Raw genomic sequence first — 258,497 nt, 5'->3', positions numbered from 1 at the left:
AGTTCATATGGAAGTTTAAGAGGGATGGGTGCACAAATAATTAGCCTTGCAGGGGAATGATTTACAACTAAATACTACAGTGGGGTCAAAAAAGTATTTGTTGCATTCTGGTATTATGTTGTGTTATTCAGGTATAAAAACTCTATAAGGTAAGGGTTGCCTTTTTATTTAAGTTTCACATAAATGTGAGATTACCTTCTTGGAATTTGAAAAATATGTCTCGTTATTCCAAGTAAACTAACTACATAGGTAAGAAGGCAATTATAAGTTTATTCCCACACACAGTCAGTACTGTGTATTTCTGTATATGAATGAAAAGTATTTTAAAGTGTTGAATAATGTTATCATTTCATATTTCCTTTGTGTGTCACATTGCAAGTGACTCTTCCTTGTAATTAAGGTAGAATATATTGCTCCACAGTGCAAATGAATTCCTGAAATCAGGAAATGCAACAGGTAATCAACACAAGGTGTACTTGAAATTCGCACTTGGGCATGTATCTGTAATTGACACTTTAGGAGACTGAAGTACTTCTGCATTTTAGTAGGTAAAATATCTCCTAGGGTATTTCGTGTCACTTTGTGTGAATTAAGTAGAAGAAAGAGATAACAATGAAACAGTATTTATTACCTTTTTCATTTATCTAATCTGATAACTTTCTATACAGTATATGGAATGTATGTTCAGTAAATTCTTTGAAAGATAAGGAAGACTACAGTCATGTTTGTTTTCTTCAGGTGCGCAGCGTAGATAAAAGAAACAGTAATGCAACAAAAAGAACCTATAGCTTTTGGTTTTTAAACTTCAGTCACATTTAAAATAATATTGTGGAAATAATGGAATACCCAGAAGTTTAATACAGTATAATTTGGAAAAATTAATTCCCTGACCCACTTTACTGGTAGATTTGAAGTAAAAATATATTGCATCTATCATAATTGTTTCAGTATTTTATAAATAAAGGTACAGTCTTTAAGCTGGAGTCAAGAAAGTAGATACTTACGTTACCATACAGTGTGATGGTCTTACGGAAAGCAGTGAGAATTCTTTTCTGTATATTCCATTATTGCTGATTGTCGTGTTTTTACCCCATCTGGTGACTAAGTACCATGCAGCTGCCAGCTGACATCTCCCCCATCCCTGGTGGGATGAGGAGGAGAATGGGGGCCAGGTGGGTGGGAGGGGTGTAGATAAAACCCATGGGTTGAAATAAGAACAGTTTAATAATTGAAATAAAATAATAATAATAACAATATAATTGTAATGAAAAGGGAGACCAAAAAAGAGAGGAATAAAACCCAAGAGAAACCAGTGTTGGACAAAACAGTTGCCCACCTCCTGCTGACTGATGCCCAGCCGGTGCCTGAACAGCAACTGGCAGCCCCCGGCCAACTCCCCCGGTTCATACACCGAGCATGACACTCTGTGGTACGGAACGCCCCTTGGGCCGGTTCGGGTCAGCTGTCCTGGCCCTGCTCCCTCCGGCTTCTCGTGCCCCTGCTCGCTGGCAGAGCATGGGAGACTGGAAAGCCCTTGACTTAGGGTAAGCACTAAAGAGCAACAATTGAAACATCGGTGTGTTACCGACATTATTCTCATGCTAAATCCAAAACACAGCACTGTACCAGCCACTAGGAATAAAATTAACTGTCCCAACTGAAATCAGGACACTACTATTCAAACTGGCTCAGCACATGCAAAAATGGAGACTTTTTGCAGAACTAATTCTGATCTTAGAATATATGTATGCAAATGTATGCTTTTTTTTTTTTTTTTTGTGATTGCTACATGAAAAATATAACTGCCCTTGTATCTAAAAAAACCCCAAACAACTGCTGCAGTTTTAAGCAGTTCCTGAATCTGTTCCTGTCAGCATTCATGGGGTGATCCAGAGTGACGCTCGATCCTAGCAGTTAAGCAGAAGTAGTCAGGGTATTCAAGTTCACTTCCTACAATCTTTTACCTTAAAGTATGGGTAAAATTTACTGAACTTCTCATAATTAGAGAATTTTGATGATGTTTAAATGGAACTGCTTTTGACATAGATTATACTGCAGCAAGAGTATATATACATGACTGATTAAAAAGTCCATGTTGAAGAAAACCAGTTTTATTAGATGTGTGGATGTCTGCTATTGCATTCAGAGCTGATTTACCACTTAGAGAATCAGTTTTGGTTTTAAATTGGTTCTCATCTGCACTTAAGTGTATACAAGACACATTTTTAGTTAGAGTAGTTGTTTTTGAAAACTTTGAAGGGCTGTGTTGCTAGCTCTGCATAGAACTAACACAATAGTAGATAGTTTATTGGTTGTTTTGGTTTTTTAATACATTGAAATGAGCACTATGCATCTGTGAGCAGGTCCTGGCCTTCAGAGTTGGTTTTATAACTTGGCGTCATTGCTATGGAAACAGCATGGTCTCTCAAGACTGGTTTCTCAGACTGCAGCATGATTCAACAAATAAGGACAAACAAAACTCCATTAGTTTTTAGAATACTAGTGAAAAGTTGGGCTGCCGGTTTGCTGTAATTTTAACAGAGGTTTCTTGGAAAATTTGCATTTACTATGGTAGAAAATAGTTTTATCAGAAAGCAGAGATTGACTACTCATTAAGATCAGATAGCCAGTTAAAAGTTTGGTAAGTATGAATTTATATATTACAATATGTACACATATATACACACATAATGCCATTACCATTAATCATAACAATTAATAGCAATGAATACTTATTTTGAAAAGAGAAATACATTGGCTCAATAGAAGCCAGTAACCTTAGAAAGCAATGTTAATCTATTAGTAATAATACTAAGATTTTTCAGGGGAGAAAGAAGTAGCCAGCTATTTACTTTATGAGAAGCTCAGAAGTCCTTATATTGCCTTCATATATGATTCTTGGTGAGTACACACATTTTATTCTAGGTGAGTGAAGGTTCTACTTTAGAAAAATACATTCTGAAAGCACAAATGGAAGTCAGCATTAGTTGTACTGTTAGCGTACTAAAAGTACATCTACTTTGCTATTTTGGTCCAGCCTTTGGCAAGCTTCGTGATCCACTGCTAGCACTTGGAATTTGTTGCATATATTTCTACATTTGGGTTTTAAATGAAAACATTAGAGAACAAGCACAAAGCAAAAATTTTAAGATTCCATTGCAATAACATGACGTAGAAAAGGATAAGCTGTATAGAAGTGAGCAAAATAGTTCAGAGATGTCAAAGTGTTAAGATGTCTGGAGGCTATACACGGGCAGTATAACCATTGTAATCACATGTATTACATCAATCAGAAAAGATTTTTAAGAGGACTGGAAGAAGTCCATGTAGTTAAACAACAGAATAAATTGAAGTGTTGGAAAGGAAAGGCATCTTTCAAATTAAGACTGTCCAAATAATAAAACTACTAAAGAGCCTAAGTTTTGGCATTAATGAAGGCAGGCTAAAAAAGTCCCCCACCATACTTGGAGGAAAAACTTCCTAAATCTAATGATTTATTTTTTTCTCCCAGAAAGAGCACAGCAAACCATGATAGGCAAGACATAATACAATATTAACACACACAAAAAAACCCCAAACTTAAAAGACTTATATACTAGGGGCATCATTAATGCATGTTTGTAAAAGATGTCACAAGCAGACAGAAAGCTGGTAGTGTGCTGGTAGAGCTAACAGGTAAGAGCAATAAAAAGAGCTTTCAAAGAAGATAAAGCTGTAGCAGAGAAGTTTGAAGTGGTTTGTAACTGTCGCAGAAGAGGTTATAGAGAGTGTTTGATGCTGGATCTAGTATCTGCTGATGATCTGAAGAAATACCCTAAGGTGAAATGTCATAGAAGGGATTTTTGAATGGGTCGATACAATGAACAGCAATAAATCACCTAGTCTCAATAGTACTCAGGAGTTTTCAAGGAACTCAAATATGAAATAGTTCATCTGTTACAAATATTGTAGATGCTGTTGTTTCAGTTAAGGGTAGTCACATGAAGGAAGTGGGACAAATGTATCAATTTTAAATAGACTACTAGGAGGGATGCTGGGAACTGTTGACAAGTCTGAAATCCATGCTGGATGGAGAAATAGCAATAATACGTATTTAAGATAGATGTGTTAGGCAATGTCAATATGGCTTTTCCAAAGCAAAGTTGCACACCGCAAATCCATTACATTTTTTAAAGTGCAATTGAAAATGTGGTCCTCACAAGAAAGCTTTCAGCAGGGTACTTGGCTTTCAAAAGATACTAAAATGTTAAGTAAGCAGAGAGAAGAATCTTCAATAGATTAGTTGCCAGTGAAAGTTAAGAAAAAGATAGTAAGAATGTTTAATAGAAGCAGCCAGGTACCCATATTGGAATTTGTGCTGTTCAGAAAGCCATTTAAAAAAAAAAAAAAAAATTTCTAGTGATAAGAAATTTTTGAAGATAATCAAAATTTAAAAGCCAATTATGTAATACTAACAAATTGGGTGATAAAATGGCAGCTGGAAAAACAATGCTGACAGCAAATACTATACATGCATAAAGCTGTTCTACATGATAGTGGTCTCTTACTGCATAGAACAGAGATTTGGCTGTCCTTCAGTTCTGCAAAAAATTAAACTCAGTAAACAACAAACATTTTCAGGAAAGAAGCATCACTATACCATTGTACAGATTTGCATTGTATTTCTGTCTGAAATACTGGTTATCCCTGTTTTTTGAAAAAAAATGGAAAAGATACGTGGAAGGATTACAATGTTCACAGATTAAAAGAGTTTTGAACTGAGGAAAAAGTAAATTAAAAATACTTCAATAAAAATAATTCTTTAGAATGTGGTGATAGACTAGAATCATTGAATGGCATGAAGGAAATTAATAGAGAACATTTTTCTGTTCCTTATATCAAAAGAGGGACATCTAATTAAATTTTCAGATAGACTGTTCAAATAAAGAAAAAAAGTATTTTTTCATTTAATGCAGTTAAATTATCAAACTCATTGCTACAAGATATTGTAGAAATTGAAGGGATAGTAGGCTCAAAGTCACATAGCTTTGATCAGGCTTTTACTTCATCAACAGGGTGGGCCCAGGTGCAACTTTTGCCTCAAAAAGTCCCTGAACAGCTGATTGTCAGAAGGCAAGAGAAGGTATGGAAGTAAATATGAGTTCTGTGTCATATACTGCTGTCCTGGTTTCAGCTGGGATAGAGTTTTCTTCTTAGTAGTTAGTACAGTGCTGTGTTTGGATTTGGTGTGAGACCAGTGTTGACAGCACACGGATGGTTGTGGTTGGTGCTGGGTGATGTTCATACCAAGTCAAGGACTCTTCAGTTCCTTGGGCTGCCAGCGAGAGGGCTGGAGGGACATGGGCAACTGGGAGGGGAACAGCCAGGACAGGTGACCCAAACCAGCCACAGGGATATTCCGTACCATGGGACGTCACACTGAGTATATAACCTGGGGGAAGAAGAAGGAACGTGGGGACATCCGGCATTATGGCATTTGCCTTCCCAAGTAACCGTTAGGTGTGACAGAGCCCGGCTGTCCTGGGGATGGCTGAACTCCTGCCTGCCCAGGGGAAGTGGTGAATGAATTCCTTGCTTTGCTTTGCTTGTGTGTGCGGCTTTTGCTGTACCTATTAAATTGTTCTTATCTCAACCCTCAAGTTTTACATTCCTTTCCGATCCTCCTCCCCATCCCTCTGGTGAGGGGGGAGTGAGTGGCTGCGTGGCGCTTGGTTGCCGGCCGGGATTAAACCACAACTGCTTTAGGTTAGACATTGTCTGTATTGATTTCTGTATGGAAAGAAAAAATGTCTTGAGCTGTTTCTGTAATTAAGAAGGATATTCAAATTCGAAGTAAAAAAGGAAGAGACAAGAAACTATGATTTGGTGGCACGTAATTAATTATTTGGGGTTTGTTTTGTTTGTGTGAGGTTGAATGTGTTAGCTTGAAACTATGGAACATCATAGGAATACCACACGTGCTTTGCCAAACCAGAGCCATTTAATCTTGAAGATATTAAAAGATTGTGGTGTTGCAGCTTGTCTACCATGAAAAGCCCCAGTTGGGATCAAAATAGACCCCACATGTTGCAGGAAAATTCAGTCTACCCCTGTCTAGTTTCTTCAGCCTGGTGCTTCAGATAATCGGTTTGATTGCAGCAACTTTTAGAGCTTAGCAAAGAGACTCTCTGACATTGGGAGCCTTTGAATATGGATTATGGTGGTAAAGAAGGGGACAACCAGAGCATTAATCATAAGACTTCCAGAGGATCCACCATAGAGACTGTAATTTGATAAAGTCAGAGTATAATTTGTTTTATAAACCCCCAAATTTTTCTTCTGATTAGCAGTGGGGAACTTCATAGAAGCTAATGATTGGTTTTGCTTTATGTACTCATTTATCGTTACACATTGAATTTCATCTGCAATTTTATTTCCTTATAAAGTTAAGACTCATAAAGTCTTTTTGCAGAATTCGTGCAGTTCTGCAAACTGGCCTGTGGCTAATCCTAGTCCATGAAAAGAATAAATAAATTATTTTGTTATGATGGTCTTTGGACTTCTGACTGCTGGTTACCACTGTGACAAAGCTTGGAAAAGTTACTGTGGAATCACTTTAGGAAATTCTGAGGTGTCATACAGGAAAAGTTGAGATTGTTTATAACAGTTTCCTTCAATAATCTCTGATAATGCCACTCAGTATCCTAACAATTTCTGAAGCTTGGGTAGGGATGTTTGCATAGTTATCTGTAACAGAATCACGTACTTAAGGAATCAGCAAATGGCACTGTTAATTTTTACTACAGCTTATCTGTAAAATGTTTTTCTGTGTTGAAGTAATTCCTTCTTTGGTTTTGTTCTTTTTCTCCTTTTTCATTTGAGACTGATTCATGCCCATGCTCTTAGTTTTATGTACAGAGTTGATTCTTCCCAGGCCCAGATGGTCTCCTGAGCCTAAGTACCTGTTTGTTCATTATAGGGGTCTATGTTGGTTTTTTATTTGTATCAGAAAGGAGAGAGGAATTGCATATCCCATAGATGCGGCTTGAATACCTGTAATGCATGGGAGTGATGGGGGAACGAAGGTGTTCATCATTTCACATAGATCAATTCATGCTTTTATCTCTCTGCAAATGTAATGCTTAGGCAAATTTTCACTGCAGTAATATGCTACTAAATATGGTACAACCAAATCTGTTTAGTAAACACATAAACTGAAGAAATGTGTTTTCCACCGATACTCATATTGTCCTTTGTATTCTTTGCCAAATGATATAATACATGTTCACAGATATTTGGATCTCCTTTTGTAATTTGGAGACTAAAGTACTTTTCTGTACCAAGTCTGTATCGATCAAAAAATAGATAAGAGTTTTAAATTGTAAGACTAATTTAAATACATTAAAAAAAAAAAAAAAACACTTTCAAAACCTAGCTTGCAAAATGCTTGTACTCAATAGGATTATGAAAGCTTTTTCCTCTGACAGTGTTTATCCTTTAGTTAAGAAACCTCTAAGAAGAAAATTAACAGAGAATGCAGAATATATGGATTTTTGTTCTTTTTTTTTCTGCCAGTGCTTGAAACCTACAAAATAAAGACTGTTATATGATGTAGAACTTTTGTGTTTAACCCTATGCACTCAATCATTCCTTTAATTGAGATACCATAAAACGCTAGCCTGTAGCATGTACAGTGCATTAGAATACTACGGCCTAATTGTGATTTTGAGCTTTGGTTTCGTCCCTAAACAGATTTCCAAAATCTTCTAGAAGAACAGAGAAACCAGCATATATAATTGGTTGATAAGAATACTTAACTTGCAATGCACATATGGCAGCAATAGCTAAAAAGCACTTTAAATCAGAAGAAGCAAAGACAAATTGAATAAATGTTTATTTTGCTTCCTTAAACCGTATTTTTAATGCCAGTGCTTTCTAGCGAGCAAAAAGCTAGAAGTGACTAACTGCAATGTTCACGTGTTTAAATTACAATGAAATCTGAAATCCTAAAATCACAGTTTTTAAGCTCTTCTTCCCTCTAATGACAGCATGCTCAGTTTTTACATATTTACTGCTTGCTGATGTCACTGGTATTAGGCAAAGCCCTGAGAAGGTGTAAATGAAGACAGACCACACAGCAAAAATAAGAGGTTCAAAGGCATCAGCCTACAGATCCCATGACAGAGCAGCAGGATGGTACCTGCCTTACCTGAGCCAGCACCATTGTAAGAGCAGCCTTGATAGGAAAGTGGCATCCAGATTAGAGACAGCATACAGTAAATTCAATATTTTTAAATCAGAGTTACAAAACTGCAGAATGCCATCATCCATCTGCAAGCTCCAAGGCTCTGCTAAGGAGAACATGGCACTTTTTCCCCCTGTATCTAACTTCTTGTGCAAGCTACAGGGTATTGAATGGAAAGACGTTGCCTGTACTGAACAGCCCTGCTAAGTCATCAACTTGTAGCTCACTTCCACCAGAAACAGGAGGAAGAATCAAATGCATTTGGGGCACACATTCCGGAAGCCAATGCACACCCACATGAAGTTTGTCACATGGAAAACAGCTGAGGTGGGGAGAAGACACTCTTCCCGAGGGAACTGGGAAAACTCTGGGAACGAGGGCAGAGCAGCCAGTTCTATAGAGCAGGTGGGAACAGAAGCAATTGATGGAAGGAAATGGGAGATGGAGCTCTGCCCTCTCTGCCAGAACTGACAAGGATATGTGTCGGTATGTCATGTGAATGTAATGCTACCAGAGATGTGTTAGCATAAGGTATGTGTAAAATTGTGAGCTTAGTTCTGAAATGTTTTTTCCAGTATTAACCTAATTTCATGAAATTTTAGAGATGTTATGCTATTCATAAATGTTTTCCGTAAGTCATTCCCTCCCTCTCTCTCTGTCTTCACAGTTGCATATTTTACTGTACCACAGATGTAGAAAAATAACTACGTAATGTCTCTTGGTGAGATTCTTAGAGGAAGGGTGAAATTATTTTTTTTTTCCTTTGGATGGGATTCAAGATACAAGATTCAGTTCCCAGCTGTATTACAGAAACTTGCTGGCCTCAGGCAATTGCCTTAGTCCCCTGTGTGTAAAACAGAAGTAATATTCCTTGTCTATTATGATCCAGCTGTCTGATTTATTCAGTTGTCAGAAGTAATTTTTTTCAGGCCAAGACTGTTGCTTATGATGATTTCTGTGCAGAGCACAATGGGTACCCTGTCACTGTCACATCCTTATCTAGATGCTGCTAAAACATAAGCTGTCTTCATAAGCTAAAAATCTCAGACAGAACTTTTGTCTAGAGGTGTTTGATGTTTCTGCTTTGTACTTAGAGCAGTTAAAACTCAGCTTTAATGCAGCTGCACAAGAATAAAGGTCGTCTAACCAATACAATTCATATTTCCCCACACACCCCACCCCCACCCCTCAAAGTAGAAAAACAGATACTAGCAGAAGAATTATTTTATGAGCAGATACTATAATTATACCAGCTGGGCTGCTGGGAGGCATGACAAGTAGATAGTGCTGTTCCCCTCTGGCCACAGGGAAATGAGGGGCCGAGGGGGCCTCAGGGAATACCACAAATTGCACATGCTGATCATGGAGGAAAAGGTTCTCAGAATTGCTTCTTCCAGAGCTGCAGCCAGTATTTGAGGTCATTGAAGAACTTGCCTTTTTTCCACTTCTGATTCATGTCCTGGGCCTATAGTCCACAGGGGAGAGTGCTTACAACATCTGACCTTCCTGCAGTTCCCGTTCCTCCCTCACTGCCCCATGCCAGCTCCCACTCTTGCTGCCTCCTGCTTAACTCACAGTTATCCCGTGCCTAAGATTTCCTGATGGCTTAGATTGCTTCAGTGGGAAGCGAAAGGGAGGGGCTGCTGGAGTGGAAGAGTAGGTCTTTGAGAAAAACTCAAAATAGCAGCTTCCCCTTTCTTCGATGGAAAAGGAGCATTCAGCTGTGTATAAACTGAGGAGTGGCGCACAGGCATGGAAGGTAAACTCAGCACTGGACTGCAACATGTTACTTGGGTGAATACCTAGAAAACTAAATCTTATGGGTGCACTATAAAAAGTAAGAGGTTGTACTCTAGCACTTTGCTGGCAGACAAATGTAGTTTCAAGTGCAGGATGAAAAATGACTGAACTGCTTAAAACCAAAGTCTAGTTTGTTTTTTTGAAATTTCTGGTTAGATATTAACCTACCAGCAAGAGCAAAATTCTGAGTGTGGGTCCTTTCCACATCCTCAGAAAGCATTTAATGCATGAGTAAGAATAGCCCATAAGATAGCAAATCAGATAAATACATTATGGACAAGACCTTGTGCAGTGAAATTCAGAAACTGTCAGAGTATGGGTGGGGAGGATCTGAGAAAGCAGATTAAAGGGAGTAGGAGAAGGCTGAGACATGAACTGTCAGAAAAATGAAAGAGCAGCAGGTATAGTGAGAAGCACTGCTACACTCCAGCCGGTGCTCCCTTTGTGACAATGGCGAGGGTTGGGCAATTCATTGAGTGCACACACTCATGAATACAGCGTTAGCTGGGTCCAGCCAAGGCTTGTGTCCTGGAGAGAGAACAAGCAACCCCAAACCGAGACAGTATTAGAAAGTAAGAGAGACATGAATTTTTTAGTTGGACTAAGCATGAGAAAAAGTGGGAAAATATCCTTAGAAGTTTGCAGTTGACAGTTTGGAAAGACCACGGTTTCATATACTGCTTCCATTTCCTGTTGTGCCTTCTTTGCTCAGATAGCTAAATACGTGATTCACTGTGGGTTGCTTGTTACTGTCAGCACTTTTTTCCATGTCCAAGTACATTTTCTCCTTCCTAGCACAGCTGATGATGAACTGAATGACTCGGTCATTGGGTACTGTTTGTTGAAATGTCCTTGGGATGTTACTCTCTTACGTACCATAGGAAGACAATCATTGGTTGTATGTGGTAACCATAATCGATTTTGCTCATTGAGCTTTTAAATAAATGGTTTTAAAAGATGTAAATTTAGAGTAGCATTATGTACACGTAGACACTTATTCACACAGACTTTTTATATAGATACAGAGATTCCTTTAATTCTTTCTATCTCTTAAAGCCTTTTATGTAGCTCCTAATTGTAACCAAGTACTTCAGTTTACTTTCTCTTGGTTAAAATGTGTTTAAATAGTTTCGATGATTTTACAACCTCTGTTGGTTTTGTTACTGAGTCCAGATGAAGCTTAGTCTGTAGTTGTAGCTCCTTTTGTTACTGAGGTGCTGAAGTTGTTACTGCCAACTCATTGCTGTTTATCATGACCTAGTAATCATGGTAATTTATGACTGTAGCCCCTCAGGATAAAGAATGAAATCTCTGCAATTTTCTGTTCCAGAAACATTAATAGGTTTATCGCCGCCTATTCTCAGAGAGGAGAGAACTGCATACCGCAGCTCATCCTGTCCTATACGGTAAGTCTACTGCACATGCGCAGAGCAGCTGTGGCTTCATAGAAATAATCAATGTTAATGGCACACACACAAAACAGTGAACTGGCATTTTACCAATAGATTGGCTACCTGTTGGACACATTGAGCTTGTAGGACATTCAGGGAGGCCTTTCAATGGAGGAGCAAGAAAACAAGTGTGTACACTGGAAGCATCAAATGCAATGTGTGTGTGTGGGGGGTGAACTATTGCCCATGACCAGGGTGGCTGGCAGTTCAGAGGAACAGCCAGGCTTGGGCTGCACCAAGCAACCCACACATATTTGGCAGCTCCTGAGCTCCCAGGATGTGCCAGTTCTGCACTTGTCCAAGGTTGTAAGAGGAGAAAGGCCTGCAACCTCTCAGCGAGGGCAGCTGGAAGACAGGTGGTCTTACACCGCTTTCAGAACAGTTCCTGCAGTTGCCCTCAGACAAAATGGGGCCAGCACCAGGACATAGGCCAGGAAGATACGGAAAGTGGAACGGAAACCAATGCAAACTCTAAGGCAACTGTCATCAGGAACAAATGCTTGTAAGCACCGTTCCTAGGTTGATTGCAATAACATTTTTATTTGTTAATATGTTTCTGCTGACAATCAATTGATGTCTCAAACTATAGCCTGTACAAATCTCAGCAATCTGTTCAGCAGTTAACACATATATTGTATTAAATTGCTCTGGTTAAGTGGAATGCCAGCAGCATTTATTACAAAACTATGCAGTACCTAGAACGTTTTACATAATGTTTTGCTAAGCTTCCATTAAAATATTGTATATTTTTGTCTCGTAAGTTAGAACATATTTGAATTATTTAAGTTCCTTTGTTCCCATTAATTTAAATAATAATAATAAAACCCATAGTTTATAACTTTTCATCTAAATAAGCAAGAGCATCCATGGTATAAATTACAGGAACTATTTAGTAGTTCAGACACCACTTGGGCCATTAAAACTGTTTGGGCAGCTAATTTAATATAATTCCACTTGTAAAACACACTGATTTTTTTTTTTTTTCTTAAAAAAATGCCTCAAGAGATAAGTATTTTTTTTCTTCAATAGAATGCAGAAAGGGAATATGCTAAGCTTAGCAGAACCTTGCAAATGAGCATGTCATTGCACATGATTGCAACCTGAGAATTAGCAAAAAGGCAAATAAACATTCAAAACACAAGTGTAGCCCATTACAGAAATAATCTGTATTTATTTCTGTTTCAGTGCATCATCAACAATACTTAATTGAATTGTCCAGGACAATCCAACACAGACATGCTGTATGGATACTGTTGCACAACTATACCAGTTTTTCCTTAAGTAATGCAGTTCATCTGCTGGGGGCTGCTGGTGGTGATATTTCACTGTAGGGCCTTCTTTGCATAATGCCTGTACATGGTGTCTCATACTTACACTGTGAATTTTCTAATTACTCTGCCTTGTCCTCGGCATTCACGACTTTAAGGTATTTCCTGAGTATTCATCTCCTTTCAGCTAAAATACTCAAAATATTAGGCAAAGAAATATCTAATAATAAATAACATACACATATACATATATGTATATATGTTTGCAGCCACATGCTTCAATTTCCTTACATGCTTTTGAGAAAAAAAACAAAACAACAACCTCATATTGCCCTTTGTTGAGCCTTACTACCAAGCAAGGTAGCTATGGTGTTGCTTTCCTAGGAGAGGCTTTTGGGTATAGTACATGAAGAGTTAGCCTGATGACGTACCAGTAGATTGGCTACCTGAAGACCCTGGCACCGGTTTTCAGCATGGCTTTTGGAAAACCATCTTCCTACTTTGTGCTTTGGCCTGGCACTTGAGACCAATAATACTGATTCCCCTTTGCACAGCACTGAGATCCACAGACGACCAATGCTTTGGGAAAGTTTTCTTTTGTTGGCAGTATTTTGTCATATTTGGAAATCCTAGCCCTTATATCCCATCTCAGATGACAAATAATGGAAGAATAGTCGCATCATTTTAATTTTATATATCTAAAAATAGTGTTATGAAGAAACTAAAAATTTTTGTTGCCTGAATTCTTTGCATGGTTACTGGTGAAAGCAGACAGCTTCAGAACAGATTCAGGAGAAAGTCTAGAACAAAGTAGGTTCCATGTATATACTGTTCCAAGTATATTATGTTTACCTGGGTGAGAAAGGGCTCAGCTGCAGTTAAAGAGTAGAGAAATATCAATGGAATAAAGAGAAGGAAAGCAAGGGAAGATGAATACAGAAAATGTGAAGAAAATAGGATGAGAACAAAAGAAAAGAAGCCAAAAAATAGAATTAGGGTTTGAACTAAGTATTACTTTTTTTCCTTCCTCATCTGATGGCTCATTTTTTGCAAGTCTTTTTAATATAATTTGAAATTGAATAGTTAATTAAAATTTCATCCCAATAATAGCTTGAGGTTGCTTCTCGATAATTTAGCAGTAATAATCTTATCCTGCTTTAATAAACTGTGAGGCTTTTGGCCTCAGAGATTAACCTGAATATGATTATTATCTAATAAATAGGGAACTTCCTCAAGCTATCATTATATTACTAAAAATCTTCAGACTACACTAATAACTGGCCTCTTTTACTTGTAAAAGTAATAAAAACAGTAATATGAGACCTTGCTATGTAGACCACTCTCTGTCAAGTCAGAGGTAGAGAAGTTGCTGGGAGAATCTTTGGTGAGTTTTGATTTATAAGCAAAGCGCAAAACTTGAAAGTACTGTACATGAAATATCCTGCAGATACTGGCAAATGATCTCCGTGCGTTGCTGTGATAACAAACTGAGGCAAGAAAGAAGTGGAAGAAAAAAGATACCTGCCTGTTTAGTTTTTTCTTCTTTTACTGGAAATGTTCATATTACTGGTGTAGGTGAGATTTGCACAGATTCATTTCTGGCCAACTGAAATCTTGCAGAGGCTTAAATAAAAGCAGATCTGTAGGCCTGCACGTAATCCAATTCATGGACTTCAAGAACATCTAGTGGCCACAGCCAAACATTTCAAGGTTTTGAAAAATGTGTCAAGAACTACCCTCTGTATTTATAATTTTTTTTCCCCTTACTCTTTGCATTCGGTGCTTGAAGTATTAGTATATTACATTAGAAATTACTGTAATGTCAGTAGATCTGTGTTGCTGCTGAGGGACCAGAGTACCTCTTAGCTTCTAGATCTGAGTACACACTTCAGCTGCATCTCTCTGTGTTGCAAGAAGACCTTGCTGTTCATAGATTTTCACACAAGAAAAAAACCACACAGGAGCTGCAGCACTGGATAATTACAGAACTGGACTGAAGGCTAGATCACATAGCAGCAGATGGACAACCACAATCCTCATCTCAAGTCTTTTATATTTTCTTATTTGTGTCTTATTTACGCTAATTTACATCTGTTTCATCATGAGAGCCATGTTATGAAGGAAGTGTGACTTGGAATATAAGAGTTCTCTGTGTTTAGTTAACTATAAATATTAACCATAATAACTATAAATGTTAACCATACCAACCACAGCTTGAGCAGTGGCGTGTGGTCACCTGCACTGTTTAACTTTTGGTATATATTGCTTGTCACAGTTTTGATCCATGCCACCAAACATCCTGCCAGACAATACCCAAGCATGGTATATGGAGTAATGAGCCAAAACCAGTTTCCAATAGTCAGTAGGGATGAAACCACATATTTAGGGGTGGTGAGAAAGGAATTTACTTAGATGGGTGCAATCTGTGTTGTGCTACTGAAAACAGAATTGTAGAATGGTTCGTGTTGGTAGGGACCTTCAAGATCATCTAGTTCCAACCCCCTGCCACGGGCAGGGACACCTCCCACTAGAGCAGGTTGCTCAAAGCCCCATCCAGCCTGGCCTTGAACCCCCCTAAATTATTTTTTTTAAAATAAATAATTAAAGGAAGGCAGGCGTATTCTCCTACTCTGAGGTTGCTAGTACAGACAGAGCCTAGAGCCCCTCTTGCTGCGGTTAAATCTTGATCGTGTGCTCAGCCACACAGCTCAGCTACCTGTCTGTATGGGGGGAGCAGTGCCAAGCTATTAGCTTCTGTCTGCAGAAGCTATAGAAAGCTGGGCCATGGCTAAGCTCAGGTTAGCCTAGGTGATCCCCGATGCTAAGTAAACAATGGTCCAAGTTTTCAGGAGTGAATGAATATTTAAAGGCACAAGCCAGCACAACCCATGAGTGAGAGATAAGGACAGAAAGGGCAAAATGTTTTAATAATGTATTCTTTCTCGTAGTATTTGCTGAACTGCAACTGTGATTTTCTAAAATCAAAATAACATTCAGTTGACTATTTCTTTGGCTGCTTTAATTAAAACATTTATTGATTTAAAATGAAAAAATGAGTAATGCAAAATGCCTGGTTGTTTGGTTTTGTTTTTTTTTTTTAATTCTGAACTGGAGTGCTAGCTAGCTCAGAATATTACATGGTATTGTTATTACACTTCTTTCCCAGGTTTGATGATAATATTATTTAATTATTTAATTAAGATGTTTTAGTATTATTTGTTGTAGTAGTGGTATTTATTATTATTATGGCTTTGGAATTATGGTGTTTGTTTTTTTTCTTTCATGACACAAAGTTAAATTTCTCTGTTGATTGATGTAGAAAGTATTTTTCAAGTGTGAGTGTATCTAAAAACAACTTCAGTCACAGGTAGGTCTCATGATTGTTGTTGTCTGAAACTTTAGTTCTTCTAAGTTTGGGTTGGTTTTTTTTTTCTGGTAATCCTTATGTCACAGTCTTATGTACACTGTTAATAATATGTGTTCTTCTGTTTTCCCTGACTTCGGGTTTCAAGGTCATTCACTCTGTTATTAACAACATGCTCATAACTTACTTAATCAGCTACAGATTTGTTCTTCCCACAACTGGTCTTTCTGAAAGATATGAATGTCAAGGCAAGGTGTCTTAATTTCCTCTCATGTATTGTAATGGATTGCATTTGCTTCTGTAACACCTTTAAAAAGATATATCTACAGTAGAAGTTTCATGACGTCAGGGGCCTTGCTTTGTTTGCGTTCGGTTCACAGCACTATGATCCATTAGGACATAGTACCGCAAGGTGCTGAGCGAACCCGGAGAGATACTGAGCAATGTCAGTTCTCATAGAAACCAGTGAAGTTTAAGGGAAGCTTGCTACCCAAGGAGACCTTTAGTATTTCAATGTTAGTTAATCCATTTGTCTAGTAAAATAAATAGGTAAGACTGGTGAGGGAAGCGTCCTACCTGCCCCTCCCCCGAGGTGTCCCTGTGTGGCAGTCACAGGGCTGCAGGCTGACTGCTTTGGCACAAAGCTGTCCATGGGCTGCAAAACCTCCTGAGAGAGGGGACAGCACCTGCCAGCAGGGCTGACATGTTGGGCACGTGACAGAGTTTTCAGAAAACACCTGCCAAATCCAATCACCCACAGAAGGTAGTTTCTGAATCTGACAAAGCACAGTCATGAGCTGTGTGTGCTCTGCTTTGGCCTGTCGGGACTTAGGCCACTCTAAGTACACACAGTGGTAAAAAATCTTCAGCCTGGGTCAGCAAAATATCTTAGGTATTTAATCTTAATATCCCCCATATGCTCTGTAATGTTCCAGTCTACTGCCCTGTCCCAAAGTAGGCAGCCAAGCCTGGATTCATAATTCCTCGTCATAGGCAATTTGCTAAGCCTCGTTTCCCTGCACCCTCTCTACAGATGATGGAGAAAAATTGAAATCTCCCCTTTCCAAATTGCCCTCAGAGGCTGTGCTGTCTAAGTAAAACAAACTATATTAAGTATTTCTAGGTGCTGCAGCTTGATCACCTGTGATGTTAATGTCTTAGGATGGGCCTGGCGCAGTCAGCCAGCAGCAGCAACAGACACGGGCTGTGGGTCTGTTTTATTTACTGGTGGAGACAGCTTTCCGTTCTAACACAAAGCACAGGTGGAAGAAGTGACACCAGTTTTTAGTTAAAAGTGTTGTAATTCCAGCATTCATCTAGTTTCTTCTGAGCATTTGATTTCCAAATCTGTTCTTTTGTTTCCTTGGAGGCTTTTCTCATTGCCAGATTATTGACATAGGTTGGGTTGAAAGCAAAGTGATTTGTCACAACGTAAAACCAAGTCACGTGAATACAAGCAATGAGGATAGTGGCTAGTGATGTGTTGTGGTCCTGACTGTAGAGGTTACTTTTCGATGCTGTAGAGACCTTCTCTAGCCAAGGAATTCTTCATTTCTCAAGCCAGAGAATCAATTTTCACTGAGAAGTGAGAGGCTGAACTTGCACTAAGGCAAGCCAAATCCCCTACAGAAGTGCATTGACCACTGAACGTCATGGCCACATGTGGCCACAAATGGTTCCTCTTTCAGGTGCTGTCAAGGGACCCTGACCTTTTGAACCATGATTAGAAGGAGATAGCGAAACTGTGCAACTAAGTCAGACACCCCATGTTCAGTGTTTCCCAAGCTTACGTGCAATATTGTAGAATTTTTTCACTTAAACCTTTGTTCCTGGCAGTAATCCATGTCTTTGTAAAAAATCTAATTTACCTCCAGAGAGTACCGATAAATTTGTTAATGTTCATGTAGCACTTTGAATCCTGCTGTGCTCTTTAACATCACAGAAGGTTAACTCTTCTGTGAATGACCTCCTTAGTTTTGTCAGTATTAAGTATATGCCTAGCCTTGTTCTCACCTTTGGGAAAAGCTGAGCAACATTTGCAGAGTCGTGTTTAATGGAGTTTCGGCATTTAGGGGTACAACAAATGCAAATATCATAGCATGAAATTAATATTTGCATGTTATAGGAGGTAAATAATGAGATATATTTAAATATAGTAGTATCACACTGGGGCCTTTCCTTGAAATATACCAGTGGCTGCCAAATGTGTAAGAAAAGAAAAGAAAAAAGAAAGAAAAAGAAAAGGAAAGAAAAAAAAAAGATGAAGAAAAAAATTAAAAGAGGACAATTGTAATATGCAGGAATGTAATTTTGAACATTTGAATTAAAATGGTGTACTTTTGCACCTAAAGAATAAAACCTATTCTGTTTGTTTGGGTATTAATTTTCTACTATTGGTTCATTCTTTGTAAAAAATCTTGTTTTGTATATGGCAGAAATGCAGAACAAACGCAGGAAAAAGCAAACAAATTCATGTGAATAACATATCCAGCCTGTCCTAGATGCTAACCCTTGTTCTCAAGGGGGACTTCAATTTATCAAATGTCCACTGGAAATAGAACACAGCAGAGAGGAAACAGCCTAGGAGGTTCCTGGAGTGTGTGGAAGATAACTGCCTGGCACAGCTGGTCGGTGAGCCACCCAGGGGAGGTGCTCCGCTGGACCTGTTGTTTATAAACAGGGAAGGACTGGTGGGTGATGTGGTGGTCGGAGACTGTCTTGAACATAGTGATCATGAAACGATAGCGTTTTCCGTTCTCGGAGAAGTAAGGAGAGGGTCAGCAGAACCACTGCCTTGGACTTCTGGAGGGCAGACTTTGGCCTGTCTGGGCGCCTGGTTGGCAGCGTCCCTGGGGAGGCAGCCCTGAAGGGCAAAGGAGTCCAGGAGGGCTGGGCGTTCTTGTAGAAGGAACTCCTAAAGGCGCAGGAGCTGTCAGGGAAGAAGACGGGCCTGGCTGAACAGAGGGCTTTGGCTGGAACTCAGGGGAAAAACAGGAGAGTTTCTGACCTTTAGATGAAGGAGCTAGCAACTCAGCATGACTACAAGGATGTTGCGAATTTGTGCAGAGTGAACATTAGAGGCAAAAGCCCAGCTAGAACTCAGGCTGGCCACTGCCATAAAAAGTAACAAAAAATGTATTTACAAATACATTAGAAACAAAAGGAGGACCAAGCTGTATTTGTGTCCTTTATTGGACGTGGCAGGGAACATTGCCACAATGTATGAGGAAAAGCCTGAGGTCCTTAATGCTTTCTTTGCCTCAGTCTAATAGCAAGTCCGTTTACCTTCTGGGTACTCAGCCTGCTGAGCTGGAAGAAAGGATGAAGAGCAGAATGAAGTTCCCATAGTCTGGGAGAAATCAGTACCTTGCTGCACCACTTAGACATGCACAAGTCTATAGGGCTGGATGGGATCCACCCAAGGGTACTGAAGGAGCTGGCAGAGGAGCTAACCAATCCACTCTGCATCATTTCTCCACAGTCCTGGCTACCTGGGGAGCTCCCAGAAGACTGGAGGTTTGCCAATGTGCCACCCATCTACAGGAAGGGCTGGAAGGAGGATCTGGGGAACTACAGGCCTGTCAGCATCATCTCGGTGCTGGGGAAGGTTATGGAGCAGGTCGTTGTGAGCACCATCATGCGGCATGTTCAGGACAACCAGGGGATCAGTCCCAGCCAGCAGGGGTTTATGAAAGGCAGGTCCTGCTTGAGTAACCTGATCTCCTGTGACAAGGTGACCTGCTTGGTGGATGAGGGAAGGGCTGTGGATACTGGCTGCCTGGAGCTTAGTAGAGCCTTTGACACCATCTCCCACAGCATTCTGCTGGAGAAACTGGCTGCTCATGGCTTGGGTGGGTGTACTTTACACCAGGTAAAAAACTGTCTGGACAGCCAAGCCCAAAGAGTGGTGGATGGGCTCACATCCAGCTGGCAGCTGGTCACAAGTGGTGTTCCCCAGGGCTCAGTACTGGGGCCAGTTCTGTTTAATATCTTTATCAACAATTTGGATGAGGGAATTGAGTGCACCCCTCAGTAAGTCTGCAGATGACACAGTGTTCCAGGGAGCAGGGCAGTGCTGATCTGCTGGAGGGCAGGAAGGCTCTGCAGAGGGATCTGGACAGGCTGGATCGATGGGCTGAGGCCAGTTGTATGAGGTCCAACCGGGCTCAGTGCTGGGTCCTGCCCGTGGGTCACACCAGCCCCGGGCAGCGCCACAGGCCTGGGGAAGGGTGGCTGGGAACTGCCTGGGGGAAAGGCCCTGGGGGTGCTGGTCAACAGCCGGCTGGACATGAGCCAGCAGTGTGCCCGGGTGGCCAAGGGGGCCGACAGCATCCTGGCTTGTGCCAGACACAGTGTGGCCAGCAGGACCAGGGCAGTGACTGTCCCCCCGTACTGGGCACTGGTGAGGCCGCCCCTCGAACCCTGGGTGCAGGTTTGGGCTCCTCACTGCCAGACAGACACTGAGGTGCTGGAGCGTGTCCAGGGAAGGGCAACGGGGCTGGGGAAGGGTCTGGAGCACAGGTCTGATGAGCAGCAGCTGAGGGAACTGGGGGTGTTTAGCCTGGAGGGAAGGAGGCTGAGGGGAGACCTTACTGCCCTCCCAGCTACCTGAAAGGGAGGGAGCCGGTCTCTTCTCTCAGATACGTGGCAACAGGACAAGAGGAAACAGCTTTAAGTTACACCAGGGGAGTTTTAGATTGGGTATTATGAAAAATTTATTCACTGAAAGGCCGGTGAAGGGTAGGAACAGGCTGCCCAGGGAGGTGGTGGAATCATCATCCCTGAAGGTGTTTAAAAAACATGTAGCTGCAGTGCTTAGAGACATGCTTTAGTGATGGGCTTGGCAGTCCTGGGTTAACACCTGGATTTGATGATTTTAAAGGTCTTTTCCAACCTAAATGATACTATGATTTTATAGGTGCATGTACAGCTTCCTCATAATAATAACTATATATAATTGCAATATAATGAATATTTGTATGAGTATAATAACATAACATGGCAATGTTACAACATATATACCAGGGAGCTTCTTTTTAAACCCAGGCAAATAGTGATATATAAAGCATAAAGGAGTATAAATGTTTAAACGACATTTTAAGCTGGTTCTTGAGTTATATCTTTTTTTAATTATTCTTACAATAGCATTTCAAAACCCATTGTACTCTGCTTCAAAGTCGGATTAGTGCTGCTGTATATAAGCGCATTCCTTTCACCACTTTTGAATATGGGGTCAGTCAATTTTATTGGGGATGAGGCTCTAAGGAAGGATAAGCAGGAGTGCTCAGGTGACCTCTATACATTCATACACTCTCTAGAGCGTGTCACTTCTTATTTGTCTTAGTTACATTGCTCAGATGCAGTATCTTCTTTTTCCACTGTAGCATGAGAGAATACAGATGTCAGGACTGCTGGCCATGGTCGTTTTTCCAATCATGGAAATTCACAGTTTGCACCTGTGCTTGAACACCTGTGGGATTTAGGGTGCTCTGGAAGTTTTCAGCTCCCTGCTGTGATTTATTTTCATGTTCACTGTCAAGTGCTCATGTATGTGTACGCTTGTGCGTGTGTGCATGTGTCTGGGATGGTGAGACAGCTAATGGATTGCTGTTTAGGAATGACTGCTCAGGCTAAGCTTGCACAGCCATCCTAGCTAAAGATAATATTTAGTTTTTCTCATACACCCTGCATGTCCCAAATTCATTTTTAAAGTGTCAGGCTCGATTTCTGTCTTCCTCTCTGCCCTTCCTACTCTCTGGTGCATGTAGCTGACACCATGAAATGGATTTTTCTTCCATTTGAATTTCACTGATTTCATAAATCCTGTTTGCCTGGAGGCAGAATGACAGCATCAATTCCTGCCTTTTCCACTTGGCTTTCAGATGTAGTGCTCAGGACAGCACTGTATGTTAAGCACTTAAGCATGACCAGAAGTACTCCCCACAATGGCCAGCTTTTCCATACATCTCATTTTCCTGTAATATTTTTATAAAATCTTTACTACTGTTTCTTATGTCCATTCAATATTTGCAGGTTTTTGTCCTGAGCCGCTGCTCAGATCATCTTGCTTATCGGGAGCAAAGAGGGAGGCCATACTGCAGAGCTTTTGCCAACCCAGCTATATTGATTATCGGGTGTGAAAAGTTTATGCCACCAAACTGCCATCATGCTGTTCCTAAAGCTCTAGTTGCTTATTTCTTAGTTTATGTCAGAGGCATAAAAAAGGAGAAGAGCTTCTGCTGGCTTTGGATCAATGCTGGAGATGGATCCTGGTTTCTTCAGATGCAACTTTAGCTGCAGTCTTTGCCCCTGAAATTCTGTCATGTGGACAGAGCTTTTGATTAAAATCCAGAAACAGGAAGGATGCTTTTAGGCAGAGGTAAGCACCAGATTCAAAACAGCAACTTTAACTCCTTTCCCTTTCTTCCACTCAAATAGCAGCTGCTTAAATAAACATGGTGGGTTTTTTTCTCATTTTTTAGCTCCAAGTCTCTCTAGGGACTAGAGTTCCTCCTCTTTGTTTGACCAGACTGCACTAACTGTGACATAACTAAGTAGTTCAGTGCCTAGATTGGGTTCGTGTCCAACAAGGATCTATTAGGAGAGATCTTCTCAGAGCATCCTTAAGACACAGCAGAGGGATTTTCCTGCTTTAAAAACACAGTTATGGCAACTGCTTTCTTTTGAGGACAAGGCTGGAATGAAAACTGTTCTCTTTCAGAAACTAGCCTACTAAACATTTGCCAAGGAAGCGAGAGAGCCATCTCTGCTGGGGATGCCCTGTCTCTTACATCATTCTAGAACGATATTCTTAGTACTGTGCTACAAGTAAGTTAAATTAATGAAGGGCACTTTCTGCCTTCCCTCTTAATGCTATGTCATGGTTCAAAAAGGCATCAAGGTTCACTGGCTAAAGAGAGAGAGAGGAAGAATGTTCACAAGGGAACATGGTAGCCAGGCCATTTACTGGTCCTTGCTTCAACAACTGGTTATTTTGTCAAAAGCATCAGGGACATCATGGAGGGAGAATGTTACAGAATACCTGATCAAGCAAGGGAAGTGTGTGATGCCTTTGAGCAGTGGATTGAACTTTTAAGTTAAATTAATAAAAAGTCAGAAGCCTCTTGAATTATGCGAGGTGCAAAGCACAGTTATAAGGAAGGTAGTTTTGGCCTTTGGTACCAATCTTCCACCCAAATCCCACTAAATGGGCCAATCTTTTTTTTTTTTTTTTTTTTTTTTGACTCTGGTTCTTGGCCTGAGGTAGCTGAAGAAATTATATGGAGCAGCCAGGTATTTTTTTAGAAGTACTTTGTCACAAACATAAGGAGTATTTTGTCTGTGATTATTTTGGGGCTTTATGGATTGTTAGTGCTACCTTATGCTGTCCCAAAGTCCATCCTTAGGAGGCCTTCAAGCTGTTTAGTGCTTCAGGGCTTCTGTTGCAGGTATTAATTTTAAGTGAACCTTTCCTCTAAATAAAGTACTGCCATGCAGCAGTTCTCTGAGCTCTGTATTAAATGTTGTATAAAATGCTGGTTGTTTCTGTAATAACATGGCTACTAAGAAACTCGGGGGACAACCGCGTCAGACCTGTGAACATTTCAAAAACTGGAAAAGTGTGCTCTGACGAGCCTGCAGAAAATCTTGCCCTTCGATTCAGCTGATGTTACCATGTCACCATGAATCACATGAGGGAGGAGAGAATAGCAATGCTATTCTATTTCTAAACACTCTCCTTTACAGTAGTCTAGTTTAGGAAGCATAGTTTCATTTCAATCTATGCAGTGTTATACTGTTGGCATGTTACTTTCCCTATTCGCTCAAAAATAGAGAATATAAAACAGGGAATGTAAACTGCAGCAAGGGTGACAGATGGAATTTTTCCTTATGTAAAAAAATTTGAAGTAATGAATACATATGCAATAATTTTTTTACTGTGTGGCAAGGTCTTTGTGCCTCTGTCATAACCCCTGTAATTCTACAGCCTCATGGAGATTCTCATATAAATCAAATAGCAGAAGAATCCAATTTCCTGTCATTACCAAATGGGAAAGATACCCCTTTTACAAGGAGTGGCAAACACCCCCAAAAAAAACCACCACCAAAACACCCCTTAGCTGTTTAATTAAAAATATTTAAATTGTATTGTTGTAGACTAAAAAAGAAGGATCCATAATTAAGCCAAGCAGCCCAGGAGGGAAACAGCACACTTTGAACAAATGATTTCTTCTACTCTCTATCAGTTCTTCTGCAGCAGTGATCATCCAGATAGCTGAAGGACTTGTGTTAAGCCTGTGCCTGCATCTCTTTATAGCTGTTTACTGTATTAATTTACAAAACCTGTGAAAGAAAATGTAAAAATCATATGTCTAGCTAATCACATGAACTAACCATAAGATTCACATCCTGCAATATTTGCTCAGGAAATTAGAGTCTTATTTTGTAAACAGCTGACAAATGATATGCAACAAAGTGTTTGATGAAGTAGTTTAAACAGTCAAATACAGTGAAAAGTTCATTAAATAGTTATTTGTGAAAATATACGTTGTCAGTACAAAGCATTCCAGGCAGGGCATATCTTTGAATACCTCTGAAGCACGACTATATTTGCCACCTATTCAACTCAAAATAAGTAGTAAAATATGCAGAATTGAAAATTCACTTGAGTCTAGTGAGACAAGATATCTGTTTCTGTTGGGTGAATTGAATGTGAATGACTGTATTGTCCCCATAAAAATATCTTCAGAAGGCAGCAATTCCTAAAGCATCAATCCAAACTGAGTAACCGAGTAAACAGTAGTTCACACTCTATCCTCTGCATTATCTAGGAACGACTCAGGAGTGCTTGGAAAAGCTGAACTCCAAATTCTTTGTGGGCTGAATTCTCCCCCCTGTGCCAGCCTTGCACTGCCTGTGTACCACAAACCTAATGCCCAATAGGTTGCTTGAAAGCAAGTGTAGCAAATTCTTACCCAACATGTAAATCATGAGACTCTGACTAAATGTTTCCTTACAGTTTCCTGTCCATGGCCAATTTCTGTTTGTCATGTTACTCTATGTGTGCATTTATTTTCAAACCTACTGTTCAGTATTTGGTTAAGTCAAAATTGCTAAGCAAGTACATCCTTTCAGTCACCATAATACAGAGCTATTGTTTTGAAAATTTGTGCTTCTTAATTTACAAATGCAAGATGATTTAATCTGCTATCATCTCCAGCAACATAATGGACTTTGCCAATCATCAAACTAAATTTGTTTAGGAGATAAGAGCTAATATGAGCTTGTTCAGCTTTGCCATCTATCACATAGTAGCTGTGAGTGTCCTGTTTGGTATGCAACATAATTAAATGTTGTCCTTGAGGAGTTTACATATTGCCTATTTGCATTCTCTTATTACAACAGGAAAATTGCTGCACCTTGTAAGCTTGATCTCCACAGTCCTGTATCAAAGACGTGTTTATTGTGTTTTCAAATAGAAGAGAGACATTTCAGAAGGTAAAGACCTGAATGTGTTTGCTTTTAACCAAACAAAACAGGTGTTATCATACCATGTCCCTGAGGGGCCGAGCGCTGTGTGTGCTGTGTGGGTCAGAGGGCTCCGGCAAGCCAGCGCAGGGACCACTCCTCGCCCCCACCGCGGGGGTGCTGCTGCCAGTGGGCTGGAGCCCTCGCAAAACACCATCTGAAAGACGAAAGGTGAGCCGGGAACCGAGGCTGGCGTCAAGGCTGGCGGGGCAGCACCCTCGTTCCCAGGGGCACAGCAAGGAGCAAGGAGAGAGCAGGGCAGCAGGCAGGGCCAGCCCAGGGTCCAGCGGTCACCAGAGAGGTGGTGAGGCGCTCTGGGGTCAAGCCAAGAAATCAAGCATCAGCAAGGTCTGTGGCCGGGCACAGATGCCTCAACGATGCAGCTGAAGGCACAAGCCCCGGCTCCAGAGCAGCTCCCAGGTGAAGGGGGACTGTGGCTCCCTGCAGCTCTTGCTCACACAGCCCATCCACACCACCCAGAGCTGGCCGGGCCCCCAGGAGGGGCAGAGGGGCTGCAGAGCCTGTCGGTGCTCTCAGGGCCCTGACAAAGAAAAGAAACAAAGACTGCTGAGGCTGCCATAAAGTGCTGTAGTTGCCCTGTATTTTGGAGCATTCCGGAATGATTCCCACAACGTTTCCACAGGAAAATAGGTTAGATTCGAAAATAGAAAATAGGAAATGGGTGGTAAAGAAGTATCATGTTCTTCGGCCTCTCCTTAATGTCATGCCTGCGTAAAGCTGTAAAGCCAATGACAGTATGAATGAATAGCTGTATGTAGAGCTAAGCCCACGTTTGATTGCCATTTTAAAAGCTTATTGACTATTTGAGTCATGTCACTTTTAGAAAACCTGAAGTTAAATACACACTGTCCTTTGTTGTTTTTGCAAGCAAAACCCATATAGCACTAATACAGTATGCAAATACCATTTACCTAAAGCATGAATTTAAAGTATTCTTTATCCTGTGTCAGCACTGAGGTTTACACATATTATGTACACAGGCAGATTTGTAGATTTATATAATTTACCCTAGTTTCATACAACATTAGTTTGCTGATTAAAATCAGGGGGAAATTAGCAGAGAATTGCACAATCACTAGTTTATTGAATGCTTCAAGAAAAATGACTGTTATAAGGAATTACGTAGAAATACTGGGAAACGTTCAAATCCACAGGACAAAAAAAGAAAAAACAATAAACAACAAAAGACCTGAAAAGCAGCAAGGAAATTAACATGAAGACACGAATCCATGTTGTTTTAAAACTTCTGGTTCTCCAAGAGACCACACAAAGCTCAAAAAGGGCAGTTTGCATACATGAAAACTTTTCCATTACAATGCCCTATTCAAAATCTTGTTTGCAGTTTCATAAAAGAGAGAATTTGGCCTTTTTGCAAAGGTGCTGGCTGATCATCACCCACTATTATTGAAGAATACGTATAACGTACCATCAAATATCAGCAGGAAGATAAAATTTAAGAAAAACAGCCTTGCATTTTTTTTTATGTTTGCCATAGATTTTCTCCCTCCTTTGTAGTTCTTGGTGAACAAGTCTGGAGCACAGGTCTGATGAGGAGCGGCTGAGGGAACTGGGGGTGTTTAGCCAGGAGAAAGGGAGGCTGAGGAGAGACCTTACTGCCCTCCCAGCTACCTGAAAGGGAGGGAGCCGGTCTCTTCTCTCAGATACGTGGCAACAGGACAAGAGGAAACAGCTTTAAGTTACACCAGGGGAGTTTTAGATTGGGTATTATGAAAAATTTATTCACTGAAAGGCCGGTGAAGGGTAGGAACAGGCTGCCCAGGGAGGTGGTGGAATCATCATCCCTGAAGGTGTTTAAAAAACATGTAGCTGCAGTGCTTAGAGACATGCTTTAGTGATGGGCTTGGCAGTCCTGGGTTAACACCTGGATGATTTAAAGGTTTTTTTCCCAACCTAAATGATACTATGAGTCTATGATTCTATTTCACACCCTCGAAGTACTGCCTTGTTTTTAAAGTCATGTGCTTATAATAGAGACAGAAGAGAAAGTTCCTTTAAAATTTTAAGAAAATTCATCATAATGTTTTTGAGTTAAAAGCTGCAGTCTTACACTGATCTGAAATCTGAACATTTAACGGGTTTGGGGTTGGTTTTTTTTTTTTCCTTTTTTCTTTTTTTTTTTTCTTCCTTCTTGACTCAATGCCTTCTTGCTAACAACTTTGCACAAAAGTTAAACCTTCTGGGACCCTTAGATACTAGCTATATTTCAACACAAATTCCTCACTTTGATAATTTTTTTCTGGTGATTTTTTTTTTAGGTCCCAATTCTGTGAGAACTAAGTAAATAATGATAATTTCACTTATTTCAAAGAGCTTAATGGAGGACTACCACCAATTGTGCTGTAAGCAGTATCAGTCCTACTGCAATAGGATTGTTTTGCAGTTTTATTTCAATGGCAAATTGGAACTTCATGGTGTACATATATCTTCTTTGTGGCTGCTTAAAAAAAAAAAAGCCCACAAACTGAATCTTACTTTTCATCTCCCAAGAATAAAACTAGTGAGATCTTAAATTTTCTTTTTCAAGGACGATAGATATATGCTATGGACCAGCATCACAGTTGGCAACTGTACCCTTCCAGTTCTGTAGGTATCTATTTTTTCAGGTGTATAGGCAGCACTGAGAAACAGTCAGAAGCCTCTGGATGAGAGAGGAATTGTCAGCTCAAACTGGGGCTCTCATTGTTTCATGACAATTTCTGTGTGATTAAGATCATGAAAAACTGATTTTTCTCCTGCCACGTGAAATAAAGTCATTGTTAATGTATTTTTTTAAAGAAGAATATTGTTATTACAGGGCAGTGTCTTGTACACTATTTTAAAGAATAATGAGTTTTACTTTAAGATTGGACTAGTTATTTTTTTTCTAAATGTTGTATCATATTTTGTGCATAATTAATTCAAGGAAACCTATAAGTACATCTTATATCTGACCTCAGATTTGATCATCCTAATGATCATTTCTGCTTTCACCTCTATATACCTATCCATACTGCTAGACTCAGCAAATTCATAAAGGCTCCTCAGGTTGGAGGGCCTATGCTCTATCTAGTTTTTCAAGGCCTAAGGATAAACCTCAAATCTATAAACCAAACTGGTAACCATAATATCAAGGGGATTTATAAAACTGTCAAGGTGAATTGATTATTAATGGTATATTTTTCTAAAATACAAGTACTATCTGAATGCAATTCATAGACAATATGTCATATGAAAAGGTATATTAATGCAATTAAAATCTAATTAATTACAATTCCATTTCATTAAAATTTAATTACTTACCTAGATTTATGTAACTGGGACCTGAAATTAATGACGGAGGCTTGTTTCTGTCATGTATTTGCTACCTTTAGCTGGAGCTACTTCAGTCACAGCAGCAAGGCAGCCAGGATTTCAGGATTTTTTCAAAAGATTCAGCTGCCACCAAGTCCATGAGAATTATTGCTATACCTTCCTTCCATTTATAATAGATGATCAGTGTATTGGTGTTTTTCAGCATGGTTGATGTGATCCTGTTAGCAGTCAGAGCTCCTTCATGCATTAATTTTCCCGTTTTCAAAGCTAAAATTCAGGTTTTTCCTCCTTCCTTATGCCATGTGTCTTTCCACGAATCTTTCTGAAGTTAAGAATAGACTTTTGGAAGCGCTTAGGCAGTAGCAGTTGTTGGAGGAATGCTTTCAGAGCTGCTGGATACCAAACATTTCCAAGCTATTTCATCTAAATGCTTAAAAAGGAAGAGAGCCGCCTGAGAGATTCACCAGGGGCTGTGGCAGTTTTGCCCTTGGTCTGTTTCACAGCCTGGCCAGCAGCAATGATGCTCCATCGCCAGAAACACAGGAACAGTACATCTTCTGTTACTAGGTGTTTGTATTTAACATCTGTTACTCTTTTATGTAGAAGAATCTTCTCTAGTTTCCTTCATTTTAACAGAAATATAAAAAACAAAAAGAAAACTTCTTTGAACATGTCTGTCAATTTCACCAAATTCCATTCCTATGGAGAAATGCTCATGGAGAAGGCTATAGCTGTTTCCTAGTCAGACAAGTGCTAAGTCGTTTCTCATTAAACAACTGTCTAGGTTGGATTAGTCACTTCTTTAACCTCAGGTGTACTTTTTTTCCAGTGGCATAGATCTCCCCAGAAGAAACCTGAACAACATTAGCAAGCTTGCTTTGAGATGTCTTTGCATAAATGGATGAAGAAATTATGGTGGTGAGCTGAGATCCTTTTAGTTTTCATAGATTAGTCAGTAATCCCTATGTTATCACATGCAAGCACAGTTAAGTTTGTGAAGGTAGATAAAATCAGTGTGCCGAGGTTTTGTTGTTTCTCCCACCTCCACAGTCACGAACAACCACTCTTACCAGCACTGTAAGTGTGCCCTAACTATTGTCCTTCCTTTCTCACAGTGCAGAAGCTAGACTGGACAAAGCACTGACAAGAATAAAATAAATATTATTCCTTCTTTGACACGGAGGCAGATTACATATTCAAGCAGTCTTTTCCATCTCTAATATCCAGTTAAACAGATGAAACTTAAGTGCATCAGCTGATAAATTAGGAACCCAGTACCTTACCTTGCTAGTTCTATACACCTTATGTCTACATGGGGTAGCTAGTACAGGATAAGTCAGGATGTGAATTCAAAACAAGGGAAAGGATTATCTCTTCCAGCACAGATTTCAAAGTACAGTTCTGGCATGAAAAGAGAGTATAAAAAACAGATCTGAGCTAAGTATCATTAGCTAAAAGCAGGACAGCTTCATTCGACCAGGGTGCTAATGAAAAGCTTTGTTGTGTTGTGTACTTTGCTCTTGAGCTTAATATTAGTTTTCCTGGGCCTTTTATGTGCCATGAAAGTCTGCATTTTTCCCACGATTCCTCATGGCAGTTTTCCATAAGAGCAAAAGGGAATCAGCAGACTAGGTCCTTTTGCAATCTGTCATATAATGCAAATGCACTTTACATTTCCAGGAATTAATGTTCCCACTGCTAAAACCAAATAGCATTTGGTGTCATTCTCCTTGGAGATGTCCAGAGAAGGACAAACCATACAAATGCTAAGAGGAGCTGTTGGTCTCTGCAGGTGAAGCCAGTCTTTGAATCATACAGATTAGGTGGATATTGCATGCTTTAAGCACCTTGTCCTCTTGTATAGTGTTATGCGTTATGTTTCATTTTATCACTCTGCTTTTTCTATACAATGTCCTCATGCTAGATAGAAAGACTGAAGTCAAGGAGTAAAAAAGACTGTTCCGTTCAAGATTCAATAAAGAAAGAGAGAGGAATCTCAGGGCACTGACACTGTACCATCCCCAATAACCACTTTGTATAAGAAAAAAATTCTGCTTTCAGAGATCTTTTCTTTATCGTCCATCCCCAGTGCGGTGTTGGCTACATTTCCAGTCCCTTTGAGCTACCTAAATTTTTAATGCACCTACAGCACAACTCATTTTTTTACAGAAAGTTCATGTTTAAAATGTAACATTGAAGAGAGAGAATCTGCTGAAATAATTACCACTACACTGACAAGCTGAGAGAAGAACCTCTGATCAGTCCTTTAAGGGCATCCTCCATGGGAAAGGGCTTGGAGGGCAGAGGAATCTTGCTGGCTATTCATTGTTCTTGCTTTAAACAGTTCAAAAACCTCACCATGGAAAGATCCTGAACCAGCAGCTGAATAGAGCTAAGGTTTGAGTAGAAGCAACATGTTTTTAACAAATAATCTTTTAGTTGCAATTTCTTAGGGGTTTAATGTAATTAATATTTACTTCAATACATTTAATTCTTTTATTATTACTACTGAATTTTTAGTTATCTTGGTAGACAGAATTAACTTCTCTTTTTCTTAAGCCATTTTTTCCTAGCAGTCTTTATCACCAAGTGAGCTCACAAAGGAGGACAACTATCAACCTTTACCTGGGATGAACTGACAACTGTCAGTGAGTCTGCTGCTGAGGCAGGATTCCAGAGTTCTCGGGGAATGGAACCATGTGCTTTCCATCCCAGTGAAAGGGCTGGTTTGGGGAGCATTGACACTAAATGCCGTTTCACTAGAGAATAAGCTGTTCTGTTAAGCAATAATCAAAACCCTTACACACAGCAAGAACAAGGCACTCAAAAGCAAACACCCTACAAATCCTCTGTGAGTTTCAGGTAGAATCAGAGTTCTGTCAAGTCTGTGAAAATGCCATATAGCAGAATCAGGAGCATTTTAAGGTAAGAAAATGCAGGGGATTAGCCATAAGGAGTTAGTCAAGATAAGAGAGTTTGCATTATCTTTATCCTATGTCTTGACATAACATTCTTTGCATTTCACACTTCAGAGTGAGTTATGTAACAGTTACCATCATTTTGGAGATGCTCTGAAAGCCCTAATATATGAGAGATTTTATAGAAGGACCTCCTGTTCTTACACACATCCAGAAAGAAGCAAAATTTCAGCACGCTTTCTGCATGAAAATCCCCTTGATTAAATGTGTAATCATAACTGCATATAGATCAAAGTGCTAATCATCTTGGCTGACAGCACCAATGATGCAAAGCACTAATATTCTACCCACTATTCCCTTTGAAAAATGCCCTCTCTTACTGAGAAACACAGACATGCTTTGCATTTGCCGATTTAATGTGTTTGGAGGTTCATAAAGCTGGGCTTCTATCTTACAAGTTTTTCTTGGCAGATGTCTATCAATCATCAGCATCTTTTCATTAAGCTGGCAGCCACTGTAAGAACCATTTAATCTCTGAGTAGTTCTGTCCTAGGGAAGCTGTCCTTCAGTACAGGTCTTTGTAGAGGTTCGTGTACCGAAAGGTCCTTGTAAAAGAGCTCACAGCACAAAGCGCTAATTCTGTAATGATCTCTCTGTCCAGAGATTCCTGAACCAGTGAAGAATTTATTATGTTGGCCTCTCCCCCTACAGAGTTTTCAGGAAAATGGGAACCAATGATAAATTAAGCAATCTGGGATGCAGAGCAACAGTAAATGAAGGAAAAAAAAATAGGAACATATTTTTACATGTTTAAAGGGGAAAAAAAGGGGACTAACTGTTCTTAGACATATTCATGTAAGTGAGAGAGAGTCAATGATAAACTGGCAGGCATACCGGCAGAGTACTGTATTTTTCAATACTCTATTCCTCCAAAGATTTGTTTTCTAAACACGTTTAAAATGCACAGCATTAAATCAGGCATCAGCAAAGCTCAGAAGACACTGCCATGACCAGGCTTGTGGGCTTGAATTCTTGTTACAGGTATTTCTTGACAAAGAGTTGAAAGCTGTTTCCAGAGCAAGAAGTAAGCCAGAACAAAATAGAAGTGTGAAAAGATTAGAAAACTCTGAGGATGGGAAGACTGCATTCATTAATCATCTAATTATCAGTATAATAAATGGCTGTATTAGGTCACACTGCTATTTAGTGTATGTGAACTTTGTTATGATTTAATAACAGGCAATAAAGAAGCAAGTAGCACTGCTACAGCCACAATTGTCCAAAGATATGAATGAGACAAGTTTGTATTAAAGAAATAATCTTTTATTAGACCAGCTGACAGAGCTTGAAGAAACACCAAGTCTTTTCTCCAGATTGGAAGCAGGAGCTGAAAATCTTTGAATTGGATGTGGGGTAAGAACAAGTAGTTTCTACTAAACTTCTGCTAAGCTTCTCCTGTCCTAATTAATATGACCAAATTCTGATAAGCAGAAGCGGAGCAGAGCAGGCAGTTTGCAAGAGAATAGGTGCTAGGGTCCTTAAGTCCCAGTCTTGGAAAAGAACAAGAAATAGCGCCTAAATCATGTGAAACATCGAGGAATTACTTCAGGATCAGAAGGGAAGCAAGAAATGTCATTTACTGCATCAACAGAACAGTGTCTCTGTGGTCTGTGTTGGGTATGTGACTAAGTATTTGGTAGAGTTATGAGTTTTAGTTCACAGGTTTATCTTTTGAAAGTATTTTATAAGTCTCTGAATATCAGGACTGAATTGTCAAAGATGAAGTAGCTGCTTTGTGAAAAAGTTTTTCCCAGTGGTAACTGCATATTTATGTCCTGCATCGATTGTCTGTGTGAATTCATTTTAGTACACAGCAGGTGTGTTGTGTTATCCAAGTAATTTCAAGGATGCCATTTTGTGCACTAGATGAAATTCTGGAATGCACATGTTCAGATGTTTATTGTGAAAAGAACACTGTGATCTATGTTGTTATGCATTATTAAATAGGATAACCAAAGATGAACATACTTGCTTCTAGAAAACCAGTTCCCCAAAAAGCCATGATTTATGCATTATGGATATTCCAGCTCATTTGATCTGCAAAGAGCACTCACAAAACCCTCTTAATCAGTCTAAAGATGATGCTCACCAAAAAAGGGTATTCTTCGAAGGAAATAAATCACAGCTGAATATTGTGACCTACTACGGTGCAAACTAAACAAAAGACAACAACAGAACACACTGACCGTGCACTTCTGCATAACCATTTAGCTAAGAAATTTCAGTGTAAGTTGGGTTTTAAAATGGAAGTATACACTAGACTGGAGCTTGTCCAATACCACAATCTGTATAATCAAATCATTAAATATATACAACCTATTCTGAAAGACAACTCACCCACAACCCTGCCTGCCTCTTTCACCCTCACCACTCTCCTGAGCTTGAAGTACAGCTTATCAAAATTTGCATCAAAAGCAAGCCTTCCAGAAACCAGCATGCATCATACAAATGAAAAGTTGTCAGCACAGCTCCACAGGCACTGCAATAAATGTTTCACCAGACCCAAGCTAGGTCCCTTTACTTGAATAATCTTGACTCCAAGTTCTCCTCTTTTCCCATATTATTGTCCTTCCAAACAAACAGTCCACCCATGTTTACCCTTTCCCCGAAGGCTCCATTTCTGTTCACTCTTATTTGGTATACATGTGATCATTATAGAATTTCCTGCCTTTGTCAGCAGCGACATCAACTCATCCTCCCTGCATTCTTTATACTTCTCCTATTAGTGTCTTGTTCACTGCATCCCATGAGAAAACATAGGAGCAAAAGACTGTTCTGTAGCTCTGGCTGCAGGCGTAGCAGATCAGTGAGGTTAAGGCGAGATGAATTGGGCTTTACAGTATTTTGCTGTAATGCATAAACAGTCACTGGGAAAAGATGTCCTGTGATCTTTTACCATGTATGGTTTAACTTTACTCTTATGCCACACTTGATATCCTTTAGTATGAACCCTTCTCAGTATAAACATTTTAACTGGAATGCTGCTGAGCACATTTTGCCTCATAATGAAATAAGGTGAAGAGATTTTTTGAGTTTCTATTCAATGACAAGCATTAGGAGGATTGTGAAAAGCTGCCTTCTTAAAGCATCAGCATGAAGACAAAATTATAACAGGGCTTTACTTGAATTGCAGATAAACTGAACTCAGATACAACTTAGGAAATCAAAATCAGGGAAGATGACTGTTGAAAACACAGGAGCAGCAAGGAGGGACATTGCCTTAGTTAACGCAATGCACAAAAGACATCAAAACAGTATGTTACCTAGAGACAACTTTATTAACTGTCCCATGCAAGTCACCTTCCTCTTGCGCTATCACGTGTCTTGTATTACATGATGACCAGAGGAGAGCAACAAAGCTGGTGAAGGGTCTAGAGCACAAGTCTTATGAGGAGCAACCGAGGGAACTGTGGCTGTCTAGCCTCGAAAAAAGAGGGCTGAGGGGAGTCTGGCGCTCTCTACAGCTACTGAAAGGAGGCTGTAGGCAGGTGGGTGCTGGTCTCTTCTCCCAAGTAACAAGTGACAGGACCAGAGGAAATGGCCTCAGGTTGTGCCAGGGGAGGTTTAGATTGGATATTAGGAAAAATTTATTCACCAAAAGGTTAGTCAAGCATTGGAACAGTTTCCCAGGGAAGTGGTGGAGTCACCATCCCTGGAGGTATGTGTAGATGTGTCACTTCGGGACATCATGTAGTGGTGGATTTAGCAGTGCTAGGTTGACTGTTGGACTTGATGCTAAAGATCTTTTGCAGCCTACGTGATTCTATGTTCTACTTCCTATCAGTACCTCAGTGCTTAACATCCTTGCATCACACAAGATGGAGAAAAAAATAAATCTTTTTATTTCACTAGATGTGATAACCCACTTCCTGATTATTCATTTTTGCAAATACTCACATTTTAAGACTAGGACCTTACAGCCTGCTGCCCTGCCGAGGCAGAGTGGCTGTTCAGGAGAAGGTAGTGTACCTTGAAATTTAATAGTAAATGCAATAAAAGGAAGGTGAACAGGAGTCAAACCGTGGAAAAGAGAAAGATTTTCCTTCCCCTGTTAGTCCATGCTGCTGTTCCCCATTTCTGAGGTTCATGTTGGGGGAAATTTTCAGAAGCACAATGCAATGAAGTCCAATTTGGATGTTGCTAGAATTTATAGTTAAGAGGCCAGTAGAAATGTGAGATTTCTGGACAGCTAGTGACATTTTATTGTTCCAGCCACACAGTTTGTCTCCCCAGAGACATAAAATAATATAGTGAGTGTACTGCAGTTGTGGTACTCTTACATAAGCTCCTGTGGAAGGTGTGATTGAGATATCTCTATATTAAGGGTAGTAACCAGCCTTAGAGAGAGAGTTGGAAACTGTTTGCTCAAAGTGATGAACTCCTCACTACCTTCTCCCTGACATAAAAAGGCAAAATGATGTATTTTGGAAAAGTGTTGACTCAAAGTATTTCTTGTTTATAAGTGGATAAATATAATAACTGTCACAAAACTACCAAGCTGTAATATTTTCTGTGTTGCAATCTGTTTTCCTTTCAATACTCTGTTTTGCTAGATTGGAAATTCAAGAGTCACAGTTTCAGTTTGCACTCCAGTTACGAAGAGCAGAACATTTACAATATTTATTTTTCTCATTCCAGTGTTCTTAGGAGTTTAGATCAAGAGGGTTCTTTGACATTTGCTTGTCCATGTCTATCAGAAACCATAAATAAATTAAATGTGACTGAGACCTTCATCACTTCTGACAATTCTGGTTTTGCAATAAAAACAATCCAACACAACTTGCCTGAAATAACCAGGGAGCACATTTAGTTTTTCAACCAGTTCTGCATCGGCAAATCAAAATGCTGATTTCTGGGAACTGTATTACCAACTATCATTTTGTTGCAGCTTCATAGATGACAGACCAATACTGTAGAGGAGGTCAAGCAGTATCTACCTGTCTATTTAGCAAAATAAATGTAGGCCAATTAATCATATTATTTCTACTGGAAGGTAATTCCAGAACCTCACCATTCTAGTGGTTAGCAAAATATATATTTTATTTTCAGTCTTGTTCTTGCACCAATATTGTCACTTATCTTAGACAACCATTTCTCCTTCAGTCATGATACCCTCGTGGTATGTCTAGAGAAAACAACAAATTCTGTATGGATTTTTCCTATTCTCAGACTTTGCTTTGAAGATAAGGCTGAAAGAATGTGGCTTCTTTGTTTGTCTGAGAAGGTCTTCACATTTGTCCTCATATCCCTTACCTTTTCCAATTCCACCTTTCATGGAAATGAGACTTTGCCAGATCAGGCTTCCCACCACCTTGCATTAATTAAACTCTTCTGTCCTTTCTACTAAAAAAATCAGACTCCGGATAAATGTTAAGTTAAAGCCTGAAATTAATTTTCTGTGAACTTTTCCAAACATAATCTTTGCTCAGTCACATGTTCAGTAGTAGCAGAGCAAATAGTTCTGAAGTGCCAAATACAATCACAAGTTTTCCATAGGAAATGGGAACTGTTGCATTGTAACCAGCCAGGCTTCCCTAACTCGGGCCTGTCACCAGTTCTGGCCTCACCAAAACTCTTTCAACACAAATTTATCTCTGCATCCATTGGTATTTAATTCTGGGTATTGGCATGTAGTAAAGCATGAAGTAAATCCTGAAGACAGAAAACCTTGAGAGATTTGAAAATTCTGGGGGGTGTTTAAAACAATGACATTTTGCTGAAGAGTAGTATTTCTAGGGGATGAAGAAACCTGATCAAATTATTTTATATGGGATTACATTTTGATTTATTCTGCTGAAATAATTACTTCATATTCCACATGGAGAGGTCAAGGCTTGGTCTTTTTGGCCATCAAGATCACATGGTTCAAAGGATTTGGTTTGTATGTTTATTTCTTGATTGTAAGTTTGATTTGATTATGTCAGACTGATTTCTACAAAATTTTGGCCTTAAGTTGCAAAAACTCATCAGAACTGGACTAATATGAAATGGAGAGCAATAACTAGCTGTATGAACTCTGAGTCTGTGTTCCTAATATACCTGCAAGTGTTATCAGTTGGATTTTTAGATTAAAATATTTCTTAGTTAAGAATCAATGGAAAAAATATTTCTTCCCATTCTTGATTCAAAAGTGATGGCCCATAATGGTACATTATAATATTTTGTAAATAGGTTTTGAAATTTCAGCTGATAAATACATTCTTCCCTCCTTCAGAGTCTGTTCTCCCTTTTGACCTTTATCTGTTAAAAAGGTCAACTCAGTAATTTAGTATACAAGCTGAGGAAATAAATGGTACCATTAGAGGGAGCAAAATTTGTACGAGACCAGTTTATCTGTTTGTCTACTCTATGTTTTATGCAATGACCTTTCCACATAAGTAGTTTTAAAAAGTCATTCTCCAAAAGGAAAATTGGATCCCACAGTATCATTTTCATTTGTACATTTGCTACCACCACTATTATTCACATGATGCTAGTAGATTTTTTTCTTTTTGGTCTGCTTTGCAATACCTGTATCTTTTATTTCATGCTTGAAGTATAAATATCATGTTCATCATAAAAAACAATGAAGATACAGGTAGTCTGTATCTTGCCAGATGATCACAGAAGGTGTGCAATTCATAGAACTTCAGTAAATCCAAGTGTCAATGTAGGATCTGAGAGCTTTCCAGATCCACAGCCTTGTTCTAATTCTGGACATAGGCAATAAATAAATAAATTTGAATGAAGGTGAGGCACTATAGATCCAGTAAAACTGGATGTGTTATAGAATGTTTTAATAGAAGAAGCTGTTGGTTGCTTTTATGTCAAAGATGCAAAACAGACAAAAGAAACTTTTAGAAATTTGGTGAGACATTTGAAGTGGATCAATAACAAATGAGACAGAAGGTGTCGTCCGTCAAAAGAAAAACAAATACTTGGAAGAACAAGGGTCTTGTGAAGTGCTGATTAAATGTAATATGCTGTGTGATGATGCACAAATGTGAAGTGCTTCAAAGATGAACAGCAAGTGCTTCACCATGTCAAGGAAAACAGCTTATTCTTGCAGACATACATTATGATAAAAGTTATCAGGATTTGTATAACAAAAAATTAAGAAAAAAGTAGGTGAGGAATATTGTGAGAGTGATGATCCAGATTCTAAATATTCTAAAACATTAAAAGCTCTGAATTACTTGCATTCACCAAAACCAATTTCTTTGCTAATCCCACTTACTAACAAGTCACAGCAAAACTAGCTCTATCTGTGAAGTAACATGGAAGCTGCTAAATTAAAGGTTCAGCCATGAACCACATTCATCGCAAACTGAAGGTCAAATTTGAAGGAGTCCTTCATATTATCCTTACTGACTAAGGGAAATTTATTGTATATCCAGGATAAATTTGCTATAGATTATCTACTGCTAAGAAAGAAAGAGCTGGAAGCAGCCAAACCAAAAGCAATAAATATCCACACAGTTTTGAGAAGAGCTGATTTACAGATAAGAGGTGACCTTAAAATAAAAAGTACAGATAAGTTCTGGTGTCCTCTACCCTGAGTTCTGAATCAGTGCTCAATAAATTTTCTTGCCAAAGGAATAATTAAACTCATCAGCTAGGTCTGAAAAGGCGATAATATTTTGTCAAGTCTTAGTTTCTGTAGTCACTTATGGAAAAAGTCATCCACAAAAGCATCTGACATTTGTTCAGAAGCCAATAACCATCAGTATGAAGTTTGTTTGAATACTACAAGAGATGGGAGAAACTGCAGTTCACTCACTAACTGGAGAGACTGATAGAGCCCTGTGCTTAACTCACTCCTATGTGCATACAGCCCTGTTTTAGGACAGGGTCGACAGACCTGAGGAGACATCAAGCTCAAGGGGGAACATTTCACCATGTCAGTGAAACCCAGTGGTCAAATTGTATTCGTTGGACTGCAGCCTGAAACACCATTAGTTAATTTTATGAAGATTAAACATAGAGCAATAAGCATCATAGTGTTGTCTTTGCCAAACCATTGTCCAGTGTTGCAGAAAGGCTGTAATGCTTGCAACACAGATCTAGAAACATCATAGAATATCTCTAGTTGGAAGGGACCCATAAGCATCATCAAGTCCAACTCCCTGTTCCTCTCAGGACCACCTAAAACTAAACCATATGGTTAAGAGCATTGTCCAGACACTCCTTGAACTCTGACAGGCTTGGTGCCAAGATGACTGTCGGTAAGCCTGTTCCAGTGACCAACCACCTTCTCAGTGAAGAACCTTTTCCTAAAGTCTAATCTGAACTTCCTCTGATGCAGCTTCATTCCATTTCCTCTTGTCCTGTTTCTGGTCACCACAGAGAGATCAGCACCACCCCCATCCACTGCCCCCCTTGAGCAGCTTATAAACTGTCATGAAGTCACCTCTCAGTCTGGAGAAGGGAAGACTGAACGAGCCAAATGACCTTAGCTGCTCCTCATAAGTCTTGCCCTCAAGATCTTTCACCATCTTGGCCACCCTCCTCTAGACACACTCTAATGGTTTGATGCACCCAAAACTGCACCCAGTACCCAACGTAGGGCTGCACCAGTACAGTGTGGAGTGGGAATGAAGGGGAGGAAGGTGACAACATAACTATGGTTCATGAAACAAAGAAGAATCTGTTACAGAACCTTCCTTGTTTCCATAAAAAATAATCCAGACTGGATTACATTTTACATTCTGATCTATTGTGTTGCCTCAGTCAGATGAGGCAGAGTAGGCTACCTGTAGAGGAATGAAGGCAGTGGGTGATTAGCATTGTTAATAAAGGGTTTATTTCTCTGTCCACATTGATCATAGCTTCGCTAGAACAATCAGATCTCCATGCTGTTAATGAAGCTGTGGCAATTTTGTCTCCCCTCGAGGCAACCTCAAAAAAGTACCTTTCCAGCGCTTTGCTATATCTGAATGCTGAAAACCTTTTTCACTGTAACTGGCAAATCGTACTTTTTACACCACACTAACAGAATTCTTATTGCCATTTTGTCATATTTTACACCTCTTTTTTCAAATATATCCATAAGCATTTCAAATATAGAATTTGTCTCCCTATCCCCTTTTAATTGTTCTAGTAGGTCTAAGACTAATATCCATGTTGTTAGCGGTGTTGCAATTTTATCGCCCCTTGAGGCAGCCTCAAAAAGAAATTTTCCAGCATTTTGCCATGTCTGAACACTGGAAACATTTTTCAATGTAACTAGCACGTCAATTACTTTGCACCATCCTAGCAAAGTTCTTACTGCCTTCTCGTTATACTTTACACTTCTTATTTCAAATATATCTATAAGCATTGTTAAAGTGGAATTTTCTTCTTCTGTACCCATATCGATTAGTCCCCATCTATGCTACATACCAAAAGTTGCAATTTGAGTTAAGATGGACAACAAATATTGCAATATACCCATATCAATTAGTTGCAATGGCTCACCTCTCACAGCATCTGTTATGGGTTGCAGGTTCTACCACTTGCCTCAGCTACCTTGGGCACCAGTTGTTGTAGCCAGAGTCCAACTCAGTCAGCCTCACACGGGGCACCAATTGTTGCTGCACAACCAAACTGGTAGGCTGCAACAAGGCTTTGCCGTGTGTCAGATTCTACTGTCTGTGCTGTATCTCCTCCCCCCAGAGGTCAGACCACACTCCTCCTCCTCCATCCAACTGCCTTTGCCCCAATCCTCAGGGCTATTTAATGACTTAGCAGGAACGAGCTACAGCTGCGCATCGTCCATGTCAATCAACCCACTGCCGCTGAGGCCAGGCCACAGCTCATGTTATCAATGCTGATCACCCCACTGCCTTCACTCCTCTGCAGCTACCCACCCATTCTCAGTATCCCAGCACCAAGAATGCCTTTTGTCTATCTTCACTAAAAACCAAAGCTTTGCTGAAGCTACCCAACGCAATTTGCATGTTTGACACAGGCAACAATGAAAGGAATAGCATGAGAGCTCTAGAATATGTCTCCACACATAATCCTAAGGCCTAATATCTTGTGCAACATCTGCTATTTTATGTCTGAGTAGTCACTTTTTTAAAACTATGCTAAGAATCTAGTTTAAGTATCTTTTCAAAGATAGTGGGTAGAGGTATCGATGTTGTAGTTAGTCTTCATAAAGTCATACATGAGGCACATCGTTAGGTGAGTATGGAAAGAATTTCTTCCTTGGTTACAAGATTATTATGTTTTTGATGTGTTTCACTTGGAAGAGGCATTGAAATTCATCATCAGTGATGCCATCTGCCAAATACTTGTCAACGTTGTCATTTAAAATTGTTTATTTTCATGAAACATGTGCATTGCTGTGATTTTTTTATCATACTGAGACGAGAAAAAATTTTGATTTTCTTACATCAGTATCAGACTGGGATTAGAATAGCCTTCAGAGAACAAGACGGATTACCCCATTGCATCCCATGATCTCCTTGGCTTTTGTATATGATAAGCTAAACTAAGCATAATACTGCTCTGCTCATCCGGTGATACTCTAAAATTCCTTATACCTATTCTTCCATTTCCTAAACGTAGTTTTGTCTTAGTTTAACTGGGACATTCAAGCTCTTTTTAAGAATCTCAGTGGTTCTACTGGAAGACATCTAATTCAGGAGACAGTAAATATGGATGCTCAGATTCTTGGAGGCATAAGGATATTAATTTTCCAACTGTGGACAGCTATAGGGTACCATCTTACAACATGGTATCTGAGATAAGATTCTCCTATATAAATTAAGAGAGAAAAATGTTAGAATTTATATATATATAGATAGATAGATAGATAGATCTACAGATGCTTAGTGTTTAAAAAGCCTAGCAGATGTTGAAGCCTTGTTTGAAATGTCTCAGGTTAACTGGATGATGTTATGAAGTGTGTGGTTCATCACACAGCCATCAGGACTGTGTGTTTCTGTACGTGCTTTTTGCAAACCATTGACCTGAAATGTGGAAATGTTCCCAGCTGCAGACTTCTACCTCACAATGAATTTCCGATTTATAAATGATGGCCGTGAGTATTGAAGTTAAAAAATGAAGGGAAAACGGCTACTTGTATCTTCTGTGTAAAGAGAGCAAAACTTTAAAGGGCAGCCTCAAGACTTGCTGAACTTTTTGGACTCTGGTTTGTTTCCAACATTTATGTCCAGTACACAATCCCAATTATATGTCCATTGACTTTTGGCCTTCAGTAATGTGTCTCCAATGAAGCAAATTTTGCCAACCTTTTTGACATATGATTGACCACAGCAATAGGGCTGAGAAAATAAAATATCCATTTGGTTTTGTTTGCTCACAAGAGAGTTTTTAGCTTCTAATACAGCAATAAAAGGCAAAAAAACATCTGTTGGTGCTAAATGGTGGCTTATACGTATTGCTACCACTATGAAGCCTAAAGTGATACAGAAAAACAATGCATCACTTCTTGATTTTTATGTGGCAAATGAGCATTAGGGATTAAACTGCTTATATTAAACAAAACTGTACAGGCTGTGGGCAGATTCAGTCGGGAAAGAAGGATGATGCTGAGAGCAGCTGCAACAGAAGTAATGAAAGAAAAGCTAAGCAAGTAAAAGCTCCTGATTTGAAACACTGTCTTTTAATTAATAAGAGAATCAAATATCAATCCCTTTCCACTGGAGCACTATGGAATATCAACTTTAGAAGAGTTGTTTGAACTATCGGAGGAAAATGCTGTAAGTAATCAATACAAAATACTTTTTAATTGTTATTTTTTTTAATATTATGTGAAATGGAAATACCAGTCTCTTAATTCTAATATTGTACATGGATCTAGTGACACAAAGGCAGCCAGCAGAGTAATGTGTCTGTAGTTTCTAAAGTGTCAGATGTAGCTCATGTCATTGCCCATGATGAGTGGTCATGTCTGAGGTACCAAAGGTAGCTAATTCCAACCAGCATTATTGCCATAGCTACAGGTGAGGTGGGCAGAGATTCCAGAGAACTGGAACTAAAAAAGGGAATATTATTATCTGAGATGACTGCTACCATACAGAGCCAGACAAAAGTATATAGGTTAATAAGAAGAAATGCACTTACATATTTTCCCTGATTTTCTTTACAGAATCACAGAATCATGGTATGGTTGAGATTGGACAGGACCTCTGGAGATCAACAGGTCCAATCCCCTGTTCAAGCAGGAACACATACAGCCAGTTGCCCAGGACCATGTCTAGATGGCTTTTGAGTATCTCCAAGGATGGAGACTTCATAACCTCTCTGGGCAACCTGTGCCAGGGGCTCAACCTCCCTAACAGTAAAGGCGTTTCCTGATTTTCAGAAGGACCTCCCTGTGTTTCGGTTTGTGCCCATTGCCTCTGGTCCTGTCACTGGGCACCACTGAAAAGAGCCTGGATCTGTCCTCTATGCACCCTCCCTTCAGAAATTTCAATACATTGATAAGATCCCCCGGAGCCTTCCCTTCTCCAGGCTGAACAGCCCCAGCTCTCTCAGCCCGTCCTCACGGGAGAAGTGCTCCTGTCCCTTCATCATCTTACTGGCCCTTTGCTAGGTTCAATCCAGTAAGACTGTATCTCATACTGGGGAGCCCATAACTGTGTGCACATCATTCCAGGCGTGGCCTTACCAGTGCTGAGCAGAGGGAAAACATTATTTTATTAAAATAATAAAATAATTTCACAGTGACCTTTACAGCAAAAAAAATTTCAATTGATACCACAGAATGGGTATAACTACGTATATCCTTGAATATGCATTTTATCCCAATTTTTTTCTTCTTCTGCCATTTCAACAGTGTGCAGTCATAGGGGTCTGTCACCTTATATTTGGTTGTATCACTGGCATTCTCTTATTATACTTGAACCTAAAGCAATATATTTAAGTCATTGAGATGAAACCTTATAGCACCATCAACTTCCACCTGGAAGACAAAGTAACAGTGAAGACACCCATGGATTTCATGAAATCATTGTTTCTTTTCCCTGTGTAAGTACAAAACTGTGACTAAAAATGTTCATTTGTTAATAATGTAAAGGAAGGAGGTCACTGTTGTTATTATTGTTACGAGGAGAGGGATTAAATAGGGCCTTCAGCACAGTAGTCATTCTTGACTTATTTTTTCACATCTTCCAAAATCCTGTTGATGTTTATGATGTTAACAAAACTTTCTGCTCTTTTCTTATAATAATTTCAAAGTTTAAACTTTTAAGAGACTTCTATCAGTAACAGTGTATGTTTGTTGGGTATCAGAGCTCTGTCACTCTTTTTACTTTTAATATAATGCTTCCATCAATAGGTCTGCATGCCTTTTTAATCACAGAATTTTGTTTTAATTTTGATACAATTTTACTTTCTTGCTGAAGTGTATATTTCATATAAAATGCAAACTTCTGATCTAAGTATATTTGAAAAAATCAATAGCATGATTCAGCGTGACAAGGCATTCCTTCAAAGCATTTCCTTTGCTAAATCTGGATGAAAATACAATACAGATCAATGGTCTTCCCAGCCTTTGGGTTGCGCGGCTTTATTAATGCTATCCAACTAGCAAGAGACATTTTTGAAATTGTTCATGCATCAGGAGAAAGTACATAGTTTGATAAATAAACAGTTTGGGGTTGTTGTTTTCCTTGATGTACAAAGTTCACAGACATTGATTTCAAACAGAGAACTGGCATCATGATTAAAGCACAATGTATGCTGTATTACTTGGCTAGAGGTAGAAATGCAGGTGAATGATATCACACAAAGACATAAATATTGAACAAATATGTTATCTATTAATTCCTTAGAAGGCTGACATTATGTGTGTATTGGGGATTTTTGAAAGAAATATGAGTTGGAAAAACCTCGTTGATGCTCTAATCTGCTCTGATTCTTATCTCAATAAAAGTCTCCCTGGCTGACTCACAAGTGCAGTAAAGCAATGCTTTTTGAAGTCACACTTACAAGTAAGTACTGCTGCAAATACTTTGTGGACTGTGAACTTTAAGGAAAATAAAGAACTTTGTTTTATGAGAGCAAATTAAGGGAAGAATGTTTGTTTTGACTTCCAAAGCCTCCAGGCACCAGTGGTCCCAAAAGAGGGGACAATTATTGAGACATTGTCAAATGACAAGTTCTGCATGGGAGGCTGGAGTAGAGCACTGAGTGGATATTAAGGTCTTCTGAGATATTTTCATTTAAAGCAAGGATAATTTTAAAAGAATTTAATTGTTGGCCACAGTAGATACATATATTTTCCCGAAGCCAGAACACCTTCTAGAGATCAAAGCAAAGTATGCAAAGAACATACAAGAAGATTAGCTTTATTAGCTAACAAAGGTCTTTATATATCTCTTAGAAATTCACATTTGTGTAAAAATGCCAATGGCAGGGATTACTCCTCTCTACAAGGTAAAAAGAAAGCTGAGTTAAAGGTGCATAAATGTATTATGAGGTACCTATGTTTACCTGAACTTGATTCAGTGACGATCTATTCACCACCTGGATGGGGCTGTTGCAATAGGGTTGTGATACTTTACAGAACCAACATATCAACTTTGCTGGTAATATAATATCTGCATTGCTGACTACCTAACTGCTGTAGTCTTATCTTCAATCAGTAAGATATGGTATTATTGCTGCAAAGGAACATAAGCATCACCTGCTTTTGAAACCAGATCTGACACTACATAGCTCATCTAACCCGCAGCTAGGGCTCAGACACTCACAGACGTTCAGGCACACAGGGCAGGACTGAGTCTGCCCGAATCTTGAGTCCCACAGTGTTTGTGTTTCCTGTGAGATACCTGGAAGTGTATCCTTGCTCCTCTTGTGTGCCACCCGGATCGCCTCTCTGATGAACCAGTTCTCCCAGGGTACTGTCTAGAGAAGCCAGCAGGCCCGGGGCTTTGAAGATTTCTCTAATCAACTGACTCACATGGTATTTACTGAATCAACGTATTTAAACATTAAACCTTTCAGTAGCACTTCTGCTCCAGCTTCCTTCCAACTTTCTTTTTGAATCCTATCATATTTGTGGGGTTTTCGAATATCAAAATGAAATCTCAAGAGCCTGGTAATAATTTCATATTGGCTGGGGCTGGCTCTTATTCTGTTTGACAATTCAGGAGAAAGTATTCTGTGGTTCTGTGATTTGTCACAGAATCCATGAATAAAAGACTCCTTTTAGAAATCACTCATATTTATGGCTTTTTATCTCAGGCATTAGTTGCAAGATTTACCTTTGATATCAGAATGCCAGTGAATTAGTATGGAAATAAGACTGCTGTGGTGTTTCCATATACTGCATCTGGTCACTTCTTGTTTAAGAAGAAATAGTAACATCACACGTGATAATCTGACTGCTTTGGCAGGCACTCTCTGAAACTACTCAAACTTTGACAGGGCATGAAAACTGTCAAAGTATTGTTTGCATTTACTCTTAAACTAGAAATTACTCAAAATACAGTTTCATCTTCAGAACGAGTTGACTATCTGGCAGCTCAGAAAGTTCTTTGAAAATTGTTATATTTATTAAGTTCAAATTTTGAATCTCCTAATTTCTGCCATATCAGTCAAGATGTAGATGGCCCATATTTACTGCTCACTCTGAGAGACAGCATAGAGAGCTCTAACATCCTCCTGTTGTTTTTTCATTAAAACACAAAGCACTATAGCTCTTGGCCTTCTTTCTGATGTTATTTAGCTTGTAGGGTTGTCTTGTCTTCACCTAGCTTATCTTTTCAGAACCATCCTTCCATCAGAGTGAATGGAAGTAACCTTTTCTATAATGAGCTTTTCTTGGAAAAGAGGGACTCATTTCTTAGTGGATAATAAATGATGTTAATCTTCTGATTCCTCCCATAATACATAGCACCCTCTTTTAAGACAAGTGAAAAATAATAATTCAGGAAAACTAATTAGAAATTAAATTGCTTCTGACCATTTCTGTTTCCATGAAAACCTTTCTCACCTTTAGTCTTCTATTGGACATATCTAATCTAAGTATCTGTTGTCACTAAGTAATTGAATACCCCGGCGTTTGAATTGTTACAGAGCCAGTGATACATGTCTGTTCCTGTTATTTTTGGCTTCAGAAAGAGATGGCTTAAATGTAATTGCTCCCGGTGGTTTGGCATTCAAACTGTCTTTTCTTGCTGTTTATATATATGTATTGTGTACATATATATACATACAGAGAGAGAACATACTGCAGTATTTTCTATTCCATTTAGATGTATATTCCTGTCTTTGAATAACTTCCTGTAGTGGGTTGACCCTGGCTGGATGCCAGGTGCCTGCCAAAGCCGCTCGCTCTATCACTCACCTCCTCAGCTGGACAGGGGAGAGAACAAAAGGCTCACGGGTCAAGATAAGGACCAATTACCATCACGGCCAAACCAGACTCAACTTGGGGGAAAAAAGTTTTAGTTTATTGCCAATCAAATCAAAATAGGATAATGAGAAATAAAACCAAATCTTAAAGACACGTTCCCCTAATCTGTCCTTTCTTCCTGGGCTCAACTTTACTCTTGAATTCTCTGCTTCCTCCCTGCCAGCAGTGCAGGGGCAGAGGGAATGGGGTTTTTGGTCAGTTCATCACACACTGTCTCTGCTGCCCGTTCCTCCTCAGGGGGAGGGCCCCTCACACTCTTCCCCTGCTGCAGCGCGGGTCCCTCCCACGGGACACAATCCTCCATGAGCTTCTCCAATGTGAGTCCCTCCCACGGGCTACAGCTCTTCAGGAACTGCTCCAGTGTGGGTCCCTTCCACGGGGTGCAGCCCTTCAAGAGCAGACTGCTCCAGCGTGGGTCCCCACAGGGCCACAAGCCCTGCCAGCAAACCCGCTCCAGCATGGGGTCCTCCCTTCATGGGGCCACAGGTCCTGCCAGGACCCTGCTTCAGCATGGTCTTCCCATGGGGTCACAACCTCCTTCATGTGAATCACCCTGCTCCTCCACGGGCTGCAGGTGGGTGTCTGCTTCAGTGTTAACTTTCATGGTCCAAAGGGGCACAGCCTGCATCACCGTGGTCTTTCACCACGGGCTGCAGGGGATTCTCTGCTCTGGCACCTGGAGCGCCTCCTGCCCCTCCTTCTTCACTGACTTTGGTGTCAACAGGGTTGTTGCTCTCACATATTCTCACTCCTCTTTCCAGCTGCAGTTCTGCAGGTTTTTTTCCTCCTTCTTGAATACACTATCCCAGAGGTGCTACCACTGTTGCTGGTGGGCTCAGCCTTGGCCAGCAATGGATCCATCTTGGAGCTGGCTAGCATTGGCTCTATGAGACACAGGAGAAGCTTCTGGCAGCTTCTCACGCAAGCCACCCCTGTAGCCCCCTAGCTACCAAAACCTTGCCGCACGAACCCAATACACTCATTTGTATCATAAAGCCCAAAACTCTAAGGTCTGATGGTGCCTGAAAGGTGCTTTTTAATTATTTTTTTTTCCTCCTGATGCTTCATTGCTTATCATCATTCAAAGCTTTGATGTCAAAACCTTTTTTAAGCTTGCAACCTTGTTGAAGCCCTTAAAACATTTCACTACTGATTTCCAATTGTCTCCATAATCAGGTTCCTGTTCTTTCGTTAAGACATCCATAATTTACTTAATCTCTCCCTTTTCCTCTCCTCATACCTCTTTGAATGATCTTAAGATTTAGAAAAACAGAACTCAAAGGGACCTCCCTGTCCAGAAGTATGGTCTCTGATGTAAGATCAGATGACCACTGGCTGAGTTTCCCTCCCCCTTCTCCTTTTCAATAAGCTTCTTCATAGAAATCTGTCCTCCTTTACAGTATCTTCAGGTCCCTTGTCACAGTTCCCTTCAAAAGAACAAGCATGTAAAAAAATCCATAGATACATACACATGCGTGCACACAAGGTTGTGTAAGAAGAAAATATATAATATAACTCAAAGATGAGTAGCATGACACTGAAAAATAGCTTCAGATTTCTCCTGACTCTTCCATTTCCACTCAGGTTTGGACATAAAATCTAACAACATGCCTGAAGCTTGAAGAGACTAGAGATTTCTAGTTTTCTGGGAAAAAAAATAACCCCCTGAATTTCATGACTGGCAAGCAGGTCAGAAACAAGAGTGTCTGCTGGTTTGGGGACCAGCAGGAGGAGCTGGTTTTTCAGCTCCTAATTCCCTCACTGTTTTTGCTGCTCTCCCGCTCTGCTGCCAGTCACATTTTACCCTTTTACTAGTAGAATTTCAGGAGATATTTCTAATTGCTAAATACAAACAATGTTGAACAAAACCTCTGTAAACCTCTTAATCTGTATGGAAGAAAATCCCCGACCCAGAACTGCAGACGTTTGTGGGGTCAAGACTGTTTGCTCAGAATTTTTTTTTTTTTTTTTTTTTTTGAGTTCTTCTGTATCAGGATTTTCTGAACTCAGTCTCTGATATAGGAAAGCAGTTGGAAACGTCAAGGGTTTAAAACTGCATCATTAATTAAATTTCACTGAAATTACTTCTGCAGGATTAAGTAGTTAAGGGCCAGCAGTGAAACAGGATGCTTCTTCAGAACTATGGAAGCACATATGTTATGATTTCATTCTTGTATATGAATATCCTTATACATATTATACAGCGCATTAGGAAATCATTAAAATCAATTGTATTTTCATGACTTGAAGAGCAGAGCACCTGCTCAGAGAGGTCTTGATTTAAGTATACCATCAGCACTGGAATTATCTCCACAGGTTTCAATAGACTGTAGAGGTCTGCAAGGATTTATTGTTTTACAGTCATCCACATGGAAGAATGTAGCAGGTTACGATTAAAGAAATGGTGCACTGATTCCAAGCATCTCCTGCAGCAATTTAGAAGAGTCAGATTTAGGAAGAGTTTAACTAATTAAAACCATCCCCCACATTTTGCCATCTCAGATGCCATGTATCCTGGAGGTATGAAGAGACTCCTTCAATTTTTATGTTCCCTGGGTACCTATTGCTGTTCCTTGGCCCTTGTGCAGAACTGCACTTCATAACTGAATTCCTCTAAGGGGTGGTAGGTAGTCCTCTCCCTTCCCAGAAGACCTACGTGGATTTAACAGACATGCTCTGAAGAAACCTGCTGCATAAATGCAAGATCACATAACATAGCGGTAGTTACTCCTTTATTGTAAAGGTCAAACCCCCAGTCTTTTATTTTGTACCTTAATAACTACAGTGGTAGAAGAAAGGGCAGAGAAAAGGCAAAAGGAAGTGGGAGAAAAGTGTTCTGAGGTTAAACACCAACACAGAAAAGGAAACATTTGGGCTCTGGGCTTCACTCTCAGGACTGTTTACGACTTTTGAATTAAATACTTTCTGTCTCTTTGTCTTTCCCTTGTCTTCCTCTCTCCCAGATAAGCTTGAGATCCTTTCTGCAAAATGGAAAGACCCCAGCAGGAAAGTTTGAATGTCTGGGAATGCTTCTGTGCCATCCCAATTGCCAAATAAATTACAACTTAGTGGTTAAACCACTCCTTTGCATCTTTGTCATGAGTTATTGGCTAAAAAGTGGGAAGAGCACCTCACCTCCTATCTCCTGGCATTTTGGCAGCATGGTAATGATGCTTTGAAATAAACAAGTGATCTCAGTTTGTTCTTAGACATAAGATGATTAGTGTCTGTCTTCAGTATTGGGCTTGTATCTTCTATCCCATGAAGAGGGAAATGTCTTTCCGGAACATCAAGCAAGAGCTTAAATCCACAGAAATGTAAGGCTTAAGAAAACAGTATTTGTGAGGTTATTGCTACTAGTTAGCACTAGCCAGAGACATATTCAGCATTTTGGTAGTTGTGAGGAAATTGGCTCTCTCTAAGCATTTTATTTAATCCAGACACATAAATCAAGTGTACTGGATTTATCTCTGACACAATTAAAAGCTATAGGGATGACAGGACGTTCTTCCTGGCATCTATTTCTTAGTGCTAAAAAACATAATGGCATTTAATTGACCTAATGACCTTAGCCACAGAGCTAATATGCTTCCACATATAAACTTAATGTGCCAAAGTTTATGCTGTTACAGCTTCGACATTAAAAGGGCAAAAAATAACATGGTGACCAAGGGCAATCTAGATTTGCAAATTTAAGCATTTCAGTGATAACATGACAATATGTGTGCAGTATCTACCTGACAGTATACCAGAAAGAAGTGTCCCTCTGCATGTCACATATGGCTGGGCAGGATAACAGAGGCACAATGCAGAGAGGGAAGGAAGAAACTAGCTGGATGCAAGTGTAAAGTTGGCTGTGGAAGAAGACCCCTGTGATACAAGAATACTTTCGTTCACCTAGTCAGTCTAATCACTGTACTGTAATGACTAGCAGTCTGGATCTTCTATTTCCAAACACTAACGTTTAAATTCTCGAAGCTTCTACACAAGAAAGTGGACACAGAAAGTTGCAGATAAAGAAAAAAGCAGCTTGGTAGATTATTCAAAGACAAGCAAAGAATAAATTGCTTAATAGTGCCCTTTTGAATCCGTTCATTGGCAGGTACCAAATTTTTGGCAACTAGAGAACAAGCTGGACTAGTCATGGCCTCACTCACAAGTAATGTTATAATCTGCTGCTGCTCACATTTTATATAACATCTTTGAGACATTAAACACCAGTGAGTTAAACAGATCACTATCTTCCGCAGTCTGGAACCTAGGCACAAATGTTCTATCTATGCCTTGTGTTCATAAATCTGTCCTTTATCGGATATCTCCCCTGCAGAGGTAGGTGATTTTCTATCTTATCAGTATTTTTAATGCAATTTTACTTTAATACTAACACAGTAGGCTTCATTTTTCTTATTTACACTGCCTTTTTGCCTTGTAATTTTGTTTGTACTAGCTTGTGCTGACAGTCTTTAGATTGTTGGTGCTTTTCGTTACATCAGAAGATTTCCATGATGAAAGGCAAAATCCTGGGTCAGATTATCACCTGATATGCCTATTTTCCCTGGAAAATGATGTGGTTTATTAGCCAAAAACAAACACCTTTTCTATTTCCACTACTGCTGTTATTCTGTTGATGCCCTGGTCATTGAAGTAACTCTGGTATAAAAACCACATATAGACTGAACCAGGTGTTATTAACAGCAGTGCCATCTGCCAGATACTGTAATCCACTGAAATTATTGAGGCCATTTACATGCTGAAACTAATCTAGATGGACAACTGCAGGACCAAAGTTAAAATTTTACCCATGACTCAACAAATGGAAAATAGCAGAATGTTAAAAGGAGCTGACCATGGAGTTAATTATATTTACATTGTGAGGTCAAATGGGTCCTTCTATGCATTTATTTTGACTCATTTTCCTCTACGAATTTAGCTGTTTAATAAACATATGCACAATGTAACTGCTTGGTGTAAATCCTGAAATAAGAAATCTGATCATTAGATATATTTGCATACAATTAAACGCATTTCAAAATTTATGTATGCTGTATACAAGCACAGATATGAATTCCAGAAGAACTTTGGGCATTGTATATTGAAGTCAAGCAGGTTTACTCGTGCAAATGTGCAAAGTTTGGCTGATAAGTAAAGCTTAGCAGAGGAAGTCCCCTGAAAATTAGAGTCTGAAAATATCTTTTTGGTCAAGTTAAATTTAAAATGGATACTTTATAAGCTTTTGAAATATGTGATTCCACATGCTATTTTTGCTAAGCTGAGGGGTTATGTTTTTGTTTACAAGTATGTTTAAGCACACTGCAATATATGCATTCAGGATTTGGAACAAAATGCTGGATTATTATTACTTGATTCATTTAATTCTCTGTTTATAGTATAAGATACAATGAGTTGTTTGAATATGTTTCTTTCTTAGCTGTTGCAGCTAAGAAAGAAAAAGGAAATTTAGAGCAAGGAATTTGGCATAGTTTCAAAGAACTGAAGAGTAACTGTCTTACAGTACGTAGAATTTGGGAAGGAGATGCCTCAGCTCTGCTTTTAGTTATGACTGTGATCATCCTTTACACAGAAACACTCAGCAATGACAGAAATTTTCAGCTTATTTTTTTTAAGTTTGTAAAAAAAAAAATAATTCCTTTTCTATAATTTTTGAAGTGTGTGTTTTATTCCTACATGGGTATACCTTAGTGTTGAAAGTCAAAGGATGAAATTGTCCTTAGGGTTTTCCCTTCATCCACAGAGTCATAAGGAACACCAGACCTATCACTTTAATCCCCAAATCTGGGAATAACATATGAGAGTGACTAGTTGAAAACCATTCACAACTATACTAGCAAAGAAGAATTACAGCAGGACAAGCCTTGTTACCTGTCTTGAAGATTTAAGCTTATATTGCCTTTATCATTGAGCATCAGACTGAGTAGTTCTTTATGAATCTGCAAAATACTTCTTATAGGAAGGTTATGTATACTTGGTAGAATAGGTGCATTGTCTCAAAGCAATCAAATTTAATGTTAACTAAATATTCACTCTCCAGTGGTGCCAGCTTTAGTTTATGATAACGGTAAATGTCTTTCATCATACTATGGAAGCATCAGTTACAAATACATATTATGTTCCTTGATCTCACCTAGAACTGCAATCAACAGTACTAACTTCCGTACAAATAAAAAGACACAACTTTGTTTTCAAAAAGAATCAAACAACCCACACACACACCCAAAATAAAACACCCCACTGATCTGAGATTCAGTTGAAGCTTTGCAATAAGTTTTCATGTATTAATTCACAAGATCCTAATACATGTTTGTAATGGAAGTTTAAAATTATATCACTAACCATTGTGATGCTTCTGCTTAGGGCTGGACTACAGCAGAAGACAAATACAGCTGCTGAAGAATGGAGTGACTGACGTATAAGGGAAGTGATATGGGGTGGAATGCCTAAATACAACATCTGGGGCCGAGTCTGAACTTGACTTCAGTGGTTTTGACCATCCTCACCTGAATCAGCATTTCCTCAGCTATCTCCAGTTGTGTGATGCCTTTTGATTCTGTGTGAATCTTTCAAAAATCTCTTGCACATTGAGGAGTTAATTGAGAAAGCTTAAGCAGAGCAAAGATTTAATGCACTAATGAGGTAGGTTATCAGCTGATATCCTAATTGTCTGAACCTTTCATCTACCTGATCGCCATGTAAAGTTCTGTTCATTCCCACAATTGTTTAGGGTTTTTTTCCAAGTCATGCCATCTTAGCTGCAGTAATAATTCATTTGGAAGAACTGTTAGACAAACATTATTTAAATCACTTGACCCATTTACTAAGTTGTTGAAAAATCAAGAAGAGCATTGTTTAATATATCATTTTTTTGGTAACTTGAGTTGAGTTAGGGAATTTTTATAGAAACCTGACTACATAAGGGCATCGAGAAACAAATTCTACAGTAGAAGGAGCAAAAACAATAAGGTGTATGGTCTGTGTGTACAATTATTTTTCTGGTGAGGTTGAAATAAAAATCCAACCAGCTAAGCCAAATTTTTTTCCCCTCTTAACACAAAAACTAAAGGGGAAAAAACTAGGTAAAAATTAACTGGACTATAACTTTGAGTGTTTTAAAAACCAAACATTTCAATTTCATCTCAGGCAACTTTGGCAAAGCAAAGAAATGGAAATGAAGAGACAGACTTAGCAAACACCCATAAAACCAGACAGGAGAAGAAACGGCTCCTCACTTTTTGCTCGAGGACGCTCATCTACAGCGTGAATAGCTGAAGTTTAATTTTCTCCTCTGCCTCAGGGGATATAGCTTTCTGAGCAGTATGCCTCAGCTGCTAAAGAACTTTCTGAGCCGAGTAGGCTACTATCCATCTTTTGCTTTCAGGCTGGTCAATTTGGTCTGAAATATTTACAAGTTATTTTGATCAGTGACTGGAAGCCAAGTGTTCTCTCTTGCTATCTCTTTGCTTAAATCCTTCAAGTGGCATTCCACACAGCTCTTCTGGTTCTCTTTCTCTAACTGAACTAATCTTTAATTATTCCATGCAAAGTGGAACAGTTCAAGAATAAGGAATGAATCAGCCATGGCTTCATGGCTCAGTCACTAGTATCTGAGAATTTAATTTATATGACTCTCAGCTCTAAGCACAGAAAGGCTTAGGCTCGAGGGCAGTCAGTTTTTATGAGAGCCTTCTAGTGCTGGCTTAGAAGATATTCAAAGGAGGAGAGACTCCCTTAGTCTCTCCCACTGAACAACCCACAACATGAAAGAGGCACATTTATATTCCTTTTTGCAGAGGAAAAATACGAAGCAGGATTTCTCACAGGTGTTCAAATGATTCAACAGTTGGGAGTTGAGGGGTGTCCTACACACTCCGTGTTGGTCATAGAATTGCAATCTTGAAAAAAGGAAACTGCAAATAGTAAGCATGCAAATAGATTGAGGAGGTCAGAACAAACAATTCATATTTGTCAAGGAATAGTCTGTTTGTGATAGAGACTTGAAATAGTAGAGCTTATTTCAGTCTATATTTTCCTCAATATTTAGCATTCTGCTCTTGTACTGAACTTTTCTTCTCGAGGTCAGTATTTTATTCGTATCAACATCTGAGATATGACCATTTCACATAGAGAAGTCTCAAATGGGTATTTTGAATGTGAAATGGCTCGTCAAAGACACCTGATGAGATAGCAACTCCCAACCAAGTGATATGAAATAAAGGGAACCTTCCATAAATGTCAGGAGATTTTGAGTGAGTTCACTTTGGGGTAAGGATATCCATGAAAATGTCTAAATTTTAATGTAGTTTTGTGATCAGTATTTGTTAAGTGTCCTTTAGTATGAATGGCTTCAATACTTGTATGTGATAATAATATATAGAGATTCTTACGGACAGAGTTTATTGAAATCAAAATATGCTTGTAGAAGTAAAAGCTCATAAATCACGAAAAAAGGCATATATCATAAAGGTGATAAAGGGAGAAAAACTTTACGTAATTAAAGAGGCTTCACTGAGAAAAAGATGGATGTCTTGTGTGTTTGTATACACTACCCCTAGTGCTGGGTAACACTACACTTTATACAAAACTGTTCCATGAAAACTGATATTGGTGTCTATTAATCTGAACCTGTACAGCTACAACTTATTCCCTACAGACTCACCCCGAAATAAAAGCAATTGATTAATTTCCTGGAAAGTTGCAGTAGCAGCTTGATACCTATTCTAGCCCCTATTGTTTCTTTGCATCTGTTCTCCCAGTAAATCAATATTTAATTTTCAATTTACTAAATTCAGACCTTAAAAGCCTATATAATTTTCATCAGGAAGACTGCGGAAGACCCCAAACCCTCTTCCCACAAAATAAAAAGAAAGATTGGAGAACACTTTATCAGAAAATGTTATCCACATTAAAAGGAAAAAGAAAAAAAAAAAAAAAAAAAGGCCTCTGCTTTATACAACAGGACTCTGGCAAATTACAATGTTTCCAGGTTGTTAAAGGTAGACTACAGTTGCAAGAAAATTTCACACTGGATTCTTTGGTGTTTTTCCCCAAATGGTTCACAACTGTCGTGTTCTTTAGAACATATTAAAAAGACAGATTCTATAAAGCTGTCCATAAACAGAAGTATCAAGTGCAGATGGAAGACTGAATTTTCTCTCTGGCATGCAAACTTTAATGAAGCAGGGCAAAGGTCATTTACAACTTGGACATATATATCTATATTTACACAAATATGTATTTTTGTTTATATATTCCTTGAGTACCCACACCTGAAAACAAACATCAAATTCAGTGAAATGACAATCAGTCTAAAGCAGTTTTCCTATTAAAAGCAGAGCACCTCTTATCATTATTTACAATATGATTCTATGATATAGCATAGTGTAAATTTAAGGAAATTACACAAGCCAGGGCTTATCTCTCACTTTCGTTATGAGTAGGACAACTAGAACATCTATCATAGTGGTACATTCATTCATACGTGCCTCTGAATAATTAAGTGAATTTTCCTTTTACTCTTGATGACACTATATTAATTCCTTCAAATAGCATCTCCATGTCTAAGGCAACTCATCCTGGTTTTCTGAAAATTTAGGACAGGAAGATAGACTTTAAACAGCTGAGTCTGATTGGAAATGTCATTTTGTCACACACAGCACAGAAGACCCCACTTGAATAAAATACACTACAGGAAAGCAAGCTTTCTAGGCCAGCAATAAAATAGAAAACTGCTGGTTTTACACATACTTAATATATCACATCCTTCAAGGGATACTGTAAGCATAGGGATTTGGTTTTGTTTGTGGGCGAGTTAGTCAGAGTGTGCAGCTCAGCTTCTCAGATCTCTAACACCAATAAAATGGCTTGCCCTAAATCATGGATCTCAGCCTGAAATGACTCAGCTTCTTGGAAAAAAAAAGAAAGAAAAAAAAAAAAAGAAAATTAAAGGACAGTGTCTCTTTTCCCTAGGCTTTCAGCAAACACCCCTGAGAAATTCTATTATCAAAAATAAGGACTTGAGCACAATAAACTTTCCCTTTTCTTAATTTGTAACTTTAGGTTGCACTGCCAGGAAGAGTACCTTTCTCTTCCTTCCAAGGCAATCACAAGGACATATTAATTATTCTAGCTCCAGGCTTCAGATTTTTAACAATAGTGCAGCATAATTAATGCAGGTGGTATTTACACATCATTAGATCTTATAAAGGCTTTACCTCTCTCCTCAAGCTATCATGCAGCTTATTTGTATGAATGATGCCCCTTGCTCCCCTGCTTCAGTTCTGGGTACCCTTATCCTGTTCAGCCCTGTAAAACCACTCTCTGCAGAGAACTTGCCACCATTTATTAACACTCACTTTCAGTCTTTCCCCCCCCACCCAGAGTTTAACTTTGAGATCTCATACAGCGCTCAGTGATCTCTCACCTTCCTTCCTTATCTTTTGGTGCTTCACCTCCACACACATTTTCCAGAAAAACTTTGTATCACAGGATCTTCAGGGACCTCAAGAGATCCATGATGGATCAAAAGACCTCCATGTCCTTCCCTCCAGTTCAGCAACATCTAACATTGGACCCTCAGAATCAAAATGGGTAAGGCTGCAAGCATCCAGGACAGAAAAAAGGTTATTTTGATAAAGACAGTAAGTGCTGAAGAAAGCTTACATAATACTCTGCAACTGCATTTAGTGTATTTGACAGGGTCTATAGAAAGAAAGTGAATATCCTCATTTTTTTTGCTAGGATTTGTTCCAGGTACCTTGAATATTGCTAGGAACTAGTGGTAGCAAAATGGATCTAAACGTGCCCAAATTTCCTGTAGGGACCGGAAACACTGATGGAGAACATTGTCTTAAAAAGAACAATAAAATAGGCTGTGTCCCAGAAGATGCCTAGAAGGAACAGCTCATTTCCCATGAGGTGTGGCTTTCCAATGGACAAGTTTTTTTCCCAGTCCGCCACGCCAATTCTGTCACCCCTCTTGATACATCATTCTATGTCTGTTTGCAACCAAAAATAAGCTGAAGGCCTTCACTACCAAGGCCCTTTGCAGATATCTCCACCTTACCTATGAAGCCTTCACTCATTGCTGAATTGTTAGCTCTCACTTATATTCAGTGTGAGGAGACAGCTTGTCTCTACCATTTGTTAAACTGGGGGGGAAGAAAAGAACTTTGATCTTTTTATTCAAACTCATACTTCAGATTAACTTCTCATAATACCAGCAAGGCTGTTCAATACCCTCATTTGCCACACTGACTGTAGCCTGACAATATTTAGACTACAGGTATCTTGGCACAGATACTGGCCTTGGCTTTGAGAACAAAGCTTTTATCATGAGTTAATTTTTAACTTCTCTTTCTTACTGCCTGGTTTATCTGTTGCCCTGGCCTTATACATACCTAGGAAAATTCTGAAGGTAGGGGCTGTACCTTTTTGTTCTACAATGCAATAGAAGTCATGATCCATGAGTACTTCTCATTTATCGAGCTCTCATAAAGTCTAGAGAAGAATGTAGCTATAGATCCATCTATTTACATCTATCTAGTTATCTGTTTATATGCCTCTATTCACATATCTAACTAATTTATGTTAATATTAATACTTACAATAAATAGGAAAGACAAACAAGGTCATAGGGCTTTCATATTCCACAGGAAATCCGAGTCTGAGCTGAGAACATTTAATCAGTAAGATCATGATTAATAGTGAAGGAAAATTCCGATGGGTCATTTTCCTAGCATCTCAGACAGAACAATGAAAATACAGGTTAAATAAAAGAAAAAAGAAAGCCTCACACTGGTTTATTTGTTAACTCTAAGTCTGTATTCATACCACAAACATCAGAGGGTAGAAACTTCTGCAGTAGAAGCTTAACTCTCTGATTTCTTCTATTTAGCATATTAATGATTAACTGAAAACTTTTAAATCTACACTCAATGTTTCCAGTGCTTTTACAGTGCTGCTTGCAACAGTTCCAAAATGCCCAAAGGTATCTACTGAATTGGGCAGATTTTCCAGTCTGAGGGGTGGTCAAATGAAATAACTCCTGGGAAATATTGATAGGCTGGAGGGATATTCTTTGAGTGGAAAGGTAGCTACCAAAAGAAACCTAAGTAGTCCTGACACTGCTTAGTCAAACAGGGACATAAAGCCCTTAAAAAAAAAGACATAACGTCTTCTTGAGCTTTGAGAAATAGAAATTATTAATTTATCCAATATTTTCTTCTAACCTTAAGTAAGAGTTAAAAGAAGAAGGGGAACATTGTGGCTAACCTCTGTCTTTAAAAAAAGGAATTATATAAGCTGACAAATTGATGCACAACTCTTCCCTTAAGGCAGAAAAAGGAATCATGTCCTAGAAGATACGATGAAATCAGAGTTCCTCTCAGCCAATAACCTGAAGGGGTAAGTGGTGCTGGAAGCAGCCCAGCGCGGAGCAGGGGCTGGTTGTGACAGACACTGGCTCTGTGTGCATTGTTCCTTTTCAGATATCAGGCCGGGTATTGTAAACTACCTGTTTTGTTTAAAATATCATGAGAACAGGAAGCTGAGAGGAAGGCTGTGTGCTTTTATCTAGGTCCTAGTCTCTAAGACATGCTGTAAGGCCTTTTGGACTGAAATGACCCAGCTTGCAAAGATACGTTGTGAAGGGGCTGATATTCCACCCCCCAAGATTGTCTTTAATCTGTCTCGTGCAGTGGTTGCAAACGCTTTCCCTGCATGAAAGTTATTCTGTGCCAGCCTATTATTTTGTGCCTTAATAAAACATAGAATGGGAGACTGAAAGCTTTTGGGTTCTTTTGATAATCTCACTTACATGACAAAAATATGGAGGCATTTCCCCCTCATAGCTCTGGTTAATTTAAGGCCTCGTATACAGATACTTTCTAGAGTCTTGTCTTTTTTTCAAATGTAGCTCACATGCAAAATATTTATTATTTACATATGGCCCTGTTGTACAGTCAGTGTGAAAGGGAAATCCCTGCTGAAGTCACTGAAGAGTTCAGCTTAAAAAAAAAAAAAAAAAAAAAAAAAAGTCACTTGTGATTTCTTTAAAATATTAATATGTAACAACCAAAATTTTCTTTGAGCTAAAACTATCTTTGATTCTTAGATGAAGGAAAAGAAAAAAACACCAATGGAAATTATATATTGATGTAATAAAAACAGGTAGTTAATCCTTTACATACAATTTTTCATTCAGAGATCCACCATTATTTTACAGGCAAAGTAATTAACACAAAACATGATTTTACAAGCAAACGTCTCCTCCTGAACCTTGTAAGGAAGACTCAGGACTACACCAAACCCAGGTCTCCATCCAGAGCCTGGCCTCACAGCCAGACCTATACCCTTTTGGCAGGGGCAGCTGAGCAACTTACTCATCTGTCCCTGCTGGGTAGAGCTGGGCATTAGCACAAATCTTGGTAAGTTGGTTTCTTAGTTTATCCTACTAAGCCAGGCACTGGCAAAGCCAAAATATTAGCATACTTTGTGACAGACTTTGTTACAGGGTTGGAGACAGCCAGTTGAGGCTGGTGACTTCTTAAATCACCCCATCAAAATTCAGTAGAAGTCATTTGCCTGAGCCCTGAAACACTGAATTGAAATTATTTGGCCAGCATCCTATTACAGATCATTTGAGGAGCTGAGAAGAAAATTGTAGTCTTCTCACTCTCAGGCTTACATTCTGCAGTGTAAAATATCCTCTATAAACTGAATACTTCTTTCATTAGCCTCAGCTGAGAAAATCCACACACCCCAGCCTCCATCAATTAAACTAATTGAACCAGTAGGTTTAGCCTAGTTCCCCATTCATGACTGCTGAGCAATTGTTGGAAAAAATCAGCCCTCAAGTTCAAAAAACCTTACTTAATTAAAAAAAAAAAAAAAAAAAGAAAGAAAAAAAAAAAGAAAAGAAAAAGGGAGGGGAGGGTTTTAAAGAAAGCCTTTAGAGACATCTGAAGGTAAATCTCTGAACAGAATAAAATACGCTATAGTTGCAGAGTCACCGTGCTGTCAGGCACACTAAATGACGTGCTGGAAGAAGCTTACAGGAGGTCCAGGAGTCCTTTGTGATAAATTCTGTCACCTAATTGAAGAGGGATTTGGGGTGGTTTTCTTGTCGCTGAAAGAATTCAGGCAAAACTGTTTATGATTACATTTTCTCTGCATGAGAGGGTTTATCCTCAAGATGAAGAGTAGTACTACAAGAGGTATTGTTTAGAGTTATTTTCCCCTTGGAGCAAAGCATATCAAGTCAAGTGACGGAGGTGCGGGTTCCTAGGGGAAGTATACTTACAACCACTTAAATTATCTGCATTTCAACGGTGCTACCTTTATACTACATGCATTAAAAAATATACAGTTTATTTTTTAATGAAACTATGACTGTGTATGTCACAGCACTGTATGGTTCTTCACTGTGTTTGGATTAGTTTTGAGGGAAGTCTCTTTCTCAAGGATACTGATAATTAATATGTCTGTTTGCTTTTTCTGTTCTCAGATCTGGGTGTTCTGTCAGATGATACATGTGCTAATATGTGGAGCTTTCAGAAGCTCTTTGTAAAATAATCAGAAGAGCTTTCAGGCCAGAATCCCAAAGCAGAGAAACAGCTGTATTGCTTTGGCACAGGACTGTTTTTCTGATGGAGTAAACATACTACTTGATTTGTGTTTCAGAATTATTAAATGATTTTATAACCCATCCTACCAATTTAAAGAGTCTTTTTCATTTTAGTACAATTTTCAGTTTTATACTCTGTTCCTTGGTCATTTCAGCAGAGTACAAAATTGTATTTTCAGGCATAGCCTGTTGCGAGAAGCTGTGTGAAGATGCACTGCTTCACGGGGCTGAAAAAAGCGCTTCCTTCCCTACTGAATTATCTCTGAAAGCAGCCTGGTTACTCTAGGAGGATACTCATTTTTAGACGGCTGCAGTATATTCACATTTATACTAAGCCAATTCACTGCCAAGTGTGGGGTATAGACGGAGGTCGGTTCCTGACCCTTAACCGGCAGGTTTCTTACAGGACAGCCGTCAAAGGCACTTTCCCAAGAACAAGGGTCTCTGCTCTGCTTCGCCCTGGTATGAACTGTGTGACGTTGCCAGGTCTTTACCTGCAGAAGTATCACTCAGTCCTCACAGGAGACTAAAAGATAAACTCACATCCGTTTTCCATATTTTAAGCAGAGAGTTAATTTACCTTGGGCAGCGCTTGAACAACTCAGAGTAGCTGAGTTTGGGTTGAATTCAGAGATACAGTTTTCAAGTTTAACAAAACTCATGAATACTCTAATGATTGCTGAAAAAAAAAACTTCCTCCGTCAAAATCACATTATTTTTGGCTCAATTAATTAGTCAATATTAGTTCCTGCAGCTTGCTGTCATTAGAAAGGAGTATTAGACAACCTACTTTTGATCATAGTCAAGCTCAGCCAGCAACTGCCTTTGTTCAATGTTCCAGGTGTCTTCCTCTCCAGCATTTTACATCTAAAATTCCCTTCATCTCCATCATTACCTTCTTTCTTCCCACTTCCCTCTTCCTTCTCCCTCCACTGGACGTCTATGATCTCTGTATCAAATAAAGATTTTGTATATCAGAACCGCCCATCTCAGTGTAACAGCAACAATTCTTGCTAGCATCTGAAAACATTTATGGTTTTGGTGGTGAATAGATATGTTTAACAAGGTCATCCAGTTAATATTTCTTATGTTTGAATAATTCACTAAGAACAACTTATGGCAAAATCAAACCAGTGGTTTTTAGATGATCCAACACTGTTATTCACTGAGCTAAAATGTCTCCTATGGTCCTACGAAGGTCACCTTGAAATTTAGAGCAGCTGTTGCATGGCCAGCTGAAATAGGCAGTTAGAAAATTAATTCCACAGTCAAGATACAAGACTAAATTAGCATGTTATTGAAGATCCATTTAAGATTCCATTTGCCACTCTGAGAAATAATTTGTCATTCCCATTGCTAACCACCACACAGAGCTTATTCCTGATATAGCAGAACTCTTTCTGCTCCTCACCAACAATATCATCCATGACAACCCTGTTCCCACCAAGCCTTTACCTCAAAGGTAACCTCATTTTCAGAGCTTTCTTAAATAAGTTCTTGAATCAGGTAGCAAATCTTGCTCATTAATCTTGCTCAGTAATATAAATGTCGCTTTATGGATTTTGATGGAGCTATTCATATTTAAGGTACTAACTTCATTAAATGTTTCTGAAGTCTAGTCCAGTTGGACTGTACATATTTCCTTTAGGTACAACAGAAATAAATAGCTCATAAGGGTTGAAATGTTAAAATCATATCTGTTTCTGCTTTAATTACCCAACACAGTCCTAATATACAAGCTGGGAACGATAACGTTTCACTTAATTTGCAGATAGATAACCTGCCCAGCTGAAGGAATTACTTACATTATATTGAGTTTTTTAGGGAAAGACACATACTTTCTTTCTGAAATACGTGAGAACCTCTGAAGCTACAATAATTGAAAAGAGACTGGGAGCTTTGTCATCAGCTTCAGTGGGAGCGAGCAGGATATCACTGCAAAACTGTAGGTACTTTCTGGAGATTTTCTAGCGTAGTCTATTAGAAGCTGACATTTAATTTCTGGTCTAGTTTGGGGGATTTTTAAATATTATTATTAGTTTTCTCTTCTACCCTATATCATAGTTTTATGTTCCTAAACTCTGTCCAAAGGTGTCATTTATAACTGGTTTATGTGAAATACATATTTTCTGAGTATATACACATACTGACCAACAGTTACACATAACACATGGTGGGGCTGAAGCAAGACCGAGACTTCTGTTTACTTGGTTTGCTTCCTGGCTTGCACGTGTTGCATAAAGGATAACTTTTCAATAGCAGCTACTTGGCTCAGGAGTTTAAGTTCCATTTTCAAAACATACTTATGCACTTAAGAGTCCTTGGGCTCATTGACTTACAATGTGACTTGGGTTCTAAGGCCATTGAGAAAAATGCATCTGAGTGCTTTCCAAAATCACAGATAAAGACAATTATCTCAGTGAAACTGAGATTCAGAGAGGGAGGTATTCTACAAAAGGTGAATGACAGTATTACATCAGATAAAAGAAGACATATAAGCTGAAAATTAGGTATAAAAAGCATCTCAATCAATTAGATACAGTAACTGTGGGGTAACTGAAAGAGCAAAAAATGCTGTGTTGCTGCTGCTGGTTGGAACTGTCATTGGGTTTTTTTCAGACTCTTTTTTTCTTTTTTCCCAAATCCTAGTTTTCTTTTCACACTGACAAATTGAACATGGGTACACTGGGTCAGACGGTTGTTCCATAACTGCAAACAGGTAAGCAGCCCTCTTTAGAAACATATGTATGTTCATTTCCCTCACTTGCTAGGCTTGTGCATAGAGGCGTTCTTGAAGACCCGTTTCAAGGGAGAGATTGGACTAGATGACCTCCAAAAGCACCTTCAAATCAGAGTTTCTGTGATTGTTTTGCTGTTAATAGATTGTTAGCATGGGGTATTGAGGTGCTCTCAACATTCTGTCTCTCATAACCTACCTTGATTTCACCAAGATTTTTTGGGGAAAAGAATAACAGACTGTGTTGTGTGTATCTGCAGCTGCAATAAAGTTGTGTGCATTTGAAAAAGGTGTTGATTCTTTTTAATACAATTAAGAGAAGAACAACAGATTGCGCACACCCTGCTGGAGGTGTTTGATCCAGGGAAGTTACATCCTCTTTTCAGGAAAATGAAAGTCAAGGATCTTGAAGGACAACAGGAAATAACGTGACAGAATGATGAAAAATACTTCCCGCACATCACCTAAGGGGAAACAGAAGCAGCAGCTGTGTCATTCAGAGCTGGAAGAACAGGAAAAGGAAATGGCATCCTCTCCCCCCAGAAATGTGCAGTACTGCCTGTGAGCGTTGTGGCATTTTGGGTTGGTGTTGTGGCATGGTACTTGCTAGGAAAGTTCAGCAAAAGAAAAAGGCAATGCACGTGAACCGATAAAAGAGAAATGTCAACAATTTGCAGGTAAAAAAATACAGAAAATCAATTGGGCATGCATGTCTAGGCATGAAATTAAGACAACTGTGTGCAGAATCAGAGCCATCTCTATCATATTTTTATGAAAATGTTACCAGATATTACACTAGGTATTGGCATAGTTATAAGTTTCCTAAACTGATCCAGAAAAAAAACAGACTTACTTGAGCCATATCCATTTACTCAGTTCAGCTTGTACTTTGTACATCTGAAAGCTCTTAGGTCCTAAATTTAAAGTGAACTCTGTAAAAAACAGGGAAGCAGTCACTGGATTTTTTTCCCCATGATTAATGTGAAAAAAAACTTTATGTCTTGAAGCCTCACAACTCTACAGGTGTTATACAGCCTGTTTATTTGTCTTTCATTTAACCCACAATTCTGGTGACCCATAAGTTAGCCATAAAACATCGAGAGCAAGCAACAAAGATTTTGCTGTTTGAATGAGGATACTTGGTACCTCCTACTCCCTTCACAGAAGATCAGTTGAGTTCTATGTTACTGCTGTGGCATTCATAGAGTTAATTGGTGATGACTATTCACTGATGAGTTGTCTTTTTTTCTTTTTTCCTTCCTTTCTCAAACACTCTCCTCCTCCCCTTTTTTCTCAGAATACCATCCAGTAAAAATGATTTTATCCCTTTAATAGCTTCATTTTTCTTTCATTTCTGTAGAGGAAGGCAGCTATAAAAGCTGATTGGTTCCCAGTTAGCATAGCCTGTAAGTTAGCAGTGAGATAAGAATCCTTCCTATCTTTGTAGGTTTGGTAGAAACAGGAAATTTTCATTTGAAAAGAAAATGCACTTCAGATAAGAAGACTGAAATGTTTTAAGGGTTATTAACTGTGTTTACTTTCCTGTCAGTTGCATTACAAGTGATAAAAACTCTCTCTGTTCCAAAATACAGATGGACAATAATTCAACCACAAATCTGTATGTATGCTGGAGTTGGTATATATGTGTATATGTTTATAATGGGTTTTTTTTCCTGCGGCTTTGTGGGTGCCTGCATGCTTCCCTCTTGACAGCCGATAAGGAACGGGCTGCCCGAGGGGGCACCTGTGCCACCACCAGCTGCCACGCCACCTCCCCTGGTCCTGGCAGGGACTGGGACCGTGTGGGTGGAGCGGTGGTGCTTGTGAGCCATGGGCTGGGGGCAGAGGGGGCTACCTGGGAGCTGGGGGTGCCGGGTGTGTGTGCTCCTGAGGGTTAGTTACTGAGGCTGGGAAATGCATAGCTGTTCATTAGTGCTCTGTAAGTGTCTGGTATCACCATTTATCTGTTGCAGTGCCAGTATTGACCACGAATGTAAAGCACACTGATTGCCAGTTAATTATGTGTCATTAATAAGCCAATACACTGCTTTGATCATTATTTGAATTAAACCACGTGAACTTAGATGTTTTTCTCTGTGCAGCAACAGCCATTGCAACAAGTGCTTTACTGAGGCAGTAGCTGGAGAAGCAGCTCAGCTGGCAGAGTGGGGAGTCACAAGCAGAATGCTGTTGGCTCTGCTCTGGTACTGCACGAGCCAGAACAGGCACTGCCCCCAGGACAGGAGCAGCCCAGCCCCTGCAGCAATGTGCCTTCTCCAAAAAGGCCAAATTGCCCTTTCCTCCCACATTTGCTTCTCGCTCCTTCTGCATGACGAGCCAGGGCGTGTGCACATTTCCAGTTTCCCTTTGGTGAGCTGGTTTGCTTCACTCCAAGCCTGTCTATATTGGAGTTCCTAATCCCCATCCAGAAATCTTTTTGATATGTGATTTGTCTAGGGGAATATTTCAGTAGCCAATTGCAATCTTATTAGCCTTCCAAATCAGACTTTTGAGTGACAGTGGTGTGCAGGTCATAGGAAACAGCATAAACCATAACACCAGAGCAGCTGCTGCTCAGCCACGGTTTGGGTTTCAGGTCAGCGAGAGGCCTTTGAAGACTCTCTAGCCTATAAAGGTTTTTGAGGCTAGCAGAGGATTTTCAGCTTGTAAGGACATCACATATCCATTTTTAGTACAATGACAGGTCTAAAAAGAACTCTGTGATTGAATTTGTTGCTGGAAATTAAACCCATGGCCTTTCACCCAGCTTGGCTAGAAGCTGTAGGCTGTGACAAGCCAGCAGTCCTATAAATCATGAGTGCTTGGTTCTAAGTCCAGCTCTTATTTAACTAAACTATGAGCCCTTGCTTTGTGAGAAATGGTGTAAAATCATAACCATCCTGTCATAGCACAAGCAAAACTTAGCAGACTGCAAAAATGCTTTACCATTGGTCAGATTCTACTGTCCATGCTGGTTTTCCCCATCCTCCCAAGGCCAGACCACTCTCCTCTTCATCTCTACTACATCCAGCTGAATCCTCAGGGCTATTTAACCACTTAGCAGGAATGAGCTACAGCTGCACATCGTCCATGTCAATCAACCCACTGCCGCTGAGGCCAGGCCACAGCACATGTTATCAGTGCTGATCACCCCACTGCCTTCACTCCTTTACACTGTCTGATACTCTGATTCCAAGGAAGAAAAATCCATGTTGACTACTCTGTGCCCCGAGAAGTTACACAGGAGACCCCAGCATCCTGTGGTGTAACTCTTGCATTATACGTAAAGACATAATCAAAATCCAAGACAACAGACTTCTAAAGTCTCAAGTGAGAAGGAACAGCAGAAAGAGTAAGTCCTTCCTTATCTCTCACTGCTCTTAAACTGAACAATGGTTAAGCAAATCCCCTTTAAAAAAATAGTGGGTTTTACTTCTGCATTCTCCAGTGTGCTCTTATGTTCATTGGAGACAGCTCAGCACCTTTCAGCCTGTTCAGAACTGTCTCTACAGGAATGTGAGATGTACTTGCTATTATCTTCATTGATTCGGTCCCTAAAAAGGTGTAAATAAGTTGTATATTATTGTAAAGGGTACAGCAGTGTCTGCTGCAGCTTGAACTGTTGTATCACTTAACCTGCATGCACAGAAACCTGAATGAGATGGGCCTGAATTCTAGTGGCCTTAAAATGCATTGATAGTTTCAAATAAAATAAACTGATACTGCTAATCTACAGCAGAGTTGATCATGACAATAAAGGCTTGGTTTTGAAGCATGTGTTTCAATTTCTTTTGCTACTACAAATTGCTGTTCATGAATATTTGACTCATCACTGAGTAGTAAAGGCTCATAAGTAAATACTGACACAAAGTTGTATCAGTAGCATATTAATCCCTATTTTTTTCTTTAAAAAAGTGTCAGTTACTTCTTCAGGGACTGGAAAGGAAGCTATGTACTGAGTTCTAAAGTTGAATACTTAATACCAGCAAAGGATAATTTCCCAGAGGGCTAAAGAATATCATCTGATCACTGAGGGTGATGTGAAAGTATAGAATATTTCCCAATTCTACAATGGCAGGACAAACAATAAAAGAGAGTATTTCAAATCAAATTGTGAATTTTCATCCCATACTTTTGGACTAGCAGTGCTTTATTTGTTTGCCTTGTTGGTGCTCTTTCTTGGTCAATATTTGTTTTCAGTTCCTCCATTTCCCTCCATGAAATCACTCTACAAATACACCACTGAAATACATAAATCAGGTTCAGTATCTTCTAGTGAAGAATTACCACATCCTAAAACTGCACACTGCTTCATGCCCAGCAGTTCGGTTTGCATACCCTGCCTTATAAAGTAAAAAGGACTGTTAACCTCATTCTGTGCAGGAATAATGAGCATTTTTAGCATAAATTTAAATTACAGAAAATCCCATTTCTTTTGAATCTCTGTGTCGTAATAAATTTAAGCAAATATAGTTGCAAATCGCTATTCCAATATAGGATTCCTGCTCATATTTCTTATAAATGGAGAGGTTTTATATACTGGAAGAGATGGATATAAGCTATGTAGTTTTATAACAGTTCTCAATGGGAAAAAATACAGGCATGACAGGAAATGCATACTTAAAAAGTAAGAATGTTCAAAGATATTTAAATATGACTCAGAGCGTAAAGAAAAATTCATTTTAGTATGAATTGACCTTTCATATTGAGAGTGTCACTGGTTTAAAACTGCTATTAAAAATGCTTAAAGAATTGCCTGTTACTTTCAATTTATTCATCACTGCTTAAAGGCATAACTTGTAGACACAACTAATATTAATTGTACAGGAAAGAAATGCCATGGGAGGACATTCTGGGGAATGCAGCCTCCTTCTCCAGGAGGGAGCTCTGAGGTCACTAGTGACCTCGCTGTGCAGGGTATCCTCACACCACTGTGCGGTCAGAGAAGGGGACACCCCATGCACAGCCATCAGCAGCTGCCAAGCACAGGGAAGACAGAGACATCACAGTGAGCGCTTGTGTCTGGAATTTGCATTTTTCCTTCTTGGAAGCAGCTTTTTAAGATGTATGCAGTCATATTTGACAGAATTATGGCCAGCAATGACCTTGTGTCTTAAACTCACCCACCCTCAGAATTTCATGGCCTGATCTAGGAGGTGTGAGGTGGGATAGGATGGTACGTAAAGCATAAATTATCACTCATAGCACAGATGAACAGTGCTGGTTGTGTTGCTTTCATCACACCAGAGACACGAGCACACAGAGTCCGTTTGCAAAAGCAGCAAAGCATTGTGTTGGAGGCCTCTGCTATTCACCTGTACCCGTGTGAAAGCACAGAAGCTCAGTAACACTTCGCTAAGCCAGAGGTAGAAAGATTGAGTGCTGTCCTTGGAAGATGACAGCTCCTAGGGTGTTTAAACCAAGTAACATAGCAGGCAAGGGGACAACTGTAACGGTGTCGTGCTTTTGTCAATCCTTACTGACAAAGCAAAGTGACATCTTAGCCGTAACTTTCAACATGACGGAGAGGAGGAAAAGTCACTCTGCGAGGTACAGAAAACTGAAAGGGTGTTGATATAACAAATACTGAAACATCTTCACCTCTCTTAGCGTATAGTATACCCTACGCACATATAAACTCTGCTCTCACTGGGGTTGTTTCTGGCTGAATCACAAGAGGAACCCAGTAATTTTTTATGCTTTTATATATTTTTTCTGATCCTTCTGTTGCATCTAGACATTTCAGCCATTCTTGCTTTTGCAGATAATGATTTCAAGAGCAACAGTAATTCACAGTGGAATGCATTTTTCTTCCCCTTCACTGAAAAATCAAAACAAACCCAGTGTGATCCCAACATTTTCCTCTTCATTGCTTTGGGAGACAGCCAAACCTTACCTACAGTTGCTGTTGATGAGATTCATATATCATAATTAAAAAGGAAAAAAAGTCTCGGCGTTCTTAGTAATACATTGTAAAATATTGGGATAAAAAAGAACAGCTTAAAAAGCCTATTAAATCATTTGTACCACTGATAAAAAGCAAAGACCATTTAACCTTCCTCTGACACAGACAGCTGTTCTGTTGTTCTGTTTGGCACAAGGTTACTGTGGGTAACGAACTACGCAAAATGCTGGTCTAGCTGCTCAGAATGCAATTTTATAATAGTGTCAATAACAGAAACTTTATGATCCTTTTGTATGCAACTTTCTCCCAGATGAAGGATATAGGCTAGATCTAAATAAGGGCAGCGGGGTTTCTGTGTATTGCAGACACTTGAATCCCAAACTACAGACTTTTGCTCATTCCCCTTGCTCTGCTCCATTCCCTAAGCAGCCTGAAAATTCTCTTTTTATCTCTCAACTTTCTGCTGCTGCTCTTTTTGCTACCCACACTTCATGACTAGGAATGAGGCATTACATTAGGTGAGTCAATGATTCAAAGCAATGGTACGTTCTCTTTTTTAGGAAGAATTCCTGCTCATTAGGAATAAGAGGTAATGGGTATAAAGCAAATTATTGCCATAGCTGGTGACATTCTGTGCCTTCCTGAGCCTCAATAGATTCAGGGGCTTACACAATACCCACGTGTGCCCCTAAACACGAAGGTGGTTAGGAGACGCCAAGCCTGTTCTGTGCTCTCTGTCTCTCCTGTCTTTAACAGCACAGAGGTAGCAGCACCTCTGTGCAGCAAACAATGTATGAAGAGGCTCCATTTGAGGTTAAGATTCTTAGATTTAGATATCCGCACACAGATGTCCATATACATCAGATGCTTACGTTTCCACTGCTGTCAGTGGAGTTGGAGAGCAGTTGAGTGCTATAGCCTGTCTCTGAGTGCCTGCTTTAGGGTGAACTTACCGTCTCCAGGTTTCCTTAGCTGTTGGGAGCAGATTCGACTGCATGGGAGGTTTGGCACCTTGGGCGCCAGAGGAAAAGACAGCAGGAGTATCATAGTTACATCATTTGGCTGGGAAGGTGGAGTTCCCACTCCTTTGACTTTTCTGGTTTTGCAGCAAGCACTGTTCAATGTGAGAAACAGGGCTCCCTGCACGTAGAGGGGCACTCTCAGGTGAAAGAAGCCAGGCTTCTTTTTTTTTCTTTCATGCCAGTTTTCTCTGCTGTTGTGTGTGATCACCTTCTGGGTGGTTATTAACTATTATGACTAGGACTTGTCTTACACACCTCTTTTATTTGGCATTTCTTCCCTGGAATAGATTTATAAGCAATCAAATGACTCCTATTTGGTAAAAGCAAAATTATTTTCGCTTTAAGTGAAAGTTGCAGATATTTATGAACAGGTCATGGTGTCTAATTCAGTTCATTTCAGTACTGGAACAGCCCCTGAGAAACCTCTTTCTCCTGCAGACAGAACTGTAATGTCATAGTGGTAACTCCACTGTGAAAACAGGTTTCCTGAGTAAAACTATTGCATTCAGTCTTTGTTTTAGACCACAAGGATTCTATTTCATGCATTAAGTGCCAAGGAGCTCAATTATTTATTACTTTATAGTTTAAACTGGAAAATTTCCCAGATTACTTATCTATTCTCAAATACTTGAACAAATGAGGAAGGAAAGGGAAGTTTATTAGAATGAGTAAATAACCAGTGAATGGAGAGTTCTTTCCCAGAAAAGTGTGGTCGATACCCTAGATTAATCATTCTGATCCTGGTACATATTATATATAACACGGTCATGTCACCTAGAAATATGGCAAGGATACCTCTCTGCTGTTGTGTAACTCACTGCTGTACTCCTGTTAATTTGGACTGAGGTGGAGAGAACGCTAGGGAAAAAGAAGTTTTCAGATATGTTCATTTGAACATTTGTTAGTTTTAGAAGAGTGAGTAAAAATCCACTCCATGTTATAGCTTAATCTAATCAACCCTTGGAAAATGGAACAGTTTTGCAGTCATTGCCTATTTTTGCATAAAGATAATTGTTTGTACATTCTTTTTTCTTTGCCAAGAGCGTTGATAAAAAGGAAAGGCTTCTTTGCAGAACGGTACTACTATCTTCCATTAAGGAAATTATTTTCAAAACCACCTATCTCTCATGCAAATTTCAGAAAGGAAAAGGTAGTTTAGCTAACACAAAAAGATGTAAAATACAGCTCCTGCTGTGGGAATATCAGCTTATTTTGGTATGTTCAGGATTTATACAAGAAACTACTGTAATTCATAATGTGTGTCTACAAATACCTGGCTATGAGCGTAGTGCTGACTTATTGTACATAGCTTATGGCCAATCTGGGCAGACACATCTGCTTTCTGGGGGGCACGAATGTCAAATTTAACAGAGACTGGGGTTGTTTCCTGCCAGGGACAACTCTTATTATCAGGAGGCTTTTTCTGTGCTTTTCATCCATGAGGAGTTTACTGCCTGGTAACCTACAACTGCCTGTTTAGGGTGTGCTCCATCTAGCTGCTCCTCTATTCTAACTGCTGATTCTGGTTATAAAATAATGATGTTTCTGACTTTATCCAGAGACCCAAATGTAAGATTGTGTTGAGCCTAAGTTTGCGAAATCCTTACAGACCAAAGGACTTCCTTCTTTTACAGATAGATACTGCATATTAGGTGATGTAAATAGGTTAGAGCTCCTCAGCCTCTCTTCCAGAATGTGTTCAGCTGTTAGAAAACTTAGCTACAATGGTGAGTGCTCACCTGTAGCTGTTTGATGAGACTTTTTATATCCAAACACAAGAAATGTAAGCCAATGATTCAGAAAATTACCAGCACGGTTTTAGGAATTAAGATAATCGATAGTAATTAGACAGATAGATTCACCATCATGAATTGAATTGATTAGCTCTTTCAGTGACCATTTATGGCAGAAATAGCAATGGTCTCTACTGCATAACAGAGAAAGATTAAAGAAAACGTTAATGCTTTGGAGGACTTAAAAGAAATCCTTTAGCCCCTGTTCACTGAAAATGATATTAGGGTGATGGTGATTACAAGCAGTCCATCTACATGCCTTTGAAGAACCAAGCCCCTGGAGGATTCGTTTCCCCAGAAAGCATGAGGACATCTGTGCCTGATTGAATGAATGCGTTGTTGCCTATTATTCAAAGATTATTTCCCTTTCCCATTGAAAGGGCATAATAGCTAGCCAGGTGACAAGGATTTACAAAGTTATTCGTAACAGTGCAAAGTCCCCCTGACCTACAGATGAGCACACAATTCAGTTTTCACTCACACACTAACAGTATGAAGTGTTACCAATGACTGAAAAGCTGGCCCAGCCTGTACTCACTCCCTTTCATGATATCTCCCTGGACTCCCTCTCACGCCTGTATTTCACCTCTCTGCCAGCTCCAAGATTTCTCTGTTTTTATTAGGTTTGCCTTTCCAATCTATGCCATAATCCTTCATCTCATGGGTTGATCCAAATTCCCTTTTTCTCTTGATTCCAAACAGCATAGTGAAGGGAAAGACAAATTCCTTTACATCAGGTTTTGTTCCCTTTTTATGTGACACAGTGCTTTGTTGTGAGCAGCACCTCGGGACCCTAAGGACACAAAGGTTCCAATGGAACTCTCCAAAGGAGAGCTGCTGGCAGGGGAGCAGGCAGGTCTGCCTGCCTTTGTTCTTGGTCTTTAGCTCCCACCCAGAAACTCATCTTTTTCTGATTCAACCATGAGCTGGTTCACCAACAAATCGGAAAACAACCTAACAAAACCACTGAATATTTTTCTGTGGCTTAGCTCCCTAAACTGGCTCATTATGAGGTTGCAGAAGAGTTGAAAAAAGGGAGATGGGGGAGTCTGCTGCCAGAGACAGCCCAGGGGTAGGAGCACCTTGCCATCGGACAGGCTCAGCCAACTTTGCACTTGGAACATAATGCCCAGTCCCTTTGGTTTTAGAAGAATAAATCCTCATGTATTAATAAAGTTTGTGTTAACACAGATTTTACAACAGATTTTACATGTGATTAAACTGTTTCATTTAACTATTGCATTAAGCTATTTAGAATGCTCAGGTTTCATTTGAAACTATGGCACCTAGTTACAACTTACATACGGTGTCGGTAACTTTCATAGGAATTTGTGTGAGTTGCTAAACTTTATCACAAAACTCAGTGACTCACAGAGATACTCAGTAGTTCCCTGGATCAGCTTCATAATGTTCATTTATTAACCAAAAGCATGGAGAATACCATCCACTTTAAAATACAGATTATGTTTTCTCCCCACTGCAAAATATCAATTTCTCAAAATGGAATAAACATGTCAAGACAAGATTAAACTTTGATATACATATTTTTCAGGGAGCACCAGTCTTCTTTAATGAGAAACAATATGGCTAAGTCTTTCATTTTCTTATATAAGTAACCTTATTAAGGACTTGCTCTAACTTACCTGGAAAGATTTACCATGCTTTCCAAAAACCCTGAATCAGGTTCAAAATTGTCGGGTTTTACTTTCCTCAGAGAGGATCTTCTGCAAGATCTTTTGTATTCAGCAAGTAGTTAGAGCTTTCAGTCATAAAGAATCAGGGACATATATTTTTAATAGGTTCATCATATAATATTTACCCCTAAACCAAAGCAACCGTCAGCCCAGCCTGAAGAGAGGCAACAATACAGAATATTTGGCAATCTGTAATGTGTGACTGCAAAATATATTCATATTGCTTTCCATGTGGCTTGAGTATGCAAAATGCAATGACAGGGAGAGCAACAATGCCCATCACATTTCTAGTTTTTCTGCTCCTAGGTTGGTCAGGAACTGAAAGAGGCACCTTTACATTCACAAGCTTTCCGAACAGCAGCTTGAGACTTTAGGCTTGTTCTCACTACCGTTATTGATAATGAAATTACTCTTGATTTCCATGTGTTTCAAAGTTCAGTTTGCCTTACTGATTTCAGAAAGTTTGTTCCTGACTTTTGTTGCTTTTGTGGCTAAGAGGCAAACAAATGCAATCAATGTTATTGCCTTTTACTCTTCTTGCCTCATACAGATTATACTTTTTCTTTATTTGTGTGTACAGAAGCCTGGAGAGCTGTTCAAAGACAGAAAATGTTTCCAGACAAGTCTGAGGCAAAGAAGGAAATAATAAACATCAAAAACTATACAATGTCAGTATGATCATTTCATACCATCACTCCAGACTTCACTGCACTTCCAGACACTTTTACAACTGTGCCAGCTGACAGCATTTCAGTGAAGTTAGATTGTTTATTGGACCTCCAGCTGTTCTGTCAGAGTAAGTAGGAAGAAAATGATAAAATTGTATCTAATTCTTTATATATTAAACATTAATTATTTTTCACAGTTAATGTTCTTTTAAGCTCTAATCTGACTAACGGAGAAGTATTTTATTTCCAAGGGAGCCACTGTATGCAAAATGCAACTATTGAAACACTTTTGTCCTCTAAGTCCTACAGTGGCTGTGCTTATGCATTTTGTTGCATACAGGTGACAGTGTATAAAATAAGATTTGATGGTAATTCTTCCTAAAACACAAGTCATGCACTTCTACATTTTGCCGATTTTTTATGCCCTTGAGAAGGCACTGGCAGTTACACAGGTTGTAGGCATAGATCTAAAGGTCACAGATGACAGCTGGATACTTACTACTTTCATCCTCAGTTGCAAATTACTGCTTAACTGCCATTTGTGCCTTTGAAAATATTCCCCTTAAGTGTTTTCCTGAATCAGAGTCTATGTGTGGTCTTGCTCACTTCATACTGTACAGGGTGAAGTCTGGAGTTAAAAGCTTTGCAGGATTAAGAAAACAGCTGTTTCCTGACACACCAGCTCCTTTTCTTTGCTGTCTGTAACTTCAGTGAAGATACCAAAATGTTACTTTGTTCCAAGAGATAACAGAGATTAAAAATGATATAAGAAAACCCTTTCAGGAGAGTGCAGGGATAGATGCATTCATGCTGCTGATGGGGAATTGCAGGGAACAGAAACTTTACCAGAATCAAAGGAGTCTTAATGTTTTGATAGTCTTGCTAGGGCAATAAACAGAGTTCATATTAGTCAGCTGTCAGGGACTGATCTTTGTCAATTACAAAAATTATGAGCGACAGAACATCACTGCAGTGAGCAACCGTTGAGGTTGTGACATTCCTACAGCCTGTGCTTGTTACTTCTACTTACTTTATCAGCTCCTGAGAGCTGGTGGGTCGGAAAGCCCTAGGGACTCGTGGTCACTTTCATAGTTCAGATATTAAATAGATATGACTAGAATATCAGAATAATCTATTCATGGATAAAGATCTGGTAACAGTATTTATAATAAGCAAATATATTTGGTGAAGAAAGGACAAGACTGAAAAAATTATTCCTGTAGCAACAAAAAAAATTATTCCCTGCTTCTGAAGACAGTCTTTTAGATGTACTTCACGGATGCCTAATAGCACTTCCTTATCCATTATTCCCATTATTCTTTTCCTGATCATACACTGACAATCTCATCTCCTTCTCTTTCTCCACATTCTACTGTGAGGACATTTGGGCATTTTAGACCCCTTTGCACTTCTCAAAGCCATCGAATAGTCACAAAAGGCTTGTCTCTGTTTCTTATTAATTAATCATGCACAAACTTCATCACATACTTGAGATTTTCATGGCCAAAACATCTGTATTCTACTCATCTTGTGGTTTAATCTGCAGTGTGTTCATACAAGCAGGACAAACTGCATCTTGCTGTTCTGAACTGCAGTTCCAGAGTTGAATGTGAGGTTATTTCTTCTTTCTTCCCCAGCCCCAAAAACATGTTCGTAATTTGGGGGTTTGCCTTGTGCCAGGCCGAGTATTACTTAAAGCAGTGAACAATTCGCAGGCACAAAATGCAACTAGATGAGCAAAACAACATTTTGGACCTCAATTTTGCAAAAGATGGAGTGGTTTGTACTGTATTAAGGTGTGAATCTTCTGCATTTGGGATTTAGGCATGTAATGTTTGCCTGCTTTCTATCTAGCAAAGTCTGTCGTGGAGCTACTTCTTTGTCCCCTTTAAAGCCTTAATATAGAAAACATTCTCTTACAATGAAGCCAGTACCTGCAGAAGCAAAAGTTGCCCTCTCCTATGCAGCATTAAAGGAGGACAGAAAAGTCCTTATCTCACCTTCCATTTTCTTTGCAGTCTGCGTCTACGGCCTTATGGTACGAACATCCGATATGGAGCAAAGACTATGGGTTTTCCTGAATCTTAGATACCCTATTCCCAGGGCAAGATGATAGACTACTACTAGGAGTTCAGACAGACTCCTATGCTATCATTCCCTATTGTTTATTGCTAATGTTGTTGAACTTAATGCTTCAAAGTTTTGAATCTTCTTAGTATTACACAGTATCCTCACCTGGTCTGCAGAGACATTAACTCTTTCAGGAAAATGCCTACACAATTTAGTCCTTAATTTGTACAAATCAGAGCATATAGGTTGTCAAGATTAGCCAACAGCTGAACAGCATTTTGCACATTTATGTCCATTGTTGAACTTCAAAGAGTTTGTAATTATGTCTTTTCAAACTCAAGAAAGTTGTGGAGAAGGTAATAGAAAACTGTATCACTGTAGTTCCTCATTGTATAAGAATCAAGGACATAAAAAGAAAGATCAGGTAATTGCCCTGAAATGATTGTTTCATCAATGCCTCAAATACGAAAACTTTCAGTTAAAGTTATGAAAATAACACAAAATTATGCCCATAGGAAGGTAATGGCATGTAACAGGGAAAAAAATACTCTGTCACAACTATAACTATAGCAGCATTTTGCAGCAAAATTGCTGTTTTATAGGTATGATATTATTCAACAACAACAACAAAATTCAAGCTACTTCTAAATGTCATTCAGCATAAAACTGTACTGAAAACCACAGTATAAAAAGCCAAGAATGTGATTCTGTTTGTGTCACTAACTTGAACATAAGGGAGGATTCAGCTTCAGATAAAGACACTGTCATCGAGGTGGCTTTGTGTGGGCATCTGCATATAAGCTAAATGTTCAAGCCCCCCGCTGACAGAGATCTAGTCAAAGGAATCACGGTGACTCAGCTAACACTTCAATAGACACATCGACACCAGCATTCGATCAACTGAATTGCTGCCTTAGCTGTGTCGACAAACTACGTTTAGTTGCCTAAACATTACAATCTCATACTGTTTTGGGTGCATTACAACATCCCTCCAGCATCTCCTCACACCTTCAAAGAACCCAGGTCTTTGCTCATCCAACACAGAGGGCTCAAATACTTACTATAAGGTGCTTCAAGTGGCATGAGTTTCCCATATTTAGAGAACTGCTTTTGTTTCTTATAACTTTATTCATTGAAATAGGAGTCATGTTTTATTCAGTTTAATGTTCGTGCTTCAGTTTGTTCAGACAGATCTTTCTCCAGTAATCCTGTGAGGGACTTTGATAGGTTTTTCCCTAGGCACCAAACTTTTAGGCGTAAGTATCTTCACTGTGAATAAAAGAACGCATGATAAAATCACAGAAATATGTCCACCAGATTTTATACTTATAAGGGTTTATTTTAATGCTCATTGCATTAAAATAAGAGTAATTTATGTTTTAAGCCTTCTTGCTAATACAAGTACATGAATATGTAATAGATATAACACCAATGGTGAAATACCTTGAAGAAAAGCACAGTACGAAATCCGTATTTAATATTGGAAGAACCAAAAATAATGAATCATACCGCAGAACTCCATTACGACTCCTCTGAAGGGTATGGACATTACATTCATTGTACACATTCACTTCCTCTCTTTTGTTTTATTCATTAAACCTCTTAGTCAGAGACAAATTACAAATGATATCAAATCAGTGCTGACATCTGGCCATTAAGAGGTCTGCATCAGTAATACAGGAGAAACTCTCATCTGGGATAACAACATGAATGTCTAGCAGAAATGATGTATTGAACTTGATTTTTAGATTGCAACATTAGTAACAGGTATATTCAGTTCAGAACCTGATTCCCCCTGACCTGAGGATGCAGCCAAGGCCTCTCCAGGACTCTGGCTCACTATCATAGTACAGTTCCTGCTTGATCTACAAGCTGGGCAGACTCAGAAACCAGCTGGAGGAACAATGGTAATGTAACTTATTTTCCTTGCCGTAGCTGTGACCTCATGGAGTGATCATACTGATAATTAAGGTAATTCTTGAGTTACCTTGAACCATCCATGTGAGCTGACCTTCCCTATCGCTCTGAGACCTGCACAGAGGCCAGCCACGTCGAGTTTCTTGGGTTTTAGGCAGGAACTTGTTAGAAGTCACTCTACTGGTCTCCATCCTTTCTGAGCTGTTTGCAGGGGCCACACTGGAAGGACATGTGTTGCAGAAGGACTAAAAGTCAGGAAAAAAAAGCTATGGAATAGCTGTTAGTTGGCAGTTGCACAGCTTGATGTATTTTGACCATTCTAAATGTACCTGAAAAGACACACAGTAATTCCTACATACTTTGACTCTTTAGACAATTACCTCTAAAAGCACTTCTACTGTCGAGCTGCTAGATATTGCTAAGCTTCTATTACATTTCTTTAGATACTCAGACATCAGTGTGGCTTTAAAAAGCCTTAAGGATTTTTTCAGAGTCTTTGTGTTTCCTAATGAATAGAAATATTGCTGTATAATGACATCACTGTTATCAGCTACAACCTTACCCTTAGCCAAGGAAACACCTTTTTTTTAAAAAAAAATAATAATAATTCATGTTTCTGATACCATTCTGTCAGATTCTAATTAGGCAAACAAATGAAATTCCAATTATGAAATCTCTGACAAAACTATAACAAACTTGACATATTACAGATATGACTTTTCTCCTCTGAATATAGTCCAGGTATATATATATATGTGTGTGTGTGTATATATATATATATACACACTCCCTTTTTCAAGATCCTGTCAGACTCTTTGCTAAGCAATACTCATACAATGATTCTCCTCTTCATTGTATTTCCACTTTATCACCAAGTAGTCTATCTTCCCCCCTTTCATAATTGTCTTAACAACACTGTTACTTGCATGTATGGCAAAGTGACATTAGGAAAGTGATTTGTGTGTTTCTAGGATGTTTTAAGGAGATTAAAGTGCTGGAAAGAAGAAAAATGAGCTATGAAAAGCTGGTGTCAAGGTCCCGAGAGCAGAGCGCTGGTAGGATTTAATTGCTCTGACCAACTGTATACTCAGTAAACAATAATGAGTTGTCTTTTTCTTTTGCGATATTTAGGCATTTCTGGATTACAGTAGTTAGCAACATATATACATGTACATCTTCTCCCTTGAAATATTTTTGCTGGTCTGGCACCACAGTGAATTCTTCTTGATGGCCTCTCTAAACATGATTTTTATATTCGTTCTAATGAGGAAAATTGTTTTGCCCTATTTCACGTTGTCTGTCATTTCTCCATTATGCAGTGCCGGTTACACAATAGCATTTTTTCATGCCAATATATTTTTCAGATGCAAATAGGTAGAATAGAGATGAAGGTAGAAAGGATGCCTTTTGTGAAATGCACAAACTTCTCACTGCCTTCTCTTTTCATCAAAACTATTAGTCTTCCAATTAGCCCAAGAGTAACAATTTCTGTGCATCGTGCTCATTTTCTATTCTTTTGCATTTCTATTTTTCATTTTTATTTCACTTCAACTACTTGACATTTCTACAGTCTTAGGGATTTGTTGGGGTTTTTTTCAAATTCAATGCATATGCTACACTTGTTTTTTTGCTTGAAGCTTTCTCAATCCAGTTTAATTTTTTTACAAGCAAAAGATATTGACATTACCTTAGCTTCCCAGGCTCATGTATTTGCCAGAAGTTCCCCACCAGAGTTTTGCAGATTTGCCTCTGTATAGGATTTGTGAATCCCCCACTTCAAAAGCACAAGCAACACTTCTTTTCTCATCTAAAAAGATGTAACATCTCTGGGGCAACTCTACCAATCTATAGAGAAAGAAAATAGAATAAGGATGGTATGCCATGATTTCAGTATCTTTTACATCAGTGTAGCAGACAAAAAAAAGGAAGAGCCAATGATTTATGTCCTTGTAGCTGTAGTACTGCTTTTCTATGCCACATATTGACTGTATTCAAAGCCTAGTTGGTGGTAGGAATGGCAAGTATTTGTTTGAAAATGAAAAGTGATTGCATTATTCACTCATGTACTTTTGTTTTGCTTCATATAGGTTCAAGTGTTCTTATCCTGTATTAATCACTGTATTGTTCTGGTATACGTTAAGCCTGGAGATTACATACATGCCACTTGCTTTTCAGTCAGAAGTCTAGAGCAGAATTAGATGCCTTACTTGATCATCTTTTTTGCAGAAAAGTGTTAAAATATGTATGGTGGTATTTTAGAAAGGGGAACATCTGAAAAGCATGGTGTGCACTTAGAGCAGAGTATGATCGTGTTTGAAATCCTGTTAGTTCTCAGGTGAGATTATCAGTTTGTGATTGGTTTGTGTGATAATCTGTGGACAGGAACATTATGTTCTACAGGATTTGTGTTGTGTCTTTTGCTTTGTACAAAGAATGATAAAATTGGGGAATATTTCCCCCCTTATTTTGTCATATATCTTTCATCTGAGGAGACAGCAAGTGGTGCTGTCAGCTCTATTAATAACATCACAAATCTAGCTGACATGCATTAAAAAAATTCTCGTGGTCTCCTGTGACAATATTCTGAAATCTTCAAAAGAGTTTCCATTTCCCTTACATTAGGGGATGAAGCCTAATCGACTGCAATTGTTTATCCTTTTGTGGCTACTGGTGCCCAAGAGAATGAGAACCAGTAGATAATGAAGATTAAATAATAGTGATGGAAATATAAATAGTGTTACAATAAGAACAAGAAGGAATATTTCAGGGTAAGGAAAGAAGAAAAGGAAAGAAAGAGGAAGAGAAAAATGCTAGAGGTAGGATAGGTGATTCAAGAGAAAAGCTTAAGGGAGATGGGAAGAATTTGAGATAGAAGATAGTGCAGGGAAAGCCTGGAAAGACAGTGTTAGGACAAATTCCCAAGTGGAGAAGGTGTCTATGTTGTTGAACCTACAGTCAAATTTGCAGTGACCACTACATTATCAATGTAATGTAATCAAAAGCAGCGATTCAAAACAAAAATAATAGGAACATCCTATAACTATACTTTGCCAGCACACATAAGCCATGGTTGTATAACCAGAGGAACTGGGGTAGGAGTAGGAAGAATCAAGGCTATATCTGAAAAATAAATAATCTAAACAGACAGAAAAAGAGCATCTTGGGATTCCTTTATTACAAGTTGGGATGTGAAATGTTATGAGATTAAATAGCTTGCCTACATTTATTTCTTATGGCAAACCTTTATTAAGCATTTTGATCAGCCTTACCAAAATCCCAGTGTTCTCCCTCTTTCTTGAGCTAAATCCCCTAAATTCTAGGAAACAGGAGAAAAGAGAAGATGAGAAGACCAAAAAGAAATTTAAAATTAAGATAGAAAGCCACATAGAAAAGAGAATGGATCATTAGGCAAGAACTCAGATATTAAATATACATACTCTTTTATATAAGAATGGGATGTTGCCAGTTCCAACGAGTCACACACTTGCACAGGGCAGAACCTCTTCCTGCGCACGCTGGTGATAACGGTAGCACGTGTGGGATGATGTTACCAGTGCCAGAAATGCAGCTACTGCTTTTACTAAGGAACCCTGAAAATTACTTCCAAAATTGCGTGGTAGGAGCTCACAGGAATTGAAAAGAGTGAAAAGAGCATTACGATATTTTTTGTATCCTGCCTACCAGAAATTCTATATGGAGAAAAGCAGAGAATAGCAAACTGGGCAAATCTATCTAGCAAGCTGGTAGGTAGAAATGCTGGGGTGTCTGTGTGAATTCAGAAGTCCTCTCTAGTCGATTGCCAGACATTTTCCTTTTGCTGGATTGTGGGTAGCAAAAACCAATTATATGTTGCTGGGAGTATTTTCTGTAAACAAAAGTGCCTGATTACCTTTCTAAGAAACTTCAAATCTCTTGAAACCCTGTAACAGAATTTCACATTTTACATGAGAAAATACAGACTCTAAGAGTCATGGTCTAGCTTGATCTATATATTTCACAGTCTTTATCCATTATCTGTTATATTTTCCATGTAGCCTTTTTTAGAAGGCTGAATGGCATTTTCATACCAGCTTTCATTGGTGACCCATGTAATTGCCTTTAGTCTTTTATGTTTCATGAAAATCCATCTTCTGGGCTGCGTGATGACAGAAAAGCAGCTTTGTTTCCCATCATTTCTAACAACCTTTACTAGAAAGAAATCACTAACAGGTATTCTGCAGATTACTGATTTACTCAGCCAAAAAAGAAATAAGAAACACCAACCTTAAACTGCCTCTTTTCACATAAAACAGCTTTATTATCAGCTCTGAAATGGATGTGTCTGCACTCATAATAAAGTTTGATAAAATACAGTCTTACTGACCTGAACAAAGCTTTTGCTGTTTTTCCTGTTCATCATTCATAGTGATATCTGTAGAGAGCATAAGGCTTTCTACATTTTTAAATGAAAGCTCTTTCTACAGATAACAACGCTGCAGCTATCTGCATGACTTGTCCGTACAGTTACATTATTTTAACATATTCAATCTATTTGTATATTGACTTATTTGCTATGAAGGATGGGATTTTTAATCATTTGCTCTGAAGAACCTCTCCTGCTCTTTGCAGGTAAGGAAACACCCACGAAGAGCAGCATGCCTAGAGGCAGCCAACAGCAAGAATTCAGTGCATCGGAGTCCTTGGAACAAGTATCTTGGAACAACTCTGCCAACCAGTTTATTGAGGATTGACTAGATAGCAGGAGAGCTGTTATATTTAGTTGCTTATCTGCTGTTGTCTGCAGTGCAGGACTTGCAAAGATGTCTTTCATTCTGAGGCTTAACACATTAAATATCACCTTATCTGAAGATATTTGAGGGTGTAGAGCCTCTTGCATAGAATAAATGTCTCATCTAAAAATAGCATTACATTTCTGCATAGTCCTTCATTTTGTGTTGCTCTACTTCATACATAAATTAAGGCACAAAGAAAAGCTAAAGGTCGGTCTTCACACTGACAGGGGGAAGAAAACACAAAGCTTAAAAAGAAAATCCTCTGACATTCCTACTCAAAATCACCCCAGTATGTCCAAATATTGCATTGAATAGAAGGTGGCAGAAGGTATCCTTCAAAGACTTAGACAGAAAACAGAAAAAAAATGAAAGCTGGAATGTCATGCTGAATAACAGATATAACAGCATAGATTAAAGCTGCAGTATCTCACTGAATATTCACTTTCATTCTGTGGGTTTTAAATAAGGCCTTTAACCCACGATTCCTCTATGATTAAATCTCCTTTAGTGTATATTCACTGAATCTCTTAAATTACTACTCCCTAACATTTTATGAAACTAATGGATTGCTAAGAAAAAATTATTAGTCTAGCAAGTTAAAGGAGAAGTAACAAGCACCACCATGGGCTGTATCAAACACCACTGTGGATTAGCAATGACAAAGCACTGGACCACAACAGCCTGCTCGCCTGTATCTCAACAGTGAGGAACTGGATCATTTAACCCACCGCAGTCCTTTGCAAGTCACAAAAGCTTTGTGTTACTCATGTCTCAAAACAGTTCCCGGCTACATATACTTTTTAACACCAAGCATTTGAACTGGATCCTCACATATAAACAATACCTAATACTGTGCTGTGAAGTCATCATTTGCAAGTGTCCATAGCTACCCCCCCAGTTCTCCTAAAGCTCACTCTAGTAAGGAGGCTTTTCCCTGCATACCTTTAATTTTCACTGTTTTCATAGTGATGCTTATCTCCATTTTAGTCATAGCTATATTTACATCTGAAAGTTGTGCCCATTTAACAGTGGAAGAGGAAAACATGTGGCAAGGCCATAAGTCACTGAAGCTTGAGGATAGACTTCTGACCGGCTTGCTGAAGTTGACTGGGAAATTTTCTGGACTGTCATAGCAATGCAGAAACACAGGGTTAAGGTGAAGTACATTTCTTTAAGATATAGCACTGATGTCTTACCATCACTGTGAACGAAATGAGGACTTACTTCCTTTCCAGTCTATTATTTGTCCCTTCCTTTGAAAGAACAGGAGCTGTTAACGATGATAATAAGGTTTTTTTCACTCCACAATGGGGATAGAGAAGACAACATTAAAAATATTTAAGAGTTTCATTTCTATGATTACAATGGTTTGCTGTATTGAGGGCAGCCAGACTTTGAGAGAAAGGAAGAGAAAGGAAGGGAAGAGAAAGGGGAATATAAGGAAATTTCTGGGCTTTTGAGGATCTGTAGAAAAGACACTTACCCTAGATGCAATTTATAAAGATTATGTTTATAAAATTTGAGGATTATGTTTATAAAATTTGGGACAAAATAATACAGCAAAAGAACTTACGGACAGAACACACTTGCAGTTCCAGGATGTATGGTCTTTCCAATTAAATGCCTTGGTAAATCATAAATTAATTGGAAAGATGAAACTTGCAACACATTCCTAAAAAATTACAGTTATATTGCAGATATCTCCAGCCTAGGAGAAAGAAGGTAATTTAATGAATTGCCATTATCTTAGCCACATTCTCTTTCAATGTATTTCTGTTTGCAGTATAGTGGATAGGCTTAAGATAGAGTTTAATTTTTGAATCACTCTATTTTTATTTTTGTTTCTAAAATTGTGACATCTGTGTCCTTGGCCATTTATAAGGAAACCATAATTTTTTTTTCTCTTCAGCATGTATATTTTTCATTGATTAGTGGAACCAGTATGTACAGCTCAAGGTATGTTTCCCATAATGAAATTACTAACATCGTGTTGGGGAAGCAAGGTTTGGTTTTTTCAGCTTTTTTTTTTCCTGAAATCATATCTAATTTCTTCCAGATGTTTGGTATACTAATGGAGAAAAGGAGAAGTGTAGTAAAAGAAAATAAAACCAAATTAAATTTTACACGTCATTGCTTTAAAACAATTTCAACAACTGCTATGTTCTTTATGAAGGCTTTAAATTCCATTTTAGCACTTTTATAATCACTTATGCCAAGGCAAAGGGTATGCAAAATGTGATGAAAATATGCTATGAAACAATCTTACAGGTCTGCAAATGATACTTTGGCCACTCTACTGCTACTTTGCTGTAATTTCTATCCTCTTGTCCAACTTCCATCCTCTATCTCAATAGGTACAATGCATGGAATAAAAGACAATGTATGGTACCAATACTGGCTAAAATTTTCAGGAAGGAGTTACAAAAAAATGTTGATTTCCGAGAGAGGATGTAAAGTTTATCTCTAATAAGCCTAAACCGAACATGTAATTCAAATGCTATTTTGTAGTATGATGGAAAATGCATTTGTATATATAGATCTACAGTAAAAGACAGAAGGCAAATTTTGTAGGGACAGACTAGCTTTGCAGTAATCGTGATATACTGTGATTAATCAGTTTCTGATTCCCTAAATTAATGTCAAAACTGTATCGTTGATTTGAATGATGCTACTCATACTTGACAAGGCGGTGTATGAAAAGATAAGAATGACATCCAGCAATAACTAATCTTTATATTGCGTTGAATTGCATCAGTGTCTATGAGCCTTTACAACACTGGATGCAGAGGAGTGAAGGCAGTGGGGTGATCAGCACTGATAACATGAGCTGTGGCCTGGCCTCAGCGGCAGTGGGTTGATTGACATGGACGATGCGCAGCTGTAGCTCGTTCCTGCTAAGTCATTAAATAGCCCTGAGGATTGGGGCAAAGGCAGTTGGATGGAGGAGGAGGAGTGTGGTCTGACCTCTGGGGGGAGGAGATACAGCACAGACAGTAGAATCTGACCCACGGCAAAGCCTTGTTGCAGCCTACCAGTTTGATTGTGCTGCAATAACTGGAGACTTACTTATTGTATTATTTTAATGTAGAATGCTTGAATAATTCCAGTACACTGTTCATATGCAGTGCTTTCATGTTTTCTACAGGTTCCTGAATCTGGCCAAGACTTTACATCTACAATATCCATCAATCTATTTAATTAGGAAGCAAAAATATCACATCTGTAGTATGCAATGATAAGTGTCTTTATGGACCAAAAGCTTTTAAGAATTAGAATAATGATGAGAGAAATGCCCTTACCCTAAAGCTTAGGGTACCTCAGGGCAACTGAAATACATTAAATAGGTACTAAGTAGGCAATTATGTTTGAAATAAACTCTTGATATAAAACAGCAATGGTCTATCAGATCATTCTCTTGGATGAGCTTTTGTGATAACTAGAATGATGCCTCCAGAGCCTATTGCAAATCATAATGCCAAGCTCTGCAGAGCTACAATTAACCTATAGCGATAAGCAGAAGTTTTTATCAGTCAATAATTTGTTGATGTAAGGGATATTAGACATCCACATTTCACAGAAAAAATGTTTATTTACTATTTGATACACTTGTTAGACTTGTTTACCTAGAAGTAATTTTACTGAACTCTGCAAGAAAAGCAGTAGGTGGGAATGTAAGTCGTCAACATCTGTTTGAGCAGAATCATTAGCTAATGTCTTGCAAAACAAAATGAAAATGTATGTAGATGTTAAACATGAAAAGATGAGTTTATAGTCAAACCACTAGAAATTACAACGTCCAAGTTTTTGGCAGGGTTTGGATTTTCACTACAGAGCCAGATGATAATTTGCTGCATTCTGTAATGCAAGTTACCCTACACGGAGGAGCAGATACCAAAGTGTAAGCAAGGCCTCACTGGACGTGTTAAAACTGTTTAAACCCCACCTCTTAAAAACTCATTTACAACAGGGAGCTAAATTTGCACAGATGTGAATCAAGTATGTTGTATACTTAATTATATCAGCCTTTCTTGATGGACCAGAGAGGCCTTGGTTAGCTTTTTGATCCATTTGTGAGTGAAACCTTTTGTGAGATGAAACCATTTTAGTGGAATAACTAGTGTTTGGTACTAGTCATCCCAGAGGGTAAAGGAGAACAGACAGAATCTATCCCAAGAGTACCAAGTTTCCAACTCATACCCTGAGGTAAGAAACTTGGTTTCATACTGGGATGCTGAAGATCAGCACTTCTGAGACACCCCATGCCCATCTGAAGCACACGAATAAGAGTCACAATGAGGGAGCCATAGTTCTGTAGCCCAGGCAATGATACTGCAAGGCTGTCTTTCCCTATCTGAATTCTCAGCTTCAAGTGAAAGTTTGACATGGTATGTGATTCCTGTCATTCTGTTAAGTGCAGTATGATTTAATCCGCGAAGGTGATTAGAAATGCACCTAAAAGTAACCTGAGAGACACTGGTCTCCTGTGTTTGCAGTGTTTTCGAATACCTGATGACAGGGGTGTTCATTTTCAGTAAACAAACAAACAAACAAAAAGGTTAGTGGATTTCTTTAAAACTAAATCCAGGTTTTGGCTGGGAGAGCAGCAGGAAGTAAGTTTCCAAACAACAACGATAGTCTTTCAATGAACATATTCAGCTTTCCACATAATTTCAGCCTAATTAAAATATAAAGCAAACTAAAATGCAGAGTTTATGATATGACTTGATTTTACACATTTCATATTAAATGTCAACATTTTTTTTCTCAGAAAAAAACCCAGTAAAATGTGCAGTGAAAGGATAGTTCTTAATGTTATTTTGCTTTTGCAGAAATGGCCAAATGCCAAATTTGAATGGGTATGCTTTATATGTAAAACTTATCATGCAGTCCTAATTAAAATTTACTGAAGCTTTCAGCTTCATTTAAAAGAGTTAATCTTCTGAATACTTTTCGTTTTCTTTTGGCTGCATTATATCTAAGGAGAAACTATTATACTTTCTTAAATTAAATAAGATGGACTTATTTTTAAAACATCAGGAAATAAACCCCAAATTTTTGTTTCTCATGGAAACAAATCTATGCACTTTTGACAGGATTTTTTTAGTGACAGAAGCTTTGCCTTCTGTAAATATTCAATATCAGAAGGTGGAAAACCAAAAAGTATTTCAAAAAAGTCAGTATTTAATTATTTCTTCTCATTGGTAGAATGTAAGTGTTTTTACATATGAGTACATCTTGCTGGGATGGATACTGAAAGTAACCATTTTGACCCATATATAAAGTAACTAAGTCTGTTTCTGTCTTTTACTGTATTAATTTAAAAAGCTATTTAAGTGTGTACTAGTGCTAAAGTGGTTAACTGTGGGTAAATTTTATAAGAAACAAATTGATCTCTTGATTCTACTAGGTGAACAATAGCTGGCAAGACAGCAGATATTTAGAGGGTGTTAGACCATTTTTATTGAGTATTCTGTCGATATTATATATACATCGCATATATGTCTATTATTGTATATAATTTATATGAAGATAATGAATGCTTAATAATAATAGAGTAATGCAATGTAATGAGTAATAGAATGAACAAACAAAATAATGTTACAGTGCATCTCCTCAGCAGGAATGTGCATTCTGTCACCAGGAACACAAAGCACAAGATACAAAATATTCACTATATTGGATTTCTAGGGAATTGCAAAAGAAATGTAAGATGAAAGGTTTATTCTACAAGGCATTTCATGTTCTGAAAGACTGTTCCACTGTCTGGGGAAGTAAAACATCTAAGGAATGAGCTAAAGCAGTCATGGCATTGGTAGTGCCAAAAGAGGTTATACCAGTCCGAGTCTTAGTGGAACTCCTCCTTGTTGATCTTCTTTAAATATATATTAATGATGCAATTAGGGTTTTAATGATGTTAAGTAAGAGTGGGCTGTGAAGTCTGATGATGATGTAAGACCAAGAGCACTCACTAATAAAAGAAAATTTCAGGATATCATGCAGAAAGTACCGGGTGATCTTGCAGAATGGAGAAACAGGAAAGGGAATAAATGTGAAAACTGGTAACAAGCATTTCTGTTATATGTTAAGAATTGGAAATGGTTGTTAAAAGTCATGGCTTTGAAGTATCAATATAATATAACACTAAAATATGCAAATATGATCTTTGAATGTATCAGGAAGGTATATCCAGCAGATATGAAGCAAATGTTTGATGACGATGCCTCCTGCTTCGTCCCACCACTTTACTATGGTCTGCCATATTTAAAAAAAAATGGATTCAAACTGAAACAAGTTCAAAGGCAGCTATATGAAAAGCCTATAATTCAAAGGGAGAAGAGAGGTTACATTTTTTTTAGTATAGCAAAACAAAGGCTGCAAGGAAATATGCCTAATGTCTGTAAGTATCCTAATGGTAAATAAAAAAGTTCTTTAAAAGGTAATGTTGTCACAGGAATATACACACACACATATATATATATATATATATATATATCAATTGATTATGCACACATGTAGGCTGGAAATCAGAAAAATGTGCCTTAAAGCAGAAAGTTCTTAAACAGCTTTCATAAACAAGTGGAAACAGAAACTTAATCGCTTCTACAGTTTATAAAGGAGATTATCACCTTTGGCCACTTGTGTACCAAGAGATTGGACTCAGTGGCCTGGGAAGTGCTTTCTTACCTCACTATGTTTATACAGTATCTAAGCCACAGCCTTAAACATTAGGGTTAAAGTTGCAATGATTAGCTATATTCTTCTAGCATAAATGCACTGTACAAACAGAGTAAAGGTCAGCTTTCTCAGAGTGAGTTCCTTGGCATCCACAGTCAATAGTATAATGAATTTCCCTTCATTTCTACAACCTGAATCAATTCTCCTAAATTCTTAGCAATTGGGTATTTTGGACGAGATTTTCTCGCCTGCTAGAGATTCAGTCAGTCCTGCACTGTGAAGACAAAAGTCAGACTGTCTGGGGGATAGCGTTCCACCTTAGCACAGATAACAGAAATAGAATTTCTGCAATGCTATCTATTTGCAAGAGAAGCAGCTTTTATTTGCTCAACATCTGTGGATCAAACTGGTTCTATATACAACTAAACGTGTTGCCTTTTTCCCTCTGGCTAATGATTTTTCATCTTTGCCATTAAAAATGAAACTCAATTTTTTTTTTCTAGCTAGGCTGCTACCAACAGGACCCTGTTTTAGGGGAAATCCTTCTTCATTTACATCTAGAGTGTCAGTGGAATTTTGCCTTTTAATACAAATAGGGAGCATTATGTTTCAAAGATACCCACCCATTTTACTCCAGCTGAAGTAAATTTGGGGGTGGGTGTTTGGAGGCCTCGAAAATCAAGCCCTTACACAACAGCTCTGTTAATGATGGTGAGACAGAAGGGAACCCATATCATGCTCCTACATCTGCATCAGCTCCCCACTTCTATCAGCAGGGTCTTGAACACATTTATTTTTTCTCTCTGAATTCAAATGTGACTAAATATAGAGCAGATCTGCTGAATAGGAAGGTGCATTTTTACATAATATCTTTTCAGAACTGAATAAAGGTCAAAATCTGACTTACATTGCATGAAATTAATTCAAAGGAGATCATTTAGGACAGAATTCAGCCCCAAGCCTCTGTAAGACTACAATTACAGATGGCTTTTTCAGAAACAAAAGAACACATTACAATGTCCTTCACATACATCTTATAAAACTGTTCCAAAGTGAACCCAGATGTAATTAATGTTAGATATTAAATATTTATTGCAGAGGAATCACAAAATCATAATGTCATTATAATGAGGCTAAAATAAATTAATTAACTTGAGATGAGATTTGAAAGCTACATATACAGCTGGGTACCTTTCAAGGACTACTCCCAGTTGTAGAGAGCTTCATGGAGCTACAGTCAATGAGGCATCGTATAAAAATTATACCGAAGTGATACCATGGTCAACAAATATCTAGCATAAGCCTCAGGATTTCCTCATTTTAACTGATTGATTTTGGCCTGAATGGAACATTCCAAAACCTGCTGATTACTAAGACATAAAGGACTGGCATGCTCTTCATTTCCTGAAAACCCTTTCCGCTCCCAGCACACACACATGAACACTCATACTGCAATGGCCTGAATCCAGGCTGTGAATGATGTAGAACAGAAGGAGCAATCAAATTCCTCTAAAACCATTAAAGTCACATTTTCATTGTGAAATACACAATACCCCTATGACCAATTATCCCGACTGCCATGAACACATAACAGTAATACAGCGAGATTGGTTCAAAATTAATTTATACTGGGCTTCTTCAATCAGTCGGCGCAGCGCTGAAGCTAACAGATGTTCCATACCGTAATGCAGTATTACAGAAGAAGAGTATGACACAGCTACATTGATTTTATCTTCACTACCTTTTCTACTTAACACCCGACTACATGCGGTATATAAAACCAAATGCAATTATGAGTCTTTAGAGTTAGCAGCTGGACATGGCAGAAAGTATTAGTAAGCACTCTTGCCCTTTAGGAGACCAGCATGTGGAAGAAAATCAATTATTATAAAGTTTTGGATGGTTTCCCAGATACACTGCAAAAATTGATAAACACTTAAGAATTTTTCAACCAAAAGAGGACAGGTGTCAGAGGAAAGAGGAGACCCATTATGGTACTTATACCACATTTTACGGCAGTGCATCATCACAGTGGTGGCTTAATCTAAAAGCATGGTGTTATTCAATGTCTGCCACCGTCTATAGATTCATCAGTTCCAAGGTCAGGAGCAACCTCTGCAAACACAAAATCTGACCTGCACAAGACATAGGATGCCCTGGATGCAGTCTGACCTGTTCAATAATCCCACCCACTATTAACCTGCCAATTTTTCCTGCTTGGGAAACATCCACAGCTTTCTTCTTACCTGAGTTTGTCTCTTTTTAACATCTTGCCATCAGACCTTGCCAATTATTTTGGTTTAGTTTCCAGCTTTGTAAGTACCTGTAGATTGTGAAGAAGTCACCTCTTAATCTTGAGAAACAACTAATTACTTGCTAAATTTAATGGGATTAAATTTTATAAGCTACTAGAATTTTGCACTGTATGGGATTATTTCCTGATAGGATTATCCCAAGGATTATCATGTAGCCTCTCTAAACTATTTATCGGTCTGCAGCCCCAGATATGATCATGGTAGTCTGAAGCAGTAATATTCAAACGTGACATAACTTCCTTATTTCTGTACAAATATTCCTAGCAATAATATCACAGTTCATGCTTATCTGAGCTTTACAGTCAAGGCTTCTTGGAACAGAAAAGTTTTCCTCCTTTGCTGGAAATAATACCCTTTCATGCAAGGCCTATGGCTTTACGCTTGGCCATACGTAAATTCAGCTGTGGTTTGCACCTAGCTTGCTAGCCAGTCTTGATCACCTTGCATCAAGGACTTACCTTTCTATTATTCACTACACTCACATTTTTCATCTTCAGCTTTGTCAGTATCATTGTGTATTTTCTTCTAAGCATCGAAAAAGAATATTAAATATAATAGAGTCAAATACTGATCCTCATGGAGCTTGTAGACAAATCTGAAGAATTATGATTCTTCATTTATAGTAATATTTTAAGACCTTTCAGTTGCCCAGGTTTTAATCAATTCAGTATGTGCCACGTTGATTTTATTTCTTAATCAACGTGTCATGTGCTACCAAATGAAATGTCTTATAGAAGGCTAAGTGTGTTCCATCAATTTTATTACCTTTATAAACAAAACAGGATTGCTGTATCATATGTTTCATTGTTCTGCCTGAAATCATTATCAGGCTGACAAATCTGTAATTACATTTTTTTGTTGTTTATATTGGTACAGAATTGGATCTCCTGTTTACTTCTGGGACTACCAAAATGCTTCAAATGTTGAAATTCGGTGTTGAAACTCAAGCCTAACATTTCAAGTAGAAGATCAGTCAGCTCTGTTAGAAGTCTTGGATGCAAATTTCTTGGACTTGCTTATTTTAAAATCTTTGCTTTGTTTAATCTTTGTTTAACAGATACCTACATTTTTTGAACTGAAAGATTTTTATTCTTATACCATGCTAGAGTCAACGCTACAAACAACTGAAATGTTGGTATGAGACTGTACAGTAGTGCAACGTCTTCTTTATCACAAGATACAGAACATGTCCCAGATGTGGTCCTGAAGGGCAAACACCCCTTCCCGCAGCCATCAGTATGCTCTGATAGGCCTTATCATCTGCCTAAAGCAGCAACTGTAGTATTTTATTTAACAAATACTCCTCTGTTCTATTATTATTAAAATGTTCCTATTCCCATCTGGCTTTGGACCAGTACTAGACAATGAATCTCTTGTCATAATCTACATCAAAACATCTTATTGTCTTGACATTTCCCAGCCTCTTTTTGTCCTTCAGCTTTTCCCATTATTCCTCTGTATCTCATAGTTTTCTTTGTAATATATAGTATGAACTGACCAAATCCATCTTTTTTAAATGCACCTTTGAAAGACAGCAACGAGTGAAGTATGCTTCCTGTCCGCTTTAGTTTAATCTAAAGCTATTCAGAACATATCATCCTGATTGAGAAAAAAGCTCTTTTTACTAAAATAACCATATAATCTTTTTATTTACATGAACTGTGGGTAGTACTTAATTATAATCCATGAATATGTAAAATATTCTTTTTTCTTTAAAACATCAGGAAGTGAGTATATTGATACAAACTTAAAATAACTTTAAGTGTTAAAATTTGCAATGAAAAGTTTCAGGTTTGCCTTCCAAAATTATTTTCATATGGAAGTCTAAAAAAAATATTGAAAAGTCAAAATATTGTCAAACCCTTTCAATTATGCTGAAAAAAAATTCTTTATAATCTGAAATTAATATTCAGAAGGCTGTGACTGTTCATTTCACCTAAAATACACATACATACATTCACATGAACAGGATTAAGCATATATTCATTGACAAAAATTAGTCTCAAATTCAGACCTTGCAATGGACTTGAATGTTTTCGTTCTTGTAGTTCATTGCTTAGAATAGCTGATTCTGTAGTAATGGAAGGATCTGCTAAAAGAGAAGTTGCTAGAAAATCAAACCGTCATTTGCAACCTTAAACCTTTATTAACAGTTCATGCTAATTACTGCAGTCATTTTCTTCATACTCTCTTTCTTTATAAAGAGAGTAAAGTTCTTTTTACAATTCTTTATCTGTTCTGTTTGTCAAAGCCCCCGAGACATCTAGAAGATTCTTCAAACAGAGCTTTAAATTTTCATGATTATTTAGAGACTGTAATCTAACCTGTTTCATATTAATATTTATTTTGTGCAGTTTGTAGTCCTTTTGTCTCCTGGTCTCTGAATACACACTGTAAACCACCCATGCAACTGGATGTTGTTTACACTGTAAGCTGGCTATCAGCCACATCTTGTACCCATTTTCTCTAAGTACAATTTTGCTCCAGATCCTAATATGCCAAGAGCACAGTGCTTGCTGGTCGGGGTGGGGATGGGGAGAAGGCAGAATAGTGGCCTGTTGTTGCAGTACCTGTCTTATCCATCAGGCAAGGCGATTTTATTTTCCTTATTGCTCAAGTATGCTACACCCCTGCCTTCAGCTTTGCATTACTGTTCAACGTTAGTTGATTTATAATAGGAAATAATGTTCATTTTTCAAGTTGCCTATGTGACAGGGCACCAGATGTGGCAGGGCACAACTGAATGAAAAAAGAAATATCACAGAGCTCTCTTCAACCGAGTAGACAGGCCATCTATATGAAACAACAAGCCCTCGGTCTGTATTTTGCTCATGGGAACCTAACACAACAGTGGAGGCCAAGGTAACCCTGACTAACCTGGGCAAAGCAACACCCTTCCAACTGTGATCTTTAAGTCCCAAAGCTGATATTTTTCATATATGCTGTATTTATTTGTATAAATAAGAGTGAAAAATCTCAGCTCAATATATATACTCACCGCAACCATATCAGTTAGCCAGAGTCATGGCCAAATCATTGTGAAATCGGTGTTATGTTGGAGAATGCTTTTTGGTGATGGTGGTGGTGGTATTTACTTGTTTGTTTTAATGAAGTCCTGTGTGTTTTCTTCATGAAATGTGTGATGCAGTCAAAGGTGTGGTAGGGCATCTGAGGTCTGAATCTGTGGCCCACCCTACCACCCCTGCTATAGGACTGTGCCTCCACGCACATGTAGGGTCACATAGCAGCAGACAGCACCACTGAAATGCTATAGAACATCCCCCCACTCATCCCAAGCAGATGCTGTAGGACCAGATTGTTGCTTTTGGCACAGCTGTGAGTAAGTAAGGTTGCCCCTGCATCCACCACCAGCATCTTCCCCCTAAAATAACAGTTCCAGGGGAAGCTGCCACTCAGCAGCGTCATTCCCACTCCTCTGAGCTGCATGGATGCAGCCACGCTCACCCACTGACACCATGGAGAGTGGAAAGTGATTCACCTCAGTCTTGGCAGAACTGTAGAAAACTCAGCTCTGCTTCCCTGCCAGTGTTCCCAGGCCATCTCAACTCCAGAAAAGAAATGACGGGGAGGGAATAGTGTAAGCAAGTTACATGCAAGCCCTGCTCCTCTTACTCAGTCTTGCTCACAAGTGAAAAGGGCAGCACTGTGGCTGCCATCAGGGCTGGAATGTAAAGCAGCTAAAGTCGTGTCATATCTAGCTTTTGTTTCTTCTTTCATTGGCTGAATATACCTCTGTTTCAGAAGATAAACAAATAATCCTTGCAAATATGTATGTAAACTTTACTGAAGAGTCAGTAATGGTAGATGCAGCTCAAGCAATGCAGACATTATCAATTGCCATGATCAATATGATGAGTGTAACAGCACAAGACAACAACAGAAAAGTGAACACTAGGTTTCTGTAAAAGTTCAATAGAAAATAAAGGTTCCCCAAATTTTAACCAAACCTGTATTAGATAGTTATGGTTTAGAATAACATTTTAAAAGAAACTAAAGATATATTTAAAATTTCCAGTTTGTAATCGTCTAGTTATCATAAAAAGCAAAGAGAATTATGTTTTAAATCTAATATACCATGCGTTACAAAACACTCCTCAGAGTCCTTTATTAAAATGTGTATGCTTAATATATATTCATTCCATTACATATGCATACATGCATATTTATTGATTTATGTGATGTCATAGATAAAATTTCTTTAATCTAAAGAAGCAAATAGAAGAAAAACTTAAAAGTGCAGAAAGCACAAAATGTTTTCTTCATCTCAAATCAGAAAGTGAGTTGATACTGGCAGTTACCTTTGAAAATATTACTCTTGGCAAGTTGTTTTTTGTGTTTGTCTTTAAAAAGTGATTGGAGATAAAAACACTAAATCATCATGCGGAGTTTGGTTGCAATCTGCTACTGTTAAATGTTTATACGTGGCTTTGTTTGTAGTAACTCATTCAGAGCTCTTTAAAACTTGTATCTTTTAAAATGACATTATTTTTGCTGGGGTTTTGTTGTGTTTTTTTTTTTTTTTCTCCCAAGGTGTTTTCACTATGCAATTCTGAAGAAAATAACATTTTAATGCTTAAGAGAGAAAAATCCTGTCTCTTCCTGTGTCATTATTTTTGCCATTTGAAAAAATACAATCAAAAAACCCCCACAGAATAACAGTGCTTTTGGAGACAAAAATGAGTTGGGTTAAAATTCCAAATTAGCCGGAAATATCCTCAGTGAATAACAGTCTACCTCTCTGAAAAAATTGGTTTTGACTGGGTAGGGTTATTTGTACTTCATAATTTCATAGCAGGCAGCATCTTTTAAAAACATTATTTACAGTTGTATACAAAAGGAAAATTTTAAGCAACAGGAATACATTCAAAGTCATTTTTCTGAGAGCTGCTATTTTAAGGAGATAAAACCTGGGTCTAGCATGAGTTATTTGTACATGAATTATCCTGTGACTCCTTCCATCCTTCCTTTAAGTACACATTCTGATAGCCTTATACATTACTGTATACATGACAATAATGTATTTTCATGTAGTAGTCAATATAAATTGGAAACGGTAAAATATGACCATACTTATATGTCACCCCTGTACCTCACTACCAATACCATTAATGACTAGTGCCATGCCCCTCCCTCCTTAACCACTATCCTAGGATGTCTGCTGGACAAGTTATCTGGGAGAGCAGAAGATCACAAGTTTCTCTTAATTCTTCCCCAAAGATCCGTAAGTCACCTGATGGCTAATCACATTATTTTGAAATCGAAAGGTAGAAACCTGAGGGTTTGTTACTGAAAGTGTTTTGAAGGAAATTTTCAGAGAAACGAGAGGAAGAAATATCCCTCTTTCCACCTCAGGACTGAAAACTGAAATAATGAACTTCAAAGAGCATAATGGAAGTAAGCAACAATGTCTCCGTATGAGTCCTTTCATTCTTCCATCTCTCTACAACACTCTTCTTTTTACAAGTCCACAATCACACCCAACAAATCACCCAGCCACCTCATGTGCCATCTGACTCCATCACTCCAGCATTTCATTATTGCAATTCAGCTTTTCACTCTTTTATCTCACATTTTATTCTGTCTCATCTATTAGAAATCTTACCCTGCTAACACACCTGTTTCAGAATGGAAGAAAAACCCTTCATGTCTATCCCATCAGAGACCACAGTCATCCTGATAAAAACCTGATTCTCTCCTGGCTGAGAGAGAGAGAAATAGAACAAAAAAACCCTTCCCTTTGCAGTCCTATTTCTCTCCACTTCCTTAAAATTATGCTTCCCTCTTTCTCCAAACAGTACCTCTGTGTTTTGTCTGGGAGCATGGCCAGGTGCAATTGTGATGGAGTTTTACTACCATGGTGTATTTTCCATTACCCTTTCACCTTTGAGGACAGGTCTTTTTTACTCTTCAGAAACAGCTTAGGAGATAGGGGTCGTAGACTCATATGCACAGCAGAAGGAGTCAAAGGAAGAATAGAGTTAAGAGTCTATTATATATCAAAAGCAAGAGATTTCATAGTCCCATTAATTTAACTTTTAAAACTGTGGTGGGAAGGTCATATGAGATCGCACTCCATAAAATCATTTTCAAAGGACAAGACAGCATATGACTGAAACCCTTGAGCAGAGCTCTCTGTAGTATTAAATCTTGCCTCAGACCAGACCCATAAGAGCCCCCAGGAGGATGTTGCCCCAGCCCAAGGGTGACTCCTGGCACCTTTGCTGGGCTCTGAAGTTCCAGGTGCGTGATGTGGGAGTACCTACAGATGTGACTGACAGCACCTGGCTGGTGTAACTGCCACCGTCAGCCCCTCCTGTCTGTTGGGGCAATGTTCAGGGACCCCCAAGGGTGCTACTCTATCTGGGCTGACCCCTTTTTTCACCTTTCCTCCAGATGAGTTCCTCAAGCCAAAGGACTCTTCTGGGACAGAGAGAGTGACTTCAGTGTCTTTAAAGAAGTTTCAATAATGTCTGAATTAATCACCACCCGAAGGATCTGGACACTTGCTGGGAGCACCGGAGTGTTTCGGACTGAATTTCTTGAATACTTCAGTGTTTACACATAAATATCCAGTGGAAGAGGACCATCTCATTGTAGCACGGTATTAAACTTGGAGGAGATTCAACAAGAAGGTTGATGAGCATGCTGACTACCACCACCGGCTCCAGCCAGAGTACTCTCTAGTAATTAGAGTTTTCTTTAGAGAGCATTGTAAGAAGACGAAGGAACTAAAAGCCAGGCGTGACACCGGTTCAAGCAGCTGACTTGCTGGACAAAAGCAAGCTAGCACGTCCATCCCCTCTGCCGCTCAGGTTTGTCGTGTTGTTTAAATTGGATATTCGTGCTGTACGAACGCTGCCAAAGCAGGCTCCCTGTCTGGCAAACAGTGAGGGAGGGCACTTCTGCAGGTAATGTGCATCTTGTCAGGGGGAGACAGATAAGTCCAGTACTGCCAAAACTAAGCACCTGGAGCGTGGCCGGGTGCCTAGGCCAGGCATCAGGGTACTTTACCCGGGCAGATTTTACATCCACTCTCTATAGGCAGCAGCTTGTGTGGGGCATTTGAGGACCATGATTTTCAGGTCCGGTATTTTGAATTCTGATTTGCTTAAGTTTGGACATCTAATACTTCCATGTCTCTAATTCACCCCAAACAAGCTGTGAGTGCTTTACAGTTCCAGTCTCCACAACCATTGACATTGCCAACAGCCTTTCCCACGTTCTTCATGATTCTGTTAACTCTCTGTAAAGATTTGAAGTCTGGAATATTAAATTGATATGAAAAGTCATCTTTATTTCTCTGAGAATAAGAGTTTACACTACAAACAACCAGCAGTGAAGCTGAAAAAGGAAGCAGTATCTGGCTGAAAACAAGTCTGCAGAGCTGCAATACCGTGTCTTGCCAAACTTCATTCCTACCACCAGAGGGAGCTGTACAAAGTTATAAATTTTGAAAATCCACTCCGATTTTTCTCCGATTTTGAGAACCCCAAATCTGGCTGGCCAAACCGGCCTCAGCAGCTAATACTGCTGCCTGCATGGATTCAGAACAAAATCAAAAAAACTATTAAAATATTGCCATAAGATAAGCACACGTTACCTCCTTCTTGAAGAGGAGTGAAAAAATAGCTTCATAGTGTGTGCCCAAAAGTTTTCATCTTTTCTAGCCTCTCACTGAGAATTTATTTAAATTCCACGTAACACAGAAGCCTTTTTTTAAAACTAAAGCCTTCATACATCTATTCCTTGGGTAGCATTGGTAGTCTGTAACTTACATCTATTTCACATACTTATATTTTGACCCGTCTAAAATGCCACTTTTATAGGGAACCATGAGCTTTTCCTTTTAGTTCTTCAGCTCTTCACAATTTTCCTCCACGGACATCTTTATAGGTTTAATATCATTATCTTGCTTATCAATAAAGATTTGAGCTTTTCTACAGTAAATGAGATTTGGGTTTAGGGTTGGGGTTTTTTGGCATTTTTATGTTTTCCCCATAGTTTTAAAGGTATAGAGGAATATAAAAAAACTTCCTGATCAATACTACAAATGTCTTGAAACAGATTTTTTTATAATAAGATAAAATAATAATAATAATTAAAAACAAAACCAAAAAAACTTGTCCTTAGTACAGCTTTTTTTTGCTTTAATTTTTGAAGAAAACAAAAGATCTACTGATCTATCAAGCCTGCATATACACATTCTGTAATGATTTCTGTAGTTCTCACTGGCATAAATGATGCCACTGGGTATCTCTACCAGCAGATGTCAAGATTCAACCCTTTCCAGGCATCTAAGAACTGACTGCAAAAAAATGTAGAGCCTCCTACTGTATGCAGAGCATGTTCAACACACATTTTCGGAGCCAGTAGTTGAGTACTAGTCTTCAAATTCAAAAGAACTTTAACATCTTGTCATTTGTTGTATTCTTTTATTTCAAACCTTTTTCTTTGCTTTTTAATTTTTGCTATTGACCTGAGCACTCTGTCATTGCTTACTGCAGTGGCCTGCTGGATACAAGACTTCCCATTTTCATCTTCACTTGTGATCACTTTGCTGCAATAACTTTCCTAATCAATTTACCTTTTGTTTTCTTGTCTGACATTTACCTACATCACCCCTCATTTGCTGCCCAGGCATCCAATTAATTTTTAAAATCCAGTTTTGTCTTTATTGATCTGATGCTTATCATTTTTGTGCAATAATTTCAGGTCTGTATGAAATACCACATCCTTGATTTTAAACAAGCATGCGGTTATAATTACCAATGTGCATGCTGTGTTTCTGAATGTGAAAATAATCATCATCTATTTGCATGTGCAATTATCCATTCTGCATATACCATCTGCAGGTGAAGGTTTCACAGGCCACGGTGGTCATTTCACATGCAAATTAGACATGTGACCACACTTGCATGGTTCACATGCAATTACTCACCTAATACACCTAAAAATCAAGACCTAAAATAACTGTTTTTAATAAAGATCACAACCAAATGTCTGAGGTAATTCTAATAATAATGTAACATTGTGAAGTTCATGGGATATTATTATTGCATTTAGCAGTTATGCTACAGCTGCTGCCATACAAGTGAACAATGCAAAACCTCAGAGCAAACCTGTGGATGGTTTAGCACATTTGGAGAAATAGTAGCTGATAAACAGAAGACTTTGGTGCAAACATTGACTTTGTAAAAGCAGTTGAGGTTATGTCATGTGAAAGATGCAAGATGAGAGCACAGGTTCAGTTTTAAGGGAGACAGTTTTAATGTGTGGCTGAGTTGTGGAAGAGCTAAAGTTGTCTTTACTGCAGAAGATGCTGATGGGCTTGGGCTAGGCCTAAACATGTGGCTGTTAGGTCACTGGCTTTTCACTGTTCGAGATGTGGGTATGGCAAGCTTAAGTCTCACACAAAGATCAATGATGTGGATGCTAAAATCCAGAAGTAGGTGTGGTGAAATAATGGGTTTCATCCTCACTCAGAAGAATTACTTGAATTTCTATTCAGAAGATAATCTCTTAATCAGGACCTGCAAAAGCAGGAGGTGTTAAGAGAAAGGGTTCACAGAAATGCCTTTGTACTTTGCAGAAGGAATGGGAGTTTCTTCCAGGTGAATGCAAGGGTTCTCCCTTGGCTTCTGTTATTAAAATCCAGGGCTAATCTGGAATTTGGGATATGTTTGATTCCATTCATTTGAAGTGACCTGATCAAATTGTTAACCCATTCATGAGCGTGAGAAATCCTGACTTAGAGATAAGTGTCTTGTAAAGCATTTCGTATTGAGCATTTGTATTTCAGTCAAATTATAATGTTAATTTCAGCATCCTCTTTTCCATGATAATAGTTATTCATTTTCCAGAACTTCACAACTCTTCTTTTGTTAGAGGACAGTGTGATGCATGTTTTTGCTGACACCAAATTTATCCTTGTTAGAGTGTTCTAATTTTCCTGTGGCAAAAGGACATCCTTCTGGCTCATTTTTGGAATATTGAGAAGCATATTGTGAAGATCGTCATTTTCATTCACTATCACCTTCATTACATGACTATTAAGTTTTCTTACGTTTTATGTAAGATGCAAAGTAATACAGTTGTTTAGATGATAAGGTATGCAAAAAGTATCTGCTGCCCATGAGGTTACATCAGCAGCTTAGAAATACCTGTCTTTATTAAAGCTCAGCAATGCAAAGGACTGTGTCAGGGCATCAGAAATTAATCCTCTGTACTGGTCAGTTATTAAAACAGTCCCTGGCACAGTTTTGCCTCAGATCAACTATAATAATCCTAAGCAGCCTTTAGATATGAGGGCTCCATGACTTGGAGTAAGAAGAGTCCAGAGACCATTTGCTTTGTTTCAGTAACGTGGGTGCTGGCCGCGCACAGATAGCCTCGGATCTACCCGGCAAGCCTCACTAGCACAGACATAGCCTAAGTGGCTGAGTGTCCTGAAAACTGAATTATGCTCTTAAGTTATTGAGTAGTAGTGTTGTTATAGCAATCTAAGGGTATGAGAGAGACAAGGTTTGTAAGGAGAGGTAGTATTTTCTATCCAACTAATTCATGCAGTAAAGAAAAAAGGGATACATTTGGGGCTCAGAATGTCTTAAATAGTAACAAAGCAAGAGGTGGGGTGGGGGAAGAAAACAAAAAAACAATAACAATGCTTAAGAGGAAATACAAAAAGGAAAGAAAACTTACATGAATTCATCTGTTGATAGTCTGTCCTTGTCTATTCTGCTCCCTTACACTGTACCCATTTTGTGATATATGAGAGCCTGGTCTTAGTTTGCCAAGAAATATGACTACAAAATAGAGGCATGGAACTAGATCAGTCCAGGTCACCTAGTCCAGTCATCATTTTGTCAGGTAATCCCTTTCTTCAATGTATCCTGCTTAAAACTGATTATGCTTCTTGCTTCCCCTTTTCCTGTCACAAAAGTGTGATTCAGAAACTTGTTGCCCTGAAGCTTAGAAACTTGCTCCTAAATTCTACTCCAAATTGATGGATTGACCATTTTTGACTCATTTGTCTTGTGCTAGCATAGACTAAAATTCTTTTACCTTCCTCAAGTCAGTGGCTGACCTTCTTATGTACTTGTAGAGAACAATCATATCTGGTAGCATTTTGCTCACCTAAATCATTCAGATCTTTATATTTTTCCTTCTTGCAAGAAATAAATTAATTTCCCTGATTATCTCACAGCCTGTTGCTGTGTCTGCTGTGGTTTAAAATAATCTTTGTTAAAAAATGGGGCCCAGAATTGTGTATGCTATCTGTGAAGGAGTCCTACTGCTGTCTGTGTTGGTGTCTTACCTGCTGTCATACCCTGCTGCAACATACAGCTTCAGTTGTCTTTATTTTTTCAGGACCACACCACATCAATGATTCACAGTCATCTTCAAATTACTAATACACTCCGTGTATTATACATCTGTCATGTGTTGTTTGCTCTTTCTCTGAGTCTTTTCCCAGGAGGAGAAGCATGTCCAGAGATGTGTCAGGATTTAGTGGCGCTTTCTTTTTTTGTTTCACCCATTGTTCTATGGTACAGATCACTGCATGTATTTATAATTGCTGTCTTAATTTTTCTATTTGGATTAACAGGTGAAGACACCAGTGATTGTTGGTAGTTCCTGAGCAGTTAAATCCAGACGAACCACTAAGTTTGGCCCCTCACATAGAAAAGTTTTGTCCCTAGTGCAAAGTGTTGAAGAAGCACACTTGTTGACCATGGTCTTACCCTAATATTCTGTGACGGCCATTTAGGTGCTTCAGCAACAAAAGAAGAATTTGGCACCAGGTTCTTGAAGATATAGACAGTGATCTAGCATCAAAAAAAGTACTGTGGAGCCCATGCAACAGCTATGAGCTGCTCAGAGAAGACTTTATTGCTATGGAATATAATCCGCAGCAGTTCATACAGCCTGTGATGAGCACTGGAGACTTCATACCTGCTACCCCAATACACCCATACTGCCTTGACATGGTTAACAGGAGAGGAATGCGTTAACGGCTACAGTTAAATCATTCTGAAACGAAGGTCTTCAGTCTCTTCCTTGAGAGCTGATATGGCTGGTCATGCTTAAACAGGTGGCTCATTGCTTTCAGTGTAAGTGAGGGTTACAGGAAGAGGACCCTGTCATCCACACAAAAGGAGGATTGCAGCTCCTGCGTTAACCCACAGAAGAGCCAAACGCTCACAGCTCCTGAGATTTTAACCAAGAAGAGGGAAAAGGTTAGTTTGATTTTTTAATTTTTTTTTTTTTAAGTCAAAACTGATCTTTTAAAGGAATATAAAGGAAAGTCAGGTTTCAAATTTCTATCAGTTCTGGGAAAAAACATGTACCTTAATATTGGCTCTGATGCTATCTAAGCACAGAGGTCTCAACCTACTTTAAACCAATGATTTTTAAGTTGTTTCTTAACAGAAAGAAGAAATGCACTTAGAAATACAAAACAAGTTAAAACTATGCAAAATAGTAAAAAAATACAATTATATGCAAATATGAGAAGATGTTATTTTAAAAATAATGAGTAAAGGGAAAAAAAAAAAAGCCATGTAAAATACCTTGATGGGTTTATTTTAGATAATGGGTGAACTATGCAGCCTGTTTTCTTGTTTTGTTAATGAAGCATCAGGACCTAAAATATATTTAGTGTTTCATGAATATGCAATGAAATGTTAAATATTTGCAATGAGGTTTGGCAGTGTGAACTTGCCTGAAAACTTACCAACCTGAACATTTTAAAATACTTCGGTTTCACCAAGAAGCCAAACACAGGTGCCGATCAGCTGTTTTCTCTGCCTGGAGGCAGGATTTCTAGCGGCTTTTGTTCTTTTGGTTAGGCAATGCAGAATATCAGTCACTATGGATGAAGGAGTTCATTACCTCAGTCAAACAATGTTTTTACCAAATAGAAGATCAAGGTGTTCAAAATTTCCCAAATAGGCTAATAGGCTGGCAGAACCAAACTGGGGTAATTGTAATTATAAAACACAATTGCCTGTTTTGCAGCTGCCACTCAAAACAGGGTCTTTTGTGTGACCAGTGAGCTTGCAAACATTTAAACACCATTTTATTTATAAAAGATCAATCATAAGTAGAATTAGACTAGCTGTAAAACACTGTAAAATGGAATTACTTTTGCCAGACAGAAAAAAAGAAGAAAAAAAATCAACCTTCATCATCTTGGAGCTCTTCCTTTACTTGGAAACATGAGCAACCCAAGGGATGAACATAGGAGCCACCTTTTGCCCCCATCACTGGGTCAGCTCAATGAAGCACTGGGACCATCCCACACTTGCTTTCAAGAATGGTCAGAAAATGATCTGGCCTCACCCCCTGTCATTGGTAAAACTGTAATCAAAACCTTTCGACAGTAAGTATTTTTAAGTCATAGCAACTATATTTCAAACTGCTGCTGATAGCAGTGTTTTAATTAGGGCTCTGAGTCATATCAGGGCTCTGTGCTGTTGCGCTCCTGGAGTGATGCAGGCATCGCTGCGCAGGGCTCTCTTTTGCTGCTGAAGTGTGCAGGCTGCCTCGTTACTCCACACTCCTGGCAATTGCTGTTTACACTGGGATCATAGGCTGCAAATTGCAGGAGCTAAAAGGCAGATATTCCTCCTCCTTGGTTATGCTGCCAGAAGGGAGGCACAGCTTTTTAAGCAGAGCTGGAGCGGGGAGCAGTAATCCTGTCACCTGTCCCACCCAAGTTCCTCTGGGAATATACATCACAGCTGGAGATGTGGTGCAATGGAAGACAGTGCCATGACTTAGGTGACTTGGTTACAGGTAGAAAGCTGCCAGAATAAGCTGCTCAAATGGCTTCAGACCAGATACTCAGGCTCCAAGTCCAGTGTTCATCATCAGACAATCTGTAATATGCCCTGTTTTTTCTTGGTGATGTCAAGTGTTTCACCTGACTTGGGAAGATCTCAGGGTTTTTCTCTAGTAGTCAAATTAAAAAGAAAAAATTGCATGTTTTTTGGCAAAATTCTAATTTTTTTTTTTTTTTTACTTTCAGATTTTAAGATTCTCCAGGTCAGCGAACATGAAGATATGATGAGAAAACAAGAAAGATGGAGGCAGTATATCTAAGCCCCATAAGCCCCAGTCTGTGGAAACATACACTTGTATTTGTCACTTCCTTCATTCCAAATAAAAAAGGACTTACAACTTAAAAAAAGAAACCAGCCTGCAGCCACAGTTACCCACTCTGTCGCAATTCTAACTAATGTTTCCAAGCACATATTAAAAGTACAGAGACTGCAGCCTGAGATGAATACTAAGCATATCCAAGGGATTAATGCAAAACCTGTCAAGCATCACAGTTCACTCCTGAACCTGATCTTTGGTAGCCCACTGAGGTTTGTACTGCTAAAACAGACCAGTTTTTATAGAAAATGGCGAACGGATGGGGAAATGTGACTAGCATTCAGCAAAGATTACTAACATTCAGCATACATTGTCACCTGTAGTCATTTAAACTACCGAAAGTTTAACTTTCTTTCTTCTTTAAGTGTGCTGTGGTTGGTCTAGAACTCTCGGTCAGGTGTTAGGGTACCCATGTACAAGCAGCTGCACAACCTATAATGAAAGGATAATCTTTGATGTATAGAGAAAATACACACAACAAGCTGACTGGATAACAGTAAGAAAATGGTAATGGCATTGCAAGCTCTGGTTGCAGATTCTTGAAAATTATATTACAACTTATCAGACAAGCATAATTTCTAATAGCAAAATATGTATCATCACATGCAAATCCCTTTAGAATATGATAGATGAAAAACAGCTGTTTTTTCTTGCATTCAAGGAGAATTTCAGGTTGTTCCTGTTTGCATTATTGAAAGTTAGGTTTCTTGATAAATACAAAATCCTGGCAGAAGGTGATATTAAAGGTATTTGAGTGACACCTTTAGAGCTTTCTCTTTCTAAACAGCTAGGGCAAATGATACTTTTTGCATTTCTTGAACCCATTTTAATTGAATTTAGAGCCAACTCGGGTCTCCCAAACTCAGACTCTGAATATCCAGTGGAGGAGAAATCACCAGACAGCACTTGTAGACTGAAAGAATTATCAGCAAAGAGGCTGATCCCATAAAATGTTCAGTGACTTTGATTCCTGTTTAAATCACAGTAAGTTGTGATTGTTCAGTGTAATTGGCCCCAGGTGTCCGAGACACAAGATTGCCCTTTAGAATGAAATATTTCCATCCATGTCAGCACTAGCACAATGGTAGAAAGCTGTGCAATTCCGTAACAGTCTGATTTTATGTACAATCAAAAGAAGATAATGCTGAATCTTAGAAATTTATAGAGATCAGGAATTGTGGAAGTGGCTTTGAAAAGAGTACATTTCAGATTGATAATATTTGCAGGAAGTATCTATTTTCAATCTTCTTTCTTTAGACCAGCCTACCAGCATAAATTGCCATGTCACTAGATTCATCCAGTTTATACGCTAGTCACCTAGAGGACTATAGAAAAGGTTGTGCTTGCTGTCCCCAAAATTGTGAGTAAGCAGGAAATATTAGACCTCTATTTCAATAGCATGCTACAACAAATTCTTCAAATTCTGAAATGCCTTATGTAACTTTTAAATATTCTCATGTATGAATCTATAAACACTATATATATTTCAATTAGCATTCCAAGTGTAAAAACACCATGATTTACTCTGGTTAATTAATGTTTATTTGCAAGTCTGAGGGTCAGTGGTTGATGGACAGAGTATCAAAGGATTTACTTGAAAAAGGGCATGTGATTATATGGAGGTTTCCCTGAATAATAGGAATAAATACAGCAATTTAACTAAACCATGAGAACATTCCCTTCCTGTTTTCAGATATGTCATAAATCTTGCTGTGGTACAGAAACTCATCAATAAGAAAAAAAAGTAACAACTGCTATGAGCATGCCACTCCACCTTGGACGTCTGAGTTCAGATGTGATCAATAGTAAAATGAACAGTCTTTCCTTAGGAAGAATGAAGCAAGAGAACAGCAGTGTGGTATGATGACGATTGCATCCTTGTAAGATGTTTTTTGTACCAATCACACCTGAGATTTAATTGCTTCTGTTTAAAGATATGAGGAATCTGACTGTCACTGAGGATGAAAAACATAGTAATCACCAGCTGACGGCAGATCCTCAGCAGATGTCTGCTGCCATAGCACTGCAGGACTCATTGGGGCATGCATTCAATTGGAAATCTTCCCTTTGCTGTTCTAATTCACTGTTTCTGATTATAGTCTCCCTTAAACTGTGTTTTGGGGTAAAGTAGGTACTAAAAGCAATGTAGCTGGTCTAGAATGTGTTCTGCCTGGGCTTAACAGACCTAAGTCCTCAGTATTGCTAACATGGTCATGCAAATCCAGTCTCTGAGGCAGCTTGTTTTGTGGTTGATTGCCCAATGCGCTGGGATCCACCATGCCATACCAGCAGAGCTTCCCATTACAGCTGAGATGCAATGACTAGGGCTGGAGATATGGGACAGTGGTTTTGGAAACCACTTCTATACCCAACTCAGATGTGGCTTGACTCTTTGAATAGTGTGATGGACCACTGCAGTTTTTTCCAGGTTCCTGGTGTATCCTGCTGCCATTCATCATCTTACCCTTTGTCCTTTGACAATGGATTACATATTTTTCCACTGTAGTGTAAGTTACCACTTCCAGAGGATGCCATCTACACAAAAATGATTTCTTCTTATAGTCTGCTATATTATAGCAGTTAATTATATTGTACATTCAGGGACTATTGGGAAAGACATATGTCTCTCTCATGTCTAATTCAATGCTTTGCTTTCCGAAAGGTGCCAAAAGTCTGCTTCACATAGGGAAATGATAAGAACTACGAACTACAGGGGGAAAAAAAAAAAAAGAGTAGAGAAAAGAAATGAAGAAATTTAAATGAAAACAGAAAACCAAATGAAACATGAAAAGGAAATTATACATTAGGCTTTCCACACAACATAAGCAAGGAAAATCTACATAATGGATTATTTTGGTTCATTAGAAGCATCTTATAAGAACGGCATGTATCAAAAAAAGCAAGAAAAATGCATACAAATATGACTAAAAGTGAAGCTGCTAGACTGGGCGAATCAGTGAAGAATAAAAATTCAAAATAATGGGCAAACATAGTGTTGAATCTGAATACGATATAGGGTGTTTTATCAAGCATAAAGAATACATCTTTTAGAATGTGGAGACCAGTAAGCTTTCCATCCAATCGGGAAACAGTGTCCGAGCATGAGCAGGACAGAACTGCATGAAATACTTGTAACTGTTTAATATTACCAGTCGATGAAACAATACAAATGACTGCTTCCCAGCAGGTGGCAGTGAAGTTAACGTACTCTAATCCACCTCTGCATCCTTCTGCAATCTTCATAAAGACTGGTAGATTCTCATACTGGAAGGCTTCTTTCTTTTTCTAGATCTAGATCTAGAATGACAGAACAAAATAGGAGCCAACAGAAAAATTTCAAGTATCACAGAATGCTGCCACTCAACGCTGTCTGGCTAAAAAGGAGCCTTTTCTCTGATAAAGACTGGGGAAGGAAATCCGACATTATAGAAACTTGGTTTTATCATAGTTGCTTCAGAAGTCATATGTCATGTTTTGAAGCCTAAAACTGCTGAGAACTTGAGGGGGTTTCCCCGGTTAGTCCATTTAATCTACTTGTCTTGAAAAGCTTTGTGATTCAGACTAATAAACACCTTTTCAAACATTTTCAAAATCACAGGCAAAATATTATTAACATGACTGTTGAGAAAGCCCCTTTAATACGGTTAGTGTGAGATATATGGTGCAGTCCTGTTAAAACACAGGGTGATGGATGGATGCTGTACAGGCTTACCAGTCATTCTGATTTGTATGCAACAATTCTGTCCTCATTCTGAAACTCCCACATTATGCCAGGGATTATGATTGTTCTGAGACTCCTGATCCCTGGGAGAGGCATGCAGAAAAATATCCAAAAGTGCTACAGTGAGGCAAAGTTGTAAAGGAACAGCTGGAGGGACCAGACATCAACAACAAAACAGGGAAAACACAATCCCATAAGCCTTAGAGGGATAATTGAATGACATCCTCCATCCCTAGCATTCCTGATATTCCACCACTCCTTCTTCCTTGTCTATTACTATGTCACTGCAAATAATAACCTTCTGTTTAATAATACAGAAGAGATGCATACTTGACTATTATAATGTTTTCTAAATCACTCTACCTTCAACATTTGTCTACTACATCCTTGAAAATACTGAAAAATCCTATTAGCTGACATGATCTGTTGTAAAGAAACCTTGCTTTTTCCTTTGTGTTTGTTTAAATTTTAAAGTATTTGTTTTAAAAAGTGTTCTGTATGGCTGTCCCATAAATGAATTTTTTAAAATTTTAAAAGCAATTTACAAATAACTGTTCTGTACTGTATGTATTAGTTCATTAATAATGGATTTCCATGTGATGTTTCCTTATTGCTTTTTTAATGGAAAAAATTTAGCCAGTTGCTTTTCTAATTGTGACTTCGTTATATTCCAGTTTTTACAATAGATTTTCCTAAGCTGAAATTAAACACAATTATCTCTCTTCAGTGTCAGATCCCCTGAAAATGCGTATCTAACTGGTACAACAGGACTGCTGCCTGTGCATTCACACAAGAATCTGAAAGCAGCCCAGCAAAGAAATCATGGATTTGGGATGCTATGTTTATTAGAACTGAATGCTGTGGAAAGTAACCAGGCATACTGGCAAAGAACAGTATTTCAAACACAAAATAAGTCAGAGAAAAATGTGTTTTTTCAAGGTACTTTGCTGGGGAAAAAATAAATAAAAAGCATACAGAATTTGTTTCATTGATGGAGTCGTCTAAAATTCAGCTGCTTGGAAAAAATAGGTAAGGCTAGGTTCAGAGAGCATGCAGATAATTGCACAGATATACATATATTCTGTCCAAAATTCTCTGCTAAAAAAATATTAAAATTGCAAATCAGAGTTTTTTCAAAAGCTAGGAGATGACAGAAATAAGGTTTCCTGTGGAAGCTTGTGTATATATTATTCAAAGGGTCTTGTTGAAGGACCCTGCCTCATGAGCCTCCTCTTCACACGATCGAGCAGGGATGCAGATATGCAGCATGGTAACACTTAAAAGAAAAGATTAGGCAGCTGCTGCAGAAGGTTCTTCTCTTCTGTATGGGTCACCGTGCAGAGAGGGACAGAAACATGTAGCTGGCAATGTGGCAGCAATCTGTTATGTGGCAAAAGAATATCCAGTGGTGTGATCAAAGAACTGCTTGGCTTCTGAAGGAGAGTGGTTTTGAACTATTCTAAACTCATCTTCCCTGTAGCTTATCTTTATTCCCCTCCCCTCTTTCTTCTGTCTCTTTCTTTCCTGCTCCTTTTCTAATCTCCTTTCCCTTTTTATTAATCTTTCCAATCCCTTCCCACCTTCCCTATGTCCAGTTAGCTAAACCTCTTTTCTACAGTTTTTCCTCATTACTCAGAGCTGATCATAACAAGGCGACTCAGTTACAGAGACTACAGCCACAGCACTGCTGAAAAGGCAGGAGCAACAACCGACACAGGAATATTCTCATAAACAGGAATGTCCTCCTAACGTCTAGGTCGCCAGGTTGGACCATGCCTGGGTCTCTGGGGTGGCAGGGACAGGGCCATAGCTCAGGAGGCAACTAAGCAGCAGACTGAAGCAAGAGCATTTTCAGAGAACAGAAGCAATGAGTTCTATCAAGTCATACATAATGAGGTTAATAATATTTCAAAAACTTTGTAGTTTTTTTTTCAAACCTAGAGACGTTTTCAAAGACCCCCAAACATATTCATATTACCTCAGAAATCACCCTGCCAAATTTCAAGTCCTTGCTCTATAGCACAGAGAGCTAATGAGGTACCTTTAAGTAGACTTTTAAAATGTGCAATATTAATCTTGTCCTCTGAAAATTTCCAAACTATTTCAGCTGAAACTACCTTAAATAAAGAAATACACAAATCAGCCCACCTACAACATAAACACAAATGTTTAAAGTTTGGTGATACTTTCAGCAACTAAAAGGGGTCCTAGGCCAGAAAATTCAGCCATTAGCAGGTGTATAACCTTGTCAATAACGCTGAAGGGGAAAATGATCCATTACCAAAACTCACAAATACAAAAATTACAAAAAAATGTATCTATAATTCCTTTCTGTCTTGGTCCTGCAGGACGATGCCTAACCTGCACCTGTACAAGTACAAAATAGCATCTTTTGTTAGTTAAGCTATTTTTAAATATTGCTTGATAAAGAACTTCCTACTGTTGATGGTAAATTGTCAGTTATACTCCTATGATTCCCAGGCTTTAGCACAGAAAAGTTGTAGTAGGGCTTTGTATGGTCAAAATGACAAAAAAATGCAAATGATAACATTTCGATGTATCTCAAAATTGTGTACATTTGCAGACAACACTTATTTTTTTGTAAGTATCAAAAGGATGAGGTTTTTTTTTTTCTGCAGATTTGTTTCATACGAGAAATACAAATATTACTCAACACAAGAAAAATATGCTTTGGTTCACCCAAACCACTGGTACACCGCAGCAGAGGTTGGCACATATGCTATGGTTCTGATTGGCTGTGGTCTCATAGCTCTGATCAATAAACTAATTGAGCTGTGTCAAATTGGTCTTCTGGGATTTTACTCCTATTAGAACCAATTCATATTCAAATTTGGAATAAACACATAGAAGAAACAGGCAGAGTGATGTCTCCTCTGTGAATAGCCCAGATATAATATACAGCCTCTTTCCCATCCTCCCTCATAGCTCATTTTGGAAGGTTAAGGGCAATTTCTTTTCACAATTTCCGCTACCCTGATGTTGCTTAAACTCTTACCTGATTGTAGAGCAACTCTATTTTAACCCTGCAACAGTTTTACACATGCTGTCCTGCTCTGCTAGTATCCCTCACCTATTTGTCTGTGCTGAATCTTTCATTGCTTTCCCGAAGCTTTTTTCTTCAGTGCTGGATTTTTCACTTTCATTTATGAGGCCTTGCAAAACCTCAGCCCTCTGTTGTTTTCACTGTGTGTTCCTGTCGCTATACTATGCATGTGGAATTCAAATGTGAGGATCAATACTCCTTGCATTTTGATAAAAAGGACTAAGGGAGATAATCACCCACATGAGTTTTATTTTCTATTTCTTTTTCTGGTGGCTTGAGATATCTTTGAATTGCATTTAGAAGATTTTACCTGAGTGTCTTCTCCAGGACTAATGGCACCTTTTCCTTTCAGCTTCACTGTTCACTTAACAGTGTCTCCAGAGCTTTATTTCAAAACAAATTCCAGCAGGCATGCACAGATCATCAGCTCCCAGTAACGTTACAAGTGAATGCGACAACTTTAAATGTGGATTACAGGACAAGAATTCCTATACACGAGTACCTTCAGTTAACTGAGCATCTGTCTAGGTCTTTTTTGACCCCACGTACAGGTCCTGCGTGTATTATCACTTCTTATAACCATGCAGATTAAGTTTCTATGGAGATATGCAGTCCCATGTGTACTGCTGAGGAGTTCCCTTAAGAAATCTGTTAGGCACAAGTGTCAAGATCTGCGTTTGTATTTCCCTTTCCTCTGGTTCCTACTCATTAGTTTCTTTTTGGAGGAGTCTTCTGCTGTTTTGCATCAGATGTACACAGATTTTCATTCCAAAGAAACTTGTGCAATAGCACAACTAAGACATATGGGCAGATCCTCCTTAAATAATCAAAATAGTATCAAGTTGAAACTAAAGTTTAAGAAGTGCTCCATTAGCATTTATTCTATTAACATCAAGAGGGTTTTGTCCTTATCTTCATCTAAGGCTTTAAAAGATGCTAATTTTAATAATTATGCAGCAACACTAAGCTTTTTCTCCTGTCATTATGAAAGGAGGTATATATCGTACTCCTGCAAGTTGTGCAAACCTTTGAGTACAATATCATTAATATCTTCAGCTATTAGAGATACAAGTTTTAAGGAAAGCGATTTTATTTGTGTTTGCAAGGGTTCCTAGGATTTGGTGGTTGAAAAAAAGTGTGGAATGCTGTGACTTCCCTGGTATCAAGAACAATTCTTCAAATTGTAAATTTTTGGGGGTTTTGAGAAGGGACAGCATCTTTTGCACTTTGCACACTCAGGTCATTTTCGTGGTTTAATACTAAGTACAAGGCAGCTGCTCACTCACTCCCTGCCCCTGAAAGGGATGGATGGGAGAATGGGGGAAAAAGTTAAAACTCCAGGACCGAGATAAGAACAATTTAAAAATTGAAATAAAATAATAACAACAACAATTGTAATGAAAAGGAGGGAGAAGGGAGGAGGAATAAAATCCAAACGGAAGGGAAAAAAATCCCAAGTGATACACAATTTCTCACCACCCACTGAGCGATGCCCAGCCAGTCCCCAAGAAGCGATCAGCAGCCCCCAGCCAACTTTCCCCAGCTTGTATATTCGTCATGACGTCCCATGGTATGGAATATCTCTTTGGCTGGTTCGGTTCAGCTGCCCTGTCTGTGTCCCCTCCCAGTTTCTCATGCCCCCCCAGCCTTTTCACTGGCAGGGACTGAGAAACTAGAAGAGTCCTTGACTTAGTATAAATTTTACCCAGCAACAACTAAAAACATCCGTGTGTTTGTTATCAAGGTTATTCTCACACAAAATCCAAAACACATCACTGCACCAGCTACTAAAAAGAAAATTAACTCTATCTCAGCTGAAACCTGGACAGTTATGAACTTACTACAAGTTCCTTTTAAGGTCATGGGTGGGAGGTAAAACTACTTTAATGACCACTTTTTTTTTTTTTTTTTTTTTTCTTTCAGCTGCACTTTTCAAGTGAGATAAACTTGCCATTTAGCAAATGCACCTGACATTTATTGTCCTGCCCATACTTAGTTATTCCTTCACTAAAGAGTTAACTGGGGCTTTTGCCAGTTAGTACTACTACATTTCCTATCAACAAATAATAAACTTTAATTTGCATTTAAAAGTGATTTAAACCTGCACAGAGTGAAACTCTGACTACCTAGAAAGTCTGTAAAGGGAAGGTTCCAGAGTTATGCTCAGACAGAAGCACATTTACCATGAACTGGGGACATGGAGAAAATCAATCAGTTGTCATTACTTCTTGAGAAACATCCCATAATTCCTGCAACGAACAGATGAGTTGTCCTGTAATTGACCCAATTGATGGGAAAGGGTTTATAGGAGGTTTAACACACAAAAAAAAAACCCATTAGAATTGGCCATCAGGGTATGTAAGCAGGAACAATGAGAACATGGGAAGAATTTTCTGGGGAAATGCTTAAACCTGTAGTAAACTGAACCACATGGGTGCCACTCACCCAGTTCACTCTGCATAGGACATACTCTTGTGTACTGGCTGGATAAGCTACACTTTTTAAGTATGCAAGCATTTCAGTAAGTATTTGCCAACACTTAGCAGACTTTTCTCTTTGAGCGTCTGGCAGCAGCTGATTAAAATGACTGAAGACCAGCATCTTAAAGTCAAAGTAGCATGTAATTGCCAAATAGGACATAAGATTTAGGGGTATATTAACACAACAAAGAGACCCAATGCATCTTCTTCTGTACCAGCACAGAGGGACTATCAATTGCTCTAGTATGGTCCAGCCTGTTCCCCTTCCTGGGCTGGGAGAGCTAGGGTGCTTGCTGCAGATAGCAGCCAGGTAGGATTCAGCTGTGAATGATTTTTTATATATTAAACACTGAAATCAACTGATAACTAATAAGACAAATAATTTTTAAGTAGTAAAATGTATACAGAATAATTATTTGCAGAATGAAATAAAAATACAGTAAAAACATTAAGACTGCTACATATTGCATCTAAAAAATCATGCTGTATTTTCCTAAATAACATGGTGTTTCAGCATCAACATAGGTGGTAATTTCTCCTGTAAGTTTAGAATTAGGACCAGTGTCCATTCTTGTGCTCAATAAGTCTGTAATCAAAACCAGTGTAATGCCCAACACATTAGTAAAGCTATGCTTCTATCTACATGTGTTCTTTATTAATGCATCAAAACTTTTCCCCTACAAACTGTTAAAAGACCAATAATGAATGCACCATTCAAATAAGCCAAGCAGCAGAGCACTATTTTAACAATAGTAATCAATACTTAATTTTCCCTAAGGAAGATATTCAGTCTATAAAGTTATTTGCTTTGGGAAGCATTTGGGCAACAGGCATTCTTGTTGCTTTAAAATGACAGCAGGGAGTCTGAAGCATACTGTTAACACCCTTTTCAGTAGATGTGACTACAGTTCCAACCTATTGAAATTCCTGCTGCGTTGCTTTGTATTTAATCACAATTTTTTAATGACATTTATGCATTGTAACTGTACTTTATTCATTTATTCACTTAAATGTTTACACAAAATTGAATATATAAAATTGTGGCAACATCTTTTATAAGCAACAAATAAAAATTAAGTCTGCTTGCATTGAATGTACATGTGTATTCAACAGATGCCCTGTTACTGTTTGATGGATGTCTGTGCCAGAAGAGCTAGAAGTAGATTCTGTTTAGTTTAGAAATAATTGGTCCTTAAAAGATTTTCAGTTTTTTATTGAGCCGCTACACACACATATGTATATGCATACACTCATGTTATAGTAAACATGTCATTTATATTTGACAGAGTCAGAATTCTGATTAAAAAGAAGCACAGCAGGTCAGAGCCTCCATTGCTAAAAGTCAATCTGTTTTCACTGCTGCCAGTCATAGCAACAGAATAGTGCCAGTATGGGCTACCAGAGTATGGCCAGTGTTCCTCATAATTCTGTCAAAGAAAGAGTAAGTTCATTCTTTAATTTACTTTTTTTTCCTCTCCTTGTAATTTTTCCCAGTTCAGTCTAGGACATAGGTTCCCATTTTCTGCCAGAGAGCAGAAACAGAAAAGTTTTCAAGATCACACTCTTCATTATTCTATTGTACTAAATTCTGCCGTAATTTTCCCAAGATTGATGCCAGCAAGATGGGAATAAGACCCCAAATTCTACTTGATGGGCCAGAGTAATTTCTCGTGCGTGTTTCTCAAAGAATCAGAGGTCACAGATATACTATCCCATTTTGAAAATATGTCAATATCAGCAGTCATAATGATACCTGTTGTCAAGTGAGAGGGGCTTGGCCCACTACTAACATCACTAAACATTCCCCAAAGGCATGGCTGGTTACACCAACAGCAGGGCTCCTTTGTTTTGTCAGCCAATGTTTCAAACTGGACGCTGGAGAGAGAGAGCACATTATGTCTCCAGTAATGAGACCCGTGAATCATTTCTCTGCAGGCAGCTCCAGAGCCTTTTCTTTTACTTCTGTCCTCTGGAAGGATGTGTCTGGGAACTGTTTCTAGCGCAATGCCTATTTGTACCTGCAGCACTCTGGCCCCTCATCAGAACAGAGATGGTACATATACAGTGTTAATCTCAGGGTTTAGATGCTGAGCTTAAAAGAGAATTTCTGGGGGAAAATAAACATTCAAACATCAATAACAGGGTTTGCGGTCAAATAGCTAGCTGCCTCTTCAGGCACTTAATTTTGAAATTGCCTCATGGGAGTCACTTAAAGACCCTCCTTTTTGTCAGCAAAACCCCTATGGCACGCACTTAATCCTTGGTCACTATGAACAGTTCTGTGTCTGTGTTGTGCCTAAAATGCAGTGGGACAAACAAGTATCTTTACTCTTCCTTAGCTGCTGTGGGTTTCTGATCTAGAGTATGTGCTCTAACCGCATGGCATAAACCCACAGGAGGAGGTATCCCCGACCACTCAAGAGTCAACACATTCACTTTGCACTGACCTTGAGCCAGGGACAGTACGCATGAATTAGTAGACCATAGATTTGAGTGGTGCCTTGGAATAAATATTTAAAGTATTTATATAAATAAGAATGACATAAACACCAGAGATTAATATTAGTATTTCACAACATAGCCTACAGCTTGATAGCAAAGATGGGATGGCAGATGAGGGACTGAAACTTCCACCTGCTCTACAAGTGGTTTATTCCTTTACAAAAAGGTACTGACTTCAGCACCCAAACCCAGGAAAGAGTTAATGAGTGCACAAAGGTGTGTCTACCAGCTTGGATTTAGACATCTCTGTCTCACAAAGAACAATAGAATAGAATCATAGAACCATTTAGGTTGGAAAAGACATTTAAGTTCATCGAGTCCAACCATTAACTTACTACTGCCAAATTCACCGCTAAACCATGTCCCTAAGGAGGCTTTAGGCCAAGTTCTTCACTTCAGCAACTCCTCCTAATTGCCTTAGAAATTCTGTACACTGGGTTTTGTGAATCCTGTTCTGAGGTACCTTCCCAGTCATTAAAGTATTTCTCTAATCATTGTCTGTAAAATGTACTTCCCTAACTTGTGGCTGGGGATGCTGCTAAGTAGAACTGAAGATGTAGTTTGGCTCACTTCTGCACTGAGCCAAAATTCCCAGTGTGAGTCCAGGCCTTTGAGATTACCATTAAGTGGGTAAAAAATCCTCTTTAAAATAGTATTTCATGCAGTAATTTCAGATTGATGGAACTAATTCTGAAATTATAAATTACTCAAAGTAATGGTGATAGGGACTTAAGTGGCAACGAGAAGAAAGCTACAGACTCATATTTTAGGGCCACTAGGGACCACTAAGCTCATCTAGTCTGACCTGCTGCCTAGTGCAGGCCAAACAATTTAATCTAATAGTTCCTGCAATGAACAGAAACATTTCTCCCTACAGCACAAGTTAACATTACTCAGTCTCTCAGCTTGTAGCTGAGCAAGAACGTAGGCCTTAAGACATCCAGTTTTGATTTAAACAATTCAAGCTTGAACAAACCCTTTTCCAAATATAAGGGAAAAAAAAAACAAACACAACAACAAAAAACCACCAAAAACCAAACCAAACCAAACCAAAGAAATGTATCCACATTGCTACTGACTGGAAGATAAAGAAACAGTGTGGACAGTAGTTTTCTAAATTACAAAACTGTGAGTTGCACAAGCAGCTGTACGAGTCCAGTGTCATCCAAAGATATATTTCTTTATTTCCTTCATTCTATACATCACTGAGTTTTTAAAGCAGGTTAATTCTGGAGGCTGAAAGGGTATTCTTAGGGATTCCAGTCAATATAGCTTTGGACATATTCCAAACCCACTGCAAATAATAGAAATCCTTCATTGTCTTAGACATGCTTTGGAGCCAAGTAATGTCTAAAACGTGCTCTAAAATACTGACCCACACAATGACCTATAAGATTAACCCTTTATGGCTAATTTTACACTTAGCAATAATTAAGTATTAAAGCTAACTGGCATCTTGATACACAATTTATATCCTACAAAAAATAAAGGACAAAACCTTAACCTTACTACATGGCACCTAACTTTGCAAAAGAAAACTTCCTTCTGCTACCGCTTATACTGAAAGAAATAAGTAAAGAGAAGGCAAAGATAATCAAAGATTGATCATAAAATGGATCAAGATCATATTTCAAATATATAAGTAATATATGTAGTAGCTGAATCTGAACTAATAACGGAATGCATTATATGTCAGCACTTCAGTGTTCCTCAGAAGATACAGTGGATAGGTCTTTGTCACAAAGAGACAGTCCTGAGACTGTTTCAGAGGAGAATTTGACCTATTGAATTAATGTGACGTGAGCTTACATGTCCAAAGGATCAAAAATAAATGTCAGAGAAAATCGCTGAGGTCATTTGACTTCCTCGTGGAATTCATTTCAATAAACTGAAAATAAATGGAGCATCAAAAGCTTGGAGATAGCCTAACAAAATCTAATTTCATTCAAGAAACTGTTGACCTCTCTTACTAAAGTTTAAGGCTCAGTTCTCAACTATCATATTGCACCCCTGTGCAACCTACTTCATCAGTGGTCTGTGGTAGGATAGAAGGAAACTTCTTTCAAGTGACTCCTCTGTCACTCTAGTTTCAGTCCAGCATGAATAATGCAACAGAAAAGGAAAAATAATTTATATTAGGCATAGGGCCATCTATCCCTGATTACCTCCTCCATGGAGTGGTTTGGGAACTAAATTACAAATGTGAGAATCTCAAAATAATCTCTGGTCTCCTCGATCAGCAAAAATGCCACCCTTCCCCATCACCATCCTTGGCTTTTGATATGCCATAATTGGTAACGGTAGCTCAAAAGCTGCCACGGAGTATATTTATAGTAATTTCAAACCAAGCAAAAAGTCATTTGCATGGCTATATCCTGACTTGAGAGACATCTAATCAGCTAGTAGAATATGCAAAGGAGAAAGCATCAAACTTTAGACAAGCTTGCAAAAATTTAAGCGTGATGATATTTTGTATCAGAAATGCCTCGTGCTTTGCTTGTTAAGCAGAGTAGAGCAGACCTAAATTGCTTCAGTGTGGAGCAATGTAGTTCTGAGTAAAGCGAACCTTCATTTAGTGCATCATTGTTCTGCGGTAAAATGATGATCTTCTGTTGAGTAAAGGGATTTGATTGGTAACAGAAAACAGTACAATGAGCAGAAGATCCAGAGGAGAGCTCACAAAGAACAGATAATGTTAGATGAATGTAGATAACAGCCTTCTTTCTTTGACAAGAACAGCAGTCTGCATTTCTTAAATGTGCCAGAAAGCATTCTTTCGCTATTGTCAGCCAGGAACCTAGGCTATTTTCGTTAAGGCTTCATTTGTGGTATGAATATTTTTTGTTAAAATATGTTAAATGAAGAGAAGAAAATGTTACTTTCAATCCTCAGAAAACCCCAAGAAATTCCAAAGATGTGCCTCCAGCCCCTCCTATGAACAGATTTAAGAGATGTACACCGAATAGTTGTGTCAGACCTCCAGATCTGTAGTTGGTTTTGCAACCTTCATTCATACGGAATTAAAATATAATGATTTCTTAATAATCACTGCTTACTTTAAATCATGTTTTGTTACTACCAGGTATACCAAAATATGATTTTACAGTTGCATGTCTTTAAAGATAGCTTGCTGTTATTCAGGTGGAAAGTGTAAAAAGTAACTACGTTTTAACATTCCTGTGTGCCTTCTGCAATATCTGTGCATTACTCAGGAGCGGCGCAAGTTACGTGCAGTGTATGCTGTTACGGCATACGATGGTTTACGGTCAATGCGTCAGCTGGAAAGTGTCTGATCCCAGCTCAACGGTTTGCTAGGGACTGTGTGATCCTCAGGGTTTTTTCAGGCTCACAAGATTTGAAATACATAAACGTTTTACAGAGTTCTTTGTGCTGCCTGCTGAGTGGTTTCCTGCAGGTTGCATCAATTCACTACACTAATCAACTGATGGCAATAAACAAGAGTCACTTAATTACTACTAAAGACCACTTTCTGCCTCTGGATACAGATAGGTAACTGCCAGTGACTTTAAAAGGAGGTACTGGTGTGAGCGTGCGCCTAGAATCTAATTCTGTGCAGTTTGGTTTTACTCTCTTGCTTAATGGTTTGGCTGAAAGTCCAAAGACCTAGGCTGTGGTTTTAGGTGTCTGTCTTTGGCTGCAGCAAAACTGCTCTATCAGAATGCTCCATTAGCATCTTCATGGCCTTATCTCTCAAACACAGACATTTTCCATTACTGGGGTATTCTCAGCACACCGGACGTGAACATAAAAAAAGAAAATTACTCCATTCCAATGCAGCCTGGACAAGACTACACCTGGAAACATTAATGCTGCAGATCTACCATTTCATGGTCTGCAAGTTAAAGACAGCACCCCAGAGCACTGCCCATGTTTCTTGGTTTTCCTTTTATAAAACTTTGCAGTGCTGACCTCTGCCAGAGGCCACTATTATTAATATACCCTATTACTATGATCCACGTGCAAATGTGGAGCCACAGCCTCCCCACACCATGCCCAGCAGGGAATCACCCAGAAGTACCAGCATGGCTTACACCCCTCCCTGCAACCTGCCTAGCAGAGACCCTCCTTCACTCAGCCTCATAATCCTGCACTTCTCTAACAATTTATAGCAGAGCTTGGGCCATCATTAGCCAATCAACTGAGTCATTCCTTTGAGTAATGAATTTAGGCTAAGACTGGAAAAAAAAGTCAGTCTAGTCAGTAAGATATCAATTCTACCTTGCAAATAATATAGTAGGAATTTAAGTCGTAAGAAATTTCTATGAATTTTAATTTAAATTTAGGCAGAATTTTAATTTTAATTTTAATTTTAATTTTAATTTTAATTTTAATTTTAATTTTAATTTTAATTTATGAAGCCTTTAATAAATTCATAGGAAATTATTTAACATTAGAAATTAAAACGTTGGGAAGCTCATTATGCTTCTAGGATTTCAGGCTATATTGGATGTGATGACTGGTACAACCAAAAGAGCTCTGAAGCTGTGTCTTTGCCATGATTAGTACAGCAGGCTAAGGAGCACACCTTTTTGCTCTTCACCATTGCTAGTAGCCTGGTTGTAGCTTGGTCTCCAAAGACTAGATTCACCTCATCTAATTTTAGATTCCCAGATGAGGTAACTGTTGTGTCCCTGTAGTGAAGTAAATGCAGGATCACTGTGGGTAGTAACAGGCTACAAGATTTTTAATAACTGCAAGGACTCAGGATGAAGATTTTCAGACTCTCCTTGTCTAATCTTGCCTTTGTCAATCACAAGGTTTGTTTCAGCTTGCTTAAGTGAAATTGCAGTTGCCTACTGACCAGGCGGACATTACTTAATTTATTTTAGCCTTGTTTAGTCTTGTGTGATTTTGTGCTGTAGCACCTATTGGTGTTGTAATGTTGTTATATCTCCTGTAAGTAATAGACACTGGTTAGAGGTAGCTATTCTGATACTTAATCTGTGTAGAATTATTTATCTATGACTCCAGAATAGCAGCATGGTGTAGCACAATACAACTGCAGGATGCTGGCAGGGGCCATGGAAGCGTGGACCCAAGCCCAGAGGCTTTAGGGCTGGACACAACTTGCCCGTTATCAACTGCTGAGCACTAAAGGAATGCAGCTCCTGGAACCTAGAGAAACTGATTTCAGGAGTCAACAAGAGAACAAGGAAACAAGTATCTGATGTATGTAATATACAACATATAGAACAAATTTAGAAGTGATTTGAGATTGCAAGTCAATGACGAAAGAGCTAGATGTAGGCTTTGTTAGAAAAACAAAATAGCCTCAAATTTACACTCAGCTGAAGAGAAAGAAACCATCAACATCATTCTCCTCCTGGCAAAGGACTTGAGATGCTGAGTATTGAAGTAACCAGACTATTGCAGTAAAAGGGGAAAAGTAAAGAATGGCATACAGTGAGTGGAGAAAAAATTAGTTCATGAGTGAAATATATGTAAGAAAGAATTTTTGTAAATATTCAACCCAAGACATATGGGGACTGATTTATAAAAGTGCTGAGTGCTTACATCTGTAAGCAAAGTGTACTTGAGCTGTGTTCTGGGTGTACCAAGTGCTATAGCAATCCTAAGTACTCTGAAAATAAGGCTACCAAGGGCCATATTTTAAAATACATTTAGACACCAAAAAATTACAAAAATTATGCCTACAGGGATTTTCAAAAGGACCTGAGAAGTTAGATGCCTAACACCAATGAAGAGGGATTAGCATCTCCTCAGGATAATGATCTCCTCAAACTAATTTGCCTACCTGGACTTTTAAGGTTTAAAAAAATCTGTCTCTAAGTACCTGAAAGTTGGCAGCCTAAACAAATTGATATTTTTTGACAGCATTTGTCTAAGTCACTCTGTGCCTCAGTTCCTTTTGTTTAAAAAGGATAATACTATCTTGCGTCACAGGGCTGTCAGCAGGATACATTGAACTAAAGGCTTTGAAGCATTCAGAAACAAGGGTGAGAAAGCTATTGAAACATCTTAGCGTCTGATCATGTGCAGATTTACTCCACAGTGTTTGGATAATGTAGAAAAAATATAGCTCAAGCTATAGCTAGTCAGGAGAATCAGGCCTGTGAAGAGGATATTGAGGGATGGGATCTGTACTTTTTCTTTTTTTTTAAGAGTGTGTGATTACAATTAAAACAAATTATTAAAAAATATACAGACATTTTAAAGAAGTCTTTTAAATGTCACGCCATTATCTGAGCCAGAGTGACTTCAGCATCTCAAGAGACTCATCATCGGGTCTGCCATCCTGATCCACAACCTACTTAGTGTATCAAACAGAAGTTTAAAAGGCAGTTTCATCATGGTTCATAAGGACCCAGAGGAGAAGACTTCTGATATTTGGGACACTTTAATCTGACAGACAACAACATAACAAGGTTCAGTTTCTGGGTAAAATGGAGACAGAAAAGTACAAATTAGGAAGAAAAAGAAATTTAGCAAGGGCAATTAATCAGTGGTGCAGCTTACCAAGGGAAGTGGAAAATTTATCGTAACTCTTTAATTCAACATTGAATGACTTTCCAAAGGATGGAATGCAAACAATAAATGTTGGTGCTAGATATTAAAAAGGAAGAATAATTCCTGCCTGCGGAGGAATGTTGTCTGTTCTGTGATATGCAGACTAAGTCAGTGTCTTCTCCGGGCTTAAAACAAATGCATCTATACTTGGCTACCTTTTGGGAAGAACCAAAGGGGAGCACACACCATAAGTCGTCCAGCACACAGTCACTGAACTAAACACGCAGCAGCTATCTTTGGGGCACGTAGTGTGCCTTTTTTTTTTTTTTTTTTTTCTTTTTCCGCAGGAAAATTAATTACAGGTAATTACCGTGTATCATTTTTTTACATCATATATCTGCAGTGCTCCTTAATGAATATAAATTTAAACACTGTCCTGGACTTCTACTCTACCACAAATTAAAGAATAAATGGATCAAAGAAGAGGGAAAGAGTAAACTATGTTACAGTATGAAAATTGTTTACATTCAGGCATATGCAACAGCATTTCTGGGTTTTGCTCTTGTTGTTGTTTGCTTGCATTTGTTTCCAATATCATTATTTTGAAATAAGTGAAGGTTTTAGGTGTTCCAGAGACTATGCTCTTCATCAAGGTTAATATAGATGGTAAGATTAGATCTCGCAACTTCTTTTTCCCAACATTAAACATAAACAAATATATAAATAAAAGTATGCCGTTAGTTTTGAAGGGGTTGTATCCCTTTGTACCAACCATGAATTTACATCCTAATCTGTATGTTCCTGCAATTCATTGCAGCTTAAAAGATAGGAAACTCTGACAGAGAACAAGCCACTTTACATTGAACACTCCATATGGGAAATTTTAGCCAAATAAGAGTGATCATAATTGAGATGGCAGCAAGTGAAAAAATGGGGGAAAGAATTTTTTTCTGCTAGCCACTTTGAAACCCTTGCATTTCAAAAATTCACATATGCATTGGTTTTCCCCTGAATAAAATTCTAGAGGGGGATTTAGAGTTCATATAAATTCAGGCAGTGGTATCAAGCCTCTGATTTGTAATAGGTTATTCAGTTAGGCACTTAGAAAGAACATGACATGACCTAATCTTGCTGCTTGTTATTCATGTTGCAGATAGTCCTGTTGCAGTCACAAGACTTAGATTCATCAGACACAGTATTTATATATTAAATATTACTCAAATAAAGGGGAGGTGATAAACTAGAGGTGGGATGGGAGTACTGCTTCTTTTCTAAATCCATTGGCTAGTTTGCCAGAGAGATTTCTTCTCTCTGCAGACCTCACTTCTCTTATGTCCTTAGACCATCACAGCCACAACAGTAATTGCACAAATTTGCACTTTTTAATTTTAATATTCTGATTAATCTTCTGGTTTGGGTTTAGTAATAGTTGCAAAGTTTCTGGAAAGTGTTTCCTCAGAAGAGTGAATTAAACTGAACTTTGTGAATATTGACATCTAGTGTGACTGACCATGTTCTGAATGCACCAATGGAGTTTTGGAGTTTGTGTGTACTCAAAACACATTAATTACTGTATGGATTTTACTCAAGTGGAACTTTGTGGCAAAAAATGTAATCACCGTCTGACTTGTTCTTCAGTCTTATGCTCTCATGAAAAATCTGAAACTTTTCCAAATACACTTTCTTGGAAGTTTCAGTCCTTTAGATGCCAGTGGATTTTGTGACTATAGTTTCTCAAATGATTCATGAAGTATATGAATGATTTTATGTATTTAACTTCAACAAGCATAAACAATTTGAAATAGTCTCTTACTTGCTCTGCAAATTTACAAAGATTTGGACATTAATTTATCATTAACTGGAATGAAAACCTTTGACTGTATGCATACTTGAGGTAGAATTTTCCAAAGCACCAAGTGCTTTTTTTCACCACATCTCCTGCAGTCAGCAGGAAGGCAGCTTCTCAAATCCCTTTGTGGGCTACTAACTTTAGCTTGTCTGCATATACAAACTTTTCACAGCTGCTTCCCACTCCAATGCATATTTTTCTAACATCAAAGGAGTTTGAGGCTTTTCACATCTCCCAGCTGTCTATCCTATGAGAATGCAGGATTTGGAGTCGATACATTATCATTATTACTAGCTGCTATTTGGAACCATACTGGTGGACCATGACTCTGTTGTCCTACATACTGCAAGATGTGAGAATAAAAAGATGGTTTGTGACTCTTAACAGCTTATGGTCCTTCCAGACAAATGAATGAAGCCAGGAATGTTAGAAAGGAGCTCAAAACCAAGAAACGGATCTATGATTAATCATTAATAGTTGTAATGAATATTGAAGTAAAACACGCAGAGAGAACAGAGGATTAACTCTCACATGGGTGAAAAGACTTTTAAACCGTGCTATGCCCCTGCAAGGACATTGTGAAAAGGGTTACTATGAAGTTTAATGTTTTGCTTGTCTCCGCTAGTTCAGTCTCATATATACAGAACCATATTTCAAATAGAAAACAAGTTCCTTTTTTCTAACTGTAGGCTCTGCCCAGCCAGACTGGGTTCTAACATGAAAAGGCTGTATTTCTACTCCTCTCAGTATTCGCAGTAAAAATTGCCAAACAAGCTGGGACCTCAGATATTTTTCTTCCACTAATGCACTCAATAACTTTTCCAATATTCTGCCATCTGTATCAATCTAAAATTAAGCTATGCCTACATGTAGGCTTCTGCTGGTATAGCTTTGTGAGCCACTGATATGAAAATGTCTTCCAGAAGCTCCTGTTATAAGTCCACTTGCATTTAAAAAAACCAACAACAACCAAAACACACATGAAAAAAAACCACCACACAAAAATCCCAGAGCTTTTAGCTGTTTAACTTGTTCAGCTGTTTAGCTTGTTTAACTGAGAGGTAATCAGATAAACTATGCAACATATAGCTTTCACAAAATAAGCTGCATCCCTTACTAGGAGAATGTTGCTGCTGTGGTACGCTACTGTAGGAATACCTTTAAATCACTCCTAGTGAAGACATGGCCCTTAATGAACAATTCTGTGGTTGATACACAGAACAGCCTGCAGTTTGGAGCATAGTTGTATTGACTTGGTAGCACCAGCCAACATTCAAAGAAATTGGTACATCTTTTGTTTCCAAAATCACCAGATTTAATATTGAATCACTGAAGAAACAAATCTGTTGATGTGTTTATGCTCGGGGTTTTTTGCATTAAGCTTCATTTTAGTACATCACTGCTGGAATATATATGAAGTATCAATGATATGATACTGGCGCGCAAGATAGGAGTCAAGGCAGAAGAAATCCATAATTAGATTTTTCTCAGTACATCCATCTTCATTTATCCAAGAGGCCTAAGTCATTATTATTTACTCAAGAATCTCCTTGGAGAGTAGGACTGTAAAGATTTGCTGCATATTATGAGAATCTGCAAGTATATTGAAGTCCCCTAGTTCAATTATTTGTCCCTTTTACATTTGATTATAATAGGAAGAAAGTTATACCAGTGCCTATATGTTTGGTTTCTGATGATATCCTCCCTCTCCTAAATTGTTCCTGTAATGGAAAAGGGGCAACTATTTCATTTCTTCTCTCACGTGTTGTTTCTCTTTTCACCAGCTGATATAAGCTTACCTGTAAAGTTCTTTGTGTTTGGTATGTGAAGGTAATAATTTTTTTTTAAGAAATTCATGATAGAAAGTCTTAACTAGAGAAGTTGTACTTTCCACAGTCATTCTTTGTGCTCAGTGGAGACTGAGGCTTGGATGCAGCAAACCACATCTCTTCATAGATAGTGGCACCCCAGACCAGTTTGTATTCTTGAGTGAAGTCCCTGCTTTATCTTGGCCTGTTAGAGCAAAATACTTATTCAGGATCAGTCCTATGAGGCATAGTGCAAAGGCGTTTAATTTTAAATTTGAAATCTGATTGTATTGTATAATGTGAAACTGCTGTTTAGCAAAGAAACTTACTCAACAAAAATGGCACTATGCACACACACACACAAAATAACCAAAACCAACACCAACACCAAAACCAAAACCAAAACCACCCTAGTTTACCATAGATTTCTTCATCTCACTTCCTTGATAAAACATATGGAGCAAACCAGATATTCCATGACTAAATGAAAGCTATAATAAAGCCCACTAGCTACATTTCCATAGAGAAGATATTTTAATAAGTGGTTTATTTTATTTTATCTAAAATTAAAGGCATTAGCAGATGCTATAAATGCGCCTAAGAATGGAGACTTAAACTACTCGGATATCAGGTTAAATGCGTTCAAGTTGGTGTAAAGTAAAAACTGAGAACACATAGTTCTTTCTCAGATGAAAATTTTCTTAATATTTTCTGTTATTTTCTAACTTAATCATATCCAAGCCTCAGCCTGGGTTTGACTCTCACTGTACAACACAGTTTTTGTCTGGATCTAGGATCCTACTCTTGTCCTACAACCCTGCAAACTGCAGCGGGTCACTGCACTCATCAAGGTCATTAAGGCTGATTGCACAGCACCAGGTACTGCCATTAGCCGATCCGGCTGTAGAATCAGGGCCAAGTTTAAGGCAAGCCATAACTAATGAACGTCAAGAACAGTAAGCCAAATGATGATAGATTTTTAAATGATGCAGTTAACCTCCTAGCCAACAATCAATTACAAATAGGAAAATGCACACAGGGCTCCCACGAGCACAAGTCCTCCAAAATGGATGTGAATGAAAAGCGAAGCCCTGCCCTCACAAACACTGGTAGCACTAACTTTATGGAGACATCAGTGGAAAAGCACAAATTTCAGTACTGCATGTACATTTTTAGGAAGTACTTAAATGTCCTTATTTAAAAGCATGCCTCACATAAATGATCTGATGATGTTAGGTAAAAAATAAATCCTCATTTTTTTTTATATTATTTCAATAAATACCTAGTTTTGGGGTTGGAGAGCTGTTTGAGGAAGGGATTGTTTCATACCGATTTACTTTTCTAATTGTGTTTTGGTTTTTTTGAACTTTACAATATCCTGCTTAAAGAACACAGTCTTTATGATTTTTTTTACTTTTAAAACATCTATTAATATCCACATGTTTTTCATTATGTGAATGAAACCTTTTATCAAACTGTGCTCCCAGAAAATATTTTGGAACTTTCAAAAAGCAACCTAAGCATATTTCCCATCTAAGGTGGCAAGCTCAGCAGACAGCTTTTGCAAAGGCAATTTATGTAGCAACGGTATAATCACAAAAGGCTTACATTTTCTCTCAGATGAGAGAGAGATGTTTAGATGTTTGGGCTGTCACCCAAAGGTTCTATAGAAGAGATGCAACCTCATATCTAAGAATAAACTAGTTCACTATAATGACTCTGAAATGTAAGGGTTAATGTTTGTATTCTTCATTAAAAAAAATGCTGCTAGCATTTAAAAACACAAAATCTTGATAAATCCTTGTACATAAGGGTAAATCCTTGTACATATATATAAAAAGCATGCAAGAATCTGAAGTGAGCCCTGTAATTTCCTGAAGAACTGACACATCTCCAACAAAATAATTTTGGTGAAAACACAATTTCTGTGGGCATATATGTGCTTGCTTTGGTGCAGACTACATTTGTAGTCAAAGGTAGGAAAGAGCTAAAGCCATTCATCTGAGAATAGACAGGACCTCAGCGGTTCATTTCCTATTCTGAATCTCAGAGAAATAATGTTGCACTCAGTCTCCCATTTCTCAGGAATCACTGTCACTACCGGGCTGCTACACTAGCCTCGGTTGTTCCTACTGGAGCTGTTAAATCAGCAACTACAGAGCAAGAGAGGAACAAAAGAAAATTAACTGTATTAAAACCTGCATTACATATACTAAACCCCTGTATTAACTATTTTAAAAAATATAAGACAGTTTCTGTGCCACTCATAATAGATCAGTTCTTGCTCAAAGATGTTATTATCTATGCAGAACCCAAATCTTTCCCACTGCCCAGTTTCCCTTCCTTTCCTTTCTCTTCCCTGACTACTCCCATCTCTTGAACGCCTAGAGCCCTTGCTGGAGAAGGCAGAAGAGGGGTGGGGGGACAATGAGCACAGGGGAAATACCAGAAATCTGCAAGTTAAAGGCGTGCTCAGACATAATCCCAGAGAAGAGACCAGAGAAGAGAAAAATGCCGAAAGATTGCTTTGTTAGGAATTTCCTTGCAAGTAGCAATAGCTCAAAATGAAACATTGAGTCCTGCTCCTACTGGCTTTACAGGTGCCCAAAACCTGACCTAATAATTTTACAGTGTCCCCTCTTTCCCTCCCCTTGCTGACTGCATTAGGTGGCTTGGTTGAGCCTGTGGAGACCAGAGGACATCCTCTAGACAGGGGTTATAATGGGCCTCCTAGTATATATTTTTGCAAATAGCTGCAAGGGAGCAGAAGCAGGTCCTTGACCTTCTCTCAATGATTTTCTGAAAAAGATGCAGATCTTAGTGATTTTAATTTTTCCCCAGGAGTTCTTACTAGTTCTTACTAGCTCTTACTAGAATAGTGGCACTCAGAAATGCCTTCACACCAACAGTGAAGTCGCAGTGGTTTGAACCAATTTCCACCATGGTTATAGAAATACTCGTATTGTCGTTGGTGAACTCTGGGTCAGGGCTGTCTTTTGGAATAAACCTGTTAGAAGACCAGACCAATTCTCTTAAGTGACTGGAGCCCTTACAGCAAATCAGCAGTTTGAAATGTGGAGCTACGTGGAAATCTACCCAATCTCTCTCTTCCCTGGCTTCACAAGTGGGAGCTGTTGGTACCTGCACGGCTCTTGGTACAAGGCAGAGCAGAAGAGCAAAGGAAGTTAATAATCCACAAGCCGTACAGAAACATCTAGGACAGAGACACTGACAGCAGGGTATCATGTGTCTGCACTGAGCATCTAGTAAATTGTTTACTTGGAGGGCTGATGAGAAATGCACGGATGAACGTCTGAAGCAACTGCTTGGCAGGTAAGGCTACTCCTGTACTCTAATAGATAGCACTATGTTCTCGTCATCACAGTGTCTTTTCCCCAAATGTATTTGCAGCAGTTTATCAACATTATATAATGCAAGGAGAGTTCGGAGCAAGGATAAAGGTTTGCTAGCCAGCTTTCGGTGTGCTTGTTTATTTGACATACTTGATTTACAGGTCTCCTGTTTACACAATGCACTTTCAGCAGTCCTCTCTTTTATTTTTAACGTTAAATTAATTACTCTTGATCCTAAATAAATATCTGGGAAGTCCTTCAGGTTTCAGGAGCAGGCTTGAACGACTGCTTTTAAGAACTACTCCAGTACATGGTTTATTGCCCATACAGTCAATGGTTATTGTACTCTATGTTTTCCTCTTGTTTACCGCCTTTTTTCCTTGCCACTGCACGGTTTTGTTTCCTCCTGCCGGGTGGGTAAAAAAGGAAAGAAAAAAGGACGGGGAGGATGGGCAAGCGCTAGCAGCGCTGTCCCCCTCGGGGTTAGGGGGCGGCGAGGAAGCGGGGCCGGGGACCTCCTGCCCTTCAGAGGGGCAGGTCGCCCTTCCCGGGGGGGACGCGCCCACCGGCGCTGCCTCCGCGCCCGCCGCAGCCCCGGTGTTCCGGGGCCACCCTGCGGCGGAGGGCGGGGGGGTGGTGGTGGGGGGTGGGGGGTGGGGACCGCGGCTCCGCGGCCGAGGGAGCGGAGGGACTGAGGAATGGCGGGATGGAGGGATAACGGGTGGAGGGATGGAGGAGTGAGGGATGGACGGATGGAAAGATGGAGGGGCGAAGGATGGAGGGATGGGAGGAGGTGGGCTGGAGGGATGAGGGCTGGAGGGAGAAGGGATGGAAGAATGAGAAAATGAGGGCTGAGGGACGCAGGGATGACGGGCCGAGAGACGGAGGGCTGCAGGAGCGAGCGCCCGCGCTCCCCAGCTGCTCCCCCTCCGCTGCGCGCCTCCGCGCCGCTCCCCGGCCCCCCCGCCGCCGCCGCTGCGCGTGCCCGCGCCCGGGGCTGACTCTCCCTCGCATCCTCTTCCCGCGGCGGCGGCGGCAGCGCCGGGGATGGGCAGCGAGAGCGCGCCCAGGAGCAGCCCGGGCCCCGCCGCTCCCCCCTGCTCCCGCACCCGCTGCTGCTCCTGCCCCGCCGCCCCCCGCGCCCCGGGGGCAGCGCCGCCGCCGCGCTACCCGCAGCCCCCGCCTCGGACGGGTGAGTCACCGGGCCCTGCCCTCCCCCCCCCAAAAAAAGCACCTGCCGCGCATCGCCCGTCTTCCTTCCTCCGCGCCTCCCATCCCGGAGCGGCCCCGGGGACGAGCGCTGGGGGAGCCGGGGGGTCGCGGAGAGGAGGTGCCGCGCTCACGCCTGCCCCCGCCCCCGGGGGAACGGGGGGTCCCGGCCCGGGCTTGCGCCCGCCCCGCGGGGCCGGAAGGTCCGGGGGGACAACAGGGGTGTCCCCGAGGCTCCATGGGGGCTGCGGGGGAAGGGGCTCCCGCCCCGCTGCCCCCCCCCAGGCACCGCTGCCCATTCCCACCGGGGTCTCGCACACGCACAGCCGCACGCACAGACACCCCGACAGCCCCGCTCCCCAGCCGGGCCAGGGTCCCCCCATCCACGGTCCGCAGCCCCCCCCCCCCCCCCCCCCCGCCGCCGGGGCGGTTAGGGGGAGGGGGCAGCGCCTGAACTTTTGCAAAGGACCATTTGAAGGTGGGGCGAACCCGGCTCAGCAGAATTGGCTGCTTCACCGGAGTCGCCCCCCCGGGAGGCGGCGGAGGGTCCCGGTCCCGGTCCCACTCGCGGGTCCGCTGAGTGCAGCGGAGCGTGGCTCTTCCCATGGGGGGTGGCTTCGGGTGGGACTCGGGGCCCAAATGGACTTTTCTGACACCACCACTCCCCCCAAGTAAATAATTAATTAAATAAAGCTGGGGAGGGGCGGGGGGAGAAGTCTGTGCTCGTTTTGCTTTCGCTGCCCTGAGCCGGGAGTGTGGACGATGGGATGCTGTGGCCGAAAACCGTTTTCTGGTTTTTATGTGTCATGATGCACACGGTTGGTTGTAGGTAGTGTAGTAACTATCTGTATCCCAATAGTTTCCTGTCGAGAAGGGTTGTTATGGCAGCAGCGCTTCCCTCTTCTTTTATTTTGCATCTCTGGCTTAGAGTAATGTTAAAGACCTGGAGGGGGGGGGGGGGGGGCGGGCAAAAAAAAGGGCCCAAAAAAGCAACCTCTTGCCTCCTTCCCAAATAGCCAACAAGTACAAATATGAGTCACACTAAACCTTCACTCCCTTCTCCAGAAGCTGGTGCTGTGATAACACTTAAGACTGAAGGAGACTGAGGGAAAATGTCATTATTTTTTTCCCCACAATTTCTGCTTTTTGTTAAATTTTGTCAGAATTTTTGCTTTGTGTTGGTTTTTTTATGCGTTTCACTTATACATTTTCATAGAATTCTTTCTTGCAAGGACTTCTTATTCCTGCATTACACTGGGTAAAGGGATTCAAGTGGTTCTACATACAAGTTACACACAACATTTGTGGGAAGGGAAAGCTTGTAATTCTGTAGATTTAGCTTTTCTGTACAAGTTACAGGATGATGATTTTTCTTGTGATACAGAGGAATCTGCATGAAACTCATCAGAAAGGTCTCATCACATCCTAACTGACACAGCTGGTGGCAGTCTGAAACCGTAAGATTTAAAGGTTATCACGAAAGTAAGTTTCTCTGTTGCCTGTAATGATCAGCCTGTTCTCAGATAAACCACAAATAGTTGTAAGGCAAACACTCTGATTCTGATTTCAGTTTAGTCAGTAGTGTTTTGGGGAAACTGTTTAAACTGTGGAGCCTTTCACAAGGATGGATGTTAAAAGCACATGAAATTGGTAGAGGGCTATATTACTCTGCAGTTTTTACTCTATACTTGTATAGGTACCGTTTGTTGTCTTCAACTGGAGTTTGCTTGAGTAGAGGGTAAGCAGTAAATGATAAGGACAGAAGGATTTTGTCCTGAACACTCTCACATTTTTATTTCCTGCAGAATATTTGCAGACTGATATTGATATTGCAGGATGAAACATTATTGAATTGTGATATCTTGTTTCCAATTGTACATTTTGAAATAAGTTTGGCTTATCATTAGGAAAGCAACACCAGTGTGTAACTGTTCATTTAGGAATGAAAAAATGTCCCAGGATCATTCATGTGTTGAAACAGACCAGATTCAGGTTAAATAGGTGAACTAAAATAATGTGGTGTAAGTGATCTGTAATTAATTTTCATTGCTTATAATGAAAACAGGCACTCTTGTTGTCTTCAAGAGATGTTGGAAGATAAATGAGAACAGCAAAGTTTATATTTTGAATAACAAACTAAACTGTTAAAAAAACCTCAGATATTTCTAAGGGAATGCAAGCACATCTCTTGGTATAACTGTGGTCATGATTCTGATCCCAGCTAAATTAGTATGAGATTCTCCCCAGGCACCGCTGTGAGCAGAATCAAAAAGGTCTTTGCTAACCATCTTTGAGGGGCCAGGATGTGAAAAGATAATTTGAACTTTTCCCCATGCAGTAGCTGGAAGGATTTATTTCATGTCTTGTATGGAATATTCCACGCTTTACCTTTCTGAGCTGTACTCAAGCCTATAGTTCTTACCTGCCCAGACAGCTCAACTGAGATATTTCTTGTGAGAAAGAATAATGTATATATAGCTAGGAGCAGTTTTACTGGGACCAACTAGTCAAATAATAGTCAGGTTTACTGGAAAAAGGGATTGACTTTGATGCTACTTTCATATCTGATACCACTAAAATTTCATTTTTAGGTCATGGGAATAACATGTTTCTTAAAATGGCATTACTTGGTTTATGGTTCTGATATAAAAGGACTAGCTGAATTTAATCAAGCTGGAGAGCAGATGTTTCCAACTTTAGTGATTTAAAAATATCCTTAGAAATTTAAAAATAACCTTAAATTGTAATGAAGAAAAGACAAATTTGGATGCTCTGAAAAGGGTTACAGCTGAAGTTATTTGATACAAGCGAACCAACAGATTGCACTTATTTAACATTAGATAGAGGTAAAATGGAACAAAAAAGAAAGCTGGCAAAACCCAGCTATCATAGGAAAATAGTATAAACACTGAAATTATTCAAGAGGTTCCAACTTTAAGGGTCTGACGCCTTTATGGGACTCGAATGGAAAAGGTCCCATTGGCTTCAGTAAGCATTAGTACCTGGAGCGTATTCTAAGAGAAGGGACGGGTAAAGCTAATTAAATTAAGTACCACAAGAATTCTGACAGTTTCTAAAACTAGATTGGAAATGTACGTGTTTTCTTCAGTTAGAAGGAAGTCCTGGGTCCACCAAAACTGAATTGGAGTCTTGCCATCAATTTCGCTGGGGCCAAAATGTCACCCTGAGAATTATGTTTCAAGTGACTTTTGAAATACATTGCATGTTACATTTAATCTGGTTTTAATTTGTGTGATATTCTATTAAAATGAGGATACCTTTGCCAAGCTTGAGTTATTAATTAGTTATTAGCAATCATTTTCCCTTTCCTTTTACATTTTTTTAAATGTCAGTTTTTCAGAAATGGCAAGAAACACAAAACAGTCTTCCTGTAAGAGTGTACTCATAACCTGAATAATTCAAAGACTGTACTGTCATTGTGCAATCAATTTTTTAATATGATGCTGTCAAAGTCATAAAAAAAATAATCAAATGTGACATCATAGACGACAACGTATATAGCTGACATGACATCCAAATGTTTTAATTTCCCCACTTTATATTTAGCAGTTAATGAAGATAGACTTTTCTTTCATTCCTCTGAGGAAACTCCTAACACAACATATTAAATGTTCAGAAAAAATGACTATATTTTCTTAAAAAGAAAGATACCTCTTGTGAAGAAAAGTCCCTAACGTAAAGGAAATGAAATCATAAAGGAGACAATTTAAAGCCTTCAGTGGGAAACGGAACTGAGATAATTTGTAGCTATTGAGAAAAACTATTGTCAGATAGGTTTTCTAGAATATGATAGGTATGATCTTGACAAAGGACAATTTATTAACTGTTCCTAACTAGGTGTGTACCTCGGTGTAAAAAAAAAAAGACTAACACACTTTTACCCTCAAAACCCATAGTCATTTCTGTGGTGTCTTTCTGCTGTTTTTCCTCCTAAATGAAGTATATTTAATGCTAATGAACAGTACTGGATTGGTAGAAATGGAAAATGAAACTGTGTTTACGCAGCGTTGGTGGAGCACAGAAAGCAGCAGCACGGTGCAGTGACCCAGCACTGAGCTGCCATTCCAGCCCGGCCTGGGTGGGTACTGGGCGTGGAGACAATGTTCGCCCACCGAGATCTTTCAGGTGGCTAAGAGCCTTTTTTCTCCAAGTAGTCAACATACTGAGGAAATTTGCCTGGAACGGGATTTTGTTAGCCTTGGCCTCTGTCATCTTCAAAGAAACTAGCCCCAGTTGTGGCTCCATGGAGACCTGGCCAGATTCTGCGAGGAGCTCGGTATTCTCAGCGCCAATACTTTTGAAAGCACTGAGTGTGTTTTCAAGATCCTCTAAGAAATGGAATGAAATAACCCGTTCATTTCACACAGGCCACAAACCAGCTTTCAAATCCCAATGATTTTCCGTCTCTACTGCGTGTTGGCTATATTTGAATCAGTGAACTAGAGGTGAAAGGCTCCAAAAATGTGATTACCAGTCCTCAGAGACATTTAGTTCTTCAAGGATATCTTACTGGAAATACTTGCTTGTGTTTCACAAACTGGACCAGAGAGAAATGAACTAATAACACATAAATATTTTTATTTTATTTTAATTTTTTATATATTTTGTAGAGAGACTGTTAATTCCATGTTTCAGATATTTTGTCCTGGAATACATGTATAATCCATGAGCAAAGAGTCTTATACCTGTTCTTATTTCATTACCACATAATGCTATATTTTTGATCTGACAAACATAGACAATGATTTAACCATACGCTGCCATACCTGTCTAACTTAAAACACTCCAATACTAATGTTCGGACTGGATTTTTTTTTCCCTAATATTTGCTACTCAGCAGCAGAAAACGTCAGAAAACAAATTAAATAAATAACAGATAAAATCAGTTATTTGTAATAGATTTTTATGTATAATGTCTTGGTTTTTATAAATTAAGCCTATGCTCTTTTGGGAAAAAGAAACCAAAACAACCAACTTAAAACTATTGTAATTGTGTTATACTACAATCTAAATCCACTATGTCAGTTAAGCTACTGAACTAAGGAAAGCCACCAACTGAACACTGAAAATGAATATTTAAGTGATAATCCAGCTGCTTAAAGGACTCTTGTCTTTTTTGCAGATGTCTTCTCCCTTTTAGTTTATCCAAGATAGCAACTACAGCAGTTTCAAACGGAGCAAGTGCGTTTAAACTGAGACCACAGGGAAGCCTGTTTTCTCATTCCAGTGTTAGACCGAATGCAGAGATCTATGAGGTCTAAACTTTGAAGTACATATACTTCCTTCAAAATTATTTTTTTTATTTAGGAAATGAGTGTTGGTTTTAAAATACGGAATGTATTTTTTAAATTTTGTATTTATCTAGCACCTTTATTATTGTTTTATTTACCTAATAAGACAACCCTAGAAAATATTTTTGGGACTTTATATATCAACTTCTATCACAAAGCATCTAGCTAACATTAAAACATTAATCATCATTTGTCATATTAAAATGCCCAAATTAAAAATCTGAACAAATGACAAAGATAGACTTCTTAGTGATTAGCAAAAACTGGTATCAAATTTTGCATAATGCTTATATTTGACTGTTGATTAGTGTGCTTTAATGGCTAACTGTGAGTGATACTTAAAAATTCTTTAGCTAAAAAACATAAATCTAGTCCAAGTTTATTTAATACATGATGTCTTTCTTACTGCTTTGAACTAAAGTTCCAAGCTAGAGGTTTAAACTACTTTGAATGAAATCTGCCCATACTTATGATAAAATAATCACTAAGGATCTTGTTTACAGGTTTGTCTTTACATTTCCCCACAGTTCCTCCCACAGCTTTTTTTCACCCACTTTTTCACCCCAGATGGAGACACTAGGTAGGAGTTAAAAATATTTTTTAAAAAACTTCTAAATAATTAAGCAGCATTAACTCCCTGTATATTCAAAGACTTTCTTCAGATGAGTCACCACATTTTAGGAAGTCAGGTACCAACAGCAGTACCCAGGGCAGATTAGTAACCAAGGACAGATGGATGCAGGTGGCAAGTAGACCATGCCAGACAACATGGGGTGAAGCAGGCCTATAAAGCAACAAAAACAGTTTTCTCTGCTTATCAGGGTGACATTTAAGAGGTTTTTGAAACCAGAAAGATCTCCTTTTGAAACGAAAGACACAAGTATAGAAGTCCTCAAGAAACAAGTTTCTACCCCAAACTGTTTTGGATAGGATGAAATGTAAAATGTTGTAATATGTGTCTCAAAATATCAGAAACTATTTTTTTTTTTTTTTTTTGAGGTTATTCTTTCAAACCAAGACTTCAGCAAAATTACTTCAATTTTGTGGAGCATTGTGTTACCAGTGTAACTGCATATTCTGTCAAAATAGGATTTTATTGAAGTTTCTTCAGTGGCTTAAACTACAGGAGAAGAAAGACCTTCCTTAAAATTAAGATAGCGCTGAATGAAGGCATCAGTCATGAAATTGTGAGATGCAGAGCTTTAGGAATGCGTTTATTCCAGTAAACTGGCTGATTGTGTACAAGTTACTCGTGACAACTGCTCTGACTTCATAGAACTGAGTCCATGCTATTCTTTGGCAAAGCAGTGGAAGTCTCTGCTTAGAGGGAGAGTGTAGAACTGATGGTAGAACTTGTTTGGGAGTTCTCCAACAAAATTATTTTTCAGTAGAAATATTTCATGGTTTGAAATTAGAATTGGCATTAGTATGAATCAATAATAGAAGATCCCTAATTTAATTTGGGAAATGGAAAATCATGAACTTTTTGAAATTAAGAATTTGAAATGGGAAATATTTTATGGTCACTACTGCTGAATATTTCATTTAAATGGAATGAGAGCACATCCAACTACACTTAGAAAGCAATCAAGTTGTTATTGTTGCCTGTATTGTTATATTTGGAATAAAATTTATCAGCTAAACAGCCAAGGCTATCAACCTAGCTATACGAACTTTACGATTTATTTAAGCTGGCAATACAAGATTTTCACAAAATAGCTGCTTAACACTATTATTCAGCAGTTCTAAATACCCATAGTTTAAAGGCCAATGTGTAAGTAAAATGAAGTAAGCTTGCGCTGACACAAATGCTAATTAGTTTCTTGACAACTACCAGGCTTAAAAAAGAGTTTTCAAGCAACACTGTTTAGCTGAATGGAGAGAGAAAATGCAGTAATATCCAACAAATGCCATTTTGGAGCATAATGAACTTGCTAATTCTAGAACTTGCAATAATTAGGGGAATTTTAAGTGAGAATGCTTGCCCCAAACAACATTGACCTCAACCAGCTAAGCTAAGACAGCTGATGTCCTGCACTGAGTATTGGCACTGATATAAGAGTTGCAAGGGAGGATCTCAGGGATGGAACCAAACTGCACTTCCCAGGCGGTGTCTGTGCCTCCCCTGTAGCCCCTTACCAGCCACCCTTGCTGCACAGCACGTGTGGGGAACAAAGGAATGACCAGCTGCCTCCCCAGCAAAGCTTCCTGGGGGACCCAGCCAAAATTCCTCATTACTTGACCTTGCTGAGCCTGGATGCTCTGTACATGCCTTCCTGACCTGACGGACCTCCAGTACTGGTCCACATGCCCACTTGCAGCAAGCTGATAGTATTTGAGATTCTAGCTAAAGAGTCTTTCAGGAGAAAGCATGAGAAGATTACAGAAAAAAACATTTTAAATATTTTGACAGTTAGTTAGAATACACATAGCTAGATAAAGTGTGTTTCCTTAAGGCCCCACTGAGCTGAAGAGCCTTCTTTCCACAGGTATCCTAGGGCTGGCAAGTGCAAGCAGCTGAGAGCATCTGTATTGTTAAAGCAACCATAACAAAAATATAACAATAATAATTAAATCTGTTTTGTAGATCTTTCCAGACAAGGGAGCTTTAAGCCTTGCACGACAAGTGGTACCAATAGTCGATGGGAAGGAATTCCAAACTGATTCACATTGGAGCAAAACACAGCAACACTGCTATGAAACTCAGGGCTGGGAATTTTTACATAGTTGATAATACCCAGCATGAGCCTGAGAGTAATTTAATTTCATGCAAACGATGAAATAAATAGGAAAATGGTTGGTGTGTGTGTACATATAAACTACAGTATGAATGAGTCAACTCAGTTCAAATACAAAGAAGCGGTTGGCAAAACCCTGCAAACTACATCGGTGGGTAACCAAAGAAGATACCAGCAGTCACATTTTTTTTTTCACATTTATAAGACATGATTACCAAATGAGGAGACAAATGCCAGTCTTAGAAGTACAACTTGAAACTGGGAGACTACCTGTTATCAGAATAGGTTGCTTCATCCCACATCATCTTGACACTTTCAAATAAGTCTAAATTTAATTAGCTTTCACATCACTACATTCCTCTCAGTCTTGTTATGAGTCAAAACAGACTAGCTGTGGAGACAACTCGCTTTCTCAAATAATGATTTTGTGACCATATTATGCACAGTGTTCATTGCTGAGGAACAAAATCTGTTTTTCTTAACACCTAAGATACACAGGGGGGAAAAAATGTTGTAAGTCTGTTGCATAGTTAGCAACAAAGAACTCAGCCATATGCAAATATAATTTTGTTTATGGGCAATTTTACGATTTCACTGGTTTCCTATTCTGAAAAGAACAAAACCATAAGTTGAACATTTCTACAGATTAAGAAGTTATTTTTGTCAGTCAGTAATTCTGCTTTTAGGAAAATCTAGTAGATAAATTGAGAAGACTGATTATGAAAGAACCAAAATAATTTATTTTGTATGATGAATTTTGTATGAAGAAACACTGCAGCAGAAAGCTATTTCAGAATAGAAACTAGAAAAATGTACCTTTTTCACTTTTTCAAAACAGCTTTTCCTTGAAATTTGCACAATTCCAAGAGACATTTTGATGTAAAAACATGAAATTGTCTTTTATTCTCCTCTGAAAAAATTTAATGCAGCTCTAGATCTAAAAGAAGAATATGATATCCGATTGGATGTTACCAGGAAAACCTGCGGCTTTCTGTGTTAAGGCATATAAAGACAATCATCTCATCTGCTGGAAAGAATCACTGTGTCTTAACCATGTATTTTAAGTATATATACATACACTTATATAGGCATATACATTCACACACACATACTCCTGTTCCTCCTGGTCCACAATAGCAGCTGAGCTCTTCAGGCACCCTGCCTGGTTAAAATCCTTCTCCCTGAAAGTCAGCTTTTCTTTTTTCCCTCCTAATAGAGCAATTTCCTGTGGTGGATTTATGCATTTATCTCTTTTCTTGAACTTTGTTGGATTGGCCTAATTTGTAATTCTTTTTGCTCGCATTACTATGCAGATAATATTTGTTCCTTTCATTGGGTTGTTATAGAATAAGTCATTTTGGTGTTTGTGCCCCATTTTTATAAGTGCTTAATGCCATGTAATGTTTATGGATTACCTGTAGTCTTCAGGTAAGTAGAAAAAATTACTCCAGAATTATGCCTCTCTGAAGGTCAGAGGCACACAGCTAGAAATGGAAACCAAGCACTAGGTTCCCAGTCCATGGCTCCAGCCGCACCTCCTCCTACAGTACAAAATTGGTTTAGCACAGATTTTCCCCAAAATATGGAGAACAATTTTGATGCCACGAAGGGAATGTAATACGTGATAATCACAGGCTATTTCAGCAGCAATGAGAAAAGGCTGGTGTAGACCTGGCAGAATAGCCACTGATCAGTCTAGATAGTAAACTATGCTGTCTACTGGTATGCACATTTTTTGAAGTTTTCTGCAAAGTATTGCTTCGAAATAGTATTTTTCTCTTGCTTCATTATCACCTGTCTTCCTTTCTAGTTTGTTCCCTCTTAGTCATAGCTGATCCTTCCTTAACTTCTGTGACACTTTCTTCCTACCTTTGTTTCTTCTGTTCCTCGGATTTTTTATTTCACTTCTTAATTGCCATCTTTTTCTTTCCACCATTTCCTAAACTGTCACTTCTTACTTAATTATTAAAAAGTTATTTTATTTGTCCCTGGAAAAAAAGAGTGAAATTTAAGTTTTCCCTAAAAATTATCTGTGATGATTGCGGGCAAAATCCACACAGTGACTTAAAGCTACAACGGGGTTTAGGCAGCAGCAATGTGACTTGTATGTATTTGCCTGTATTAGCAAGTAATTCAGCAGAACAGGAGCAGACCGGTAGATCAAAGCAGCTGGTGCTTAGGTCCTTATATTTAAGGTGTGTGATCAATGCATTTTACCATGGGCTACATTTAGTTTGGTATCTTGGACCAAATGCTATCACCCTGCATGTGGTCTGAGGCTGCTCAAAGGACTAATTGGTTCAGATCCTTTTGCCCCCGCTGCAGGTTCTGGTACATTTGGTACAGACTGGAAGCAGAGCTTCCAGTTACTTTGCTTCAAAAGAAGTCTAATCCACGCGCACCGAGACTACTTTGCAAAGCAAACTCATGTATGGTAATTGGGAATCACTGCAAACCCACACTACTTCTCGAGTCAAACGGCAGTCTCCTAGACTCTGAGCAACAAACTCCACCACCACCTTGCTTGGAGTTGCACATTCCTGACTCAGTTTTTAGTCTTAAAATTTTTATTTGTGTATGTTCCAAGAAGAACCTTAAGTCTTCTGAAGACTGAACAAGTTCAAGGACTGTGTAAATCTTTCATCCTGACAGCTCGTGGACTGAGTACTGCAACCAGGTACCCGTTCCTTGGGCAGCTCTGTCTGGCACTAGGCTAGTCATTCATCTCTTCTGTGTGGGTAAATAAATACGTAATATCCCCATTCTGACCATGTAGTGACATGGCTCCTACAGGTGTGGCCAGTGTCTCAGAACAGTCTCTGGGAGTAACAGGTTGCAGTGCCACAGCCAGGGCAGGGAATCAGCAGAATTGAACCCAGACTGCCAACATCTGGGTTGGCAGATCACAGTGTTATTAGTGAAGCGCCCGCACATATCTTCCCTTTTTATTTTAAATGAAAAGCTTTATTCCATTTCTTTTTGTCTTCCCTCCAGTTTCTAAAAAGGAAAAAAAAAAATAAAATATCTACTTTGTTAAAAAAAATCTGAAACTCGGACAGATAGATGCACATCCTTCATATCCTAAGCAGGGTGCTCAACTTCTGGCTGGGTGAAATTTACTACAGCCTTTCTGGTTAGCATTCCCCTCTGTATCAAACTCTCTGTTCAGTGCCATGACTTTACATAGCTCTCTGCTCTGTGTGCAGTTGCGCACTCCCCAGTCTGTATCGCTTACCTTCCTGGGGGATGGTGTCCAGCTCATCAACGCTTAAATAGAGATGCTTCATCTAATGTGAGGACAAGACACCAAAAGTGACATAATGAATTGCTCTGCCTTTAGTACCCAAACTTCTTTTTGGACGTAACTGTCAAGCTTTGCAATGTTTAACTGACAGGTAATTTGTTTACAAAACCTTGTTCTTTCCCCTGAGTTAGGCTTCCCGTGCAAATCGCAGGAGATAGATGAGTAAGAGTGGGATCCAGAGAAATCAACAAGCAGAAGGAGGGATAGCTTCAAGGAAATATGGTGGGACAGTAATGTACGTGCAACCTACACCTTTTAGCACTGGGGAAGTATCTACTATCCTCCAAAAGCAAGCATATAATCTAGACCTGCCTATTCTACAAAATAATTAGAACATGTTGATAACTGATGCCGAAATATCCAGAAATTAGAGCACTTACTATGGAGAAAAATTTCACTCACAGGCACTTTCAGATCAGAAATGTGCCCTAACTACTGATTGAACGGTTGTTCTGGGATGAAGTTAGTGCCTTTCTCCTCTTGAAACTTTGCCAATTTGGATAACTGATTAAATAGCTAATGGAGGAGGAACTTAGACCTGACCCTTTTCTTCTCAGAAGAGTGGACTAACATTGGTCTGTGGTTCCTATTTGGCTGAATAAATATTTAAAAGCAGACTGAAGGAGGGGAAAATGAAAAAGTCGTCTTGCCAAATAAAAAGTACTTTCTGGTTAACAAGAACCTCCTGGAAGGCAGACAGTTTCAAATCTAACACTCTGTATAGGTTAGATGAAGTGGAGTTGTGTCTCCCAAGAGAGAATTTCATTGGCTGTGGTTTCAGAAAGTCTTGCTTTCTGCCTTCTTTTCCCCGCCCCCCCTTCTTTTTCTTGTTTTCAATGACGTCTGCTCTGGCAAGCGTGTTCTCGGAAAACATATTGGTGCTCTCTGTGGGGTGAGACTGCTGCCTCCTGCGAGCAAGTTCACACTCTGAGAACCTTGGCAGGGTCAGGGCTTGAGGGATTTGGTGCCTGAGCACCACGAGCTTGGACACGCTGGGTTGCAGTTACATGAGGGCTGGGAAGTGTTGGTGGTGTCTGAACACTCAACTTAGCATTGTCAAAAATGGCAACTAAATGCCTTGGTAGGCTTTATCTTTATACTTTATTTTAGGGTGTTAAAAAGTAATGCTTAGAAGCCTTTAGGAACACAGAAAGATGGAATATAATAATGGAAACCTTCAGCAAATTTAATGTTATATAGAAAGTCCTTAGTATCTAGTTTGGGAAACTGAAGATCTCGCTCCTTTCACACAATAGACAGTGCAGTGAGCGATAGTACAGCTTTCCCACACTACTTCACCACTTTGTTGTTAGAAGGTATTCAAGTCTGTGGCAAATGCATAAAATAAGGTAATATCCACGGGAGCAGAAGAATGTGCTTGTACAGGGAATTATACTTCGGACAAAAGTAAATATCTATCACTTTCCCATAGATACTATTTTTTGACAGACTGTTTACTCAAAAAGATCTTTACTAGTCCTTTGTTGCTGTTCCTGTTTAAGATTTTTAAGTCTTCATTGCAGACTTTTATCATGTTTTCTCCTGTACCCTTGAAAGCAACAATGTACTAACATGATAACCTAATCTAGCTTTTCGATCTTATTTTACAAAGCAAACCCTTACACAGGTTTCTGTAGCACTAAAAGAGCTTTGCTGAAGTCCTTAAAAATCTGATTTATTCAAGCTGATTTAGGCATTCATACTTCCTAATGCTCCTTGAGCCATTATCAAATGTAGGTATGATTTCAGTGAAAGCCCTAATGTTTGTGTTAAGTCTTGTCTGCTATGGCTAATGGAAGAGAACAAACCTTTGACATTTATTACTCCCTGTTCAGACTGAACCCTTTCCGAAGCAGGTGTAAGTTGACAAGAGCATTAGAATTTCCCAGATAATAATTTTGTCAATGGCTGCAAGTCTGTTGGTAGTAGGCAGGCAGTAGGCTGCCTTTACCTATCAACATTTTATGACCTCCTCCAACCCCAAGAAAAGTGTTTTAATGCAAAAATGTTATCTAAATTGTAACAGGTTAGAAAATATTAAAATCAAATTTATATCAATATATCAAATTATATCAAAATATCAAATTATAATGTGAAGCTTCATAGTTTCATGTATAATTCCTTTTGGATTTATAGCCTGCAATTCTTTGATAGACCCATTTTTACTTGGATTCTTCCCAGTCTTCCTACAGTCCAGCGACTAGAATATATCTATTCCACAATATATTTATCATACAAATTATTTTGGAGTTTATGTCTCTTTCTGAGTTCTGGAAAGGCTAGCTTTTCTTTCTGAAGCATAGATATGCCAGAATGGTCACTGTTCCCTGTTAGAGTCAAATCCTCAGCTACTGACTGGTTGTGCATTAGTATGCCTGGGAAAGCCAACTTTAAATACTTGCATTTTGAAATCCCCAAGTTTTCTTTAGAAGCAGTGAGTGAAGCTAGGGAGGTGTTTTTGACCATGAAGTATCTAATCTACAAGACAGCCTAACCTTCCATGTGAAGCCACTTACAATTTTAGGTTTAAATACAGATACAACAATGTATCTGTATTTTGATAGATTTTCATTTATGTATTTTTCTCTTTTTTTTTGGTCACTAATGATCTGCACCTTTGCCTCTCATCTTCTGTATTATCCCATATTCTTTAGCAGTATTTTATCACTCAGGATCATGATGCTGTTTGTAATACTATAATTGACCAAAAGTTGTTAGTCTGGAGAGGTTCAAAATGTAATGGGTGACTTTCCTCTCACCTAACTACAGCCACCAAAACCTAAACTAACCTTCAAGGGGCTTCCTCTGTAGTTAGGACGGAGAAAGACATCTCCAGAGGGCGATTCATTGTGCTCGCTTTGTATAGGAGAGAATCTATATAGGACTGTGAAGGCGCTTCAGTGAGTACCGTGGAGAGTATGCGTAACTTTTTTAAAAAATACAATGGCATTATTTAAGACTATAAATTATATTTATATGAGACTTTCAGTTCCCAATGTCATCACCTGTGCTTCATTTGTGTTATGCGTAGAGAGCAGGAAAGGAGCCAGGTGAGCTCTCCCCGCAGTGGGGAGAGCAGTGGAGTATGGCATGCAGAGGTTTGAGCGGGCAGCACAGAAGCGGTTGTGGGGCTGGGAGCAGCACGGCTGTGTTCATGCAACACCGCACACTGAGTTAAGAAACACTGCTGAAAGTAGCTTAATTCACTGGCACAATACCTGAACTTTTATGAAATTGTTTATAGCAAACAGACCAGTAGAATACTCTATATATTTAGCAAGTGTCTTCCAGTTTACCACATTCTTCCAGTGTCTGTCTTCGTTTTGAACAAATCATCACAAAAATTCAGCAAGCTTAGGGACATCTTGTACAAGCCATTTTCAGTTACAGAATATATGCTCTCCTGAGAAGCAGTGCAATCATTCCTTTGTCTTGCCACTTCTATATATATGCACATCCATATTAAGGAATCTGCCAATCGGGAAAAGCGAGAACATCCTGATACTCAGTTCTGGAGTAGTAGTAGTAGTAATGCAACTTAATTTAATTACAGAAAAGTCCTTTCATTAATTTCAGTGAATGAATGCAAGCTGAATGCTAATAGATGAGTGCATACCATTAATTACTGCTAAAACAAAAGGATACACAACCTAAATTTTGCAATAAATGCTCACAGCACTATTCCAAAGAAGATTTTCTGAAGCTGTTCATGACATATCAATGCTTCTTTTTAGAACTGCAAGGCTGTGTAGGATAAAACTGCAATCTTCTCAGAAAGTCTGCAAAGCAAGTCTGACTTTCTGTGCAGTTATTATCATTTTGCCAGCTGAATGTGTGTCATCTAAATTAGACCCTGTAATATTAGTGCTGCATGCTTTTTTGTAAGAGGAAGTGTTTTGACTGGGTAGAATCAGATTTGTCTTTGTCAAAGGAAATCTCTTTTACATTTAACGGGGATAGAGACTGTTCCCCATTTTGTTTCATTGCTCTTGTTCACAAGGATTGTTCTATGTTGTTTCACCTAAAAGACCTTCTAGATTGGGGAATTAAAATATATGAGTAAGGCAATCTTAAACTAATTAAATATAGGTCTCAACAAATTTTATCACTGTTATTCTCGGCAGAGATGAGTAGAGAGTTCATCTGCTGAGCAGGAATCGTGAGTGCCCCTTCCCGTGAGCTGTCAGGACAGCGTGAGCATTTGAATTTTTTGTACTTCTCTAACTTGCCTTTGCTTCAGGAGAAAAGCATGGAGAGGGCAAGTTTGACATCCAGCTCTGTCTTCTTGGAGCAGAAAGCTGACTTCAATTGTTTTGTGTATACACAAGTGCTTTACTGGACTTTGGCTTAAATGTAGTAACACAAAGAAAAAAAAAAGGATCTAAAATTGGTTTTATAGCAGCAATATCATAGAACCATAGAATCATTTAGGTGGAAAAGACCTTTGTGATCATTGAGTCCAACCGTTAACCCAGTACTGCCAAGTCCACCACTAAGCCATGTCCCTAAGTGCCACATCTACACAATTTTTAGTCTGTTAAATACCCCCAGGGATGGTGAGTCAACCATCTCTCTGGGCAGCAATCACTTTACTCCTACAAATTCATTATATAATTTCCCTATGTTCCCTATAATGTCCCATGTGTTTATGGGCACATGAAAGGGCTGGTGATACCTAATCTCATTATTTTATGATGCGCGCTATGAATTTTTTTCTCTTAATGCTCCAACTTAGAAAAGTAGAGCATTGCATGAAAATATCAAATGCCATTGGACAGAAAAAAAGAGAACGCTAGGCACATACACAGTGCTGTTTCTATGCAAAATCCTTTCCAGCTTCTAAGCCTACTAAATATTACTGTCTTTTCAGTTCTGTTAGCAAACAGATACTATTTGAAGTAGTTAGGTTAGACTAGATGTTTTAGCATGAAACAAATTATGAGCAAGTTTATGAGCATATACAAATGTGAGCATTTGAACTGCTGGATCGCAGAAGTTTAAACTTTCAGCTGACAGAGTGACGAAGGTAGGTGGAAAATAATCAAGTTAATCATATCTGTAACTGGAGGATGATGTAGGAACAATGTGTTTCCAAATCCTAGGTTTCTAGATATCATAATATAGATAATATCTTCAAAATACACCCCATAACAAAACAAACCAGAAGTAAAACTTATTTTAAAAGCAACCACGTATCTTTATTTTTGAGCATACCTCATAGTCTTATATGGCTTGAGTTACCATTTTTCAGCTCTTTTGGCAGATCTACGAAACAATCTCTATTACTGGGACAGTTAAGATGGAGCCTGGAGAGTAACAATGATTTTCAGTGAATCCACTGAAGTCAGATAAATTTCTGCTTCAAAATAGGGCTGAAGACATTTTTACTTTACATGTACTCTTTATATAATTTGACAAATCTCCAAGTAATTTTTTTTTTTACTCACCCCTTTTGAGAACTATGAAGTTGTTCAGAAATAAAGGCTTTTTTGGGGGGACGGATGGACGTATGGACTTATAGAAGTTTTACTTCTTGCAATAAAAAACCAAGGCCAGTAGAAATAAAAATCACTCCACTTCCACACAGAACAGTTTTCATGGGTGAGCTGCTAAGAAATTATCTTTTTGAGATATAATTTGAACTATCTTAACCTTGTTGAACCTTAATCCCTATTCACCTCCCATACCTTGATGATCACATACTTAGGCAGGTAGTACTATTGACATCAGTGTGGCTACTCACTGGTAAGAATATAAATCAGGGTGAGTAATCAGCATGGAAACCTCTAATGCTATAATTATAATCTTCTGTGAATTAGTGTTTTTTATTAGTCAGTTAGAGAACTGACTGCTCACCTTGCTTCATACCTAAAGTTAAGCCTTAGACCTGAATCTTTGGTTAGTCTTGTGTGTCTTCCTCTTATGGGATAGGATATGGGGAACTGATGATGCTGACTCATTACGATTTGACGCCATGAGGTGCAGTTTTGCCAGAACAGCTGCTTTTTCTGACAAACATAATGCTCTGCTCTAAGCCTTTGATTTTCGCATGTTTTACTTGCTCATTAGGTCTTGCTTCTTGTATATTACTGCTTCATTCATTGCACTTATTCTGCTGTATGTTCCAAGATGGTCAAGTATTTTCATCTGTTTTCTATTTTGCTTTTGCTGAAGTTGCTAGAAGTTTTAATAAGCCTAAGTGGATGCAGGTTTAAATTATAATTTAAGAAAATAATGGGAGAAAGGGGTATGAATCACTGGGTGCTCAACTGTAACAAAAGCGATGGGGGACAGAATACTAGAGGTGTACGCTTTTCTACTGCATTTTTGAGGGCTAAATCAGAATTATGAAGAGATAAAGTTCTGCACATGAGCACATGCCACTTTAAATTGTTTCTCAATCACTTTCACTTGGAAAATACAGCCAGGTTCTTGGCTGTGTATTGCCAACATCCATTCTGAGCCCTCCACATGGACAAGGAAGGTATTGTTTAATACCTTGCATGTGTGATGATTTCCCACTTTCACAGGAGAGGTTCTTGTTTGAGTTTTGCCTAGGAAAAAAAGGGATTACTATTTCTATCACTTACACTTCATGTTTACTAAGTAATTTCTTCTATCATTAATCATAATGGATTGTATCTGAGTTTTAGCTTTATATGTTTTTTACTGTTTCAGGAACTTGTCACTCCATAAGCATCTGTATAGTATATTCGTAATTTATCAGCATTGTGCTGTAACAGATTCAATATATTATCCAGTTGATATTTTTAGAAATTAATGACATTTTCATGTTTTTCCTGTAATAATACCCACAAGCAATAGTCATTTACATTTTGCAATTTTTTCCCATGCTACACTCCGGACCATGGTATTCTAAAGACATAAAATCAGTGATTTTGTAACAATATGAAATACAGGAATTTGTTTGTTTCCAATGTTTTCAGTACAACCTTTGGTTTATTTTGTTGTATTTTACTTGGAATATTAAATTTTAGGTCACACTGATTTTTTTTTTTGTTGTTCTTGTTGTTACACTCTCATTAAAATGGGGTCTGGTTCACAGGCTGGTTTTTTTTTTCCTCCTTTTGGCAAATGAATTTTGAAAATAGAAAACCTCAACTTATTTAACGTGATACTAGTTTTTAGCCCAACAGCGTATCCTCTACATGACTCAGGCATCACTGTGCTCTTGTCCTATTGTATCTATTGAAGGATTACCAACTGACTATGCACATAAATATAGATTTTTAGATAGGATTCACCCTTTTACTCCTGGTACAAGACTGAGACAGTCCTTGAAGAATTTTGAGCATTGAGTTACCATCCTTTTGTGACCCAATTCTTATAAGATGCCACTGGATGAGGTTCAGAAGGCTATTGCTGGAGACCAGGTTTCAGAGTAATTGAAAGAATTTCAGTTTTTATATGTATTTTGAAAGATTTTATCCTCTTGAATGCCACTTGTGGTTTGCAGTTAACAGAATTTTGCTCTGGACATCAACAAATGGTATCACAGGAAGCATATTTTGCTTTGCACTCCCCCTGTTTCTTTCAGTTTAATTGTCTTCCATTTAGGGAGCCTTGCAAACACATCAAATAAGCGCCAGGGCTCTAGAAAACACATCAAAGCATCATTCCGATTGCTCTGTGTGACCCGGTTGACTTGTGGAGGGTCAGAGCATCACAGATGTGCTGGAGCATCCAGAGAAAGAAATAATCCTTGATGTCCTGAAGGTTTGCTATTCCCTGCTGCTTGGAAGCTGGTAATGCTGGGTCACAGCAGGCAGCATAGCCCCCCCGAGTGCCTGCTGGGGCTTCCCTGCAAACACCCATCAGCTGGGGAGCTGTCATGAGGAACTCACCACAGAGATGAAGGGAGAAGTTTTAACCTCACAGTCCTTCACTAACATCACACCAGGCTCCCAAAATAGCCTTGAAGGTCTGAGATAACAGATCTGTTTCTTCACAGGGACCACAGAACCAACCCTGGTATGTGTGCCTCTTTTCAAAAGGAGGGAAAATGCCCTTGTAACATCTATCCCTTCGAGAAATCCTCATCATCTACTGTTCACACCTGTTGAATATAATTGCTTCCTAAACAAGGACATGCATTTTTTTCCCAAACCAAAAAGAAACCCCATCCCCAAATTCCTAGGCAAAATACTCCACAATTAGCATTTGTCTTTTTTGTTATACACTGTTTAAAGGGACTTAACTATTGCATTCGGTGTCATTTCATTTCTGTGTATTACAGCCATAGTGTAGTAGTCAATCCATTCTCCAGAACTTGCCAAGTCTTGGTAAATGTGATAAATTTCAGTCCTTTGAAATTAAGATTATTTTTATGACTGTGTCAAGATGTGTTCATTGGATAAAAAAAGCAGTACAAATTTAGATGTCTGGTGAGTGCTAAATCAAACTAAATTGTGCTGAATATACATATATTTACTTTAAATAATGTGAAACTTTGCATGCATATGATTAGATCTTTAACGTTAATTTTAGAAAATTCCTTGGGTGTGGTCAGCATATTCTATTTTTTATCAGCACTCCAAATTTATTCTGGCTTTGATTCTTACTATTTCTTTACAGCAACAATATTTTTTATTTATTTAAGAAGGCAATTAAACTCAGTTCAGCATATATTTTTGGAGGTAGTATAAAAATCTTTTGCTGTGATACTAAATGTAAGACGTCTGTTTTCTGGGTGAAATTATTGCACTAATGATTAAGAATCCATTTTTTAACTCTAACTTTAGAACTTTCTTATTAATACAAATAGCATCATTAAAAAAAAAAAAAAACCAACAAACAAAAAACCAAGCCAGTTATTTACAGAGTTCCTTTTGAATGCAGATAGTTTATGCTGTTATTATAACTGGCTGTTTTCCAAGACCTTTAAACTCCACTGACTGATAAAACCAAATACAGCTTCAATGATGAAAAGAACAGAAGTTTTCTTGCTCTTTCTCTGTCTGAATAGATGGGGGGGGGGGGGGAGGCGGGAGGGGCTTGGGCTTTTTGTTTGTTTTTTTTGTGTTTTGGGGTTTTTTTGCAAGGAATAGAATTTGTAGTGAATGAAGACGAGTTTAAGATGTGACTTTTCATTTTTCAGACCTTTGTAGTTTAACCTGGCCTCCTAAAATATTACTGTAGTTGAATGACTATGAACATGCCTCCTTTGCCATTTTCTCAGTGAGGTAGCATTTCCCTGCGAACCCAGCCTGATGAAGGTTTGGTGTGGTTTGTCCGCTTTTTAAGAAGGTTGAGGGAAACTTCATTAGTGAACGACAACTTTATGTCCAAGAGTATTTTTATCTTTATGATTAGAGATTTTTATCAATAAGAAATTACAGTGAACTTATCGTTTAAAGTGGGTGATTTAATGATCTTTCAGTGTTGTGCTAGAATGTAGTGATAAAAAGACTTTTTTAATGACTAGAAATAATGGCAGCATGTGACAGAGAAAGGCTGTTCATCCAGAAAAGGGTCTTAAAGAAAACAAAGACAGACAAAATGAAATACAATAGTTTTATAGTCAGCAAAGGGAGAGAAGGAATAAGAAATATCGATGACTGCAAACAGCCACTGCAAATAAATTGTTGAAAATGTAATGGCTGAATTACCAAAATAATTTTTAAATGTGTTTCCAGTTAGAGAAATAGAAATTGCCTTTAAGATTAGTAAGAAAGGAAAGTAGGTCTGTACAAAAATCGATTTGTTAGCATAAATTGTAAGGGACAAATAATTTGTGAAAAGATAGGTGCCACATACCAGGATATGCAGCCTGGTTTCTGAAGTATACAAGCGCACTTGTCCCCCAGATTCCAGCCAGAATCTCCTTCTGAGGGTAGTCACATATGAAGTACTTGGAAAAGAGTGAGCTGGACTTTGCTTAAAAAGAAGAAAAGAAAACCAGCGTGACTGGCAGCAAAAGTGGTCATGCCCATGCCCATGTCATTTATGGCAGGTTCACCCAGGCTACCTCATTCTGAGAGGGAAATTCGCTTTCCCTTTGCCCTTCTGGCTTCTGAGAAGAGGATCATGACCTACAGTATAGTCTCATTTGTTTCCCCAAGGTACGCAGGAGACGACACTTACTTCAAATGTTAATGAATGGATGCTAGTCACCTCACTGTACACACATTGCTCATTTCTCTTTTTCAATGGGAAAAAGTAAATGTGGTTTATGCTTAAAGTAGGTTGCTCTTTAGGAAAACAAGGACGTGGGCACTGTCAGGGGGTGAGACCAGATATAATTTCCACTTAGATGCCCATCTTTGATGTCTGTAGATATGGACCAATGCCATCTCAAAGTGAAGACTGTTCTCTATGCATGTACAGTTTGATGAGCTAAAAATTCCACACCAAACTGTTCTGTGGGGACCTGCAGTGTGTGAAGCCTGGTCATGGGGCTAGAAAGACCTTCCAGATTCAGGGATCCCATCACAAGAGTTATATATTTGTCTGCTCCAGAAAAATCTAAGAAGCCTTGTATATTCAGTTATATTTAAAGAAATCATATGTAATAAATCAAGAATTAATTTGGTAAACTTATGCAAGTAGTCAAAGACCTCACTTCTCTATTAAGGGAATTAACCAAATTTTCAGATTCTATGCTAAACTGTTTCTGAAGTATTATGTTACATAAAACCCTCTAATTTTTGTTTGCTATTTCATTTTGATGACATTAACAGTGAGTTGAACTTAAATTGCACAGTCAGACAAAGAGACAGTCCTCTTTCTAGAGAATCTATGGGATCCCTTAGAATGTGTTTATGCTTTGATTTAGAGATTGTCACTGTCAAAGAGAAGGTAACTGATACTGAGAGTTGTAGTTCTTGTGTCCTGGTCACGAGCAGTAGGAAAGTGTTAGGCTGGCTGAAGAAAGTGGCGTGAAAGGGAAATCTCCCAAAAAAGGGATCATGTTTAACCCTGTGAGATTTTATGCTTTAGCTCTTTGCATCAGCATCTAACTCTATATGACTTAAGCTGGGCAAACAAATTAATGAGTAACAAAAACAATTTCCATTTGTTCTATTTAAAGCCAATTATAGCAGGTAGAGAATTGTTTCTTTTTAATCCTAAATGATTAGCCACAAGAGCTTGAGGCGGGGGCCGTGTTTGGATACTGAATTAGGCAAAATAGTAATTTCTAAGTCTTGACTTATTAGCAAAGACACACAAATTTTTTCATCCCAATTTCAGTCTTGCTGATGTTTTTACTAGCAGGGAACAATCTGTTTAATGTCTCTTCTGCATTTATGACATTTTCAGTCTTCCTTTTTCTATACCTTTTTTAATGATCATAGCACTAGAAGTTGAGAGGAAATATATCATCTAGCCTGACCCACCTCCTTTTATTCTTTGATATCCAGCTTCATTATCTCCCACCTTTAAAGGGTCAACACTAGAGCCTGTAACTGATCACTCTTGCTTTCAGCTTGGGAAATCTGAGGCGCTGTTACTGCATTCAGTTTTGTTCTGTTTTGCTGCCCTTAGTTGTCACTAGGTAAAGCTTTTCCCATTCCCAAGAAGCAAAGTGCCTCCTGTGAGTAGTTCCCTTACACAAGCTCCCTTTGTTTGAAGTCTTCTCACTCAGCAGAATCAGTATAATAAAAATGTCGGTTTAATTTTTAGTAGGAAATGCTTGACTTTTTTTTAACAAGAGAGGGCCACGCAATGTTGAAGCAGTCATGAAAGAAAACCTCTTTTCATGAGCACTGGAGTTAGCAGACAGGGACAGTGAGGGAGAGAGCAAAGGGTGGGAAACACGCTTTCTTCCAAAACAAGAAAAAGCTACGTTTCAGGACGTAATCAAATAATTTGGCCTTACTTTGAAGAATTAATGCAGCATAACCTTCTTAAATTAAAAAAGCCTAAGTGTATAATAATCCCATGTGAAAAATACATAAATGAATCTTTGAAGTGTTAATGGATGAATTTACAAATATTTTAAACTGGGAAAACAATCAACAGCACAAGTGCCATCTGGGTTTAAAAGTACAAACACACGCACACAGGCCAATTATCTACAATGAAGTAGCATTAGAAAAAGGAAATGAGAAAACTTTAAAAAAATTAACAGCTTGTCAGCACACTGACTTCGCTGCTTGCTTAATAGAAAAGGGTGTTATCAGTTTTATTTCCTTTGAGGATACGGAAGAAGCTATTATAGTGCAGAATCCCTTGTGTCTATGAGAAAAGAGCTGAAAATAGATTGAAAAATGTGTGGGAAAAGCAGACGTAATCTAAACTAGTTACTTTACAGAAACATTTTATATATTTTTATATATATATATCTCCTAGCTAATGATGCATTTTACACATTTTTCTGTTTACCTAAAGAAGCTGCTAATAGTGTTTTATGTGAGCACAGAAAGGAGAGAAACTGAATTATGGCTACTTTGCAGAGAACTCGAATTGAATAATTGCTACATAAAGCACACTTAAGCGAAGATATTCAAACCCAAAAAAAAGGGGCATTCCTATAAATACTAACAGTGTCTAATTAACAGGGAAACATAGTTGAATCTGTGACATACCCCAAAGGTTAAATATTGTTTTGTGTACCTAGAAACAGGCGTGGGAGGTGAAAAAAAATAAGAGCTATTCATCACCAAGGCACAGTGAAACTTGTCAGTAACAACCTCACAAAAGTTACAACTTCCATCATCTTTATAATCGATGGATGTGTAACGTAGGATGATTCATGTAAAATATGTCCCCTGGGAATGGAAGTTTGTAGTTAGGGCAGCTAGAAGTGACTGGCAATATTTATCTCGTTCTAAGACATCGTTTTTCCCTTTTCACAAGCAGGCCTGGCATTACTGGGTGCTCCCAAATATTGAAAGCCTGTGCTATGCCCAGACTGGAGAAGGACAAGGTCAAAACACATTTCAAGGGGTGGTCAGCACCAAAATGGGAATTTGGGTCTACATCACCAGGGAGGCAGAGATTTCTCTGCTGGTGATTAGGCCTTTTTACAGCAAGAATAACACTGGAGCGCTGAAGAGGTATCTAACATGGAATGAGAAGGGGAAGGATTTGGGATGTAACAGAAAGGCACAGACACCAACAACGCCAGACTCATTGTTCCCAGCTAAACCGCATCACTTCTTATTCCTCCATGGCTTTCTACATGAGGAAGTCAAACAGAGCAGCTGGCTTTATCTTGATTTGTTGTGTTATTGCCTAGGCTGCTTCCCTTGGCTGCTTTCTCCTTCTCTTGGATTAGAATGTGTTTTCACTGCAAAGTTCACGATACAACGGGAAACACAGCACAGAAGAATGTATGACATGGAGAAATGATAGAAGAGCTGTTGGCAATAAAGAAAGGAATAAGTCAAACTAGCACTGAGAAAAGAATAAGGAGGGAAAGTGATCCAGACAGCTGATATCTGTCTTATCTACTGCTACCAAATATCTTGTTTTGATTGGAAGTGGCCGGAAAACCAGCACAATCCCTCGGAGAAGTTCTCCTTTGGTTGCTTTTTTCCAAAGCACAAAGGCAAAGTATGAAAATATCACAAATCATTTCCACTTCTTAGCTTTTATTATTCCTTTTCAAATGCTCATAGTATGTTGTATCTGTTTCTCAAATTAACACATAGTGGCTTTTTGCTTTAATCTGTTGTAGGAGTATTGCAGCACGCTCCCCTTGCTACCAAGTACAATATAAGATGAATACAGAATCTTTGACCCAAATTACAATTGCTCTGATTCTCTGAACAGATGGAAACACTGTTGCATATCATATTTTTGTGATGAGAAGCTCTTGAAATAAACCAATATTGCAAAGTTAATCTAATAAATGTGAAAAGACCAGGTAAACTGTTTTCTTTAACAAACTATGATCCTCTCCAAAATGCCCTAATTTTTTCCTTTTCCACACTTTATAGAAGTCATCCTAAGTTCCCTGGAAATGGAAGCAATCACTTCTTGTATAAAATGTTATAAGATATATTCCCATTCATAAATATCTCTATTGCCAAACTTTTGGTGACTAGCATATATTTTTAAGTTTATAAATGATAGTCCTGTTTGATTGTACGATAAAGGTCAACAAAAGCTAACACAAAAAATGGCATCTTTGCTACTCAGTTTTCAGTGACTTGTCTAGCAGAACATTGCTGAAGGTCCTGCTTTGCTGCTGGAGAGACCAGGAGCAAGTGGTGTAGCTCCCATGGATTTTAATGGAGTAAGATTTCACTTTCAGGAGAACCCGAATTCCATGTCAGGCATGTAACATAGGAGAGACTATGTAATCTTCAAAACCTGCAGAGCCTATTGTCCGAGATTGAATATAAAAAGCCTACCACTTCCCAACAATCTTTTTCTCCTTCTGACTTTTGCAAGACAAATTTTCTGACAGATACATCTGTACTGCTTGCCTAATAATAGCAATTGTCTCTGTAATTGGGAGCATAAAAAGAGGTGGGTAAGCCTTTGAGGAAAGCCAGCTAAGCATGCAAACACTGCTTGTAATTGGTATATAAATTTAGATGATCTTGTTGCATATGTATTTCCTGCTCAACAGTGATATTTGGAAGCCCAATACTTGCTCTGCTTCGCAACTTTCCAGGCTCTAAGGAGTGCTTCTGTGATGCCTTTGACTTTATATAGCTTTTACAAGGCCCTACACCCAAAAACTGATTGTAATAAATGAAACATTATTTCATCCATCTGCCTTTTTCTACAAACAATAATAATAAAAAAGCAGGACAGTATGGAACAATAGTTTGTAGGTAATTCACACTGTTTTCTCTTGTGTTGTTTCAAAGTTAGGCTTGAGCTCCACAGATCAGGTTTTGCCTGGGCTATCTTCTGCATCAAATGGTTTTGAGGATAGACTTCAGCTGACCACTCATATAGAACAGTTTGCCTTTCTTCAAAGTTCAAGTTCAGGGTCATTTCTTCCTGTAATTTTCCCTCATCCTCAACACAAAGGAAGCTTAAGTGGTTCATGTACTCTGATTTCAAGTTTTTTCAGGGTTCTATTTTCATCAATTAAATATATTTAGTCAGTGCCCACTGAACTCATCTTCTTTCAACTAGAGCTCATTTTTATTCTAATACTAACTTTATTTAGTTGTAAGGTTGTCCTTGTTCTTCCATTCATTTTTTCCATTAAGTAATTAATTTTGCTCCGTCCTTATCTGACAGTTCTTCCTCTCTCTGGTTCACATCTTGTAGTTTCCATGCACTTTCGTGTTTCTTCTAATCCCTCAGATTGTGGTCATATTGACTACTTACTTCTGTCATCTGTTTCGAGTTTTCCAGGTCATCGAATTCTGGTAAATCCCAGAATATAAATGATAGTGAATCCTAGTCCACTGATCACTGGTCACATCCTCACAAGGTTTAATAATGGCACCGCAATTTCTGAGGCAGTGACTGCAGGTCTGGTTTCATTTCTGGACTGTAGGGGTAAATAATTTTCTGTAGCACTTTGAAGCACATGCAACGAACAGCAATACTTTGATAAAGCTGAACCCAAAAAAGAAATGTTTGGCTGTTAGCAATTTAAAATCATGTTCACGCACTTTCTTATTTTAACTGAAACCCATACCCACCCTAGGAGATTTGCAGAGCAAAAAATAAAATGGGATATAGTCAACATGTACGGTGACAGTGCTAACAACCACTTTTTATTACTATTTTTTACAGGTAGCAGTAGTTACAGATTTAGTCCCCATCGTTACAACTCTTGACAGTTAATTGTCTCATCTAGTTTGTGTGTAGGTTTTAAATTGAGACATTATCAGTTGATGAATAAACATTCCACTAACATCTCAATTACATCAATTGTCACCGCATGCAATCATGAATATAATTGTATGCATAAATAGTTGCATTGCCATTAATATTGTAAAAACTGGGTAACTTAGAAAAATAACAGAATGCCTGTTGTTTTATTTAACTACTTTTCACAGCTAATGTAATCCTAGGAGTCTGCACTCTGCAAGGGTTTGCAGGAGTTTGTTGTTTGTAGCTTACCATGGCTGTACCATTCTATATGGTTGCAATTTGATTTGAAAAATACCTTCATAGTACTTGATTGTGGCATACATTTTAATTTTCTGACGGAATATATCCATATTTTCACTCAACATATATCCATATTTTCACTCAACATATATCCATAGCCTCTTTCAGAAAGATACAATCTCATTTCAATGTTGAGAAATGTGTAGGAGAAAGGAACAAGACAAATATGCAGGAATAATAATACAACTTTTTGATCATAAACTTGATAACAAAATGAAACAAAAAATACACTATAACTAGTAGTATTTGACTGAGTCCTTGCAAGAGCCTTTTTATAGCAAGAGGTCATGACTCAGGTCTGAAATTATAGCCCAATTCCCATGTGAACTGAGAAGCTTGAATTAAGGTTCTGATGGGTACTTAGTGGAGTTCATTAACTAGATTATCAATATGTCTATCATCCTTTGGTTTAAGTATTTCTTTTATCTCCCATTTTTACTCTGATATATTTATTAAAACTAACCACGAGCCCTCTCACTCTCATCTTTATTAGGCCTCTGAAATTTTCCTGAACAACCAGCCCTCTTCAGATCATCATAGTAAAGCTTTCAACACACTTTTCCTGACTGAATAAATTTTACCTAAATTGAAGGGATCTAAATTTCTACTGCATTTCACAGCTGGGGGTGTGTGTGTGTGTGTGGGGGGGGGGTATGACAAACGACTTCACAAGGGAGAATTTTATTTCCTGAGATAGAAACATTGCCTGATATAAACAGGAGATAAAATCATTGTTTTTCAAACTGGGACAAATATGATGTTGTTTCCCCTGGAAAGTATCAAACCCAAAGATGATAGACAAATAAACACAGGAGGTTTAGGTGATCATCAATTCCAGTTTTTCAAGTCCCTAGAAAGGAAAAATGAAGCGGTGTCAGATGTTATATAGATGTTACAAAAGCTGCTATTACAAGGAAGCTTTTGAAGGTGCGTGTTATAAAACAGACCCCAGTAAAGACATTTTTTTCCATGGGATTAGTCCCCTGAGACTGATGTCGCTATGACTGGTATGAATGAGCTAAGAAATAGGACAAAACTGAAATAAACTTATTTTCATTCAACCAGCTAATAAGAATGCAGATCAGTATAAAGGAATATCAGAGAAGATGATAGTCAGGTAAGGGAAAGAACAGAAGTACATTTCCAGATTTCCAGCAGATTTCTTTTTTGAAGGTAGAGTACAGAGTAATTTTGACTCTTCCTCCTACAGTTTTTCCCAAGTACCCATTTCTGCAATTGGTTTTCGGCAGTAAATCCTGCAGCACTGAAGTTGCAGTAAACTTTTAAATACTGCTTGATCCTCTGGCCCACAGCAACATTATTTAACTAAACCATGGGACCAACCTGCTCTATTGTAGTAAATAATAAGTCACTCACTGTCACCAACAGGATCAGGGTCAGATTTCTTATCTTTGTTTGATTCACTTGTAATTAATCGGTGAGATCACAAAAACTGCAGATGCATTTAAACTTAGAGAGATACATTTACCAACATCAAATTCTATTTCACGGTACAAGATGATGTGAAAAGGAATCTAAATCTGTCTACATATACCCATTGATGTTATGTTTTTAAACACAGGACATAAAAAGAGAAGACTTCTTTTTCTGTATTAGAGTATAGTAGACAAAAGGTTTGTTTTCATATTCTTTCAGAAAAGCAGGTATTTCAGATACAGTTTTGACAAACTATAATTAATATCTACTAAAATTTAAAGGGAGAACAGAAAAGAAAAAAATGTTAATCTCTTAGAGTAGTCATCATTTCTTTCCCTGGAAAATACTTGTAAGAATAGGTTTGATTCATTACTCTCTTCTGCACTTTAAAGATTATTGCAAGTTGCAAAGAAAAAAAAAAAAAAACACGAGAAGCTGTTTGCCATATGAATAAGAGTAAATGTATTAACAAAGAAACATTGATTGACTCATCGTTGCAAACAGGTAGCCTGTTTTTCGGAATTTTCTAACATCTGCTCAAACCCTTTATTTTCGCTTTCACCAATATGCAAATCCTCAGCTTTGTGACCATTCCAGATGTTCTAGGCTGGGCACATGGTCCTGACTGCTGCAAAGCTTATCTCCAGAAATTATGCCATACCTTTGGGGGCCTTTATGATACTGCCTGTTACTGGGAAAGACATTGCTATTGCTCTGAGAAACACTATATTCTCTGAAATATAAAATATACAGTAATGACAGTAACACAACTAAAGTATAAAAATACCATAGGGCATGAAGTAAGAATTTTATGACAAAATTCTGCTATTTATAGAGTAGATCTAAAATAAAAATAAAATTGAAATTGGTATCTCTTTTATACATTCCTTTCACAAAATTGCCTGCATCTCACTGCAAACTTGGCAGAGCAAAAGCTTAAAATCAGGATCTAGTGGCTTATAGCTCATAAAATTAATTAATCATTAAATAATTCTATCATGTATTGAAAAATTAGTAAAAAAAGATCATTTAGAGAAGGTATGTATTTCAAACTTTTTCTATTTTAACAATATAGCAAAACAAACAGGACCATAACTTCTTTCTTTTCCTTCCCAGCTGTTTTCTTCAGGCGTCTGATTTTCCTACGCGGGTCTAGAAGCTGCTAATCCTTATATTTTTCATATTCAGAAGCTTCCTGCACAAAGAAGCATTACTCCCACAGCATATGCCATCAGAAACTCACTTTTGATAAAAGTCGTTCCGGGTTGCAGTACCTTTGCAGGACACAGCAAAATTGTTTGGCAAGAGGAACAGCCTTTCTGGTAGGAAAATGGTGAGCTGTGGGGAATTTTGAGCTGTTCCAGCTGACAAGCAGCTGCTGTACTTTAGAGTGTGTTATTTCCAGTCTCATCAGCTACTGAATTGGATTCAAATTTGCACTGTTTTTCCCAGTCTTTTTTGCGGCCAGGGCCCAGGGTATCTAAACTGAAGTCCCAGAATGAAAAAGGTGATCGACAGTTTCATTCTACTGGCAAAGGGAAACCTTTGCAAGGATGGTAAATCTTATTAAAGCAAAACCAGTGCTTTTGCTGGGGCCAGTCTGAGACTGAGAAATCAACTTCTCCAGAAGACAAGGACCAGCACAAGTTTGAGTGCCACCTTCCTTTCCAAGCGCAAACTGGATTTTCTTAACCTTTCCTTTTATAACATAAACATTTAGACAAACAGTCAGACAAGCATTATATGTTGTAAAACAAAACATTGCTCAGTAGACACATCTTCCCTGGGGAGAGGAATAAAAGAATAAACACGTAAAAAGCATTAGTCACATTGCTTAATGCACTACTGGAAGGCACTCAAATATTCATTGTGAGTATACTATAAAGAGATATATCAAGTATAATAAATGTACTATAGAACTTGTCAAATAATCTACTGTGTTCTGAGTGACTTTGAGTTAGAATGAATTTTAAGAGTAGTTCCACGTACAGTTGAGGAAGGCAGCAAAATCTTGTCAGAAAGACAATTTTGCATTTGCCTTACTCAGTGCAGGTACAGAAAGCATTCCTAATCTGTTTTTTAATGGGATTCCTTAGCAGCACCTGTAATTGGTGAAATAACCTGAAAAGAGGGCAGGATACTGTCCTCCTCCTCATCATCATCATCATCTGGCTGTTTCCTAGCAACCTTTTAGTATCATCTCAGTTTTATTTCTATTTCCACGGGGACTGAGGCAGGAGTAGTTAATAACTGCAGCACATAGACACAGTCCGCCTAGGAATGGAAAGCAGCCAGTGGAAGCTGAACTGAAGGAAATCAGAAGTTACTTCTGTGATCAGAAGAAAGTTGCAAATGCTGCTGCACAGGTGAAGCTTCCATCTCTGGTTGAAAGTTTATATCTACAGTCAGTCTCTTGCAGTCTTCGGTTTGTAAGCACTACTTTGCTAGAACGGAATAGACTATTTCTGTCAACCTACAACATCATCTCATCCAGCTGCCTGACCAATTCAGGGCTGACCAAAAGTTAAACCATATTTTTAAGGCATTTGTCCAAATGCCTCTTAAACACTGACAGGTTTGGGGCATTGACCCCCTCTCTAGGAAGCCTGTTCCAGTGTCACACCACCCCCTCAGTAAAGAAATGCTTCTTAATGTCCAGTCTAAACCTCCCCTGGAGCAGTTGTGAACCACAGCCACACATCCTATCACTGTATACCAGAGAGAAGAGATCAACAACTCCCTTCTCCCCTTCCCCTTCTCAGGAAGCTCTGGAGAGCAGTGAGGTCACCCCTCAGCCTCCTTTTCTCCCAACTAGACAAGACCAAAGTCCTCAGTCTCTCCTCATAGGCCATTCCTTCCATCCCTTGCACCAGCTTTGTTGCCCTCCTCTGGACCAGAACGGCATGCAGTGTTCAGGGTGAGGCTGCACCAAGGCTGGATACAGCAGGATAATCACCTCTCCTGACCGGCTGGTCACAGCGTGTCTGACGCACCCCAGGGTGCCGTTTGCCCTCCTGGCTGCCGGGGCACCCTGCTGGCTCACATGGAGCCCTCTGTCAGCCCGCACCCCCACATCCCTTTCTATAGGGCTGCTCTCCAGCCACTTCTTTCCCATTTTATACTTGTGCCAGTCATTACTCCATCCTAGGCGCAGAATCCAGCATTTCACCTTGTTAAATTTCATCCCATTAATCATAAAGCAATGCTGCTTCTGCAAGACCTCTTGTCCCTCAAGATCCTTCTGCAAGACCTCTTGTCCCTCAAGAGAGTCAACAGCACCTCTCAGTTTGGTATCACCAGCAAACTTACTAACAGTACATTCAGCTCCTGCATGCAGATCACTGATAAATATATTGAACAGGACTGGCCCTAGAATTGGACACTGAGGAACACCTGCTCATGATAATTATTCTTTAGATACAACCACTAATAAAACCTTTACTCTCTCCAGCTGGCCTGGGGACTACCCTTCCAACCTTGTGCATAAATGGGCATCAGCCCATTACACAAGTGTTTTATACCTCATGTTAATTAGATAGTGTAATAGGTATGGTGAGCATCAGTGTTCCAGAAACAGGTCTTCTTCAGCCACATGAATTGGAAAGAGTAAATAAACCCTTCACTATCCTGAGTTCCTGTGTCACACCAAGGCAAATTGATGGTACGTAGTCAAGACCAGGATATTGAAAATTAATCAATGATTACAGATAAACGCTGTGGTCTGTAACTATGCTCTGTTGTCAGAATTACATTTTCTGACATAACGGTAAAATCTGTACTGAAAACAGAAGGTTTGCAGTAACTGTGCTATAACAGATAGAGCTTGTCTAGCTGTTTTGATTTTGTATGTTTTTTTGTTTGTTTGCTCATTTATTTTGCTTACATTGAATATTTATCTGTTTATCATCACTCCTCACCCCCTGACATGGGATCTTCAAACTGCATTAGACAGAAGTCAGCTCTGTCACAATTCCTTCTTTAGACCAGTCAGTGGTGAAAGGTGAAGCATGTCACATCTTGCTGAGAGTGAATCCAATCTGTCAGTTTTCTAATTTTCCTAGCACTTGCTCATGTGGTGTCATCTTGAACAGAAATTAACTTCTGATGCAAGTTCCACTACAGTCACTGGAAGTTGTTCAGTATCTTAACGTCATAATGTGTAGGGACAAAGAGAGACCATGGCCTGTCCCCAGAACCGGACACCAGGATTGTGTGGGCAAGCCTGCAGCACGCAGCCAAGTATGCTTCTCTAAGCCCTCCTGCACGTCCTGCAACGTGCCGGGGATACAGACCTAATATTCTGACTGCACTGTTTAGAGGCCTACCTGTGTTTCATAGCCTGGAACTGCAGAATTTTATGTGGGTTCTCCAATGCCCATTTGATTCTGCACATTTGACTTTGTTGAGTGGTCGAGGAGTCTTGGCAGAGTTGTTGACATGGTATGAAGAGGAATCCAGATGTATCATGCAGTTGCAGCGCTTCATTTCAGTGCTGAATTCTATAGGGTGTGCGTTCAGTAAATTACTCACTGTTGTGGTGCTATAGTGGTGACACAGGAGTTTGTACAGACTAAGCCAGAGCTTTCCCAAGGCTGCAAGCATACTTTCCACGAAGAAAAATTCACACACTAGTAAGAAGACTTAAAAATGGAGGGGAATGGGAAGAGTCAATTCATTAAAATATTTACAGGTGCACTGTAGGAATTTCAACATATATGTGTAATGACTCTTACTAGAGAGTAAATTATGCAAAACTCTGCAAGTCAGTGGCAAACCTTACATCGATTTCAGTGGTTCCAGGGTTTAATCAAATCATCTCAAGCACCACAGAATTAATGCTACTTTTTAAAAAGCAGTCATTCAAGCTTTGAGTAGGTAAATTGTTACACCTCTTTCTTGTAATGCATGAAGTCAGTCACAAATTTTAGGCTCAAGATTACCTTTCAGTTAGTGTTGTATCACTTTTTACTTGTATACATAATTTATATCAAAGGTGCAAATTCTGAGAGTGAGGTGTTGTAGAAAACTGTAGGCCAAGATGAAGAGCCTTGGACGTCTCTTGCTCCTTTGCCAGTCCTCTTTTTATTACTCTCTTTGGCTTTGCAGCACACCTTTGAACCACCTCTTGCACAGAATCACTGCATCGTTTACAATGGCAGGGACCTCTCGAGAACACCTGGCCCAACTCCCCTGCTCAAGTTTATCATCCATTACTATAACTGTGGTCACTTTCTACCCTCTGAGCATTGCGAGCACATTATCCATACCATCTCTTCTGAGCCTTCTTCCATTGTAAGGGTTCGTGGCTCAGTCACAGGCAGCCATTGGCTCCATATAGGAGGTCACCCAGTTTAAGGCCTTTCCTTAGAACCAGGAGTGAATGGTGCTGGAGGGCTGATACTTGTCCCCTGGGTAAAGCAGGGAGTATTTACAGCATCTGATGGAGAATTCCTCACACCTTTGCTCAGTCAGCATGGAAGGGTTGGGAGGCTGTGGGGCAAGCTCTGGGTGCAGAGTCGGAGTCTGGAGGACAGCAGGGGCTATGGGACCAACATGGTGGTCAGTCTTCATGGTGCCTGTCTCAGGGCTCAAGAAGGCCTGAGCTCACTGCCAGGATGCTGTGCAGGCCAGCAGCTTTCTAAGGGCCGGGGTGCTGGGGGCCAATGGCAGCCATGGGAGCAGAGCCCACACTGATGAGGTGCAGTCCACAGCACCCGAGCCAGCTGAGACAATCAGGGTGGTGATGGCAACAGGCCCTGCTGATGGGCTGATGAACATCAGCCAAAACCAAGGTAACGATCCAGGGCCAAGGACAAGCCATGAAATCCAAATAACTCTTCAGGAACAATGCTGGAGACTCTCAGCATCTCCAGTGGGTATTAAAATGGGTTCCTGGGTTGTAGGCATGGTGCGAGGAGACCTGGAGAAGCTTAACAGGGACAGTCAGGTCCACCAATGGTCTCACAGCCCTCTGAGAAGGACTTTTTCACACCAAGTCCACTTCAGGATATGTTGTGAATAAAACATGATAATTGGCTGCTGCAAAGTTAAAGAGCATTTACTCAAGCTGAGTAAAATTGAGTAATATAATTTCATTTTTGTTAATCAAAATAAACAATTGAGAAAAAAATAAATTGTAAGAGAATGACTTATACTGGCAAAATGAATAAGTGATGTCAATATAATTGCAAGGTGGTCTCATTAACAGCATGAGTTTGTACAAGCTTTGCAGAGTCATTGTTGAAAGACTTCCAATGTTATTTAGAAAGTTCACACATATCTCTGTTAAAGTCCACTGGATTTTGGTTTAACATTTTATTCCCTAGGGAGCTGTATTATTTATTGATTTGTTAAGGAGAACAATGATCTAAATGCAAAAACTTAAGTGTATATAATTGAGATGTGATTGGAAGGACATTAACCTACTCACTAAAATTAAGTGCAGACACTTAAATTGGCCCGAAGATTAAAAGAAATTCTTTTTCAGTTGGATTCTGCCACTGCCAGACAGTACATTTTAAGAATGAAAAGAAATAATTTTTCCCCCTTTTTAATATATCATTCTAAAAGTGCCAGAGCAACAGAACGTATTTTCAAAATGACCCAATACTTGCTTATTAAGACTATAATCTCAGACTGTATTGTAAGTACTGCTATAGCTAATATGATCCACTAATGTACCTTTCCCAGCCTGTCACATTAGAGCAGAAGTTGTAAGAGAGTAAAGTGATGAAGAAATTTCATGACCTGGGGAAAAAATTGTGAATCGGTATGCTTTTTACTCTGAGCATTGCGAGAGTTCAGCACATTTCGCTACAGTCAAGAAAAGAAATTTATTGTAAATTGTATGTTGTTAACCTTTAAAGTACATTTCCTTTAGCAGGAGTGGTGTTCTACCAGCATCTTATTATACTATCAGTTCCTGTGAGTAATTGAGGCTATTAAACTACCTTTTAAAAATTAATTTCTCTCTCTGATAATGGGAGCATCCCTGGTCCCTGAAAGAATAAACTATATTTGAATTGACTCAGCCTCGAAGTACTGCCTTCTTCCAGTGCTCTGTTTTGTGAGTAAATAGTGAAAAATATTTGAGCTTTTTAAAAGAAAAGTGTTCTCATCTGTTTGATTTCCGCAAGACTTCATTAACTGATTTCCCAATTGGGCAGTTTCAGTAGTTTCCTTTCTTCAAATTAAACACTCTCAGTAGGTTGGCATCCTGCTAAATAGCTTGTGAACCCTACAACAATGCTTGCTTTGATGCTGCTTCTGTAGCTACTAGGCGGTGTCCAAAGCAGTACTGTGCATGGTTAGTTAGGCTTTATCTGCACCTATGACTTTGCACTTGTAAATGATAAGCTCATATGAATGTCTTCAGCACCACTGAAAGAAAAGTCAATCCATGGTAGGTGACATTAAGACTTGGGCTTAGGTATTCTGTGCTAAGAATATCTTGGCTTAAAATGAAATAATTGTTTAGGTTGGAAAAGACCTTTAAGATCGAGTCCAGCTGTTAACCTAACACTGCCAAGTCCACCACTAAACCATGGCCCTAAGTGCCACACGTATGTGCCTTTTAAATACCTCCAGGAATGGTGACTCAACCACATTTCTGTATTTTCATCTGCAATTCCTCATATACTCAGGATAGAACCTGTTTTGTTTTACAAAGTGCCCTATATATCTATTGGATTGTACAAATTATAATAAAAGTCATAAAATTTCCTTGAAAAAGTAGAATCATTCTTCTCCATGTGAGGTCATACTTTTAAATCTCTTATGAGCAAAGCGAAAGAACGAATTCAGGCTCAGGGAATAATGTTATTAAAATCTTACCTGTTTCTAACATGTATTCATTCTCCCTCCATCTCCCTCCTTTCTCTATTTTCCCTCTCCAGTTCTACCCTTACTTCCTTTGTGCTCTTACGTGTCCTTTTTTTTCATTTTCTCTCCATATGTTGTTTTCTCTGTCCTTTGCCTTTGTTCATTTTCTTTGTCTCTCTCCAGGGTATCTGGTGCTAAAAATTATTAACAGTATAATTTGGAGCTGCTCAGCTAATTTTGCTGTGAGGTTGCCAGATATGTGGAAATGCTCTTGTGCACGATCACAGAAATAGTCATACTTTGTTGTTGCAGTTCTAGCTGTTATTTTTAAATTATCAATCTCCTTTTTCTTTGAGGGAAACAAAATGAGAGTTAATTAGAAATTTGGGATTCTCACAGTCCAGACCCAAATTTAAAGCATTCTTGTGTGTGATGTGTTGTAGTTAATACAGATTTATTTCAGTTTTATCTTCCATTTATGATGGGTTGGTTGTGTGTTGCAGGGCCTCTCCTTGTCTTTAATAGAGGGTAAAACACCTTTACATTCTGCAGGTTACAGCTTTGTTTGACCAGTCAAAAACTCTAAGTGCAAAAGCTCCTGCGATTTAAATCTGGTTGTAGAATTTATCTGAGAAGGTTTTTAGTGAATGTTGAGACAGACACCATCACTACCATTCTTCATAATTGGGTGTTTCTTTTGTCTGGTCTGATTTAAGTCTGCTTTGAGACCCAAACCAAGATATTATGCAGACTTTCAAAAAACTTGGTATTTTAAGTAAGTGGGGAAAAAATCCCAATGTATTTGTAAATGTTTTAATTTGTAGATATCTATACATGTAGTATTTGCTTTCTTTTATTTTACTTTTTTTTTTTTAATCTTTAACACACTCCTCTCGAGCTGAATTTTAAACATTTAGATTACAAGGCAATGCCTTTAGTCCTGCGTTGAATAACGATTTTCTTAGTTTTAAAAAACAGTGCTTAATGGCTAACTAAGGCAAAATGATGTGACTTTGCAAGTCCAGCACAGAGTACAGTATGTTCAGTTTTGAAGGATCGTGGAATTCAGCCTCAGGAACAGCCCTTAAGTACTGTGCTATCTGCTGCACTTTGACCTTAGAAACATCTAACACCTACCTTAAAGATGGTATCAGAGCTGAGGACCAGAACTGCAATCATTGTATCCATGCCTTGAAGACATAAGCTTTCCTTCAAACACCAAACTGTGTTAGAGTTAGCTGATTTAATCACTTTCAAAAAGTGAGTTCCCCTTTTTGCTCTCCTCCATTCTCTGCACTGCTTCTGCACACTTTCAGTACAGTAACAGAAGAAAAAAAAAGCAAAGAAAAAAAAAAAAAAAAAAGCCCAAATCAGTACTGACTCTTCTATAAAGCAGTTCACTAACACTTACTGTTATATTTATTTTCATGTGAGTAACAGGAAACATTGGGATTTTTCCCCTAAAAAAAAAAAAAAAAAAAAAAGAAGATAAGAACAGAAAACTGCAAAGTACATAAATAAATTGAGAATATTTGTAATTTTTTACCTTACTTTTATCTCACTTACCAAGATTATAGATTCAAACACCCATGGCAGGGAATCAAGATTCAATGATAGGAATTATAATTTATTAGGAATATCTAAAGAAACATGAGTTCCTGCAAAGATATGAAAAACTTCCACCAAATTATAAACCAGCTCTAATGAGAGTATATTGTACTTCTTTCCAGCTTAGTTTGTAAGCTGCTAACAATTCCTTCTCATTCTCCATTCTAGAAGAACCACTCCTAAAAAAATTAATTCTTCTGGCCAAACTTGTGGAAAATAGATAGTTTCAGAAGGAAAAATTCAGATGGCTGAGATTAATGAGGTCTCCTTATTCCTGGTGGCATATTTTAAAAAATTATCGTCCTTATTTATTTGCTTCAGATTTTTTCTGCCGTAGTAGCAGAAGCAAATGCATATTACTCTCTTGGTCATGACACCCTGTGGTTCAGCATATCATCCTAACCTGAAATGAATAGCTTTTGTGAACTGTGGCAACTCAGAAGACAATGCACTTTCACTTTTATTAGCAATAGCAACCAGGTCAATACATTGTCAATAGGAAGACAATAACGTCTTAAAAAGCCACTGTTAAAATGGTTAGAGCCTTGACTCCATACCGATATAATAAAATGAAGATATGGCTCTAGCACCTCTTGCACTGGCTAGTTATGAATACAGAGGAGTCAGAATGAGCAGGAAAAAAGTAAAGGACCCATCCCATGAACAACATTTTCAGTAAGCAGAAGATACTGGGCATCTGGGAGCAAAACTGCCTGGAGAAGGAGAAGTGGTGGTGTCTCACATGCACAAAACCAAGACAAGAGAAAACCTGAGAAAGGGAATCATCTTCCAGTCCCTCCAGCAGTATGACAACTCATGTTATGTGTTGATAACCTCAAGGAGTAAGACTGGGAGAGAGATGTGAAGAAAGAAGCAGCTTTCAGACAGACATCTTTTGTCATCAGTGAGTTTCCTGAAATCCTTGAGCATCCCAGCTAAACTGCTATTTTAGAAGGTTCTGTTGCCAACCACTTTCTTGAGCTATCATAACACATATGTATAATAATTGCCAAAGGTGTCAAATAAATCCTTCTGAATCTCGGCTTTCTTACACATGACAGCCTACACAGGATGTGTTTTTACTTTGTTATAGGCTGCTATATTTCAAATGAAATAATATACTGGGTTTGTGCCATTGACTTACGTCCTGCACATCCTACTTATGCCAGTGAATTTATGTATTACTGACAGTAGGCACAGACCATGATCGTATATTTCGCCCTTTGATTTTAGTGGAGTAAAATTAATGTGTCTGATTAAAATATCTTCACAGACTGACGGGGACAGCAGTATCACTACAAGGGAGGTTCTCCTTGTGTTTGAAAATTACCTGAGGGGTTTCAGATGGTCTTTTAATTAATTTATAATAACTTCTGAGTATAAATGACAATACAGAATCAAGTTATTGAGACAAAATGCCCGCATACCATTTCAATTTTATTCAGTAATTTGACAAGCCTACTGAATGGGGATGGCCTCAGCATATGGCAAAGATTCAAGACATTTGCAACATAGAATAGATGACTGAGATGGTGTTTTACACATTCTTGAGACATTAATCTATTGGAACATATGTATTACTATAGGCCTAATTTTAAAGAATGTGTGTTTGCCCTTGTTTCATCCTCACCTGTACATTTGAAAGATGATGCCAGAATTACCTTTGTGAATACATTTGTAGGCAGATCCTTATAGCCTTTTTGAACATACTGAAGGTGCCTGCACAGTGGTGCAAGTATAATTATACATGCAAAGCAAATAACAAATGTTACATGTGCAAATTTATTTTAAAACTAGTTTTCTGGAAAGTACATGAAAAAGGATTGAGAGTATGTTAGAATATCTGAAAATAATTGCCACTAAATTCAATCAGTTACGTGGAATGTGAAGAAGTCAACCCAAGGTCAGCTTAAAAAGGAAGTGAATGATTTAAGCAGCCATTGCACAGGACCAGATGGCATGACTGGGAGGTTAAAAACAAGAAAGGACACAGTTCTTCAAAGTTGTGTTATTTTGTTAATGTTAGAATCATGTAAATGAAAGGTTCACTGATTATTTACAAATTAAATTTACTAGTTTCCCTAATTGCTGAAGGGACAGAATGGAGATAAGAGGCTTAAGACACTCATAACATCTTCCTGTTCCTGTGAACAAAATGTCCATATTTTTTCTTCAGAATTTTCATATTGTTCATAGACATCTCCAGCTCTCCAGGCTCCTCCTACTCATTTCAGAGTGTAAGGAGGAACAGACAGGCTGCCTGTCTGCTCCTGCCACTCCCTTTACAGATCTTTACAGAGATCTTCAAGGCTATTTCCATAGATTTATATATCTATATATACGATTTATTTATCCTACATTTTAATAGAAATAGCGAGGTACTCATCTAAGAATTAAACATGCATAATTTATCCTTGCCTATCAGGTTTCCCTTCAGAGTATCAGCTCCCTTTGTGTTCATCTCATCATCTCACATCTGTACTCCAGACAACTTCCTCTATATTCCTTGAAACTATTTTTGACTTTGCTGTCACTTAACACGTTTGTCTTTCTTGACACCAAAGGACGCTGCATTTGTAATTTAACTGCTCTTCTTTTAATGAATTAGTAGCTCATAGTTGTAAGGGGGTAAGTGCCAAATGCTCATCAGAGAAGTCTATAAGAGCATTAGACCTGAAGCCAAATCCTGCTTTGAAAGCTGTCATATAAGGTATGGGAGAAACAGACACTGTTTGAATAAAGCATGACCAGCAGAACCTTGGTCCTTGACTTTTTCATCTGATTAGACTGTTATGTAGGATGATAATTTTCAAGGAAGACCTGATAAAGATGAAGGCTAGTCCAGTGTATAGAAGCAGCCTAGAAACCAAGAAAGCAAAGTCCTTCTGGGTCTCAATATTTATGATAGGGATTTACAGGAAATTGCTTTTCCAAAGGAAAAGACTTTTAATCAGTATTATGTGGGTGATATTGGAGAAGTGGCTTGTCATTTAAGAGTCCTTTTCTATAATTAGCATTATCACTCAGTTTATTAGCTGCATTTACATTCCCTAATAGGATGACATTCCTATTTAACATCAACACCTTAAAAATCAGACATCTTAACCCAGGCAAGGCTCTTTGCATAGCAGTTTAGGCACCTAAATTTATGAGGGCAACTATCTCTTACAAAGAGTTAAAATCACAGGATAAGGATAATTCAGGATGGAAGGGGCCTCAGAACATCTTCAGTCCAGCCTACTGTTTCTCAGGGCTTTAGCTAGCTGGGCCTGGAAGACCTCCAAGGGTGGAGACAGCACAACCTCTCCAGGCAACCCATTCCACTGTCTGGCTGTCCTCAGCAGAAAACATTTCTCCTTCTATCCAGTCCAAACCTCTCTTATTTCAGCCTACGCCCATTGTCTCTTGTCCTTCCACTGTTCATCACTGTAGAGAGACTAGCTCCACCTTCTCAGTGACCTCCTGGTAGCTACCAGTGGGCTGCTGTTTGGTCCCTCCAAAGCTGCTCTTCTCCAGCTGAGCTCCTTCAGCCTCTCCTCACAGGGCAAGTGCTCCAGCTTCCTGAGCATCTTGGTGGCCTATGCTAGGCTTTCTCCAGGTTATTGATGCCTTTCCTGGACTGGGAGTAATGGTAGATGAGGGAAGGAGAAGACCCTCAAAAATGGACGTTGTATCTAGATGTTGTCTATTAAATATTGAGTAAAGGAGGGTAATAACTTCCCTTGATGTCCTGGCTGAGCTCCTGTTAACACAGCCACCAATACTGTTGGCCCTTGCTGCCACGGCACGCTGCTGTCTCATGTTCGACTTGCATCTTCCAAGATCCCCACATCCTTTTCCACAAAGCTATTCCCCAGCTAGTCAGTCTCTGGTCTCTATCATCATAAGGGGTTCTTCCTTCCCAGGTGTAGGATTTAATGTTTTCATTGAATTTCAAAGGTTCCTGTTGGCCCATTCCTCCAGCCTGTCTAGGTCCCACTGGATGGCAGCCTTGGTTTCAAGTGAGCTGGCTTGTGCCCTCAGTTTGGTGCCATCTGCAGATTCGACGAGAGAACACCCCATTGTCTCCTCCAGGTCACAGACAAAAATATTAAAGAGGAGAGATCCCATATAGACCCCTGTGATGCTCACTTGTTAACTGGCCTTCAGATAGAGTATGACCTATTAAATGCCATCCTCTGAATCTAATCCTCCAGCCATCTTTCCAGTTTTCCACCGAAGCAGACCATAGTGCCCTAACTTAGGTACAATAACACTGTGAGACACAGTCAAAAAGCCTTGCTAAAACCCATGCTAAGAACATCCACCGCTCTCCACAAATCCATTCACTTTACTATAGAAGGCAATCAAGTAGTCATGCATGATTTACCATCTCCCCCCCTTGACTCTAGAACCTTACATAAATTACTGCTTAAACTAGATGCTTGTATCTGCTAAAATAAGATTGAACAAATCCTGAAATTGGTCCTTCATAGTTCTAGAAATTTTTATTCACATTGTCCTTGTAAACAGGACTGTTTTCCTCAGCAAGTGTTTGAACACTGTCTATCAGCTGTTACAGCAAATGACATAAAGAGGTTTCAAGTGATAAAAGCGTGGCATTGCTTTCAAAAAAGAAGGGCTTCTGACAGACTGGATAGTAATTGCAGCATCAGGTATCCTGCCATTCTAGGTTGGCTCCTCAATGCAACTCAACTTGGCAGAGCTAGCATGGACACAAAAGCTGATTAGATATGGTTAGAATTTTTTTTCAAGGTTAGGATTTTTTCTTCCGTTAGAACAATTAATAAAGCTCCCATTGCCTTTTGTGGAAACTAGGTTACACCACTAGAACAATTCAGAAAATCCAGCATGTCTCATTTGTATTTGATGTATTGAGAGCAGTGGCTTAAACTGGAAATTGGATTGTTCTGAAAGAAGAGAGAAAGCTTTATCCAGGAAAAGACTGCTCAAAATCTAGAAACTATTTACAAATCTAGATTATTTATTGGCCCCTTTGAAATAGGACCTCTACAATACATTTGAGGAGAGTATAAGGGCAGAAAATTAGGCGTTGCATTTATCTGAGGAGTTGCTAAGAACATTTCAAGCTTAGATCTGCTTTGTAACACAATAATAATAAATAAAAAACAGATTTTGAAGCTTATATTAGATAAAAATACCTATTTTGCATTTCTAAAAATGTAATATACAGATGAAGATAAGACGCAATCAGAATGATGTTGCCAGTGCCAATGCAGTAGTTAGCATGGTCCAGAAAAAAATACTTAATTTGGTACTTTCTACCCTCTTTCCTCCTGGGAATCTGTTTCTGCAGCTGGTTGGATAGTTCAGACTACTAAGGAAACATCTTTGGACTATATAATAGTTTGTTTTCTTCATCCTCAGCTATCTGTGGATTCTATCCCATTTGCCAGTCTGCAGTTGCTGTTTCCCTATTAAAACAATCATTTGCAAGGTCATTAAGCATCTTCATCATTAGAACAGATACGCTAAATTATTTGTGTGTATACAGCTAAGTACCAAACAAGACTCAAAAGCTTATATTGTCTCTATACTTCAAAAATCTCTAGTTCACAATTCTAAGAAGTAGACTGAAACCCCAACTTCTAGTTCTGTTACTCAGAAGAATTAATTATGGTGCTCAAAGCCTCCCTCACAAGGAACTATTTGAGGAAGTAATCTATCTACCGAGGGGAATGTAAAGACACTGACCTATAACAATAATAAATTAGGAGTATGCAATAGGAAAGAGCTAATGGATGCTATGTTATTTATAACTACAACCAAACCCACTGTGTAACTGTGTACAGTTTATAGATAGGCACATTCAAAGTGGATACATGGGATACATTTCTGTGAAGGAGAGAAAATAACCACTGGGTCAATTTATGAAGGAAAGCAGTAGATTTTCTGTCCATCATACTACATTTTAAAATCAATATTGGTTTCTTTCTAAAAGGTGTACTGTATTCAACCATAAATTATTTGGCTTCATGTAGATGTTATTGGGTGAGGTCTTACTGCCTGTCACATCGCAGGTCAGGCTGACTGCAGTTCTCTCTTCTGGCCTTAAAATCCATGAAGTGATCAATGACTGTTAGAGCTGCAGCCATGGGAAAAAGTAACAATTACTTATGGTCAAAAGGAAAAGGAGACACCATGTGGTCTGATAAGCCTATTCAGTCAATACCAGCCTATGGAGATGTCCAATACTCATAAGACAAAAGGTGACCATAGCTACCCAACCTGTGCTTTCCACTTTTAGATTCAAATTCTGTGTTTTATCTTTTTCACTCTCCTGCACAGAACGTAATGGGTTCAGTTGATATGTCGTTTCATTTAATGGAAATAGACAAGGACTAGACATTTTAATATATATAAACAATGGATGCTTTTCCTTCCTGTGGTCTGTGATCACTGCTCTGTTTTGCCCATTTTCTGATCCATCCCTTTCCCTCTGAATACCATTTCTCATTTTTTTCTCACCCCTGCCCCCTGGCTCCGACCTTTGGACTAATGCATCATTAAGAACCTTGCATTTGTTTATGATTTAGATATATGGATTACATGGAGTTTAAGGAATGTGCATATTTTAAAAATATAAATTCTGGATACCACTTGTAAGGAACCTTCATTTTGTTTGTGTGATGAGTATAAATTTCTCCTATTGAGTGCATAGCACTGTGACAAGGTGCTAGTGGGCCATGCTTTTATTTTTATTTTTTTTTAGTATACATAATTCCAGGATCCTGAGGGGAATGGAGACAGGAGGATGAAAGAAATATCTCATATCCCTCTGTGACAACAGGATGGGGAAGACTGTTCCTGGCCCAATCTCATTCAAAAGCTCTGTTCCATAAATTAAGTATGTGGGCTACCTCTCCGAGTTGGTATCTTTTCATATTGTGTACTTCACAAAAAAATTTCTCAAGCAGCTGTATAAAATGATCTTTTACATGCATGGGAATCACTTTAAATTACATTCTTATCATGATGTACAGTTACAACAATCACATCAAAGTCCTGTCAGTCTTAAAAAAGCTGAAAATTCAGACATGATTTATAGAAGTGCAGGTAAAATACTAAAATCTTATTCTGTGGCATAGTATCAGCGATATGTAGATTAAATGATTCTTAGTAATATGCTTTGCTATAGTACAAAGTGACAGGTCTTATAAGGATTAAGAAGTATTGTATGAATCTATGCTGTTACTATCTACATAGTATGGCATGCTGTTAAACTGGCAAAGTAAGATGTAGCTCATCTGCCTGGTCTCACACCAAAAGAATTCACAGAACTCTGAATAGTTGGGCAGACTTGTTTGGCCATCATTTAATCTTAAAACCTTTTTTATTCCACAATATGTATTGCAAAAAGAAAAGAGGCATGAAAAATATGTATAAAAATTTTGTCTTTGTCCTGTCAGATGATGAACACATAAAGTTCAAATTCTGATGGACTAAATTAAAAGAATAAGCATGAGTGCATTATCTGGTAAAATATCCAATATTTCCTGTAAGTTTTGTTGGTAATTGTAACTTTACTTAGCATCTGTAATAATGATTTAGGAAAAAAAGATAGAACCAAAAAGATATATTCATAGCTGTTGCTAATGAGGGTATCAAGAGAGATTTAAAACCTGAACCTTGTGAAATAAATGTGTAAAGAAGATCAACATAAATTCATCTTGGAAGAAAAAAATATCTAAGAAAACAACGTCACAGGTGAGATTTCTTAGTAGAAAGGAAATACTTAAAAAACCTGTGCAATCAAAATACATGTGTGGTCAATAATTTGAATGTATTATGATACCCATACTTTAAAAGTAGCTTCCAACGTGGTCATCCATCCATAGATAGTACCTAAAAGACTAATTAGAACATATTGTCTCACTATAAGCATGAGCAGTAGCATCAGCTTAAACCATACTATAGCACTTTCAGTCCTGAGTGTTTGGTTACAAAGACATTGGTACTAAAGGGAGGCAACAACATATGCATCCTTATACACCATATAGTACTGTACGGTAGCCATCTGTGTCACGTTGCTATCTCAACCAACACTAGGAAGAATATGTCTACAGCTAACTGCTGCATCATATAGAGGTTCCCAGCTCCAGCAAGCAACCTCCAGAACAGGGAGCATCAGAGCAGCGGCATCAGTTTGCAAGTGCCTGAGTAACTATCACTGCAAATCAGAAGAGTAAGAACACCTAGGGGCATTCTCTGCTATTGAAAATATCATACTAAGACCACTAAATAAGGAAGAGAGGTTAGTCACATGGATGTTTGATGGCTTGCCTCAGATTTCTCTATAACTGTTGTCGAAAACTAGGCTAAGGCCTGTCTCAGTACTGACCTTACTTTGATCATAATGAACACCACCAGTCTTCTCTCCTGCTTCATATCTTTTGTTGCCAGTACCTTTGTACTCAGGGAATCAGAAGTGACTGTACTGAAGTGTCTCGACCTGATCTTCTCACGCCCTTTTCTATTGAGAAGTATTTACATTTTGCTGAATTTCTAAAAATAATAAACCTGAAAATGAAGGGAAGACTGGAATGCTGGACACTAAGGCTACATCAGTACTAGTAAAACAAGCAAGTCACTAGCATCATCCTGCACTGCTCAGGTTTTAGCATGTGTCCTGGCTTGATTTTCTCTGGTGCTAAGAAATGCCAAAACATAGCTCAGGGTCTGGCAAAACACACCATATCGGCTCAGCTGGCCGTATTAATAAATCTGTCCCATTTTAGGAGAAACAGATTTGTGCGTAGCCGTGTGGGCATAAGCCATCCTCACATTCTGGCTTGGTTTCTGTTCTGTATGTGTGATCTTAGACTCTTTGCCATCAGCTGTCTTTCTTGAATCATATACTTGAATTCAGTCTTCAATATCTGACCTTAATCATCCCATCCTGGGTTAAAGATCATTTAGACATGAGGAATCTGGTCGTGCCCATGGTTTTTAGCAGAAATGTCATTCTAGATTGCAGAGCACTTCCCTAGAAAATATTTAATTGAGGTATTATTTCACCAAACAGTTTTGGTTCTGACAGGTCATAATTTTCTTATAGAAAAGTATTGAATCCAAATCTGCTCCAAAGAGCCAAATGAAACATTACTTACCTTTGAGTTATAGGTTCTTCCTTCCCTCTGTCCATATTTACTCCCGTTTTATTGTGCACAGGAAGCAAAAACATACTTTACACTATGTATCTGTTTTTAAATCATGCACTACACACATCTCTAGGTATTATTGAGCAGCCACAGCTCATCATTTTGAAAAAAGAAATAAAAACCGTAAGGTCTCCACTAATGCTATTTTATGATTGAGTGTTTATACACAACCAACAGTCAGAAGCTGGCTGTCAAAGTTGTTGCAACACTACCATATCCTAATTTCAGACCTGATTTGGTGAAGCCGTAGGTATATGCTTACATGTGTACTGCCAAATATTATTCTAGCATAAGAAATATGGAAAAGACTAGCCCAGTTCACCAGCTACTTCCATTAATCTGCTATATTAAAGTCAGAGCTCATTCCTCCACACATCCCCATTGCTATTAGAGTTAATGTCTAAGGACAACATACTTATCTACCAGCATTAACAATACATGGCATCCAAAAACAGAGTAGCACATGCATTCTCTTCTAATGTCCCCTTTGTTCAGGTGACCCAGTATTTCATATTGACTCCAGCAGTTTTTGTTCCTACCCTTCCATCTTTTTTTATCTAGTAGTTCTTTCCTCTTGCCTTACAGGACTTACTTGACTCTACTACTCATGGAAAGTCTTCTTAAAAGAAGTTTGGACATTACAAAAACTATGCTAGGTGGTTGCTAAACGAAATTCTACCCTTTGTAATGAAGTCACATAGCACAACTAGCATAGAAATGGAATCTCATGAATTTTCACATCAGCTTCATCAGCTGTAGATCTATACTTCCCAATCCAAAGGTCATGGCATATGTATTCATGTAGGACTCAATGTTTCAGAAAATACCTAGAAAATGAGGACTATGGACACATCCTAGTATCTCACCTTTAAACTCCAATCCCATCTTCATTTTCAAATAGTACACTTACCAGTACACATACCTTGGTTCTTATGCATGTCTTTTATCAGTACACACATTTACAGAAAATATATCTAAAGCATAAAAGAGATCAGTTCAGAAACTGATGTTCTTAAACAAATGTATTATCTTAAGACTGCTAGAATTTACCCTGCACTATTGAAGCAAATGAAGTTTTGCCTTGGACTCTCCTGAGAGCAGTTCTGTGGGCTGTCAGTTAGTAATCAGGGGAAAATGAGAAGAATTCGAGTTACATATCAGGACAGGCCAAAGACTTAAATGAGACTGGGATGAAATAATAAATAATTTATTTTAGCACATCAGTCATGGCAGTAACTTAATTCACGTCATATTCATACAACTAGAGTATTCCACAGCCTCAGAAGTATTGTTCTCAAAGTTTTATGGAAATAGAGCTTATATTATATTTATTTAGAGCTTAAATTGTATTTATTTCTTACACAGCCAGTTTATTTGAAATTTACTGGTAATATTCCAGGAGAAATTTGTGGTTGACAATTGTATGTTGATATGGATTATTTGAATAAAAACCTTATTTATCAAAATATATGTTATGAATATGGCATAAATAAATCCAGATCACTTACACTAATGACTGTTGGCTTTTGTCTGGAAGAAAGACAAGCAAAAAGAATGACCCTGGATACACAGCACACACAGTGAGACAATTCTAAAGGGTGAATGTTTCCTTTCTCTGTTGGTTACCCTTCAGCACGTTCAGCCAATATGCTTCTCTCTCTGCCCATCCCTTCCACTGTTCAAGACCTTTTCTCATGATGCAGAATGAAAATCACAAGGCTTTTTGGATAGTTAAGTGAGTCTATTTGACAAGTCTAAAATAACTTCCAATAATCCACATTATAAAGGAATCTCATTTCTATCAAGTTAGAAACATATATTTTGTATTGTAAGCAAAATGGAATCGGTTTCTGAAATTTCATCCAAGAAACAGAATTTAGTAGTCGTTTAGCTTACTGAACCTTAAGCACTTGGCTTATTTGGATCATAGCTACAGGAATTCAGTTATGATCCAAACTTAAACTCTGTCTAAAGTGGGGAGCTCTGATCCCCTGTCTTCTCTCCCATCACCTTTATCAGCACATGTGTTTACCAGTGCAAGGTAATTCCAGAATGGACATAGACTAGCACAGTTCCAACGTTTTAGGTTTTTACACCAACTTAGCAGAATTGTGGGTGGTTGCACAAGTTGCAGTATAGTGAGAACAATCCTAGGATGACTGTGTTTGCATTATATCTTGTGTCATTCAATAAAAAGGGAATAAAAAACAAGACCGGCAATAATTATTACCATTACTAGTTGCAAACATTATGAAAAGTCCTGACACTTCATGTTTTGAGGCTTAAAGAAGTCTCTAGCTGTGAGATGGAGAAGAAACCTAACTGAGGAAAGCACATATTTAGAAAAAAAGAATGGGACTTTCTAACATCTTTCTTTAAGTACTATGGCATTGATTACGAAAAGAGGCAAGAGACCGCAGTAAGGAGCCTAGGAATCTGCTGTAGAAAAGCAATTCCTGTTTCATCTGAAAGTGCTTTAGAATTATAAAGGTCATCTTATGATTGGATAGCCCAGATAAATAACGAATATAGATTGAAACAAGTAAAGCATGTGGATGTGAATTAGATGAAGGATCAGCCTCTTATGTAATGAACACTGAGATAATTGAAGCCACCAAAAAAAAAAAAAATCAGCTTGAAGTTAAAATGTAAGCATCAGGTCAATGGCACATAGCAACAAAACAGAGAAGTTCAAAGGTGAAAAAGAAAGTACACCTTTTAGAGTTGGAATTGCAAAAGCAACTTAGGTATTACCACATGCAAATTGTCTAAGGCACTTACATTGATTTCATAAAACAGCTTGTGTTGAACCTCTTCATGGTTATTCCTTTGCTTGTTTTTGCTAAACTTACTAGCTAGTCACTTTAGAAAATTTGCTCCCAATAATTAAGTGCTCAGTAAACTGCTCGTTCCTGTGATGTGTTATGGCCCAGAACCAAAGTTAAAGAGGAAACAGGATTTTGGAGCTTTTGAACAAATGAAAATGTGTTCTTGAATTCTTTAATAATGTTGTTTCATTTAATAGAACTTACTTGCTGGAATGCAAGTTTTTAGGCAGGTGCACAAGTTAGATTTACCTCACAACTCAGAAGGGCTGGAACAGGGACTAGGCATTGGCTCTGCACCTGGGATTCACGGAGCAGACAAATAACTTATCCCCATCAGCAATGAAGCAAAAGTGATTGCAGAATCCAGATAGGTATGGAGATGCTTGTTTGCCTTAACGGGCTCAGGCTCTTGACTTGAATGAACACAAGACAGTGTCCCCCTGCTCTTTATTTTTTCAGGAAGTAGCACAGCCCTAGATAAAGCCCCTTCTTTGAATACTTTTTAGGTGACTTCCCCAGCAAATTAACATAGAAAATGAAGCTGAATTATTTGAAATTAAATATTACATTTTTAAAGATTACATAGGCTGAAATTACTCATATATGCCAGAATTATTGCATTACAGGATTTGTAATGCTTTGCATTTGAATAACATTGCTCAAATCAAACATTATCTCAGGAACTTTTTCTTCTTTACCCCATAGGCAATCACTTGTGTGTGTTCTTGGCGGACTGTATTTTATTCTGTGCCAAGTAAACTGTTTCTGTGAAAAACCTCAACAATCAGTCTGTTAGTGAAACATAGCTCCAAGTAACCCTATAGACCTGTAACACCGTATCTGTATGACATTGCATGTTAACTACAGAAAGCAATGCATTTAGAAATAAATCACAACCAGAAATAAATTGTATCTTCTCCAGGAGCTATTTTCCGTGATACATTTTTTTTTTTTTCCTAAAACCTGAAAATTAAATCATGTTGTGTCCTTCCACCATTTCTTTCTGTTTCTGTTTTTATCATACAGGTTAATAATCTACAAATGTTTGTCACTGTATGTATTGGTTGTTATTCCCTCAGTTCTAATTCCTTTTTGCCATTCCCAAGTTTCGTGCTCCTTTTCACTGCCATTAGGATTATACATACTGAACACTCCCTCCATTTCACTAGCCAGTCCTTCAGGTGCAGAATTTAGTGGTAATTCTGTCTGAACGCTGTGGGGGTACCTCAGCTTTTTGAATGTGGGTATCTCAACCTCAACTTCTTGTTCTCTTTCCTCCCATGACCTTTTCTTTCTTCTGTGTTCTGTCTATACATTTTTCTAGAAATTGTTACAGATCATCTACCCTTTCCTTTAAATCCCTCTTGAACAGCCTATTCTGTGATACCCACAAGATACTCATCAGTTGTTTGCCTACTTAGGGTTTGTTTATCCGTTTACCTAGGTAGCCTAATAAATAATCCTGACTTGGATCTATCCTGCCAAACATTATCCTAGTTGTAATAAGTATCTAATCCCAGTATGAAGGAAACTCCCCTACTTCGGTTGCTCTGTCCTTCCTCTCGCATTCTTTATTCTCATGTTATATGCAGAATAATATGGCATATTTTCTTTGGTTAAGGACCCTTGTGTTTCAGCACAAATATTTGGTAGTTTTCAAGCATCATTAAATTACAATATTGATTAGTTTTTTGCAACTGGAAACACAAACACATGTCAACTTGCAAAGATTAAAAAGTACATTTTCCCCTATATTTGTATTCCTCTAATTATAACTATGGTACTAAGTATATATATTTAAATACTTTCCATTCATTAAATAGTTTAGTAATATTTTGAAGACATATTCAGTACTTAGATAAAGTAATATCTACTGTTTGCAGTCTGAAGAATAGACAGCAAAGAAGGACAAAACAATTATACTCAGGCTTTGAGCTACAAAAAAAAAGTTATGAAAGCATATATGAATAAATGACAGGTCAGATAGGGATTTATCTGCAAAAGAGAAATATTTTCTGCTATTGGTGTAATAAATGTACACAGTGACAATTACTAAAACACATGCATCAGAACAAAGGGGTGATCACATAAAAGAGTGATCAATATAAATTATAAAAAATTGTGGTTCAATATAAAATGTATTAACCATTATGAAATATAGCACTAGCCTAAAACCTAAAAAAAAAAAGGAAATAAGAAAAATAAATTACATAATTACATAATTACAAGATCATCTGTGCAGGGTTGGAGATATACTAGCATTTTATCTGAGAAATGGCATGTGATCTTACAAATAAAGACACTATTGTGGCACTTCAGAGAACACAGTGAGAATGTTATCATCTAATTCCAAGAACCCAATTCAAAATGTAAAAGTGTTCTTGAAGCACTGCTTCATCTCATGGAGGTCTTTCCCTTTTGGGATTTCAAAATCCTAATTAAAATGTCTGTGCCTACACATACTCCAAAATGTGTCAGGAATACAATTTTAAGAGGTAGTTTTCCTTTTAGTAAGGTGTGTGTTGAGTCACACAACAAGCATGTTTTACCTTCCTCTTTGTCTGTTTTTTGTTAGTGTGCACTACCAGTGGGATGGTGCTTGCAGAGTCTCTCTCAGTCAGCAAGATAGGACTTGCTCCTTCCTCGCCTGTATTCCAAAAATCTCTGTTTATCCCTAGTGACTAGGAAAGAAACACATGAAAAGAAAGGGAAGCTGAGGCATTTTGGACCATCACATAGGCAGTAGCTCTTGGCAGAATATCAAAACTCCATTCACAAGCACTAAAAGCAAAGAAGCTGTTAAAAGTCTGGGATAATTTGTGTATGATGGCACAAATTGATATCTCAGCTTCCTCCTCTGTAAAGACATTCACAGCACATTAAAAATATGAAAATATGAAAAAAGATAGGGATCTTAAAAACAAGAGCCGAACAGCATATTTGATTAAGGTCATCTCTGCAGGGTGGTTGTTTGCAAACGTCTGTGTGGGGTTATGTTGTGTTTCTCCATTCTAAACTGTAACTTCCTCATTATTCTGAGCATTTCGTGTTTAAAAAGCTTTCTTTTCATGGCATGTTATCCCACACCTGCTCATTTCGTTCACTTTTAAAACTAAATTTCATTCCTGTTGTGAAATTTCAGTACCGTATGGCCTACATGGTGTACCTGTAAGGGGCAGTATATCTGTCTTTCAGATATGTGCTTGCCACCTTATTCTAATTTTGTTGAAGCATGATTCCAGATTCTCTTGGGACGTCTGGCTAAAATAATTCAGCAGACCTAGGTGTTTATGTTATACCCATGGCAGTAGGGAATGACCACCTCTTCTGTTAAACTGACAAAAATGAGGATTCAAATCTTTGTGCCTTAATATCAAACTTGGAAGAAGACACTCCATATTTTAAAATCACAGCTATGTTAAAAACCATTAGTTTGAGAAAGAAATTATGCACGGTGACTTATGCAGACCAATACAACCTGTATTTCTGTAACTTGGGTTTATTTCATTATTTTCATGGAAGGCATGCAGTATTTCTGTAATAACTTGTGTATGACATATAAGTACTTCAAGTCCTCATAAAAAGTATCTTTTTATTTTCACCCCCCAGTAGAAATCAGTTCTTCCTATCCTGAATAAATCTTAGTAAATGTTTATATTTTCCAGTCAAAATATCCTCATTACTTGTGACAATGACTCATTTTACCCATTTTTTTTAAGATCCTAAGGTATACAGTTTGGAAACTATCCAACTTCAAAAAAAAAAAGATGCCGTCCCCATCTTTACTGTGACATGAAATTAATTTCAATTTAAGAAAAGGGATACCTTTTGTCATTTTACAATGCAGGTGATTTCATATAGTAATTGTTTCATCAGAAAACTGAAACATCATATCTCTTCTCAAAAAAGTATAAACCCTTGTATTTGAATAGGATTCCAGAAGCATGTTTCTACTATGGCTTCTGAACATAGATGTAATATATAGTTTGATATCAAGGTTTTGTATATAACTTGTACATAACTACAGTCTTGTCCTTACAATGAAAGTTAAGCAGTGCTCTGACTTGTTTACTTTTATATTTTCATATTCCAAGGGGATTAATTCCAAAACTAGAAATTTTTAATGTCTTCCACAGACAATTTAATTTGCATGTTACTCATTATTTTAGGAGAGTCACAATAGTCCCTTAATTATGCAGCCTGTGGTGAAATCATGCAGTTGATAATTGAAACATAGTGTTTAAAAAGAGATCAATTCTGGTATAAAAATATACAGAAAGGAATATTAGAGATTTTCTAGCTCTGAAACCAGAAACACAAAGAAAGGAAATATAATATCAATGATGGTGTGCACACATATATATATATATATGTATATATATATGTAATTTTTTTGTTATGACATTGCCTTCTTCCTATTTGTCTTGAACAAGGCCATCACAACAGCCGCTCTCTGCTGATGTTTCATCACACAGCTGTTCCATCTATCAGTCTTGGACTCCTGCTATCTAAGGGAGAGTGAGGACTGCATGCGTGTTCTCTTCTCAGCTCAGCCACTCTCAAATACTAAATTTTTATCCATTTCTCTTTTCAGTATTTTGCATGCTTCTCCTGTTCCATGCTATTTATTATCTGTCATGAGGTATTACAGATTCCATGACATCCACTCCTAAAAGTAACAAATGTCAGGTTATGGAGTGGAAGAAAAGGGACGCGAATCTGTACCAAAGAAGGGAAAGGAAGGAGGGAGTTAGAGAATAAGCAAGGGGAAAAAATGTACAGTTCAAACATAAGGATAACTTGGAAAACTTCAGAAGGTAAAAGGAGGAAAAGAAAAAATACATAATAGAGGAAGCATTCCAAATGTAAAAGGAAAGTGAATATACAACAGGATAGTTTTAAACCATATTTATTATTGGTATAGAATTTTTTAACCCAGCACAGCAAACACAAATTAAAATCTGCATCCACTCTTACCCCAAGTTAATCCAATTCATAACAAATTTGCTTTTATTGTACCTTTGTTATAACAACAATAAAAATAACAATAACAACAACAACAGCAATAATAATAATAACAACAACAATAATAATGTATGTTATATATAAGTAGTGTGTATAGTTTTTAAATGTAGATTTTCCCAGTGTACCATGTGTGTGCCTTTCATTTCAAATATAATATCTTTGGCAGAGGAGAAGATAATCAGAAAAAAATAAAATTAGTAGATTTTTGTTGGATAAGCCTAGGTATAAAATTTGTAACCTTGACAAAGGTAACTATAGGATAAAATTTATGTGCTATTTAAAATACTTTTGTGGACGGCAAATCAAGCAAAAAGTTAAATTTTATAGTTTCTGAAGAATGTCCAGTTCCTCCCCCTCCATATCTTTACTTAAACTAGAAAAGACTACCTTGCCTGCTGCATTGCTGTGCTTGTTGGATTAAATAAATTAGATTCAAACTGATGCCTGGGGAAAGTGCTGTTGTATTGTCGGTCACCTGAGCATGATTAACTTGCTTTTTGAAATGGCTTGGTAGCATAACAAGATTTCTGTATTGCTTGATTAAACAATATATAGAATTAATGGAATTAATCCTGTCTGGGGTGCAATCCATTTAAAAGTATACTTTTTTTCTTTATGATAAGTGTTTTTTTGTTTGGTTTGGTTGGTTGTTTTTTTGGAAGTTTTATAAATCCTACAGGTAAACCTGTACGTCAGTCAGAGTAATGTCAATTCCATGTGCAGCTCATTTTCCCTTAATTGCACACTGAATCACTATATTTTAGTTTAGTTGCTACTGTTATGGGATATTGTGAATATATTCTCTGCATATGGAAAAGCAAGCACTTAAGTCAGTGTGACTGTGAGCAGAAATTAGCTGCTGCTTCTTTTTATTTTTTAAATCAGGTGGAACTGAAGTCCTGCTGAAATTAAGCAGTCTGTGATACATTTCAGCAGATTTGGGTATCAAATCTCTAGTGCTCTGGTATGATTGTTAGCTACAGGCCTCTCTGATTTCAGTTCAATGCAGTGCTCTCATTTAAATCCTTCAGTAGATTCCTGTTCCCTAGACCATGCAAGATGACCCAACTGAACGGCAATTTCGCCTGAATGAAGGCTACAAGAGTCAGCCTACAGACTATTTTCTGGTTCTACTATAGATATTCTCACCTAATCCTTCCTGTGCTTTGTATACTTCTTTGATATTTATTGAGTAAGAGCCCCAGGATAATTCAGGTAGGAATGAACTTCATGACATTTCTCGTCCAACCTCCTGCTCAGATCAGTCTCAGAGCTGAGGTCAGGCCAGGTTGCTCAGGTTTGTGTCCAGTTGGGTCTTGAAAATCTCCAAGGATAGAGACTGCACAACACCTCTTAGGTGCCTGCTTCATTGCTTGGCTGTCTCCAGGATGAAAAAGTTTCTCTTTATATCTAGTTTGAACCTCTCTTTTCAGTTTACCACTCCCTACCCCACACCCCCACGGTCTCTTGTTCTTTCACCATGTACCACTAGAGAGGATAATGGCTTAGTGTTCTCAATGACCTGATCCCCTGACAGATCTGGGGGGATGCTAAGTGCCCCCAAAGCCACTTCTTCTTCAGGCTGAAAAGGCACCACCTCCTCAGCTTCTCCTCACAAGGCAAGTCCTCCAGCCCCCTGAGCATCTGGGTGGTCTTTCACTGAATTGAATCCAGTTTATCAGTCTTTCTTGCCCGGTTTATCAGTCTTGTCTGCCTTGTGTGAGGGACCCAAAACCTTGCCACAGAAACTAGGTGTCATCTGAATGCTGAACAGTGGGGGATAATCCTTCTGTTGATCTACTGGCTGTTCTCCCATGCAGCCCCAGATGCTGCTAGCCTGCTTTCCTGCCAGGGCACGCTGATGACTCACATTCAGCTTGCTGTCTGCCAAGACCCCCAGGTCCTTTTTGGCAGAGATGTTCCCCAACCAGACTGTCCCCAGCTTATATCATTGCAAGTGGTCGTCTCCCCAGGTGTAGGACTTGGCATTTGTTGTTGAATTTCAAAACCTTCCCGCTGGCCCATTCCTCCAGCCTGTTCATGAATGCAGCCCTGCCCATTAGTATGGACTTTCTTGTTCCCCAAGGCAAAAAATATATCTTACCAAAACACCCCTCACCAAGAAACACCTTAGACATCTAAAGACAGAAGTCTTTGAAAGTTTTTCAGTTGAAAAGCTGACAGAGAGTATCTTTTCATACAGAATTTAGTCAAGTGTCTGGCTTTTCTGATACCCAGCTCATACAGAGGTTGTGTGCTAAAAGTGAAAATGTTCAGCACTGAAAGAATTTTATGTAGGTTATGGTCTGAGGCACAAATATGGCTTTATGGCTTTACAGAGACAAGAGACTCCCAGAGGAGTTGCGTCCTGTGTGAAGTGCAGCAGCTTTATAGCTGGTGTAAGTGGTGCAGGTGGGTAATGGTCATTCATGAGTCAACCCAACAGTGAGAACTGGAGAGCTCACGAAGGCTAAGCCATTCTTAGTCCACACTAACGTGAATTTTTATTGAAAGGGCTATTTTTGGTGTTCTCACATGACGTCCGCTGCTGATTTAGTGTAACTTTGGGGGTTGCTTTGCTTCTGAATAGGACTGTTTCAGAAAAACACAGCATCTGAACCACTTTTGTTGAAAGCAGTATCAAGTCTGTTTGAATCTTCAGTTAATACTTTTTTCTCTCTTTCCTGATACGCTAAATCCCACTCATTGTTTGGTTAGTGCCAGAAATCCTGGAGCCAGGCTTGTCATTAGCAGACAGGTCCATTCATATACATGCTGTGTTTTTCCCTCACTAGGGTATCCAGGGAGTTTCATCTCATCTGTAAGAAAAAAAAGTTAACACCTTCCGCCTGACTTTTTACCCCTACCTATGTACCTGCCAAGCTCCGTAATCCATACAATAAACTCAGGAATGCCCTTCTGGACGCTGGTTTTTAGACCTTTCCTTCAACTCACACACCAGAAAAGTCCTTCAGTGTTGCATTTCAGGTCAGAAAAAGGTTTTTTTCCAAGTGGATGGCAGTGCATCTGTGGTTGATAAAGAGGTCATTCATCTGTCCTCATACAATAGCTGATTATGGCAGATGGATTCAGAGAGTCAAGCACTAACTACACTGAGCAAGTTTCAATTCTTTCCAAAGCTCCATGCACTGAATTTATGTTGAGTGAAGGTTTTGTATCTTTACTGTCTCACAAGCAATTTAGTATCACAGGTCCTTATGCCCTCGCATAGCGTACATGATCCTTACGTTTTCCTTGCCCACTATGATAGATCACCGAGAAAAGGCAAGTGATGTGCACTGAGGCCAGCCACTGTAGCAGCCAGCACCACCAATTCTTTCTCCCAGCTTCAGTTTACCATTAATATGCTACTGAATTTGAAATTAAAAATCTAGTCCTGTTGTCTCTGTCATCTGTATCCAATCACTACTGTTTTTTTCCTCCTGTTGTTTTTCTAATGTTAGTAACCTTACTGAGCTCAGTTCTACCAGCTCATCTTGGAATCAGTTCACAAGTCTACCAATCCCCAAAACCCCCATATTATTCTAGTAACCTTTCCCTGCATGGCTATAAAGCATGGCAACTTCTATTCTTCTTTTTATCCTTAGTCACTGTTTAGCTGTAGATTTGTTTCACATTTTTGATCTTTTTCATAAATGAATTCCTCCAGAACTCTTTGCCATTTTGTTTCCATTTAATGATCTTGCTGTTTTCATCAATATCCTCTGAAACCTTCATGTGCAGGACTGTGTATTCCCCTGGGTGGTAGAGAGAGGTCCTGTCTCTTTTTTCTTCTTTCTGGTGATACATCTTCAAAAGTAGCCCTTTGTTATATATTATTTTATTTGAGCTTATTTATTAATATCTTAACATGAAAAGAGGCTTTAACTGCAAAAACCAAAAACTTCTAAAGATATGCTGAACGACAGCACATTTTCTTAGTTCTCTGGTAACCCTGAAAATTCCGATAGCTTGTATTCTCTTCACCACGGGCCACAGCCTTGGTTTTTTATTTTCAAAATAAACACTTCATTTGTTTGTTGGCTGATCAAACATGTTAATAGGAATTCAGGAGAACATTGCAACAGAAAACATAGTTATACTGATGGAAAACTGAGATAGCAGTGTTGACTTCACATGACCATTCTAACCTAGATCTTGCATTAGCTCTATTCCAGATTCTAGAGGCACTAATTAAACGTCTGATATCAGCTCACAAAATTTAAACAAACAGAAAAAGGAACCCGAAACATTTTTTTTCTATTCAGACTTTAAGGAGTGGCTGGTATTTATAAATTTTCTTCTTGTCATTTCATAGATTTCAAATTAAAATTTTGAGGTAACCAAACTAAAAACAAAACAAAACAAACAAACAAAAAAAGAGCCCAAATGAAAAAGATTCCAATGGACTCTGTCACCTTTAGATGCTATCCAGGCAGACTATCCAGGCTCCTACAAATCTTCTCCATGACCCAAGAGGAAGACTGCATCAAGACTTTGAATAGAAATCAGAACAGCTAGTTCTCTATTTTGTTCAAAACACTATTCCTCTTAATCTGACTCTACTGGCCAGAACAATGTGTTTCTAAATCTACTTGCACCTGGTTCTTTTTTTTTAATATCTAGAAGACATTTTATTAGAAAGTCTGAAATTGTTCTTGCTGTGTCTTTGAACAGATGACAGTAAGATAACCTCATTAGTTCATAGTGAGGACTGGACAACCCCAGACACTCAAGTGAATACAGTAAAGCTTAACTTTATGCAGTGCCTCACAAAATGAGATAGAAATGTTATGTGTTAACCCATTGTTGATTCTTCTTCTAAACCTAATAATTTTGCAATGATTTCTTCCCAGTTTAAAGTGTCATCCATGTATTCCACCCACTGCCGTTTTCAGAGCTGTTTGCTGCCATCCATTTTGCACATGATGTCTCTACCTTGTCACCTTTATCACAAGCTCCAAACCTCACGGTTGCCTGAGCTCTGCTCAGGCAGTGGTTTCTGCAAAAACCCACCAGGGACATCTGTGCAGTTGATCAGCAGTTCACCAACAGTATGCCTTCTGGCTTTCAAGTGTCTGAAATCACAACCGTAACATTGCCTTTTTCTATGCATAGAATTAATTATTTTCTGTGAAAACAGAAAAAATGTCAAATATCCTTTATCCCTATTAACATTTGTTTTCTTCTGCTCGGTGCTCTATTTTTGTCTTCTCCTTTGTGTTTGCTTACTGCTTCATATTTTATAGCACATCAGACACAATAATGGTCATATGCCTCATACCTGGTTATTTCTATGCTCAAATTTGCTGTAACAGTTGCTGGAAACTTTGCAGTATGACAAGGACAACAAATAATTTTCATAAACCAGAACAGATGGCAGGCACCTTTGTCTTTATTATGGCATTGTTGTTTTAGAAATCTACAGGTCCAGATGCTAAGAGAGGGATGGAGCTTTGTTCACTAAGACTGATATCTGAAGCTTGTTTCACACTGTGTTAAAATTATGGTAAATATAATCTTTTTATGACCCAGTAGCTTGGGTTTATATGCGCAATTGCCTGTGTGCTTTTATTTTCTTACTTAATAAGACAATTGCAGACTCAAATGTAATCTCAGAATGGTAGCAGTCAAAAAATCCTATTGTGTCGGTATCTGTTCACAGCTAATGAAATTGTGTTCAGTTAATATCTGTCAAGCTGCTGGGATGAGTGATAAGAACAGAGCGAGGGTTCCTTATCAGAAAAGGCCTCAATTCCCTCAAGTCAGGATAGATCCAATAGTGGAACTGAAAAAGAAATGGGAGATTATATGATTCGTAGGATCTAGCTTCCACAGATACTTTTAGGAGTATATGTTTTACTCCAGAATGCAGCCAATCGCATCAAACAGGCTGCCTTCTATCAAAAACTAGCATAGCTGAGTAACAGCATACAAGAAGCCCTCCAAAGCTGTTACTGCCATGTCTTTAAAGTACAAAGTTCAAATACTGATCTGTGGACTAACTTGGAAATTTAATCAAGTCACTTCTTTAATCTGCAAACTGAATATATAGATAGCCATAGATGAACATACCTGGAAGGAAGATAAATGAGCACATGCTATGATGAAAAGCAGAGGAGTTTCCTCAGAGGCACAAAAAGATACAGAGTAACATGATGATGTCAACGCATTTTAAGAGCAAAGTAGGAAAACTTGCTTAGTGTACATGATGCACAATCAAATCACCTTTGGGAATTTGTGCAGTGTTTAAACTTAGTTCAGACTATTCCTTTCTTTATTTGAATAACAGTTCCTACAAATGTTCACTCACATTAATCAATTTTTCACCCACAAAAAAATAGGTCAAAGAATGTTACTTAGGTTGAAAAGGCAAAACACTGTGAGCTAGGAAATGCCAGAATCAAGGCTGTTTGTCAGTCTTCAGTCTACCCATATGTGAATGTGTATATTAAATCTTTAATTACATGATCACATACTATTTTTCCCAAATGACCTCTGACTCAGTCAGCACAAAAGTTAGAAAGTGCTCAGTGACTGAGGAAAATAAAGGATGAGCTGTTCAAAAGGCACTATTATCCTTAAAGAAAGCTAAAGACTTCTTGGCCAATAGTACAAACGTGATACAAGAGAAATTGGTTTTCACTTCACAGAGGTGAAGTGGGTGAATACTTTAGGAGTGGTATCAATGTGACTAAATACTGATAAATATTTGACATGGAAGTTGGCTTGAAGCATCCTGTTTTCCTATACAATTTTTAGAATATGTAAGTCCTTAAATTCCAGTAAGTTTTAAAAGGATCGAGCTGTATGACTTCTATTAAAGTCAATAGTAGTTGTACGACTAAACTCCTCTGCACTACCAGAAATTTTCCTCCATATTGTTTTTGATAATAAAGATTATCACACACAGTTTGAAACAAATAAGACAGCCCAGTTACACAGACAAATTATAAAGTAATTTTCTTTAGTTGTATTTAACTGCTAGTCAGTAGAGCAGCGGGAGGAAAAAAAGTGCTGCTAATTTCAGTGCTAGGAAGATAGAGCATGGCAACTGTAGGATAAATATATTATGGATGATCAGGTAGTTCCTGTGTGTGGAGCATAGCTGGAAGATCATTAGACACAGGAAACCACACTGCTCCCATTCAGCCTCAGACTGCAGTATTTTTCTCTGATTATGATTTATTGTCTTACCTTATGAAGATTATTCACCATCTGCAGGAGTCCATAGATCACCCAAACCAGGAGATGAGAGGCAGGATCTGACTAGGAATGCCAAGTGCTTTGCTCACTTACTCCAGAAGAAATCTTGGATAAATCAAAAGCAATCAGTGCCACCACTCAGGATTTTTGACAATGTATTGTGAAAGCAAAAAAAGAGGAGAAGCAGTGGCCTAAAATTCAGCTTCCAAACTCTCAAGGCCGTGTCATTTATGATAGCCAGAGCTAATACTTGATATAGTCAGGTAAAAGATCCTTTTGCCAATTCCTTGCCACTTTGTAAAATTTCAGTCATTTGAACTGGCTTTTTCTGTGTTAGGTGCTTCAGTTCATACATGCTCAATAGTGTAGCTATTACTTTCTCTGGAAAAAAACTAGTTAAACTGGCAATGTGATATGCCAGATCTGTGCAGACTAAAGGGGACTTTCCCTACAGTTCTTTCTCCCAGATTCTACAGGTTACTCTGTCCTCTGACGTCTGGGACCAAGAGCACAAAGACTGTCTGTCTTGTGCATGATATTCTCCAAGTTAATAATCAAGTTGAAGGCAAATCAGAATAAAAAAAGAGACAAAATTAATCCACCTTAGGTTATTATAGCCATTCTGTAAACTGTAGATTTCTTGAACGTTCCTAAACCATTAGATGCTATGTCGGCCAATAAAGCTCACTTCTGTCTGTAACTGATCGGTTTAACCTCCACCATGGCCAAGCCTGGTCAGATTGATTCATGAGTACCTGACATAAAGTCTGACTACTCTCCATTGCATCTACAAAGCAAAGGTCCCAAATCAGAAAGTCAGTTTTAAAGAGATTGACTTTTCCACTTAGCAAACTAGTATGGTATGAATGCACAAAGCAGGTCTAAATGAGAGGAAGAAAAATCTTCTGAAGGTGAGACAGCCACGTAGTAAGGTTCCCACAAATTATTTAAAATACGAGACACATAAATCTCACCGGGTTGCCTGCACTTTCACTCTGTTAGAGGAAAACAAGGAAACTTTTTCAATGTGCATTACTCCATTACTTATTTTATGTCCAGTTATGAAGCTATTTCAGGCTTTGAAAAATAACTACGTTATGCTCTAAGTTGAAATAGCTAGGCAATCTTTGCGTCCTGCAATCTGTAGACACTTAATCCAGGGGAAAACAATTTTGTTTCTGTCTTTCCAGTTTCATTCCAAGATTTCTTATGTGCATGTTTTTAAGTCTCAAAGATTTCTGTATTGCTACCTGATCTATTGGCTTGGTTTAATTTTGCCTGCAAAAATTTTGACATGCTTTACTCATTCTGTTTTTTGGTCAAAACCAGTTACCCAGCATAGCTAGCTTCAGTTATATTTTAATAAATCTCTAAGTAAGTACAATTTTGAACTACAACATTAATTATGCAAGATAGGGCAAAGAACAGAGTACTTAACAAAAATGACTACAGAAACAGACTGTTGAAACCAAAGAAATTTGACCTAGGCATGTCATGTTATTATTGTTTAAATTTTGAAGCAGCTAAGCTTCGATCCTGCAAAGACATGCTCAGAGGCTTAGCTTAATGCACTGAAATCAAGGGGGCTCCTTCCAGCTCTTTGCAACGCAAAATGACAACAGGTGCACACACCTTTGTAGTACTGTAACCTAAATGTGCCTGTAATCAGAACTTCATAAAAGGCCACAGTGTCACTCTTTAATAAATAAATGTCACTCTTAAATAAAACAATGTAAATAATATGTTAATCAAACCCCATGTTGCTCACAGCTCATTTTATTTGTTAGAGATAAACAAAGGCTGTTTGAAGGAAAGAAAAACAATATGGTATTTAAGAGACCATCACCCCTCGTGATGTACTTGCACACAAGAATTGTTCACCACAACATGGCTATTGATTTTTTTGAACCATTACTTGTCATTCCATAGAAATTCATGCAAAACTGGTTTATAGCAGACAAACCATTTACTCCTGCAGGCTTTGGATCATTGAGAAAAATTGAAAGTTCTGCTTTCAAGAAAAGGACTCTTTTTTTATTGTAAAGAATTCTGGTTGAAAACAAGGCAGTGGTTGCCACAACATTGGTTCTGACCATGCCTAGTCTCTAGTAATCTGCTTCCATCTGATCAATTCTCAGTAGCTTAAAGGATAGGAGATGTTTACTAAAAGATAGGAAGGGTTTAGTAGCCAAGCCAAATGATTTTGTCAGTCAGGTCTGTGTGAATATACACACTGATGCTAGTGAAATTAGACTTTAGGTTTTGGTTTTTGACTTTTTCTTAACTTCCGGCAGAAGGGTAAAGAGATAATCTTGGTTTATGAAGATAATGAGATTTGAGTGGTATAACCACAGAGGTCTAAACCAGCATTTCATACAACCACCAAACACTTTAGATTATTAATTTGCAGCTTAGTAGTGTATGATGAATACTGGTGACTTTAAATCTGTCAAGAGGTGATCTATAAACTAACAGGATTTTTTTAGTTATTTCATTCTTCTATTTAAAACTAAGCATCCCCACTCTGAAAGAGTTAGCAGATACAGAGAAGCATTCCTTATAGGTGGTATGGCAAAGCTGAATCATAGAGATCTTTGCTAATAGTTCCAGTAAGTGGTGTCTTCATTATTTGTAATTTTAAAAGTGAATCAATATTTTTTTTAACAGTATGTTTTTAAACTTAAATGTTAAATGCTTTATTTATTTCCCCTTACTACTCCATTTCCCATCATCTGCTGACAGATTATAATGAATTACCAATGTATTTCTTTCCCCCAAAAATTAAGAAACACTTTGGGGTGTTTATTTTAAAATTATGGGTAGCCTCCCTTACCCATTCCATTCATGTATTTGAATCTGGATTCTTTTGTAAGGCAATATCATCTTCTTTGGTAGAGGAATAGTGTCAGGTAGGAATACTCTAAGTGGTGGAATACTCTAAGTCCTGTGCATATCCACAGAAAAATATCCTTTTTGCATTACAACTATTTTGTTTGCGTGTTAAAATCTACACTAACTATATCATTATTTTGGTGGCATAAATCACTTCTGTATGAAGGACACACTAACAAAAAGGAAAACATGAGCTGGTTAGAACTACCCATTTGCAACACTAAGAGCATTTCAGTTCAGAGAAAAGTTTTATACAAGTGGATTTAAGCATTTTATAATTTTCTGCAAGAAAAGTCTTCTGCATATAAAATCTGTGCTACATCACTTAATCTTCCTAGGTGGATGAGACACAAATGCAGAAAAAAGTCACTTATCTTGTGCTAGTTCTAATACTGCCAACTCATGTGTGTCACATGACCCTGTTTTAAGGACTAATAACAGGAAACAGTGAGCAGGGAATAGATGTGAGGTGTGTAGCTTGCGTTCATATATACAGATGAAAATCTCAGGCCAACACAGGTCAGGTTTGTAGCATGCAGCACTGCAGAAATATAGGAGAAATATTATGTTGCTATCTCTCCCCAAGACAACAGTTCTCAAATACTCAAATAACATTTCCCATAAATCCCAGCCTGTCTTCATTGTTTGTGTATTCTTTCCCTCTAAGGTCCTGTAGCCTTGGATAGCTGCCAGCCTGCTAGTAAATAACTTGATCATGCAATCCTTATTCAAACAAATCTGTTGTTAATTTTTATTAAGTCTGTTCTTCTGTCTATCATATTTACCTACATGTAGCTGCAGTATCTTCAAAGGACACAGGATACAAACATGTACGTGGGCTTCAATATTCTTACAAGTCTTCTTTTGGGAACTGGTCATGAACTCCATTCAAGCAGAAATTCCAGAAGGAAATTGCATATCATTTTTAAAATATGTTATATAGACAAACTACAATGATATTTTGCACATTACAGCTATCTAAGCTGATGCTTATTTTTTAGATGAAGGTGCCAAAAAGTTTAGTGCTTATATGCAAGAGTGAAGATGTGCATGTGTCTTAGTTTTGTCTTTTGCAAACCAAAAATCTGGCACTCAAATCCAAATTGTTCTAGACAATACTCTCTAAATATTTACACAAAGACAAATACTGTCTTAAAATTATTCCTGTGAAGTGCTTTTGCATGTGCTTGACCCTACACATGCAAGTAACAGTTCAGTAGAATTACCATCATGCATTAATGTAAATGATTGTTGAAGTTCTTTCAGAAACTTAGTACAGTAAGGAATACTAACACCTTTATAGCATTTTGAAGTGTGGAGAAACACAGAGTGATTCTAGTTATTAATTTACACAAAATGTTTGACATATACCAAACTATATTAATATCTGTCCTATGTCTTGAAGTAAGTCAATTAAGAAAGTATTGTTAAAGTGGCTTTTTTGTGAGCTGAGTGGATTTATATCATAACTAGTTAAATAAAAACATATGAAATACCATTAAAAAATTTATTACAAACTAAAAGAAATAGCAAAAAGATCAGTTCTAGGAAAAAAACCCAAACAACAATAGTGGGATCAGAATAAATCGGGACAATGGATATAAAGAAGAAAACTGACAAAAATAAAAAGTCAAATTAAGATAACCGATGGATAACAAATGCAAAAAAAAAAAAATCATAGATATGGTGAATGTGATTTCAGCTAGAAAGATAAAGGAAATTATTTATCTTTTAAAAGTAACAAAGAACTTGTGGTGGAAATGGCACTCTCAGCTTTTCTGATGAACAATGTGGATTGATTGTCAAACAGCCTAACATTGCTGAAAGAGAAGCTACCTGAGGCTGAAGCATAAGTTTTATAAAAAGTCTAGACATTCACTTTAGTCATTTTTTTTAATGACTTAAATTTATATGCCAGCTGAACTTATAGGCAACAAAAGGAGATAAAATCTTATACAATGGTGAAGCATTTTAGTTCTTAATAAAGAAAATTATGTAGTATAGTGTACCTTTTCGAAATAGAACACTAGTAATCTTAATCAGTTTTTCAATTACATTTAGACCCTTACTGGAATTTAGAGAGATGCTTATTGGTATTTTTGTGCCTATGTGAATCAAGAACAAAATGATCAACAACCAACATTTTAATGTAGAAAAGCTTTCAGATCTCAAGAGATTAGTCCTATTCTAGAAAGTATCATGCAGCCTGATTTCCATCAAGAGAATTTACATAGTGTCAAGATCAAAAACATGTAAGTTTTCTTGAATTAAGCTGGAGAAAGTTAAGGGCTTAATAAACTTACAAGAAAGGCAAAGATCTTTCCTGAAGAGAAGGGCTTTCCTGGCAACCAGACCAGAAGCAACTAGGGACCTCATCATTTGGAGCCAAAGCTGCCAAACCAGTTGTATGTATGAGTTAGAAGGTAAGGGAGACAAGTCTATGCTAACCTGGAAAGGTATTCTTGAAAATCTCCATTACTGACCATCATATATCTGACTTTGTGTCTGTGACCATCCAGATACTCTCCCTGTGCTCAGTGCTAAGCTCGTGAGTAGTTCTGCTGAGTTTAAGTGTGAACATTGTGAAAGTTCAAATGGAAAAAATAAACATTTCCAAGTCTAAATTCAAGGCAGCATCCAAGTTTTGCAGGTGGCTTCTTCTGTTTTAAAGATGAGTGTTTTAAGGCAACATAACTATGCTGGCTTTATGCCTCCTCAACACCTGGAGAAGTTATTTCTTATCTTTTCAATTCTTTCCAGATCAAACAATATATTTACCAAGTCCCTACAATTGAGCACATTGGCAGGAGACTTCTAGCACACCCTTTCTCAGGTCTATGCTATTAAACACAAAGCTCTGTCCTCCCAAGAAATGCAAGATATGAGCCTTTCAGGCTTTGGTTTCAAACTGACTCCATGTCTTGTCTTTCAAATTCTTGACTGAAAAGTTGCAACAAGGAAAAAAGAAAAGTTATTTCACCATCATCTTTCCACAATGAGGTACTGCTTGTTGGCTTGAACACTGTTCTGGGACTACTCACTCCAGCGGAGTGCTGTACCCTACAGTCATGTGTCCTTCATGTCATAAGAAGCAAAGATCAGTTAAAATGCAATTTGGTAGCCAAGTTCAGGAGCTGGGCTTCAGGGTTTGTCTTCTAGTTTAGGAGTGATGACTACCTACCACCTTAAGATGCCTACTTGTAACAGAAACAGAGTTGTAGATTCACTCTGCTCTGGACTGGTTTAAGCATCAAAGTGTTTCACCTGCTGACCCGAGCATCTCCTTCTTGCAGGCTTCTAGTCGACCCATTCATTCAAGGGAACAGGGACACATGACTTTATTGTTTTTTTATATTGTATATATAAATTATATATATACATATATTATATATAAATAAATATATAGATTGTATTTATGTTGCAAACCCCATTCCAGGTGCTGCACTTCACAGTGCAAACATTACACTTGGTTCCAAGTGTGTAAGTTTTAGGCATTGCAGCATTAAACTGTAGTTGCCTGAACCTTTTTTCTGGTTAAGACAAGTGACACTGAGCACTGTATTCTACCTTTCTCCAGTTTTCCCTTCTGCTGGAAAAAAATAAATGACAAAAATTTCCATGAGAGTTGGATTTTAATCGACTTGCTACAGAAAGAAAAAGCATAATTCTACAGAGAAAAGCCAGAAAAAGTGGGCACTCTGCTGCCTGAAAAAATGCATAAAAGATGTATATGAGATCGGCACAGAGGAAATTCCACTTGACTCCTGTGCAGGATTTATTTCAAAAAGGGCTAAATTGATTTCACATTGGAGATTAATGTTTAAAGTGAAGAGAAGTGAGTAGTTGCAGGATGGAAAGCTGATTTGTGAAATGTAATCTGGGATGGAAACTTTCAGTTTGGGAAAGGATTGTAGTATGCTAGGGTAATTCTAGGGCTATTTTCCATTTAGATATTGTACCTGTGATTTGATGGAGAAAGCTGATGGAAAAAAATGGGTAAGGAAATTATTTAACCCAGAAGCAATGCAATTATTGAGACGTAATTCATACAAACAGCATCCTTGGGACTGGCAATATGTTCCTTTTAATTTCTACTTGTTAAGTAGAAACGCATTTTACAAAGCTCCCTCTTCACCTGTGCTCAAAGAGGACATATCCTGCAGAGAAAGTCTCTTCATAGAAAGGCCAAGGTGAGAGCACCTTCATCGTGGTGGCCACACTGCAGAAGGGAAAAGAGAAGACGATGCTGGCCTCTGTGGCAGCTAAGACAGTATCCTCACAAATTTTACACCTCAGAGGCTATGGGCAAAGTGAGTTGTCTACTCAAAATGCACTAAGATAATAAATAATGCAATTAGATTTAAAGAATTTGGATCATTCAGAGGATTCAACAAGCACTGGGCAAATAGAAATCCGCCTAGAGAGACTGAAGACCATGCTGGGAAATATTTGCTAGATGGAACAATTGTAAAGCACGCTGGAAAGAAATGGAATAAACTGAGAGGGAGTAGTGAGAACATTGACTTAGTGTGTGGGCATGGAGTTATGTTTCTCTCACCCAGGTGGCCCAGCCCTTCTCGCTATTAGACTGGATTGCCATGAGGCAGTACTTGCAGAGTGTTCAGACAATCCAAACGGTATAAAAAAACGTGACCCTTCACCTTGTTAGAGAAAATTTTCAGTTCCTCCTTTTCCATTGCCTTTGTTGCCCTGATAAGGCCATCTGTGGCCACCTGTTCCTCCAAAGCAGTTTACATTGTGTTTTACTGCTATTGCTGCTAAAACCCTCATCTGCTCTCGGGTTTTTAACCAGTCTTCTCACTGCGCTCTTCTGCTTATAAAATACAGTTGCCAAAATAGTCATATCAGTTATTACGGCAGGCTCACCTCTGTTCAGAAGCTCTACCTTCTTGCCCTGTTCCTACCACATCAGAGCCAGGCTTTGTGGTTTTGTCGTTACATATCACCTTGGAATACATCAATCTTTATTCACTTCACTGCTGTGGTGGCAAACATCTTTGAAGGTCGTTCTAGGTAGCGTTGTAATGTTACAATAGATTCCTAAAGCTGATCTTTCTGTTAACACCTAAGGACAGACTGTTTGGAATGAAAACTAAGGGAAAAAAAAAAAAAAAAAAAAAAGAGCACTCTGATATGAATTCACCAGCAAACAGGATTCCTGATATAGATCTACTTTATGCTTTCTAAAGCAATTTGGACATGCATACTTAAATGCATGATATTACTACTGCTATCTTTGTCTTTCTTCTTATCATCTTATCTTTTGTTGCAATCTTTTATTGTATCTTGGCCCAGGCAAAACACTCCTTGTGGCAAATTTTCCACCTGTACATTAATATTCATAATGTAAATACAATCAAATTTCTGTTCTGATGGGGTCCTCCAGGAGCCTGCCAAAAGTTATGTTATTTCTATATTATCTTAGGAACTGTAACTAAGTGATACATCAGCCAGCCAAACACATACACCTTTATAAAGGAGAGGGTTCTGTGCTCATGTGCTTTTTGCAAAATATTACAGAAGTCTGAGACACCCTCATGACTCAAATCAACTCAGCTATGAAGTACACTCTGTCCATCAACTATTATATGACATCACTATTATCAGAAAAGTGCAAAGCAAATTCCACTGAACTAATGGCATTCATAATAAATTATATTGTATACAAAGAAGTATTTCAGATTTCCAGATGATCTAAATCTTTTCTGTTTGATATTGGGGGGTGGAGGTGGGGTGGTGTGTGTGGAAGTGACAATCTTTCTGGTGATTTATAAGAGCATAGATTAGAGCCATCAGGAAATGACAGCTCCCATTTGCAGTCTTAACCTTACTATTTTCCACACTTGTTTTGCAGTACAGCCACTATTTATGTGTATTTCAGTATTTCTCAACTAATGTAATGCCTTCTAACTTATGTCTTTTCTGTACACATTAGCTAACATTTAAAAAGAAAAAAAATAGTCTTAAAAACAACAATAAAAATCTTAAATCTCAGTCTGAAAACCCAGTTTTGTAGATGCAGCTGAAGACATTTACCCTTAATTATTCCATTTGTGATCTCTGAGAGCATTGAGTTTACTAACCTAATCCCCAAGCTCATGCTTGCAGGAAGAAAATAAAAAACACCTGAACATATGCATGTGTTAAGCAACTTGGCTTTGACTCTGTGCTACATACATTATAGTAGCAATGTCTTTGTAAACTGTTGTTCCAGCTAAGTTAATGAGTACAATTCCTAGATGAGACCAGACTGAGAGCTCATGAGAATGCGGGTGACTGAGAGCTAATGTGACATGAGATGGAGCAAAAGAGAACAAAGACACACTCACTTTTTGTTTCCCTGGGGGAATAAACAGAGACACTGAGAGAAAACTCTGTTGGAGAGGAGTGGAAAAAAAACGTCGTCAGTAGGTATAGAGAGTTCAGATGTTTTGTGCTGCCATTTACAGCGTTTTCTGTAAGAAACTGCTCAGGGTATCCAGGAGAGTCCCTCGCTGGGAAATCTCATTGTAGCAAGTGGCTGTTAATTCCACTTTAAGTTAGCATGACTTCTGCAGGACAGTTTTGGCCTCATAAGCACATATGTATAAATGCTCTAAGCCGAGAGTTCTTCAGCTACTTGATGGTAAGGGTGTGCTGCGTGATCGGCAGCTCCTGAAGCTGTGTATTTGGTGCAGGCCTAGCTGTATCCTTAGACAAAACAGTCAGTTTTCACGCAAGCTACAATATTCACTTGAAATCCTTGCCCTACGCAGCAGCAAGCTAGGAATATTCAAAAGGCTTTGCCCTCAGTGCTGAAGGAGAATTTGGCATAATCCAGAGCAAACCAGAGGCTAAACAAGAGCAATGCTGAGGCATTTGCTGTGATAGTCAATGTGATGGTGAACTAAGTGAAATCTTCTAGAGTGTAAGAAGGATATAAAAGTCCACTTTTTTCACATTTGTAACATTTGCAAAACAAGAAACTCTTCCATTTAAGTTTGAAAAGACCTAAACTACAAATAAAGCATTTCATAGGTTCAAAATGGCTAGGAAAGGGGATAAAAAGCTATGAGTCTACAAAACAAAACACCTCATGTTTTCCATTTTTTGTTCTTTTTCCTGGAATTCAGACCAGAGAGGTGTGACAAACCCTTTGGAAAGTTGGACAGAATGGCATGCAAAAAAGGGCTAAACGTGTTATGCTTTTTTATATTGCTTCCTTCTGTTGCTTCAAATCACATCTGACATATCTGGGTTTTTTTTCTTTGTGTTCTTGACTCAACACATTTGGACTTCATTTATTACGTGGTTCAGATCTGTCATTTTCACTTGTCGTGGCCACTGGCTGTGATGCCCATAACTGTCATTCAGTAATATTACCTTGTACTTTTTTCCTCCCTATATTATTTGTGAATTTAAGAATGTTCACACTGACAAATGTTTAATTCTCTTTGAGCTTCATAGAAGAGATTATGATTCTGTCCTGAAAATACATTTTTTTTCTTGATCATATTAAAACTTAATTATAGTTTTGCATGTTACTAATACCATTTTAAATGGCAAAGATGAAATTATCCTTTTAACCACATAAGTAAACAGTAAGTTTTGTTCATTAGTTTCTTAACTACCTTTTTCTGATATTTTCTTTGCCACAAAAATCTCATAAACCCTATCTGGATCTGTGTTTATTATGGACAGATTTTATTTTCTGGGTTGTTTTCTGGTTTTATTTGTTTGTTTTTTTCATGTTTGCAGTGGTCTGTTTGCATGATGGAACTTAGATTCTGGGTTGGTGCTTGTAGCTGACCAATAAAGAGCTCCTCATAGTTTGCAGTGTCTTAGCTCAGAACTCCTTCTTCTAATTCTTTATTTTTAAGGAAGGTAGAGAAGACATGTACAGGCAAGAGGTGTATATACACTGTCCTGCACCTTGTTTATATCAGTTCAGGTTATGCAGTTCAACTTAGTGTATAGACAAGGTACAGAACGTCTCTGATGTCGTTGCATTTCATGTTCAGTGCTCATAATGATACTTCGATGCAAATTCCAAAGAGCAGAGATTGAATGTAGATAAGAAAGTGCCCTAATCATATTTTGTGTGATAGCACTAGATTTTTCTCCATGCTAAAGAAAATGCTTTTTATAATGTTTTTAGACTTTTCTACATGAATGTGCAGTTTCCTTTTTCTCTTTACTGGGCAAAAAGACCTTCATCCTAGGATGACTTTTTCACATTGGGGATCACCACACCTGGGATCTTGTTCTCAAGAAGTAAAGAGTGAGCAAGATTTGCCTGAGAGATTTTGATCCTCACGTTTGATAGAATCATAGAATTATAAAATGGTTTGGGTTGGAAGATCATCTAGTTCCAACCCCCTGCCATGGGCAGGGACACCTCCCACTAGACCAGGTTGCTCAAAGCCCCATCCAGCCCGGCCTTGAACATTCCAGGGATGGGGCATCCACAGCTTCTCTGGACAACCTGACCCAGTGTCTCATGTCTCACCACCCTCACAGTAAAGAATTTCTCCCTAATATCTAATCTAAATCCCTTTCAGTTTAAAGCCATTCCCCCTCGTCCTATCACTACATGCCCTTGTAGACAGTCCCTCTCCAGCTTTCTTGGAGGGACAACAATGTTGTGCAGGACAGTGTCAAATGCTTTGCACTAGCCCAGGTAGACGATGTCAGTTCCTCTTACCTTATCCACCAGTGCTGTAATGCCATCATAGAAGGCCACCAAATATGTCAGGCAGAATTTGCCCTTAGTAAAGCCGTATTGGCTGTCACCAATCACCTCCTTATCTTCCATGTGCCTTAGCATGGTTTCCAGCAGGATCTGCTCCATGATCTGGCTGGGCACAGAGCTGAGACTGACTGGCCTGTAGTTCCCCAGGTCTCCCTTTTGTCCTTTTTCAGAATGGGGCTTATGTTTCCCCTTTCCAGTCTGTGGGAACTTCACGGGACTGCCACGACTTCTCAGATACGATGGATAGCGGCTTAGCAACTTCATCTGTCGGTTCCCTCAGGACCTGCAGATGCATCTCATCAGGTCCCATGGACTTGCGCATCTTCAGGTTCCTTAGACGGTCATGAACCTCATCTTCTCCTATAGAGGGCAGTTCTTCATTCTCCCAGTCCCTGCCTTTGCCTTCTGCACCTTGAGCAGCATGGCTGGAGTACTTGCCAGTGAAGACTGAGGCAAAAAAGTCACCCTTCTCCATATCCCAGGTAACCAGCTCTCCCATTTCCTTCTGGAGAGGGCCCACATTTTCCCTAGTCTTCCTTTTATTACCAATGGACCTGTAGAAGCTTTTCTTGTTGCCATTGATGTCCCTGGCCAGATTTAATTCCATCAGGGTTTTTATATATCCTGTCAGGCCATAATAAGATATTGTGATTGACAGGTGGGACAGCGATTCTCACATGACAGCGATTGAGAGGTGATTGACTAGGACTGACAGCCTGATCAGAAAACTTGGTTATGTCATTTAACTTAGGGTGGTTGCATTTATTTTAGATTGTCAGATCAGGCTTTTCCTGCTACTATGAGTTGGAACAAGACCATGGGGGGATTAGCTGCCCTCAGATAATTAACTTCTGGTTTATGTGAGGAAACCATATTGAAATTTCATGTTAATTTTTCTGGGTGCTTAATGTACAATTCTGTCTCTGACCAGCAGTCCTATAAGAACTGAGCTGCTTCAGAGTTATTCCTGGGTTTACTCTTTTTTACATGGAATAGCAGGACTTTCATTTGCTCATCAACACCAAGAAATAAAAGCTTCCCCACCCAGGCCTGCTGCAGGGCAGGATCTAGGGTTGCTCAGAAACAAAGTTTCCAACTCCAAAGGTGGTACAGATATAGAAAGTATGGGGAGAGACCCAAGCCACAGGTGGAAGATCTTTCCTATACAGCATTTATATAGGTTAGGTTATTTAAAATTGTCTCTGTTTTTACTGCCACACTCAGAAATAGAGTTCACAGAAAGTGAGGAAATAAGAAAAGTCATTTAAACAGTTTATTCAAGCTTTGAGAACCCTTACAAACGCCTATTTCACGTAGTGTAATCTTTGTTTGTAGCGTCATTGCAAGATCATAGGCTAATTCATGTCTGGTTAAACCCCACAGCGGATGGTCTCCTAAGGCTCATACAAATAATCTTCCTTTCTCAGGGAACCTCTTTGTTCATGAAGACATGAATCAAGTGCATTTCTAAAAATTTCATATTAAGCTATGAGGTTGAAATACTCCCATTTTAGTGGCATCATCCTCAGACATAACAGTAGTGTAGATAAAAGCATTGCATTTCTCTCTCATCTATTCTAAATCTGGCGGGTGCCTTGCTAGGAAAGAATAGTCTTGCTTTCTCTTTTTTTCTCCAAAGTAGTTGCATGAGCTTTTTGTTCTGCAATCTGTGCTTCAGCTCTACATTAAAATCATTTTTCCTTGCACATGTGTACGGAGAGACCACAGCTGAGCTGTGAGCTAACCCAGGCTTTGCTGTTTAGCTGCCTGTGATCAGGAGCAGATGCCTGGTATGCAGGACTCATCTTAGGACATGGTCACAGGGACAGCAATCATCTGCTCAGTGCCTCATTCCTTTCAACACCAGACAGGGTACGTGCCACCTTGTTCTAGTTTGTGCTGACAAATAAATCAAGTTCAACTTGTGCATCTGCATGAGATGCTTGAAGAAGTTGAAGACCTTTGTCAATACACCCCAATGCAAATAATTCATGAAGTACAGCCAACGGCAAGAAAGTGCTTGAATTAAAAAGACCATTTACCTCTGAATATTGAATAGAACTATGTAAGAAATTTTTAAATACATTTGTTGGTAATTACTTGTTAATTCAAAATGGTAGTTTTTGCACATCATGAATATTACTCTAATTTCGCTGAACAATTCCTCAGTATCAATTAGGGTGCATCTAGCACACCTCTTGGGCATATATGCAGCCTTTTTCTTGTAACTACTGCTTGAGAGGTTTGCTTAATATGCTGTCATCTGGGGTAGCCAGACTAGGCAGCTGTGTGGGCCAGATCTGTGCTTCAGGAGCCCATCATCTTCAAAACAAATCTTGTCTGTTGCACTTGAGCATACTCTCCAGCTCTGACCAGAAGCAGAAAGTTGGGGTTTTTTTTCAGTCTCCAAGACCTGCATGCTAAGCCTGCAGTCAATGTGCCATGTTGGTTTGTGTTGGTTTTTTTTTTTTTTCAAAACTGTTAGATAGTGGTAAATATACATTATCTGGAACATACCCTTCATGCATCCTTCTGTGGAACTGGCAGGTGCAAGGAACAAAGCTAGACTTCCACATTATTGTTCTCTGCTGCTTCTGAGAATAATCTGGGCATTAATTAGATTTAAGAGCCGAGAGAAGAACTTTACATTTGTTGCTTAATACATTTCAGGCAGTTCAGGCTACTTCACCTTTTATAGTCCTGCATCTGACAGTTACTCTGCCTGAAATGTATTAAGCAAAAAATGTAAAGTGTTTTGTACAATAAAATAGCCAGGCTATAACCTTAGGGCTTGGTAATAGCAAAATAATGTTAGTCATTCATCATGCTCTGCAATGTATTCTACCTGAAAATATAAATATTAAGTAATTAATCCCCACAACCTCTCAGCAAGTTGACTGTCATTATTGCTGCTTTATAGATAAACTGTGGAGCAGAATAATTAAACACTTTGGTTAAGGCCACCAGTAAATCTGCTGAAGATGTGAAAATAGAGTCAAACTCTGCTGATTCCCAGTTTGGCTCTTTAGCCAAAGAACAGTCTTTTTCTGCAACATCTCTCTCACTCATAATGAATCTCATGCATAGTCTAAATTAGAAGCATCATTAAAAAGTGAAGTTAATTACCTTCTTTCCTTTAAAAACTATTTGCTGATTTTAATATTAAATACATTCAAGCAGTTTTCTCATGCGATTATGATGGCAAAAAATCTAAACACAAATCTGAAAATAATCATGCTGTTTCTCCATGTTTTCATGGTATAAACAGCCAACAACACCCACAGCAACTTTATTAAGACAAAGATTAGCAAATATAGCAGCTTAATTGGATTCTGTTTTCAAACATATCAAAGACCTAAAAGACTAGCATCTACAGTGTCCTTCTTTATTTCTGGTCCATGACATTTTAAGTAAACCTGGTGTTATGAAAATTAAAGCACTATTTGGACCAAAAACGCCACTGTATTTTTCTGAAGAAATTTGAGGGTAGTTCTTAAAAGCATGTTACACAAAAATTTCTAAAATCTCATTTTCAAAAGAATGTACAAGTCCTCAGGAGGGCAGAATCCAGAGGTATGAATCTTGATCACTAAATATAATAATATGTAGAAACTTTGGAATATTTCCTCTCACATATTAGTTGAAATTTTAGGGTCTGACACAAAATGAAAACACTTGACCTATAAGGTACTACTGAAAATTTTTCATATAGAGGTAAGGACTCAAAGTCCTACTGAAGATGAGTGATTCCAAACCTAAAACAACATGAAGACTTAGATATCTACTTCATGTTCTTAATCTCAAACATTTAGGCACCTGTGAGACACCACACCCTCTCGTCTGCCATGTAGGCTTCCCATGTCTGGAGACCTTTTCGTCCAAGTTTTTCTCAATGAAGTCTTCAGTGTAAAAGTCCACATATTGGCTTCTGAGCTCTGAAGAAACCACAAACCCTTCTACTATGACTGAGCTGTTGAGACCCTGCTAGGAGTCTCAAATCAAAATGGGGTCTTCCTGCAGATTCAGACCTCATCACCATTTTTGGAGCATGTCTGAGCTTCACATGACTCAACGTGGAGAAAGAGGAAGGATATCTATTTGACTTGTAGCTGAAAGTACTCACCTATGACGTCATAAGATGTGGTTAAAGTGTGTTTTGTCTCAAGTTTTGAAGCAGAGATTTACAGCATCTGCAGGCTCTCATATGAAGCTACTGTATTCTGGGATGCTTCACAGATGGAGGGTGTTTGTGTCCACAGTCATACATAGTCTTTTGGTCAGGTTCACATTCTGCTGCAGTAGTCAAGTATTTAAGTTCCACCTAGGATGCACAAAGACCTTTATTTCTGAATGCCTCCATAACAGCTTAGTTGTTAGGCTTCTTTCCTAGAAGATAGGAAACCAAATCAAACACAGAAGGGTTTTGAATTTGATGCTCCTGTTTTCCAGAACAGCATTATAGGCAGCTGCTCCTTACATCCCGAACCTGCCAACCCAGCAAGAACTGACCTTGCTTCATCCACTTGACTCCCGAAGAGGATTAATGACTCTACATCCCAAGGGGAAATAAGAAATAAGCATCTACTCTCCCTCCCAGACAGTTATTTTATGATGAGCTGAATTACCTACTGAGGTATCTATCTCTCTCCTTTAACATGAGAAGTAGATTATACAGCCAGCTTAGAACAGATACCTAACTTTCAGGAGATCAAAGCCCCAATTAAAATGCCTAGGTTAGTTTTGAAAATAGTGATTGACTTTTAAAGCATATGGATGAGAGATGCTTTTGAAAAGTGGACCCTTAGCACTTCTGCAAATAGGACCCGACTGCATCCCACTGAGCTTACCATTTTAACTTGGGACTTTGCAGAATTGTGCAACATGTGGCCATAGCTTCAATTATACCAGTTTTCAAAACCATTAGTATGTGTTCAGTATGTGTTCAGTAAGGAATTTTAATCTGGCCATCATTATGAGATGCAAGTTGTAAAACTTAACTCTTTTTTCTGTACAGAGGAGTTCTATCAATAATCATTATATTTATTTAATTTCTAGTCTAAAATTGAGTGATTCGCTTATACTCTGTGTAAAGCAGTCATAAAAAACTATCTTATAAAATAGTTACACACAGTTATAAAATACTGTATAATAAGCTTTAAAAATCTGATTTTATGTATAAATCTTCACAGAGAGGAATTGAATCACTTGCTGACCCTTAATATTTAATCTTCTGCTTGTCATAACATCTTTGGTTTTTTCTTAGCTCTTCCTGTTTTAGCTCCAACGTGGAAGGGGTTCTGGAAGAAAATGGAAATAAGGGGCATCAATCATCCTTATTGTCAATATGACCAAGTTTATAAAACAATATTACAAGTTTACAAAGATCATATTCTTACAGATTTGCAATGTACAGTTTCAATGTTGTGATACAGAAAATGGAGATACCTGTGATCACAGCTGTAAAAAAGTATCTCTGGATTGGAAATAAAGATTTGGGGAAATAACCTGAAGTAGCTGAAAGAACCAAGGAAGGAATTAGAGGTAACATTTTTTACCTTGGGGATAGTAGAGTCCATCAAAACCAAAACCTTTATAATTATTTTCAAAATATTTCTTTGTTTCTGTCTTAATAGCAACATGGCACAATGGCATAGTACAACAGTAACATGCCATAAGGAATTAACATGGGACAGATCTCCATAAATACATTTTTTCTTCTTACTAATGTGTGACTACTGCAGTCTACTTTTTTTGTTTCTTTTTTTTAGATCCATGCCAGCTAAAAAGCACTTGAAACACCTCTGAAAGTAATGAATAGATGAACAAAGACTGCTGCTACTATCTACTCCTATATTTCAGAAACTGGAATGAAAGATTGGGTCATTTTCCTGTAATGAATATATCTTTACTTAACATTCGCTTTTTTATAGCGCTTTGATTGTCTTTTCACAAAGTCTCTGAACATACAATATACAATATAAAGGGGGAGGAAATGTAAAAATAATAGCTGTACTGCATATCAGCTCAGTGTATTTACCTACTCTGCTTTTCCTCTGTATCCATCAGTTCCATATATTGCTTCTTCATATCATCTTGAGAGTAAGAACAGCTTCTTCCAGGCATTCAAATCATACTAGAATAGAGGTTGTATTTATGTAAAAAGTATGGTGTGCATTGAAGAAAGTGCATGGCAATCTTTCAGACGTCAAAGTCTTTACACGCAAGCACTATGCAGTCTAGTATTACCTGTCCGTGCCTTCTGTGAGCAAAGTTCTGACCTCATTACACTTTTGCACCAACCAACAGAAATGCTAACTAAATATGATTTGTAAGGGCTGTCACAATGTCTATGCTGTATAGGATCTATGCTGTATAACCGCTCTGGCCTTGCTCAAGAAGGGAGCTCTCGGTTATGTTTAAGGGCATCAGCGCAGCCAGCCCTCCCAAAGTCATGCTGAAATGTTGGGTACGCTAGCTCAGATGGACTATGGCTCGTGCTCGCATGAGCTTACTTTGTGCTTATTTAGAGCGCAAACACATCAAGGCTATAATCTGATGATATGGACCTACCAGTGGTGTAAATCAGTTTCTTCTGCAATCAGTACAACCTGCTTTGTGCACTTGACATGACACTGATATTAGGAAGTAATTTGATAGATCACTTTTTGCTTTTTATTTTTCCAGTCTGCTGGATCTCATCTGTGCTGATTTGCAAGCCCAAAGCTGTCACAGATCCCAATTACTCACTTAACAGAGGATTCAGTCAGTGCAAGGGAACCAGTCTTAGTTACATGATAATTTCTGTGCATACTTTCAGACTACTGTACAAAGAAGGTGAGTCTCTTTAAGTCCATTTTATGTATGAGGAAAGTAAATCAGGCATAAGATCTGATTTGCCAGTGTCACCATCACCTGTCCCACCACTCATGCAAACCAGGTCCAATGTCATCCACACTGAAATTCTGAGTATCCTCCTAATATGTTGCTCTCATGTCCAACGTCTGTCAAGACGACGTTTGCCTTTTATGGTGATCACAAGTGTGCTTGTCTCTGTAAAGGGATTAAATGGTATTTTAGATGTGTAAATGAGTTTATACTAAGATGAACCTCTCCCTCTTTGTCTACAGGGAGATTTATTTATATAAGATAAATCTTTCATTCATACCAAATTTAATACCAGCCCAGTCATTACACTTCCCACAGTTATTCTGAAGAGGTTTGTTATTGGACAACAGCTCTGTCTAACTATGCCTTAGAGATACCGGCATTTCCAAACCTATGTGGTAACAGTCAGCAGTCCTTTGGGTGCGATGTTAAAAACCGATACTTGATTAAGCATTAGGATTAAGAATCAGAGGAAAAGCTGTGGAAGAGACTGGAATGTGAATGGGGAGTACAAGTGCTTTTGGGAAGACTATGCAGATCAACGTCCTATTCAGAACAGACAGTTCTGGTTGTTGAGGGTGGAGATATTGCCCAAGAACAGATCCCAGATCTGAGAGCTCTGTAAGCATCCTGACTTCTTTTTCTGAACAAGATACGGAAAGAGACACTTTTAGCTATTTATAGTGTAAATAGCTCTGAAACATTTTTCTTCATTTCAGCATATCTTTGCCCTGCAGAATAAAAGTTCTATGTATTCCTGCACTATAACATAATAAACCTGTTCCTCATCTTTCTTAATGTTTTATAAGTGAAGACACTGATTTTAGAGTTGCTGGCAAACCACAGGCATTGCTTTCTTTATCAAATGGCAATCCTATGCAGACAGCAGTGGTATACCATTCTAAGGGAAGAGACAGGGCTAAGCAAAACTCTTTGTTTTACCAGTGTCATAGTTCTGGAGCACTCAACAGATGATGAAACTCTCCACTACTAAAGTTCATAGACTGTTTTAGAAGAAAAACAAAAACAAAAACTGTGCAAAAAGTACTTCACAGCACTAGCGTAGCTGTAACACAGCAAGGACCATCTAATCAATGGCAAATTTCTCAAATTATAGCAGTCATCCTTTGACAGTAACAGACTTAGAGCAGTTCAGACCATATCCATTCCACATCTCTGATGAGTTCCAAAACAGAGACTATCACCCAAATATTTTTCTACTCTGGGCCTACTCAATTGATAAACCAGTTTCTAATGAAGCATTACAGTCAAGTGTATTCAGCATGATTTTGCTCCAGACACATAGTAGTCTGCAGTCATGGTTCAGATCAGTGTGGCAACAAAATAAATTAAATTAAAAAAAAATAATAATAAAAAATGAGAGCACTTCCTTGAGACTATTTCAAACCTTCCACATTAAAAGCCTTCTGCCTTGAGAGAACAAGGAGCGAGTTCTATAAACTGTAATGGAAGCATCAACAGTGAAACTCAGGAGCTGCTTTCCCACAGTCCCATAATAGGATTTCCTGTATCAGTACTCTATATTATTCATCTTAGGGTTTGGGCATACCATGTTATTTTTCAAGCTTGCTTTACAGCGGTCATTCTTAGAAATATACTTTCTTGGAAAATGGAAGCTCTGTGTATTCACAGTGCTGTGGTAGCCACAAACCTAAGGCTTCCTGGGTTTAGGTTTACTGTGCAATTGAATAAAAAACAATTGGTGAAAGCACTTCTAATAAGTATGTGACGTGGGATTTTTTTTGCGTGTGAATTCATATGCATGTATGCAAGCATACAGGGAAGATACTAATGGGTGTAAATTATATTGTTTTGTTGTTTCTTTACCATCGTTATATGTTATGGGGTTCCAGGGGTTAGGTTCACTGAAGTCTGGCAATTCTTATCTATATTAAATTGCTCCTCAATAGCTATCTAAGCCAGAGCAGTTCACAGTGATGTGTACTTTCCTGCCATGTTTAACTGTTCAAATCTATGTTCTACAGTGCAGTTGGGATGTTGAACAAGCTGGAATTATTTAGAGATGTTGTTCTGCTGCTTGATTGCCATAATGCTACTTCCCTCATCAGAGATATTTTGATTGGAAATCTGCAGTATGAGTCACAAAGGACAATGTTGATGTAATTAGGATGCTAAAATGACAGTGACAGAGTGTTAGTTGAGCTGTGGGAATGACATTCAAATACTGGGATTCATATGCTGTATTTACAATGGAAATATACCTTCAGACTTATGATGCACAGTAGCAAACATCTGTCACCGTTATTACACAGGAAGTAGAGCTCGTTATTCGGGGACTAACAACAGTTTTTAAAGCTGCCAAGCAAAAGGCAAACTGTTGATTGCTGAGAACGAGGAAAGCCTACATTTGTGGGATATGTACCCGTATCTTTTTGCCTTTAGAAGAAAGTCTTTCTGTTACCCCTCCTCAACTCTCCATTTGAAATATTTCTGCTTAGCAGACTTTTCCATTAAGGTCAAAAGACAGAGGGCTAGGAATTGCCTTCACTGTGTCATTTATTTACCAAGTCTCCCTTGCTTTGCTTTATCTAAGTGATTTTTCTCCTCAGCAACTACAGCAGGAATTACTTTAATGTGCTGTATGCAGTTTGGTGTTAGTTATTCTCTATATCATTCTGTGACTTTGTTTATTACACTGCTTTTTATGGCATCATAGCCTGATCGGTTTGGAGTATAAACACCTTGATAGCTTAGTGGTCATATCTATACGGTGGCCAGCCATTAGGGAAACTTTAAGAATTGTAATTCCCAATTGGTAAGGTAAAACACATGAAAAGTGAGGCCCAGCATGTAGCCCTACTAAACATCAGAGCAGGACCTGTGTCAGCTGGATGTCAGGCCAGAGATGCTGGGCTCTGGAACAGGCATGCCCAGGAACATGGCAAAACGTGCCTTGGTGGTTCCGAGCAGCATCATTTGGTGGCAGTGCTGTCACCTGCACCCAGAGTCCTCTAGAAGACTTCAGAAGCAGAGCAGGGAGGAAACTGAGGCTGGAAGCAGACAGAGCTGAACACAGTTGGAAGAACATAATGTATCTTATTTCAAATGAGGTATTTACATAGTAATTACATGAAGCCTGCAATCATAGGTTGAGAAAATGTATGCAAAACACCAGTGTTATAACCAAATTCATGAGATTTTAATTCATGCTCATTAATTGGATGAAGATTTCACCTGAAAGCATCAGTGATCTGAATCCTGCAGATGTTTTCAATTTGAAGTGTCTGCTGCTGTAGGAAAGAGGGATAACTCTAGTAATGAATAACGAGCAGAGTAAGGCTGGCATGAAATTCATGTACGACTAAGGAAGAAGTCTGCAGGAAATTTCAGGGATGTAATACATGGTGTATCGTGTCTCTATGAAAGTAACTGTAGCACCCTTAGTTAAATATACACTTGCAGGCATGGAAATTAATTCTGCACAGCAAATAACATGGTAAATCTACGGTTCTTCAATTCTGATGTTATAATAAAGAATAAATAACACAGTAGGACATCTATATGCTATAAAATGTCTTTAACAGAAAAAAAAAAAAACCAAAAACACTATCAAGAAACTGACTCTATTCTGCAACCTTTACTCTGGGCAAGTCTGGAGATCCTCTCTTTCCTGAACACTCTTGAAGTCCTAAGGCTTCCAGTTCCTTTTCTAGCATTAACTGTCTGAGCACTGATAATCTTTCCCCACTCTCAAAGGAGCAGTACCAGAAGAAAAAAATGCACTGCTTCAACATCCTTCTCTTCCAGTCCTCTCATGGGCCTTTTTTCCGACAGTTTCCATGTATGTAATAATTTTTGTTGTATTAACATGCTGGGCCCTATCAAGAACACTCAAAAAGTTCTGTTGCTGTACCATAAAACAGGCAAGTACATAGAAAATACCAAACTCTAAATGAGGATGAAGGACAGGAATATTTGCATTGGCAGTATTCTATAGCTACTTCAATAAGTTGTTAGGATGTTGCTGGAGCTGTAAGATTTCCCTAGCTGTTGCTAATTCTGAGAAATGGGAAGGGTGTGACATTGCCCAGAAAAGGAAAGAAGTAAAGATGAAAACAGGATCAGAGGATGAAGAAAAGGCAACCATGGAGGTGGAAGGAAAAAAAAGAGAAAGAGGCAGTTAGAGTGGGTCAAGGAGGAATTAGATTAGATTAGAAGGAATCTTAATGCCTGAGACTAAGACCATGAAGCTCTAACTATAATCATGCTGTTTTGGAGGTGACTAGTATAGGACCAGTGAGGAGACCAAAAGTTTCATAAGGTAACTCAGAAGCATTTTACATGTGCATGTTACAGGTACAAGCCCTTTAAGGCACATCCTTTGAGGGTACCCTTACCTAAAAGCTTAGGCGGCAACGGGAAGCATGGTACTTCTCTGGGTGTTTGCTTCTAGAGCAACCAATTGTGGATTGTCTCCTGATGGAAACTACTAATTACTCAGGCTATGTCTGTATTCATATGAGATACATTTCTTCCATCCTTGCTTTCCTTTAAGAGGTAATCCAGTTGTACAGCTTGGGAGAAAGATGTGATGCTGTTGTCATATCCTATCCTGACAGCATGTGACAGTGTGTACCTATCCTCCAGGCTTGACAGAGGATAAGAAATCTTCCAGCCATTAAGGGTATCATAAATAGACAAATGGGAAGATTTCTTGTGCTCTGAAAATTATTGTGGTGTTTAAAATGCTCTCACTTTTACCAGGGCAAAACCGAAATCTTTCAAAATATCCCATCCCTAATGAGGTCCACTATTATTAAGGCAGCTATGGGTTTCCCTGAAAATTTCTTCAAACTCTGACAAAATTATCCCTGAGGAAAAAATGTTTACAAACAGACACTTTTAAGGTAAGTTTTTGTCTTGAAAAACTGACAATGGATATCTTGTGACCATAATTTCTGATGTAAGTTGAAGTCATCATTGACAAATATCTGTTAAAATCTTTGTGATACTGTGAAAATCACTTTCTCTTTCTGGGACTTGATTTCCACCCCTCCTTTGCTCTGCATAAAGCAGTTTCAGGAATAATCTTCTAACTGTGCAGTGATTGATTAAAGCTTCATTAATGCTTGTAAAAGTCCAAAAGATTCTTTAAGGAAAGGCAGTTCAGAAGTGGAAACATTGGTATTACTAGAGCAGCATTTTCTTTTCATTGTAGGGTACTTTTAATTTGCAGATTTTAAAGTATTTTGGTAAAGGAAGGGAAAATGTCATTAGTCTCGTGCTATAGGTGTCTATGAGATAGAAAGTGATTAAGGCTTAAATTAACACAGATTGAATTCCACTCAACTAAACTCAGGTAAAATGGACAGGAGAACCAAGAAGTCCTCCTGCTGCTTTGTTCTCTGCCCCATATATGAGATTTGTCAGGGCACCAGCAGGCTCTAATTGCCCTGGCAAAATGGTGCTGTCCTTCATCAGACCAAGATGCTGGTCACCAAGATCAAGATTTCTTGTCATCGTTATTACTATTGCTTTTGATTTCATTCCCTTCATGAGAACTTATGAATTATATATATTCTAGCAGAAATTCCATTTAATTTGGCTGGGAGGGAGACTTTGTGGTAGTTCAGTCTTGGTTTTGTGTGACATCTGACCACACCGGATCATGCAGAGCACAGGCCACATTCAAAAGCCAGCGTGTGTGCCAAGCATAAGCATGTCTGGCTGTTGGCTCAAAAGCCTCCTTAGGGTGCCCAGACCACCTGCCTCATGCAGGAAATTAGTCCGGCACCTAAGGATGGAGACTCACAGCACAAGCAGTGGAAGAGGCTGCCCAGTGCAGGACTGGGATTGTCTTCCTCCATCCCTCACCGAGTCCCTCCTGGACTTCAGAGCTGGGAACCCCACCTTGAGATCAGGGCGCTAGCTCTTGAACTTTCATACATCCAAATACACTTTTATGCCCAATGTGCCAGAATCTAAAAAAGTTTGAGAAGCAATGCAATGAGAGAGAATAGGAAACAAAGGGCACTTCATTCACCTTGTCCAATGAAAATAAAAGTCACTTCCACCATAGTTTATAGTTACTGTCCAGTAAATTTGAATTTGTCCTCCCCTAGCACAGAACAGCTTATATACACTGTAGTAATTTGTAAAAGCAATAAGAAAACTTCTCTCTGCATTTCAAACAATAATCGAATTGGAAACATTTCTGTTGTTCTTCTTGGGTTTTGTAAATCAAGCTATTCCAAAGCTAAATTATGTGCCACATTTGCCTGAGCACTATCCCTTTTATGTAATTTCCCTTATATGTGGCAGTTAAATAAAACAGTGATGTAAAATCCCAATGGAAAAATAAATCTAGGTAGAGCAATCATACTATCAACGCATCAGCTCTGCAAAACTCTGTCTTGCTTCCCTGCACAAAATGACAATGTAAAGTATCTTTCCAGAAGTCTCCTGGGAGATTATCGTATTTTATTCTCTATTTAGAGGGAAAAAAAGTCAAAATCTTTGAGAAACTATTAGAAGTCTCCTAGTGAAATACTTATATTTCAGTTCAGCATTACGCACCAGTTTCAGAGAGGCTGAAACATAATTTATTTCATTTTACTTTCATCAGCAAGTAAAGGTCATCTATCCAAAACCAGCTTTTCTGGATGCACACATTTCATTTGTTATAATTTTAAATAACACAGATGTGCACGTGCAGTCAAATTCTAATATCTGTCAATTGCACACAAGTTCTCTTATAGTAATATTTTTCTTTCTGTTTAAATGCTTTCACCATGGACATTGAATAAATGCTTCCTTGGCATTCAAACAGCTTAAAGCAGGAAGACTTCCTTTCAATGGTAAGGAATTCTCTAAATATTTCATGAGTACCTCAAAAACTACATTTTCCAGTTACATTATTTTGAATATAGAAGTATTCTGCACATGTAGTTACACCTCTCAAAATCCAAAGTAACTCATTTTTTTAAAAGTACTCTTCCTCTGATCTTCAAACATAGTTTTTCTCCTCATCTGTTGTTATCAATTACTAATAACAGGTGTCATTGGGAGCTCACTAGCAACGAGACAAGCACACAAATAACTCACAGATACGCTAACTATGCTAATGTACCATTAGGCATCAGCTAATATGTTGGGTTGTTTCTGTTCCTTTGGTGAACGTACCAGGTCTTGGCATATTTTACTGCTGAGACTGCAGAAAAAGAATCGAGCATGATTAATTATTCTTGTGACTTTGTTGCTATAGTCATTATCTGCGTTAGTGATCTGCTTTGAAGCCATATTGCAATTCTGAAATGGATTCCCTGACTGCTCCCCTTCACTGGCCTGTGGTTCGTTTATTAAAGAGATTTAGGTATGAACATACTGTTTTTCTTCCCAAGAAGAAGTAGTCAGAAGCTTTCTTTCAAAACTTCTCTAGAACTTCAGGATATTTAGCTCCTGGGCTGGACCACCCTGTGGTCCTGCAGCATGAACCCAACCTGCATTCAGCAACAGGGTTTCCAAAACAGCCAGAGCTCCTACAGCAGCCTGAAATGGTTCTCATGCTTTATAAAGGGCCATCCACTTTGAAACATGCTGTGTACGGTTTCCTTTTCACTGCCAGCTGCCACCAGCAACTACATCTTCAGGCTCTTTGACAGTCCTTCACCATCCAAGAAATAAAAACATGAACTCACCTCAAATATGTGCTCAAAAAGATTGACATAAGGTAGAAATTATTTACAGCTAGCATTTCAACCTCAGGTTTCTAATGAATATTTCTAGCTTCTAACATTTTGAAAGAAACATTTTTTGTTCTATTTGTTTAAAGGAAGCAAAATGCATTCAGTTAATAGGTATATTACATATGGTATATTTATCTATTACATAAGCACACATTAGCTGCCACCTGCTGATTATCCCATAATGAACACCAAAGACTGAGTTACAAAATCGCCTCTCGCCTTCCTATATATTCATACAATGCCTTCCTTGTTCTGTCTTGGCCAAACTTTCTCTAGTGGTAAATCAGTCTGCATGATGAATAAAGCTCTGCAAAAGAAACCATCTCTATTGCTCAAGGTCCTGCAACAGGAGCCGGTCAGTAAGAGAGTGATCCTACACAGAAGCTGAGTTTTGCTGAAGATACATTTTCCCAGCCAGGCGGTTAGTCTCAGCAGTGCTAAGGAAGCAAATTGGATGTGTGCACTCAGGTCATCCTCCTCTCATTCTCACAGGCAGAACGGAGCAACAACAACCATCTCCGTGAGTATAGAATTGTCTAAACAGAATAAATTCCCACATATTCTACTTATATTTCTATCTTCCCATTTGGCATCATAGAGCATAATTTCAGAACAATAAATAACAAAACCAGATGCTAAGGTGTTGGGCATGACATAGGAACCTGAACAGAATAACTTAGAAAATAAACAGAAGATATGTGGAGAAAATCTTTGAAAGAGTTTATTCTAAAGTAACCTTAGAATATATTATTTAAAAAAAAAAAAAAACAAACACACACACATAAATCTTAGACCTCTGTACTGGCAGTTAAAATTAATCCACTAGAAATCGCTGGTTGAAAACAATTATCATATTTGTCATATTCATGACTTCAAAACCTAAAAGCACAGAAAACTTGAAAGAAACTTACTGGTAATAAAAATGAAATTGATAATCATTGCTGACACTGAAAATGCAAAAAGGGGCAGAATACAAATGAAAAATAAATTGGATTTTAAGAATCCTTTATCTTGAAAGCTTTCTATTCATACCAACTATGTCAATAAACATGCTTATTAGGACAGATACTCAAGTAAATCCATACCATTCCTTCATGAGAGATCTTATCAGCATCCTAGTCGGAATGACTGCCTTCTCCTCCTTGCCAGAGTGTTTCCAAAAGTCTAAAGGCAGTTTTCCCATCTCCAGACATTTACACAGAGGTCTCATGCACCTCATGCTGCAAATAATCTTCAGGACTGCAGGATTCAGCCTGCTGTTATTCTTCTTGCTGAAGGAACTGCTTGAGAGCAATGCCTTCTTTCACATCCTCTCTAATAAAAGGGTTAAGGTATATGAGAAAGGAAAAGATTTGGTTTCTCATATAACAATAATCCCCATCTCCACTTTCTGCATCCTCTTCCCACTCACCCCTCCACAGCTCAGTGCCTCAGTGAATTCAATGTGCTGTTTCTCTCCCTCCTGTTTGCCAGCATGGCAGTAGTAGTCTTTGCATTGCCTTCTGCCCCTGCCGCCTGTTGCATTGCAAAGCTGCAGCACACCTCATTAGGACCGCTGCCTCTGCCCACGTCCAGCAGGCTGGGCAGTAGTTCCCTGTATATTCATAAGCATATATGTGCACGTGTGTATGCTACATACACACAGATGTATATAAGGGTATGGATACAAAGAAATACAGAGCAGAATTGATAAGACGCATTTCAGGGAAACTGAGGAATTAAGTGTGCTTTGAATATCACAAAAGTTATATGTGTGTATCTATATATATGCATATATATAAAAGAGTATATATTTATATTTATAAAATGTTGCAGATGTGAAAACTGAGACACACTTTTAATAGGTGATTAAATCTTTCCTAAGGTTACAGATGGTGTGTGCCTGTATATATGTGTATATATGGGGAGAGTGTTTATTATTTACAACTTCTTTCAGCATTTAGATTCCCTGAGATCTGACTTACACTGGTCTTTCTGTCTCCTGAGTTGCCTTAGGTTTTTAATTTCCAATTAATGACAAAGGAATATCTTTTGAGCTCTATCTCACTTCTTAAATGTTGCTGCAATCAACTGAAAGAACAAAACCCTAACCATACTGAAATTAGTAGGTTTTACAGTGTTTCTGTGAGCAAGATTTCACGTCTGATACTTCCTGGATTTCAGCAAATCCAGTTTTGCTAACAGTTTCAAATACAGTTCTGAAAAAGGGTTGTGTTTTTTCTTATTGTACAGATCAGGAGGTCATTGACTGCAATCTCATTAAATCTTCCGTTCCCCTTTACTGACTTACTACAATCAAGATTACGATGTATTGTCAGAGATTTGAAAGAAAAACACATGCGAAATCTATCTGATCTGAATATAAATGTAATATGACTACTTACGGGTGATATTTGTTTGAATGAAAATATTCTTCCCAAAGACTCAACTCTTTTTATGTAAGTTGAAGTCATCATTGACAAATATCTGTTAAAATCTTTGTGATACTGTGAAAATCACTTTCTCTTTCTGGGACTTGATTTCCACCCCTCCTTTGCTCTGCATAAAGCAGTTTCAGGAATAATCTTCTGACTGTGCAGTGATCGATTAAAGCTTCATTAATGCTTGTAAAAGTCCAAAAGATTCTTTAAGGAAAGGCAGTTCAGAAGTGGAAACATTGGTATTACTAGAGCAGCATTTTCTTTTCATTGTAGGGTACTTTTAATTTGCAGATTTTAAAGTATTTTGGTAAAGGAAGGGAAAATGTCATTAGTCTCGTGCTATAGGTGTCTATGAGATAGAAAGTGATTAAGGCTTAAATTAACACAGATTGAATTCCACTCAACTAAACTCAGGTAAAATGGACAGGAGAACCAAGAAGTCCTCCTGCTGCTTTGTTCTCTGCCCCATATATGAGATTTGTCAGGGCACCAGCAGGCTCTAATTGCCCTGGCAAAATGGTGCTGTCCTTCATCAGACCAAGATGCTGGTCACCAAGATCAAGATTTCTTGTCATCGTTATTACTATTGCTTTTGATTTCATTCCCTTCATGAGAACTTATGAATTATATATATTCTAGCAGAAATTCCATTTAATTTGGCTGGGAGGGAGACTTTGTGGTAGTTCAGTCTTGGTTTTGTGTGACATCTGACCACACCGGATCATGCAGAGCACAGGCCACATTCAAAAGCCAGCGTGTGTGCCAAGCATAAGCATGTCTGGCTGTTGGCTCAAAAGCCTCCTTAGGGTGCCCAGACCACCTGCCTCATGCAGGAAATTAGTCCGGCACCTAAGGATGGAGACTCACAGCACAAGCAGTGGAAGAGGCTGCCCAGTGCAGGACTGGGATTGTCTTCCTCCATCCCTCACAGAGTCCCTCCTGGACTTCAGAGCTGGGAACCCTGCCTTGAGATCAGGGAGCTAGCCCTTTTCTTTTAAAAATAAATTAGGGGATTGCACCTTTTGAAACACAGCCAGAGGAGGATTAACTCAAATTACAGACAGGTTTTCGTAATCTTTCTAGCAAAGGAGCTTCAAACCACCTCTGCCACCTTCTCTTTATAGGGCTGTAAACTGCACAGGGAAGGAAGCTGACTCCACTTCTACTGCTGCAGATGTGCCCCCGGGCATAAGTAATTACAGAGTCAATAGGCAAGAGACAGAAAGAGGTCAAGGGAAAATAGTAGTTCTTGATTACTGGCTAGGGCACCAATGAGGAGGGAAGGATTATTGTCTCTAATTCTGAAGCTCTTCAGACGTTTTAAATTCAACAGTCATTGTGACCTAGGAGCTAGGAAATCTTAAAGGGAATTGAAATACCTGGGTCTGAATCCCTTCAGGCTGAAGTAGGATTCATATGTAATAGGTCATGCCTTCAATTGCTGCATAAAGGGGCTTCAACCTATGCCTGTTTCTATTAAAATTAGACAAACAAAAAGCATTCCTACCATTGCGTATATGATGGAGTCTGCTTTTGTAGGTACATCTACATCCTTAAGGCTGAGAGCTGGGGTAATAGATAGTTTATCTATTCTGAATGGCCCTTCCCTGTGAAGAATGAGCCCCTTCTGGGGATGTGCTGGCGCCAGGCTGCTAAGCACACAGGAGCCTGAAAGGCAGAGGGCCAGGGAGAGTTTAAACATGACCAGCATTAAGAAACAAATGAAAAGAGGTTTTCAGGGTTGCAGTTTTGGAGCCAGATACCAGCATTTCCCCTGGTCCCTACTAGTAGCGCCTGTTCCTGGTTTGGGTCTCCTTAGGACTTGGGTTAGGCTAATTAACCAGGGGTTTAGGTCCCTCATCATTCTTGTCATCAAATTAGTCCTACCCACACTTGCTAAGCTGTGTTAACTGCACAGATTCAGACTGCAAAAGTAGCTGCCTGACATTATTTTTCTTTACACTGATTTCCATAGAGCAGAAGAATACAGATTTAAAGAGTGCTGTTGACCTTAAATATAGCTCTTTTTTTTTTTACCCTTTTCCAATTTATTTCTCTTGCTCTCTCTCTCTTTCTCCTTGTATTTTGTCCTAGTTATCTCTGCTGACCTTCCTTAGACAGTTACTTCCTGAGAAAGATGGCTATATAGTCTTCCTCATGTAGTAGGAACAAATTAAAGCCATTTCTTTTCCCTTTTTAAATACCTGGGTTTAGGATATACACTAGGGTTGTACCAGAGAAGGACTATGGGCTGCAAGCCTTAAGATGGGAATAAAGTTGCTTGGCAAATTTTATTTCCAAGATATAGTAAATTGTTACTGGAGTGGTAAAAATGTTATTAATTCATTATGGAACTTTTGCTCTATTATAAGTAGAATAATGTATGGCAAAAAAATCTAGTAATTGAACATCAGAATGAACTGCTTTAACTTACACTGCAAATATTTACCTTCTCTTTTTAACAAATGTAAAATGGAAGACAATAAGCTAAGAAATAACTAATAGCTTGAGTCTTTTAAAATGAAGTACAATCTTTGCACTAGCTGCTGATCTTCTTTATACAAGGTACTGTCAACAGCCTGTGGAGAACATTCTTCATTCCTGCATTCTAACCTTGAGAGTCGCTCTCAGAAGCATAGGTGCATACGTTAACCTGGACAGTAAGTAATTAGTAACAAGAAAACATCACCTTAGAACATGTAGGTGTTCGTAACCACTGGAGGATTTTTTTCAGATTATTTCTACTTCAATCCATTCCTCTTATGTATTTCTTGACTGAAGGATTTCTTATTTTTCTTTTCTACAGAACAAGTCTTTTCAGTGACTTTTTGTTAAGCTTTGTATTTCTCAGCTTGTTATACTAGTAGTTCCAGCTCTCTGCTCTTCCTTTTGTTATGCACACAAAGAGACACTCCAAGAAATTAAACACTGGTTTCTCTCAACTGTAATTTTGTTTTCTCAGAGGAGTGTGCAGCTAGAGAGTTTTAGGGATGTGATTGTTACTTTTGCTGGTTTTACAATATATACTATCTAAAAAATATATTCTGTTTTAAATATGCTTTCATTCTTGCTATTTAATGTTTTAGGTTTTGGAGGATTATGTTTTTGTTTCTGTTTGTGTGTGTGCATACATTTAAACTTCTTATAATATTATTAGGAATTATTATGGATTTACTTTTTATGGATCTTGATCTTTCTGTGCATGAGTAAGAAGTCTCTTGGACTGGACTCTTAGAATTCTTCTGTTCTTGTTTTCAGTGTCCAAACTTGGCTAATCTTTATAGTGACTTAATAGGTTTTTTGTTCCAACAAGACAAAGCACTTCATTTAAGTGTCTCGTTTTATAATCACCTTCTATCTTATACCTACCAGCCTCTTTCTTTAAAATGTTTAGTACTACCAACACAAGTCATCTTGAAAACATAGCTGTTGGTGCACAATGGGAAAATTAGTCGTGCTATTCTTCTATTTTTCCAATTGTCCATGAATTTACTGCTGAAGTCCTTACACTTACAAGTGTTCTACATTACATCACTTAAATTGCACTTTTCCCAGACAGAATATAAGCAGCCACCATTTTTGGCACTCAGTACCTTATATGAAGGATTTGTATTCTCTATACACAGACTCTAACCTGAAGCTTTGAGTCACTGATGCTTTTTTATGAAAGTTAGAGCAGTGAGGAGCTCTGCTCAAGTCATTTATACAACAACTAGCAGAACCTGGATAAGGACTCTTGGCCATCATGAGTCCCGTTGACCAACACTTCCTTACTTCTTTCTTCAGAATAGTCAAGACATCCAGTTCAGTTGGCTGGATTTCTAAAACAAATATCCATCCTTTCACCCTGTGAGGGGAAGAAAAAAAGTATTCTGATTTGCAAAGAATATGGATATATTTCAAAATAATAAGCCTATAAATCATCACCTCTCTTCTCCATTTTCCTTCTGACTATGTTAGTAAATGCCATTCTCCCTTTCAGCCATACTGTAGTATCCATAGCACTTAAGACTTTGCAAATTCAAGCAAGAACATTGACCTACATCCTAAAAATAAACCAGTTACAACAGCACAGATCCCAAACCCAGAGGTATATTGAGTTTCTTAAGAAAAAGGTGCTAGACAGACAGAGAAAAGTAATGTTAAGTACAGATTAGATTATAAGGACTTTATGGTATTTTTCAGAGGCCAGATCTATGCCGGGAGTTATGCTGCCACTTGCAGAATCCTCCAGATCTATGTAGTTGTATCTGCAAAAAAAGCAGCATTAAGTCCCAATTAAAATTTCTGAGCTTGCCTATGCAGCAAGATTCAGCAATGTAACTACTGCACACAGCCTCTAATCATATCTACACACACAGCTGGTGCTTAGGGCTCCAAAAGTCTTGCTTTGCCACAAAAGTAATGTCCCCTACAGTAAGTGTTCACTATTATAAGCAGGCAGCCTGATTCTGATTTGTCTGCTTTGCATGCATAGGTGTTTTTCCATTGTACAGGGAACTATATAATAAGAAATCAGCCAGAAGCAACTGTGATTCTGGGATGTGGAGTTTAACACACATGCACAGAAAAGACTCTGATTCTTCTGCCACTTCATGCTCCACCTCTGTTTGGCTTAGCTCACACCATTTTCACAGCTACTGTGAGTTCACTAGGGTTTTCTGGTGGGCTGGTGGCCATCACAAATACATAGCTTGTGCAGGTAATGTTATTTATCTTGCAGCTGGTCAGATGCAGTTTTATAAGCCAGCCACAAAGCTACTGAAGAGCTCTTTCTGCAGTTCTGGCAGAATCAGAGAGAACAGAAGTTTGCTGTCCCCAAACCACATGGAAAAAGGCAGAAAGAGACTACTTGTTTCTGGACAGCTTTTCTTTGATCAACTTCATTTGGTGCAGAGCCTTTTCAGGGCTTTTGAAAGAAGTGTGGACTGGCTTGTGCTGCATAGCTAGGATGAACTTTATCTTCAGGAAGATAAAAAGCACTCTCCTGGCAAGGCAGATAAAGTTTGCAACTAAGCTACAGTGGTGAAGAACTCCTTTTCCTGTAGCTAGCACAGTATGGAAAGCCATCACTATTGGTCATAACCTAGCTGTGATGTGGACAAGCCAGCGTGGACGTTAAGGTAAAAAAGGTCCTGTCTCTGTGTGTTGCCAAGGCTGGCAATGCGGCTGAGGTTTCTGATAGCTTTGCATGCACATATTCCCCATGTGTGCCAGGGAGGGAATGGAGAGTACTCATGTTCCCTCTGAGACAAACCTAAAAGCTCATAATTAGAAATCAACACAGCTGCAGTGTGAAGTGGGGTGTCCTGACATTAACACTAGATTGTCTAGAAAAGTTCCATGCTGATAGGAGATATATATATATATATATATATATATGTTTTGGGTTGTTTGGGTTTTTTTTCGTATGTGGCAGTGGGGGTAGAGATAGGGTCACTCCAGTATGGACAGCAGTGCTGAAGCCATTGAAGCCATCTCCCTCTGTTATTCTGAGAGACTCTGTCTTCCCGGGTGATGCTTTTTGCTGCACTGCTGGATTGCAGAAAGGAACCACTGAGCTGTTGCCTAACAGCCTTGAGCAGCTGGAGAGTGACAGTGTGTGACTGCCGTGGGGAGAAAGACAGGATAGATGACAATCACAGGGGAAGGCTGTGGGGCTGCTGAGCCATAGCAGCATGCTGTGTGATGCACAGCAATTGGGAGAAGGGAGTGGAGAATAGGGTTTTCCTCAACAGGGCCTGAGGGGACAAAATTCAGAGATTCTCAAAAAAGCAGCAGTACCTCAACTAGCAACTGACAGGGACCTTTATGTTTAGCCTTCCAAAACAGGGACATTGTTGTTGTTGTCCATCCACTTTTTCTGTTTCCTTCACATTTTCATTGTGCACAGTATCGTTATTTCATAGTCTGCAAGACAAGTTTCAAGACGGCAGATTTTTTACTCATTTATTCAGCAATTCTTCACAGTCTTAGACTGCTAGCTTGTGGTTTTATTAGGTGCATTTTACAAGAATCTGTGTTTAATATTATCACTGAGCACAAGCCTGGAAGGAATCAAATGAAGTCATCTAGCCCAGCTCCCAGACCTGGGGGCAAAATCTCTTCTTCTTAGTGGTGCTTGTCTAACCTGCTCTTAACAAGCCTATCCAGAGGTGGGTTCAGCACCATCCCTAAGCAATCTCTTAATGGCTACCTGTGCTCAGGTTTCTCTTGGGCAATTTTTCTAAAATTGTTCGAAATAAAAATTAGCACCGTTGAATAAAATTATTCTATACTGTTCCCAAAGTGCAAATACACAAAACTGGAATCTGAGAAACTGAACAAATAACCCAAAAGCAATGAAGATGGAGAGGGGAAGAAAAAGAATGTTGCAAACAATAGAATAAAAATGCGCAGTCTGAGATTAGCAGCTCATTCAGCTTTCAGCCTTTAACTGTATGCAGCTTTGTTGAGCCTTTCATACTGGGCTGCTTTCAGAAATCCGTGTTACAGGCGTGGAAAGGCATGGAAGCAAGTCCATGTTTGGATAGTGGAGGGGGGAGGGGGGAAATCCACCATTCCAGTTGAGACAGAGTAGGCATAACTGGGAGTGGCCAGAGTTAATTCCAATTAAAAGAAGCATTCTTCAGTCTCAGAGAGCTAAAGCAAAAGCAGTCTGGGGCAGGTCCACACAGCAGTGACTGGGAGATAGGAAGTCACACTCAGGCTATCCTGAAGCAATCAGTTTTCTTTTCATGCTGCAGGTGAGAAAAGCTTCAGCTTATTGGAAGCGTGGTCTAAGAAAACACAGTTCTTAACATAAATGCAGATATGCTGTGGTGGAGGCTGGTGGAACATACCAGAAGACAGGGAGAGCAATTACAAATGAGCCTTCTTTCTAACAGCAACAATTGTTTGCTTGGAATTCCTGTCAGTTCCTACTGCATTTGACTTTTCCTTTCAAGTCCTTTTAATAACCCTGGAATATCTACCTAGCTAGCCCTCTGCTTCTAAATGGGTCTACCTCTGAGACCTCTGTTTGCCTCCCCGTCCTTCTGCCCCTCAATCTCGGTAAGTCCTCTGTGCCAGAAAAGCCCGGTCTGATCCCAGGAGTGGTCCTCAGTGACTATCTTGAGACTGTTAATTATTTTGTCTTGAGTCATCCCAAGACAAAGTGACAATGAAGATAAGAGTTAGCCCTGAACACTTAAGAATTGTAAATGATAAAAGTCACAAGTAATTTTTTTTATATGTTCATGATTTCAAAAACCTTTGCTTCAGCTTAATTTTCCTTTGTCCTTTTCCTTTGGAAAGTTGCAGGATTAGACTAGTAATGAAAGTTATACCTCTGCAAGCAGTAATATATATTGGGCTACTGGCAAAACCTTCAGGGTATACCAGAGAAACTGATGTAAAAATACACCAGGGAAACCGGCACTGATATTATTGACCAAAAATGTTACACATTCTCCCTCCTGCATGTTGCATAACCAAAAAAAAAAAAACATCTCTCTGCCTTCTGGAATGACTGACTAGTCACAGTTGTAAAGAAGCCGTGATGAAACTGTTTCCATAAAATTCCATTTTGTGTCTTAGTGGACCTGATGCATTCACAAAACAGATATATTGTTGCAAGCCTTGCCTGGTGTACTTGGGGTTAACGTTGCTGGTACTCTGTTACTATCTCCTTGTTTGCACTGCTACTAAAAGAGTTGCTTGCTAATAGATGCCAAGTTTTCCACTTAAAAAGGAGCCTTGCTAAGTTTTGAACAGACAAAAATAGTCCTGTACTGATGAAATACTATATTTTCAACTTGGAAAAAAAGAAAATACTTGCTATGCCACAACACTTTGAAATGTACTTTATAATAAAACTATCAAAAGCACCTAATTCTTTCAGTTGGCAAAAGGCTCAGTAAACACATTTCTTTGACAAAGTTTTCTTTTCAGAATCTGGCATGACAGAGATTGATGGGGGATGGGATTTGCAAAAAGGAAATTTGTGATTCTGTGGTAAAAGGAAAGCCATGAAGGAGAAAGGGTGAACTAAGGTTATTTGGCTGGATGTCTTGTAACAAACATCTCGTTAGCGTCACCTTTATAGTGAGTATTGCAGCAGGAGATCAATGGTTATCTTGGGCACAGAAGAGAAGAAGGAAATGAATAATATGGAAAAGACTCCACATTTTGGAGAATACTGTGAAAAAAATACTCCATGAATTCTAGTGGACAAACAAAAAACCACAACATATACTTCCTGGCAGTACAGACAAGGTCCTTCTCAAGAAAATAGTATTTGTCAACAAGTGCTTGCCACACACCTTCACTGTACTGCTGCCTGCCTGTGTACAGGACAGTCCCAAAAGCCATGAAGGCAGAGTTTGCTGGTCCATTCCATAGGTTACCTAATCTGCTTTATGAAGCACAGAAGTTATTGCATCTGAGATTAGCACTTCATCCTGAAAAATTATGGCTATTCCCAGTGCACATTTTAAGAATTATTACTGGAGTTAGCACAAAATGGAATAGAAAGATAGAATTCCATGACAAAATCCTATCCAGACTTTTGGTGTATAGGTAAGTGGTATTTTTAGGAGTCTGTTCAGGTGTTCTGCTTCCTTGCAAGCCTCTCATACCAGGTTTTAATAGGTCTTGCTTTTACAACCCTTTTCCACCATCCCATTAGCAGTAGCTTCAAAGTGAAGCATGCCAGTGATGCCTATACATCTAATGGATGTGTGAGTCTGCATAATGAACAGTTAGCTCTCTGAATCCAAAGGATGAAAAACTAAATAGGACTATCCCGACTGTAGGCTAGTGTTTTGCTGAAAGACAAAATCTAAGAACCACGAACCCAGACCAGGATGGGGCACATGAGTTCACAGGACAGCAAAGCAATGCAAGGAAATAGACCTGGAAGGGATAAAATAGGTAAACTCACCTAATTTAGTCTTGTGAGATGTTAATATTGGTACTCTGGGTAGCACAAACAGCAAGTGTTTATCCTCACATTGGCACTACAATTCGAAAGCTTTCTACACAAATGCAATACCGTGGACACATTAGAATTTCAATCAGAGAACAGAATACATGTATCTGGTCATTTCCAATACAGCAAGAATTGCCACGTGATGATGCAGGGTTTTTATTAGTTAATAGAAAAGCTTAGTGTAAAATAATCCCTATCAGAGAAGTTTGTGTCAAAGGGCTTTTAACCGGAGGGAGAGTAAGTCACAAGGAACAATGTTAAGGTCCTTTTCTGATTTCTCATCCATTTCAATCCCTAGCAAATGGTCAGTCTCGGTGAATAGACACCTTTCCCAACCTATTGTTCAAACTCAGCTCACACTATTTGTTCAATCAAAAGCTATACCTATTATGTGTGTTGGTTTCAATAGCACAGAAATGAAGAGCAAACTTACATGAAGATCAGCTCAGCCTCTTGTTTTTCCCTTAACCTTCATCTCCTATTGCCGCTCAGCCTAAATCCCTTCTTCCTCAGAGACCCCATGCTGACTCACTGCAGCGAGGCAGGGAAGCAGCCTTCCGCTCTCACGAGTCATAACCTCCCCTCCAGACATACTTTCCAGCAAAAATCAACATAGGCTAAAAAAAGCCAATGTGATGCTGCTGTAAAACCTCATCTTTATTTCAGAGGGATTTAAACTCATGAGGATAAGTGGAAAAGCCATGGACGCAACAGTTCCTCCCCTTACCTCCGTTCAGGATCATTTTGCTGAAAGCACAGAGAACCTGCTAAAGTATGTCCTTAAGAAAGCTGCTGAGACAAAAGAGGCAGAATCAACATGCCACTGTGTTTTATATGACTGTACTGGGTGCCAGCAGCCGGGGCTGTGGGGCGGCCTCTGCGAGGAGAGGCTGGAGCCCAGTGGGCCCAGCTCAGGGCATGGCCGGCCCACAGCCAGGCTGGCGGTGCCTTGGGGAAAGCGCGTGTAAGAAAGGGACAGGTAGTAGAGGAATGAGGGGAAAAGAAATGGGAGGAACAACCCTGTGACCAATAAAGTAAGGGAAGGAGGATGGGAGGAAGCACTCCAGGCACTAGAGCAGAGATTCCCCTGCAGCCCAGGGAGGATGCAGTGGGAGGATGCCCACCCTGCAGCCTGGACACATGCCCCAGCAGGGGGATATGCCCTGAGGGAACTGCAGCCCATGGAAGGCCACTCAGGGGCAGAGGGTTTTTTCCTGAAGGGACTGTATCCCATGGGAAGGATCCATGTTGGAGCTGGGGAAAGGTGTAGGGAGAAAGGGAAAACATTGCGGACTGACTGCACACCCCCATTCCCCATCCCTCTGCATGGCTCAGGGCAGGGAAGAGGCAGAGAAGTTGGGAGTGAAGGAGGAAGCTGGGCCTGGGAAGAAGTTGGGGAGAAGGTATGATTTTAACTTTTGTCTTTGTTTCTCACTATCCAAATCTATTTCAATCTGCAATAAAGTACATTAATTTCCTTCAAGGCAAGTCTGTTTTGCCTGTGGCAGTAACTGGTGAGTGAACTTGTCCTTACCTCAGCCCATGAGATTTTCATCTTATTTTCTCCTCCTGTCCTGCTGAGCAGGAGGATTGAGAGAGGGGCTGGGTGGGTGTCTGACAGCCAGCTAAGGTTAACCCACCACAATAACTAAAGCCAGACTTAAGACCATCTGCCTTCCCAAAATGGGAGAGACATTGTGGCAAATTACTTTTTCCTAACGTTAGAGAAAAGCTAGGCATGACATTCCCTCCTTTTTCCTTTCCTCAACAACAAAGGTGAAAACATATTTGTTGTAACCGTAGGGCTATACTCACACCAGTTTTTACACTCACAAATCAGCAAATTTATGTTGCATTAACGGACCTCTGAATCGCATTCTACCATGTCTTCATGCTTAATTTAACTACTTACTTCACAGGTTAGAGGAGATGAGCTATGAAACTGGTTTAAAGGACCGAAATTCTCTTTCTGCTTTCTGTGATTATGATTTTTTCATTTATTTATTCATATATAGTGTATATTTTAAGTGTGTATTTAGGGGTGGTATTTTTATAAAATCTTTGTGGAGCTAGCTAGCAAAGATAACAAAAACTCAAATAATTGAAAAATATGCAGAGAAAGCAAGCCAGACAATTTATATTCATTAAAATGCACTGTAGAATCACCTTTCTAAAGTAGGCCAGTATATTCAGAAGACTTCCTTTTGGTAACTAACTTCCACTCCTTTTTCCCTTGTGCTCTTTACATGGTTAACTGTTTTTATTTGTAGAACACCTCTGAGTTCTAGAGCATTCAGGAGCAAAGGTCAGCAGTAAGCAACCCCTAACTTTGCTAGGTTTCACAAGAAACCTATGGAATAGAAGTTCCGGAAAGAGATTTATCACTTCTCTCAGGAGGACACAACCAGAGGAAGGCCAAAGGAGGCTGTATGAACTCCATACCCCTTTTTCCCCATGGGAAAAATTGTACCTCCCAAAGATGCAGCATATCTCTACTTTTCCTTATTTTTAACACAGGAATGTGGCATAACAATATGATCAAATATTTTAAGGACATCTTTTTACTCATTTTTCTTTATGTGGGAACTATGTGAGGCTGCATATGGGAACAAGGAAGCTGAGAACCTGTATTGCTGCTTTCCTTCCTTAGCTGTTTTAGGAATCCTCTGGAGAAGGCATGAATGTTCATCCTCATGTAGCCATCAAGCATGAACTAGTTTTCTAACAGTCTTACTGATTACAGAATTAAATTTCTAGTCCCTTCCTTTTTCATTCTTCTAATCCTATATCTTCCAAATGTATATACACACAAATATGAATGGACTAAATCTGCAGTATGTTATCCCTTACGCAGGCACAAAGACAGAATGAAAGGATAATTTTGTCTGTCTTGTGTGTCTCAAACTCTTGGCCTAGGTTCTAATCAAAAAGATTTCTCCATATATATACTGATTTTTACCAAGTATGAGATGTATTAAAATCCTGCTTTTAATTTATGTCAATTAGCTTTTAATGTGATGTGGAGAAATATTGTCACTTTGTCATGAATAGCATGCAAAGACCCATACCTCTCCATTCAAAGGAAATTTCTAAGGTTACAGGTCAGTCATATTGAAATTCTATCCATTTTGATGTCTGATGACTGATTGCTTTAACAGGACATATATGTGTAATTTAACACTTGATGTTATTTTCTCAATTTCTTTTCCTCTCTTTTTTCTCAGAACAAATTATGACATCGACATCTAAAGGAATTTTCCGGCCATTTTTAATTATCTTCATTGTCCTTGGCTGTTTCATGGCATTTATACTAATTTATATCAAACCAACAAATAGCTGGATCTCTGGTCCTATAGAATCAGCCAGTTCAGTTTTGAAAATGAAGAGCTTCTTTTCTTCCAAAACTGATAATCTTAATGAAACTACTATTTTGATCTGGGTTTGGCCATTTGGTCAGACATTTGATCTAACATCCTGCCAAACAATGTTCAATATCCACGGGTGCCATCTGACTATTGACCGCTCACTATATAACAGATCCCATGCTGTTCTCATTCATCACAGGGACATTAGCTGGGATCTGACTAATTTACCTCAGCAAGCCAGGCCACCATTCCAGAAGTGGATTTGGATGAACTTGGAATCTCCAACTCATACTCCACAGAAGAGTGGCATCGAACACCTCTTTAACCTGACCCTGACTTATCGGCGTGATTCAGATATTCAGGTGCCTTATGGCTTCATGATGGTCGGTACAAGTTCCTTTACATTTGAGGTGCCAAGTAAGGAAAACTTGGTCTGTTGGGTTGTAAGTAACTGGAACCCTGAGCACGCTCGAGTCAAGTATTATAATGAACTTAGCAAATACATTGAAATACATACCTATGGACAAGCCTTTGGAGACTACATCAATGATAAAAACCTGATTCCAACTATTTCTACTTGCAAATTCTACCTTTCCTTTGAAAATTCAATCCACAAAGATTACATTACAGAGAAACTTTACAATGCTCTTCTGGCCGGATCAGTACCAGTCGTACTGGGCCCTTCCAGAGAAAACTATGAGAATTACATTCCAGCAGATTCTTTCATACACGTGGAAGATTTTCTCTCCCCCAGAGACCTGGCAGAGTATCTTCTGATGCTTGACAAAAATAACAAGATGTACCTTAGTTACTTCAACTGGAAGAAGGATTTCTCAGTGCATCTTCCCAGGTTCTGGGAATCACACGCATGTCTTGCTTGTGATCATGTGAAAAGACACCAGGAATATAAGTCCATTGGAAATTTAGAAAAATGGTTTTGGAATTAATTTGTTTGTGTGTGTGTGTGTGTGTACTTTTTTGAAGAAGCCAGAGGAAACTTCAGTCCAAGTGGAGAGGAAAGGAAAAGAGAAAAAAAAAAAAAAAGGAAAAGAGAACTTTATGTTATGGTTTATCGGCTATCCTCTCTTGGCTATTCTATTTATATTTCATAAGAGATTTTAAAAGACCATCATCATCAGACATAAATACTCAGTTTTAAATTATAATGTACATACTAATTATGTGCACTGAAGAATATTTGATTGTTTACTATAATTTTTAAACAAGATTTTCCATATTTTATGTGAAATATGTCCCACACTTAAAGTAGTACTTTTTAACACTTTTTTTATTTTTAACATTACATTTGCTGTTTAACCTATTTGGAAAATGAGGACACAACTTTTAAATGCCAGAGAGAACTTTAAGAACATAAATTGCTGTTCCAGTCTGAAATGTGTGTAATATTTCAAAAGACAGTAAAGATTTTTATGGTTCATCTTACATTTTAATAACACAGTAAAGTTCAATACCTACCATTATTCCAGCGTGGTCAATCACACCCCTTTTCAAGGCTGATGAACCTCAAAATATAGTTTTTAAAAGGTATTACAATAGTAGACAGTCTTTGTTTCAAAAAATGTTTCCTAACAAATAGCTTCAGTAAGTTCCTTTAGGAATATGTCTGTTCTTACCCTCTGAAGAATAAAGAAGTCAGTTTTACAGTAGATGAACAACCTTAGTGACAAAAGCCCAGATTCATACAATTTTTTGAGCGCAAGTCTCATTGTGTCTTGAGTATTATTTACCTGAACCAGAGCTGTAAGTGGTGTTATACTGATACAGAGCTAAACTGATTTTAACATTAGAATTTTATTACTTCAGCCTCATGCACTGAATTCAGCTGGTAATAATGGATTTTTAGAAATAGCTTGTTGAGAAATTTAAGCAATTTCTTTCATATAATTCCTTGAATAATTGTGAATTTTTCACTAATTCTGTAACGATCTGTTGAACTCTGATTTTAACTGGACAACATCCTGTCACGACTCAAGAACGTAGAAAAAAAAAAAAAAAGACCAAACAATTTTCAGAAAGAGTTATGCTGAAATTCAGTAAATAAGTTATCAGGCTGACATATTCAACCATGCAACTCATTAAGCTAATTATATTTTTTTAAATATTTTATATGACAGGTATAAATAAATGCACTCTTAAAAGCAGCAGTTGCTATCACAATTTGAATATATAAATAAGTTCTTAAGAATTAAATTTGCTCTGATAGCAAATACAAAGGTGTGATGATAGTCATGATTGTTTAAAATGTCTACTTTTAATGTGTGATTTGATTTCATTACTTTTTTCTTTCAGCTAAGACTCAAATACCAGATTGCTGTATATATTCATAAGTACAAGGTTGGTTTAATGACATAAATGTATGGATATGTTGTGATATCAAGTGAAAGCCAATCATCTTGTTTTTTCAAGTCAAAATGTCACAAATACCTCCCACTGGAAAAAAAAAAAAAACCAACAACTGTAAAAACTTCTGTTTAGATGATGTATATGACCCTGATCAAGTGAAGTTGTTGACCAAGGACTTAAGATTAAACTTGCAGATAACAATGTTGCTAAAGGAATAAGGGATAAACAATGGTAAACAATTAGCAAAAGATAAGATGATTTGTCAGATTTATTTTTTATCCCAGGCTGGAATAGAAACACCGAAGGCTGTAAGAGTAATGTAGTTACATTTCTAAACAGGAAACTCCATGGAAAGGTTATAGAAATACTGTGCTCTCCCTATGGTTTCAAAAGATATATTCTGATCCAGATATGTATTTATACTATTTATTGCTGTCTTTAAAAGCTAGTTTGCAATATACTATGAACGCCCTAAACTCACCAGCAACCCAGTACAAAACAAGATAAGCTTACCTTGCAAATTAATGCAATATAACGAAACCCAGTCTTCTAAAAACAAAGTGCTTACATGGATGTAATGTGAGTAGTATTGCTATCATTTTGAAGGCAAGTGGCTATTGTTTACAGTCGGTGCTATTGGACATCATACTATTTGTTTTCAGGAAGGCTGCGAAATTCTCAGTCACTGAATATGCCACTGCTTTGGCTGGATAATCTGATTCCCTTGACGCTGGAATTTGGAAGTGCTTTGCATTGATCTCAAGGGAAGTACATTCACCCCTTGATGAATGTGCACAGTCCCTTATTTCAGATCGTAGGAGTTGTGCTGAGTGATACAAGGCCTTGTGTCAAATCAGACTGGTTTCTTGGCATCAAGTTTCAGCCAATAAATTGTTATATTGATAACAAATAAGCACAAAAAGAAAATACATGTCTTGTTATTACAAATATCAGTCAGTGTATACATAGGAAAGTTTTGAAATATACACTAAATTTTAAGCCTGTAAGTAATGTCATTATCTCTGTAAGCACTGGATCCAGTCAGCATGGCTAATCTTGGGCTGAATTTAAGAAATGTGAAAGCCTTTTGAGAAACAGGGACAGCTGTTCTCTTCACAGAAACTCAACAGAAGGCTTGTATACTTTGCATTCAGGATGCATTGATAGAAGTGTTTCAAAGATTAATAAAACAGGAGAGTAATCTAATACAGATTGAAATGACCAAGCATCATGATCGAATCCTAAGCAAGAGACATGACCCTTATGCCTCACTGACGTTCCTGAGAAGTGTGGGCTGGAACACAAGCGAGCCAGCTATTTTATGAAGATTTTAAAGTGATCTTCCGGTACTGAGCCTTAAACAGTTCTGGATATAAAGAATTTTACTGACAGAAAATGAAGCAACGTCAGGCATGTCCAGCCTAGGTGGTATATGATGTGAAGCAATGGATTTAAAACATCTGGACTCCATGCACGCATGAAGGCAGTCTGCCTAGACCTACACACGTAACCCACAGAACATTGATTCCCGTTTGTATATAACATTAAGCATTGTGATGTCTGTGCTCCTTCAGTGAGCTACCCTACATAAACAGCTAGCATAAATAGACTCAAATAGTAAATCACTGTGAAGGAGAGTGGGCAAAACCAATTAATTATGGAAGGGTAAATAAATTATATGGAATTAGTTAAAATGGAGAACAAGGTCTTATTTATGCCTTGGTACCACTGGCAAAAGAAGATAGTTGTACAAGAAAAGAGAAATGAAAGATGAGAAAACACACCAGTTCTTACTATTTTCTCATCAATTTTATTTCAGGTGTTGTTTATTTTATTTGCCAGCCCGCAATAATCTTGTGTATGCACTTGTCACAAGTTATCTTGTCAGTCACTGAAGATAGAGAGTAATCATTATTCTTTCATTTACAAAGGTTTATTTTGGGTGGTTTTAGGCTCTCTGTTGTGCAGTGAGCTATCAACATCACTGCCTTTCTCACTGTGGAAAATAAGACCCAAAACAGATAAAATACTAACTGTTGATGCATTGCTACCTCTCTGAATGTGAACAGACATCAGAGAAAACCAGCAGCAGAGCCTTCTAAAGCAGAGTTTTCCTTTCGTGTCACAGACACTCAATGACCACAGCAGCTTTTGCTCAGCATGAGATCTTCATTCCTTAGTGAATCCTGGTTGCCAGTTTCTTTGAAAGATGGTTGTACTCACAATGAACAAACAGCCTGAGTGAGGCCTGTAGAATGTGTAAGATGCATCCAGCAATATACTTGTCTTTTAAGAAGCAGATCAAATAAAATAGAAATTGTACTGAGAAAGCATGAATGTGGGGATTTGTAGAGTTCATGCAGGCTGAGCAAGACATGAGAAATTGGCACTACTGAGCACAGTAAACAGCTACCTACTGTTTCTAACTACTATGTTTGTTTCTCAAACTGGGCTTTTAAATAAAACACCATAAAATGTAATTTTCTCCCATCTCTAATCAAGCAAGCTTCAGTTAAATAACCAATAACTTTTGCTGATTATTCAGGATAGGACTTCTGTTAGCCTTGTATTATCTCTTTTATTAGACACAAAATGACATTTGGGGAAAGAGTGAAGTCTGTCAGCAAACTAATCATATTTCTTATCTGACTTCCAGAATCCTTATTTTATTCTAGTTTATTTTTTGATTTTGAAGTAAATCATGTCCTCATGAAATACTTTCTGGAATTGATTCAAGAAAGACTTTAAGCACATGCATATGAGCATAAGACTCAAGCACATGCTTAAATTTAAGAGTGTCTTAAATGCTTTAATGCATTGGGGCTTCAGACAGTTATGTTTTTATTGCCTTTGGGAATCGTACCAGAGAGCACTGCCGATAGCCAGCAGAGGCCAATTTGTGTGGCCTCTTTTGCATCATGTATGTCCATCCTGTGAGTAGACTGGCTACTCCACAATGGAAACTGTTTGGGCTAATTCTGGCTTAGTATCTGTCCTTGGCCCTACTTTTCTGCTTCAGCGTACTTTGCGTGCCACCATTGCACCATGCCATCCACTCAGCATGGCGCTCTGCCTTACAGCCTGCCTGTGCCGGGCAGGGTGAGTGAACTCGCATGTGGTATAAGGAGGTGAGAAGAGCTGAGGCTTGCTGAGGGAGTATTTCGATGACTATCCTAGGAAGAAAGCATAAAACCTAGTTGTGTATGCATCCTTTTAATCTGGACTGAGTGTGCCCTAGAGAGGGTGAGTCTCAGCCATACTGACTTTCCTTTTGGAGGAGCCTAGATGAGAGTCTGGGAGTGATCAACTATATGTGCAAAGTGGGAATGAGAAGCGTGTCTGTGCGGGCTGACAGGGAATCTTCTGACCGATTTAAATTTCACCTAATGGTGAAAGTTAATCAAATACTCATGTATTTTTTTGGTCAAAATTAATACATTAGTGAGAAGAGAGTCCAGGGGAAGTATTTGTTTGTCTACCAGCTGATGGGGTTTTTAATTAATATTGGCTGACAGCTGTGGTTTATTTGTTTGTTGTTTGTAATATAAATTATTTTAAAATGTTAGAAATCAATCAATATGATTCACACAAGACAGTTACTTCAGCTTCATCTTTCGCTCCTTGCTCAGGCAAATGTTCCACCAGAGTCAGCAGGTGATTTGGGAGATTCCCATGCTAGTAATAAAGGATTGAGCCCAGGGTGGAATGCTTGGGGTAAAAACCAACCTTCTTGTTCACAGATGTTTCCCTTCTAAAATTTGAACAACTAGTTTTAGCTGATTCTACCTTCAGAGAATCAGTGTAAAATTCATACTGGTTGGATATGTTCATAAAAGGTACAGAAATGCCAAGAAATTGATTAAATAAACCATGCAGTAGTAATTCAAATTCATGGCACAAATGCCACAGTGATACACATGATAAAACCATAAACTCGTGAGAAATAATTAGGCTTAGAGACATCACCCTGCAGTTTTCATATTGGAAAAAGTCACTGTATTATTCTATTGGAAAGGTAATTAATTGGGAATCTTTTATTTCACCATATTCTCTACACAATTAACTGAAACCAACAGTCTCTGTGCAGTGAATAGTTCAGACATTTGCTCATGTGGCAGAGAGCCTTTCACCTCCAGGTTAATAGCCTGAATTATGAGTAGGTTTGTACAGAGTGCTGTTTGGCAGCCTCTAGCAGATGACTCTGTGATCTCAGTCAGGTTTCTCATTCCTGCTTTGAGCCAACAAGGCAAAGAACCGACCTGAGATTCATCCACCTTCTGTGCATTTCTTGGCATGCTGACGGTGTGGCTCAGGACACACTCCTGCAGCCTGCACCATGCCTGTTTACGATTATGCAGAAGACTTTTCTAAGTAATAAGGGTATTTGGCTTTTTATTTTTTTGAGGTATGATGGCAGTCTGTACAAATGAACTATTCATACATAGGGGAACTCTTCATTAACATTCCTAAGTAAATAATTAGTAGGAAAATAATGTAATATTTGCAAATTGGCAGAAAAAGCAATTCTTTCTTATTCTTTCTATCAATTAGTCCAGTGGAAAACAGACTTTGATGAAACTTTATCCCGCTGGCTTGATACAGCCTGTTTGGATCCAGTTACAGGGACACACATGATAGCAAAATCTGAAAGCTATACGGTAAACCAACACTTATGTATATGTAAAGTTGAGATAGTTTCCTATAGAGCCTTGAAGCTGTACCTAAACACTTTAGCAGTCACCAGATGAAAAATGTTCCCATCAATCCTTTTCTTTCTAACATGGTAACAAAAGTCAGTCTGGTATATGCTGTTTGGCAAATTAATTAACTACAAAATCTACATTTTCCTTTGCTGGTCTTTTCTTTTGTAACACATGTTATAAGATATGAGATTAAAAATTTTGGAAAGTTAACTCCCTTGGTGCAATTTAATATTTTAAAGATTCAATGGATATACTGAAGAGAGGAAAGTGAGACACTTTTCCATCTATATGAAATCCTAATGTGCCAAACTCTTTCCAATGAATGAACAAAACAGTTAAATATACTGACCTTTTATTAGGATTTGCAAAATCTTCTATTAATGCACTGTAATTTTGCACTATTTTGTAAGAAAAGAAAAAAGGAAATAGGGAACTGAAACAGGAAAAAAAAGCTAAAAATAGATGCCAAATGTATAGTTTGTAAAATACTATTTTTCTTATATAAGGTATCATCAAATTGTGAATTTAACTGTGTTATTGTAAACTGTGAAAAATGTGATGCACTGTTGTGGCACAGCCTACCAAGGGCCATTTCTAACACATAGATTAGTCAGGACTTCTTTATATGAAACATATTCATAAATCTGAGATCACTTTTGTACTTATTTTTTGTAAACTATTTTTCCACATTTACAACACAGCTGTTATTTTATAGCAAACACTCATTTTGCTTTAGAATATTATTTGAATAGGTGGGTGGGTGTCTTAAATGTGCCAGAGATTCAAAACTGCAACAAAGATAATTCAGAAACTATTCTTTGCCAAACTGTAATGCTACTGAAATCGAAGATGTTTTGTTGAACAAGCAGGCACACTGTCAATAAATGATAGTTTCTATTCTGTGATAATGATGATAATGTTACATTTGCTAGGATGAATGCCTGGTAGTTATGAGTTGCATTCCCCTTCTGTCTTTCTGTATGTTAGGGAAACAAAACTGGGTGCCATAGCTGAATGTCATAGATATTCAGCCACTCACGTAATGTGCCATGGACTTGATCTCTGAAATACATTGTGAGAATTAGGAGAAAACCCCGTAAGCTTCTTGTCCTGTTTCAAACCCACTCTCTGTGATGGGTCACATGAAATTGGAATGGTTGACACATGCAGGACTGGTGTCAGTATGATCTCAGTAAAGTTCTGTACGTAGAAACATCAGACCACATTTACTCTCTTACTGCAAGATCAGGACCTAAGTCCCTTTCTTGTTGAGTGTTGAGAGGGATCTGATATGAACCCTTACTTCATCTTCTCAGATAATGATACTCATGTACTGACAATTTAATCTTTTATGTGTTTTATATAGTGTATATATAATGCATAAATTCATGTGTAAGAAATAGTAACCATGGAATACCAAATTTTAATAAAAATAATGAAAACCACCCTTACCTGAAGGCACATTTTATGATGCCATGTTAAAAGATCTTATAAAAAGCTGCATTTTTTATTTATTACTGATTATATATTTTGCCCCATGATTTAGATGTTTTATAACAAGGATTCTACCAAACTATTTCTTTGTTCCCTTTGAACAATATCATCACTTTGAGTGAGGTGCATCTGAAAAATGTAAAGGTTCAGACACTGATATTTTCCAGTATTTTTTTTTTTAGTTTGATGTTGTTAAACTTTCTTCTGATTACCTATAGCTATGTTCAGAGTTTTCAACACAATTTGACTGCAGTCAGAAGATATCTACTGTGTGAAACAACAGGTAACTGCAACCATTTCAAAGACTTCATCATTCATGTGAAATTAATATTTGAGAACTCTGATTCCAAGATGGTTAACAAGCAGCTCACTGACTTATTTATTGAGCACTGGAATTCTCCCCAAAGGACAAACGCTGAATTATGTAAATAATAGTGCTCTATATAAGCCTAACAAATTATTGTAATAGGTATATTTCAAATAAAAACATAACATTCCAAGTGTATTATAGTCTTTGATCATTATTTCGTAGATCTGATGTCATTCTCTTCTTGTGATAGTTCTTATCAAGAGACTGATCTAAAGATTATCGCCAGTCATGCCTATGACTTCTGGCTGAGATCTCACAAACAGAATTTTAGTTCTTTTTAATCTGTTACACCTGAAACTCTTGTAAGCATTCAGGGTCAGACTGAATTCATATGGACTGTCACATGAATTTGCTGTATACAGCAAACAACACAGCTGAATCAGTATGGTACTGCAATTGTGGTTACTTTGCCTTGCATTTAGTGACAAGATCAGGCAGCACTCAGCAACAATTTGATTTTTTGGAATGTACAAGATATTTGCTACTGGGAAAGGTCTTTCTTAGTCTATGTAACCTTACAAAAAAAAATTTTAAAGGTTCTCAGAGGAGTAGAGTTGCAATTTGCATGCTCATATTCCATTGCTTTATCTACTATAAAAATAACCTACGTTTGTAGAGCTGTATCTAAAATAGCAAGTGGTTAACAAAATGGTGTCAGTTTTATTTTTAAATATATATGCAAAAAATTGAAGTAGTTGCCACTGGAATAAATGTAATAAATAACGCAGTATTCCCAGTAGAATAGAATATTTGGTCCCAGTGATCACACAGTTTATCCAAGACGGTATACTATGTTTGGTTACTGTGAAGCTTGAAGAATGGGTTGGGGTCTTCACAAATCCTTTTCCTTTCTATTAAAGAGGCAAATTTTCCTTCCTTCTCAGCTAATAAAACTTGGTTAATTTGGAGAATTGATTTAAAATTTTATTTAATTTATACCATTTGCTCAGACCAAACATGCAACTTTCTGTCTTTAAAACAGAACTTTTTTTCTGAAATTATCAATTTCTTCTTCCTCTTACTTATATACTCCCCCCGGATACACCAACCTACTGGACACAAAACTTCACGTGTTTGGAAAGCCAGGTCTGTGCCCCTGAATGTCAGAAGCAGCTGACCTAATGATCCGCTTCTGAAAGCACAGCACTGAAGTGGGTTTCTAGTGCTGCCAACAATTTGTGCCTATTACAGACACCGAAAGCACATTTGTGGGCGGTAAGACTGCTGTGGGCACAACTTCCTCACACAGTGAGCCAAGCAGCAAGCCCCACGTAGGCTTTACACAGGCTGGTCCTTCAGCACAAAACAGTTCCTTGAACCAAACGTGCAACCAGCGCGAGTCCAAGAGCAGGCTCACACCTCTCAGCAAGGCTAGTAGAGAAGCTAAGGCAGACAAACAGTTATGTTACTTCTGGGTCCGTTAGCTGGTTACGTGCTGGCTTCACACACCAAAAAACACCCCGTGTCAATTCCCACACTGATTAAAACATCAGCTTCCTTTCAAGAATTATATTGTCTTGACATATATTTTAATTCCAATAAAGTCTTTGGATAGGATAACAAGCCTTTAGGTAAAAGGCCTAACTGTAGTTTAAGATATCTTGAAGCAGATTTCTACATGTAGGTGTTTAGAGGTGCAATGAATTTCTAAGTTCCCACTACATGTAAAGGAGTCACAAGTTTACAAAAGTAAATGGAGTCTGAGAGCAGCTCAGCTCACCTATACGGGGTGTCTTCATCTTTAATCTTGCCTAAGATCACGTAAAAAAAAATAACATATTAACTAGCAGTTCAATGACAATTGTTAATACAATTGATTTTGATGTACAAGGAATTAGAAAAATGAAAGAAAACAAAGCTGCTGGTATTGAAAGGTGAAAAATTATCCGGTTTCAGGTTTTTCAGTCAAAGTTAGTTGTTTGTGATGTTCTAATTGATACTTTCGTGAAAGATCAAATTCACTCTCCAAACTTTTGCCTTTAATCAAAAACTTAAGATTTTGGTAACATATAAATAATATTACAATAAATTTGGGAAATTGCATGCTAATTTCAACACTTTTAATGAGATGTTTCTTTTTCTCAAAGGAGGCTTTTTATAAGTGACAGGATTCTTGAATGAGGAAAATGCCATCAACTGCATTTTCATTCTTTCTTGGCTTCTGTCATGTGTGAAGAACACACACTCAGTGGGATGTGGTTAATCAAAATGGAAGAGTTGTTGCAAAAGATTTCAGAATAATTTCCATACAGACACAGACTTGACGCTATACCACAATCATGTTGTTCCTGCAAAAGGAGCAATCATCTAATAGCTGATTGCATTCTTTCAGACACATACTCTCAAATTATGAAGTTAACTTTGGTTTTTAAGCTGCTCAGTCTTGTTATCAAAACCATTATAATTTCTGGCATTTGTTTAGATAGTCTCCACCTTCTGTCCACTTATTTCCTCAGCCATATCATGCCTATCTCTATATTATTATATTCTCTGTCAGTGTTTCAACATAAAAAAAAAATCTATTTCCAGCTAGAATGATTCAAGCCTCTTTAACCTCAAAACAGTGAGCCCTACACTCTTACACCATTGCCCCTTCATTGTCACTAAATGAGATTTAATTCACTGATAAGTCCACTGAAATGAAATATAACCAGATACATGGGCAATCAAGTGCTTTTTAATTAGTTTTGTTTGTCAACTGAATATATAGTAATGCAATCAACCGGCTGTGTCAATTACATCCAGAGTGATAGCTTTACCCCTGAAACCTTTCATTCTAATACAGCTCCAAGCTGTCACGTGGTTATACCACACTAGACCCAGTCTTGAGCTCAATACTGAGGGGAAAGACCAACAGCACAGAATAACCACTTAGTTGTTATCCAAGATACCCTGATTAACAGGGAAAAAGAAAACCATAGAGCTAGACATACCATAGTATCTAGTACAGTGATTTCTGCCTGCACAGGCTCAGCTCAGGTCCAGCAGGGTTTATCAGCTCTGTCTCAGCACAGCCCTTGAGCCTGCATCTACACCCTGGCTTCTGGCTAGTGCAGAGCACCACAGGGACCCACAGACCTCTCCAGCACCATGGACAAGCTGCCCAGAAATAATAAAGTGCTGATGCATCTCCAAGTGTTCCTGAGAGCTGGGTAGCACCTGCCTGGCGAGCAGGATTGAGCCCGTAGGCCACCCATCAGCCTTATGAGATCTAGGTCAAGAAAAGAGTGGGTTCAAATGTGCGGCTTGCTTTGTCTGCATCCTTTTTAATGTCTTTCATGTTGGATGTCTGAAAAATTCTTTTATCTTCCATTTGTTTGATATTAAAAAGCATCCTCTTTCCCACTAGCTCTGAAAGCAATGGCACGTAATATTATCACTCAAAACCTCTTACAAAAATTACAGAACCAAAAACTTAATCTTTGGAGTGATTTTACATGTCTCTGATGTGTTACATTTTAGTTTCTGTTCAAGATGAATGCTTTTCACAGATAAACATATTGTATAGCAAGACAGAGCTCATTTACCTTTTTTGTAAGGCTCAAATATTTATTTACAAATTTAAACATTGTCTATGAGCTCTATCTTATCAGTAAAAATATACAGGAATGTGCACCATAATGAGAATAATTCTCACTGCTGCCAATCCCATTCAACCAAGGAGATCAAAGAGCTAGGGGAAACAGATCTAACCCTTCAGCACCTATAAAAATGTTTTTCCTTGATGTTGCAAATTGTAGACTTTAATGGGTTTGAAACCCCTTCCACACTTAAGTAAAGCACCTACACAAGTGTTTGCAGAATTAGGGCCTTTACTTTCCAGACAAATTAGTGCCTTGCATAAATACTCATGTTTTCATCTTCCACATTAAAGAACTGAGGCAGAGTTTATGAATGACATACTACACTTCAGCTAGCCGGACTGTCTGCACAGCCCAGTGCAGTCAATGAACTAGCTCAGCTGTTGTACAGCATAGCTGTGTAACAGTATAAACACCTGCCTGCACTGTCCCAACACCTGAGCAAGCTCATTTCAAGCCACTGCACTTCTGCAAGGGACCTGCTAAACCTTTCCACTCAGGAAAACTCTAGAATCCTCCCTGAAAGTTAGTCAGAAAACATGCCTTAGGCGGTTTTCTAAATTTTTTCATCCCATAATGAAACCTGTAACAAAGTTACCCAGGAGCATCTCCCTGTGGTGGATATTAATGCATATCTTTACAAAGCAACTGACTTGAAATATGACCACATAATTAATAAAAATCTCAGATGTTCTTCTCTTAAACTCTCAGCACAATCATTTTAAGACAACTACAACTTGTCCTCAGTGAAATATTCAGAGGTTTTAGAAAATACTTGATGCTAATATCCTTACCGAGAGGCAGCTGTCTTCTGCCTAGCAATTGTTTTTCTGCTCAGTAGCCTTCTGTCTTTTTTCTACAGTTGCTGCCAACCTTAAATCTAAGATTTTAAGACCGGACTTGAAAGAACATATTCTAGACCAGAACACATAGGATGAGCAATTCTCAGCAAATCTCAGTATTCTCTTCACGCTTAAGCTTAAAATTACTTATGAAGCTGTTTTGCAGCTCTGGAATCTCAGTTGCCTCCGTAGTTAAACTATTCCTTCTCATGGAAGCCCATCTTATCTTGTAACAGCACTGCTCTTCAGCTTAAGAGGGAAGAAACTTCTCTCTCTCCCTTAAACTTACAATCATGATGTGTTTTCATGGTGTTGCACCCCCTCTGCATTTTTAGTTTACTTTTCCCTTTGCTTTTCACATCATGGGTTTGCCATGCCCTGATATTCTTAGCTGTCAAGAGGAATTTATCCTTCTTGAATCTGACTAGACCTCTGCACAGTATTTGAGATGCTTGGTAACAGCAGCTTCAATACTACTTCTCTGAGATCATTGATCCCTTTTCCATCTTCCTCCCCAAAGAGATCTGTACTGGTGATGTCTCTGGTCTTGTAACAACTTCTTATTGCTCTCCCAGTACTCATTGCTTCGATTTGAGGGCATTTCCCAATTACCTTCCTTTATCTGTTTCTCAGTCCCTTATTCCCACTACAGAATTCCCTTCATTCATTTAGCAGCTCAGCACCCTAATGTTATCTAAAAGCCTTACATAACTTTTGTTTTCCTGATTTAACATATTAGCATAATATAATTGAAAATGCTTGTGAAGTCCAGAAACATTAATTTCAAGGTATTGTTGATTGCATTGTTCTGATACTTGCAGTAATATATCCATTGTACAATACCACACCCCCCAAGACAGAACACATGCTTACTAAGCTTTGTTATCTCCTCTGAAGATAATTACTTCTGTGGCTTTTGCTTCACAATACATCCTGATTTTAAAAAGAGTCTCAAAATGTCCCTCACCACCATCAATTTTTACCTAGACAACATGCGGCTCTTTCTCACTCTATTTATTAAATATAAAAATGCCTCTCCACAGCAGTCCTTCAGTGAAGTTCATAACCAGCTCCATCCTCTTAAAAAGACATTTAGTTCAAGATCCTTTAGCAGAGGAAGCAATGAAGCCTAGCTTTATGAATTCAGGTCTTGTAGTTGGATTCTTTAGCATATAATTAGGTATGATGTCTGATTAAAGCTTTTCTCACAATCAGGACACTCATAATAGCTCTCTCTTGTGGATTCCCAGATGTCTCTGGAGGGTTACTTTCATGTCGGGCTTTTTTTTTTTTTTTTTTTTTTTTTTTTTTTTTTCAGAAGGGAGAATTTACAGGTCTATTTGAACTATCCAGTTGTCCATTTTGATGAACACTATGTGAACGTATTATCTTTGCATCTACTCACACTCTGCGAAATTGGCTCATATACTGGCAAGTTATGAAGTATGAGAGCACCACAAGGAAACACGGGTAGAGACAAGTAAAGAAAGAAAGAGAGTAATTTCTTAAGCCTCATATCCCTAGGAAATGTCTAAAATATTTGATTCTGATATATATCTCCTTCCACCATGCAGCAGTATGTCTGCCATTTGCACACCCTTAGAAGAACACAAGTTCAACCTTCAATTTCAGGGAGAAACACAAAAGGCAAAGCCTGCCTCTGTGCTGAAACAGTTGCTGCTTCACTTTTAATCCCATTTCAAACCTCTTCCTTCCTCCTCAGATAGTCTTTATTTTGTAAGAACTGCAATAAGTTCCTTCCACACAATATTCTCTTGTTGTCTCACCTACAAAGACTATATTCCCCGAGTGTCCAGATAATTATTTTTTTTTAAATGAGAATGACAGCTAGGAGTTTTTGCTAAAGAACAGCCATTCCCCAACTGTTCATTTCAAACACCAGCTGCTCACAAACAAGCACGCAGCCAAACAGCCATTTAAAAATGGTTCTTAGTCAGCCTATGATACTGTGCATTTGGGCATTTGCTTGTGTCTGCTCTTGGAGACAGACCGTCGGGGAAGACAGACTCCTAGTCTAACCCAGTTTGATCCTTCTTATGTCCTCATACAGAAGTGCCATGGTGAGCTTTCCATGACAACATCTGAAAACTGACCCACAGGTGCCAGAGCTTTTCATTCCTGTAGACCCATTTCAGCACCACGTTCAGTGGCCAACTTCTAAAATGCCTTTCTTTTAAGATATGTAGGGGTCTGTGTGCACTCTTCAGGCAACCTCAGTGGCACACACCTCTTTCAGCCAGCCTCAGACATGCAGTAGGTGGCAGACTGTCTAACAGCATCGTTACTCTCAAAGCAAGTCTGTCGTGTCAGTTAATTGAAAGCTTATCTGGCTGTACCTGCATTAACTCACAGGAGCGCCAAACATGCTGCAGGGATGCGCGAGGTAACCACACACCTCAGAGGCAGCAGACTGTGGATAGAGCTATCTCAGGGCTACTGTCAGCATCACCGACATTGCATGTGGAACCACAGGATTTTTTTGGTACCATATTTCTCTGTAAAATATAAATGTTTCTGTTCACTAATTCTAGAGCCAGCATTAGCTCCTGGGAGCCACAGATACAGAAGGATACAGATCACTCAGCCCTCTCCCATGAACATCGGACTTGTCCTTGCTTGGGTGCATGTGCTCCCCCAGCTTTCGGCCCCACGGAAATGCTTTCTTTGCCTGCCCTTAAAGTGACCGGGGAATGTTCAAATCTCTCTGAAACCTGCCTTTAGTGAAACTATGGTCCAAATCTTCAAAAGTAGGTACAGGCAGTGGGAATTAGATATATAAGGTCACTTTTCCACCACATGCCAGGCTTTGTAATCTGAGGTATACTATCACACCGTTAGAGCAATCTGTATTATTACACCATTAGAATGAACCCTGGTACCATTTATGACTCAGGCCAGCTCCTGCCCTCCCAGTACATGCCTAGCACGTTTCAGGAGCCATTTTATGCCAAGAGGCACTTAATATGAGACTACTGTGTTCTGGAGGATAGGCTTGACAAGTGTGGACACTGACTAGTCCCAAAGAATGGTCATGGACATATTTCACTAATAAAATGCAGTTAAAGCTAAGCACAGATTTAAGCATTTAATACCATATACTTATTTAAATTCTTGAACCGTCTTTTTCTCATGAACTAAAACAGTATCACATCCCACTACCTGCAAAAGGCATTGTCATATTCTCTGGGGACAGTAATCATGTTGTGCTGAAAGAGCTATAAACTCATTTAGGAAAAATCTTCTGCTGTTACAGTTCAGTGTGTGATCAATTTGGCAGCATCCTGACAATTCACACTTCTGCATTTAATGTGAATTTACCTCCTTTTTAGTGGCAATTTCTTCTTAATGAAAACAAAATTCTACCACTGCTATTACATAAAATGTGAACCTAATTTACGTCTAAATCTTGTGCTGTTTGATGATCTTCCCTCCCTTGATTACGATGAAGGTCCTCCTGCAGATTTCTACTGTGTAAGAGTGAATTCAATCTTTTTCAGATATGTGGAGAATAGATAGCTCTTGATTAAAGAGTTTGTCATTCATTATACCCCAGCACACAATACCTATTCAGGGGTAGAATTTTTTCCTCCTCAGAAAGGATATTTTCCATGTAATTAGAATAGAAGGTAAGATTCTGTTCATATTTCCAATTTTGGCCTGCACAGAACTGGAATTGATAGCAAGAGAAGTAACAAAAGTGAGCAGAAGAAATTCTGCTCTTTTGATAAACATCTGCAGAAATTCCTTGAATCTGGGGACACATTTTTTAATGAATCAAATAAGGACTGAATAATATTTACAGAAGCATAGGAGAAGGATGCACCATGGCAGGTCAGAGGTCCTGCATGGAAGGATTATAATGAATCAAATGAATGTTTGCATGTTTGCAAACATAACTGAATGGAAGCTCAGAGCCCTTCTAAAGTCATTTATTATTTCACACACTGCATTTCACATTTAAAAAGTTAGTTAGGAAATTAATTCATTAGCTAGGTAAAAGTTCTTCAAAAACATCATACCTTTTAGACAAAAATTCTGAAAAGTACAGATTACAATATTATAATTGTTATTATTATATAATATTGTAGCAGTTTAACAGACATTGTTTTGTTTTGTTTGTTTGCAGTTTTCAGTAAAGAATGCGAAACCTAGTAGACCTCAAAGGTCAGATTAAAAATTACCCACACAAGAAAATGCAGTGCTGATATGTTTATGACCCCACTACTATTTCCTTATGTTCTACTTTTCACTACAGTACAAAAAAGATAAGATCCTCCCTCCAAATCTCTTCAGTGGCACAACATTCTTCTTTAATGTTGCAATGGGTTATGACTTCATCATCAAAACTCAGTAAAAAAAATCTGTATCACAACTCAGCTTCCACGTAAATATGAGAGTTTGTTAGAGCTGGCTAGGAGAACAAAGGCTCTTATCAAAAAATCAGGTTATGCTGAGCTGAATTTATATCCAGTATCCCAAGCTGTCGTGACTCAGCCTCATGCCAGCAAGATGATATTGTCTGATATCTAGCACAGGGTGAATGAAAGGTATATATTTTGAGGGGTTTTTTAAGCTACTTACAGTGTCTGCCTCAGATCCCATCTTTCTTCCTCCCTTTTCCAGCAGTAACCTCAACACAATGACAAGGCCCTTGTATTTCATTCTTGCAATGGCAACATTCAGTTGTGCCCACACTACCCACAAGCTTTGAGGTGATGCCAAGTGTAGGGATGTGTTCACTTGCCTTTTTTCCTGAATGGGCCTTATCTGACTGCAACAGAATTACACCTCCACGTAATATTAAACCCTCATCCAACTGCGGGCAAGACTGGGAAATAATTGATTATTGTAATTCTGCTTGCTTTTAAATTTCTCTGGAACTCATCAAGGACAATACTCTGCTTGGTCCGTTTTTTGTATTTCATCATGTTCAGTTATCAGGTATAATATGCCTCTGAACCTGCTGGCAGTACCTTCAAAAAGAATTCTTTATCCAGAATATTGTGGCCAGGCAGCTTTTTTAGGTGAATATCTGGCTTATCCACTGGCGAACATTGCTAGCAGGGCATGCTGTTACCACACACTAGGTTATCCTGCAACAGGATAACGCGGCTAAAAAAAGTCTGTTGGAGAAAATCTATTTTCTCCAAAATTATATAAAGCTATTTTTTTCTTAAATGTTTTCTAAAATTATGTCAGCATATCTTTTAGTCTTAGTTTTTGCTTTCTAATTTCTTTTGTTTTGATTTTCAATTGATATCCACTTACTTATCGATTAAGCATACAATCTATGAGTAGAACTGAATCTGCACATGTATGGGTCCCCTGTTGGACAAAGCTCATAGTCTGGTAGGCATAAATTAAAATTTAATAGACACATAGCAAGAAAAAAGTCCCTGCCCATCTGTTTCATCCCTTAACTAAATATTTTGGAAAGAAGTCATTCACCTTGGCAAGATCCCATAGTAAATTATGAGCAGAACAAATAAGCTTCCATTTATTTCTGTTTGTACCTTGCATTGTCTCTCAAGTTAGGACAATCTATATTCATCTCTAAAAACATCTTTTACATTCAGTAAATAAAACAGTCACTGTTCTTAAAGACTGACTGGTTTCACAGTTTTTTGTTATAGAATCAAAAGCCTTTTTCTCAGGGAAGTAACTTAAGAACTGAATGTGGTATCTGGAGGTAAATTGATTTTAACTGCATGATCTCTGCCAGAAATGGAAGGCTAGAAACTATCCAGGAAGGGCCTTCTCATACTCCAAAGTGGGATTAAACCTGGTTTTCCCTGAGTAGTTACCTCACATCTTCCTTGCTGCAAAGTAACTTTTCTCTTGCCTCTGATAACTATGGAGAATACCCTTACACTAACAATTTAATAGCCACAGCCTGCTACCATGTTCCCATCTGTTCTTTTTCATAGATTAAATAAGCCCAACTGCTTCAGAAGTGCTTTTTTCTTTCATGTCAGTGGTCTTTCTCTAGTTTTTTATAGATCCTTCTTTAAATGTGCTGCCTAAGTTCCAATTTTCACCAGCACGTAACACAGGAAGTAATTGTTTACTTATACATCATTCTTGCTAATATATCACAAAAAAATATCAAAAATAAGATGCATTTTTTTTTGTTATCCCAGCAGGTATTCATGTTTCATCTCTGATCTGCTACACTCTCACAGCCTTCACTGAAGCATCTCTGACAAGTCAGTTATTACTCATTTTGTACTTACACCTTCATTTTTGTCTTCCTAAATGTTGAGCTATACACTTGTGTTGAGTAAATTTTTTCTCCTCGATTTATCTCAATTAATTTATCAAGAACCTTTGAGTTATGATCTATCTGATTCTTCCAAAGTGCTTTCAAATCATCCAGCTTGGTATTATCTAAAATATTAATGAGTTTATTCTTTATTCTGTTATCCAGATCATTA

At 38.5% G+C, this 258,497-nt stretch overlaps 1 protein-coding gene across 4 annotated transcripts; it reads left to right on the top strand.

Annotated features, from left to right (window-relative positions):
* The first annotated feature begins 124,816 nt into the window (after positions 1–124,816).
* Positions 124,817–239,743, top strand: FUT9 (fucosyltransferase 9). Of its 4 annotated transcripts, XM_080389056.1 has the most exons (3): positions 214,214–221,094; positions 223,017–223,044; positions 224,209–239,743. In XM_080389056.1, exon 3 carries the CDS (start codon positions 238,508–238,510, stop codon positions 239,633–239,635), a length of 1,128 nt encoding a protein of 375 aa, XP_080245182.1. In that variant the 5' UTR covers positions 214,214–221,094; positions 223,017–223,044; positions 224,209–238,507; the 3' UTR covers positions 239,636–239,743. The 4 variants fall into 4 exon arrangements, with proteins under 4 accessions (XP_080245183.1, XP_080245180.1, XP_080245181.1 ...); XM_080389057.1 differs by lacking the exons at positions 214,214–221,094; positions 223,017–223,044 and adding an exon at positions 124,817–133,933 and having other exon boundaries at positions 238,548–239,743; XM_080389054.1 differs by lacking the exons at positions 214,214–221,094; positions 223,017–223,044 and adding an exon at positions 124,817–135,145 and having other exon boundaries at positions 238,548–239,743.
* The last annotated feature ends 18,754 nt before the right edge of the window (positions 239,744–258,497 follow it).

This window comes from Falco punctatus (assembly GCF_963210335.1).
Source record: "Falco punctatus genome assembly, chromosome: 5".
NCBI lineage: Eukaryota > Metazoa > Chordata > Aves > Falconiformes > Falconidae > Falco > Falco punctatus.
Note: the sequence above shows the minus strand (reverse complement) of the source record. Positions and strands in the feature narration are given on the sequence as shown.

Excerpts from the sequence above, each read along its gene's own strand:
- FUT9 (XM_080389054.1), top strand. The coding sequence starts at position 135,001 with ATGGGCAGCGAGAGCGCGCCCAGGAGCAGCCCGGGCCCCGCCGCTCCC. Across the intron at positions 135,146-238,547 it reads GCAGCCCCCGCCTCGGACGG|AACAAATTATGACATCGACA; the intron begins GTGAGTCACCGG and ends CTTTTTTCTCAG.